Genomic DNA, 288,358 nt, shown 5'->3' with positions numbered 1-288,358 from the left:
AATTGTCAAAACTAAAACGGATATAATTATTTATGTAATTTTTCATTTAAAATAATTGCAAATTCAACTGTTACCACAGATGTCTTAAGTTAAGACCCTGTTCTCACAAATGGTAATCTAATAAAAAATGTTCTTTGAATTTCTAAAATTCATCATCTGAAGGTGACAGGTGCAAAGTAACAATGTAATTACGGGAACAAAGGCAAACACACCTAGAAGCTTTTGTAAATAAACGAAAACAGCCCCTCACTACGAAAATAAAAACAATGCGATATAAAATAAAGGAAGAGCCGAGATTAGAAGGAATAACATGCGAACTAAGCTTTCTACTGGCACATTTCTAATGAATAAATAAGTCAACTCAAATTATAATATTCTTATATGTCCACTATTTATATATAATAAAATATAATAAAAAGTCTTTATTCATTTTAACTACATTTTCTTTGCAAAGTGTAAGTTTTGGAAATCCTTTTAAGTAAAAAATTACTTTATACGGTTACTATACTAATAGGATTCGGAAGCATGTCTGTATTTAATCCCAACGCCAAAGGGTCACAAAATTTATTTACTGCAATTATAATCACTATCGTGTATTGTAACAAGCAGGGCTCTCTCTGGAAATGGCTACCAAAAAAATACACACAGAGATCCAATAAAAGATCCATGAATCACCTGAACAAAAACGGATTTACGTGATAACTTGATAATGAAATTGGAAATACAGGGGTCTAGGCTCTGAATATGATTTTGTCCCATTCGGTGTCGAGACCCTTGGTCCGTGGGGTCCTAACGCGATAATGCTTTTTAGGGAAATATCAAAAAGGCTAGGCGACATCACTGGAGACCGAAGAGCTGGCAGCTATCTCGCACAAAGAATTAGTCTAGCTATTTAAAGGGGGAACGCTACTAGTATCGGAACCTTGCCTAAAGGGACTCCTTTTAATAATATATTTTAATTATTAAATTTTATGGTAAGTCATTGGGTATATTAGAATTACTATATGTACAATTGGAATTGTGATGGAAATCGCTTTTGATAAAACAGAGTACGTCTGCTCAATTGTGGTTCAAGCGTATAAATTTAATTAATTATATGTATCGGTAATTTTATATAAAATGTAAAAATTAACGATGTAACAAATTGGGTCGGCAGGAATCACTTTAAACGAGTACTGTTGTACCGTAACGTCAATGAGGAGCTTTTTAGACCGAGCTTTTTACCGTCTGAGTGTTTTTTAAAGCTCATAGGCTTGTAGGTTAAATGTAGTGAAATTATAGCCGAAACCAGTTTTTATTTTACTAATCTGAATGGCTAGCTTTCCTAAGCCACATTGATATCTTTAAGCAGATTTATACATTAATAAGAAAACTTCAGAATTAGTATGTAACGTAAAATTTGTTTGTTTATGTTGTCGTAAGAAGTTTATTAAGACCAAGAAATCTCAATATCTAAAACTAATTATAAAAAAGATCTGCTGGCCAGCCAGTGCTCTACGCGCTGTGTATTTCACTTTATAATATGTAATAGGTTTCAGGTGTATAACATATGCAGTTTATGAATAAGCTGGACTAATAATTGAATATGAGGGTGAGAACTAAAAACCTGTCTAAAGACAATTCAATAAGTTCAAGTTTTATAGTTTTTAATGTATTCATCACCTCATCATCAGCTCTAAGATGTCATTATAATAGGTTTTTATATATAGTTACGAAACTCTTCTTAGGAAATATGAAAAGCATTTGAATTTATTGTCCGGTGTCAGAAAACTTGAGTGTTGACACAATCTTACGAAAGCTATCCAACTTTTCTCATTAGGGCAATTTGTTTCACCACGATCGAAGCTTTCACAATATTTTGGACGAGCTTTGAAAGCCGGGGTAAAGTTACGTTTTGTTTTGTTTCCGTAAACACTTCCCAAATCGATTATATTTTCTTTAAAACGTTACAGTTTTACATCCTATACGTCGGGTTTAGGAGGCACTTAAATATCAAATAAACCAATGTTATCTGAATCACAGAGCAAGTAGGGTACAACCCTATATTATTAGTAGCCAAATAATTAACAGTTTCACCACATTATTAGAACTGAATCTTTAATTATTACTACAATATAATTAGCAAGCGTGCGCAAAGGATACACAATATCAGAAAAGATAAAGATAAATGGACGAAGTAAGCGACGGAATGGCTTCCGCACTATAAAAGAAAACGAGGAAGACATAGAAAGAGATGGAAAGATGATGTGTGAAGAGTAGCTGGACCTATGTATAGGCCGTAGAAACAGAGAAGAGTCGAAGGTTTTAGAGAAGTCCTATGTCCAAGGACAAGCTGTAAAATAGTTATTAACCGGCTTGCCGATTAATTATTATTAGTGTTTATTTATTAGTTCTTCTCTTTGTTATGTACATGCAATAAAGGCTTTTATTATTATTATTAAAATAACAAGCGTGGCGTCATCGTCGATTTTTTTTTTGCGAGATAAATAAATATGATTTTTTTTAACCTGTGCCCAGTTGCCCCCATACCCCTGGTGCGAGGTAAGTTTAAACACTTAAAAAAAAGGTCTAAATCGTAGTTCTTTTTCTCAATTAAATCACATCACAGTGTATCCTTGAGGGTATGGAATTTCAATGTGTCAAACCTCCTGTTAAAGATTATTTCCTTATGAAGTATACAGTTTTAAGTGCAATTTAGTTAACAATGGCTCTTTATACACAATACCGCATTTGGAAATGGTTAATTACTGCAGGAGTAATTTAAATAATATTATCTCTACTGCGTGTCCCTGGCATATACCCAACAGCCCGTACTAAACGCCTCCACTTCTTGCAACTGCGTTAGTGTCGGATGAAATAACCCCTAACTAACGACTCGTATTTTTATTGGTCTTGAAAAAATGTTCCATTTTGTTAATTATGTAAAACGTTTTGCCTGAATTGTATAAATACTTTAGCTATTTATTTGGCTTTGTATATAATCATGTTCGGCTATCTTGTCTTTGATAAGTGTTCTGGGGTAAAGTTTATATCTGCATCGTGGTGGAAGTGACATGTCAACCAGAGATCAACGATTTGATACAGACAACAACAACCTCCTTGAGTGCAATATGAACATCATCAAAACAAGATACAATATGAAACTAATATGTAAAATAAGAATGTGTTTATTAATTTTAACAATGAATTGTAATGTATAATATGTCCCAGTAAAGTAGTTAAATCAGAGATTGAATTGAATCTCTAGACAGTTAATTAAAGATCAATGTTCAATCAAGTCGCTAGCATTTTGATTTAAATAAAGCTGTGACGAAAACATTTAACTATCTATCTAACAGAAAGCCAGCGTATTGATTAATAATGTAAAACAAGATGGCGGTAATGACAACAGCTAATAACTTTAGTCTTTCTTTTGGTAACGTGCACGATTAGGGAAAGTTCAGCGATATTTTAGTTTTTTTTTTTTCAATTACAATTTTGATATTTTGTAAATTGTTTACAACTATTAACGCTGGAACAATTTAGATGGATAAAACGGAGTTATGGGGTAGCTACGTTAAATGTTTTGTTATAATTTGAAGCAAATCCATGGGACAGTGCTTGTTTACTAAAAGTGCTGAGTCACAGGTGCGGTTTTATGAATTAGCTGCGCGGCGGAAATCGCTCTTGAGATAAAGACATAATATTAGCGACCTAAGTAAGAAAAAAAATTAGCTGCCAAAAAAAATTAGGGATCAAAAAATTTAGTAAAACTAAAATGTAGTTTCAAATATTATTTTCTGTTATGTTTGATATATCACAGCAGCGAATTGGCCGCACACAAGACAATATATTGACGTGAAATACGGAACTAAGAAAGCTAAAACCTAACTAAATTATCCAATATCTATATATTTCAATTCTAATACATATTAGTTAAGTTAACTTATCAATAATTTATAATAGAGATAATACCTATATATTAGTGATATACATTAGGTATTAGAGATAACTGTATTGCTAAGGTAGCCGTTACTTAATTATCTAACTTAGTAAACTCTCTCTAAACTAAACTCTGCTAATTACTTTTATAACGCCTACTAAACAGACTGTGTACGTTACTATAGTAACCATTTTTCACTTAGATTGTCAACGTTTAAAAATACTTAAAATTTTAATGTTTATTCATTCATATAACCTGTTAAAATGAAATAAAACAGATAGCAAGAAAGGTTTAAAAAAAGGGTACTTGTATTTAATATAATCATAATTTAAAATTAGAAAATTAGTGCTCATGTATAAGTGATTTTTTTATATTTTATACATTCACATCAAACGTTTATGTTTGATGACAAAAACCCGCGGAAAATGAAGTGATCCTCTTAACGTCACCTACGCTTTTTAGGTTCTACGAAACGAAATGCTATTTTTTTAAGTCTTAAAGTTTCTAAGTCCCCATAAGGGTATTGATCATCTCTGTGACTTGTATACATTTTATTTTGAAAAGCAACTCAATTGCAATACGTACACGTAAAAGCTGTACTCTATTTAGTTACTGAGATACGGACCAGTAGATACGACCTGGAGCAGAAACGAAGCAGGAGTATATCTGAGCTGAGATCGCCTGTATTTTCTATTTAGGATCAAAAGCTGCTCATCTATAATATATGAAAAAAAATCACATTAACACTCTTTAAATTATATCAATAAGTATTAAAATTACGTAAATAAAGATATAATTAATTTGATATGTGTTACTAAACATGTTCATAATCTACCCCTGACAGTCAACGGATGTATTAAATATGTTAATTGATATTATATAACATGCGTTACTGGGTTAATTGTGAGTTGTTTGCTTTAGTAAATTTATTCATGGTATCAAAATAACAATTCTCCTTTGTAAACGTATGTTGCTTGAAGTAATTTGATTTTCCGGAATAATATTATAATACTGGCGAACTTGCTTTGTTCTAGTTAAGTAAGTGTTTTTATATATTTGTAGCTTCAAGATTATGTAAATTTGTGTAATTTATGAATAAAGTAAATCAATATTAAAATATGTCGATGATTGTCAATTGTCAAAACAGTCAATGCATAACAAATTACTTATTATTCTATTAACAAACTACGTCAACATCAAACATTTTGTCCCGCACAGAGCACATTCCATTTTTAAATCAAGTAATATCAAACGAAACCTTTGCCATTATCTGTGCCTATATTTAAAGCCCTTTTCTCGATCGTATTTGAGAGTAATCGTAGAACATACTCACGTAGCTCATTTCCTTAGTAATGGAGTTATATTCCGCGGCGCAATTTTCAATTTCCTAAACTCTTTCTGCATTATATCCGGTTTTCGCACCGGCTGCGTTCGTTTTTGAGATTTTCTCTCGTTAAACCAGCTAACGAGCATAAATTTTAATGTTTTTTTTGGTTTCTTTGCCAATTGTAAGTGTTTGTCATGTCAACTTTTATTACCTATCTAATTACATTAGATAGGTATACTTACACTTTCAAATTGGATTTAATTAACAATACCTATAATTGGAGTAATGTTCTTAAAATCAATAATTTAATACAGTAAAGTTAAATTTAAAAATAGGGTGTTTAATAAAGTAACGAAGGACACGTTTTTGGATGGTTTAATTATTCTCTTTATTCCCTTCTGGCTCGCAACATAAAATATTCAGTAGTATTTTCACCTTCTTATACCAAATCTTATAATATTTATTAATTTAGCTGAAATTCAAACCTATTATCTTGTTAATTACACGACATGTGCTACACCATTGAGGCTGTATCTGTTAAATTCTTGTATATGCTGGTATAATCTTGTATAGGCTTGTATGTGCTGGTATCTTGGACGGATTTTGCGAAGTGGGAAAAAAATACAAAAAAGATGACATTGTCTTGATAAAATTTAACATTGGCACATCTGATATGTTTTTCTGTGAAACTACGTGTTGTAAAGGTGACTTACCCTTGTCAGAATAATTTGTAAACATATTTGAATAACCTTACTTTTTGTATTTATTTAATCTTTGAACAATAGCCTTAGGAGATGACTGAATTTCCCTTGTTGCTCGTTTAGGTACATTGTGTAAATATTGTGTTTGTTTCTTTCAAAGTAATCGGTTTGTTCACCGCTGTAGCGGTCTCTGTGGCTGGTCAGTTACGAGTTTGAAATAAAAAGATTTTTTTAAACTAACATTCTTGTATAAAGAACTTCACACTTATATTATTTACTATTATATTGTAGATATTCTTTTATCATCATAAATAAATTTAAAAATTAAAACGCTATTTTGTTTAATTTAAATAAAATCAATATCATAAAACGTAGAAATGGCGCCAAATCATAGCCACAGTTTAGTAACACGAATCTGTCATTAATTAATAAATGAAATGTCGAGAAATAAAATTTACTGTGTAATTTTTTGGAAGTGACATTTGACTTATTATTATCCTTATCTTTGTGGTGTAGTGATCTTAAAATAAAACTTTTCATGTTATCTATATAAAGCACTAGCAAATTCGGCCAAGCGTTGCTGTGGCTAAGGTTTTTGTTACATTACATAGTAGTAAGCTATTCAAGGGAAACGGTAGGAGAACTTATGTGAAAGGTAGATAGCTAATGCGAGACGTTGGTACTTTTAACGCAGCGCCATCTGTTAGAATTGCATCAAATAATAAACAAATAATTTGCAATGTGACACGTTTAGAAAGTATTATTAGGAAACTACATTAAAAAGTGATCCTGCGGTGATGTTTACACCAGTTACTCATGCCGTTTGCCTGACAAATGTAACTGCAATATGGCTTTTCGTTCAAATGGACGTGTTTTACGAGTGCGTCATTGTGACATATAGACTTGTTTTGTGCGAAGATATGAGCGTTAAAAGGAATTCGCTTTGGAACAACATTGTTTTAGCTGTAACAATTATTTGGTGCTGGGCGAAATGGTTGTCAATATACAGTAGATTTTGTTCAAAATAGCCATAATGTATCTTTATCTATTGATAATTTATAATATAATCCCTTCCAACCAAACCAAGGACGTTGGACAGTTCATAGATTGATAGTATTCTATTAATTTCTAGTCCCAAATAATTTGGTTGTAAGATTAATGTGTGCTTAATTTCTAATATCTACTATCCTCTTTTGTTATTACTAAAATCTATATGTGAATAATAGGCGCAATTAAAAAGATGTAATTTGGTTCGAAAAATAGTGTATTTAAGGACCTGTCCGGTCGCAAAACGAAAAAAAAATTACATTGTTTCTTTGCATTTTTTGCCACTGTTTCTTAAAGTACGGCGAATAGAAAAAATAATGATGCAGTTTTCCAAAAAGCATTTTATTAGCGATGGATCTGATAATTAGATGATTCATTTTTAAAAGGGATTTTTGGGATTGTAAAGCATTGAGAATAGAATTTGAAGGAGATGAGAGTCACGTCACTCATAGTCATATCTCCTAAGACCAAATATAAAACGTATGCAGGCGTTTATATTTGACGAATTATTACTAATTTTGGTTTACAAAAATCCTTTTTTATAATTTTAAATGAAATTAAAAAAAAATACGTTAATATACAAGCATAACATTACGCAACAAATAAATGCCATAAACATTGCTAGGATTGTATGTGCAGTTTCAATATAAGTGCTACTTACTAATCTTCTTCTCTTCTCTAAATCTTCTATCATACCTAATTGGTATGTCCATAGAAAAGCAAAGTCTACACTATGTTATTTTTAATAATGCAGGCATTTGAAAAACGCTTTAACCAAATTATATACACAAAACGATAAACATTGGATATGGTATTTTTTATGGAACATGAGCACGGAGCAACACCTGGAGATATGCAAGTTCATTTTAATTTCAATAAGAAGAGTATTTTGTAACCTCGGTTTAAATTGACCTGGATAAGTAATTAAAATGTCTGCTTCTGCTATGCTTTCAGAGAAAAAGCTACGAATCTGACAGATTACTTACCTTTTATTTTGACATTATATTATTGTTTGTATTATATGACTTTATAAAAATTACTGACATTTGCATGTATATTTTAAATGTATCTGCAGCAATAATAAAATAAATGATAAACGATTTCTAATATTATATACGTAATTGATGGTTATGTGTATGAGTGTTAAATTTGTGATATCATATTTTCCTATACTTTTTTAGGTATACACATTGATTTAGAACGTATAAATAAATGCTTCGTATGAATTTTAAAGAATGTTCCATTTCTTTTCAAATGTGAAAAATCCTATTAAATGATTGTTTGATAAGTATCTTGTGACAGGATACTCTTGCGGTCTTATTTATTTATATCGTCACTGCATCTAGAGCTAAAAGAATTTTGATAGAAGTTCATATTGAACATAATATCCACAGTGCTCTACCGTTGCGAAATGGGATTTCATACAAAATCACGTAAACTATATTCTCGACACAATGTATTTTCATATGTATAGAAAACTTTTGAAATTGAAAATGCAGTAGGAATGTATCGGTTTTTCAAATTAGTAATGAAATCCCTTCGATAGCAAACTCCGGGGCTATTACGTATATCAAAGCCATAGTCAAAAATCATTTATTCATAGGGTACACTTTTGAACGTCAAAAAAAGAAATATACATTAAATGCTTCTAATTTTATATTTACTGCCAGTTTTCAAATCAAGGGCGTAGGAAGGAAGAGGAGAAACTCCGCCACTCTTTTTAACGCCGAGTTTTTTTTTCTTTTACACAATGTTTGTAAGAAGCTGTCACGATTACACCATATTAACCACGAAACCACCGAATTATTATATCATAGATAATTTTATACTATATTAAGGCTAAATATTATTTTATTTTCATCCCACAAAGCTGTATAAATATTTAATTAACAGCGTTGTGTGAACTCACAAAATATTTAACATCGGTTTTTAAATTCATAGTGAATCATTTATCCCAATTGGCAACGTCGGACGCCATTAAACTTAATATTGGTGGAGCTACGCGTCCTCTAAAACAAATATTTATTCGTTAGCGCTTTTTATGCCTCTATGTTTTTTTATTTAAACCCAACATTTACTTTAACTGTATTCAAAACACGAGCATCGTTTTAATTGGACGTGTTTTAGGTCGTACCTATTCTCATTTTAATAGTAATTCGACTTAGGGTCTTTCAAGAAAAGAGCATACCAATTCTTAAAAGGCCGGCAACGCACTCGCGAGCCCTCTGGCATTGAGAGTGTCCATGGGCGGCGGTATCACATAACATCAGGTGAGCCTCCTGCCCGTTTGCCCCCTGTTCTATTAAAAAAAATTGGTAAAGTTCACTTACGCGCAGATACTAATGAATATATGATCGCTATAAAACATGAATTTTGACGACAATCCAGAGTTTTTTAAATCATATTCAACGATTATGGTTTATATCGGGCTGACTGGTCTGGATATATTTAATCAAAAGGATAAAATCCAGTATACGATTAAATATTTTTATGTTTTTTATTTCTTTTGTCACATTACATCAATGCTGTGTCATTGGATGTATGTTGTTAAGGAATTCTCGAATGGAACCAAACTGTTGGAGATACCAATTGATTTCTCATATTGCAACAATAATTTGGAAGGTATGTATACATGTATTAACAAACATTATAAGTTGTGCAAATAATGTTCTGCACATTCTTATAATATTGCTTGCAAATATTCTTTTTTTACATCTTAGTTTTTAGTTTTATTACATTTTTAAAGTTCGCCATATAGTTAGTCAAATAGCTTTTATACATAAGGCTGTCTCTGAAGAGGTAATTCACTATTAAAATAAACTGCATTACTTAGCAGTTCTTTGTTGCATGTATGTATCTAATGCTACAATTTTTTAATTGTACAATTTTTAGGTCAAATAATAATATAATAAATATATTTCATTTGTTATAACGTAGCCATACTTTATAATAAAAGATTGAATAATTTTAGATCACTCAACATAACCCAAAATCCCTAAAGAACTTTCTCCCAAACCGGTAGTGGTCGACTGGAATAGGTTTCCGGAAAGTGTAATCAGTGCACCATCATTGAACTGTTTTAAAAATATATTGGGTATTTTATCCAAATCTCAAAATACGCGCGCATCAGTTTATGTGTGTTTAAATACATAATAATATAAATACGATTATTATTTGACCAGTACTCTAAATGAAACATCTAGTTTAAGGAACATTTTCATGACGATTCTAACAGTGCTCAATACGAGTCTGTAGTAGGTACAAATTGGAATTGTTTGGTGGAAAAATTGTTTTTTGATTTTGCAGACAGTCTCATTATTTTTATATGAAATATAATATTGCCATTTATTGCGGTCCTTCGATCCGGAATACAGTAAATTAAGTTATAAATGGCTTAATACTGTTCGACCTTTGTAACCCCAACTGTCTTCTGTTTCAGCGCTATTGATGTTCATTCAACTATTTATAAAAAAGGATAAAATAAAAGAGTTTGTATTCAAAATGGAAAAAGAATGGCGGCGCGATGAAGATTTGTCACCAAAACTAACTAGTATAAAGCGGAAAATGGTTAAACAAACCGATCGTTACATTCGAAGTATTTATAATCTCTTTTTTTTAATGATACGAAAAATTGAAAGCGAAAAAATTTTTGCGTTACATTTGGTTGTGATTGGTTAAGAATGTACCTACACCTACAATCTGTACCTACTACTCGCTGCGGTTACATCATATGCAAAACGCGCATACGAATTTATAACAGACAATATAGAATTACACAACTTCTCTACCTTAGCCACTTGGGCCCTCTTAACCGGCCGGTCAATGGTTAGACAGGTCGAGAATTTAGATAATTCTCGACCTGTCTGTCTGTTGTCTGTGTTTTGGTTGGTGGAACAGTACACCATCCTTTCTTCACAATGTAGTCCATTACGTGACATGAAATTTCATTTTATTTCCCCAATTACAATCAAACGTGTAAAATCAATGTAGATATGTATTTTCTTATCTACATTCACAGTTAATGAGCACAATAGTCTAACCATTCATAATTTAAATCTGAGTATAGTATATAGTATAATACGCCCTTTATTTGAGAACTGGAAGTAAATGTAAAATTTGAATCATTCATTGAATTTTTTTTTGACGTTCATAAGTGTTCCAGTAATGGAGAAGCACTAAAAAAGAGAGAAGAAGATTAACTTCTAGTTTAACATCGCTCAATTGAATTAGGTGTGAAATATACTAAAAAAAACAAAAATCATTTATTCATATAGGTACACTTATGAACGTCAAAAAAAAGAAATATTCATTAAATGATTGACCGCCAGAAGTTCAATTATAGATATCTCCTTTCTGTGTCAACCATCAAACAATTTTCATTTCATCCAAAATCGAATACAGGATCTTCGAGTGCTATGTGCATAGGTCAATTATTTATTGTTTATTACAAAACTCAATCATCTAACGCATTATCATTTGGTTGTTCCAGTTTCCTGTTTATCAATATCCATTGTTTGCAGTATATATTTACTGAACCCACTGCTTATGGTCTTGGTAAACAAGTTTATTCTTCATAGGAACGTGTCTAATACCGTTGCATTAGGATTAGCCACCCCATTTAACTATGAAGATAACTTTCTCAGTTATATTTTGCTGGTTATTGTTGAGTACCGATTGGGTATGTTTGTTTACGTAAAGTGTTTACCACGAACTTTAAGATAGTTTCATCAAATATTTGCATACGTCAATACTCTTAGTTACAAGAAATTATTTGCTATTTGCAAAGACAACACGTATTGAACGCTTCTTAATTTTTCCATAAGTTACTATTACAGTATGATGACTACTAAAGTTTATTAGCGCACTGATCATTGTTTACAATTTACTTGAATCGCATCTAAGTACATACTAAGATTCTTGTGTGGTCAAGAGAGTTCAAATTAATCTAAAGAAAATGCCTGTGTGTTACATATCTATGTCTGTCTGTCTATTTTAATTTAAATCTGTCCTATGCTGATGCCGAAAATAATTTTCTTGTGCAAAGGTAGTTTAATTATACAATTTTAAGTATAATACGTAGAGATTATTAGGTCAAGTAAAAAATAATTAATTTGCCAAATGGAAAAGACTACCTGCCCACGGCAGCGAATCCTACTAGGTACTGGTAGCACACCAGTTCTCTTTAACTATACATCCATTTTTTATTATGTGTAATAAAGGTTTTCTTTCTTTATTTTTATTTTTAAATCTTGTTTATGGTTCTTATACATACATTTTCAACAGCCATGATAGTAGCCTACGAGTTGCAGTGTAGTCAATACTTCATAACAATATCTATGGACCATTTAAGAGTCTTGTTCATTCTAATACAAGAGGAATTTAAGGAAGTCATTTTTTTGTCGGATGATGTAAATAAAGAGAAGAGATTCAAAGAGACAATACAACGACATACTAAGTTATTGGAGTAAGTACTCTTAAGCCGATGCCTACTAACAAAATTCCAAATAAATAAATATTAGTTATCGTAACATTACTCCTACTGCTGGTAGCTTTGTGTGTTTTTAGTTATGACAAGATATCGATGTAAGTAATAAAATCACCTTTTTCATTTGTATTTGATAGCATAGAGAAATGTTTCCACAAATCAAGACGGAATATTCTGAAGCACAACTTTATATCATACATTTATTTATTCATTAATTTCGTAATCCTACAGCTAACATAAATTATACAAACAAATACAATGAACATATGGCCAAAGATAGAATACATAAATATTCAAAGATTTACAAAACTAAGTGGTACCTAGTTTGGCTATGTTGTGTGATGGTGTAAAAGTGAGGGTATGTAAGTGTATATGTATGTGGTGTGTACTCATGATGTAGGTGATTTTGCGCTATGGATATTTTTAATACACTTTTTAATCACATTCCGCGATAGTCTAAACAAGTCAAGGCTTAAATAGTAGTCATTGTATGTCCGGGCAGCGCGATACAATACTGAGTTTGTTGCATAGTTAGTGCTGATGTGAGGAACATGAAACAAATCATGATTACGAGTCTGGTAAGCAGGAAGAAGGGGAGGCAACTTTTCTATAATGGAGCTGCAATTAATTTTATTTGAGATGATATCATTAGTTAGTTAGTAGCAATAAATCATATTGTTTTCGTCGAGAATCTAAAGTATTAATTCTGTATAGGTATTAAACTTATTGATATTATTAACAATATATGTTTATAGTTGAAAGACGTTTAATTTATAAAACAAAAATGAATTAAGACTGCTTATGTGACTATAGTTTAGAATATTTACGTTTAATTTTCTCTTACCAGATTGCTTTGGGATTTGAACGGAACATTTGGTTGTCTATTCGCAATAAATTATATTTTCCTATCATCTACAATTTGTTTTTGTGTTATATCAGCATGCGTAAGTACAATATATTTAAACATAGTAATCGATAATAATTGGACATAATCATCATCCGAATCTATTATCGAATGCTTCCATGTTTTTTCATTCAAGATCCGCCATAGTAATTAGAAATACTACATAATTAGTATTATAATTATCTAGGTGTTCTTTAAAAAGGATAAAGCCTTGAAATTTGACCTAACCATTGTATAATCTTACCGGACGACTAATATTATATTTATTGGAAACGGCTAGATTGTCCAAAAATATATTCAGCCACTACGCAATAGCTTGTGCTACGCCGTAGCACCTTTGTCACGGAGAACATTGAAGTTTCAATATCGAAATCAGACAATATAGAATAGGTGACAACAAAGCTTTGATACTTTAGCTTTATATTTTAAACTTTTAATCACTTTAGGAAATATATTGCGTATATGACATGCCGATTATTACGATACATTCCTCTAAAGTACAAGCGAGTTATTAAAGCATTCATACAGAACCGATAGGTGCAGCCGGGGTTCAAACCTACGACTTCAGGGATGATAGTTAGATGCTGACTAAGAGTACTATTTAAACACGCATCGCGCATATATTTTATTAACATTACAATGTCGGAATTGAATGAAAAACTCACATAACGTCGAGGTTTGGATTCAATTTTCGACAAACAATTGTTGTTTCCGTTTCGTGGAACAAAACGTAAAAAATATTTTTTTTGCATAAATGCGAGATATATATATAGATATAAGATATATCTTAGGTGTCATTATGTGTACTAAAAAATATTGATGTTTGCAGAAAATAAATCGTAAGTGAAATCATATAACTAATAAACTTCTGAATAAATATACCTTACAATTTATTTTTTTCTTATATCCGTTTGATCAATATTCATGAAGAAAGGTAAATATTTCCTTATAAAATACATTAAACACATAACAATAATTTTAAAATATATAACATTTCAGACGGATGGTAGTTTGGAGGATTTAAAAACACTATGTATTTCCATTCTTGTTATCGTCAACGTGTTTTACTGCTGCAGAGGTGGTGAATATTTAATTAATACGGTAAGAAATGTTCATGTTAATGATATATTACGATCTATAGTAACGTTTTATTATATGCAAACACGCATTCGTGAGCCCAATAGGAATAAGTGTAATTAAAATTCGTAGTTTAAATATACATCCCGGATGGAAGTAGATGAAAAAAAAAGACAATGTAAACGAGTTACGTATACTATTTGTAACTAGTATAGAAAAATGGTTTGTTATAACAACATGAGTAATTTTTAATGTAAGATTTTGTGTCTTTATGACTGATATGATCCACTGAAGTCGATTCATTTTGCCTTATATATAAGTGATTTGTTTTTTTTTTAATTTGAACTCACCTTTATGTACCATTTCAGCGTCTCCGTTAGCGCACTCTAAAGTTTTGTTAGTATCGTGTGCTAAATTCATTTTATTTCTTACGATTTATGGCACATTTTATTACAGATTATCAAGGCAAACAAATTACTAGTTAATTTTATCATTAATAATAATTGACCATAAATAAAAGATAAGAATCAAAGAGTTATATAATACAAACACAAAATAAACTTTTGAGGCACATGTTTAGGATGTACGGTGTGTACACGTTTTATCCACTCATGTATCCTCATTATTTATTCTTGGTTCTGTAGGCTACGAGCTAAGAGTACGCCGAGAATCACGCTTGTTATCTAATTAATAAAATTGTTACAAGGCCTGATGGGTACGTCAGAAAGCGACATCCTACGCCGTTACTTCATGTGCCCAGCTAGGACTAACCTTCTGCAAAGGGCACATATGATTCCATGTATTAATTTACTTAACGAAATACATAGGTTAACGAACTTTTTTCGTCTGTAAATTATAATGTTTGAAGAACTTTATTTCTCATTACAAAACAGAAATATTTTATTTACATGAGAAACTTAATATTAATATGTACATATTATATACGAGCGAGATACACGTCGCCATTAGCCGTAACAATTTTAGTCAGCTATGTTCATTCTAACATGCATCTTTACTGCCTTTTTGAATTTGTCAAACACTCCAATATTGCGAATTTGAGATGGTAATTGATTAAATAATTGCACACCCTCATACCTAATATATTTCTTCAAATAATTTGTACGCGGCTTCGGCAAGATAAGCAAACTCGCTCGACGAGTATTGCGTGTCGTTGTGTATTTGATTTTTTTAAACGACAAGCAACTATGGATAGAGTTATTTAAAATTTTTTTTATCAAGATACAGGTGCTATATACATACAGTTGTTTAATTGTCATAATTTTGGTTTCTTGAATTATATAACTATTTGCTCACTCGTGTCAATTTAGGATCACCTGTTAAGGCAGGAGTGCTTTATAAATAACTAATAAAAATAAAGATTAATTTTAATCTATATTTTCAGGCTTCAGAAGTTTCTACCGCCATATATGATACACCGTGGTATGAATTACCGAACAAGTACAGGAAAGATCTAATATTTATAATGTTAAGGTAATTCGTTATACTATTTTTGAAATTATATCAATTGAAATTAGGTTTCAAGACCTAGATGTTAATGAAGCAAAAATAACTTCTATATACTCATACAAATGTATGAGTTAGTATATCTCTATTACGTACCTAGAAATCCATCTTGTAAGTTTTAGTACTGAAAGTCATCATGGTCAAAATATCAACGTTAATATCGCATTGAAAATTTCATTCAAATGCCGGCTATAAGTATAAAACTACGCTCTTACACATACATATGGGTACGTGCAAAAACACATATTAAGATTGTGATTTGTGTGTTCATTAATAATTATAATAATAATAAGTCTTTATTCATTTAAGTTGGTACATCTTTCTTTTCATAGTGTAAGATTTGGGAACCCTTTTAAGTAAATATACCTGTGTTAGGGTTCCCAGCTCTTCCATAACAAAGTTGATTACTTAAAATAATATAACCAGTTCATTTCCTTTTTATTTTTACTTGTTAAACCGTTATCATCACACCTGATTGTGTGCATGAGTAAGTGTGTGAGAGAGTGAATGAGTGAGTGAGTAGGTGAGTGAATGAGTATCGTGTAGCTATTTAAATTATGGGTCTCAAAAGCAGTTCTAATACTGCATAAGGCGTGATCATAAGCCAGTCTTTTATTCGGGTTTTTAGGTTGTAGGCGGTGAGAGGGTAGATGTTAAGCAGCCTATTTAATTTTAATTTCATTATGGAATTACTTCTTTATATTATTTGTTTGTTTCTTTTTTTTGTAGTTACACGGGTGTAAAGAGATTAATTATATGTAGATAAATCTTTCTGTGTTAAATTAAAAATTGTAACAGATATCCAACCCTGACACAAATATTTTTTACTAAAAGGGTTCCCAAATCCTGCATTGTTATAATCAATGTATGAGGGATTCGTGGAATGTTCTGTTTGTGCCACACTAAGAATTGTATTTTTATGCTTACAAAATAAATAAATATAAATTAACTTATACCAGCGAAGCTGTTTAATACGAACTGGTTTGTTTACCTCGTAAGCCATATTAAATTTGGTATGGCACGCCGAGCGGGTCGCGGGTCGCACTGCTTTGCATAGTTAAACGCCAGTTTATCCACTTTTCGCCATTACTGAACTGAATTTACACAATTTATATTGATCTGTAGCTTTTGCCATAAATTTCAGTTAGCGTGTACTGAAGTAGGCCTTTCCTATAAATAGCATACTATAAATGCATACTCTATAGTTATTAATAATTATAAACAATTTTAACAGACTTTAGTCATTGCTTATTACCTAGCTATGTTCGTGCAGGTCAAACACCGATAACCATATATTGTAAAATTCATACAACCACGCCATTATATACCAGTAATTAAAATTATTTACATAAAATGTTTAAGTACTATTTAATGTATTTAATCCGATGAAGTTTAATCATGACGTTTAAAATCTATGTGTCCAAATTAATGAGCAATCAATGTAATTAACTACTGAAAATTTGCAATGTTATGCAGCACATATATTTAAATAATTTAAAGAAACCTTTACTTAATAATGAATATCAGTCAATTATTCGTGATTATTTTATAAACTATTGTTTATATAAAATTTATATCTTTATGAGTTTTAAGAAACTGAAATTCAATGTCCTTGACTCTCCTCCGAGAGCTTATGATTTGTTTAATTAGTTATAATTTCTGGTATGGTTTTAATTCTAGAGCACCAAATTCCACTTTGTCTTTAAAAATAAACGTCATGATTGGTACTTTAGAATAAAAGAAGTTTTAACCGAATTGCTCCGATAAAAACAAAATTTATATATATATGTATATAATTTTCCTGTCATGACTTTTATCATTTATATAATAATAATAGCCTTTCTTCAGATCAATTAGGTACGGATTTTTTAAGCTAACATTAAATTCTAAAGCTTTATAGATTATGCTTAAATTTAGTGTAATATTTGATTTTGGTTATCTTTCCTAGATCTGTGTGCCAGTCGGCAAAGGCCGACCAACCTTTTCCATTCCTTTCTTTCTTGAGACACTTTGTTCCATGTGACTCCTGCCACTTGTCTAACATCATCGTCCCACCTTTTCTGTGGTCGGCCTCTGTTCTGTTTGTTCCTCTTTTATCATTTACTTAAGTAATAAAAAGGTGTAAAGCAAAAATAACTGTAATCAAATAATTTTATTAAAAATAATTTCCCACAGTTATCTTAACATGATTATCTTAATCAGGGTACAGCAGGTATCCATGGGCCGTCGTCATTATTTAACATTAGTACCCTTACCCTTTGTTCTTTTGAAAAAGTAATCCTATGTCATGATTATAACTGTGAAAGGTTTTTCGGAATTCTTAAATTATTGTTTGTATCTTCCTTTTAACGCCATATTACTTTAGCCTTTTTAGATAAATTTTTAACTACAATATCGTATCAGTGTTTCAATGTTGTTTAATTGGTATATAATGTACACCTTATATATATAGATACTTTTGTTACACACAATTTAAAAAAGCTCCATCTCCATTATTCAATCATCTTATGTATATAAATATATACATGTATGTACATATACATATATTAATTTTCTACAAATGTTTAAATTTATTTCATGTTTTCATTGGTAAATAAATATTTTTGCATAGATATTTTATTTTTGTACATTTTGTACATCAGTAATTACTGTGGTTGATTGTAAAACCGATAAATTGGGCTTATAAAAAAAACAGAAGTGCGTTAGATATACGGAAGAAAGGAAGAGAGAAAGAAAATGTGCGCGCACACTACTGTCTCTTGCTTATATCACCCATTCAACTTCCGTTCGCCTTGCCCGATCACACTTTTCGTAACGCTTACATCACGCGTTCGTCAGCTTTCTCCCCAAGTCAAGCGTGCGTAAAGAAGTTTCACTTCAAAAAATGCATGGTTTCTCACGGAGATCTATTAGCGACACCCTATATATTAATAGACAACCTTTAATTAATTAATACATTTCTAATTGTTAATCTGAAGACGTGTGTTTCTATTCATGGTAAACCAACTCAATAACTCATGAATAATACAGGCAGACGAAAAAGTAAATCAGCAGTTTAAAACATTGTAAGGAAAATATGAAAGATGCTAATATTTTGTTACCGTTTCTCAGATCTCAACGTGTAGCATACGTGACCTCTACGAGTTATATAAAGATATCATTGAAGACATTTATACGGGTAATAATTTATGAGCATACAGTTACGATGTTTACTTTGTAAAGCGGTATACATATAAGGCTTCGACCACGATATGTATTGTGTGTGTATAATGAGGCATTTACGTTTAGTATCATTTTTCATTTGTTTTGTTGTCTACGCTTTCATCGTACGCGCATAATAGTAAAATTAGTGCACAGTAGTATAACCCACGAATACCGATTTTTATTAGTAAAATCCCTATTTTGTTGTGTGATGTTAAACACTATTCTAATATGTTTAAAGCTATTGCATATATTTTATCGCGGACTTGAGCGCGGCGACCGAATCAAGAAATTCCATAACGAAAATAAAAACGTAACTCATGATGACGTAATGTTAGTTCGGCCAATACACGTTAGAGTGGGACAAAACGCATACTATGTCTCACATCGGGTAAAGTGGTAGATTGATTTAACGTCAATGAAAAAACTTGAATTAAAATCAAAGAATAAAAACTGCTTAAATAAAAAATCTATAAATAATTATAATAGCATAAATTAATATAAAATGCTATGCAATAGCTTTACCGCGGCAGTCCTCGAGTGCCACATTGTTTTTTTTTCTTTTAAAATCAAACCCATGACATTTTCAACCAACCCATTTAGTATTAATTATTGTACCTTGATTCTCTTTGATACTACGTGTTTGCGTGTTGTACCCACAATAGTGTTTACATGCTCCTATTACACTGGCCTTGCTGATAGAGGTGAAACATTTGGTTTTTGTAATTCTCGTCCGATATGACCTTGATACTGGTACTAGTAGTACTAGTAGTAAATTTAGAAGTATTTTTTTTTACTGACGTTCATAAGTGTGCCTTTATGAGTATAAATGATATTTTGATTTGATTTAGAAACATGAGTTACAGCTCCACTTTGCAACGGCTGGAATTTTACAATTCTATATAATTCGGTTTCAGAAATTTCATTTTGAAATTAGTTTAAAACTGAAATGTTTGTTTTTGTCAAAAACTGCGAAATGTTAGGAAAAGTTTAACTAGTATAATGGAGAATATTAAATATTCAATATGTTAATATTAGACTGTATTTTTTAGATAAAATGTTGAATAATAGAGCAAAAAGGCTAGAACTATATAATATAATTATTACCTTTTAGATTTTCTGAAGAAATAATTTAATTCGTTTGATTATTAGGATAGAACGTTTTCTGTGGAATACTATGTTGGTTACTTACGAGTAAGTTTGCCAAATGTTTGTTTAAAAGTTTTGCGGTTCAAAAATCAAATTCAAGATATTTTTTTAAATTTAAATAGTGTTTGTTTTAGGAACTCTCCAAATTTCATCTGAATAGGTTCGGTAGTATTTGAGGCGTTTTTCTGGAGAGCATATTATGTGTTATATAATTTATTGTACTTTTTAATTGATATTTGATTTTTTTTTCAGATTATGAACATGACCTGGTCATTCATTTCCCTCATAACTACAGTTTACGACACAAAATAAAAAGAAAATTTCAAGTTTTAATAACTCTTGCACTTTTATATAGTCCTATAGGTGCGCGTGAGGCGGGCAATATATAATAATAGTTTCTAGGCTAATCAGTAGGGAAACCGAGGAAACTTCTTCAGGTCGCACGTATATTAAAGTTAACACCGAAGAAACAAAGTTAATAAATGAAAAGAGTTGAGAACACAGAAAGAGAAAAGAAAGCGTTTAGACAGGAATAAATTAATTGCAAGTTACAAAGGGAGAAATCGTTTATCGCGCGCACAGGTTTCACGTTCAAGAGTTCTAATCATGGCTGCAGGCTCCACCCACCACATAGCGGTAAATTCACCGACGCGGTGGTAAAGAGGAGTGGTCTTAAATGGTCATCACAGTTCCTATATTTGCCTGTATTTCGCTTCTAAGAAGGAATTTCTTTGCTTTTGTCACCTGACATTGCAGTACTAGTAGAAAATAAAATAAATTAACAAAACTAACTTTTTTTAATAGATTGTATCGATTCTTTCGTCATTTTGATTTCCTCTGATACATGTCGTCGTTTGAGACATGCCGGTTTCCTCAGGATGTTTTTCTTCACCGCACGAACGTGTTAAATGCGAAAGACACAGAGTCAATTGGTTGGACGCTACGATAGACCTGAAATGTGAATCGCACACTGAAGCCGACCAACTATATAGAATAAGGATGGAATACAAAATTATTACATATATTAATTTAATTCTCGTCGCAGCTTTATTGAGCTCCAAATCACCACAAATTGTTAGATTACTAATTATAAAGCCACGTTTAATTAATCACTTCGTGTATATTTTATTACTGCTGTTACATACATTTATAACATTCATATAGATTTATGAACAAATTTAGTTTATCGGGCCGTGCTAGTTCTTTTGATTCGAAGCCAGCAAGAGAGAGATATTTCCAACCACATTCGATATAATCATTTTAAATGATGCGGATTCCGCTACGATTACTCAGCGATTCATAAACAAAACTTAGAGGAAGTCTGACTTCTAAACGTCAAACATATTATATTACATATCGTACGATAATCATAGTCTAGACTTACTGTCGACTCTGAACCTTATTTTTACTTCAGTTGAGAACACCTCGGTATCGCTGTATGAGCGGTACAGATAGACTCTGTCTGTAGTTTTTTGTACCTGACACTCACCTCTTTAGGTTTAACCAATGTCTGCTTCATCGCAATTCCTTCATCGTACGCCAGTTAGCGTACTAAAACAGCCGGGGTTCAAACTTACGACCTTAGATTAAATATTTTCTTCAAGAAAACAGCCAATTCTTAAAAGGTCGGCCGCACGCGAGCCCTCTGGCATTGAGAGTGTCCATGGGCGGCGGTATCACTTAACATCAGGTTAGCCTCCTGCCCGTTTGATGTACTATAAAAAAAACAGATGAAAGCTCGCTCTAGCCACTGAAATGCTTATGCACCATATGCATCGAACTCAATTATAATGTATCATATCTATCATATCATATCATATCTATATAAATGTTGCGTCAATTACCTACTCTATAATAAGAATACCAGCAATAGTACGAAATCTGCACATCTAAAATTTTAGTTATGAAAATTGAAAAGCAAAATATAATTGCGAAAAGGAACTTCGTTTGTTTGCTTTTAAGTAATTTATTTGCCTGATGAAATTTCCTAGAAACTCGAACGACATAAAACATTCTAAAGAGGTAAGCGAATAGAAAAAATCAAGTGCCATTAAAAGTTCCGAGTAGGTACTCTAAAGTTGGAGCAGTAATAAAATTATACTGGACTCAATATTGAACTTTCCAGGCTTCTAACTAGCTACAGTTTATATAATCAATGTCACTTTAAAACGACGTTGCTGATTCCAAATTCGACGAGTTTCGAGTTTTTTATAGAGAAAACATGTTAATACCGAAGAATGTTTATAATTCGAATTATGAGGCCCTTAAAAACTCTATATACAGACTAATAGGTGTTCCAAATTCAAAATAAAATACAATATTGTATTTTACTTTTCATGTATCAATGTCTCAGTGTTCCGAGCTTTGGCAAGCTTTGATAAATAAATAATTAATGGCGGGGGCTAGCAACAAACGCTAAGTGCCTAATTCGTATAATGCATTACACATTAAAATTTTACAAAATGTGATGAAAAGTCTGAACGAATGGTCCCTTGAATTTGTTTTTAAACGTTGGTAGTTTGATCATTGATTTTTATAATGTATGCCGTTTTTGTGACGTTATTTCTCAAGAAATAATGAATTATAATATAACTTGCAGACTCGGCCGAGCGTTGCTGTGACTAAGGTTTTTGTTCTATTACATAACGGTAGGATAACTTATGTGAAAGGTAGATAGGTTATGTGAAACGTTGGTACTTTTAACACAGCGCCATCTATTAGAATCGCATTACATAATAAACAAATATAGATTGAGATGTAAGCCACACGATGTGCAAATTTGATCGATATCAGTTTGGCAGTTTAGGAATCCATAGCGGACAAACAACGTGACACGTTGTTTGTCCGTATGTTAACCGTATGTAACATACGTAATTTATATATATGTATTAAGATGATTACGATTTGATTTATTGTTTGAAATATAATGTAGACTACATTATATTTCAAACCAAAGTACTTTTTTCTTCATTAATAAATTATATATACTACGTAACAACCACTTCGATGTTAAAGAAACCTGGAATTCATAGGTTCGATTTCCAGCAAAACAGTGCTTCGGGTTCATAAATTTAATTTTTACCGAGTGATATGTAAAAATAAAAATACCAAAAAAACAGAATTATTACATTGATAATTATAATCAATTTATATAAAAAGACTGTATGATTATTAATTGTGACACAGCTGAGATTCCTATCCAACTACTTGATAAATGAAGACTCGTAGATATTGAGTTTCATACAAACCAGCTGAGCACTCCCTTACTTCCTGATCCCCGTTATAAATAACTTAATGTAGAGAATCCCCATTAAATTATGTATAATAGATGAGTTTAATAGCTAAAGAATGGAGCAACTAAAATAACTTAACACGTAAAAGTTTAATAAATAGTTATCCAATGAAACAAGTACTGGTATATTTTTTGTGTAATTGTTGAACTTTCCTCAATAAAATTAGTGAAGTAAATTATTGTTTAATATATATTAAAATATATAAATGAATCGTAAAGTATTTTTCTAAGCAAATGCCTCGAAAACGGCTGGACCCATTTGGATGGATTTTATTTATTACGCAGGCCTTTACTAAGAAAACATTATTTTACATTTACATAACAATTCCACTATGGTAAATAGCTATGGGCTAAGTAAACTTGATGGGATGGTCACGAAGTTATTTAGTTTATAATATAACAATACATGGATTGCAATGTATTTTGTACGAGAATAAATATAATCTAAAATCAGAAACCTAACTTAATATATAAATAGACAAAAACGTCTGCCGTGTGTTCGCGGGAATATTTGTGTTAGTTATCATCAGGTTTTTATAAAACATATTTTTATATGAAACACTAATCAGAGAGTACAGCAGAGGACTGGTAAATATCTTCAATCTTGTTAACACACTATGAAAGCTATTTGATTTCTTTTTTTTTTCGTGTTCTAATATCTAAAGCATCTTCTATCACCTAGTCCCTTATCAACTCAGCGTACGCACAATTAGACAGAAACAGACGCGAGATTACAAGTTTCCAGTAAAATCAAATAAAAATTCATTTTTTGTATATGTGTTATATTATGTAATTGTTTAAATTTACAACCAGCTCCAAACTCAAGAGTGAGAACTGCCATGAAACTCGGTTTCACGAATCACTTTTATTTTTAATTAAAAGTATTGCTTATTGTGATTTACAAAACCCATATTAGGCAATAACACAACAATACAAATATGTATATCCATACGGCGATTGGCCTGGCATCGTGCCAGCGTCTCCATCCTACGAGTCACAATGGTTGATATTTATTATTATTTATACATGAAATTCCGTATAGCAAATGATAGAATGGGGTCAGACCGTGCTTAGACCATACAGTTTACAAGTGATGAAGGCACATTTTCCATAGAATTAAAATTCCTTAGACTATGTATATATAATAATTAATTGTTTATACAACTCCAAATATAAGTAAAAAAGAAGTGGAAAGTTATTGCCACAGAAAATGTGTACGGATTCGCCAAATGACGAATACTTTTCAAAGGATTCAGTTAAATTGTTCTCAGCCATCTTAGTACTTTTATTTTACGTATATTTGAGAAAAAAGATCTTGTACTTCAAGCGATGTACTAGATCTTTCTAGTGTTCAACACCGTCAAAGTTCATTTTATATAAGGACGGTATCTGTGTTAATAATCTAAAACATGAAGAGACACGTACGTTATAGACAATATTCTGGTATCCCATTGTCTCGGTGACATAGAGAGACCTGCTATAGAGTGCCTAGGAAGATAACTGCCAATCCGATGGTCCGCCCCAATGCGTCATGACGCTGCCTTGTCCAGGTGACAAACTCAGCTACACTATGCTCCACCATAACATCCGGATCACCGCAGTGGTGGCACAGCGGAAGCACCTCTCTTCTAAGCACCTTATGCAGATACCGAAGCCTTCATACCAAGAAAGTATTTGAGAATCCCGACCATCATAGTACTACTTTTTTTTAAAAGCGCTTGCGCAGGCCCACGCCATTGATATCGGATCTTGACGCAGGGACTGTAGGACTGGGTGTACATCAACTAATAACACCTAACTAGCCCTCCACACGTCATTAAGAGCGGCCCTCTGGGGTCAAGACATTCGACTCCAGATACCCGGTTTAAATCGGATGTTGAATGTCGTCCAGTCTTCATTTTTAGGTTCAATGCTCTCTACATACCTTAAGCACTCGCCTGGTATCACACAACCCCCCAAAGTCGAAACACAAATTAAAATTTATGGAAAAAGACTTGTGTTTCGACCGGGAATTGAACCCGATACCTCTCATTTAAAGTACACTTAATAAGGCTATGAGGCCCTTATCACAGCTATAAATATAGCTTTAAAATGTTTTTTAATGCCAGTATAGACGAAGTAAAATGTAAATATAATTGCATCAAATTAAACATTTGTGCACTAGCCGATAAATATTGTACAATTTAGTTGCGCAGTCGGTATTGTCGACTACAACGCAATTAACAACGAAACTGCGCTGCACAAAGCTAATTCGAAACATTTTTTCTTTGTGGTTTTGGAATGTGCTAAATGTGTAATCAAATAACATGTGGAAATAACTAGGTGGTGTAACAAATGTTTCTGTATACAATATTATATATAATCTGTACTTTGTAAAATATTTTTTATTATTAATATTACTCAAACACATGATACTGAAATACACTTCGCTCTTTTACTAATGTCTGACCCTGGGAAGTTAATTAAAATTATTTATTTTGTTTTATTTACAAAAACAAATTAATTTTGATCGTGTAATAATAGAAAGCTCATGGGTTGCATACAATTGGTTTACTTTTAAGAAAGCAATAATTGAAAAAAAATAGCAATAAGAGCAGTATTGCCCTAGTGGCTTCAGCCTGCGACTCTCATCTCTAAGGTCATAGGTTCGATACCCGGCTGTACTGTAACTGTAACTGATATAAGCATTGGAAATAACCTAAGACGATCAAAAAAAAATTAAACCGAGGTTCTTGCCTTTCACCATGTGTGCTGGGCGCTATTCCGAACGGTAGGATCCTGTGATTCAACTGAATAAATGAATTTTGATTTTGTGCACCAATGGACTTTATTTCTATGTGCGCACTTACTATTAGGGTGAAGAAAAACATCGTGAGGAAACCGATATGTCTTAGACCCAAAAAGTCGACAACCTGTGTCAGGCACTAGAGGCTGACTACTTCACTATTAGATTTAAAATGATCTTGAAACAGATTCAGAAATCTGAGGCCCAGACCTCAAGTTTGTAGCGCCACTGATTTATTTTTATCATTATTTTTTACTTTTTTGTTAAGTTTTATTTTCTGAGAGATGAGGGATTTTTCATTTCTTCATCCTTGAATTTTTGTAGTTTGTGTCCATGGTTGAATAAGCTAATCTAACTACTGGTTCGAATTCAAAAGAATAGTGATGGATGATCCATTAACTGAGCAAAGCTATGGGCTAACATCACTATTGCTAATAGGAACGGAGCATGAATGAAACATGCTGGAAAAACGGTAAAATATATTCTTTTTTGAGAGCTAACATTGCGTAAACTGCGAAGCTTACCCAAAAATCGTGTATGGAACTCTTAAAATTAGAAAAAAAATCACATACATAATTGTTTATGATCGTCATTTGTTCATGTAAGATGGAATGTTCGAGCGATTCGTATGCGATACGTATTGCTTCCGATTGAGCAATAAAAATCGAACGCCACGTTTTGTCCTACGTTCTTTTGACATTCTCACCAAATGCTAAAGTCCCCAAGTTCTATTCTATTAATGGCATAGTTCAAGTTTTAATACGGTAAAGCACGTACTTGATATTGAATAGTAAAGCATACAAATACATTTTAAAATAAATAATTTGGTGTGAGTTATGACTGAAAAATTCGTTCTTTTTTTGAAACTTAGGATTGACGGTATTCAAGACTAATTAAGTTAAAGAAAACCTTTTCAGATGACTTTTATTGGTCGTTATTTGTGCCTTATATGCATAAAAGTAACTTGGTTTGAATATAATAAAACATCCTAAATATAAGTATTCAAAACAAATACCATAATACATAAAATATACCTAATTAAGACCTTAAAATTTAATAATTAAAAAATATTATTAAAACTAGTCGAGTTCCGAAGTTACTGGCAGCGTTCCCCCTTTGAATAGCTAGACTAATTCTTTGAATTAATTAATATTGTAACATCCTAAATTAATGTTACAATCATATTAATTATTGTGATGTATAATCTTTTTAATCTATGTCCAAACCCCCGGTTCCTTTGAATTTGGTGCAAGGATCTTTAGTATCAAGATATTTTCCTTACTTGAGAAACTCGTATAAAATTCATTTAACAATATGTATACCTTTCTTTGTATTTATTTTAACTGTTTATATTTTCACTGTTATATATTTATATACTTCACCAGGAAACTGTCTACAAATTTATAAGTTTTTTTATTGCGCCTGGTAGATGGTACCGGTGACCCCAGAGCTAGAGTTTCTCTCACTCAACAATTATCGCAATACTGCGAGGAAATACTGCCAGAGTTAAAGGTTCACTGCGATAGGGACCTAACTTTTTAAATTAATTTTCTTTTTATTATTTCTACGTAGGTTTTAATAATGTATATTTGATTGTTATCATTATATTAATAATGAGCAAAATTACATTATTAAAACTATTATTACACTGTTTTTCAGTACAAATACAATGTTACAAAGCTGATTTGATTGCACGTTGTCCTTAGTTTCATCAGACTGCTTTAGTTGTTACTTGTAGTAGTTATCTAACTATTACTTACAAAAGATATGCACAAATACACAGGCAAGTTCATCTCACTATAGATTTCCACTCTCGTAGCAATGGGGAGATTTCCGAGTAATTCCTATGCAGATTTACTATCCAAGATGCCTCGAAGCTCAGTGCTTAGAAACTTAAAACCACTTCAGACTAACACATTTGTAGGTTCTATTTTAATTCAAGTTATATTCTAACATTATTCTTTTCGAATCATATATTTAATAGTTGCCTACGAGAACTTCGTTTCGCCTTGATAAGATGTTTTATAAAACTGTTTTCTTGGCTTTTCGGTGCAATTAATCTAATTTCAATAAAAAAAACTCGTTAAGAGTTAAAGGAATAAATAAAAAAGATATAGATGAAGAGTTTGTATACATAAATAAATCAGTGGCTACAACCTCCTTAGGACTTGGCCTCGGATTTCTGTATATGTTTCATGATCATTTTTAAATCTAATACGCAAGTAGGTGATCAGCCTCCAGTACTGACACATCGACTTTTGGGTCTAAGACAAGTCGGTTTCCTCACGATATTTTCCTTCACCGTGCGAGCAAATGTTAAATGCGGACATAGAAAAAAACTCCAATGGTGCACAGCCGGGGATCCTACGACCTCAGGTATTGGAGTCGCATGCTGAAGCCACAAACACGAATCCCGAAGAGTTTATATATACGAAAGAGAATTAAAATTTACGTAACTTTTATTGCTTCTGAGGCTTAGGGGCATAAAACGATTTACAAAGAAATAATGTATGCAATTTACCCTCACACGGACAAATAGCAATTCAAAGGAACTGAAAGCAGTTCAATATGCAGCGGTCTTTGTACCAAATCATGCGAGGATATGAGCAACTACTTGTAATACCAAATTCCGGAATTCTACTCATTAATCGCATTATAAGCGTGTCATAGTATTTCATTATATATAATTAATTACTATTTAATAATTAAGCATGTATATTATAAATCCTATTTTAAAAGAGTAAGTGTGTAGTTTATTGCCCATTCTTCTCTGCACGAAACTACCTTTTGGAACGGGAAACTAGAATCATCTTTATAGTTTCTTTAACGCTCAAAAGTGCCATTTTATTTATTTATTTATTTATTTACACTTCGTTGCTAGAAAGAAACACAAATAACACAATCTATATAAATTACAAGGGATGCAACGGGCGGCCTTATCGCTAACAAGCGATCTCTTCCAGGCAACCAATTTTAGGTGGTCTAATTGGAATATATAATTTGACATTGATTTGACATAAATTCAATCTTTCGTTATACGTGTGTGTAAAGTGAGAATATTATCCTTTAGTATATAAAGCATCCCCTTGATCTAGGAAACCCATTTACTAATTCCCAGTTTGCCAATATACTCGTATAAGGCAGAGTCAGCTACCATGTCATTTGCAGGGTCTGCTAGTTTAATATAAAACCAGTACTCTGGTAAGAACATTGTCAGTGATTGTGATGTCTTGAAGTCTTGAGATTCTTTAACAACGGCGAATGTAAGAATTAGGTTAAGCTGTCTGAGTCAATTTCTCAACATCGATAAAACAAAAGCCTCTTATACTTTGTGTGATATTCATATTTTAATGTGTTGTATAATGGGTGAAGCTGTCACTCCGAGATTTTATGGGCCTACCAAAATCAGTGTTGCTTATGACAGCGACATAACACGGAATTGCCATTTTTATTATTTGGTTATATTTTTAAGTGAAACTTCTTTATCGGCGTTGGAAAAAAACCGTCACATTTTTCGGTTACGCGTCACATTTATCCGTTACGCGCCATCTTTTTACGGTCTCTACCACGGTTGATTCGAAGCCATTAATAACAAAAATATATAATGACGATAGCAATGATAGTAATAATTCTATTACAATTAATGAAATTCTCTAAAAACTCAATGATTGAAAGATTATTTTTAAATATAGATATTTAAGAAATCGTAAACACAGTACAATGACAATACACTAGTGATTTCTCTTATATTACTTACGTAAATAATATAAATATTTATATTAAAGAGCACTCATTCTATATTGTGATAGTTCTCACATACTGTAGTTTGTAAATAAATGAGAAATGAGAATTAATAAGATATCTTTGTTTTAATTTACTACCATTATAAAAAAAAGGAAAAAAAACAAAAAAAATACCAATATCAAAAAATTACCGTTAGTGATTTGAATTTGCGTATCACAACTGAATCATTTTATTATGTGTGTATTCATGTCTATGATATTAGAAGCCTTTTCTTAAATTTCCTTACTACTTATTACTTTACTTATCTTATTTAACAAATTTTTGTAAAGTTTTAAAGAGTAGGTCATTTTTCGAAAAATAAGGTCATAAAGAAGTTTCACTTCTTACGTGTGTACACTTACATATTTTTTTATCGTGATTTCTTTCAAATAATTACGTTTTTTAGATCATTTTGAAATTGGACACACTCAGCGAATTTTTCTATAAATATTAGCAGATAACTGATATACACCAACATATGGATATATAGGTATATATCTAATATATAAATTGTTTATTTGCTAAGCAAGTAACAAATTTAAATCGATTAATTGCAATATCAGTCAAATAAAAACATGCAAATGTTATATTAATTGTCATATAATAAGAACATTCATATAATTCACATAAGTTGAGTTATTTATAATTGTTATGAAGCCTATGGTCTATACACCATGCTATAATCGAATCTTAGTTATTACATAGAGATAGATTTATTAATATATTTTCTCTTTATAAACACCTTCCAGTCAAGTCCAAGGACAAATTTAAAAAATACTATTAATTGTATTTTACGATACACTTGTGGTTCTTAAAATTAAGTTAAATATGTTGTTCATAATATGGTGTTCTACCTTTGTATGGGTATTAAGACGTATTAGTGTAGCCGAGTGAGCTACACATTATTAGTTCATTGGCAACCTATCGGCTTATCATGCACAAATTATTTAATACCACATAATACCATCAGTTAAGCTTGTTATCACCTCGTCTAATATCAGCTTAATACCGCGTATCGAATTTATTCAGGGCATACATTATGTGGAAATAAATGGCCAGGAATTTGTATTAAAATTAAAAGTAATACAGAAGGTTTATGCGTTGATATGGGATAGTTATATTGCGTATTTATTCGTCTAGACTCTAGACAGATGTTATAAGTAAGTATAAACAATATTTTCATTAAGAAACTAAATCTTGCATACAACATTGTTTTAAGTATAGATTTTTCGAGACGATGTCAGTATGTACTGTTTGTATAAACGACTGATATATTACACTACTACAAATGCAGAAACGTCTCCATGCTGATTTGACTGTAGGCATCCTTTTCTGTCCTTTAGTGTCTGACATGTGATGAAAAGAGACAATAAGGTAGAGGAATGTCATAAGTGTGTTTCAGTTTTTACTTATATGTGGAACTAAAGCAGTGTTGACTTAGCGGTATTCGTATTGGAGGTAACCGTGAGGTCTTTAATTCGATCCCAGGTTTTCAGGCACTTTGGTCTGAGTATATAACATTCGCTTGTACGGTGATGGCAATCATTGTGAGGAATCCGGAAGCCTTGTGCTGACTGTACACACTCGTCGACACACCCCGAGACATGCTGAGCACGAGAGTGTACAATAGAGCTCTCGTCTCGTCTTGCTTCCTGGCAGTGGGACTCGCCTGTCTCGGTCGCCTGTCGATTCTTTTGCGCACGAGTCAAAGGGTCTCGCGAGTAAAACGAGAGCAACCTGTACACACTCGTTCAATCACTTGACGATCACTGTGGTGGTACCTATTTCTGCTGCAGTGCAAAGTAACCATCCATATTCTTCTTTGCCGTGGCTTCTTTTTTTTATAGTGAACGTGAAGAAAATTATAATAACTTTTTCACAAAGACAAAGAGAAGCAGCGGTTTCCACGTCCATTATTAACGGTGTTTTAAATACAATTAACATAACGAGTGTGTACATGCACTCGTCTCTCGGTCCTCTCGGCGAGAGGCATTCGCCGAGTGTGTACAGCCGGCATTAGATATACAATATGTCGGTGTGTGTCGGGCAATTGTGTGAAGGCTGATCACCTACATGCCTATACAAAAATATATTTGCATAAATCATATACAGAAATAAGCCTTGATATAAAAGGTTGTATGTAGTATAAATCAGTTAGTTTAATTAAAGAGGGCAAAACACATAAAAATGATTCCCATTAATGTTTTATAACATCTCTTTAGCATCTTTTAATTCAGTATTTATAAAAGAAATTAGTAGTTATTAAAGCCAATATGAAACGAATGTCCGTAAAGTAAATAGGACGGACGGTCCGTACGTCATGGTTTAATTAAAACTCGCATTTGAATATGTAAAGTTAGTTCCTAACTTTTCACTTTAATCTGCTGGCCGTGTAATTTAAAAGATACTCAGCCTTTTTGTGACTGGCGTGTCAGTCTGCTTCTATATTTGAAATGAATGAGGTTCTATAATGACGGAAGCAGAAGCATAATTTGAAAATGGAATAAGAAAAGACTTAAACTGACATCTCGTGTATTGGACTAAATTTGACCCAAAGCCTCGCGGTAAAAGCTAACTTTTCGCATTATTTCGTGTGAAAACTGAAGGAGAGGAGGCTTGGATGCTTAAATCGTTACGATACATGAAATTGTACTTGAAGCTACAGTTGCAGCATCTGCGACTTGCCCCGCTCATCCCAAGTACGTCGTAAATAAGTAAGACACTTACTGAATTCCTGTAGACTTTGTTCAAGCTTGTTCTGGATATTTTTGTATTAACTTAATATATTCTCTACTATCATACACAGACAAAGTAGGATCTACTGATTTGTACTTGCAATTTGAATACTAGATAGTAATACGAACAATTAAAAGACTTTTTTGAGGTTGTACTAGTAGATTTACAATGTTAATCAAAGAAACAACACTCAAAGGAAAACGTTTCATACGTACGCTACTGTAGCGATGAGAGTTATGAAAAGAACTTTGAACTTGATAAAATTTATAACTTGGCGATATAACCTTTTTAGGTCTGGGCCTCAAATTTATTTATATGTTTCAAGATTTGTCAATGTAATAGGCTAGTAGGTGATCAGCCTGACACACATCGTCGACTATGGATCTACGGCAAAGCGGTTTCCTCACGTTATCTTTACCGTTAGAGCGAATGTTAAATGCGCACATATAAAGAAAGTCCATTGGTGCATAGCCAGTAATCAAACCTACGGCCTAAAATGAAAGTCGCTGATGCCACCAGGCCAACACAGTCCACACTAGGACAGCATGTCAACTTTAATATTATATAAAAACAAGTCCTGATCGTCGTTTCTTCTTTCTTTGATTTTTCTGTCGTGTTAAATAATCTAAAATACTCCACAGAATTTATTGCGATTACTGTAACACGTGCAAAGACGTTGCAGGACACTTTTAAGTGCATATGTTTCGTTAAACGAATCCTTATGTTGCAAATGTTTGTTTAAGTAATCGTTAATTCTCAATTAACGTCTGAGTTGTGTGTCAGTGTTTAATTTACTTCGCAAAGACTTACTGTCTAACAAATGTAAGTAGGTATTACCTACGTCAGTCTTAATTATTGAGTGGGTGGGATTATTAAAAAAGTCCTCAAAAAAATGTGTTAGGTTAAACCGTCTATTTTATATTTGAAACAATTTTAAGAATAAGTCGATACGAAAATTCAATTCAAAATTACGAAATACTAACCTATTTTCACCATCGGGAAATTTGTATAGTACATTTTTCAGCAAAAAAGGTTATTTCAAAGCACTTTTGATGGACGGAGCGAGCAAAAAACTGCGGCAAGCAAATTTTAATTAGGGTGCTGTTACACTTATTACGGCTCGCATTTCCTGATTGGTTTTGCTATCATTCATATCAGCTGGCGCGATAAAGCATGTTGCTAACGTTTTTACAGTGCCTGGCGTGCACTGAATAGTTATACATTACTGCACGATAGCTTTAAAATCCTGTCGATAAGTACAAAGTAATTAAAAAGTTAAATATGAAACTGTGGTTCGCGTTCGCAAACAGTTCCATTCAAAAACGTATGAGAATTTCTATTCTATATTATGTTTAACATTAGCACACGATCTTTTTCTTTCCACTAGGCCATTCCAATATTAAACGTATAAAAATATACTTTAAATAGTATAAAGGCGATATTGGAATGGCCCGGTGGTAAGAATAATAGAGGTCGTCTGCTAAATATTAAACATAATGACATGAACTTAATGTAATCCTATTTATAAAGTATCTAATACAGGCTTTTTTAATATGAATTTTAATATCACCATGAATGGTTTGGTTAGAAATCACAACTTTAAAATTAATTTTACTACAGGTAACAACTAAAACACCTGACAAAAACGTTGCTCGTGTTTAATACCATACTTAAATATAAAAATTAGTCCAGCTATTCAAAGGGGGAACGCTGCCAGTATCTTCGGAACCTTGCCTAAAAGCACTCCTTTTAATAATATATTTTAATTATTAAATTTTATGGTTAGGTATTAATATATAAGAATAATTATTTTTTACTATATAGAGATGTATCTGTTTTGTGTCCTTAAGTATAATTAAGTATTTGCTTTTAAAAAACAATATTATAAAGGTACATATGTAAGAAATGCATGGGTCAGTTGCAGTGTTTTATTATATTGACATCAGCCTTCGCTTTGGAGTTCGCATACTACCTATAAGTATCATTTTGGCCTGAATCGGGGTTAAAGTCACGTAATATTCTTGAAATTCTTACGCAAGGCTAACAGTGTAAATATAAATCTCCAAGAAATACGTTTATTTTGGAACATAAGATCATCATGGTATCACTTATTCCACGTCATTAAATTCGAACCTGTTGGCATCCCTACTCATCGGTAAAGAAGACAGAGGGTGTTGGCCGAGAGAAAAAGCCGGCGTAAAAACTCTCGGTACTCTTTATAAAAAAAGCAAATCATCAAAAAATTCAGCAAATTAATTAGAAGTAGCCCGCCCAGCACTAGTCCCAAGCACTTTACAAACCAATATTAAATTAGACGCAATCGAAAACATTGAAGCAAAACATTTATATTGTTAAGTAAATAGTCAGATAAACTACGGTGAATGCACAACTCCTTTAGTTGTTGACAGAGCTTGAAATTTAAGCAAAGTTAGTTTGTTGCGGGTTCTGAACACGGCTGGCCACTCGATCGGTAAACCGCCGTGCCGGCTCACTCTAGATTACCAGTCATCTATAATCTGAGAACCATGTAAACAGAAACTGTATAACTGACTTAACGAACTTTACTTAGTTCCAACACAGGTCATACGTTTAAGAATTGAAGGAAGTACACTTAGTCAATCGAATATCAAGTGTATATATGATACCATACAAAACCAATGTTATTATTTATATTTGATAAAATGAAAGACCACATTTTTGATGGTCTTTTAATTCTTAGGATTTTTTAAATCTCTTAGATATTTGAAAAAATCTGTGAAAAATTCTGGGAAGTCCAGGGTTTAAAAAAAAATCTTGGCGATTAAGAAGGGTGGCGGAGAGTTTATTGCCAGTTCTTCTCTTCCGTTCTACGCCCTTGATTTGAGAACTGACAGTAAATGTAAAATTAGATTCATTTAATATATATTTCTTTTTTTTACGTTCATAAGTGTACATTATGTTACCTATATGAATAAATGATTTTCGTTTTGTGTGTTTTGTTTTTAAAGAATCAAAAATTTCAACGGTCTGCCTAAGCGATATCCTAGCGGGAATCTAATTTGTAGCACTTGAACTCCCCTGAAATGGCTCAAACGATTTTCGTGAATTTTTTTGTCAATATCAGTTAGGTCTTTGAATTGTACAACATCTATTCTTCATCTCCCTAAATATCGAGGGTGGTCCACCGGTATTTTTTTTATTATTTTCTTATGTTAGAGCATACAACCCTTAATTTTCAACGATCCTCTTTTTTTATATACGACCTGCGGGACGCCCAAAAAGGCAGACATCGCAGCCCATAGACACCCATTTTTAGTGGGTGCGTTGCCGGCCTCTACTATTTACTCCTATTTTTTTATTAATACCTTATAACTTGAACTCTCCGGTTTATATAGAGAAACATTCACAGAAAAACCTAAGAAGTTTTCTTTCCGGAAAACTGAACAGTCTGTGGGGTAGCATTGCAAAATGTTCCATGCTGGCATGTACTAAAAAGATGGTGTAAGTAAATCACATTAAGGAGAAACGAAGTTCGCGGGGGCAGCTAGTTTGTATATAAAAGAAAGGCCTGCACCTGACTTGGTGGAAGGTATGTATATACAGGTAGTCAGTCACAGTTGGCTAAAATATTTATCTATTTGTTCTTCTCTTAATGACTATCATGTAACGAAGTGACAAAATATCAAATTATTATTTAATTAAATTCTATATACATAGTGAAAAGTAACAGTATACATGAAATTTCATCGGAAATTTACATTATTTAGACAATGATTTAATTCAATAAATTTGTAAATAACAATACTATCACACACGAATACAATCCTTATACGTAATTACGTCATTAATTTTTAATGAAACTTCATTTAAACGTCGGTAAACTGTGTGTTAAATGGAAAACAACAACGATATGTCAACACAGCTCCCAATTTCACACCCGACATTTATTTAACAACACATAAAATTTCTTTATTAACTAGCAAATTAATGTATATTTCGTACGAATGATAAAATGAATCGAATTATCAGATCAGAATCGACGTATCAAACAAGAATTAAATTTGTTTTTAAATTAAGAACTACTATTAGTACGATTAGTAGTTAGGAGCTTACTCTAATTGGGACAAGTCAATCATCAAGTCATCATACAAAACACTTCAAATTTTTATTGTATGCTGTCAAAAAGATAGCATAACATATGCCATTTACGCGTATAATATTAATAACAAATAGGAGTAAATATAGATAAAGATTTAAGTTTAACCAGAGACTACATTAAAATATAGCTTCAAGAAAAGAGTACCTCATTTCATTGTTTAAAATTGGAACGTGTTCAATTCGTCTAAGAACAGAGAAAGGTATAAAAACATTTTGATATCTTTAGAAACAAAACGTGAAAATCCCTTACATCCCTGGTAGATAACCCATTTACGCTTAGTAACAATTAAGATCGACTCACAGCATTCAATTATCCTACTTTCTGCCTCGCCTAAGCTTTGGAAGGATTAAAAGAGCTTTGTAAAAATCTCACTTCATTTGATTGTAAGGCAGTTGTTTCGAGTGTATAAACGAGAAATGCGGGTTTTGTTTTAGCGCTTATAAAGCTCCCCCGCTTTATGGTTTATGGCTCAATAATATAGAACGTAAAAACCTTTGGACCTTCGAACTTGCTCAATTGAGGCTTTGTAAATACGATTATTTGACTTCTATCAGGCAAATAAATTACCCTATAACTGAGGAATGCGTCTATTCGAAATACCACCTCCTTGGCCAAATTGATCTTATAAAAATGGCGCTAACCTCCTTATGTGACCATATTTTTTTTATGTGGTCTGTGCCAGAATCACACTGTTAGCTTTACGAGTTTCTCGCGATAATCCCCATCCATAGGCCATCTCGATTTAAAGGTACGATAGGAGTGAGTATAGACCTATTCGCTAGGCGTTAAACATGATAAATATGTCTGGTTTTATAAGGTTTATTATTTTATTCAGATTACCTTGCCAATTAATATACTAACTAATTAATACTGCAAAACCCACAATAGTGACTAAAAACATGAAATAATACAGCGTATTATTACATTACAAATTAAATGTTAATTGTGAAGTTTATTAATAGATACGTTCCATTTTAATGATGTCAAGTTTAAATATGTAATTAAATTATTCAGAGTTTACACAATAAATGTAAAATCAGTATTATGTGCGAAAATTATAAGGTTCATTTTGTTCAACACTATCTTACCATTCATTTAAATGCATTCATTAATTTTTCAAACAGTTTTGTCTTTGCTCTGAACTAGCTATAAACACAAATAACACTTACTGTTTGGATTATACGTATGTAATTGGAATTAATCTTTGATCACATGACACGAAATAAGCCTGCATTTCCGAATTAATAATATATTTTGATCATATAGTTCGTAACCTGTAAACGGAGACTAAAGTAGCTTTTTAATCCCCACGGATTAAAAGGGATTTGAATTCGGAATGTGAATATTGTTCGTAAATGTTTTAATAACCATCGATCATGAATCTATGGATCCACCTCATACTATTAAAATTTTAATACTAAGTTACTCAGTCTTATTTATTTACAAAAGCTTGCTAACGCTCGACACAATCATACATAAGAAAAATGAAATTTAATGTTACAAGGCATACATGCATGCATATAGACAAACATAAATAACATGAAGGAAAAAATAATATAATACATCGATTCTTAAATTATACATACTAAAGAGTAATTGATTGAAATGTGAGGGGAGCGACTATGAATGGACGTGCTGGTTAATCTGAATATCAGTGTATTTAGCCAAAACACGGTCTTCTCAAAGGAAGGAGGTGTGGAATGCCTAGGGTATCTAAAAGGTACACGAAATTAAAAAATATCACATCCGTCAAAAACGACTTTTTGAGTTGCACTTTTTTTCTCACAGGGGCGATTATAAGTGGCGTCTACCTTAAAAGCGATATTTTAACACGAGTCCACAAGACACGAACATGGTATCAGTATACACTCGTATCCGTTCAAGCGTCCCTTAAATTTTTTAAAGCATGGCCTTTCCTAGCTCTCGACATGCCGTCGACACTCGGATCCGATCCGATTTCTTTTTATAAATATATGGGTATAAATACATATATTTGTCTTGTCAAAAAGTCAAAAGTCAAAAATAATTTATTCATATAGGTAACATAATTTACACTTATGAACGTCAAAAAAAGAATTGAATAACGTATTGTGAGTCCCTCGCTAAGCCAAGAAATGATCTAAAAAAACAGCGTTTTTTGCCCTCATCATGAGTCCACTATTTTTTCAACGTGCATCCACCATCCGCATGCGAAACATTATCATAATAAAGTACATTATGTATATTCCTAGATCTGTTGCATTATTGCCGCTATCACACATCGAAATTAACATTAAACTCATGAGCGGCAAGTCACAAAGGGCTGTCGCAAATTACAAACTAATCATAGCCCACCAATTGGATTTCACGGAAGAGGTTAATTTTCCCAATCCCAACGCGGCGTTAACATTCGCCCGTAACTGCCACCCCGCCAATTAGCTTTTACTGCCCTTGTGGTCCGATAACGGCTTCACGAGACTTATCTATCGGACCTGTTATGACCCAGTAAACACTCGCTGACATCTTTTACGTGTCCTTAAGCCTTACTGACCCAAGATTAGGGGTGGTACTTTTTTGCTAATCAACGCGGTTACGTCAAGCGATTTCGAGAGCATTGTGTTTTTTTTTATAGAATAGGGGGCAAATGGGCAGGAGGCTCGCCTGATGTTAAGTGATACCGCCGTCCATGGACACTCTCAATGCCAGAGGGCTCGCGAGTGCGTTGCCGGCCTTTTAGAAATTGGTACGCTCCTTTCTTAAAACAACATTGTGTTTTAGTAAATAACATAATACTGCTTTTTTCGTGAGGAAATGCGTTATGCATACGCGGCACGGTTGCCTGGTGGTGAAGGGTTATGTGGGACTCGCTACTTTGCATACCCACTAAAACCCCACGGCGCCACCAACAATCGCCCTAGGCAGGACACGGTAACAGCTTAGCCTTGTCCGCAAAAGTGGTCTTCAAAAGAAAATTCAGTGCTGAAGGATATCTTAGAGTAGTAAAGAAATACAAGAAACAAAAGAAGAAAGAAATGTGATATAAACCTAATAATCTGCATAAGAATATTGCAAAGAAATATGAAGTTTGTCTTTATTCAATACTAGCTTATAGTAGGAACATCGTAATGCCTTATTATTTTTTTACTGAGCCTAAGTTTTTAGTATAACATTTTTCTATGCTAGCCCATAGAGACTGTTTGCTTATCCGGAATAAAATTCTATTAAAACTTTCCTTACAGTTCAAGGAATAAATTTAAAAAATTACTCGAATTTGTCCAGTTTGTCTTCGAGTTAGCAACAAATTTCACGATTTATTTTTATTTATATAGTTAGATGTTATGTTTTATTTATATAGTAGAGATGGTTGCACCAATTACGGTGCAACCATCTATCTAGATATTTGTTTGATAATGTCAATCTAAAACATCCAAATCTATTTTTGATTAAGTTAACTAACTTGTACTGATTTAGTTCTCAATGCTTTTGTCGATGAAGACCTACCTGCAACCTAAGTACGTACCAACCTACCTACCTAGGTAACACTGAAAATCTTTAGATAATGAACGGCTTTATGTAGAAAGTGTCCAATACTTTTATTGTTTTTTCAAAGTAATCTCCGTTCTTCTCTACAGATCATCGCATTTGATGGAACCTCTGAGGAAAGCAGTGGGCCAATTCTTCCTTAGAAGTCTGTTTGATGACATTTTTGTACGCTTTCACCGCATTTTCAAGGCTCGTAAAGCGAATACCTTATTACCTATCTTAAGTTTTTGGGAATAAATGAAAGTCGCAGAGCGCCAGGTCAGGACTGTATGGCGAATGACTCATTATCTCGACACCTGCCATAATCAGATATTCAATAGTCCTTTTTGCGGAATGCGCTGAAGCATTGTTGTGGTGAAGGAGGATCCTGCTTCGAGGGCGCTGCTGTCCATTTTTTTCGCTGACAACAAGCAAACATACCAGTTTTTTTACATACCAGTCTGCTTCTGACTTTATACACTTTTACTTTTTCTGATATTACATTAACATAGCACAGGTCCTAGGTTTGAACCTTAGCTGAAGAAATGGAAGTTCTGTTTATCGAATTTTGCACTCGCTCGCACTGTGAAGGAAGAAAACACCGTGAGATGAGACCCGAGAAGTCAACAGTGTGTGAGAGGTACAGAATGTTGATCACCTACTGGCCTATAAGGATATACAGAAATCTGAGGCCTAGACATATAAGGTTGTAGCGCCATTGGAATATAATATTACTATGGAAAGCATTTCTACCATCGGTGATAGTAATTTATTTCTAGATATCACTCTGTAATTTTAGATATATTTTAAACTAGCGACCCGCCCCAGCTTCGCACAGGTGCAATGCTGATCGAAATCAGGTTTTTATTATGTATTGTTATTTCCGTCGCTGGAAAGCTCCGATATATATATGATATGTTATACGCGACATATACCATATAGACATATACCATCACGGACTTTTCTGTAGAACTTTTCAATGTGTACAATACTTAGTACATTATTTTGATAAAACTCGTAGGGTTCAGCCTGCGTTTGCAATGTAAGCGGAAAAAATGTAATTATTTACGACATGACATTAGAAACCTCCAAAATAACAGTACTTATCCACTATTTAATGGATGTTATTATACATATAAACCTTTCTCGTGAATCACTCTATCTATTAAAAAAACCGCATCAAAATCCGTTGTGCAGTTTCAAAGATTTTAGCATACAAAGGGACATAGGGACAGAGAAAGCGACTTTGTTTTATACTAAGTAGTGCTATAGAAGGATAAAAATGAATGAAAAGTCAATTTACTTATTGACAAAATATACGTTGAAATATTAGCATTCATCGGTCATTATCAGTGTGGACAGCGGAAATTGAAAAGCGGAACGAATATTGACTGAATCTTACGTAAACAAAGGACCCTAATTGAAAATTTATTCAAATAAACAAGGTTTATTAATTTCATATTTGGTTAAATTTAGTGTTGACAATGTACTAAATAGAGTTGATCGGATTTATTTACACTTAAAATGCTTAATGATAACAAAAATCTATAATTTTACAAAAATTTACGTTCCAAACTAGTGTGTATTAGTTCGGTAGTGGGCTGATCGGTTTTAGAGAAAGCATCGTTGGGTGCCTTTCTCGATCCTAATTCTCTGTATTTATGATGACTTCTATTTGTGCTTAAAAAAATTCTGGTAATTCTATTTTATTTTATTGTGTGCTTATTTTATCTTACATATGTTTTAATTTCATTTTATTATTTTGTAAAATATGTCGTAGCTAATACTATGATGTGGTAAACTTAATAAATAAATAAAATAAAGCCTATGTTACATATTATATGATATAACATGTAACATAGGCTTATTGTTTTTTTGTAAAAATTGTGTTATTTTAGTAAAAATGATCATTAAAAATTGACTAGATAATAAATTAGCATTTATATTATTTATTTATATGAAATCTTACAGCTTATACTTATACATGTTATAAGACAAAACACAAAGCCAAAACAGAAAGCCTAAACAAATTATATAGATAAACAATATATGTATATGAAACAGAAAACAAGTAAGTTCATTAAAAGACAAAGGTAAACTAAAAAACTAAAGAAAACTGAAATTTAACATTGGAAACAACAAATTATACATAGATTTTAAAATGACTACTTTTAAAAAAATTAGACTCTTCCCGCTTCTTCAAGTACATTTTCACATCTTTTTTATTTTGAAGGTGGAAAAGATATCAGTATCCTGATAATGGATGTCATAGTTCGATAAAACCCGAAACATTATCGAATTAAGCAGGTAATTCGAGATTGTACGAGGCACACGGAACTATTTTGTGTATCTTGTCGCATAAGGAGGAGGGATTTTAAAATAAATTAACGGGCTTCTATCCCCCATTAAGAATGGCGTGTAAAAATAGCAAGTCTTGTTAATATCCATATATCATTTTATTTTACAAGCCTATCTGAATCTTTGGGCAATACAATAAAAGCTAAGAAAGGAAATCTAGAAGCTATTAATGTCTGCATACGTTATTTAAAACATGGAACATATTGGCAACTCGCCCGAATTCAGAATAGAGTATGTATTCTACGCTTAATTTGCTCCTAAAACGGTTTTCGACTTTACAAGTACATTTTTTTAAAGCACTGTCGTTCTCAGTGGGCGTGAAGTAAATATTTATTCCTATTTTCCTAGTAATCAGGTGATCAGCTAGGCCATTTATTCTAATTTATATTCAATTAAATTTTTCAATTTCAAAAATTCTTTATTCAATGTTCAACAACAATTAAAAGTGCTACATGTCCAGTGTACATTATTTCCTGGAATGTAACAAACTTATAACTAAACACGTTTTTTTGCCGTATTGCTCTTTTTAAAAACTTGTAAGAAAAAACAGATAAAAGCTAAAGTTATACTTTTTCGAAGTTCAACATTAATAATGAGGTAAACTGGGAACTATGCAATCTTTCGATGAGATTCGCATTTTTGACAAGTCTAGATTTAACTAAATAATTAAATATAACTAAAAATATAAATAGGGAAGCACCGAGAACAAAATAGTGGACGGCAAGCAATCACAATTGGAACAGTCACCCGCTAGGGCTAATTTATATTAAAACTGGCTTACACAATACACAATACACATTATGAAAAGCCACAGGTGCAATCCCTGTTTCATAGTGCTCATAACCCAATGAGATGGATGGGAACTGCTTAATTTGCTCATCCAAGGAACGCGGATACAGTCAATCAATAACAATCTCGGGGCGTTACAAAGTGTATATTTCTACTCGATGCTAGAGGGCTCGCGAGTGCATTGCCGGCCTTTAAGAATTCGTACGCTCTTTGCCTAACTCACGCTGCCAATTTTGTGTAAATTCGGCGAATCATAAATTTATACGATTCAAGTACAGAAGTCATACGTATTATCACACCAATTAGCTTTGGTTTATTTATTTATTTATTCGTTGTAAAGAAACACAAAAAACACAATACATAAAAATTACAAGTATGCAACGGGCGGCCTTATCGCTAACAAGCGATCTCTTCCAGGCAACCCCAGTAAGAAAAGAAACAAATATAAAAATGATGAGTGCAAGAAGTGCATAATCAGTAGTTATATAAAATATTTATTTATAGAACCTTAATCTAGAGGAAAAACAAGAAAATAGAATATTAATAAATAAATAAAAACATATAGGTTCCGTCACCACATGTGCTTACCAATTCTTGAAAGGCCGACAATGCACTTGCGAGCCTTCGGAATGACAATGGTGTCACATAACATCAGATGAGCCCACTCTTTTGTTTTCGTTAAATAACATCGTGACTGATGGTACCCAAAGACTGGATGTTTTTCTTTACCTGTGTTAATTAGGTATAGAAATCCATTGGTGCACAGTAGTTTGAAAAGCGTTAAGGTTGAGAATCGTTTAACGCTGCCCTGAATAGCTCTAGTAATGCGATGAACCACTCCTAATTACGTGGATTCAAAACTTGATCAACTGTATCTCTCCTTAATTACATTTTATACAACTTTCCTTGCAAGGTTTGGTTTATGTGTGATATGTTTATAGACAAGTAAATAAAAAATATTAAAATAATAATAAAAAGTAAAAATCTAACAAAGATTTATCTTTATTGATTTCCAACATTTATTAACGTAAGTACGTAATATTTACAATATTCTAAAACTTAATAATTATATATAATATTCAACTTCAAATAATCATACAAGGCAAAGTAACAGGTAGGAGACCTGGCCGCAGACGCACGCCCTGGTTGAAAAACTTGAGACATTGGTTTGGTCAAAGCACCAAGTCATTGCTTAGAAGCGCGGCATCAAATATATAATATAAAAATAGCCATTACAGCCCAACGTTAAAGAATCAAAGTTGAAGGAAAGACATATTTGATTATTGTCCGTCTGCTCTGTGTTAAATATTGTAAATACTATTAACTTAATGTTACAAACAATATTGTTTTTATGTATTGTTTAAAATTTTTATATACCCTTTAGATAGCTGTTTTGTAAAGTCTCCAGTAGCTCGTTTACTAATTTTTGCGTACGTCCTTGGATACGTAAATATTAATCAAGTTTTTATATCTTCATACTACAACTATTGCGCGTAAAGTTACATCACAATCAAACACTAAGTACTAAAAGTAATCTAGGCGTAGAACACTAGATGTAATGTAAAAGTTTTATAAACTTCAATATAGTTGAAGCAAGAAGAAATGTATTGAAAGTAGCTACTTGGATTTCCCCGCGGATTCACATCAAGTTGGGGATTGTTTAAGTTTTTCTTTTCGCACATAAACTTGTCGCAAATCCGACATGTTTTCAGAAGTATATCTTGAGAGTAAGAAGCGAGTAGTAGATCTTATTCTTTGGGATTCGGCCATTACAATGACATGGATTTACATTTGAAGCGGTCTCGCTTTTTTATTGAGTCTCTGTGCTTTTCGTTATAGGATAGTTGTGCGTAATGTCGGGGTTTTCACATAAAATTTATAATACTGCAAATGTTATCAAAGATATATACTATATATGAGATACTTCAATTAAATCCCAACTCAAGTAACTAGATTTTTTTTAATGGAGAAAATACTTAAATTGTATATTTTTTTACAAAGTTTTTTAAGTCTTATATAATGTTAAATATTGTTGATATATGGTGTTCCATGTTCCTTCTATCTAAAGGGAGAATCCGCCACTCCTATTCGTCTATATATTATTATACGTCCTATGCATTGACTAGCAGGACTAAAGGCCCTAGCTTGTAATCGATAAGTTGTATATTAGCGTGTTATTGGGTAAGAGGAGTAGGCGCTACACTCACAATGTCTGTCTCGACTCTCGTGAGTAAGTAGTCGGCCTCTTAAGAATTTGAACGCCACATTCTTGAAGGACCCTACGTTGTATTGTTTCGGAAATAAGATCTTATTACTTCAATTCTATGAGACGTTTTTAAATAACGTTAATTGAGAAATACGAGGGCTATTCGAAAAACGAGACGTTAGTGGTTATAGCAATGTTGGTTTGTCCGATTTACGCGGAACAATCATTGTTTAGTTCAGTCTTGGCTGATGATGCTTTCAAAAGAAAATCATTTTAAAATCTACGCTTTATTTTTTAATAATCATGACTGATGAGCAGATCAATGACTCTGCCCAATACTCTAAACTTCAATTCGTAATGTATTTTTTATATATTTAATAAAGGGGCAAACGAGCCTGCGAAACGCCCAAAAGCCCATTTTTAGTGGGTGCGTTGCCGGCCTTTAAGGGAGGACTACGCTCGAATTTTGAATTGGAGTATTATATTCATTAATGATACAATATTATTACTGTTTTCGGTGTAGGTGATGCCGGATATCCCATTGCGGTTCGCCCTTGTTATTTACACAAGTAATTTGTATGTTAATTAATTAAGTATTCACAATTTATTAATTAAAAGTAGTTTTTAAAGCTTGAGCGTGCGACTCACATCCCTGAGGTCGTTGGTTCGAACTCCACGCGTGCACTAGCTCGAAATAAAATCAACAGCAGTTGTTTGGCACAAAAAACATTGGTAAGACAAAGTTATAGTTCTGTTTTTTTTATAAATTATCTTTTATTGAAGTAATATGCAATTTATTTCAATTGCAAATATTGCCTTTTTACAATGTAAAATTGATGATTTGCAATTGCGGTATAATAAATAAAAAAAAATAAAAAGGGTTCATTAATTTTGAGTAGGTACATTTTCATGCCTAGGTGTAAGATTTGGAAACCCTTTTTAGTAAAAAATACCTGTGTCAGGGTTTCCAGCTCTTCCATAAACAAACTTTATTCTTAATTACTTAAAATAATTACATTAATTAACTTTATTTTATTTATCCTTTTTTTCAACCGTTATCAACACGCCTGAGTGCATGAGTAAGTGTGTGGGTGCAAATGTGTGAGTGAGTGAATGAATGAGTCTGTGAGTGAATGAATGAGTCTGTGAGTGAATGAGTAAAGTGTGTAAGATAGTCACAATTTTTTGACGCGTGTACTATATTACTATTAGGCCAATAAAAATTTTATAACACTTAAGCCTTCATTCGAAATATCTGCGTAAATAAATCTCAAAGAACATACAATGTATTATTGAAATTCTCACGAGAAAACTAATTACCTACACGACTTCTTAATTAATTCCGGTTCAAATACTTACTATGCATTTTAACTAATTGAATAATTATACAAAATATTAATAGAGGGATATTTTAATATTCTGCTTGTTAGCTCAGAAAGCATAAATTAACAATATTTGTTATGCCACGCCACGCTCGTTTAATAAAGCTATATAACTCTTCAAAGAGCTTTTAGTAAACGAATGTGTCAAAACACTCAATAACTTTTATCTTTAATTTTAACTTAAATCTGACACCTTCTATTATCTGTCACATTTAAGGAATAGAATTCCGAAATTCCGGTTGAATTTTTAATATCCGGTAGGGATTTAATATTGACAGGACTCGACTAATTAGTTTAGTTTCATCCAAACAAAAGAAAAAGAGTTAATGTTCATTATAGAAGAAATATTTTAGAAAATATATGCATATATTTGATTTTATACTGACCAACGGGGGGTGTTTTAAATAATAGTGGATTTTATTTTTACTGTATATTTTCCATAATAGGTATTAAAAAATTAAATGATATGCTTATGCCAAGAGAGTGTCTGCGTCTGGTTATACTCTCGGGGCGTAACTACGCCGACGTAGGTAATTGCCATGGTTATAACACTAAGAAAGCCTGAGTGAGCAAAAGCAACAGCCTTGACTTATGAGTCTACACCTAAAACCTCTACTTCTGCTACCTATATACCCTATGTACCTTATTGACATAAGGACCTTACCTTAGTCGATCCAGCGAGTTAGGTATCGGCATCTGAGCATCGTGACTTCCACTCTACCGGTCACCACAAGCTTCTCCAAGTTATCCGGATCTCTGTGTACTATATGAAGTAATTTCAGTTCAATGGTAACATACTGCATAAAGACGGGTTGTCTCATCCTCTCAGAATTAACAGATTAGTCCTTGTCGCTGTCCAGAAAATCTTGAGCATTCGCCTCAATACCACTATTTAAGGGCACGGTCCAAGTTTTAGCGCCGTATAAGTAAATTGGCTATGCTAGTCTACTGCCCTCGATCAATATTTTTTGGTATTCACTCAAAAACTGGCACTTCATGGCATTCAAACAATGGGTGTCTTTGCAGGAGGTCTTTACCCAAACCGGAGTGCCTGTTAATTCGTAAATAAATAATATATATAGATATTATTAACACCATCTAAGCTAATGTACTAACAAGAACATTTTTTTTAGTTACTGTAATATAACAACTATTGTAAAACAGGAAATAAAAGGGCTTATTAATATTATAAAAATTATTTATTTTTTTAGGCAAATAGTAGTAATTAGGATAAATAGTCAAAACAAAATATATTAACTTCATTTGGAAACACTGTTTATTCAGTATAGAGGAACCAAGAAAAATATCACCACAAAGAAGGTGCCTATTTGCCATCTGAGGTTGTCTAAACTTCTTAAACTATTATTAAAAACTGTCAAATTCCGCACAAAAGCCAAACTTTGACCGCGCTGTCATTCAAAAGCTTAGCTATTACAAATTTGTTATTTGAAAGTTTTTACTATAGCCAATCTCCCTTATGGTGAGAATGGAATTGGCTAAAGTTTATAAACTAGTTTCCTGTAAGCGAGCAGCTGTCGCTTCACGTGGAACAAAATGTCATGACAATCGCTCGATGAAAACTATATTTGTTCTAACCCTTTGTCACTGAAGAATAATTTTGGATTTCGAATGTAAATAATATTTTTTTTAATATAGAATGCTAATATGATTACAGTGTTTTGTTATCTATGTCACTAGAAATAATTTCAAAATTCGAATGTAAAAAGAATTTATCATTTTAAATTAAGAATGTAAATCGACGTGTCGAATTACTAAGCCTATTCGAACTAGGAAATACTAAATGTTTCAATATACAAACGAGCGAGCGATCACTACACAATTCATAATAATAGAAATTTATAGCTACAAACCTGCATTCTACACGTTTCAATGTTTACATTATTAGTAAATAGGTGATCGTGATCATCGTGAAATAGGTGATAGGATTTCGTCTTCATTTACAGCGCGAGAAAATGTTTTACGCATAAAAAGAACATCCATTGATATCCAGGAATTAGAATGCAGAAGATCGGTTTAAGAGTTGCTCGTTAAACCACTAGGCTAACGTTGTTCTTTATACTTTTATTATTATAGGTACTTTAAATGAATCTAGTAATGTAATGAACAACTTAAATTAATTACATTACATTTCAAATATCGAACTGGTTCAAAAAGTGTATTCTGAATTTAAATTAAGAATATTCGAAACTTTAAATTCAGAATATTTCCACTAACACTAATTGAAACCGATGGTATATCAAATGCATTTACTCATTCAGCATATTTAAATATAGAACGCGGGTCATAATTTTAAATTTGGAATACTTACAAAAGCAAAGATCATAATATGTAAATTTAAGTATCACAAAAATTAATATTAGATTCTCCATAAAACATAAATTAACGATGTACAATAATTTAGTACGTGACTTAAATGTAACAACATAATTAGGAGCGATAGCGGGAATGGCCAGGAATTGCAATAAATTAATGTTAAATATACATACAAAATGTTTTATCTCGCTAAAACTAAAATTACGCAAAATATATGGCACTCAAAATTTAAATTGTAAAGTGGCTATGTTAGAGTAAAATTTTAAAGCATAGGTGTGTTTTATTCGTAGTACTTGACGGTACACTGAACATTTGACATATGAAAAAATACCGGATTAACACGATTTTTATTACGAATTTTTAAATGTTGATTATTTTTCATAGTATTAATTTTAAACTGAAAATGACTAGTCGTTGTGCACGATTTAATAACTGTGTGGAACTGAATATCCAGAAGCTATATCCAAGATGCTCCCTTCTCTCGGTAAAATACTACGCTCGTTCGGCTATCGCCTGTCAGTTTAATAAAAATGGAATTGACATATATGTGGTAGAATACGAAATTCCACCCGTATCACCTCGACGTCCGCCGTTCCACAACTGCGGGATTTTCAAGGCAGTATTTGCCGCGCACCACCAGTATGTGGAACCAGCTGCCCACTGAAGTATTTCCGAATCAATTCCACTTAGGGTCTTTCAAGAAAAGAGCGTACCCATTTTTAAAAGGCCGGCAACGCACTCGCGAGCCCTCTGGCATTGAGAGTGTCCATGGTCGGCGGTATCACTTAACATCAGGTGAGCCTCCTGCCCGTTTGCCCCCTATTTTATATATATTTTTTTAAAGCAGCTGAAACTAACGCCATTGCTGCGACATTAATAATAAAGACCATGAAATTACTATTACTATAGTCTATAATGTGTACTTCTAGTAATATTGGCAAATCGAATGAATAACAAGTATTAACGGTAATAAACTGGTAAGGCCTTGACGTTAATTTACGAGCTCTATGACATATAATGACAATTGCAGCGTATACCAGTGCCATCTCTCCTATATACAAGATACAAAGGCGAATATAAAAAAATATGTGCGTTTACTAGTGTACACACGTAAGAAGTGAAACTTCTTTATCACCTTATTTTTCGAAAAATAATCTACTATTTCATATGCAAGTTTACAGAAATTGGTAAAATAATAAAATTTGAGAATTTCTAAATTAAATAAATAAAACAAAATATACATTCTGGAATACATTATACATATTTTGTAAATTAATTAACATTTTTCTACAGAACTAGAATTTCATTCATTGTAATAGCATTACTATCATTGTTATCGTGATTGTATTTTTTTATATTATTGGCTTCTAATCTTTTCGAGTGGTAAACCGTGGTAGTGACAAGTAAAGATGGTTAACGGATAAACGCGTTACCGAAACGTGACACGTATCCGAAAAATGTGACGGTATTTTTTTTCCAACGCCGATAACGAAGTTTCTCTTTAAAAAATATATACACTTGCCAATTAGTGTCATAATTCCTTATAACATTAAAAAAAATTAATAATTACGTCTTGATTATACTAAAGAAAATGTGTTCCATGTAGAAAAACTTTTGCTGAAGAAACTTCCAGAAGTTCGAATGCGAATGAAACTTGAACTCTGCAGGCACGTACCTTTACTATGAGACGCCATCTTATTACTTCCTTTACTTAAACAAAGTGTATATATTTTAATTATATTTAAATGTATGTTAAATCTAGCGTAAGGCAACAACAAAAATTTAGTCCATTATTATATGTTCCATTATTAGATTTTTTGTGTAGGTATAGCAATTAATGATTGTCACACCCGCGGTTCCTATATGGTCCCATACTACCACTAATCATCCAAAACTATACAGGTACAAGTGTAATTAATAATAATTACCACTTGAAGTCACTTCTGCCGGTACTCCTGGCAGAAGTAAAACAAAACCAAAAATAAGACTACTAATACTTACCACCATATATTCAGAACACAGGTGGTTGATCGCACAATTTGCTTTCTTAGATTTACCTAGATAAAAATTTAATTTCTCATTATAATGGTAAGAAATACATGAGTTCAACATAAGAGTCATTAACTTATATTCCCATACAATTCAGAGCTACAAAAATGTAGACAAAACAAATCCTCTATTTAGTTGCATGAAGAATGCGACATAGCAGCAACATAGTATTATTATTACTATTTAAGAGTCGCGGCCGGGACGTTTTAACCTACTTTCGCGTTATATTTCCTAGGCTTAAAGTACTTATTATAATGCTAATGAATGTTTTCATTAGTTAATGCTGCAACAGTAAATACACAATTGAATGTGGGATAACTAAATGAATCACAATTGATCAATTATTTAATTATATAATTGATGAATTGTGATTCAAATTAGCTGTTTTATCCACGGTTTTGCCCGTGGGAATGGTTAGGATACATTTTTTGTCATTATCATTAGGAAGCAGCATGGATAGAAAACTTCTAGTTTTCCACTGTTTTATAAAATGAGATAAGTCGTTTAAGTATATACGCATATACGAAGTATAAGTAATTAAGAATAATTACACTGACTTCAAAAAATCAGTGGCGATGTTTTTTTTTAGGTCCAGGCCTCAGCTTTCTGTATCCGTTTCATGATCATTTGTTAATATAATAGGCAAGTAGATGATCAATATTCTGGTGTCTGTCATACGTCGTCAACTTTTTGAAGCTTACGTTGTTTTATCATGTCAAAACAATATTTTTGTATGTGGGCACATATACAAAAATGAAGTCCAGTAAAGAGAATCGAACCAACGACCTCAGAGATGAGAGTCGTAAGCTGAAGCCCTTGGAGTAGTCTTCTACTCCACGCAGACATCCACTTAAATTAATTATATAACATACAAAACCACTAACAAATTTTGACAGTTACTTCTAGATTGGGGAAAGATTATCGTATGCCTTTTATGGTAAATTTTTAGACAAACCTACATTATGAAATTAGCATGTAAGAGCCTAATTATATGATTACCTCCTTTTTTTAATTCAGTTTAAAACATTTATCACTTGTTACTTGACACAGACAGATTCCAACTGCGCGAAATTGTGAAAAAATATCCTTTTAAAAATCCCTCAGAAGTTCAAATTTTAAAATAAAAATACACGTTTAAAATTAGAATGATTGTCTATTATATATGTGTACCATCGCTACTAAATTAGTTATAAACAAAACTGTTCTTCTACTTGATATGGTTTGTCAAGACTGACAACAGAACCCACATTCGAAGACAGTAGTGACAATTTTGATACAAACACTATAGTGATAGTGGAGTCAACTTTTGTTCAATAAAATATCTTTATAGAACACATATTAAGTAATTCAAACGCGTTCAGACGTGACGTCACAGTGAGGTATTGTTTTACAGCTGTATGAGCCCTATTTCTCTGAAAGGTGTGAACGTGAATCCTTGATTATGGAGATGTAGGTGCTCCACTACCGGAAATGAGAGAAACACAATACATTTAGTTACGTGTGCGACAGGAAACTATTTTCTCTGTGACATTTATGGTTAATTAGAATTATTTTTTAATTTGCAGGCCTGTGATGTGTTAAAACTGCGTGAAACATTGCTTGTATTAATATTTATATTTGAAAGAGAAAATAGTTTTGAAGTACAAGCCTAATCCTACTTGTATATGTGTGTATTAAGAATCAATTCAATTACAAAATCAGAACCAAGACTGTGTGCACTGGATTAGGATTATATAGTGCGATGGTTATCTTCTTCTTCTTTTTATTATATATATATAATGAAAATGGTCTTCGTTTGAGGCTCAATCACGCCTAAACCACTGATCGTATCGATATGAAACTACCACCATTTGATGCCAAATTTTTCCTAGATGGTTTATGGCTATTTATTTTTCGAATTCTAACGTTCCTTCATTTTTTATTGCTGTTTTACTTTTATGAACATTTATCCCGCTAATTGCAAGCGTTTTCTCTTGACTCTTTTGTTTTCATGGATTTCAACGGAGTTTACTACTTTATTTTTTATGATACAGCATTAGTAAATACATATAACCCTGAATTTTCAACCCTTTACAATCAACCCCCTATTTTAATTTGATTTCTTTGATTCTTTATTTTTGATATTTAGATAACTAGCAAGAATTGTAATTTAAAATATATTCTCTACATTAATAAATATTAATATATTACCCTACATAAATCATTCTTTTCAACACATATAGTAGATAATTATTTTTATTGACCTAAAAAAATGTTTCTTACAAATAATATACATGGCAAAACAACGATTGCCGGGTCAGCTAGTATTATTATAATACGCAATATGATGTGCGGAATTATACCTACTAGTGAGTGTCATCACCGGATGTCGAGGCAGAATACGAAATTTGTCATGTTTATCAAAGATGTCCACCGTTCCACAATTGAGCGTTTTTAAGGAAGCTTGCCGCGCTATGTGAATCTAGCTACCCACCTAAATATTTCCTAACCAATTCAACTTAATTCTGCAAAAAATGAGCTTAAAAGCCCGGTTACCCACTCGGAAGTCGGTTGGCGTTTAATAAACACTATGTTAAAGGTTCAACTAAATAAGTTAAGGCAATGCTTAGTCATTGTGACAGAGTTCGGACTGCGATCGTAAACATTAGGTGGACATAAAAATAATTTATAACCTGCATTTATTCTTTGCTTATACTTGTTCCTAACACTTCATAGACTATATCTTGTATCTTAACCATTGATAAGATAGGACTACTCCATGGGCTGTCTGGCTGGCTGGCTAAACACCAATATAGCAAACCTAGCAAGATTTAAATTAAGATTAAAAGACCATCTATTGAGTGATTCCAATCTACGGAAATGAAAGTTCATCCAAGTTCTACCAAGTTTTTTTTTTTCAAATTGTAACGTTAGCATATAAGTGTTCTCATGTAAGTGACAAATGTCTATTATGAGAATAAATGTCTTTATACCTAAACAACATAGTACCGCAGACTCCAAGACTGTTTCTTTTTTTTATTTCCTATTTTAAGTTGCTGAACTATCCCTCCCCTGTTATAGCTGACCTGGCTCGAAGTTTAAATATATGTACCTACTGTGCAAATGTATAACTTCACTTTGTTCTTTATTTAAAATTAACTTAAAATATAAAGAATAACTCTTTACCTCTTTTTACTATCAAACAGCAAAATATCTAGTTATATATCACATGATCCCATGAAGCCATTTTAACTATAATGGACAGGGTTAGTAGCTAATGAGAAGTTATTGGCATTAAGGCATCGACGTATTATTAATTTTTCAATAAATTTTAATTTATAATGTAAAATAAAATTTACCACATACTCATTCGGTATCATTGAACGAAACGCAAATTATTGGAAAGCAATTGGGTAACAAAATTTCCAATCGAGATAACGTATAGCAGACCAATATGGTCTAGTTTTTATATCGATAACACGAGGGTTATGGGTACGTACGTTTTGATGGATTGTTTAAACGGCATTAATTTTAATATGATTAAAAAGATTGGCGTATAGTTTATTGCCAGTTCCCTTCTACTACTACGACCTTGATTTGAGAACTTTACAAGCAATATGCTACTTAACATTTTGGCAAGCTCAGTTCTGTTGCATATGCTATTAGAAAAATTAGGCAGCTCACATACGACGAAACTGCCAGAATAGAATATTTTAGTTACTTTCACAGCATTATGTCGTATGGAATTGTTTTATGGGACGCAGCAGCAGATATACAATTTATTTTTATCTCTCAAAAACGTGCTATTAGGAATCTATTGCTTGAAACTAAATACTTCACTCAGAAATGTGTACAAAGAAATACATATTTTGACAGTACCTTCCCAATATACAACTGTGGAATTAATGTGCGTAGTAATATTAGTTCTCTTTCAAAGAACAGTAACACTGACAATAGGAATGCAAGAAATAAGGAAAAACTTTTCCAGCCAGCTGCCCAAAATTAATACTTAATTTATGGGCCTAAGTATACGCTGCTATAACATGATTCCTAGTGAAATATTAGAACTGCCCTTATACAGATTCAAAAAACAGTAAAGGTAACCTTTACTGTTTTTTGTACACAGTTAATTACTAACAAAAAAAAGACAAACGCGTGGCAATAGTTCTAGTTATATTGTTATAATTTGTTTTGTTATCTTTGAACCATTACATACAAACTGACAACAAGTCAGTTTGTATGTAATGGTCAATGTGGTAAATCACAGAATATAATTTTTTTTACTTATGTAACTTTAAAGACGTTGTGGTTTCTGACATTTTTCTATGAATAATTATAATCTATAGGGAGAGTAAAACTGGGATGGCGTAGTTTTGCTCTTTCGCGAATTTTGTAAACCTTTTTGACATTCATAAGCATGCTCTAAGATTTGACTGTGAATTCACTCTGCGAACATATAAATATGTCGATAGTGTCGGTAACAGCATTCAATAGGCAATATAATTAATTGACTTGACAGAAAATTCTTCGTTTCCATGGATAGATAAGTTTCTCTAGAAGAGAATCATCATATTTAAAGAAGACTTCACTAAACTATTGATTTATTGCAATTCCATTTCAGCTTTTATATCCTACATGACCCGTTCGATTATGAATTTTCTGCGCGTAATGAGGTTCGTATAATAAAATTAATCGTATTTATTTATTTATTTTTATTTTGTACTCCTACAGCTAACATAAATTATATACAATAGCAAACAAATACACTGAGAATATAGCCACAGGTGGAATACATGATACATTATATAAAAAAAAGGGAACAAACAAACAAAGTATTTAATACAATTAACTAACTGTGATTAAATTTAATTAATTAAGCCTAAATTGGTTGTTTTGTGTAATGGTGTGAATGTGTGGGTGGGCGTATGTTTACGTTAAAAAACCGGCTTCGTATCTCTGAATCAATCATTTCACCAGTCCCAAATCAAACATTAGTAGATGCCAGTAGGCTTCATTCATTAGTGATGGTACGACTACGAGTATTAATGAGATTGTTTCTACAATGCATTTCCAATATCATTTCAGTACGGCCTTGATACACGGGTTTGATTGAGACAAAGAGTACACTCTGAAAGAGCCTTTTATAGTAAAGTGTGCACGTGTTGATATAGCAAAAGTTGCTTAAGCGAATTGAAATTAAATCAGAGACTAGTGTTTGCCTTGTTACTTCTACGATCGACTAAGCAGTAAATATGTTTTGACATATTGGAGTAATACTGAGTGCTAAGTTTTATCTCACCAATAGGTCAAAGTTCGATCGATCGAAGGACGATTCTTAAATCTGTGGTCGTATCGTCAACCCCGATTGTGTATGTATTTTCATAAAAAAATAAACCGTACAAAAAGCTAAGACCTTATCAAAATGTGGCAGTGTATATATACAAACATGTAGCTGCATGAATGTCAGTTATTTAATTTAAGTTATATTATATAATAAATATAATTTATTGCAATTTTAATAATGAAATAAAAAATGTATATTCCACTATACGACAGTATTCTACGAGATCATGCAAATGCATAAAAGAAATATACTTACTATTGTCTGAAAATATTACTTTTCATTTAAGTCTACGGCAAAAGAAGAAAAATGTCAACAATTCATTTTCTCTTTAAATATTTTATCGAGGAAAGTTTAATAAAGACCACAGGAATTATGTCAGGAACAATTCTTTAGTTCTTAAGTATTAAAATCCGAATGACATAGAATGTTACAGAAGGAAATTAAAAGAAGAACTATTAGGAGAAAATTATATTGATTTAAATACGGACCGTTTTTTAGACCCAAATATAAACGTCAAGAACAAAATGCTAATCAACCTATTACTATAATATTCGATTTAAAACTAATTGGGAAACGGACATTGAAAAGGTTCTGCTTATATTCCACGTATATCCCGTTCTTTATCGGACATCATATATTAAAACTTTGTTAATTATACACTTGTCACTATTGATTTGAACGAAACTTCTATTCGCATGGACACTTCTGTATTGATAGTATATTTTTAATTACGTAAGTGTTCAACATAATTATAGCTCATGTTTGATGATTTAACCGGTTGTAATTATGTTTGAGTAAATCATTAGTTATGTCTTGAGATTTAAGTAACACGGCTATCGAATAATATTATTTAAATTTTTAATTGCACGCCAATAATTTATATGTATGTGAATGCTGGTCATAGAATCTCCAATTACATAAGTAAAAACCTAATATTACTTCCGGAACTTCACATGGGTTTCGTGTATTAAGGCAATAAAATGAGAGCTCATTAACAACAATACATTTGAGTCAAAGAACATAAAACCACAATGTTTGATACACTTATACCTTCCTTAGAAATCACACTATCGAATCTTAAAATCTGTTCAGATCTTATTATGTACAGACAAAAAGTTGCTGAGTTGTTCGGATTAATATTTGCAGCTGAGTTTCATCATTGGACGACGTTGAAGAATACGAATTTTGTATCACCTCGATGACCGTCGTTCCACTACTTTTTTTTTAATAGAACAGTTTTTAAGAAAGTTTTGCCGCGCACCACCACTATGTGGTACCAGCTGCCCTCTGAAGTATTATTTTTAAGCCAAGTCGAGTTCAAATAATAAGTATCATTATTATATATTGATAATCAATATATAATATTATCTGCCGGCTTATCAATATATGATCAATATTATATATTGATAAGCCGGCAACGCACTCGCGAGCCTTCAGACATTGAGAGTGTCCAAGTCCGAGTGTCCTGTTCAATAAAAAAAGCCACCACCACACTTATTTTTTATTTAAATATACAGAATTCAACATTCTGTAAAAAGCCGTTGAGAATAAGCGTCAAGGTATATTGTATAATATAAAGTTGCGTTTTGAAATTTATAATCAAGATGGCTGGCTGACGTTTACTCTTTAGAATAAACTAAAGATTTACAAGAGAACCTTTTAAATTAATTAGGTGTTAGAGCTTGCTTTTTAGTTAAGTAGATTCAGAAAATAACCTATGGTTATGTTATGGTAAGAGTTAAATGTTGATTACACGAAAAAGGTTTACCGTCTTAGTACGGAATATAATAAATATAATTTTATATTGTACTATTTATACATGAATTTTATGTTATTTTGTAAGCCTTTTAAGTACTCTCGTTTCTGAAGTACTGTTGTCCTTCAGAACGTTTAATGTGTTCGTCGAGGTCGTTGAAGTGCCTGTATGTATTTATATTTAGAAATAGCGAATTTAATACTCCTTGTCCTTTACAAGAACATAAAATCATCCTACATTGTAATCATAATATAAACCACCCAATTTCGAATACTTTAACATATAGAAATTTTCTTCCAGATCGTCTTTTAGGAGTTAACATGCTCACGCAGAAGATTTATAAAAGATTGTATATCCTTGGAGTAATGGCGGTAACAGTGCGGTGCGGCGCCGGAGCGTTGCCGCAACCTCATCCTACATACAAATTACTATACCATGTCACACAACGCGTTGCGTTGCCGCGCGGCACCGGTCCGCATCGTGTGGCCGCGCTTTAATGTTTGTTTGACGTAAACGTTAATTACTTTCTCAAACTCAGAGTAGTATTATATTGAAGCGCCACTTAAATTCCAAGTTTCCAATTCGAAATTCAAAAATCTCCACCAAACTTCATCGGATCCAGCGGCGATGGCACAGAGAATATCTTTATAAATACAGATTATCACGGTATTGTCTGAGTTTTAAAGTAAGCCCCTCTTATAAATGGAACTCGTGAGATAAAAGGCCTATACAGATAAAAAAACTATATTAATACATCAAACTTTATATAGATTTATAAGTATGAACTCGTTTCATATTAAAATAATAACCTTGAAATATTCAACCGTATATCGAAGTTGCCAGCATTAATTGAAATATGAACACGACCTCATTAGTAACTTTCTAGACATTTCTACACCGTTCATATATGAAAATTACATTTACAAAGGATTTAAATTACTTTAATATATATACAGGCTGTATTGACTTGGATTTTTTATTGAAAAGGGGTTGGGCAGGCGGCTCCCCTGAATGCCTGATGATGCGAGTGCGTTGCTGTTATAAGAATTGGCGAACTTGTTTCTGGAAGGACCCTTGCTGGCCGCTTCTCGAGACATGCCGCACTCAACGATATCATACATCGGTCCCTTGCCACCGTCAACGTGCCTAATCTACTTGAGCCGACTGGAATTGCTAGAGACGATGGCAAGAGACCGGACGGTATGAGTTTGATTCCATGGAAGATGGGTCGGGTTTTGGTATGGGATGCCACCTGTTCAGACACACTGGCCCCTTCCAATCTTCATGGAACTAACAAGAGAGCTGGTGCGGCTTGTGATGCGGCTGAAAAAGCTAAAGTCTGCAAATACAGGGGTCTAGGCTCTGAATATGATTTTGTCCCATTCGGTGTCGAGACCCTTGGTCCGTGGGGTCCTAGCGCATTAAAGCTTTTTAGGGAATTATCAAAAAGGTTAGTCGACATCACAGGAGATCGAAGAGCTGGCAGCTACCTCGCACAAAGAATTAGTCTAGCTATTCAAAGGGGGAACGCTGCTAGTATCTTCGGAACCTTGCCTAAAGGGACTCCTTTTAAAAATATTTTTTAATAATTAAATTTTAAGGTTAGTTATTAGATATATTTTTAGTTTGTAATTGTATATTAATATAATTTTCAGTTTCTTATTATGTGTACATTAAATTGTTATTTTTATCACTTAAGGTCATTATACAGTGTATTTAGAATGTATATATAAATAAATAAATGCATTTCTTTCATACAAGTAGGTCAATTTATTCACTCCCCACTTAAACGATCTTTTGTCTTAAGTTATTACGTTACTAACTAACTTAACAACATCTTATAGTGACCATATCAATGTTACACATCTTATATTAGCCACAGATTAAGAGTCGACTCTTGCTAGCTAATTGTCAATGTCAGAACTGGACAATATAGAATGAATGTCAACTTCGAATCTTACCCTCAAAGCCTCGAAGGAGCCGCGAACCGAGTAATTAAGATTTCTGTCTCTTTCATGTTCAATGTACTTCGCCTACGTCATATATTAGTATTATTATATAGAGTATTTATATATATATATATATATATATATATATATATATATATATTTATATATTGTGAGTATATATATATACTCTCTGTGTGTGTTTATAATAGCATTTGAGAATGGTTTAGACAATTAGTTGGTTTTGAGGTTTGACATATTTTCTATGTAAGTCAGGATAACGTTTGCCGGGTACGTAAATTATAAAATTAAAGCGATTTCATCTGTTCCACAACTAGAGTCATTTACCAAGATGACGGGACCTTTTTATCTCGCTCAGCTATTTGTTCCCCTCTCTATTTTCCCGGACCGCAAACCGACGAGATTTTTTGAATATCCCGGAATTAAATAAAGCCCGTTACACTTATACAAAGCCTTTTAGTGTTCCTTTCAATTTGATAGAATTGTGATGGTTAGGTATTCTATTGAATTTACCACAAAGCACGAAATACTTATGCCAATTATGTGAAACAAACCCTATCAAAAACGAAATTATTATATCATAAATTAAATGTTATAAAACAAATTATACTTCAAAGTAAGCGTTATTCAAATTAATGTGATTCTCAACAAATTACCTTTTTCGTGAATACCTATTTCAAGACTCCTTAGCTATCTGTTTCAATACTAGAAAATATATTTTATAACTGAACGAAATACTGCCTACATAATCTTAGTACATACCCTTAATTACTCGAGTTCCTAATACCTTATATTTTATACATAAATAGATTCGCAACTATATATTTACACGAGTATATAATAAGATTGATTTTTAAAAGAAACCACTGGAATTGCTTTTGAGGTCTGTGCCTCAGATTTTTGTATCTGTTTCGTGTTTATTTTCCTTAAAGTAAAGTAGGACAATTATGTGTCTGACACACGTCGTCGATCTTTGAGTCTAAGACATGCCGGCCTCACGATGTTTTCCTTAACCGGAATAACAAATGCTGCAATTACAAAAGAGTAGGGTGTTTCGCATGTTTTTCTTCTTGGTCTTTTCTTATATTAAATTAAAAAAACTCTACTTTTATAATAAATTCTATTAACTTTCGCCTACAATTTTGTACATAACACATGAGCTTAATTATATTTTATTAATCTACATTATATGTAACAAATAAGAATTAAATTTACTTGAAAATATTAATTGTTAAAACTTGAAAAACGCGCAGTTGTGGAACGGCGTACGTCGAGGTGATACGGGTAGAATTTCATATTCTGCTTCAACGTCCGATGATGAGACTCAGCTGCAGGTACATATTAATCCGAACAACTCCATAGTAAATGCGATCCAAGATATATTTGTATCTGGAACATGTTGATTTCTTATAATATACAAGCTGACCTGGCAAAAGTCGTTTTGCCATGTATATCATTTATAATAAAAAATAGGGTTGGTCGTAGAGGGTTGAAAATTTAGGGTTGCATGTATTTTTTAATGCTGTTGATACATTTGATAAAAAAATAAAAATTTATCTAAAAATTAAAAAAAAATATTTAGAGGTGGACTACCCTTAACATTTAGGGGGAAGAAAAATTGATGTTTTTCGATTCCCAGACATACCTATACACACAAAATTTAATGAGAATGGGTCAAGCAGTTTCGGAGAAGTTTAACCACAAACTTACGAATTTTATATATAAGATTCAGAGGCCATAGATAAGATGTTATGAAACGTCCATACACATCAGGCATCTCATGGGGGCATGGGGAGAAACACTTCGTTTGTCGCGATATAACTCATAAGAGGCTGCTATCTCGCTACGCCTGCCCTATTCACCCGAAATACTACCTCAAGGAGTTCGGTAATGAGTTCGCTTGTGCACTCTGCCTCATATTTTTGCTTATGAAGCCATTTTGAAAATTGCACTCTGCATACTCATTGAGACTTTTAAACAAAGTGCGTCGTGCTCACAAAGACGCATACAAAAATGTTGTAGTTATGTAAATATTTATGCATAACTTGGTTTTAACGTTCCGAAAGAAGAAGTTTTTTATCTGGTATATTTAATTTTTGATTTGACCGTAAACTAGTGGGCAGAGCTTTTAAAAAAAAGGCAGTCATCGCAGCCCATAGACACGCATTTTTAGTGGGTGCGTTGGCGGCCTTTAAGGGAGGATTACGCTCGAATTTTGAATTGTTGGAGGTCGTATCTCTCAGGGAAGACCCCCGCCGGTAGTCGATTCCATAGTTCGCTAGTTCGCAAAAGAAAATGCCTTGTGAAACGGACTGTGGGAGACTTCCAGCCATGAAGGTGATGTTGGTGACTATTATATAGCTGGGTTTGAAACACCTGTGCACCTATGCTGGTTTTTTTCTACTTGTACGGTATAGAAAAATGTAAAGGAATAATTTATTAATATACAGGTGTATATATAAAATTGTATATCCATGTATGTATTGATGAAAGCATTGCTTTGTGAATTCCTATAATGTTTGAATAAAGACCCGCCATTTAAAGTTAAAAACGTGAACGCCACAGTAAAGCCGCAATGAAAAATTACAAATACAGGTCAGTTAATATCCAATATATACAATTAATTAATAATAATTTAAAAGATACAGAAATGCGCGGCTAAATGGATTCGGGTCATTTGGTTTATTAATGCAATTTCGATCCATTATATTCAACATTATTGAAGTTGACTGAGAAAATGAAAAGCAAATTATGAAGTTATATAAGGCTCGGAGGAACACTAATCTTAACTCTAAACTTTTATTTTATCCTCGCTCAAGTACATTGTGACGGATAAGTTTTTGGTGTTCAGCAATTTCTTTCGCAACTCGAAAGATCAGATTTCTTTTAGAAATATGAGACATGAATTGAAAAAGTTAACGATAAAGAATCTTGTCACAAAGGGATTGGTGATCAGTGTTGGTAATATTGTTTAAATTAATGAACGAATTTTAAAAATATGTAGGAAAAATCCTCTTCAATATTATTTATTATAGTTTTAAATCTTAAAGGCCGGCACTACTCGCGAGTCCTCTGGCATTGAGAGTGTCCATGGGCGGCGGCGGTATCACTTAACATGATGTGAGCTTCCTGCCCGTTTGCCCCCTGTTCTATAAAAAAAACGTTCTGTTGTGATATAGTTTTTACTTTTTATTTTGTAGCAAAAGTTAAATATATATTATTTAGTGGACCGTGTATTTCAAATTAACTGATCTGAGAGAGAAAGTGTCGGTCACATCCATGCACTGGCAATCATAGAATCTCATCCATCCATTTCAAATTTCTTGTACTGCTAAGTAAGCCTTGTGCATGGCACGAAATTGTCTAGTACAAAGGCGGAAATGTTCTCGAAGATGACCTGTTCATACGATTGTCTGTCGTAGTCTACTTTGCCCATGCGAGGTGCGGCCAAGCGGTGCGATGTCTCGGTAAGCACATCGCTAGAAAGTGTGGGTTGTGAATGAATGTAATGGTCCACCCACCAAGCCTTACTATGACTTGAATATAACATTTTTTCCACAATCTACGTACCTACTTTTTTATACTACGAGCCAGCAAACGAGCCTGCGGGACGCCCAAAAAGGCAGTCGTCGTAACCAATTGGTATGGTATGGTATTATGTAAAAAATGGGTATGGTACTAATATTTCAATTGAATATTTCTGCAAAAATCTTAATTAATCATAAAAAAATTCTTCTGTCAATTTTTTAAAGCTGTATCCATTTTATTACTAGTTAATAGGCAGAAATAATAATAGTTTTTTATTTACCTCTTATATTATTAGAATAGGATAAACAATTGTATATTTCTGACACGTTTGAGGTAGAATTTATCGTATAAGAATTTGAAATGAATTCGTGTATCGCTGGCAGAGATCGCCAGCAACAAATTGCGGTTGGGCTAGATAAAAAAGGTCCGTCATTTTGCTAAACGAGTGACGGAGGGCTGGCCAAAGGATCCCCGCGGTGCGAATACGGGATGTCTTGAAAAACTGATACTGCTGTCAATTTCATTCGTGAAGGTTTTACTTGAAACCTTTTTCGATAAAGAAAGGTTTTACAACGCGTTATATATCCTTGAGCTTTCTTTGGAAAGTTTTTCCCTATCAGTTGTAAACGCTTTCATATAGGTACCACTGAAAGATTTTCGTAACAGAAACGCTATGAACTCTGACAAACGATAAAAGAGTGTTTAGAAATATCATAGGCCTAGCTTGTGAAACTATCTGATCAGGTGCGCTTGAACCTTCACGGTAAATCAATGAAGGAAAAGGCATGGTTGGTATGTCATAGGGTCAGAAAAGAATGTTTAAGTGTAACTCCCGTATGTCGATAGCATAATGTGGAGTGAAAAAACTATTAATTAATCAGTTAATAGATGACTCTGATTACGACTGCAAAACTTATAATTAAAGCTGGCTGTTAGTGACTCTACATAATAAAGAAAATCAGTGAATCACATAGTGAATATTGCTTTTAAAGAATACTATACTTGGACGTTTGAACTGTGAAATTTATTGCTTGTGCGTCAACGAGTAATGAAAAAGTCATTTGTACATAATGTAGCTTATAAGTAAGGTTTAGGTATGATGTGCGTAGCTTAATATAATTTTAGTGTAACAGTATAATCCCTTGTAACATACTTTCCCGTTTTCATATATATTAGTCATGGTTATTTAAATAAAAACACTAATTATAAAATACTTTTTACATCTATTTCAATTATTTTTCAAGTTTTTCGAAGCGGCAAATAATACTGCTTCGGGAATCTAAATTTAAAAATAAATAAATTATTCCATACACGTGCGATAACCTAACGAATGATTTCACATATTAATAATAAGATTTAAATCAAATTTAAAATTATCATATTAACATTGTCTAGATGATAAACACCTCGTCATATAATCGTCCTATATAATATTAGTTAATATATGATATGTTTATATAAAGGCCTGATTTATGTATCTATAAGGCATGTTTGTGTATATTAACTCCAATTTAATCAAATGTTTACATCGAAGCAACACGTGGAAGGTAAATTGGACTACTTTTTTTTCTCTTTATTTTACAAAATAATATAGTATATTAAAATATGTTGCATTAATAAACCGCTGTGGTTTGTATTAATGTAACATAGCAGTCTTGTTTAGGAGCGCGACAAATGCATGTAAAAGTAGTTTTTAAATTTTACTTCAAAATCTTAAAAATCATACCTACTTCCAGAAGACAGATCTTCATTTATGTTAAAAGTATGTGACTAAAATCACTAATTAAAAATTGCTCAATACATCTTCCAGAAATTTAATTTCCATTGCAGAGATCGTTTGTGCGGTTGGCATTGTTATTTGTTATACTTTTTACTTTCATTGTAGCCTATTTTCTTTTTAAAATAACGAACTTTATTTCACCTTGACTCGTATCATGGCCGTACTGCAAATACGCTCTTTTATTTCACGCAAATGAAAGTTTTGTGAAGCAGAAAATGTTTATAGACATAAGCCATTCCCAATCTCTGTAGTGGCAATATAGTCAAGGCTTTGAGCGGAGATTCACCTCAGTAGGATTATGATTTATGAGTAACGATTTATTGAATAGCACTGTATTCTGACACTTAACTACTGAGCCATGGTTAAGTAACTAGGTGTATAACTATGGATTTTTGAAGTTATACTTCTTTTAGCGCGATGGAGAAAAATGATGAGAGTGAATTTTTACGATGCGCACACCAACACTTAAATTCGACATCGTAAAGTTAGGTCTAGGTGGCATCTAAATTGATAACTATGTTCAAGTTGTATATTCTAGTATTTTTATATTTAGAACACGTGTTTCGTAACAGTACAATTAAACAGTGTGAATAAATAAATATTATTTTGGTGTTTTTAAATCAATTTCATATATGACGGTGGTAGTATTTACTAATAATTTATTTATTTAAATAAAATCTTTTTGATTAATTTTAATATTTATGGTTAATGACTACTGCATTTTAGTAATTTTTTTTCCATACGCCAAAGAAGTATAACTTCTAACGCGTGTACATAAGTACACACACTCTTTTAATATTGAAAGCTGTTTAGAGTACGTAAAGATAATATGTATGGTTGTGATTTTAAATAAAATTTTATAAAGATGATTAAATTTATATAGGCAATGTGCCTCTATAGCGTGGTAGACTATTTAAACCATAATACACCAACAATAAAATTGCTTAACTGTAATAAGAAATTATTAATTAATATGACATTTGTATGCTTATTTTCATATGGTTTGCGGTATTTAATAATTAATCAATCTGAATGTATCATTTTCTTTGCAAATAAACGAATTATTATTATTATAAAAGCAACACGTGCCCCGAGGCCGTAACTAGTTTTAGTGCCACTGTTATTATTAATAAAGAATGAGGCATTATACAAGACAATACTAAAAATACTTGTTCAAAAAATACTGTACTAAAGACCTCTACAGTGATGGATGGAAGAACTTCCGGTTCCGATAAGTTCTTATTTAAATGCATATTTATCAGGAACGGGCTAAGTGTGAGAGATATTCTGATGTAGACATTTTCGTTCCTAATAGCAAATCACTTTGCAATGGTATTGTTTGGTAATCTATTTATATAAAAGAGTTAATCGCGTAACTTATATACACTTTAAGATATGCAAGCATAGTTTTGTGTCTGTATCATTATAACGCACAATATCAATACTCGGAACAAACGCAGGCTGCAATTTCCTCGTACTAGACTGTCTAAAGTTAGTTATTCTAGGAAAAGGGATTGGGAAAAGGGATACTCTTCTTTAATAAAATCCCAAAGGCTCTGTTATCTCTGCCTTTTATTAAATTTAAGAAATGTATTAAAGAAAAGCTCTGTAAAAAGGCTTACTATAAAGTTAGTGATTATCTAGTTGATAAAAGGGCCTGGGACTAGTGCTGACTTTTAATTAATTTGCTATATTTGTTTTAAATATTGTAAATTGTTTGATGATTTGCTTTTTTTTAAAAAGAGTACCGAGAGTTTTTTACGCCGGCTTTTTCTCTCGGCCAACACCCCCTGTCTTCTTTACCGATGAGTAGGGATGCCAACAGGTTCGAATTTAATGACGTGGAATAAGTGATACCATGATATCTTACGTTCAAAATAAACGTATTTTATTTTATTTTTTATTGATCTTTTTTCTACAGGTAAGGATTCGTTTAAGTATTACTTAAGCGGATTAACTACAATTTATATTTATCAATTCCCTTATATTCGTATGAGCAAATCTTTGCGCAAGCTGGTGAAGAATCGAACACTTTTTACGTTAACACTGATCTATATTGGGAATAAGTGTAAAATTGGATAGAGGAAAGTCCTCAGGGTAAAAGAAAACGGGTCCGACACGTCATCGCACCGCCAACGCGCCTGCAATTTACAGCCACAATAAAAGCGATACTTTTATTGTCGAGCGCACAATTCGCTCGGACAGCTGTAATTGCGAACTCTCGTTCTGTCTATTGGATCCTCAATTTAACTCGTAGTATTTTAACATTGCACCGGGATACATCTGGAATGCAGTGTATATAGACGGTAGACGGCAAAGATTCACTTAGCCCGCTTTTTCATTATTGCATAGTTCGTAAATTTATTGGAACATTTCACAGGAAATGGAGACTCGGTTATGATTTCAGACAGTCACTTAGTTATTATTTAATACGTGAATAGTTTTAGTTCTATTATGGATTTAATTAAACGCAAATGTGTTAGCACAATTGGTTATGATTTAAAAGGAATTTCTATTTTTGAAAACAGATCTCGGACACATCCATCAATAGAACTACGACAGTTACTGTTTCATTTAAATAAAAATGTGGAGCAGAGATCGTTATTACCGATAAAATTCCTCCCTGCTTTGTGGCATTCCGACTGCAGAACAAAGGCCGGCGTCACACTAATTGGGTACTAAATCTATAGTCTCTTATTAAGCGTTCATTTTCATTGCTCCTTTCCCAGCCTAATGAACGAAATAAAGCCATTTACTGGCAATCTAATTACACTTTTTTGTAAACATTTCGCACCTTATTGATGTTAAACTTGATTCAGTGATCAAAGGGAGAAATGAAACGTTCAAGCCGACTTCAAAATTTATTTCAACTTTTAAAAGGATGACTATGATTATCACTTTACTTAAAAACAATTCAATTTTGATCAGTTCATTTGACTATATTTACAAAATTATATTTATATTAATTGCGATAAAGTAATGTCGTTAACCACTCTGGTCGAGACTGTTGGGGCTTATATTCGGGTGGACTGAGAGCAAGAGGAGATGCAGGATCAGTCAAGGCTACTGAAGAAGAAGTTTCAGTTACTGCTATACTTGGTTTCCCCTTCAGAATAGACCTCAATTCTTCATTTTCTACTGCCCTGGTTCTTTGCAAGTTCTCTCTCGTCTCTTTCATTCTAGATAATTGTTCCCTTAGAGTTCTGTACTCTTCTAAAAAACGTTCAAGTTGCGACGCTCGAAAATCAAAGTCTTCGAAGGGTGGACTAGTTTGGGTATAATCTCGTAGCCCTGAGAGGTCTAAAAGGGGAGTGGCGGACGGAACTGTCAGTGGCTCCCTGTTGGGTGATGCTGGCAAACTTGGATTTCGCCGTAATCGACTTCCGCCGCTAGATAGATCTAAAAAACTGTTTGACCTACCAGATGGTTTTTGTCGATTTTTCTCAATTCTATCAAGATATGTTACTGAGTCACCACCAGAACTGTTTCTACGACTACTCAGAAGCGGGCTTCGACTGTCTCCATCTTTTCTCCTCGGGATCGTATAAAAATAATATGGATCGTGTTTTGTATCACGCAAATATGAACTCGTACCTAATGCACTCATCTCTATGAGATCAGGGTAATTTTTCTCGCTATCGCTCCCAGAAAGATCGTTATCCAAGCGTTCACGTATTCGAGGCTGGGGACACGATCGAGCGTTGTTGTTAAATCGGCTATTTTCTGATAACATCTCGACGCGACCACTTAAAAGGCCCGTCGACTTGGAGTTTTGCATGGCTTCGACGTTTTTCTGTGATCTGAAATATAAATATAGATTAATGAAAGACTCAATAAACTAACATAAATGTACCGATAAATTTTTCTCTTAATAGATGACATAGAAAATAATATTGAAAAGAACATTTTACTTAGAAATAGAACCTGAACAATTGAATAAATTGCAACTCAGTAACATAATCATTACTTTTCTTTCTTAGTCTATATTTTGTATTAATAACAAACTTATAAGATGGGATGGGTTTTTAATATTATTTCCTTATCATTCATTTACTTATTCTTAGATAAGAACCCCATTAATTGAATAACGTTAGTACCCAAATTATTTCTATGATTTTACATTAGGTAAACTACTAAGTTACACTTATGAACGTCAAAAAAATTAAATTAATTCTAAATTTACATTTAGTTTAGTTCGCAAGTCAAGGGAGGAGAGCGTCCACTCTTTTCAATCGCTAATTTTTTATAGAAATTGTTTGAACTTGAGCAAATCAATCGCAAGATGAGAATCATTTTCTTTAAAGCTTTATTGATTAATTTACTTTTAACGAGGGCTTTGAATTTATTTAGTGATAATTGTCTGATATGGTAAAGATCTAAATAAAAAATAGTATAAGTAATTAAGTGTTTTACCTTGTTGCATACTGGCTCAGGCGAGGTATGTGTAGATCTTGAACAACTTCAGCAGATCTTGACCCAGCTACTTCGAATTCACTTCGTCGAAAACTTTTACTCATCGCTGGTGAAGTCACTTCTCCCGCATCACCTCGACTTTCACCTTTTCCATAACCATCATATTCTTCTTCTGGGTCATGGGAGGGAACGTTTCTATAATCACCTCTCTTTCTATTCTCTATTGGAGTGGATCGAGATAGTTCTACATTATTTTTTACATTAGCTTCAATTTTTTCATAATTATTTTCATTATGATTTGATGTCACTATTTGTTCATTCCACCTATCTATTTGTCTCTTTTTACGAGTTTCATAAATACACAGTCCTACTAAACACGAACTTAAAACTATCACTGCTGATACAGCCATTCCGGCCATTAAAGCACGGCCCCCAAAACCCTTTACGGGTATTTTTCTGTCAATTGTAAGATTTAAAATAACTTCTACTTTTCCTGCTCGATTCTCAGCATTACAAGTATAAAGTCCTGAATCTTGCACATCTGACGATTTTATAACTAAAGTACTTGTCTGACCTTCACTTCGCAATAAAAATGCCCTTCCTGAATTTGCATTAGTACTATTAGCCAGCAACCGCCCTGAACGTAGCCATCGAACTCTTGGTGCTGGTATGCCGGTTACTTTGCATGCCAGTATTACTTCTTCGCCTTCTACTCCTTTAATATTGCTAGATGATGTAGTTACTTCAGGAAGACAAGCAAAGTCCTCTAGGTCTAAGCGATCCCATGAATGTTGAAGGAGGCGCGGTGGTAGAGCACAGTCTGGCACGACGGTTGCAGGAACATTTTTTCTTATCATCCAGTCCCTTAGTGGTCTCAACACACAATTACAATCCCATGGATTATTCGCCAGCTCTAAACCTTTGAGTGACCTCAATGGTGCTAAGACTGCAACGTGAAGTACTTGAAGTTTATTTTTACTTAGCTCTAAATACTCCAACGAAGCTTCTAAACCGATAAAGCCTCTTGGCTCAATTTCTGATATTTTACAAGATATAAGACTTAGTCTCACTAAATGCGGTAAAGTTGAAAAGGCTTCATCTTTAATTTTCGTGATAGGATTTCCGCTGAGTCGAAGCTCTCGAAGTTCTCGAATTGAATCAAAGGCGTGCGACGGAATGGATTCTAGTCGATTCCGAGACAGGTCCAGTTCTACAAGATTTACTAGAGCGCGAAACGCGTATTGTTTAATACTTCGTATATTGCACGCGGGAAGGTATAACCGTTGAAGATTAAGAAGTCCAGCGGAGGCAAAAGCATCATCACGAAGAGTTGTCAGTCGATTTTCGGCTAAGTCTAGTAGTTGTGTGGTGGGGTCTAGGCGCGGTGGGACTGCGTTAAGTCCAGCTCTGGCGCATAGTGCCGATTCTTTTCCACTGCGCCATTTACACTCGCAGTGACGTGGACACTCAGCACTGACGGCTGCCGCCAAAGCCAGCATCACGAATACCCACATCCCCCGCGCCAGCTCAACCCGCGCCGCGCTTTTCGTCTTTACCGCCGAGCGTCATCCCCTAGTCGGCCGCAATCCTATAACAATTTTTTATATATTTATACCTGTTATAGTGAAAAACTAAACTGTCTCGCTTGTCTTTAAAATTATCTTAATAATCTTTTAAATATCTTTTTAACATAAAAAACGCTTAATAAGACAGTATGTATGCAAAAAATATCATATTACATAATAATTTTACCTCAAATTTTCAGGAAGTAAGAAACTCCAATACTTCTCGATATCTGTAAAGATACAAACGAAAATAAGAATCATAATCACTTTATATGTAATGTAAGTAAATTTAAAGAAAATTTGTACAAAAATATTTAGGTGTAGGACCTTATATACATATATGTATATAAGGTCATATATATATCAATAGTTTGTCTATCTGTTTGACATTTTATATGAGATAAAAATCTATGTTAGTGGAACGTGCTACTCTTAACTGTCATTCGTTCAGATTCCTGCTGAGTACCAATTAATTTTCTTGCCAATCAACTTTCACAGTAAAGGGAAACATCGTGACGAAACGTCATAACCGACCGACGAACGACTTGCGTCGGCGAGAGATTATAAAAAAAATATTAAATAAAACCAGAAATCACGCCAAAACCTGTATGCTTATGCTTAGTAATTAGAAAAAAGAAAACCAATTGTGAATGTAATTCAAATCAAATCAAAATTCATTTATTCAATTTAGATGCGTCTTAGGGCATGCGTATGAATGTCAAAAACGTTTACAAAAGAGCAAGACTACGCCATCCGTTCGCAAAACTACCAGGAGGCATTGTACTGAGAAGAACGGGCAAAAAACTCAGCATTGAATACCATAAGTACAGAATACTAGAATAATAAGAAATTCTTTTGAATGATTATATCGTTAGTTGATATAAAAACATATCTCACGTAGTCACTTAGGTTACAGCAGGTACCAGGATTTACATAATGTCTACAACGTGAATTTCTAAATGTCTACCCGGTTTACTAACAAATCCTCTATACGCTTAGGGATTTCAAATCTTTCTTACCGACTTTGTTAACGTAACAGCTAACAGAGCGCGCTATTTATTTTATGAAGAAATGTTAGTTTATTTTTAGCCAGTGAACTGGAAAAAGAACTAAAACTCTAGTGAGCATTTAATTTATAATTTGCTAAATGTTTTACTTTTTAAATAATTTCGAATGTTGGCCTGTGCTTCTTCAGCATGCGACTCTCATTTTTGAGGTCGTAGGTTCAATTCTAGGCGGTGCACCGATTGACTTTTTGTCTATGTGCGCATTTAACATTCGCATGAAGAAAAACATCGCGGCTAACCTTGCTTGAGAGATGGAAAGGTCAGGAAAGATGTAGAATGTCAAGCACAGGAGGCTGATCCCCCCTACCTGCCTGATGCGAAACGACATTGATCCAAGTCATTTGCCTAGCTCTTTAATCAAATCGCTGAACATCTTTCAGGCCGCTAGTTAAAAGGCTAGGCTTTTAATTGAACGGGTAATAAAGCTAAGGCTACGACATTTATATTTTAGTCGACTGTTTTAAATCAAGTAAAAAATATGATTTTCTACATATATAGGTCGATAGTAATCGTATTGTAAATGTTCAAGTTATAACAGTTTAGTAGCAAACTAGACAAGAAGTTGAATGAAGGCAATTTAATCGGCATCACTATGGGTGTTAGAGAACGAAAGGGAGGCAACATTGGATTCCCCATAAGCTACAGATTGTATAAGGATATTGATGACCTCGAACAGGAATAAAGTTTAGATTTTTCGATTAAATGGCAACATTTGCGTGTAACGGCGAAATAACTAAGGGTCAGTTGGTATGTAATTGTAGTGTGCCCTTTTTACTACATGCAATCGCGTGACTAGCCTGAACACGGTCGCATACCTACTTTCCTAAGCTATGAAGTATTATAAAGAATAGACATTAACCGAACGAAAACAACTTAGAAAGTGCAAAAATACAAATTAACGACGACTATGATATAATCAATATCAGTGTCATTATATTTTACTAGTAATAAACTTTATTCGCTTTTATCTTTATCATAATTCATAAATATGAGAATAGCATATATGCCTAATCGTTGTAATGTTATTCATTACTTTAGAAACGAACAACCAAGCCATAATAATTGTAATTGATAAATGCCATAATGCATGTATAATTATAAATGCGTTCGAATCACAGCGAAGCATTAATCGGTTTTGTTTCTTCAAAAGAAAAAAAATATATCACATATCAGATAGAGGTTCGTCTAAAAAATAAAAATGGTCACAGAAACTGATGCAATCTAAGACTATGGGGCAGTAGCGCCCCAGGATTATTTATTATTATTACATATTGTAGCTTGAGTATCTCACTAATAGTAGTCTTTATTAATCTACTTAAACCTTCGTTTATTGTTGTGTAGCTCATAAATTATGCCCGCAAAAAGATCCCTTTCAACTCTCTAACTCACAGTTTCACTTAGCTATCTTTTCCAAAAATTAGCTATTTTATTATTTATAAAATCTTTTAAAACACATATTTTAAGTTTATAAATTTTGTTAGTAACTTGAAGTTATTAAGTATTAAATAAGTGTTTGCCTGTTAAATAGAATTAGTTTTTATTGTTATTTTTGTTTGTAATATTTATTGTAATGCCTTTTTAAATAAATAAATAATTTTATTAAACCATTTCGTCCAAGAATATTTTTACACGATTACATTATTTATTATTATATTATTATTATTATTTATATTTTGAGTCGAATATGCCTTAATTGTTTCTTTGTTACAAAAATCGATACTTAACAATGATTGTTAAATAAAAGCCATCAGAAATAACATGAAACTTCCTATATCGCTTGTAAGAGGAAAAACTTTCTATATTTTCCTTCGTTAAATGAAAATATACTGCTTGGAAAAGATTCGGTATTAACAAAGTTGTAAATCTAATAACGACACCCTCATGTTAGATTCCAATAATTCCGGGATAGAGGACTTCACGAATCTATCACTTTTATTTGGTAGCAGATGTATTAAATATGTATTTGTTCAGCTAACATAATTGTGTCTATAAGTTGAAGTTCATTTTTGCGCATTTTATTTTATTATTTAGTTATTAATGATTTAGGTATTCTTTGTCGCACTTCTCGCAATTACCATATAGCAATTTGTCGCCATGTATACTTGTCGTTAGATGAATATATATATATATATATATATATATATATTATGGAATTGTATGGTACAAACACCTTTTGTATGGCATATAAAGTTTTATAATAATGTACCAAAAATATTACAAGATCTTCCTACTAGAGTTTTTATAATTCGACTTCTTCTACTACGTTTGGAAAAACGTCTTAGGTTCAAACCGAAACTAATCTTCTTGTTAAACATTATTTAAATTAATGTGACTGTTATTTTTATTTATTTATTTGTATACCCACTCCTGCCTTAACAACGCAAAATTGACAAGAGTACAGAATAAGTGAATAAAATTTACAGACGAAACAAAAAAAACAAACAACAACTCAAATAGAAACAACTGTATCACAGACAAGAAATTAACTATTACAGGCACTAACAAATAATAAAACTAGGACAATGAAAAAGGTCCGTTAAACTATGTAGTTATGTAAAATTTATTACGTCAAGTAGAAGTAACTAGACCCACAACATAATTCTCCTCCCCCCACACTAATGAACTTTCTCACTTTATTTTTTTTTCTCGTGTCATATTTTTAACTTTCTTTCTTTTATTTGCTTATATTCCATATGAATTCCGGGCACAGATTATTAATGTTTCTGTACTTAACACTTGTATTAAAGTCGTAGAGTGAGACTTACTTCGTTATCGCTATAGGTCTACCGCTTAAAAGTGTTCCCGTCTGATGAGAAACAATTACTTAAACAGAAGACCAAACAAACAAATTTAAAACATTAAAAGTCCATGAACCAAGACAATATATGAGAAGCACAATATTCACAAGGAATGCTCGTAGATAACGGATTTAAAATTAAAATCTGCTTGTAGAATAGAGAATTTCCCATATAATAAATTACACTAACTACCGCTACTTTATTTATTTATTTCTTCATAAGACACTATAATACATGCAGTTACTCACAGATCAAATAGTTTTTAGTAACCTAAATCGACGCTCATCAATTATGCCTACATAATTGTAAATACAATATAAAAAAGGCCATTAAAAAACAAACATTCCGAGATACTCTTGATTATAAACCATCATTTTAATCATGGCCACACTTTTAAAACCATTATTACACTTACAAACAAATTAACAACACATGAATCAATTAAAAACGCATCAACATAGTTGCGAAAATAAATTGTAACACGCATTTTCAATAAACAGTTGAACAGAAAGGGTCGGAATATATGCGTAGGTAAATTGACCCAAGTAATTTAAGCAATAATTTGGACTGCGCGCATCCCGGGTCAAATATGTTTAATTCATGCAATTTACAGTATACGTATAAACAGATGCGTCTACATCGTTAAGGCGGTATTCGCTTCAATAAAGGGCCATCACATCAAGGAGAATAATCCCTAGTTGAAGGTCAGAGGCAATTGTAATGAGGTCAGGCTCGCTATTTTACATAAAACCAGCGGCAAATTAAATGAGGGGGATCAAAGTGAGTCCTCTGTCCCCTTTGCTTCAATAGTTTCGTCAAGTGTTCGTCTATTCTGAATATCATATGTTAGGGCACTAGTTGTTAATTATTGTTTTTATTTTTCATAGTTAATATTCAAAATGAAAGTTAAAGAGAAAAGTTGTATGCACGGTTTTCTAAAGGCAGAAATTTACAAAACAGTTTATAAATAAACCTCTATTTACTCAGATAGTTAAAAAAAATCGTGGTCGAGATTTAGAGCTAAATATGACTTTTAAATCTCTTTAACTCCTTAAAAGTTCAAGAATCGTATTGGTATAGTCTGTATGGATAATGTATTATTTTTGTAATAAATAAATATTAATAAAGAAATAGAAATACAAAATAATAATTTAATACTCATTCCGATATAGGGCAGTGAATGAAACGCGTGTATATTGGAATTCCTTGACTAATATTTTAATGATTGGTAGAATTAGTTCCAAGGGAAAACGTGTGGTTTAGCCACTACCACCCTGGCTAGAATGACTAGAATTTTAATATATAATTAGCCGCCGCAGCTGCTCTTTCTGAGTATGATTGCGACCACTTTAATTATTATATTTCAGTCAAATAACAGTATAAAATCTATTATTGAAAATTACAAGAGTATATGTAATTTTTTAAGTTAATCGGTTTCATAGTCTTAGGGTCTGTTTCACAATGTCCCTTCCGGATAAGCTCAAAATAAGATATTTATTACTTATTGGTAGAATAAACAGTATTTTTGCGTTTCACGAATGTCTGATAGCGCTATTCGTCATGAAACGCGAAGTTTCTTATTCGGAACTTTTATATTTCGAATAATTTATGTGTTGCATAGCTATTTAGTACTTTATCCATACATTGTGAAACAGGACCTTAGTGAGCAAAAGCACAGAATTGTAGAAAACCATTAATTTTGACAAATTTATTATACATACATAAGGTTTTTCGATTTTTTAGCCTACCTGTAACTGGCGATGAGTAAAAACCCATGTGGTATAAAATGTTGAAACAATTGCTCAATAACAAATGCGAGTGAACGCTATTTTCAATATAACATGAACTCGAATTTAAAGTCAATTCAACACCGATGAAACTTAATTACTAAACTGTCGCTCACTGCTTAACCCTAGTCAAAACCGTAAACATTACACTAGTGCCTAAACGACTGTGTTATTAAAAACAGTTCAAAGGGTTAAATAGAGCAGTGTTGGCCTAGTGGCTTCAACGCGCGACTCTCATACCTGAGATCGTAGGTTCGATTTGCTTTGCACCAATGGACTTTTTATATGCGCATTTAATATTTGCTCGAACGGTGAAGGAAAACATTGTGACGAAAACATGTCTTAGACCCAAAAACGTACGTGTGTTAGGCACTGGCTGATCACCTCCTTGTCTATTAGATTTAAAAAAATGATCATGAAACAGATTCAGTAATCTGAGACCAAGACCAATGAGGTCGTAGCGACACTGATTTTTGTTTTCAAAGGGTTAAATAACGAAAAATAAACTAATATGTCTTCAGCAGACTGTACAGGTCGCTAAATAGAGAAACGTATCAAATCAATTCAAATTTGTTAATCATATTGGTAACTGTACTCATGTACGTCGATATTAAAATATCGTCTTATACATTTAATATAAGTTCGTTTAATATAAGGGTAGAGCGAGAAAAGTTTTTTACAAGGAAAATGTAAGGAACATCAACGGTGATTCACATATTGTAACAAAACATTAATAATTAAGTGACAAACGCTGAACATCAGACAAAATAGAAGCACTTTCACTTTAGTTCCGACAAAACACTATACAGTAGAATATTACTAGGGTATTTTCTCATGAAAGACTATTGGCGAAACCCTAGTGAGTGCATCGCAGTCGGCAAAGAACTCTATTTTATAATGTACTGAAGTAGGCTAAAGATAGCCTCAGTAGAAAAATGCTTACAATAGTTAACATATCAAGAGGAATTAGTGCACGACAGTACTAAGGTTTCATAGTACATAGGAAGTTAGTACACGTAGAAAATTCTGTTTATTCAACAGTTTCAACTTTTGAATACTATACATTCAGGCGCTTGATTTTGATACATTTTTCATGTACTCAGAAAATTGGTATTATGCTTTGGCAGACAAAATCAAAAATCCATGTCATAATTTTCATTACAGAACAGAGGAGATTCATCTGATGTTAAGTGACACTGCCCATGGACAGACATTGACGGCAGGTTGGGCAGATTTTAGTCAATATCAAAATGTATTCCGTAATCCGTACGACATTTAATTTATAACTGTTTAGTCAAGCCACATTTCATATATCTAATTGAAATATGGGGTACAGCATGCAAAAACAAAACTTCTAACTTACAAACACTACAAAATAAATTAATAAAAGCATTATTTAGATACAATTTATTAGTAAAATCTACCAAGAAACAAAAATTGTGACGATAAAACAACTATATGTTTATAGCACCTGTATCTTAATTTTTAAAAAAATAACTATATGAAGACATAGTAGCTTATCATTTAAAGAAATCAAATACACAACTACACCCAATACTCGTCGAGCGAGTTTGCTTAGCCGATGCCGCGTACAAATTATTTGAAGAAGTCTATTAGGTATGAGGGTGTGCAATTATTTAATCAATTACCATCTAAAATTCGCAATAGTGGCGCGTTTAACGAATTCAAAAAGGCATTAATACCTTAGAGTGAACATAGTGGGCTAAAATTCAGACTAGTGCTGGGCAGGCTATTTCTAATTAATTTGCTATATTTGTTTTAAATATTGTAGAATTGTTTGATGATTTGCTTTTTTTTTTTAAAAGAGTACCGAGAGTTTTTTACGCCGGCTTTTTCTCTCGGCCAACACCTTCTGTCTTCTTTGCCGATGAGTAGGGATGCCTACAGTTTAAAATTTAATGGCGTGGAATAAGTTTAATACCATTATGATCCTATGTTCCAAAATAAATTATTATTATTATTTTTTTAATTGGGACGGCTAATGGCGTCGTGTATCTGGCTCGTGTATACATATTAAGTTTCTCATGTCAATAAAATACATTTTTGTAATAAAAATAAAGTTCTTTCAACATAACTTTTTAGAAAAAAATATTGAACGTCAAATCAAACCCTTACTGAAAGATCCTTTAAACGCATTTATTGACAAAGTTTGAATTCAGTGTGACATTTTGCGGTTACCCTCATCACAGGGGTCGCCAATAACATTGGTTCCTTGTCACCATCAGCATTCTTAACGATAATTTGATTTAATTGCTATTGGATAGAACATTAATTTTCGGTTTTATGATAGCGATAATATAGTGTCTGATTAGGGTTTGCTAATGTGACGGTTAAATACTTTTTAACTAAAATTTATTATGTTGTTCTGACTTGGTTAACTTTTAGAACTTAATTTTTTTTAATTTTCCGTAAAAACGAATTGCAAATTCGAAATTCAAATGGCTGATTTAGTCTCGGTCCTTGTTAAGACTGAGTATTTCAAGCCAAAACAATTTTCTTAACGGAATTTGAAACCTCCACGGCACCTTTACTATGTAAATATTACTCAGAAAACCCCCTTTTAGGTGTAAAAAAATTACATCACAATATATTCACTTTAACTTAAATACTATAAACATCATTACATAATAAAGTAAATATACATGTTCAACATAAAATGGTCCCCAGAATTATGTACTTTGTGTTTAAATTCATTCTCAGCTAGCAAAACACAATCCGAAGGGATTTGGCGAAACCCAAAAAGTTACTTAATCTAATTTTACCACAATCTTTTTGTTGATACGGTGGCGAAATAGTTTTTCGACTGATTTCATTTTAGAATATTATGTTACATATAAATGGTAATACAGTTACGGAATTATTTTAGACATATCTTATTACAATCTAAATTATTATATTTATTACTTTTATTTTTCACAGTTTCTCAAGTAACAATTATTGACAAGTAACATCTCACAATATTTTTCGTACGATTAATTTGTAATTACCCCGCAAGTGTTAGTTTTGGAGATACAGATAAAAAACTTATAGACAGGCACATGGATTATACAAATTACAATACAGTAAATACAGACTAGTTGTGACTAGTAGACAGCTCGCAATTATGTTAGCATATGGCTAGCTTACTTTTAGCTATACTTATGGCTAACTTTTTATGAGGAAGTCTACTACTTATTGGATTTATCCAAATCTGCATCGCATCAAGTGACTTTTCAATAGAAAATTTAGAGAGAAAATAGATGTAGATATGTCAAGCCATTATAATGGTTTAAGTGCCATCAAACAAAATTGTTCAGTCGCTCATCCGTTTGTGAGTAAATGCCACAATGCACTAGTGGCCATTTTCTATTTCTTTGTAACACTAGTATTCGATATATATTTCTAGCAGTTTAGTAGTTTGAGACTGGGTAATATTTGTAAAAGGCTACTCTTAATTCATTTATTTTGTAACATATGTTACTAAACAATAATTACAATTTAAAAGAAAAAAACAAGTGTTTTTTTTCTTCTACACGGGTTAGAAGTTATACTTTTTTGGTAAGCCAAGAAATATTTTAATTTTTTTATCTTTCGCCTTATTTTATGTTTGTAGAAAAAACAAACCTAACAATAGAAGAAAGGTATTTTGGAATTTCCATTATTCCAATGCATTATCCAATTAAATAAAACAAAAAAAATATGACAGAAAATTATTTCTATTGACTATTGACTATGATATTCAGGGAGTCGGTTTTTTGTGACGGTGTGCGGGTGTCACATTTTTGTGATGACCTGTAGGTGTCGGTAAAACTTTACTCTCATCATTATTCAGTAACGCGCCAAAATTCAAAATGACACAATGGAAAAAATTATCATGTTAAAACTGTATTATTCTCATATATATGATACGGATCAAAGTTGTAGATACTTTTATGTATAAAATCACAAGTATATATTGTTCTACATAAACTAACCAAATCGAACTTTCCTGTATAGCAGGGATCTAAGTAAATTGCACCCGTGTGCCCCGTCAAAGATATTGTGTTACCTAAATTTGATACGAGGTGATTTATATTGAAGGCAAAAAGTAAAACATTCCCAGTTCACCCCGCCCGTCATGTCTGGAAATATGAAATAGGTCGACTGAGTTTAAGCATTACCTGTGTCCCGTTTAACCCGGTGCCACTACAAAATGACATACGTTTTATTAAAATCTCTGACATAAATTCTTTCATATACCTCTTACTGCCAGTAGCTTTGCCTTGAATGACAAAAGTGAGCTTTTTGTTGCATATTGCGAATATTTGAGGTAAGATTTTATTTTTTTGAATACTGAAATATTTTATATGATGCAAGGTATGAAATGACTTGGTGAACGCGGTATACGCTGTTTTATCTCTGCATGCAATTCTAAATCTAAAAAAAATCTATGTACGATATCAATAACTATCTGTGGCCTGCATGACTTTGTTCACGTAACAAAAAAACATATGTGCAATTCACACGATAGAAGTGAAACCTTCTAAAATAAAGTTTTTATAATTAATCATAATTAAATTAAACATTTTTCACTATCTAAATGTGTTAAAGAAGTTTCACTTCAAAATTAATATTCGTGATAATGAATCTGTCTGTCACGGTTGTCAATTTCACTCAGGTATATGTCAAACATATGAAACCAATTCTGTAGTTTCTGGAAGATCTTAAACTTGCACTTAATAATAAGTACTATGTTCTGAGTAAAATAATTGACCATCGCTGTACGAAGTCGTTAAACAACGCTTTTATATAAGACGCTTCGTTAACTACAGTAGATAATTATTTTCATAATAATCCCTTTTAATTAATAGTACACAAGATAATACACATTATTGTATAAAATGCATTTAAATTATTATGTCCCGGGCTAATATTGCCATATAACGTCTATATTAATACCTCCGGGGAAATAACGGACGCTATAAATACCGACTTCGATTGTCACTGCATGACAATTGACAATACCTCAAAAGCGAAACGTCAGAGGTTGGAAATGTTTCATAACTTAAATCCTTATAATAAATAAACCAGTGTTGCTGCAATGTCTTGGCCTCAAATTGCGTACTTTGATATTTTTATATCATAGACATGTAGGTGATTAGGTTTCTGTCTGATATATATCGTCGACATTGAGACATGCCGGTTTGCTTGCAATGTTTTTCTTCCCCATACGAGAGAGTCTTAGCGCACATAAATAAAAAGTCTATTGGTGCACAGTCAGAGATTGAAATTGCGAACTTAGAGATGAGAATAGCACTGTGAACAACTTAAATCGTAAATATTATTAGATGAAATACCGTACCGACCGGTTAAAAACAACAGCGTAGCGAAATGTCGAAATTTATGAGAGTGGAAACAACAAAGAGTATTATCTTTTTCAGTATGCATGTTTGACTTCAGTGACTGAAGCCAGAAAAACGAAGAGTAAAGAAACGTTTCTCCTTTATTTACCGATCCGATATTTAATTTACAATAGCTTTATATTTTTCAGCTTTTTATCCTGTATTGCTATACACCAAATATGTATAAAACATAAAATCTATCAAAAGTTAATTTATGTATTTCTTTTGCGTGAAAATACAAAAACTTCGACTAAAATTTAACAAAATTCAAATCTAGTAAATTATTGTTATTAAAATATAAGATAATCTGTTTTGTATTTTACAGGCTCCGTTCGTTAATGGCTTGGCTATTGGGTTTTGGCGATATTTCATTCATAAGAAAAAATATTGAAATCGTTTGATTATTCACAACACGTATAAGAACGTGATGCGGTTTCAGATATTTGAAACAATTCTATGACATGATACAAATCAAACTTGGAAGCCTCGAAAGCACTTTAAGCAATCCAAATCGGGTCATTGACCTTTCAAAATCAAATGGATCTTAGAGTTAGGATCGTATTTGCTTGCGTAAAATAGTTCTACATGATTTGAATGCAGTTTTAAACCGACTTCAACAGGCATCATAATTACCAAATACAACATTATTTTTATAGGACTATTCCAACAAATAATCATAACGATACTGCGATCCGTAAAGAGAGCATTTAATTTCGCCTTTAACTTAGTTCGTGCACGTAACATCGGTCCAGGATTCGTATCTCTGGATGATATATTTGGGGATTAGTTGCCTTTGAAGAGACCCAATATGTCAGCCCCACACCGCTGGGGTGACGACTTCAGTCAGGCACGTACTATCACAAAAGAAAACGTTGCTTATATTTTTTAAATATAAACTGATAGTTCGCTTAGCTATTTTTGTGTACACTACGTTCACTACTAAAAACCTGAATGTTATGATACTTATAAAGCAGTATAAAAAGTTTTGGGCTAGCTATACAATGTTAAAGCTATAAATCACAACCTGGTGACGATAATCTCATATACCGTATATTCTTCTTATCCTATGTATGTGTATCCTATGTATGTATATGTATAACTATGTAGTTGTGGTAATGTGATTTGCTTCACGATGTTCCACCATCGTTGCCTATTAAAGGTCATCCTAATCCACTGATTCAGTGATGCTCCTACGGCAGACTTAATCTGATCAGTCGAACGCGTAGGTGACCTGCGGCGCGGTCTAGTGCCTTCCACCTTCCCCTGGACGACATGGTGTTTTATGGACTGATCACCAAGCCGAGATACGTGTCCGAAGAATGTATGGATGCGAGATTGTACTGTTGAAAACAGACGCTGCTTTTTCATTCATTTTCATTATAGATTCATTTTTATGAATCGCTAAATATGTAGTAGAAAAACGAACTATACTATAGAGACTGTTCGTCTTTCTACTATAGAGTCTATAGGGTAGCATAGCAAAATGTTCCATAATTATGTAGCTACTAAAATGGACGGCTAAATATAAAAATATTAAGGCGAAACGAAGTTTGCGGGGGATGTAATTAATAAATAGGATATTTTACGAGTATAATTTTATTTTAGCATGAATAATACGTCCGATCGAATAATTAACCAAACAATTAATTCAACAATTTTAAAATAAATCGATTGTGTACATATTGGTTGTATACAACTTTAGTAGCTAGTATTTAAATAACGTAACTTTTAGACATTTAAAGAAAACACTTCTTTAACGGATTGAAGCTATGTATTATTATAAACTTATAATTATTTTACATAATTTTATTTTTTTTTACAATGGAATCAAATACAGATAATATAACTTTTTCTACAGCTGTGATACTTTTTGACATTCAACACCTTTTGTCTTCAGTCACCGTGAAACGTCGGGAAAAATTTAAAATTATGTAAAATAATTATATGTTTATAATACATAGCTTCAATCCGTTAAAAATGTGTTTTCTTTAAAACCTTTAGTAGCTGTTTTCTATACGATGTAATAAGCTATTTAACAATATGATATATAGTTGCAATGTACCAGTCTTGTTCGAGTTCAAACAATAAGTAGCACACACAAATGACAGCAAACAAAACACAGGAGACATCATAACGGCCTACTTCCACAACAGTCCTATCAAAACATTGCTTGAGGATGTCACTTACAAAAGAATCTTCATATTACTAAAAGTGGTTAGTTAAACTTCCAAATGTCGTCAGATTTCCCGATGGTAGACTTGGCCCCATTACTTTGTGTTGCAACGAATTATTTATTTAATTATAAGTAATCTTAAAGCTTATACTTATATATGCTAGGCAGGCTACAACTTTGTTTTAAATTTCAGTTTTCTTTAGATTTTTTAAAAATTACTACTTAAACAAAATCAGTGTTCCCGCTTCTACTAACTACTTACGTGTTTTTTGAGATCTGTAGTATTGTTTTACCTAACTCTAATTTATGTTCATGTTATTATTGTGAAGTAATTCGATAACTGTATTAACGAGTACGTTATGTAACTAAAGTTGAGTATAAACTGTTTTCATGGCATATTTGGGTCAAAAAATTCACGCTAAAATAACGTAAATAAATACAAACAGAACTAGGTTAATACGCTGCATTTGTTGGCTGTTATCAGAAGGAATCTCTATTGTTGTAGAACAAAACAACACTAAGAACGAATAAGCCAATCCTGATTCGTAAGTTCATAGGCGTGGTTAAAAATCTCAGTACTTCTACATTTGAGATGAAATATCAGGTTATAACTTATAAAGAACAAAGTAAATACCGGAACGAGAGTTCGAAAGAAAAACATCGTAGAAGTTTAATAAATGTTCGAATAAATAAAGATTTTGAATAGATTCCGAACATCGGTATCTCGGTGTGTGGTAAAACTTTCGTCGGAAAACAAAACTTTCACAATATCAATAAGTGTTCTACAGAAATAGTTTACGAAAATAGCATGTAAAACTGTTAATATGATTTTCAATGTGGTCAAGGATACGTTTCCAAGGTCGTGCGTTTTAACCCCGCCATATGAATGGATTTTTTAAAATACTTATTAACCATTACGCTGTCTATTAATATCTGGATCGTGGGGTCAATCTTTCCTAATCATGTTTTAATGTATTAAGCCCAAACTTCAGTGATATGTGTCATAAACATTTTAACTAAATTTAAATCTAGTAGTCCCAGGCATCCAATTGGTCCTTTTAGAAAAACACTTTCTGGCTAAAACTCCCCGATTGAGCATTCTGATAAACGACCTAGCATAGCATTCATAGTTGCTCTCCTGACACTTCATAATAAGTTTTCCTTTAGTTTAGGTTTAAAGACATTTATTCTCATAATAGACAATACTTACTTACATGAGAACACTTATATGCTAAAGAACAAAACAATACTAAGAATAATTATAACGTGGTGGTGGTGGTAGAACTTGGGTGGACTTTTATTTCCGTAGATTGGGATCACTTAATAGATACAATAGAAGATTAAAAGAACATCTTAATTTAACAAATTTATAGGCTGCCTGCACTTATATTTTGTGGGAGTCTATTTTACCGCATATCTTTTATAATTTAAGAATCGTTGAATTTGTTTCTATTTCTGTTTGTTATGTTTACCTATAAGTGCTTGTCACATTAAGGGCCTGTTTCACAATGTCCGGATAAGTTCCAAATAAGCTATTTGTTACTTATTTGTAGGATAAACAGTATTTTTGCGTTTCACGACTGTCAGATAGCGCTATTTGTCATGAAATGCCAAGTATCTTATTCGGAACTCAATTAATCTTTCGAATAATTTATGTGTTGCATAGCTATTTGGCACTTTATCCATACATTGTGAAACAGGCCCTTAATCTTGTATTTTATTATTCTTATTGACCAATGTATTAGTGTGTCGAACGCTTGCCAAAGACGTGTAACATTATTGAGGCTTGTAACGCCAATTTGATTTATTTAAATTATTTGTAGCTCTAAATATATATTTATAGAAAGAATGAATAGTAAATAATAAATACTGTAAATAAAATTATTCAGTCAGCGAGCAAGGAAGGATAACGGAAACAAATTTACTTTGTAAGAGTGAAATACATTGTCTAGAATGAAGTTACCTTACAAACAAAAAGTAATATCAGTTCTTATTTATCCGGAAAAACAAAATTTTCAAAGTTTGTAGTCATCGCCTTTTTTCAACGTTGCGGGAGAAAATTTTCCCCTATGCACCTGACATAGTTTTCACTTTGTTTTCTCTTATACTCTACGGATTATTTATATTCAAATATATCCACATATAGTTATAGTTTGGATATAACGTCGCGTATATAAATGTTGGCCGAATATAATAAAACTATATAGTCTATGGGCAGTAATAAAAGATGTCAGTATCAACCCCCGAATCCGTTAAATTGGACATAGCACAGTCAGTTCTATTGTCGTTGATTACATTATTTAACACAGTTAGAAACCAGTCTTATGTGTGTTCATGTTTTTTTTTTGGGACTATGATATGCCGGTGTCCTCGCAATCTATTTCTTTGCCAAACAAATGTTCATTGCGCATATAAAAGTTAAAGCACAGCTTTGGCAATTACTTCATATATTAGAAGAGTTGTCAATATATTACAATCTATTGATAGTAGAATAAAATTTAGAAAACATTTTACATACTGTTCAATACAAACAAACAACTCTTGTACCTTAATAACATGGAGGAATAATCTTATTTATTACCTCAGAGTGTTTCGTTTTTATTAATTATTTCAATAACCTCCGAAATTACTATACTATTATAGTAGTGCAGAATACATTAAGTATTTATTGAATCATAAATCAAATATTATATAATATTTATATATTATATTTATTATTAGAATTAATATTATTAGATTAGATCTGCTTTCCGCAGAAAGAATCAATTTATTCTTGTACCTAACAGTGAGGGCAGCTAACTTAGGTAGGGAGTGTAAAGAAGGGAAGCCAAGAATTACTAGCAATTCGGACAGTATTACTTTATTATTGAATAGGTGTCATTAGATTTAGGCTGTAAAAGCCTCTATTAGCTGGGTCGCACTAATTTCATCATTCAATTAAATAGGTCAAGTCAATAAATCCCTTTTATTTGATTACTAACTTTGCCTTGCTTAGTGGGTAATGCATGGTCATAATCGATTCCCAGTGAAACAAAATTTGGGTTGGACGCTCAATATACACAAACATTTAAAGGGAACCATATATAATCTACCTCCATTTAGGGTAAAGAGATTTTCAATATGTTTCAGGATATTTTTTATTTTAATAATTTAATACAGGCTTTAGGCAATTTAAAAATCAAGTAAATGTATGAAATTCTGATTTTTTAAACTAACACAATGATTTGAAATATGATCTAAACTTGAATATTTAGATATTTTCGATTTGGAGTATTTTATACCTATTGGTCGAATTTTTCGGAAAATTACTACGCCAAAATTCCAAGTGTCTCCTTAGATCTATTTAACATACAAAATGAACATAGATACATGCATTTACAATCTAATTGGACATATCTCTTAAAATATTCAATACCTTTTCTTCCTTAACGACCTTAACAACATCAATATTTCATTTCAACAACAAGCTATCATAGACGAGGCTCTGCATTTTCCTTTTACTTATTTAAGTACAGCGCTAGTCTCCGCTAACATTCTTGAGTATTTCTATAAATTATTTCGTCTTAAAGTAGTTCATAGCACAGATTTTACATTCCAAGAAATAGCAATAGAAAATGTAAATTAAATTATAGTGCTTTTTGTACCATAGAAGAGAAAATCTTTTGTTAAATCTTCACAATGGGCACTCAGTTTAAATTATTACATGATTTATGAAGAATTACAAATTGATAATGATTTATAAGTGAGAAGATTGAATAAAAGCTTATCCAATATAGTTTTGTGAAGAGTTTTGAGAGAATTCATTCGATCTAAAATTACTTTTTTAGTTGCTAGGTTAGTTTAGCCAAATTATGTTAATTGTCACTTTGACATATACATACGAGTAGACCATCGGCCATCTTGATATATACATAGACGTAAGTGTTACAATTTGCATATTAATAAAGTATTTAAATTGTTTCATTGGATTTTTGGATGGTATATACAATTTTATTTTTGTGTCACATTAATTATATTTATGTTAAGTTTCAGTGTTCATAAATTTCACCATCTGTCAATAACTAGACTTAATCCTTTACTAGTTATAATTATTATTCAAATACAAAATGTCTATGTGTATGTGTGTCTAATGTGTAATCCAATGCATGCCAAGTCCAGCATAGTCCTTTCGCTAGCAACATTATTTTTGCGTGTGTGTGTGTATACCCATATGTACGTGTAGTACATATGGATATAATATAGTAGTACAACTTCATAAATCTATTTTGTGTCTCATTTAGGATGCAAATTTTCATTCTAAGGTCTACTTTACGATGACAAACAGAAATTTCTGTCCCTGGTCTACTTTAGAATACTATAACGACTTAGATAGCCAAACACAAATTAAAACCATAAAGATATTTGTTTAAAATCTGTTAACACATATATCTATCTATAATTAAGATTGAATGTGAAGAAACTTCGGCATATAAATAATTCAAGATGGATTAGATATGTGCATAATGGAAACTTGGGGCCATCAAGTCGAGATTGAGCCGTATAAATTGTAGAAAAGGAGTTAGACATTTTCAATGTGTTTTCAAATGTTTAACATAAAAAATTAACTAATATTTTCCCAAATATATAATTAATCTTTTTCCTTGTTATCGCGTTTATATGTTTAATATGCTTATGGTCAAGCATTATTTTTAATTTATAAGAGATGTTAACCTATAGTATCTACAGGGTATATAATATCAACTTAATGTATGGACTGCTTTCCAAAATTCTTTTAAAATACATCTCAGAATACCAGTTTTATTTTAATCCATTTGTTGAATACTTGAGTGTATTTCTGTTAATCCATTCATAATTTAAGGTACACTTAACAGCAGTTAAAAAATATCGATAGAAAATAGGTTGCCTAGAGTGCAATGGCTTGTTATCTGTCTGTACTTGGCTAGTTCGTTGCCCACTAAGGGGATTATAGCACACGACGTAAACTAACGCGTTTTGCATAGTTGCTCAGTAAATATTCACGTTAAAGGTATGAGAAATGCAACATAGAGTAACTTTAACAATTATTGTTTTAGGCGGGGTAAGTTTATTGTTATCATTTTTCGATTTACAAATACGAAGTATTAAAATAAAAGTAAAATACGTTTATTATGCAACATAAGATAGACAGGCATCACTTATTACACGTCATTAAATTTGAACCTGTAGGCATCCCTACTCATCGGCAAAGAAGACAGAGGGTGTAGGCCGAGAGAGAAAGCCAGCATAAAAAACTCTCGGTACTCTTTTAAAAAAGCAAATCATCAAACACATGTTATCCAATAGGCTAATACTATCGGTTTAGAATAATTACTTAGAAGTGTCACTTTGACGGTAACATAAACCAAGACATGAAGAGTTGTTGGCCATCTTGATTGTTTGTAATAAGTGAAGTTTTATAAGAAGATTTTAGATGTGATTTCATAATATTAGCAAATTTTCAAAAGTTTCTTAGGTAAACACCAGCAAGGCGTTACACTATATTTTTGTCTTTGTGAAAACATCAAAGCATCGATACCTTTTTCGTCTTTTTCATAATTTCGAGAAACTTAATTCTTCAATGATGTAAACGTGGATTATACACTTTTCGAAAACTATTGTTTTGATTATAATATACAATTTTATTCCTACCTATTTCGTTTAGATTTGATATATTGTATGAGTGTGATTTGAACTTTCAATTACGTAAAATAGATGTTAATATACAGTGGCGTAGCGTGCCTTGTCGGGGCCCCGTATAAAAATTTTTTTGGAGGCCCTTAGGTGTATGGAGGTAGAGATTTTTCACAAAAGAAAACGAATATTGTGAGAAGTAATATTTATTTATCACATAATTTACCCATTTTACAAATAAAAATCGAATTTTAAATATTCACTCTCCTTGCCTTTTTATCGGCAAACTGATTTATTAAATCATTTATGGCTGATGATGATTTTAGTTTTTCTAAAGTTTCTGCCTCTATGGACAATAGTGAGATGTCTGACAGCCGTTCTTGTTCCATCGAAGTTCTTAAGTAATTTTTTATTAGTTTTAATTTTGAAAAACTTCTTTCTGCCGTTGCGGTTGTAACTGGAAGGGCCAAGAATAAAAAGCATGCTGTGATTACCTCGGGAAAACTGGATGCAAGACTATTGAATTTTACTAGCAATAATTCAATGGGTTCTTTAATGGAATAAATTTTTTTAATTTCAGAATTTAAGCATGTTTTTACAGCCTTTAATTAGTCACAAAGATTAAGTGAGATGTCTTTACTGTATTTAGCAGACCTAAATAGTTCCTGACGTTAGTACCAAGCAAACTAATAATTTCGTTTTGAATCGTAGGGTTTAAATAATTTATTTCACCTTTCGGTTTTAGAAAAAGTTCTTTTAAAGTTGCATCATAGTTAGATAGCAGACGTGAAATTGCCATAAAATTGCCAGAATCAGAATCATGCCCCCTCAAAGGTAGATTACAAGATACTAAATTAATTATAACATTAATTATACGATGCAGTACATCTCTCCAGAATGTAATTTTACTATCGATTTCACTTTTCAATAGAGTATCGATGGTATTTCCTTGCAACCAATTATTATAAGAGAGTGAGCCAACTTTAGAAACGCACGCTTAAGGCGGGAAAAAAAGGAATTGCTTTATAGAATTTTGTCATTTGTAAAATAAAATAAATTATAAAGTTTTTATTCTTTTTCCTTACAAACTTTGGGGGCCCCCGTGGCCCGGGGGCCCCGTATAATTGATACGGCAAATACGGCGGTAGCTACGCCCCTGTTAATATATTACACTGCCTGTCAGCATTTATTACTTAGTAAAAAGTAATTATGTACTTATTAACGTTACTATTTATAAGACAGACCAAAATTTACAATTACCACCAGTTCCCAGGGGCGATGTAAATATACATAGGAAAATCGGCAAGCAATAGAGTTTGTTAATTTGATAAAAGCTTGTATGAAAAAGACCCGGGGAGGCACAAATAGAGAACAGTCAATACAACTTCTTCCAATTTCCTGAAGCATAGCGAAATTCTCGTTGGCACTGACTTTTATAGTTTCGATCGTTCGACTATAAAATGATAGAGTTGTCGAACTTTGTTATATACTGTTTTTCTAAAACAATTTGTATCTGATAGAAATCTCTACGAATTTGAATATTTAGAAGTCAAAGGTAGACAAAACAAGTAGATATTTTATAAGATTCTAGTCATTTTAAATGTAAATGTTTTAGATATACCTGTTAATTCTTGTATATTTTTGTATTCATTTTGTATTATTGTAAAATCATTAACACTGTATTTGTCTCCGCTATTCGAAACTAATGTTAGATCAGTACTTTACCTTTTAATAGCTACATACAAAAATATAGAACATTTTGCTAAATACATATATTTTTTTAATTTTCTTTTCATCAAGAGCGAATACCTCCTCAGAATTCAAGGAATAAATAAATAACATTACTCAAATTGGTCCAGCCGCCTTCGACGCTTAGCAACATATTCCCGATGAATATATTAGATATAATCCGATGAATATATTAGATACTGTACACGAGGAAGTATTTCATAACAGCATGATAAAATGTAAATCGTTTTTGATATACGGAAGTTATAGGCGCAGTCTTGACTTTTGAATCTAACTTAATCACAGCAAACTGGCTCAAACACAAGAATATCGTTTCAGTGATTTGGCGATATCGGCAAATAGGATTACGTCACCAACTATAATTTATATTTCGTCTTTGTATCCTCATGTATGACGATTTTATTTGTAAAAAACAAAGCTAGGTATTTCTTTATTTAAGTTGCCAGCCATGCCATACCAATTTTAATACACGACCATCTGTTAATTGCGTACTTAATAATAATAATAATCAGTGGCGCTACAACCTCTTTAGGTCTTGACCTCAGATTTCTGAATCTGTTTCATAATCAGTTTTTTTAATCCAATAGGCGAGTAGGTGCCTGACACACGTCGTCGACATGTCTAAGACATGTCAGTTTCCTCACGATGTTTTCCTTCACCGTTCGAACAAATATTAAATGCGCATATAAAAAGTCCATTGGTGCCCAGTCAAAAAAAATTGCGTACTCAGAAAGAAAAATAAGGAAACATAGTGATGTCTCAGTGGAGTATTTTGCCAATCAATAGCGAACCTATTAAGCTTCTTCCAAGTAAGTGCCCTCAATCCTTGCTTTGACGGCAAATCGGTCAAGTAGATGCAGTAGTTTAGCTGTAAAATGTTCGTATAAAGCAACTCTTAAGTAAATTAAAGTTAGAACAAACCGAGACTCACTGTTTCGCTGCGAATGCGGTAAGTAAATAAGTAAATTATTTCGACCGTAGTTGCAAATAGCATTTTGAAGTTCAATATTATTGTTCTGTTTTCAAAGTTATAACTGAGGCGATGCTTTGTGTATACGATTGAATCATCGCAGCGGCAACACCGATGCTTTGGAAAAAAGATTTGGTAATTTTTAAATTTTTAATACTTATTCGTTTTATCTATGGTTTTAATCGTAAGTCAATCTTACATCATTCATTCCGCCACCGTACCGTGATCGGGCTATTAAATTTTAACTCTTTAGATCGACTCATGTTATCTTTGAACTATCAGGTTGAAATAACAATAGACATACTACCCGTTAATGCAGAGATCGCCAAGAAACAAAGCTTAGTAATTTTTTTGAATAATGAAAAGCAAATCGTCCAATCATAGACACGCGATTCATCGATCCGTTTAACCAATGATAAATAAACGAAACGCACTATCTTTTGTTTTGCCCTCACATGGTATTGAATCAGCATGGCGTAAGAATTGGAGATACGTATTAAATATTATTTACAAGCAAACCTGATAATAGAATAATATACCTATAATTCATTTTTCGTGTCTATTTTGTTCAAGGCGTATTCTTAATTAATACAGTATGTAAAGCAGTATAACGATTACTTTTTTATGACGATATTATGAAAAATGTTATTTTAAATACATGTAACGGGAATCTAAGTAAAAAGTACTTTTTTTTAATTATAATTTTAATCTTTGGAATACCTGACCTTAAGTAAAAAGATTGCATGCGATAAACCAGTTTATGTACGCAAAACAAATAAAGAAACGCAAAATTTTCCTCGTTTTGTGGCTTTATTATATTTAAGCCATTTACACTCGGGGCGAGGCTCTAAGTGGAGTGTTGAAAAACTTAGATTAAAACTTCGTCACATTGTTCTGTAATTCGGTCGTTCTATTTCTTCTTATAAATAGAACACTGTGATCGAACCTTTTTATAAGAAATTGTTTTTACTTAACATAAAATTGCTTAATTATATTGGATTGTTATTAATTTATTCAAAAACTGTTTTATTGATAAATAGTTTAAGCAAAAATAAGCTATGTAGATTTTTTTTAAATGAATATAAAAGAATTCGCATTCGAAACGAATTCGAAATTTAAAATTACGGTTATATTTACATTAATAAAAATATAAGACCAGCGGTGGGTTGAAGGGTGTTGCGATTAAATCAGGATAGATATACATAAAACCGGCATCTCTCAAGTCCAAATATGGACGACATATGTCAAACAGAATCACTTACTTGTCTATGAAATAAAACTGAATTAAGAAATGAAAACAATCTGCCGTAAAGACCCATATAAGTCAGTAGCTCCATCAGAATATACAAATAAATTTAATATAACAAGTTACTTATTTTAAAGAATTCGCATGAATTAAACAAGTAAAGTTTCTTTAGTATTTTAAAATTAACACATTTAATTATTTTTTTATGTTACAGGAGACTAATGGGCAAGTTGGGAAGCGGATTGTTGGTGGCGCCTTGGGTTTTTAGGGGGTATGCAGAATAGCGAATCCCACATTACCTTTACGCACCAAGCAGTCGCGTCGCGGTAGGGTATGCACAATATATTTCCCCAAGTAAAAAAAAGCTAACGGGCAGGAGGCTCGCCTGTATGAATACTCGCACTGCCAGAAGGCTCGCAAGCGCGCTACCCGCTTTCTAAGGATTGGCACGCTCTTTTATCGAGGGACCCTAAGTCGAATTGGTTCGGAAATACTTCAGTGGGCAGCTGGTTCCACATAGTGGTGTTGCACCCCATAAATTGCCTTAAACACTCAGTTGTGGTATATTTAAAGAAAATTAACGAAGTCGATTTCAATAGCGGTTTTGGGGAATATGTGATGTTATGTTTTTAAATTATGCATATATTCGGTATGATGGATATAGATAATTACCAATCAACAGTGTTAATTCACGTAAATTAATAACACGTTTTGGTAAGTGGACTGCGCTAATAATGTTATTGAAAACATAATTAAATACTATTCGATATTCGGTGTATAAAGTTGTTATGTGGTTAAGATAAATACTCGATAACAGTTGAACAAACTCAACTACAAATCCAGTCGCAGAAACCGTAGGTGTATTGTGCATTGCCGATGTATTGTAAATAATTTTCCATTCAATGTTTATTTTATTTATCCCTCGTAGGAAATCTGTTCGCAGAATTTTCATAACGTTTCACGGGAACTGGTATAAGATTTAATTACTATGGAATTAATTAATTTTCATTTATTGAATATTTATTTATATATTTCGTAATCCAGCTGACAAACAAAATATGTATACATAATTGATGAAACAAATGATGTATAATTACACTTTTTACCGACATTTACCTCTTAAAAGGTTCAACAATTTACAAAAGGCAACAATAAAAATTATTCAAAATATTTATTTAAACAACTAATATGGCTGTGTTGTGTGATGGTGAAAAGTGGGGTAACTACTTGATGGTACCTTATATATATATATCAATTCAATAGTGCAAAATCATGTGCTCATTATGCACACTTCTTAATACTCCTTAAACAATATTCACGGTCAAGACTTAAATCTTGGTCATTGTTAGTCCGGTAATATTAAATACTGCTAATTCCCTAATAGCTGCCGATTACTAATTTACGCCGCTCTAAGTTCGATATATTTTTTCTTTGAAAAAAAAATATTCAGAAGGCGTTCTTCTGTAGATGAGTTTTATAAAAAATTGAATATAATACAAAATTTTCGTAACACAGAAATATGTCAGCCCAAACTAAATGCTCTGCTGATATGTCCCTGAGGGGATATTTTGACCGTAACCGTTAAATATTTGTGCCACCTAAAATACACCTTAAGACACAGAAAATAAAATTGCTACGAAATCTTGTTATATGTAGTGTTAATGATATGAAATAATGTCATTAGCAAATAAATGGTAGCTAAGTATAAATTAAAAATAAATCACAAATGTGATTATAATAGTTGTATCATTTCGTAATGACGTTAAATTTTCCAGCCGCCCAGTTTCACAATTGTCAGACCATTCACTTGACAGATCAACGTAAAAGAGCTGTGGTAATAATATTAAAAACATGGTTATTTATCTAAAAAATCTGTAAATATACATCTCTAATAATTATTCATTCTTAATAAAAAAATAACGTGTCAAATTTTCTCAAACTAAATTAAAATCTGTATTTATTTCCAAGCCAATGTTTCATATGAATCTCCATGTCTTGTGGTTCTTGGAGTTAGACATTAGCTCTATGTCAGATTAATAGTATATTCTTTAGCACATACGAGTATATCTAAATTACAGTGCAACTCACATCCAATTAGTCGATAAGATAATTGAGGAAACTCAGAGAGACCAATTCGTTTTTATGTTCTGATTGAGTCTATGGTGAAATTGAAATTATTCAGATTTGGACTATGTCAGTCACGACCGTTTATTTAAACAATTGGGTTCAAATAAAAATAAGACAAAGGCAATCTAATAACATTATACTACAGTCGAATTAACCGACGACCGATTAACGAATTATATAACATATAATATTATACGTAAACCAAAGACAATATTATAGGCTATACAACAGCTCCTACAAACGAGATTTCATCTGTGCTAAACCCCACTTTCGTGGGTCCTGAAATGTGAGGCAATTACGGGAACTAAGCAAATAGGAAAATCCCTGTCTTACAAACGAAATAAAATGAATTCGCACTGCGCTAAATGTTCGTATTTCCTTTCATTTATCTGTGATTGGAACGATTCTATTTAGCCACACAGTTTAATTGAATGGCGTATATGAGAAAATGTATTGATTTCTGTTGGTAAAATTTAATATACAATTGTATTTTGTTAATAATTTGTTAAATTTTTGAGTTTGTTCGTTGATGTAAAACGATAAATTATACATTTTTCTGGTCTATGTCTTGTAAATTTAGAATATTGAGGTCAATAAAATATACATTATGTTTTCTATAGTATTAATGATGTGAATTGTATACCTGCTTCTAGAATATAGATCAGGTTTCAGAGGTTCATTAAAATCTACGGTTATTATAAATACAAATAAACAACAATTATTTAGTTAATTAATATTATTATTTTTTAGCAAAGTGACACTAGGCACATAAAAATAAAACAATGGGTATTTGAGAAATAGTACATTTAATAATGTTATTCTCCTAATACAGGTCATACGTACGATATGCATCGTATGATATAATACAATGCACCTGCACATGGCAGGTGTGCAATTTAATTAGAACTTTGGTTAGAGGAAATTTAATTTCTCTTTTATTTCCGTATATTTCTGTTTACGAAAAGGTATTAAGTTTCAAACTTTGTTATATAAAAAAGTCGAGAGCGTACCAAAAAGGTCGGCCACATACTCGCGAGCCCTCTTGCATTCAGAGTGTCCATGGGCGGCGGTATAACTTAACATTAGGTGAGCCTCCTGCCCGTTATCCCCTGTTATATAAAAAAAAATGAAATTAATATTTACTTAAAGAGACAATTTTAATAATTTTTACGTATCCGAAAACATCATATTGTTTGTAGTCGGTGATGTTCCTTCGACATAGATAGAGCATTGTATCATTTATCTCTGCAGTTGCAGTTCTCACAGTTGGCAGTAGTGAGTACTGCATTGTAAGAACTCTAGCTGGGATAATAGTATGCGTTAATTAATTTTGCCCCAAAATTTATGGCACGAAAGTTTTCTGTTTTAAATAATTTTTAGAATCCATAGATAAAATACATTGAGAGAGGGAAAGAAGTTGTTAAAACTACTTGCTCGTTGCTCATCGGGACATCAAAATCGTTCTTAATATAAGATTCACCCTGATACTATGTGCGTGTTGTTCTAATGTCGAAACTATTGTTAGTGCATGCTCCACACATGCCTTTTTGCCCCGTTTTGCTAATAAAAGTGTTTTTTTAAGTTGGTTTTCTTGTCTATTTAATGATAATTTTTTAATTATTGAAATGACGTAACATGTGTGAGCAGCTTGTAATGCTAACAAATATTTTATAATGTGATCTTGCTATTTGAAAGAGTGACGGAGAATTTTTGGCCAATTATTCTCGTCCGTAGAACGTAGGGCGTAGAACCTTGATTTGAGAACTGGCAAAAAATGGAAATAAAGAAAAATATTTTTTTAATTGACGTTCATAAATTATCTAGATGAATAAATGAAATTTTGATTTGATTTGAAATAATATTGCTGCTGCTGTTAAATTCAAGGATAATATAATCAAGAAACCCGCCTGTTTTAGCTATGGCACATGTCAGGCAAAAAAATATCTTACTGGCATTAAAAGATGCTTAAATCTGCCAAGACTAGTGAAGGAACAAATGCTTATCTAGCGGTGGGGTCAGAAGGCCCCCTTACGATAAAAAACTTAATCAAATAAACATTTTTTTGAGTGTCTCCCTCGCCGCTCTGATGCAACCGCTAGATCCGCTCATATTATTAAGAAGACTTCTGTCATAGTCCGAATACAATTAAGGTCATGTTGTTCCCAAAATACATCGCAGTCTCAAAATAAACCTCAAAGGAAATATTCGTTTGTGATTACATCTCTATATTTCCACATACGAGCCCGAGGTGAGCGTGTAATTGACTGTCATGAAACAGTCGGGAAACATGTGGTGACATATTTGTGTGATAGAAATAACTCATCATAATTATTGTACCTACATGACTTTTCTTAGGATTATATTCAAAAGGTATCAAGTCTCAAGTCACGGTATTTTAAGTACCCATTTATTAAGACTGCATTTAATCTTGACTTTCTAGAACGTATAAAATCAACTTGTAAATGATTTACGATTAAATGGCAAGTGGATTTATAATCGACAATTAAAATTTTTCCAAGAAAGCCAATTTGAATGGAGTTATATTTTGTTTGTTTGTTAGTTTGCAATATCCCGAGATATTGAACCCGCTAAAATTGATTCGAACTAGCAGTATTTTGATAAGACATGAGAAACATGAATCCTGCGATTAAGTCACGGTAGAAATACTTAACGTTACCTACGAGTTATAAATAATGAAATATTGTTAGAATTATCACTTAACATCAGGTGACCCTCCTGCCCGTTTGCCCCCTGTTCTATAAAAAAAAAAAAAAAAAAATTTACTTGAGACGTTAGCATGCACACTACAACTTTTTAGGCTAAAGGACTCAAAGTAGGCCTCAGCAGTCTGGTCAACAACTGCTCCTTGTGGCGATACGAGGAGACGGTGTTACATGTTCTGAACGACTGTCCAATGTATGGATATGATAGGTTTAACACTCAGCAAGCTATGGACATAAAAGTAACGGAGACGAATTTAAATGAAATAATGTTCAACATTTAATTAAGAGGCATCTTTTGGGATTTGCTGTAAAGGTCATAAAAAAAGTAGTCAAAAGAAATAGGTAGTAGTGTTTTATCACCCAAGTTACAAACACCATTTACGTAAGCTATTTAATACCTCCAACGACTACATAGTCGGGGAATTATCTAGAAAATATTTATTAAAAAAACTGCTACCGGAAAATTTAAATTAATATTTTCATTCCAGTAATTACAAGTATTTTACTAAATAAATTAAACAGAATTAAATACAGCCCGTACGAATCAGGTAATCTATCTCGAAGAAACCTCGTGGCAGCAAGACCGCCCTTTCAGATCAGTAGCCTGCTTTAATCTTGACCTCATCTAAGTGTTTATCTTTGTTTTAAGTCTTGATATAATTTGGATAATCCTTATAGCTTACCAAGCAAAGTTATAAAATAAAATCGTTTAAATAAACTTCTTTGAAGATTTTTCTTCGTAACTCGATATTTCCAGTGCTTTGAACTTACCGTAAACAAGATACTCAAAATTATGTTCATTTCATATTTATGTAATAAAATAAAGCTTCGCTTCGCTTGTTAGCGATAAGGCCGCCCGTTGCATCTCTTGTAATTTTTTTTTTATGTATTGTGTTATTTGCTTCTTTGCAACGAAGTGTGAATAAATTAAGCGTGTTTAATTCGATTCGTTTTCACGATGATTAATAAGTTTTCCCGCATTTTGGAGCAATTAAACCTCTAAAATGTATAAAAGGAACAAAAACAAAACTGTAATTAAATGCAATTCGCACCAGTAGATGGCGTGTTGCGGTTTACATCAAAGATTTCTTGTTGCACTGCAACGTCGTGTTGGAAACAACAAATGATATATTATTATTACGCTGTGTTATGCAAGATGTATAAAATATCACTCACTCTAGCAATGGGTTTTGCAATTATGCATCTCTTTCATTGATCAATTATCGCTATAGGCTAGTAGGCGATCAAAATCATAGACATAGAAAAATTTATTTATATAATTTAATCACAAAAAGATTTAGTTGTTAATTTTTATTTTCGTAAGATCGCCAGTTCTTAAATTATGATCGTGATCAAAATCAACTGAAAAGAAACTCTCTGTTAATCTTTAAAATCGTTGTTTGTTCGATCTATTAAATATATGTTAAATTCTTCATAGAATCTTGAATCAATTACCTATAATATTGATTGGTCTATTGGTCTAAGATATATCGAATCATTAAATGGAAATAATTACGTGTAATGTATTCAATAATATAAGTGAAAAAGTTTTCGGGTACGATTTTGGACCTCATAAAACATTAAATGGCAAATTTTCTTTGAAATTATATTAATATAATATACATTATACATCATGTATTTAACCAATTAATTACAGCTTAAGTTGGATCATACAGATTTTTATATAAAAATAACTCCACAAAGAGATTCAATTATGTCGTAGAACATTTAATGCCACGTAAAAAGAAATTAAACGGCTTTCACTGAATGTAATTGGTAAATTGGATGAAAGATTTCTAGCTACTTTGGTTAGCGGTAAGACCCCCTCACCTACCCCCACACTCTAAAGATAAACGACATATACCCCTACATTAAAAAAATCCGTCTTAATTTATAATTTTAATTGATTTTAGATTACACAGTACTACATGTTTAATAATTCAGCTTTTCATAAAACGTGGTAAGTAGACGGTGATATTTCAACTAATATCTGTTGTCTGTCTGTCTGGGTGCATGCTACGAAAAAAAATACGTTTAAGTTTTTAAGTGTTGTTGGACTGGTTTTAATTAAAATTAAAATTTCATAAAAACCAGTTAATTTAAAGTCCCGAAAACCCCATGGGGAATGGGCAATTTTTGGGGCTTTTGACCTTTAAGAGACGATCGGATAAGATATTTTTGACTAGAGATGTTGATGTTACGAAGCTATGGTAGTTTTTTTATAATGTTCCCGTCCACTGCAAGAGCAATTGTTAAATATACATTGATTTGCACCCGGGGTTCAAACGTGACCCCAGAGTATATACACTTAATTAAAATGGCCGTGGGATTGAATAAGGAAAATAATCCGTAATTTCTTGTTGATAAAATTTCCAAAAGGTATAATGCGACGAAACCAATTTTCTTTTTATTCGTAATTGAAAAATCATGTAAAGTAGATAAGGAAATAAGGCTTCAATTATTATAATGAAAATGTTTATGAGGTCGTCTCAATATTAATTTAATTAAGATTAGCAAGACTGTTTCCTTGTACTTAAGTATTTCAATACGTTATTTAAACTTTTATAAGTACCAGCTACGCACTGAAGTATTTCGAACCATTTCGAGCTTCAAGAAAAAAGCGTACTAATTCTTAAAAGGCCGCCAACGCATTCGCGATTTCTCTATCACTGGGAGTGTGCATGGGCGGTGGTTTCACTTAAAATCAGGTGAGGGCCCTGCCCGTTTGCCTCGATAAAAAAAACTCGCTAGGAAGGGTCATAAGAGTCTCACACGAACCAGATCTACGGATTTTTTGGTGTAATAAAATATCTAATACAAAATATATTTTATAATTTAGAGAATTCACATATTCTCTTATGATATCGTACGCCACGTGCCAATCAAAGCTTCTTAATAGATATATATTCGAAAATCCGGCTGAAGAGACCACGAGATTTCATTTTCCTCGCGTTTCAAAAAGGTAATATAAATTTCTGTTACATATCAAGTAGTTTTAATAAAGTCTCAACTCCTATAGCTGTACTGACAATTTGCGCTTGACGTCTCCATATATTGAACGAACCATTTTCATAGGAAATTGGAATTTTCAACGTTAAAATTTCATTACTGTCTATAAACATGTTAAGGTTTGGAGGATTTAAAGGATACGATAAACTATGATTGGTCCTTTTAAGAACTCTTGTCTATTATTCCTAATTTGAAAAATATCCATAATGTTTAACAATGGAATTTCAAATATTTTTTTTAGGTGCATAATTATTATATTCACCGATCAATCTCCTTCGTGCCTTCTCCATCTACACGACACTGGCGAAGTTCCTAGTGCCCAGTTGGCACAAATTAAAGCAATTAAAAAAAACATAATGTTGACAACATAGAATGAGGTCAAATTATTGTTTCAAATAGAGCATTCGCTTTTGTTAAAATGGAAAAAATTCTAAAACAACAAATACATAATTAAAAATGAAGCCATTTAAACAAAAGCTCGATTGATATCGTGTAACTCAATGTGAAAGTGAGTCTCGCAGTTATTTATAAGCTAAATGGTTTTAGCAAGCACTCAAAATATATGTAAAATCAAAATATATTAAAAAAATGTATATGTTAATTAAATACAAAAACAGACTATAAATTAAAACAGCTATGAGCGATGATTTATTTCTTCAAATTAATGCAGACATTTAAATTAATTTAAAATTATCGAACTTTATATATTGTTATACAAATATACATATACAATGTATAGAAGTCAAATGGAATTCTAAAACAGCTAGTTTTGGTGTCAAAAAATTTAAAAAAATTTCAGTTTCATAATTTTCGTATGTGGAAGCGAATATGAAATTTTGGAATAACTTAACATACATTATAGTGCAGCTGTGTGCACACAGAACTATCAAATAAAAATTTTCAATATTAAAATTAAATTAAAAATTAAGTGGCACTTCCTACCTCGCAAATTTTTATACTCGGAAACCACTCCAGCATCATTCCCGCCGAGTTTAAGTCAATGATTTTCCTTCACAATAAATTAATTTCACTCCAAAAAAATTATCACTACACTTTTAACAGTTATAATAAAATTTCAATTAATTTTTTTATCACTTACTTAGTAAATGTAGGTTTATAACTAACGTATACAAATAAATATATGAAAAAGCACGTCAGATAGTAGTCGTTGCCAGCGGCGACTGAATTAGAGCCCGCCCAAAGTAACGAAGCCTGACGAAAGCCTACGAACGTAGCCGAACGTACACGATATAGGAGAGAATGAAGTGGTAAGTTTTTAAGAGAAACGTTTCGTTGTCAAATTTAAAAAATATTCAGCACCTGCTGTTCATTTTCTATTAATTTTGTGGTATCTCTGATAGGGAATTATTGAGAAATCCAAAGTTTTAAAGCAAGTAAAATACATATTTTAACGGCCAGTAGATTGTCAGTTTTTTACACATGTTGATTTTTGTGAGTATATTTCAGAATTGAGACTTAGTATGTTAATACATATTGGAATGCATACGCAGGGTTACACATAATGATTATTAGTGTTTTCGAAATAATTCTAAAGAAAAACTACACAAATTTGGATTTTTTTTAATGAATGATTTTAGGGATTCGAAAACATTAAATTACTTAATCAAATTATTATAAACATGATTTCTCACCTTTAATAAGGGTCTATAGAACAATGATAGCTGAAATCCAGAGGAATAAATTCATTATTACAGGTCATATTTGGATATTTTTAGTGACACGTCTTACCATATATATAACGTTTTACAAGTAATCAGAATGTTAATTATAAACACACAATTTCTCACCTTTAATAAGGGTCTATAGAACAATGATAGCTGATACAGTATATTGAAGATAAAGCCTTCAATTTTAAAGGCATATTGCAGTACAGAAGCGCAATAAAATCGGGATCTACGGTTATGAGTTCTCTTGAAAAGAGCAACAATGGCTTTATATCTCGCGGATTATATTGTAGTAGTAGACGCCTGTGGGTTCATCTATAAAGCTTACCTTCAAGATTATATCTTATACGTATACAGGATAATTTAGCCATAAAATTGCTAAAAATTTCAAATATTGTAAGGCAATATTAAAAAAATACGAATTTCATACTTATACTTTATTTCACTTACAAAACATAATATATGCCAAAGTTAATAGGATAATGAATCTAATATAGATAATTCTCGTGTCACGGTGTTTGTAATTAAACTCCTCCGAAATGGCTCGGTCGATTTTCGTGAAATTTTGTTAATTAAAAACTTATGACTTGAACTCTGAGGTTTATATGAAGAAAAACAAAAATAGTTTTAATTTCAGAAAACCGAACAGTCTCTTGGGTAGCAGAGTAAATTGTTCCATGATGGTATGTACTAAAAAGGTAATCTAAGAAAAATCACATAAAGGAGAAACGAAGTTCGCGGGGACAGCTAGTAATATGTAGTCTATCTTAAATAACTAACAAACTTGTATATTTACTTAATTTTTTTAGAAAAATATTACCACTAACATTTACATCTTTCAGTTTTCCGAAACAACATACGCATAAATGTATCCAGTGCAGAACTGAGGAAACCGTTAAGTGAAATTGGTGACTACTGGCCATGGACAGTTCGTGATCTCCACTAATTTCTTCATAAAAAAATATGACACCGAAACTTTATATCTGGAGAAGGAATACTTTCGTATAAAAGTATAGTGTAAATAAAATAGGTATGAAAAATGCCGTGATTGGAAATCACGAGTTTTAGGGTTAAGAGTGGCATAATTATCACTAGGCTAGCACTGCTCCCAATTACAACAATTGTATGCAATCCAAATGATATTCACAATATAGTTTATATTCGATCAAATTTACTAAAGTTATTGACATCCATTATTATATATTTCCCCTTATGTATTGTATATAATACCGCTTCACTGGACTAAATAGTGGTAAATTAATAGTGCAACATAATACAATCTTACGTTTAAATGTCAGATAAAGCAATTATTAAAATACGAATATAAAATTAATCTATTAACTCAACAAAAATCCCACGAAATCTAGTTTTAATCCGTACAAAAAACATCTAATTCTTAACAATTAGGTATTCTTATTTTTAACCTTTAATTTTACTTTATTTTATTTTCTTCACACCATATTACACAAGACTATTATTAAATAACCCGTGAGCTTTTGGGCAATTCGATAGGCCACGGGCGTTATAAGCCACTACTTAACCAATATATGTCTATTATAATAATCTATTATAATATGAAAATAAATTATATAACATTTAAATTGAGTAATTACGAAACGACTCGAAACACTCCACTATTTAAACTATGCCAAAAGTTTCTAAATTTCAAAACAGAAGCGGTCCCAACAATTGATATACCGCAAATCTCTTCGTAACTTTACAACTGAACTTACATTCGTACCTTTTGTGGGGACCCAAATTAGTTGAACTTGTATTAAAGTGCTTATAGAAACCGCCTCGATGGTAGTGACGTCAGGAATTAACTCTTCATTGAAGTTTTGATTAGATTCTATAATATCAGTGTCTTAAAATGTTTTTTACTATGATAAAATCCGGATTTTTAACGTAAAATTTGATACCCCTTGAACAAAATAGATCAGTCTTATTGTGTAAATAAAGCTGTCTCTTTCTCTCATAGCATAAACTACATTTTTGTAAGAGACAAAATAGTGATTTAGAAAAAAGTGTACTATACTACATATTACGACCACAGTCGTTGACTCAAGGCATTGCTAAAATGTATATACACATAAACTGTGAATATGTGGTATGTACTATAGATTTGTAACACATGGAACTTTGAAAATCGAATATTTTTTTATTTTAAAGTTTAATATTTAAATACTTGTGGCAGAAAGCATTTGTAATCTTGGATTAAACTTGCATCGAATGGTTATTACCTTTATTGCATTTATATATCTTATATGTATGTGCTTCAATTAATAAATCAGATGGTGAAAAATTATCAAATTATGAGTTTGTTATCACCGCAACTTTCGCTTATTATGTAGTGTTACGACCTTTCAAGTCTTTTTATATTTTTTATATCTAATAGGAAGAATATATTTAATGTTATCACAAGGTATGAGAATCCCTATTGAGAATGGCAATGCACGCAACAGATACTTGTATACTACAAGTCTCTTTATTCCATAGCGATAATACTCCAAAGAAAAGTTGTTCGACACGTCTAGTACCATAGACCATAATTTTACATCCAAGACATGTTAAAACATCACCAACTGCCAATCTTACGACTTTAATTGAATCTGTGGCGTTACGATCTGCAGTCAAAAATGCTAACCACTCAACTAAGAGGTAACATAATTATCGACTCTGTGAACAATTTAAGTTTTATGAGTTGTTCAGAAACAGATCTCATATTAACTCGTTTGAATTCCCCTTGGAGGATATTGAAAGGTCTTTGCGAAATCCGGGTTTACTTCGAAATTATACCTTGAGACGACATCACATGCGGGAATCCGCTTTAATTATGTTTACAGAGACTTTGTCAGCAAATATGTCTGTTATTTAATTTACTAATTTGTCCGTAACCCTTATGGAAGATGTAATGTCATTTCCCTCTTCTCAAAACACGCTATTATTTGTGCATTACGTACATATGTTATTAAGACAACGTAATTTGCAGCTGGGACGTCAATTCAGAGTTTAAATCGTAATATATAATAACATAATTTTTTTGCGATAATAATTAACATTTCAGCGATTTGTATCGCTGAAATGTTAATTATTATTAGAGTTATATTTTTTTAGTATTAAATATCTTCATACACATGTCAGAAACAAAAAAAAAACGGTTTTTTTATTAATAAATATAAACTCAAACATTTATGTTAACTTCCAATAATAGTTCCAACTTCATTTTATTTATTGTTTTCTTACAGAACAGCCGTGAAGATTATATTTTAAGCAAGGTTTAAGGGGTTGCAGAAAAAGTAGTTCTAAGTCTCGGACAATACATATTTCAGTTCAACTAAATACATTTTTAAAACACATTAGCATGACTTTTAAATGACGCTAAATACGCAATAGATTACAAATATTCATAACTTGAAATCGTTTTTTAATTGTTTACAAATCGTTCGTAAATTTAGCTGTCTATATTGACGACTGCACTAGATTTTTTAATTAGCCTACCTTTTAAGCTGGCTTTTAGTTACCATACACGATGACTTGGAACATTTTGCTATGTTCATGGATTATAGCAGTATGTATAAAGACTGCTTTCCAGAATAAAAAATGTTTTTTTTTGTTTTCCGGCGCAATTTTTCTTTCCATAAAACTTCAGTTCAAGGAATAAATATATAAAATAACAAAATACTCGATCCAGCCGTTTTCGAGTTGCTCTTAGCAACATATTTTGCGATACCTTTTATTTATATAGATGACGTCATACCTTATATAAAAATTGTCTTTATCAATAAGTGAAATGAATACTGAAAGAGACAAAAAAATCTATGTCCTATGAGCATGAGTTTGTTCTTCATACAATGCTAATAGTCATACGAGAAACTACGTTCAGTATATAAATAATATTCAAAGATTCTCGTCTCGAAAGTTTAATATATAAAATGTCATTGTCCCGTCTACGAAGTTATGTATTACAGTATTTCTTATAAGTTCATACATCGCCCGAGTTCCCTTTTGTTTCAATACCACTTATGTTAGCACATGTTATATTGAATTTTTAACACCGGAAACCTCTCGCTTCTAACGAAAAGTCTATACACTTGGATATTAAATTCATGAAGTCTTACTTGAAGTAGGTAATTTGTGTTGCTGCATGTAATTTGACTATAGTTGCTTGTTCGTCTTGTATTATTGACGAAGTTCATGGAGCAAGTTTAAGAATAAAGTACTAGTGCCTCGGCTTTGCGGCTTTGTTATATGGTATCAAGATATATAAAACTTGAATAATATAACTCCAATTCGTATCTTAAATCTTGCTCTGAGCTTTGTCAAATATATTATCATTGAGACGACTCATGAGAAAATATTTTGCGCCACGTAAATGTTCCAAAGACAATGACATGTATTTAAGGCATTTGATTGTACTATCAATCATTCAAACCTATTGGACAGTCAAAAACCCAATGCAGATATGTGTAGTAATAATTGATATTACAGTACAATCCTTTGTCTAATTATTATAACGGGAGCATTTTCGCAGTACAAAACTAGTTTTGGTTTAGTTTAGTTTAGTATATTATTATGGATTTAACAGGTTTAAAGCTTTGGATTACATACTCAAGCTATCATCAATCAAAAGAAATAATCACACATGGATATAAGTACAAACTAAGACTTAAGAAGCACCCCAATCAGCTAGCAGGACAGCTAACTATACCAGAAACTACTCGGCGACTTAAAAAGCTGCGAGACATTTTTGACCAGGACAACCCAACAGACTGAGTTTAAATAAGAATAGGCAGGCTCCGCTGGGAGTAGCGCTTAACACGTCAAAAAGCACTCGACGTATCTACTTATAGTCGCAAAGACTGATTGTATGATTATTAATAAAAAAATTTAAGAAACCCAGCTATACCTACCCTGAAAGCTCTTTAAAATCCACATCAGCTATATCACCAATTTAACTATCAATAATCTCGAGAATCATCTTCAGATTTATCCTAAGATGGTTATTCTAAATAGTGTTATATAGTATATTCGCGCCAAGATAATATAAACGCACTCCGACGACGAGAATCACTCAAGGGTGCTTTTACACAATTTCGCCGGCGTACCCTTTTCGTAAGGTTCCATCTACCTCCCGCCCTCAGCAACTTCACCTTTTTAAATCAAAGACACTCAAGTACTCGGCAGATTGAACAAGTTGAAGGTATTTAATTTTTAAGGATGAAAATGAAACAGAATCGTCGATATTTCAAAAACATTAACATGACATACAGCCTGGAACGAATTATTGCACTTAAAGTACCTATAAATATTATTTATGATATTTCGTGGCCAGAAAGGGAAGTGGTTTAACGATAAACGATTTATTATCTTAAAGAAATCGGTTTCTTGAAAAATGGAAAATTGCATCTGTTTTATATGTATAAATATATTTTACTTTAAGTAAGGGCGCTGCTAGGTTAGTGATTTCAATATGCGAATGTCACACCTGAGTTCATAGGTTCAAAACGTAGAGTTTTCGAAAGTTTGAAGAAGGTTGGTCACCTACTTAAATTAAAAAAAAATGATCACGAAATATGTACATGAACTTGCCTAGACTGAGAAGGTAGTAGCGCCATCTTTAGTGATGAGTTAACAATTAAATTATTCATTCCGTTTTGTTACGAACGACTGTTTGGTTTACCGCTGGTACGTATAGAAACAATTTTCTTGTAATGTATATACAACGATACATGGGATAGAACAATTGTTTTAATCAACGGTCAAGTCAAATTTTATTTTTGAAGTTATACTTCTATTTGCGCGATTGAGAATAATGATGAGAGTGAATCCACATCGTAAAGTTAGGTTTAAGTGGCATGAAAATCGATAACTATGTTCAAGTTGTATATTCTAGTATTTTTTATTCAGAACACGTGTTTCTTAACAGTATAATTAAACAGTGTGAATAAATATTATTTTGGTGTTTTTAAATCAATGTCATATACGACGGTGATAGTATTTACTAGTTTATTTATTTAAATAAAATCTTTCTGATTAATTTTATTATTTAACGCTAATCACTAGTGCATTTTAATTATTTTTTTCCATACGCAAAAGATTAAAACTTCTAACGCGTGTACATAAGTACACACACTTTTTCTTACTTTTAATACACAATACATTCCAGGGAATAGTTTGCGAAAAACTATTGACAAGTTTTACAAATCACATCGTGAAACTTATCTCGTTATCGTGTGCGTAATTTTGCACGTCCAAATCGAGTCAAATGTAGGCGCGAGATAAGGGTAACGGCTCTTTCAATTTACCGATTCGACAATCGCATGTAAACGTGCGTCCGTTATCGAGTTGTTTTTATTACGGATTTAAACTTTGGGTGTTAGATTTTGTTTATAGTTGCAATTGATACTTGTATTGGAAAAAGCTTAAGCATAATCCACATTCAAAATCATTTTATATAGTTTAGCTTTTGTTCACTGCTCCTGGATCTCCATGCTATATATAAATTTTAAGTCGAAAGGCTTTCTTTGTATGTCTTTCAAGAACCGAGCCCTTTCTCCTGGTACTACTTCGGTATTTCGAAATTTTTTTATAGAACAGGGCACCATCTGGCAGAAGGCAGACCTGATATTAAGTGATACCGCATGGACACTTTCAATGCCAGAGGGCTCGCGAGTGCGTTGCCGGCCTTTTTAAGAATTGGTACGCTCTTAATTATTTCCCTAAAAACATAATGGGGGTACCATTGAATACAAAACTATATATTAATTGCAACAAGACAAAGTTTCATATAATGTTAGGAAAACCTAATTAAAGCTGTGTAAATTAAAGAAATTTCTTGGCTGACATTCGGATAAAATCTCTGGGCACGTTGCCTAGTGAATGTAATTTGGATACGATCTTTACATTTTTTAATTTAAAACTTTTACGATTCTAGTATGAAGTTTAGTGCTTGGCATTATTGTGCTTATCTTATCACATTTATTATATCAAACTCATTATCTTTATAAATATAATTCTTCTGTGAGTGTGTCCAAATGGTCCAGAATGTTTTAGCTTATTAAAAAAAGTTTGAAATTTTCTAATTAAGGACGTGTAGACAGGACAACGTCTGTCGGGTCCGCTAGTAGTGATATAAAACACAAAGTGGTGTTTATTGATTGTAAGGTGGGATGGTGTAGGCGTAATGTATGATTGAGGTAGATTCACGATTCGTTCGCGGTTCTACAACCGCCTACTGAAATATTATTAAATGAAAACCAATGTCTGTATTCGTACTATACGTAAATTGTCTTTGAATACAAATTATATACGAAGAATTTTTCATCGTACTTAAAAACTGTACAAACAGGTTTACAATTGTTTAAGCTTTTCTTGGTGATATAATATTTTAAATTGAAGATTTTTTATCTTGTTTTGGATACAAAAATAGCAATTAGCAAGCTAATCCTTAGATGTTTGATAGATATGTATTAATTAAGTTAACGAAATACATAGGTTAATGGACCTTTTTAATTTTCCGTTTAGTGAACTGTCAAAAGTTATATGATCTGTTAGTGCCTATAGTAGTTAGTTCATTGGTTCACCAAACATTTATAGAAAATAGGTGACTTAAATAAAAAAGAACGATTGGAAATACATTTTATTTATGAAATAAAACACATCTTTTATTGCCCGTCGCACGCGCCTCGTCGTCGAATCGCCACTTCTGTAAATAACAGAAACATTATGTCTTAATGTTGGATTTAGATATCTGGAGGCCTTGTGGCAACAAAGGATACCTGGCTTAAAATTATTTTTCAAAGAAAATAGACAATTTGTTCAGTCGAGTTATGTTTTTTTTTCTTACAATAAAGGTCAAAAAAAGAGTGCGATTTTACATGAATTACAATCTAGCCATACAATAATTATGGCTAATAAGTAATATTAGCATAAGTTATATTATTATAATAGCAGGTGTTTCTTTTTCGCTGTTCCACATTAATTGCCTTATAAAATTTGTAAATTGTTTTTTTTTATTTTTTTATGTGAATGTTTTTGAATTAAGTACATATAAATAAATATTATGTTGACTTAATTCGTCGAGTTATGTAATAAATAATTGATTGTCAAACCAAGTATAGAAGTATGTTTTAATATTAAAATCTCTATTATGTAGCCCAGCCATCCGGAGATGTCTTAAACATTTACACAAGGTGACAAAAAAGTTAAATAAATACAGTATAGTTTTGTAGCCATAGTAGAAAACTTATTAAAAAAACTAAAAGAAAAGTTTAGTTTCTTTAGTATTATAATTTTCGTATACAGTCTTGTAAAGAAGACAAAGAAGATTTTATACTAAAATTATCTTAATATATATATTTCTTGTGTGCGTGTGTATGTGACTGAACTCCTCCTAAACGACTGGACCGATTTTGACGAAATTTTTTGTGTATGTTCAAGGGGATCTGGGAATGGTTTAGATTCACAATTTTGTCCGCTGGACAATGTTTTTTTAATTAATTTTTAATTTATTAGTAGTTGTTGATTTTGGAATGTTTTACATTGGATCCGACAGACGGCGCTACCATCGCAGTGTCAAATTTTAAATAATATTCGAATTTTAGTCTGTCCCGACAGTTAGCGCTGCGATCAAATTAAAAAAAAGTTTTGTTATCATTGTGTTATTGTAGACCATGGGCTGGATCGTTAGATATTGTCATAACATTTGATTAATAATTTTCATCAAAATGGTCCAGAATGTTTTAGCTTATTAAAAAAGTTTGAAATTTTCAAATTAAAGACGTGTAGACAGGACAACGTCTGTCAGGTCCGCTAGTATTTAAATATATTTTGATTTGATACCATTCAGACATCAATCCTGTCACAACACGTCATGAAAGATACCTGCATTATGGAAGAGGAAAAGGGATCATAACCAAAGTAAGGAATTTCGCTTACCTATTCCACATTTTTGTGCGCATTCAAATTTCTCTTCATTGAAATATGTCACATTATTTGTTCCACATATGGGTTGGTAATTAGATGAGGTAGAACAATCTTGTACACATTTTGTTTGGGCTGCATTATCCACCTCACTAAAAAAAATATGTAATTAAATGTTTCATATTTAATCTCCAAAAGGAGTATCTCGTTTCCGTTAATTACAATCTTCAAAACCATACACGTCCTAAACTTCAAGCCTCTCCCACACAGTTTCACGGGTCCGGTTTCGCTTTGAAGAACCGGCTAATCGAATTGTTAAAATTAAAGGCATACGTACATACGTACGTATAAATAAACCAATCTTCTATTATTTATATTCTTATGTAATTTCGTTATTCAGTATTAAAATATGATTGTTATGAATGTTGACGCTTCGATGGACGAAGATTGTAAGCAATCCGTGTTCCGCTACATCAATTTCTGTATTTAAATTTTAAACGTACGTATGATATTTAACTATGATATTTAATAAAAAATATAATTTAGCTTGGTTTCGTATTAAATTTATGATAATTTGATATGTATCTCAATAGCTTCACCAATAAACGCTTCAATAGCTTATTGAGACACCCACAATACCACCTTCGAAAATTATATTTTTTTGTGTGGGACTATAATTGTACGAAGATAATTCTAGATACAGGCTTGTTACCATTCTCAACAAATAATTTCAGCTTCTATTATTGTCACCAATACATAAAAATGAAGAACACATGATTAAGCTACAAAATAAGATTCGTAAAAAGGATTTTTGTGTATTTATTTCTACATTCTCTGTACTGTAAGCAAGAACGTTATAACTATATTTTCGTTACACATAATTACAAGCTTGTAACTTTGGCACTATGGAAGCGAGACTGAGTGAGACGTGTTTTGGAATGTCCTATGACAACTATATCGATTTAATTACTAGATTACGTCATTCAATGCCAGAAGGCAAGTGAATTAGCCGCATCCACACCGGACGATCCAGGATCGCAATGAGCGTGGCACGTGCTAGGCCGATCCAACAGCAATCTTTTGTAATCCTGACTGACTGCTTCAACACGGTCCAGCCGATCCATACTGAATCAGTTGAACTTTGTCTGGCTATGGAGTCACATGTGAAATGGCGACAAATAGCCGTAGCAGCAACAAGCTACATTTAACTTATATTTACAACAAAAATGACGAAAACTAAATAATAATGCTTTCCTTTTTTTTATCCTTATTTTACAAAATAATATAGTATATCACAAAATGTTACATTAGAAAACTGCTGTAGTTTGTAAGTTACGGATCACGCGATTCAAATTCTCTAACTGAGGCCCCTTTGGGCATGAACAAAAAACCGACAACAAATGGATCACACGCATTGTGGAGCGCGCGGCACGTCCGCACCGCCTGCACATTTGGATCGCGCTCGTGTTGATGTCCGGTGTGGATGCTGCTATTGACAGCCTATTATTTTCTTGGACTCTTAGTTAAATTCGTTCGGAAATACTTGAGTGGGCAACTGGTATCACATAGTGGTGGTGCTCGGCAAAATCTTACTTAGAATGGCCTTAAATGATGCTCAAGGTCCACGCGACGAGGTGATAAGGATTTTAGGTCCTTGTTATCAACTATCAATTAATTATTGAGAATTCAGAATAAGTCTTTCAACTCCTTTATTAAAATCTGTATTTTTATAAATCCTTTATGACATTCGCAGTATTGCAGCTAAGTAGAATGATATTTAATATCAGATTTAATTAAACATTTTTCACATTACAATTCTATCGGTTTTACGGAAATATTCAATAAAATATATATTAATATTTCAGTACTTAACTGGAAATGTATGCAATAAAAATATAGGCCGCTTCGAAATGTTTTTCCTTCTGCAAAGAATTAGGTTAAGAGCGAATAAGCGCCCCTTAAGTTTAGGTTCGCAGTTGTCATTTAGCGCTAACCTTGTCGAGATTTCTTTTTTTAAGCTATAGAATTTTGAATTTCGAATGAGATTTTACGAAACAGTCATAGATAGTGTAGAATATGCAATTAGAAGTATCAGTAGCCACAGAGAACATTTTTTTTTTCAATTATATAATATACTAATGAGCTTCGCCGTCACACGGCTGGTTTGGTATTTTATTTTGGAGCTTTCCTTGTTCAGGTATATTAATCAGCAAATAATTACAAAAAAAGTTTAATAAATCCAGTAGTTTTGAGTGTATTCGTTACGATAATATAAAAATAAAAATACAACAATAATAACTGAATACTGATTGATAAGCTGATTTGAGTTCAAAATTGAGAAATAACTCGCTAATTCTCGACTCTGAGACTTACCCTTAGCTAAGTGTATTTCGTGTATCTCTAATACTATGAAATGTAAAATCACAATATAGGATTCACGGGTAATACCGAAGGGTACAAGCTAGTCTATCATTAAAAAAAAACAATGGCGTTACAACCCTTGTTCTTCAGACCTCGGCTCAGATATAGCTATCTATTTCGTCATTATGTTTTCGTCGACTTTTTGGGTCCAACACCGGTTTCCTTCACCGTACGAGTGAATGATAAATGCACACATAAATAGAATATTAATGCATAGTCGGGGTTCGAACCTACGTTCTCAGGGTTGAAAGATAACCTCAAGGTGAACGCGCAAATGGCTCTGCTGGCTACTCATTGAATAAATCAGTTGGCGAACTCTGTTTTCCACAGCTGTCAATCTTATTTAAAAATCAAATAACAGTAAACCAAAAAATTTAATTTCAAAACTAGTAGCAGTATTCGAATATTTAATGTTTTTTTAATACGTTTCGAATACGTTAAAAATTGTATTTGAAATAGGCATCATTGCTATATTAATGTTTTCCACGTCATACGAAGGATATGCGACTTCGTCTAACAGTTCCTTCGTTCTAATTTCAAAAATGCGAACTAAAATTTAATATTCGTCAGGTTTGAAATTGGAACAAGCTGTCCTACTTTGCGTGTATCGCCCAAAGAGAAAATGTCCTTAGAAACGGCTTATCTTACAAAAATTACGAAAGGAAAGTTCATCTCTCGTTAGCAATGCAAAGAAGGGAATTTAGCCCGCGGTTGCATTTTTAACTACAGCTGCAAGGCATTGTGCGGCTTAATCTTACTGATCACGGCCGAGATCAAAAATGTTTATAGAGTCATCCGCTTTTATGAAATATTACAACGTCGTAGAATATTTTGATGCAAAATAAAATCTAAAATGCACTTTATTAAAATGAGTGTACGTTAACTGAAGAAATTATAGAACAAAATACGAGTAAATATTATTAGTTATTTCATATTATCATATGATATTTTTCATATTATAACAATTCTGCTATATAGCAGACTTAGGAGTCCAAAAATAAAAATCTCTAAAAATCAAACCTATCGTGCTTTGGAATTTTTCGGGCTTTACAAAAGTGGGTATGGAAGCGATTGAACATGCGTTAATCAAGAAATTTTGGATTTCATAAATTGTCGTTAATAATAATAATCCGGAGAAGTACAACCTTTGTTCCTTCCGAAGTTCGAAGAACTTTTAAAATCATTATTTATTAATGAAAGAGAGATACTTCAACCCTTTCTTAGCTCTTACTTTGTTTAAAAAAAATCAATAATACATAACAAGCTGTTACTATATGATAAAGGTAGTAAGAGACGCTGCAACTTTCATAGTTCTCGCCTCAAATCTTTCTCTCACAAAATACTTACTCGCTAACAAAAAGATTCCTATAATACAGTACATAATTATAAATAATATCGATATAAATAGCAAATACCTTTTAGGGGTTGACGGGGGATTTATTTCGGAAATAATGACCGGATTGCCTAATATAGCCTTTTCTGTTGTGACAGCTACATCCGCCTGCTCACTTTGATTGGGGTATTGTGAGGCCTCGTTCCGAAAGCCTGTAGGAAAAAATGCATATCCAATTACTGTAACTTGGGTTTCGGGCATTGCACGGTATGTCCGCGAATGATTTGATTATACGTATACTAACGAACTGTATATATGTCACTGCAAAGTAGTTAAAGTAGAGAGTTAATTGAATTTCTAGACAGTTAATTAAAGATCGATATTGTGCATAATAAAATATATATATTTTATTATTTTCATATTTCTTTGTATATTTTACAATAACAACTTATAATGCCTATAATTTGTCTAAGTTAGAATTAGAATTTTTATTTTTGATGAACTCATAAACAGTTGACAAGAACTCAAAGTAAGTCTTGATAATTGTAATTTTTATTACCATTATTTATTATTATGTTTATTTTAAATTATACTAAATCCAAATGTACATTGCTATATTGTAAATCTTGAATGCCATGAAAGAGATTCTCTAATAGATATATAATTACTTTAAATAAAAGAATACTTGTTTTTTATATATTTATGCCACATTTTATAGTATTTAGTTGTTAAAATAGGAATATAATGAGAAAGTATCTTCCATTTGACATAGTAAAGTAATTCAAATTTTACTAGTGTTTCACAAATTTCGGAGTTAATGACAGGTTTAGACTTATTATTTGTGTAATTATAATGTTTAGATTTGAGAGTAATAATTTTTCGTTATATTGCCTTATTGTATAACTGTTAGAAGTTTTGTTTTATGCATTTAAATTTTAAATTCGAAATGATTGTGTACCTTTCAAAATTCATAAGTAAATATAGATAATAACACTAAACTTTTTAACAAATATTATCTTACTTACCCGTATAGGTGTCACTCTGAGACGGATATCCGTTCTGACTTGGGTATCCATTTTGGTAGTTAGTACCAGGATTGAGTTGGCCACCCTGAAAGCCCAACTGACTTGGACTATCATACCCCTGGTTCCTCCTTTGGTTAGCATTCCAATTATTTGGTACATTTCCAGTCTGTAAGATAAATAACTATATTGACAAGACACGAAAATAACTATTGAATCTTTTTTTTATAGAACAGGGAGCAAGGCAAAGCAGTAGGCTCATCTGATGTTAAGTGATACCGCCACCCATGGACACTCTCAATACCAGATGGATCGCGAGTGCGTTTCCGGCCTTTTAAGAATCGTTTATTTTATTAATTTTCTTTAAACTTGCTTGCTTGCTTTTAGATTCTATCTAATGCCAGTCGTATTTTTTAGCTAATTGGTAAGGAGTCAGGAAATTACAACTGATGAATCGTGATAGACCCGGATATCAAGAAATAAATTTAAATAATTAAATTGACAAATCAATTTTTTTGATATATTAAATACTCTTTGTTAGGGGCTCAAGACTTTCTTATTTGGCGATTACGTCAGCAGTTTTTACTTTTTTAAACTTATCACCTACACATTGTCTATGCTTGAAAAAGATATGCATTTTCGAGAATTCCTAAATAAATTACATGGCGCCTTACATCAAGAATCTACAAAAATTGCGTGACATAATATTTGAACGCTCCCTAACAATTAAAAATCCTGTAGTGTAACAATTAAAAGTTAAGAACAGACAGAACTTTCGTCTATGTAACAAGCTACAAAGATGCTAGGAACGAAGAAGGTATCAAATAACTTCTAAACTAGTAAGAAAGTATAAAATAATGTCTTTATTATGTGTCTTCGTTCCATGTAACATAATTGTTTAGCTTGTCCAAAAAACACGCCACTCAGAATAAAAAAGCCCTTTGCTATTTTACCAAATCACCGCTAATAAATTATTGAATAAAATTCTTTAGCGCACTGAGATGAGGCATTTAAATGTCATGTTTTAGGAATAAATCTCATTACTGAAAAGTCGAGTTAATCACGAAAGTTACCTGAATTCCATTTACTGGATACGGCTGAGGGTTCCCTGGATAATTAACACGCGGATTTAAACCATTATTCCAATTATTCGCTGTCGGGTAATTAGGGTTAAGTTTCTGGAAATATTTTTTAAAGAATGTGAAGAGCTGTTTTCGGCTTCTTAATTAGATGATGCGTTAAGAAAGTTATTAGTATTAAAAGTTAAAATTAAAGTTATTACTCGTTAGCTCGTAGCGGTAATTGTGACCAGCGTACGTCAAAAATGTATCAGATATTGACGAACGGAAGTCGTAGTTTTATTGACGTTCTAGAAGAGCTTGGAAGCTACATGTTCTTATAATACATGAAAATACTTAAGTATTTGTAAATGATTGTAGGCACCGCAAGTAAGATACGATAAATTAACAACCATACTTCATAAATTCTGTATGTGTGAAATTAAATAGTCATTGGATGTGGATTGGAATGAACTAATTTATATGAACCTAAAGTGAATAAATATTGTTTTTTTGTAAATATGCAATAGTAAAAGTGAATGCAGAAACAAATTTTAATATTATCCATTTAATAAATCATTAAATGGATAATATTTACATACAGTCGTGTAAGATAATTATTACATTTTTAATTTATGTTATTAAAACGCATGAATCTTAAAAAGTTGTCAATTGATGTGTTACAAATATTATTAATTTAAAATAAATACTCAAGATTTAACTAAATTAATAACTTAGTTCCTACCTGAACATTATCATTGTCGCTTGGAATGCCTGGTTGATAATAATTGGGATTTTTTGCATTTTCCTGGCCTGTGTAAGCCGCGCCAGTCTAAAATTAAACATTCAATTTAGGTTTTCCTAAAACTTCGGAAATTTCCAGGCAGGAGAGTCCTGACGTCATCGGCTTATGACGTCATACTTGAAATAAAACTGGTTACATAGGTAGAATGGGAAGTTCTAATCTTAAAAAATGTCACACAAACTGATATGACAGGTTTTGTTACCTGTACTATTAATATAACATCTCTTAAGATAACTAGCAATCAGAACCGTTCGATAATTAAATTTTTGCCATTGTTATTAATAATGCAAGGAATAAATACAGCATACGAGGGATTTTATTAGATGTTGGTAGATTGCAAAATTATGAGTTGTATTTAAAAGCTTACTGATAAAGTCAGTCTGACATTTCAAAATGGCGGCGGTAGTACCAATTTCAGCCCCCGGTCGAGAATAATATGTGGCGCTGTATTATTAAAATTTTCGCATTCATATCAGGATAAAAATATCAAATAGCGAAAAATAAGTGTTTTCCGTTGCATTCGATTCATATCAGGATAAAAATATCAAATAGCGAAAAACAAGGGTTTTCCGTTGCATTCGAAAGATGAATTTAATTGAAGGTACTTAATCTCTCACCTGTAATCCATTCTGCGGGTAGGACGGCATGTTTGGATTATTAGAATTAATATTAGCACCGATTCCATTCCAATTCCTTCCTTCAGGATATTGACCAGGTTGATTGACCTGAGATTACCCATAATTGTTTTCATTATACCATAATAAAAATTTGACCACAGTTGTACTATTAGTTTGTAGGATATAGTATTTTGAGTGGACGAAATTTTGTTTGTATAAAAAAATGGATGAAAAGGAATTTCTTGTGTTATTAATATAAATTCCTGTTTTATTTCTTGTGAAATAGGGTCTGTTGGATTTGCAAAATATATTAACTGTTTTATTTAACCTTCGGGAATTTACCAACAAATTTCTACGTATTACATACTTGTAGTAGATTGGCAAGCAAGCCGAGGTTATTCAATGTATTTTCATTTCCGGTAAGCTTTTGCTGACTCAAATATATAAGCAACAGTAAAACAAACATCTTTTACTTTTTTGCGTTTTCTGTGTGGCCTGATATTAATGGTCAAACTAAAATGAATTGGTAGTCAAACTGTTTACGTAAGCCTATATATTGCACATTTTCCGAATACGCTATCGCCGGTATGACGCGGTATTAGCAAGATGCGAAATTGAAATGAACAGTCCTTACATAGATTTAAAAATAAAACTAGCGACCCGCCCCGACTTCGCACGGGTGCAATGCTGATACTAAATACACTACAGAAAATCTGTGAACGTTGTATATACAAATGTGGGTTATCCATAAGAGATAGACATATACCATCACGGACTTTTCTGTAGACCTTTTCAATGTGTACAATATTTAGTGCATTATTTTGATAAAACTCGTAGGGTTCAGCCTTGTAATGTAAGCGGAAAAAATGTAATTATTTACGACATCACATTAGAAACCTCAAAAATAACAGTACTTCTCCACTATTTAATGGATGTTATTATACATATAAACCTTCCTCTTGAATTACTCTATCTATTAAAACATATGATATATATTCTTATTATATTATCCATGTATTTCAGAGAACTGCTCCCTACTAATAATCCTAGGTAGATAAAAAACTTACCTGTGATACTTGTTGGTTTGGGTATCCTGTCTGTGTTTGGGGACTACTCCATCCCTGACCTGGTAACGACGTTTGTGGATAATCCCCCTGTGAATAAAGGTTTTACGTGGTTTAATAATATTTATACTGAATCATCCTTAGAAGGGGGCTTGGGATATATTTGGTATGCGTTGATAGTTTTTCTTTTATATGGTCACATTATGACTTATTATTCATTAAATACAAAAAATATAACGGAGAGAAATCTGCAGATTACATACACGTCACTATTGGTTGAAATGTGACGTCACGTGACGTTTGATTTATCGGCGATATACATACTATATTTGTACTGTTTAGTTTTAACCAGTGGCAATTTTTAGGAAACCCTAGTATCTTTTAAATCTATGATGATGACTTCCACTGGTCTTTCAATCATAATAACTCAGTAAAGCCACAATGTGAAGACTTAATTAGGAATAAGTATAAGTAAGTATTAGGGAGAAAGGTTCACACCAATCTTTTGAGACAGACGACCTTCAATAATGACAACTACGATGATGAAAAAGACTGTAATCTGGGGTATATTTCATCTCTTTTTGGTTTGCAAAATAAATATCATATTTAACCTTCAGATATTTATCGAGAAACCAAAACGTAATACATACTTTTACTTGATTGGCAGGCGGGCCTAGGTTATTCCATGTATTTTCATTTCCGGTAGGTCTTTCCTGACCCTAAAATAAAACGTCATTTACGACACGTTATAGTTAACCGATTCAGTTTAGTGATGTCTTTAAATGAATAAAAAAACGCTACAAAACTTTTGGCCTCTGTGTCCATACTCAGTTCCCTACGTGATACGTATTTTGCATACTAAGGCAATTAAAAAAAAAATTAAAATCGTTGTAGTTTCAAATATATCGTCTACATTTCAAATTAGGAAATACAACTGGATAACTAACGAAACAGTCGCGCGCTGTGGAGGAAGCGCCGACATTTTGAGGTTATTTTTATTTGCAAAAATAACTTTTGACTCGGAGTAGCTAGAATGTTCGTTTATATTTTAATCATTAGCTGTCGTTAAAATCTATCAATTTTAATACATCTACCTATGTATAACACGCCGCCTCAGACAGAACCATGGCCCATATTTTTGTACCCATACTTATGCTTAATTCTGCTTTTATTGCAAATTCTGTTTGTTAATAATGAATTTAACATACATATTGAAAATTTCCCTATGCTACCCCATAGAGACTGTTCGCTATTCCGCACTTAAAACTTAATAATAAAAATATATTTATCGTTCAATTTTCTCCATAATTAACCTTAAGGTTCAAAGAATAAATATTAAACATAACCTGGATTGGTACAGCCGTCTTCGAGTTTTTCACTTAACAACATATTATCCGTATTTATTGGAACGAAGTTCCTTATCGCGCGTTGCGAAAGCGGGCTAGACGGAAAAAATTAAGACGAAAAATGTAACGTCGTCGTCTACATCTCTATGTAGGAACGGAACTTTGTCGTAAAAAAATATACATAGGTGTCAATAGGTATGTCTATCTTCAGATTTGTTGTCAAAATGAAACACAATAAATTAATACAAAATAATAATTTCAGGCACTCTAATTACTAAAATTGAGCCTACTGGTTAAGTTACAGCATATTTGTTAATTATAAATAATATAGTTATTATAACGTAAAATAAACTGACAATGGACAAAAAATGGAACTTAAATGTGTCCCTTGACACATCTCAAGTTTTTTTTTATATAAATTTAACAGTATTGACATATTTCTATGTTCGCAAAGCGAATTCACTGTAGCGATATTGTGTATATTATGTGTTTAATATCATATATGCACTTTATTATATTTTATTAAATGATTCTCGGCATTATTGTATTGTCTGTAAGGATAATGTATGTATTTTGATAATAAATAAATAAAATAACTATAAAAGCAAGAAATTTTACTAAAAACTAATTGTACATTGACGCGTTTGTAACCTAGCATAATAAACTCACCTGTGATACTTGGTTGGGATATCTTATCTGTGTTTGGGGACTGCCCCATCCTTGACCTGGTACCGCGGTTGGAGGATAATTTCCCTGAGTTAAAAAATGTCAATCAGTGTTAATAAGATTTAAATTTAATGTCTTAAAAACAATTGCCTCTATATCGTCTTCAACTAAACTACAAGAATTGAATACAACTAACGAACGGTTTCTTTATCTATACTTATTATCGTAATTTCTACGACTCGTATATTGTCCTATTGACAAACTCTAACTTTATATCTCTATATATACTCTAAATATTGTATATTTAAATTTACGAGTACCCAAACGGCTTTTAATTTGGGAAATATTCATTTGTTTAATTAATCTTTGTATAACATCTCAAACAAACTTAAATGCGTTTAATTTGTGCAATCAAGAAACAGGTGCCAAATGAATTCTATATAATTAGTAGTTAGTACTAAACCGGGGTTAGTAGTATTTATTTTATTCATAACATACATACATCCATGCATACTAAGCCAATACATTTATTTTAATAGGCAATATATACATACTTGCACTTTATTGACAGACGATCCAGGATTATTCCAGGCATTCTCATTTCCTGTAGGCCTCTGCTGACCCTAAAATAAGGTCACTCTATTACACCCGAATACTTAAGCACTTTTATTGAGTATTATGTTGATTATAATTTAAGTTATAATGTTATTGGTAAGAAAGCAAAAAATACCGATTATAATCCACATACTTGGTGAATCTAATTTTATACAAAAATAAAAGACGTATGGCTTAGTAACGGGCTACGAAAGAAAAATTTCCTTTTTTATCTAATCTATGTTAATATAGACAATAACACAATACAAGTATTGAATACTTTTTTTTTATTTATAAGGTGTTGCTTTTTTTCACGCTTTGACAATTTACATAAATATATACATATATGATTCTTTAAAATGATTTTTAAAGTTGGACGCGAAAATAAAATTGTATTATAGAAAATAAGTATATAATAAATAGAATGTTGTAGATGATATAATTTTATGTTATTGACAATATATAAAATGTGAACAAAACTAGTTTAAAAAAGACCCCAATGTGTTTTTTTTCATTGCCAGCTCATAATTTATAGATTATTAATGATATTATAATATGTACATATTAGGCTTGACTCTATATTTGACTCTAAAGAGATGTCACCAGCTGTCGTTCAAATAGTGGTCGATTGACAAATTTATTAATAAGAATACTTAAATATTTTAAAAAAATATAAATTAGTGTGTTAATTACGCATATTTTTACGTACTTAGTTTAGTTTTTACTAGTTTGTTCAATTAATAATGATTTGTTTCATCGAAATTACTAGAAAGAGTCCCTAAGGTAGATCACACTATAGGTGTTGTAAAAAATGTGTACTGCAGCACAGTTTAGCTTTGCAATTACAAAAAATCTTATTTCATTTCTTTTACTGCAAATATGGACAAAATCTGGGAAAATAGGTCAGTCAATTTCACAAGCGACTAGAGCCAAAAGGAAAATGAACAACATACAGGCTATATTATGCCTGTATTTACTCTAATATTTTGTTTACTCTATGATTAAATAATTGTGAAATATTTAGCTATTGTCTATGCTTAATATAGATGAATCAACAACGAGGCTGTATGAAAATTTATGATGAATTAATATTGAAATATTTAGCTATTGTCTATGCTTAACATAGATAGCAACGAGGTTTTATGTAATTTCAGCCAACTGAATAAAATGTATATTACCTGAATCGCGGTGCCTGGGTAATATTGTGAATTAGCCGGATAATTCATCCCGGGATTGCCATTTCCATTATTCCAAATATTTCCTTGGGGATTGTTCAACTGTAAGACATTCAAAGAAAACTAGAGGTACACAGAAATTCAATCAAGATAGGATAAATGATTTTTAGTCCAGCCTAGTATGAAATTAGATTATATATACAATAATAAAACCGTATCCCGTGTTCTTAAATATTAAAATAAACCAAACCTACACAAATATTTTTTATTTGCTTTTGTACTTCTGATGTGAGTGGTATTAACACGTCTGAATAAACTTAAACTAATAATAAAAAACTATTTTAATTTTTATATTTAGAACGCGCGAAGAATCTGATGGAAAAAATAAACTTAGGAGTCTTGAATGGAGATGAAGAAATGTGTTTTTCCATTGTTTGTTTGTTGATATTTAAATCTACAAAGTGGTGAAAACTGGTTGGTGAAATATAGCTCAAGGCTTTGCAAAACTTGAAAAGAGATATCAGTAAAAAAATATTCTAAACTAACTGCGCCTGCTCACCTAATAAGATTTTTTAATTCGCCTATATAAGTAACTACATACCAACATATGAAACATTTTGCTATGCTATCCCATAGAGACCGTTCGCCTTTCCAGAACAAAACATTCATAAATAAACTTGCTTCATAAGAATTGCTCTTTAAATAAACATGGTCCGTGGGGTCCTAGCGCATTAAAGCTTTTTAGGGAATTATCAAAAAGGTTAGTCGACATCACAGGAGAACGAAGAGCTGGCAGCTACCTCGCACAAAGAATTAGTCTAGCAATTCAAAGGGGGAACGCTGCTAGTATCTTCGGAACCTTGCCTAAAGGGACTCCTTTTAATAATATTTTTTAATAATTTAATTTTAAGGCTAGTTATTAGATATATTTTTAGTTTGTAATTGTATATTAATATAATTAAATAAATTTTATGTTATGTTAAAAAAAAAAAAAAAAAAAAAAAAAAAACATTAAAACGAGATTAAATTGATATTTTTGTTTTTCTAAAAACGAAAATCAATCCGAAACACACTTTATTTATCTATATGATTTTTATTTTTCTCTCCATAAAAACCTTCCTCAAAGCTCAAGCAAGAAAAAAAAATACTCGAATTTATTCAAACGTCTTCGAGTTTTGCGCTAAGCAATAAACATTTGGTATTAATTTTTATTTATATAGATTTTGACTAGCTCATCTATGAAGTGAATGTCGCCTCTCGCTCCCATACATCGAACAACCGAATTGAAGTCAGCTGCGATGGAACCTTGATGGCACCAGTTGTTAACAACAAAACATACCAATGCTCAATGGAGTTGATTTAGTTTAATTATGAGTACGGTTATAGATAACGCACTGAAACGACAAACCCCCAAAAACGAGACCAACTCTTGCATGATGTCTACTTAATAATAAGGTATTGAAAGATAAGTCTTGCTCGGTCCTTAAAGCAATTATAAAATCTAGTATGCATAAACTATTAATATGTCATTAAACTAATTGATAATAATTACCTGCCCTCCATTAATTGGGTATTGCGAAGTACCGGGGTAATTGGCTTGAGGATTTCTCCCCAAACCAAAATTCGGAAAAAGATTTCCAAACAAACCGTTTAAATCTAACGAGCTCTCCTTTTCCAATAACTGTCCTTGTATGCGACCTGAAATATATTTTATATATTTTTTGTTCTTTACTGATATTCTGTAGTTGCATCTTTCACGAAAATCCTATATATATATTTTCGTAATATTTTAAATATTCCCTTCAAATGCGGATTAGCCCCGAAGTTAAATCGTTCGAGAGAGCATTCCGAAGTCGCAATCCTTATTTTACTACAATAGGTACCTTTAAGATATCTCTAATTTTCAACTAATAAATAAGTAGGTCTTTTGTTTCTTTCTGTCTCTCTGTAATTGTGGTTACACTGTGATAGAAAGGTACATCTGACTTTAGTTGAAACGGTGCAATTAGACTGTTTAATATATAATTACGATGGAAAAAAGCTTAGTGAAAATAGTGAAAATGTTTTCATTTTATGTACATATATTTAAATAGCCAACAAGTTTTTTAAATATATTTAAAGCGGTTTATGCAAGATCACTGGAGGAATTTTGACGTTTGTATTACTGATTGGGTATTTATTCTTACAAACTAATATCGTAAGCGTCTCTTAATAACTCCCAGCTGGTACTTAGTCATATTTTATGTACGAAAAACATACTTTCAGTAGAAATTTACACCGAAAATAAATTTGTTTTCGGCTTACTTATGTATAAATATATGTACATATATCGTAACTATAACGTATTGTTAACGCAACGTATTGTTGCCAGTCAAATCGGATACGTAGATATATATCAATAAATCATTTTGATATGATTTTCCAATACTAATAAAAATTAATATGTATTATTAAAGCTGAGAAATTTGGGTAGGAGGCAAGTCAATATGTTTTTTTAAACATGATGATAAAATACATATTTACGTTAATTGACTGATTACCATTAAAACTAGTTGAATATTTTTTCTAGATTTTTTACACAACTGTCAAAATTTGATAAATCTTAAAACAGATGAATTTAAACAAAATAATTCCGAGTTTTTAACAACATACTAATATTGTTTTTCACAAATATTAACGCTTACCAAAGTCACACACACTTAAAAAGCAAAATAGTAATAACTTTATGCAAATCATAATGCAACACTCAAACACGACCGGTACAAACTCGACGCGTGCACAAAAATAGTGACCCTGGTCAAGGTAAATGTCTTTTATACATTATCATAATGATCATTAATTATTAATACGCTTTTCTCATTAGTAACTAGTAAACATGTATTAGTAATATTCTAGGCCAGTCAAAGAGGGTGGGGGGGGGGGGAGGAGAACAATAGAAGTAGGGGGTAGGTATCTTTCATTGGACCGGAATACATTTTTGTATTATCTTAAACGGACACATACGGTAATCAAGGGGGCCACAAATTATATACAAAAAATTATAAGATATTATATATAAGATTAGAAGATCGTTCATAAGCGATTAGTATTATACGTAATTTTAACTTGTGCTGTGTTTAATAAACAAAATTATATACCACAGAACATAATAATTCAGAGCTATAAATTTTTATTATTTTTTTTTAATTTTTATAAAATGGTTAATTATTTATAAAAATGGCATGCCCTATCTCGAATTTAATGACGTGGAATAAGTGATACCTTGATGATCTTATGTTCCAAAATAAACGTATTTTATTTTTATTTTATTTTATTTATCTATAGGGCTATTTGAAAAAATATGCTACTTTTTAAATAAAATGCAATAAGTGATGAAAACACGTTGCATAAACCAAATCCTTTAAATCTAGTATCTACTGGTACTTAACCAAAGTGAACCGAAAATATATATGTAACAAGTAATATAAACATTTAAAGTGTAATCAATAAATGTTTACTCGTATTATCTGAAGACTGTGAAAAGTTTAGTTTTAATCAACCTTTTACAGCAATTATTAGAAGAATTCTTATTGGTTGGCCGTAAATTTTAATTGAATAAGATTTTTCAGAACAGAATGCAGATGGCTTATTAAAAAAATCATATAATATAATAAAGTAGTTACAAATGTAATCTGATTGAACAATTATTTATAGATTAATTATATATTAAGATCGGTAAAATACCCGCAATATATATTATAGGAACACATGACGGCTCAAAAATTCCAATAAAGTATATGACTTCGTAATAAAGGTTTTACCAAAAAAGCAAAATACTATCTTAATTGTGAATAATACTAACCGCTTAATGAAGCATCTGCCATCTAGTGCTTCATTACATCAGGGTAATTAACTCAACGTGATGATTCACACTAATGAGTAATGACACTGATACAAATTTAAGGTAATTTATAGACAGACAGTAATACAGAACTAGATTGATAATTTTCTATTCTGCACTGTTTAATTACAACATTTTAAAAATTACGCGCCAACGTCCCTAGTATAGCCAACCTATAAAATTATTTAGGTAACTTGGCACAGAGCATACTAAAATTTAAATTTGTGACATCTAAAACCGGCGTCAGCCGATATAACTGAGAGTTATACTCGACAATATCGTCCTACTGTATTATACCATAATATATTTTTTAATTTATCTGGGTTGCCGACATAGACGTTTTTCAGTTTTCACTAAATATTAGGTTATAAAAAATTTGTTAAAAAGAATTGATAACCTACTTCTATATGTTATTTGTAAATAGCTTAATAAACAGGATGGCATTTTGGTAGGCAAAAAATATAAAGAAGATACTTGATATATTGAAAATAATATAAAACTGATAAACTTTACAAATATATTGTATTAACAATAACAATTTAGAATTCATGACCATTTTATATTATTGGTTATTTCTAGCAAAGCTAAACTCAAAATAGCTCGAACTGACAAGTCAAGGCCCATCAGGCCAAATGCCAGATTACAATAAAAAAATTATATATATATATAATATATATATCTTACTATAATAAGAGAATCATATCTAAAGACACGATTTCCTCGGTATCTGCGATACGTTGTTATATTATAAATAAGTTTTAATTAATTGTTTACCAGACAGACCTGTTCTTTATTTAAAGTCGATTATTTAAAATAAAAAGGGAAACCAGGCCACTGTTGGGTTGTTGTAAGTAAATACATACATAGTTTTAGTATGTAATATTAGTTTTGACTCTTTCAGGAAAAATATTTTTTGTTAAGTTGGCAACTTTGCCGGTTGCTGGAGTCTACACCGGCTTTTAGAAATCGGAATCGCATTAGACAAATGACACGCAAAACAGCGACATTTTTTATTTCTTGTTTTCGATTTGACTGAACAAATAGAGAATAGTGAGACCCTTGTTAATTTTTACAACAGCTTATTTATCGTGCAGGTGCGTAACGTCATTTATTCAATAAGCATTATTGTCATTACTCATTCCTTTAATTTTTTCCATCCTTACGTTGCACTATTTGTATTTTGTAGGTTCAGCCCAAAAAAAAATATATAGTACCGGCGTCGCGTAATCTGCTTCAACATGAGCTGCCCTTTTGACGAACAACAATTGGCCCAACTAAAGACATTTGTTGAGCTTTGCAAAAATCAACCCCTAATACTCCAACATCCCAAATTATCTTTCTTTAAAGATTATTTGGTGTCTTTAGGTGTATCATTACCCACGGCTACATTTGGCACGAAAACATTTGCGCCTGCAGGAGATGGGTATGTAAATGTTACTATAATTATGTAATTCCAATTAGACCAATTAATTCCTAGTATGCTGATTTTTTCTATACTGTTCAGAACAATTTCGATATGGTATATACATATTATGTTATTTTATACATTAATTTTTTCTTGGAAAGGCAAAATATACACTTCTAAAAAAATATTACTTCACAGTAACTCTCAAAGCAATGTTGAAGATAGTACAAAGCAGCCATCTTCTGAATCTGACGATGAGCCAGAGTCTGATGTGGAACTTGATATGGAAGGTAATTTGTACTTCCTTAAATTATTTACTTCTAATTAAGCAGAATTTCTGTATATACAAATAACAACTATCATAATGCTTTCCCTGTTGTACTTTAGATGATTAACATGATTAAGGTAGTCAATGTATAATAAATATCCAAAAAATACTTTTAGGTGTAATTGAAGGTGACCCATCTGAGGCTACACAAGAAATGGGTGATGAAACAAAAGAGCCAACTGATGAAGAGAGAGACCAGTCTGATGAGAAGCGTTCTGAGGCAATGAAAGCTTTCTCTGAACAGAATTATGAAGAAGCCATAAAGTTTTACACTGAGGCAATAAAACTTAATCCGTCAAGTGCATTACTCTTTGCAAAGAGAGGACAAGTAAGTGATGAGTATAATTATAAATTTGTGTTCAAATTACACTATAAGCTTTGTATTATTTTGCTTATGATGTAGTGATTCTGAGTGACTTTGTGTAAACTGTACTTTCATATGTCAAAATCCAATACATTTTTGGTGAAAGGTAATAATTGTAATTGTGTCCTATGAATCCTGTAAGTTAACATTCCTAAGTCTCAACATGGGAAAGTCAGTGAAATCTATAAAGTTTTCAATCCGCCAAGATTATCTATTGGGTAAATCTTGTAAATAAAAATTATGGCAATATTTTAAATTGAAAACTTTAGATTTACTATAGAATTAGCGACTTATCTCTTATCTTGTTAAAGAACAACTACTTATAACTTTGTATTATTTTGCTTATGATGTAGTGATTCTGAGTGACTTTGTGTAAACTGTACTTTCATATGTCAAAATCCAATACATTTTTGGTGAAAGGTAATAATTGTAATTGTGTCCTATGAATCCTGAAAGTCAGTGAAATCTATAAAGTTTTCAATCCGCCAAGATTATCTATTGGGTAAATCTTGTAAATAAAAATTATGGCAATATTTTAAATTGAAAACTTTAGATTTACTATAGAATTAGTGACTTATCTCTTATCTTGTTAAAGAACAACTACTTATAACTTCATAACTTCTTAGCCTGAACTTGGAGAGTCATACAAATATCTCTCAATGTATTATACTAAAAATAGTATTTGTTTTTCTTTTAATGTTGTTTTGACAAAAATTGGTATCTTATCAAACTTAAAGTAACAAAATGAGTCACATAGTTATTTTTTTGTATGGAATTCATTTGAAAACACGAAAGCATGACAAGTACTTATATACATATACATATACATATTTTCATGCAAAGTAAATAAACATTCAGTTTACATCAGTATTGTATATTTCAGTACAATTTGTTAAAAATTTATAATGTGTTAAGCAATCCATTAAAAAACTTGTATTCATTGGAATTTTTGGAAACATTAAAATTCGTTACAAATTTTTAAAAACCCATTTAATTACAGGTGTTCCTTAAACTTAACAAGCTCTATGCCTGTATCAAGGATTGCACTCATGCACTGAAACTGAACTGTGACAGTGCTGCCGCTTACAAGTTTCGCGGTCGTGCTTACAGGTAGGGTATGGGGGGGGGGTTGATTTTGATTTTCTTATTTGGTGATTACGTCATGTACAGTAATTCTTTCCTTTTTTACACATTGTTATGTATGTATATGTACTATTATTTTTGAGTGCTTTTCTTACTTTTGCTGACAAGAGAAATTTGGGCTTCACAAGAGTTTTTACCTCATTGTTTTTAGGGATTAATATAATAATATAAATATATGAATAATTAATAAGAAGCTAACTTTTAACTTAACTGGTGTGTCTAGCTATTAATATTGGCCCCTAGGGCTTGATATTTTATATTAGTTGCTAAAAACAATGAGGTAAAAATTTTGTCCTCATAACACTACATGTCAACATAACATACATTGCACTCCTGCAATATCAATTCCCATGATAATTATTTATCTGCATAGGCATTCACTTTATAGAAAATGTTTTTGTAATTCAAATCCCATACTACTGGACCAATTTTGTTATTTTTTCTTATGTGTTCATATGGTTTATATTTACATTTGAGAATAGTTCAAATTAACAATTAGATGATTTTTTTATTAAGACCACAGTCTGTTGGATCCCAGAGCCTATAACTAACTATATTATGTGGATTATTCATGAAAAATAAAAATTAACGGATTGGTATAGGCTTTTAGGTAAGTTCGAGGAATCGTGCCATGACCTCTGCGAATCTCTGAAGATTGATTATGACGACCAAACAAATGAATGGTTAAATGAAGTGAAACCAAATGCCGAGAAACTTCGTCAACACAATCTTAGTGTTCAGCGCAAGAAGGAAGAAAAGGAGGTAATTTAATTTTTTCTTCATATTTGAATTTGGAACGTACAGTGCTTAAATTTTCGTATGGCTTCGTTCACACGACATTATCCTGCACGTTTTATTTGTTTTCGTTTTTTTAACGTATAATCACCCGGGTGTTCACACGGTAGATTTTCCTTCGTGTAAAAAACGAATAGCCGCAGTCTTCACACAGTTGTGATTGTGAATAGACGACAGTGATGGATCCATGCTTGGTTGTTCTTTTATATTGGTACAATCGAAGTTGCAAACGGTTTCGCCGCCGACAGAGCAGAAGGTTTTGGGTACATCCTATAAATGAAGAAAGAGGGCGTACTAAACTAAACTAAAAAACTAAAAAAGCGTTCGGTTGCTATTCGATAAAAAACGTATAAACATCGTGCCGTGTGAACAAGACAGAACTATACTATGTGCCACTGCTAGCCGAATACGTAAAAGTTCATTCGATTTGCTTGACAAGTCCGTTGAGTATTCGTTTAAACGTATAAACGGTGTACGATTTTTTGCAGTACAAGCGACATGTGAATGGTTCTATAGAGAATGTATGTGCCACTATTAATACGTTAAGACGGATACTGCAAAAAAACGTGCAGTACAATGCCGTGTGAACGAAGCCTAAGGGTCAAAGTTCAATTTTACAAATTTTCCATCAAAAAGGAGTTTATTTTTTTCAAGGAGGCACTCTATCAATTTTTGTCATCATTCATACAACTAATTTTTAATACTAAAGTAAGTGAAGACAAAAAAATATAATCTTGTAATTTAACTTGTAAACCCGCGGTTCTTAAAAAGAATTTCAGCTATATTGGGCGAATAGCTATGACAAATACCTAGGTAACTGAAAATGTTTAGAAAATGAAAGTCGGCTTAATTTAGAAAGTTTCCAATATTTTTATTGTTTTTCGAAGTAATCTCCATTCCTCTCGGCACATCGCCGCATTCGATACAACCACTGAGAAAAGCAGTGGGCCCATTCTTCCTTCTTTTTCTTCTATGGCATTTTCGTACGCTTTCACCGCATCTCCAGGGCTCGTAAAGCATCCTCAGTTCTTGGGAATAAATGAAAGTCGCACGGCGGCAGGTCAGGACTGTATGGCGGGTCCTTAGGTAGAGGTAGGTGCGTAGCTAACCCCGAGGGCCAATGGGCCCTTAAAATATTAAGGGCGTGTTTTTAGTGTGTGGGGTCTCGCTACACCTCTGAATATCAGAGAGATTGTAGACCCAGCCCCACAGTCTCCGCGTCAAGCTCGACTTTCTTGATGTGGGCCTGCATGAGTGCAGTTTCTCCTCATTAAAAAAAAAAGACTGTATGGCGCATGACCATTATCTCGACACCTGCCATAATCAAATATTCAACAGTCCGTTTTGCGGAGTGCGCTGTAGCATTGTCGTGGTGAAGTAGGATCCTCCTTGATCCTGGTGTTGCTGTCGAATTTTTTCAAGACAACGGGCAAACAGCAATTGACATACCAATCTGCAATAACTGTCCTTCCATCTTCCAGCACAAGTCTCGCGAAATAACCTTTGCGACCAAAGATTTTTTGTCGTGGTCGTGTGATAATTTTTGAACTAAACTCATACCAATGCCTATACTTGCCTATATCTCCTGATAAGTCACTTTCTTATGTCTATCTTCCTATATCATACGTCGCACAGCACTGATGTTATTTTCAGTAGTCGCTGTTAAAAGACGTCCCTCACGCGTATCATCAATGAGAATGCTACGTCAACGCTTAAACTCGTTAAACCAATAATTATTGTAAATAGTGGCACGAGATGCGGTTTCATTATGAAATGCTAATCGCAGCCTATCATAGCTTTGTTGTTGAGTAAGCCCATAACGAAAGTCAATTCATGAAAGAAAATTTTATCGCCTTTAGTTCATTTCGACGTACAAGTTTAGATTTGCGCGAATTTACAAAAACATATGAAAAATAAATGCAATATACTACATAAGGTTACCAAGGAGTTTTAAAATTGAAATACAAAAAAGTTTTCATTAGCAAGGTTTCTAACTGGTCAGATCTAAACATTTTCAGTGTTACCCATGTATCACCAAAGATCACTAAAGACCAAAGGCAACTGTTAAAACTAAGTCTGAATCCAAATAAATTTATTATAATGAATATAACATATGATGCAAACACGTTTTTCAGCGCCGAGACAAAATCCGTCGTGCTCGCAAGGCGCAGGAGGCTCGCGCTAAAGCAGCACGTGAACAAGAAGCGAATGCCAACGCTACAGGAATGGGTGGCATGCCAGGAATGGGAGGCATGCCAGGAATGGGAGGCATGCCAGGAATGGGCGGCATGCCAGGAATGGGTGGAATGCCAGGAATGGGTGGTGGGATGTTCGATAGCGAGAACCTTGTGAAGCTCCTTAGTGATCCAGAAATCATGGCTGCATTACAGGTAATTTTATGTGAATTTTTTAATAAAATTTCTTTAATAATCAAAGTGGGGTAAAAAAAGGGTATGGTATAGTTTATTTATGAGAAATATTGGTATAGTCAATTTAACATTACAAACAGATTTTTTAATACTAGTATAAGTACATATACAAAATACCAATTCCTTCAATAGAATCAGATAATTACTGTTTACTAATTGTATTCTTCTTTCTCTCTTAGATCTTCTTACTTACTATGGGATATATTTATAGTTTGATATTTAGAAACTATATTATATTAATTATTGTTTACTATTCTGACTTAACTGTATTAGAATACATTTATCAAAATATCTCTATTAAAAACTAAATATAGTTCCAATTTTGTGAATTTATTTTAAATTCAAATATTTTTTAGGACCCAGAAGTGACAAAAGCTTTCTACGATGTATCTTCAAACCCAGCCAACTTTGCCAAATATCAGAACAACCCAAGAGTGGCATCTGTTTTGGAAATGCTGCAAAAGAAATTTGGCGACCAATGTGGTCCTAGTGAGTACCTCTAAAACTTTGTACCAGGATAGGGTCTTACCATAGTTAAGCTATTTTGATAAACTTACTCCCAAAGTTGATGATATCATAGAAATTAACATAGAACAGATACGCATAATACAGGCTTAAAGTCACAAGCTGTAATACTGAATACTGTTAATACAATGTAAGCTATGAAGTTAGTTTACTCATAAAGTTACTTGATGGGTAAAGAAAAACTAACTTGTCTGTACAATGCATTTTTTTCTTTAAATGTAACAACTATATAACGCCAGAAAATGTGCAGTCTATTAAGTGTCGCTACAGTCTAACACTAATTCTAAAATCAATGTTACAATTTCAGACTTAAGTGGAGCAAACTCAGGCGCAGGATCCGAAGGACCAAAATCTTTCGACGATGATGTAGGCCTGGACTAAGTCTTGAAATTGACGCATGCACCAAGACAGATTTAATTCCTTATTCAATATAACGTTTTCATATTACACATCACTTTTTAATTTTTTTTATCTGATGATTATTAAGTTAGTTCTGGTAGCGAGTTATATATTCTACTGGTTATTATCTAAAAACCTGTACTAAGTGTTTTCATGTCCAATAGGGTTATTTAGAAATGACGTAAGGATTTTTTTTTAATATTTGCAAATTCAATGATTCTATTGGATATTGCTAGTAATATCTTAAACGGAACAAAGAATATTTTCACAGAGCATATAACTATTGATATATCTGTGTAACCAAATTTACATTGCCATTATATTATGATATCTAATTCAGAATTGACTTAAAGACCACCACTAATGACTGCCATCAGTCATTCAATTTATTAAACTGTTCTGTAAGAAGTTGCATTTAAATATTTATTGTTTTAGTTAGTCACTAATCCCAAGGCGATGGTAGCAATCCAATAGCTCCTAAATACTATTAAGTGATAAAGTTAAAATGTTATTCAAGTCCGTCTGAATATAGTATATGTATTATAATATACATAAAATTGTAATCTTTTTCAAAGCCATTTCATCATTATGAAAATGCTTCATTATTAACTATATATTGTTAGATATGTCTAAAGTCTGATTGTGCTTTTAAATCTTTTGTTTGATAATAAATATTTTTCAATAATTGGTGGTATTATTTTTTTAAATTGTGAATTAATGATATAAAATATATTTTTTAGTAGACATGCAAAACACTCTTGCATTAAGATGTAAGAAATTATCTTCATAAGCCACCCATCTTTATAATTGCATTATTATGCAAATATACATTAAATCAGAAATTATTAACCAAACTGAGGATAAGTTAAAAAAGAACCATTTTTAATCTAATGTTTATTTTACACATACTATTACTTCATTTTACACATCATTCACTCTTCCCCACTTTAATCTTATTTTCTTTTCGTGAAGTTTTAACCATGATGGCATTGACTTTGGTAGTGGTTGAGCATTAGGAAACTTCAGAGGAGGAGATGGGCTCTTGAAAGGATCCTCAGATTGAAGCTTTCTTAATAAATATTCCTTCTTAATCTGTTTTGGATCCCTGTATTTATCCATATATAAATTAAAAGGTTTTCTTAATGGGAACCATTCTTGAGGTCTTATGTATGGATCAGGGAAGTCATATTCATACACTGTAAATAAATAGTTCTAAATTAAATGCTTTAGTAAATAAAGATTGTAATTTATCTAACATAATTCTTTTTCAGAGGGATTTTTAGATCTATTTAAAAAATATTATCATTGCAAAATATCTTACTTGGCTCCTTTTGATTTAATGTTTTATGAAAGAAGTCTCTCACAGTTGAATCCCACGATGTTTGAAAGAATGCTAGGCCAGCAGGAGTTATTACATCTTGATACTTTTTATACCAATCTCTTGTGCCAAATGTTCTGTCTTCTAGAGAGGATTCAGAAGTCACTAAAAATGTAACAAGTTATTAAATATAGGGTACAATATAAATAATAAGATGCATATTAAAATTGCAAACCTTTTGGTACTTCATATGATAATTTTTCATTTTGCTTGTACAAGACAAATGCATAACGATGATACCCAGTGCCTTTCAGAGGAAAAGGTTGTAAATAATCTATAAGTGTATCACCTTTGTCTAAGTCTCTACCTGGTATGTTAGCTATTAGCCAGTGAACATATTCTTTGTTTTCTTCTGTTAAATGACCATCTAAGCTAGTTAGAACAAGGGTCCATAAAGAATCTGGAGCACATTGATAGGAGACAATAGGTGGTTCAATGGCTTCAGCTGGTTTAATTACATTTCCAGAATAAACAGGTAGGCATGAATCTTGCTTTAAATCATAGAAAATATCCAAATTTAAATATGGTATAAAATATCCTTCTCCATACAAATGTTCAAATATAGCATAATGATCAGCAATTTGTTTTTTGTGTAGAGGACCCACTGTTTCAAGCCATACTTTTTTAGATTCATCTAAGTCGATAAAAAGTTTTTGATCTCTGGCTAGTTTTTCAAGGGTTTTATCGTTTTTAATAGCCTTAAGATGTTGAAATTGCTCTTGACGAATGTTTTCTTTCCTGAAATATTTTAATTTAAATATTAGTTTGTCATTAGGTTAAATAAGATTATTCAGTAGTAAACAAACCTTTCTGGAGGGAATCCAATATCTATTCTTGTTGTATAAAGCTCATCTTTGTAATTCAACTCATCAATACGTTCCTTTATTGTTCTACAATAAATAGGTGCCTTTCCTCTAATCTTATGAGCTAACCTCAATTGTTGCCGAAACTGTGAGGTATTCGTTCGGAAGATGCCGTTTAGACCGAACATTTCAATTTTTTATTAAATTTACTAACATTTGAGGATTTAAAAATATTTTTTAGTACGAATATACTAATATACTAATATTTTAATAGTTTTCCAGATTAGTAATAAATGTAATTTTTTTATCTAGTAATGCCAATTGCCATCGCTTTTTGTAAAATAAGGTGTGTCTTTTGTCTGTGGCCTGTGGTATACGCTAGTTATACCTGAATCTTCTTAACGCAAATAGGGAAATAAAAATTTGTTGTGGACAATACTCTGTAAATTGGATCTTGTTACTGGTTAATTTTTATTTAGGTCTTTAGTATAAATTAACATAAAATACATTAGTTATTTGTTAGAAGATATTGTTATAGATCGGATTCTTAAGATAAAAAAATCAATCGTAAATTATGTCTTAATGTACAAATTTTACTATCATTTCAATTCCCACAAAATATACCGTGTTCTTTGATTTAGCCACTACGCTTCCCTAGGGTATAAAAGGTTACAATACCTAAGTATACATTATTTTTAATTTTAATTATGTCACATGTTATGATTCGACTCTTACTCTTTACATTTGGCCGGTAGCAATAACCTGCTGTGAAGCACTAACTATTGAGGAAAAAACAAGAAGACGCCTCGGTGCTTTTGAGACATGGTGCTACCGTCGCATGCTTAACATTAGCTGGATGAAAAGAGTACCAAACGAAAGAGTCCAACGAATCGGTATGACACGAAAGTTTATGCAGACTGTTAAAATATAGAAAGTCGCATATCTTTATCAAGTTTTGCATCATCGTCGATACGACTTACTGCATCTTATAATTATGGACAAAATTTAAATCAAGAAGGAAACGGCCTTTTCTACTAGACGAAAGGGACGAACTTTTCTAGCCTTTCTGTCGGCGAACTCTTTTATTTTTTTATCAAAATCGAGGTTTTCAGCAATTTCATTCTCGATTGACAAAGTTGCCAAGTTTGTTAATCGGGATTGGGATATTGTCGATCGCAGATAGGTTTTTATTAGCTTAAGTTTAGAAAAACTCTTCTATCCACTAGCAATCGTTACAGGTAGGTATAGTTAATAATATGCGCATTGCTATCCATACATTTGGATACAGTTCTTGTAAGTTGCGATGTTTGATAAAATTTAAAACAAAAACAGGGGTAGCCACATTCTGATCAGACAAAAAAGATTTCAGACTTATGAGTTCATCACACAACATAATATATCTATCATATCCCTTAATATCCGACGCCCTGGTCGTTTGCCCAACCGCGCCCCACCGTAACGTCGCTACTGCATTCTCACCACCACGTATCACCTTTCAAATAGTAAAGCACAATAGTGCACATGATTATCCGAATATTTTGCTTTTAAGGACAATAAAACAAAGTTAAAGAAGTTTCATTAGATTATTCTGTTTTAATATCTTAGAGTCCTGTTATTAATAATAAATATATACTTTTAAATTATAATAAAGTTTAGATCCAAAAATCTGCACGTATTTTTTGTCATTTATAAATAAAAATAATTAAATACTGTGTTTCTTCAATTCAAGTAGAAAAAGATTTATTAGTTCCTTTAATAAATTTAAAGTTTAAAAGTGATTCTTTGTGAAAATTGCTATATAAGCCTATCGTTCAAGACGAAATTCACATACATCCTATCTAAACTTGCCATTAAACAATCAATTTAGAGAAATATGAAGATTTCTTATCAAGAAAATGAAAAATCCCATAAATGCAATAATTAAGAAAATCTATGTCACTGGCACAAAGGCAAGATAATTCTGTGGCGCTATAATAATGTGTCCATAAGTCTAACATATGGGCGGACTAATATTAGTTTCGATTTATCGTTCAGTATATGAAAATGAATACTCTCTTGCTAACAATTTCTTGTATTTTATTGTTCTTAGCAAATTCTACAAATATTTTAAAACTGTAAAGTGTAACATAATCGCGATAACAAATATATATTTATATTATTTTGTGACAGTTGGACAAAATTAAAAGTTATTAAATTTTTCTTTGTAATTTGGCCATTAGTGTAATTTTACATTTTAAATGAGCAGCACCTCCAAGACTTAAGCTCCTGAGTGGTTATTGAAGTTAAAACAAGAAATTAACAAAAATATACTGTGCATTTTAACATTTAGTGAGTGAATATGAAACAATTAATATAAAGCGAAGCCATTTACACATGGCGAGAAGTCACGTAGACTGTGTTTTGTTCAGTGAAATGCTGAAGCAACAATCGATATTTTTGTTTATACCTTGACACCAGAATAGCTGTTATTTTCGAGTGAGGTTTTATAAAGAATCTAATTAAAATGGATAGCAAAAATATTCAGAAAAGTGCGATGCACAAAAGTGCGGAGTTTACTTTCACTCCTCCGCCAGCAGCTCCTGTATTTGAACCTACCTTAGAAGAATTTGCAGATCCCCTCGCATATATTGCTAAAATACGCCCTGTAGCTGAGAAAACTGGAATATGCAAAATTAAGCCTCCATCTGGATGGCAGCCACCTTTTTCTTTGGATGTCGATAAATTAAAATTTGTTCCACGAATACAAAAAGTTAACGAATTAGAGGCGATTACTCGTTTAAAACTCCTTTTTCTCGAAAAAATATTAAAATTTTGGGAATTACAAGGTTCGCCATTAAAAATACCAATGATCGAAAATAAAACTTTGGATTTGTATTGTTTAAAGTTTTGGGTGGATGAGGAAGGTGGATTTGAAAATTGTAACTCTCCAAAAAAATGGCGTAAGATAGCAAATTCCATGGGTTACAGTCAAAATGCTAACACAATGAATTTTCTTAGGAATAATTATGAAAAAATATTACTTCCATATGAAATTTTTGAAAAAAGTAAGGCCGCTCTACTGAAAACTGTCAAAAAAGTTGAACACAAATCTGAGCTAAACAATGACAAAGAATCAAATACACACCAAATAAAAGAAGTTTCAATAGAATCTATAACAAATGTTAAAACTGAGGATATAAAAGAAGAAAAACCACATACTAGCATAAAGAAAACCAAAACAGGTTCTGATATAAAGCCTACTACTACTTGTGAAAATAAAGATGTTGAAACTGTTAAGCGTAGCAGGGAGTTGAGGCGTTTAGCATGTTATGGACCGGGTCCAAAAATGCCAGGACTGAATGATGAAGAGTTTGATATAACTAAGTCTAGGAAGAGACCTAGATATGATTTAGATCCACTGGCAGATTATACATGTGCTGTTTGCCAGAAAGATCACAGAGATGACTTGCTTTTAATATGTAATGGCTGTTCTGATACCTACCACACATTTTGTCTAAAACCACCATTGAATGCTGTACCTGATGGGGACTGGCGTTGTCCATGCTGCATTGCAGCCGTAGTACACAAACCAGCTGAGGCTTTTGGTTTTGCTCAAGCTGAAAGAGAATATACTCTGCAGCAGTTTGGTGAAATGGCTGATAAATTTAAGTCAGATTATTTTGGGATGTCTGGACATCTTGTACCTACAAATGTTGCAGAAAAAGAATTCTGGAGAATAATATCATCAGTTGAAGAAGATGTTACAGTGGAGTATGGGGCTGATCTTCATTCCATGGATCATGGATCAGGATTTCCTACCAGATCATCTTTAAATCTCTATCCTGGGGACCAGGAGTATGTTGATTCTGGTTGGAATTTAAACAATCTTCCAGTATTAGATGGTTCAGTGCTAAGATTTATCAATGCTGATATATCTGGTATGACAGTACCCTGGATGTATGTTGGTATGTGTTTTTCGGCATTCTGCTGGCATAATGAGGATCACTGGAGTTATTCTATTAACTACTTGCATTGGGGTGAACCTAAGACTTGGTATGGAGTTCCAGGTAGAGGAGCAGAACTATTGGAAAATGCTATGAAAGCAGCTGCTCCAGATTTATTCAAGACTCAACCAGATCTACTACATCAGCTTGTTACTATAATGAATCCTAACATTCTAATGGCAGCTGGAGTGCCAATATACAGAATTGACCAAAATGCTAGTGAATTTGTTGTCACTTTTCCAAGAGCTTATCATGCTGGTTTCAATCAGGGATACAACTTTGCAGAGGCAGTTAATTTTGCTCCTCCAGACTGGTTAAAAATTGGAAGGGAATGTATAAGCCACTATAAAAATTTAAAGAGGTTTTGTGTCTTTTCTCATGATGAACTTATTTGTAAAATGGCTCTTGAGGGTGATCGCTTAGATTTGGAAACTGCTTTGGAAACACAAAAAGAGCTTGTAAATGCCACAGAAGAAGAGGGACGTCTAAGAACACTAGTTGCTAAAAAAGGTTTGAAAAATGTACAAAGAACAGCATTTGAATTGTTAGGTGATGATGAAAGGTTATGTGAAGTGTGTAAAACAACATGCTTTTTGTCTTCTGTATCATGTGTAGAGTGTAAGCAAATGGCCTGTTTATTACATGCAGATGAACTATGCAAATGTGCATACAACAAAAAAACCTTATTTTATAGATATGACATGGATGAACTGCATATAATGTTGCAAACAATTGATTTCAGGGTTAATAGTTTTGATAAATGGATGACTGAAACAAAAAACATCCTTTTGCCAACAGCTCCAGACATTGGTAGGTTGCAAAAACTGAAATGTTTGGTAGATGAGGCAGAGGAATTAAAAATACCAAAGTGCACATTACTAACACAGTTGAAGGAGGAGTTTACAAAGGCTACTAAGAATGTAGAAACTATAGTTATAGAGTTAGATGATGATTAATTATTAAGGGTTCCAGTACAAACCTTTAGATTTACTTAAGTAAACATTAGGTTGCATTGTGATTGTGATTTTGGGCACTTAGAATTTAGGAATTATACTGCTACTGTAAACATCAGTTCATCACAAGAGGCAGCTATCATCACAATTTTACAAAAGGAGGTAAAGTCAATGTTTATTGTATTTGCAAATGAAAATAACTGATAGTTTTTATACTTGTATTAACACCTAGTTATAATTGTAAGATTTAGTTATAATTATTAATGCCCACCGTAAATTAATTACAATTTTAAAAGGATTCATACTTATTGTGACATTAATTGCCCTTGTTAATTGAAACTGATCTATGATCTCATTCAGTATTAATCAAAAATTATAATTAATGATTACTCTAAAATTATAATAAAGTATAGTATTGTTATCTATTATCCAAATATTTCCAAAAACAGAAATTTTCTCTGTATATTTCAATTAAAATGATTTTTAATAAGTAATGTGCAAAACATTTAGTAAGATATCTGACACAGTTCTTTTTTTCGAAAAAGCTATGATGTACTACAATATACATAATTTAATCTGTATATAAAGAGTTTCTTTAATTTTAAGTCAGTAGATTAAGTATTTGATTGCACACAATATTCTTTAGTAGGTTGTAGTTTCGTTTTATGCCATTATTATTAATTGACTGATTAAACTAATATCAAATTATAATTTAATTTTGTCTGAGTATCAGGTGTACCAGTGGATTGAACATTTTGTGTGATAATAATTTTTAGGAGAATAATTTGGGTCACCCAAATGGTAAAAAAAAATTGGTCTGTGTTTATTTATTCTCATAAAAATTACTTCTAATTATTCAATGTGTGGTATGTACTTTAATGTTAAAAAGGTAAAAACGTAAAATAACAAATAAATCCTATATTATAATTCATATTGTAGTTTTTTTTTACTTTATTTGATAATTTTAGTAACCAAGCTGGGAACCGCTGGATTCGATTTCAGGGATGGTAGGTAGGTAGGTAGGGCTCAATTTCCGCAACTAGATTCGAATTTGGTCCGTTTTGCGTAAAGCCCTGGTTACTTAAGCCAGCCTAGCTCATTCCAGAAGCACAGAAGTCTCCTGGGCACTTCACAGGCTTCACGGAGCGACCTCACTGTTTCTAGGATTTTCGTACGTTATTTACCCACAGCCTCGCAATCCAGGACTACGTGGGTGACTGATTCCTCTGCGCTGAAACAGCCTCTGCACATGGGGCTGTCTGTCGCGCATAGGACAAATAGATGTTTATTAAGGAGACAATGGCCCGTAATTGTCCCTATCTCTATCTAATCTCTCAGAGTTTGGTTTGGAATGAACAAATTGCCTAGCCTGATTGATGCTTGTAAACTTGATAAAGAAGTTATATTAATCTAAGTTATAATAATCTTATATTTAAATAGGTCGCCCTCCCTCCGGTAAGAATATTTTAATAAATTTAACCTGACTCATCACGTCTGCAAGCATCTTGCTGTGGCCACAATAAGTTTTTCTCGTAAATTTCAAGGTTCAAAACTCAGGATCTCATAATTATATAAAGAAACAATAAAATCATTTAATCAGTGTTTTTATTAATGTAAAACATATTGATAGTGATTCTACAGATTTTTATAACTATATTATTCTTTAAGGTTAGACGACAGCCAGAATTATAGTGTATACAACATTAATAATATAACATGCGATCAATCTTAAATTACTTCCTGTATCAAAAATTAAGTACTAACTCTCAACAATAAAATAATAGACAATAAGAAATATTTAAAATTATGACAAACTTAGTTAAAAGTTTTAATATCCGAGTGTTAAAAAACAAGGGTGTCTTATTACATATGAGTTAAGTACCAATAATTACTGTAGTAGGTAGTACATACTTTACATATTTTAGCGTGCCTGTGTAGCCAAAGAAATTAAAAAATATATACAAGGGAATTTTTCAAGTAGTAAATACTGCAATATACTCCGTGCAGTAGTTCTGTGTACTTGTTTTTATAAAAAATAAAAGTCTGACATGCTTACGTGACTATTTATTCCTTGACTCAAAACGGGACATTGGTTTAAATCGGTCATTTGGTTAGTAGGTCAAATATTAAGTAGTCAATGAAAAAACACACTTGTTAAAAGTTACTAATCACAAACTGTAGGTACCCAAAATGTTTAGTTGTATTCATCAGAAGAACAAATTTGTTTTGATTTCGTGTGGATTTGTTTTTTTTATTCAAACTCTTATATCATTTAACTGATAAATCTAATGAAGTAAGGATTCATTTATGTTAAGTCTTCTTTACCATCCAAAACTATGGATAAAAGCACATAATAATATTTTAACAAAATTATTTTCGTTTCCTGTAATGTTTAGTTCTGTGGATATACGAGGATATCATTCCACAGCGAGTTCAGTTTTTTTGAAAATCGGACGGCATCCTTTTACAAATACTTACACTTGAAAAACTATGATATACATATTGTTTTTATAAAAAAAGTATCGATAATAAAAATGGGGTCATGCAAGTATTACGAAGGCAGAATTACTGAAATTTATTCCCCCTCTTCTTGTCAGGAAAAGTAAGCAAAGCTCTCAAAAATAATATTACATAAACTTATTATTTTTCGAATAATCATAATCAAGAATCTTCTATTTCAAGCATAGACAATGTGTGGGTAAATATGCGTAAATAATAATTATTGTTGACGTAACAAGAAATTCAAAGACCTGCCTCTATAGTGCTTACGTAATACGTGAACGGCCCCAATTATGACAGGCACAAATAATGCCAATTAATTTATTCGGCACATGTGATTTATGTGTTTCAATACTTAAACATGTTCAACGGGACCTCGGCCATCATAAAAAAAATCATTAAACAAGTATCAACTAATGTGGAGATCATTGAATAACTAACACTTTAAAGTTTGTTCCCTTCTATGTAACACATCAATCTTCTATTGGGTGACATATTTTTTAATATATTTAACATATTTTTAACTTAACAGTACAATTTTTGCGTGTGCATGTGCTGTCAAAAGTTCATTTTTGCAACAAAATAGTTTACCACATCGTGTCAAATTCAACGTCAAAATACAATACTTAAAGTACGTTTAAGACGTATGTACGCATGGGACTAGGGCGAGTTTTGAGTATACTTATATCAGTAAATAGTATATTGTAATGGACGGATTAATATAATAATACTTAAGTAGAAATTCTTTGGAGTCAATTCAATAAATTACTCTATATTAAACAAGTTTAAATCAATAAATTCTTATAGTTGAATGATAATTATTTTAAAATACATTTCAATAAATCAGTCAATAGCAGTCTTCAAGTCGACATCTTGAAATATTTATTTGTATATGCAAATTCTTAGTGAAATATCAAGATTCAAAATTTATAAAATTTAAACGTAAGGAAGACATATCGAAGACTTTATTGCTCTTCTTTTAATTTTAGGTAATTTAAAGATTCATCTTGATTCTAAATATCCACCTTATAATTACGTATGCCATTTAATTTATAAATTGGTTGTCAATATCTATTAGGCGAAGCTTACAGTACTATGTAAATTTTAACGAAAAATTAAACTTAAAAAAAAAAACAACTATCGGAATCTATTTACACAAAATTGCATAAGGGCACTTACGTCCTTTTCGTTCTGTACTTGTGCTTTTTATATAGTTATTATAACCTTGCTATTTATTTATTTTTTTCTAAACTTATGAATATAGACCTAACCAGTTGCAGTTATAGTGTCTCTCATTTCCCTGCCCTTTGTCTCGATGGGGAGCGCAAGACACGCCAACGCAGCTAATATAGCAGCGAACGAATACACACCAGTTGCTATTACTATCGAATTTTTTAGTAGAACCTGTAAAATTTTAATAGACAAAACTTAAAATACAAAAAAAAACAGTTTACGCGTTTCAATTCAAATGAAATCAAGCCTTAAACTAAAAATAATAGTTGAATCATGATTTAAAATAGGTTTAATTGCATAAAAATAAATCTTAATTAGAATTTAGGTTAGTGTAAGATAATCATCGTTTTACTTTATTTGACTAGTGTCTTAGAAAAAGTATATTTTTAGTTCTTTTAAGTTAACTAGTGGTGAATTCTTATCTTTTATTTAATCGCCACAGGCTCTAAGACATACCTGTGCCACATACGGTGTGACCATTGCCCCTAATCTGGCAACACCACTACAAGCGCCTACCGCTGTCGATCTCAACGCCGTAGGGTATACCTAAGATAAAAATAACCATAATACAAATATTAAAACATCTTTCACATATGTACAAGTAGCGGCACGAAACTCTAGCGCTGACTGTTATTGCGCAGAAATAAAAAATAAGGTACCTGAGGGGGGCTAGCGGAATGAAGAGCGTCGATTGGCTTTCCAGTCGCATTCCGCCCCCGCACCACAGTACACATGCGCAGAAATCCCCTCCACGTATCGGCCAGCGCTAGACTTACGTGCCACTGCCTATACGTGGGCGGGCGGTATCACTTAACGTAAGATAACACTCCTGCCCGTTTACATCCTTTTACAAAAAAAAACTAATACTTAAAGTACCGGGGCAGGTTATTTTTATAGTTAAAATATAAATATTAAAAGAAAAATCTCTTATTTACTCGGATTTTTGCATTTTACTTTCGCATATATTCGCGCACACATAAACATACAAAAGTTATGTATTCAGTTTAAAATATGATTTTACATACCTCTGGTGTATAAACGTAGGCGGCTTGGAAGAGTCCAGCGATGATACCACGAGCCAGAAATAAGACGCATGTCAGGAAGGTGCGGCTAAAATGTTTTAAATAAAACTTCTTCATCATCTTCATCGTACGAAAATTAGATTAAAACAATGGTCACGTGACAATGTGCAATCTTCACACAAATTAGTTTGACATTAGTGGGTCACACAAATCGAAAATCATTCTTGTCTCAAGTGGAAAAGGCACTGTCGAAAAGTGGTTGGAGGTGTCTGGAGCCTCTATTAGGATAGATGTGAACACTGCGCCGACTGCGAACTATGAGCCATCATAGCTCATGGTAAGCATACATTGCGCTATTTGGATAATAATTATATATTGGGTAAAATTGAGATTTAAGACATGTATAATAGAATATTTTTTAAAATAAAAATTTCTTAAAAATTGTATTGGTTATTTTCATAGTAATTGAAAGTCGGTGACGTAGATATCCGTCAGGCTTCCTAATGCATTGATTGATATATTGAAGAAATTAATAATTTTAAGTAAAAATATAATATTATATATACTTAATAGCATTAAGAAATCATTAAGAAATAGTTGAAAACGTCAATATATAGTACAATTATATTATAATATGTACATCTAAAAGTTCTAATCATCTGCAAATAGCGCCATCTATGCTCTACATTAGGTAAAAACGAACACAAACGAATTTATATTAAAACGGTCGCGTGACAAGTCTCCAAGTCGTATAATTATTTAAAATTAGTTATTATTGATCAAGATTATCGTATTCAACAGGCTAATGACCTGTTTTATACTTTAAAAAAAATCACACAATCTGCTATCGTATTGGGAACACGTAGCTATTTCTCTATATTGTAAAAACAAAAGAATTCTGCCAATCTTCAACAATTTACATATTTTGATACTCACTTGGTGTTATAAATAAGTACACAGACGCACATAGCGAATATAAGAAACTGGATCGCCATAGTTCTTTTCCGTCCAAACTTTTCAATAATAAATATCGTTGCGAAGATACCTGTAAAATTATAATACATAGTATTATTTAAAGAAAACACTTTTTTACGGATCATAGTTATGTATTATTGTATTTAAACTTATAATTATTTAGACAATTTTAAATTTAAACCGACGTTTCGCGTGTAATATATAAATGTAATTATTATAACTAATATTTAAAAATAAATGCTAGATGTACCTATTGTGATAAATGACATAATTATTATCTGTTTAATATTTTATACTCTATGGTTAAAACTAATAATTCTAAACAAACTTATTTTGTCCTACCCTCATTTGTGAATCATATTTGTTTGTTAACGGGTATAAAAGAGCGGAGCTACGGTGGCGTAGTTCAGTGACTGGTTGACTTTCAAAGTGGTAATATCTAAAGTACGATATTTTTGATTATTTTGTATATTGTCTATTTATGTCATATTGAGCAATCATATAATGTTATTATGTAACGTCATTATATACTGATGACTGGTGTATTTAAAAATACGGTTAATACAAACAGTTGTTGTAGTTGATTATGATTAGGCATATTGTTATAATATACACGATTGCGATAAACACTGGTTATGTACTACGAGATAATTAAAATATGATTATGAATTTAACCCATTTATTTATATTTCCCCTTAATAACTAATAATAATAAGATTCTAGTTATATATAAATATCTTATAAATAAAATTTATAACACGTGCTTCACAGCGTGCGTGGTCACGGTGACTGAAGACAAAGGTGTTAAATATCAAAAAGTAATACAGCTGTAGAAAATGTTGTAATATCTGTATTTATATATTTATATGTATTTTGACAATAAGACATTAGGGGCCGTTCATAAACTACGTTCGCATACAAGGGGGGGGGAGGGGTCTGGCCGAGTGTGACAAGATGTGACAAAGGGGGAGGGGGGGTATAGGGCAGCGTGACATTCGCCGTTTATTACACTACATGAGCGCTCACAATGGGTTTCTTTGTTTTTCCAATACTTGAGAGAGTAACGTTTCCACGTACCCTGCGCTCTAGATTCAGTAACAAATGAAAATACTATTTCTCTAGAATTTTTCATACTCAGTAGGGGGGGGGGGTCTTAGTTTTTGTGACGAAATATTTCTAGGGGGGGTCACAAAAAGTGTGACACAGCGTGACAATGGGGGGGGGAGGGGGTCAAAAAAAGCTGATTTCAGTGTGACGTATTTTATGAACGGCCCCTTACTATTATACGTAAAAAAGTGTTTTCTTCATATGTGTAAAAGTTATGTTAATAAAAGACAATACTATACATAATATTATTTCATCTTAATACATAAAACAATACCCCTGCCATAGAAAAAACATACCAGGAAACTCAGCAAGCGTGGTCCACAATAAGTCCATATAGTCAGTAGTCTGCAATGGACGGCAGTCCGCAGCACAGGCTTCTTCGCTTCCAGAGGGACCGGTCTCAAAGAGCTCCGTCGTCATCAGCACCAGGCCGTAATAGCAGAAGGCACACGACATCCTATTAACAAAACACGGAAAAACTATCATTTGTTTTCTATACATAAGTATATATTCTAAAATCAGTGGCGCTACAACCTAGAGTAGTTTGCCCAGTGGCTTCAGCGTGCAACTGTCATACCTGAGGTCGCAGGTATAATCCCGGGTTGTGCACCAATGGAGTTTCTTTCTATGTGCGGATTTAACATTTGCTCGAACGGTGAAGGAAAACATCGTGAGGAAACCGACATGTCTTAGACCAAAAAAGTCGACGACGTGTGTCAGGCACTGGAGGCTGATCACCTACTTGCCTATTAGATGTAAAAATGATCATGAAACAGATTCAGAAATCTGAGGCCAAGACTTAAAAACAGATATTTACAACATTAAAAATTGATTTAAGTGTGATTACAGTTCAGTGGTTGTTCTACGGATGGATATAGAAGCTGGGTATCAACTATATTTAATCTTTTATAATCTGAGCTTATAATACATATAACACAAATTAGGGTTAGTGTGGTTGCAACGTTAGACTTACAAAAAACTAACTTGTCTTCTTTAAACCCTTCAAGGATTCTTAAATCTAAGTAACAGTTATGTTACCTTACCTACAAAGAATATAAGTGTAGCAAATTCCACGCAAATGCCAAGTTGATTTGGGCTTGTACACCCATAAAATGCGCACAAAGCGTCCATATCTGGGTTCGAAGCTACGAACTCAGGGTATGGAATCGTACGGTGAAGCCACTGGCCAACAAATCAAAAAGCTCGGCCTCGTGTTCGCCCTTCAGAAATCAGAAGCTATATATTTCTACGGACATAGAAAAGCTCCACCCAAGCAGACATCATTGTGAGATCATACAGATCCTACAGAGATACATCATCCGGATTTGTACCACGTTAAAATACCTAGGGCTGATTCTCGACCCTCGGTGGACTATCAGACCACATTTCGGCCTCAGCGGGTCGAATGGGGGCTGTCGCCACCTATACGCAAATGCGATCCGGGCGAAAACTCTGACGGCCCAATATGGGCCGACAAACTTATTAGGAACAATCGCACACATAGGGTCCATATTATTTTTTTTTATTTTTTATTTATTCACTTAGATTTAAGTTATTAAGTTGTACTTACTAACATTGCTATGGAACCTTGTTTTCCGAAATAAACAATTAAATAAATAGGGTCCATATCTGGGTTCGAAGCTACGAACTCAGCTGTCTACTGACTCACGGCAGATAAAAACGGTATACAGGTATACTTACCAAATGACCCAAAGCAGGAGGCTTGTTTTCCGTAAGTGCGGGATGAGCAGATGTTTGAGTCTACCGCGTTGTCCTATACCCACTGAGTCGTCACAAACCAGTCTTCCTAATAACATCGGCCGCCCATTATCATGGGCTATCTGAAATTTTTGTTAATACTTCACGACGACATCGTTTAGAACATATTGACCAAAATCAAAGGTCCCGGACAAGAAGAATCTGTTACGACTATCGCTTTTTACGACCAAATATGAGTAGTTCCTTCGTCGTGTTTATAGATTTTGACTGTTTTTAAAATAGCAGTAATACATAATAATCCAGGATATACGAAGGCTCGAATTGCATCTGTTTGTTTAAATATTTTTATTTCATAGACAAGTAGCTGATCAGGCTTCTGTGTCTGACACACAACATACGGGTTTCCACATGTTTTGCTTCACCGAAGCGATTTTTAGATGCGCATCTAGACGGAAAGTCCGTGGTGTATAGCCGGGGCTCGAATCCGGGAGAACAGTCGTTATAGCCACTAGGCCAATAACTACAAAACTGTGCTACCGAATACACAACGGACTAGTTAATACATGGTTTTTTCAATGATGAAACTAAGTTTTAAGTACCTTGGGTGTATACAATTTAAATAAATAAATGCTTTTAAATATAATTCACTAAAGTATCTAAGTCAGATTGATTATTTATACAAATGTTTTCAATGATAAAAATACCTTTTCTAGTGTTGCCAATGCTTTATCAGGTTGTCCACTTGCTACATGGAATCGTGCGGACTCTGGAAGCCACTGAAATATTAAAATTACACATATAAAATATATTACGTCTTGTGGGAGACGGAGGTATTGGTTTTCTTACGACCTAAAGGATCCTCGACTAAGCCAGATCAGACCAGACCACCTTCCTAGCTTACGTTGAGAAGTTGTATGTATATATCGATAGGTACCCCCGAACCCAATAATTAATCCACAATCTCAGGTTGAAAACAATCTGAGATCAGATCGTCACAGTCGATCGATCTCCTATCTAATATCAATCCGTTGATTGGTTTTTGGTACAGTTTTATCAATATTTGGATTATGATCTCTATATCAGATGGTCAAAAATGGTTTGAAATAGGTTATTGGGTTTGGGCGTTAGTGATTTAGCGTAATGATTTGAAGTAGCAATAGTGAGGCCAGTAATTTTTTTTATAGAAATGGTGTTTTTTTTAATACTAATTAAAATTTAATTTCTCAACACACTAACCTAATGTACTGGTCCAAAAGGATGAAGGATCGATAGAAAGCTGTAGAAGAATTTTATGACGATGGCAAAATATAAAATAGGGTAGAAAAAGTTGGAGATGGCCGAACATGGACCGCATCTACGAGTAGTAAAAATTTAACTTACACTTATTTTTGTTAAATGTCAATAAGGTGTAGATGAATATAGTATATTTCATTACAAGTGCGGAAAGCCTGTCATTGCAACGAGTTCCGACGAATGTCTACCCGAGCCGAGGCGTAGCCGAAGGTGAGGGTTGACAGTCGGGACGAGTTGCAATGACGGTTCCGCACGTGTACTGAACGACTATTTTTAATACAGTTGCGAAAAAATTAAACTATTTACTTTTTTTCTCTTCTCTCTACGGAATAAATCCATTGCACGTAGATATGTTATATATTTCCGGTAAATTGTTCTCCGAAGCATTTTGTGCAATTATACTGAGTTCGGGTGGTATCCATCAAATAAAATATCGTCGAAATTACTCATTTTGAGCAACAAATAACTCAACTCGAAAGAACATTTTTGGAAAATGGCGCCAACCGCAAAGAATATGAGCAAAGCTTGATTTTTCTTTTCTTCACCCATTCTGGGTAGGCAAAGGGAACTTGGCCCATACAGCCAATTCTTCAGTAGACTATTTTTATTGAAAGAAAACCAAATCTAACTCGTTGAATCCAATCATTAAATCTGATATTGAAACAAATAAAGTAGTAGCTTTTTTTTTAAATATTTGCATGAATCACAAAAACTTTTGTGATTTTTTTAGTAAAAACTTCATGGTTAGTTTTTCTTTTTAATATTTTTTTATTGATATGAAATAAAAGAAACCTAACCTAACTTATGAATCCAATTATTGGTAAACTTTTTAGAAATACGTATTTGCATATATTATAAAATTCTTTTTAATATTTTTTAAATTGATATGAAATGAAAAGAAACCTAACCGAACTTATTGAATCCAATTATTATATAATATTTAGAAACCATATATCATAAAAACTTCTATGAATCTTTTTAATAAAACCTTCGTGGTTGGTTTTTTCTTTTAATAGACATTGTTTTGACAGTTGGCAAAGAAAACGCACGAGTGCGGGAATGGCAAAGAAAAAGCACGAGTGTGTAATAGCCCACTTTCCGAACGCTATACCTCCCTGCAATATGCCACTTTTTGAGCAACTGTATTAAAAAATTATAATATAAAAATTATTATTCATTTTAAATTAGTAACAAACTATTTGTTTATGACTGCGTCATTTCTATCTATTTGCTAATGAATTTAAAGTATTAATTATTATCTATAAATATTTAAAATTAAAATACAGCTATAGTGTTAATATATTATTTTTCAGATACCAATAAAAAATATATCTGATAACAATAGTCGATAAAACAGACGGAACACAATTGATGTTCAGTTTTTTTAAAACTTTTTGAACAAATTTTCACAGATTATATTAATATAAAGAACGTGTAGTTAAATATTCGTATGTAGATTGTAAATGTCATAACAACACTTTCATGTAATGTACATTAAATATCGTAATCTATACTAATATTATAAAGAGGAAAGGTTTGATTTTTTGTTTGTTAGTATGAATTGAATAGGCTCCGAAACTACTTGGCAGATTTGAAAAATTATTTCACTGTTGGAAAGACATCATTCCTGAGTGACATAGGCTATATTTCATTTTCAAAAAAAATAGGCATCCTTACTAAAATTACGATAACATTAACATTTGTTTATTATTTGATACAATTCTAACAGATGGCGCTGAGTTAAAGGTAGTTTAGTTTAGGTCCGTGTCGTGGTACCAACGTTTCACATAAGTTCTCCTACGGTTTCCCTTGATTAATTTACTACTATGTAATATAACAAAAACCTTAGCCACAGCAACGCTTGGCCGAGTCTGCTAGTACATAATATAAAGAATAAAATTATTCCTAATTGATGGCGTGAATTTGGTCTTGTAGTAATGTGCTTTTGAAAGTTAAACTTACTGGACATATGATAGCAAATATGAGGAGTGGAATTGTAGAAATCGCCAGCAGCCAATGTACTCCAAGGGTAGGCATTACCACCAAAGCCACGGCTACTTCTAAACACGCGCCTAGCGCCCAAAAACACTGAAATATAAAAATAACTCACCATCTGAACATATTAAGTGTTTCAAGAAATCTATATTTACTTTAAAATATTTATTACCATTTAATTATACAAAATTAGTATGTATACAGTGTGAACATTTATTTATTTATTTCAAACATACATGCATATCTTTACAGCCTATGCCAATACCACAATGTGGAGAAACATATAAAAATACATGGAGTGATCATAGTACATCATCATCTATTGGGGATTTAATCTTAGTAATAATTAATTTACACAGAAGTTTCAGTTCTAACATGTGTACGCACGCCCTTTTTTAATTTTTTTATATTAGAAGAGACAGTGTCAATATTGCTAAGAAATAAATACTTACGTCTAGGAGTACCACACACTTCGCGCGCTGTTTAGTCGGTAAAAACTCTGCGTATAATGTTACACTGAAAAAATCAAACTCATTTCTTAATCATATTTATAATATGAAAATAGGGAGAACTAAATTTACATTAACAGTTCCCAAATCAGACTGGCAACTCCCCGACACTCTTTTCAATCGCCAAGCTTTGTATAAGAAAAATGTACGGAGCTGCAACTATTACGCTACGCTACGATTTCATATTAATCAGTTTCGTTAGAATAAGTTATGATTTTCCTAGCGGTTGATTGAAAATATATAGCAGACATAGTATTTGAAATATTTTTTTTTGCGAAATTTTTAAAATCAAATAATTCACATTTAAATCATGTTTGCATATATTATGTATACATATTTGGATTAATATCATATTTAAAAAAAACCTTCGCAATTCATTTTAGTCCAAAAGAACTTAAAAATATTTTTTAAATTCAAAAAAATAAATAAAAAATAAAATACGTTTATTTTGGAACTTAAGTTCATCTAGGTATCACTTATTCCACGTCAATCAATTCGAACTTGTAGGCATCCCTACTCATCGGCAAAGAGAGAGGGTGTAGGCCGAGAGAAAAAGCCGGTGTAAAAAACTCTCGGTACTCTTTTAAAAAAGCAAATCATCAAACAATATTTAAAACAAATATATCAAATTAATTAATTAGAGGTAGCCTGCCCAGCACTAGTCCCAGGCAAAATCATTTGTTTCTGATAAGCATAAGCTTTATAATATTAGTTTAGAATAATAAATAAAAATACTTACGATTGTGGTACGCATCCTATTGCAAAACCCACAAGACCCCTCAAAAATAGAAGCCATAGAAAATTTGGAGCAATTGCACTGAGTAAACCATAGTAGAATAGTAATACACCACACATGCTGAGAGCCTAAAAAAAGTTATTAACTTCTATAAACTTCTTCTAATACTACCTAATCCTTAAAAAAATATTTATTCTTTTCAATGCTTAAAACATACAGAATAGTAGTGTGTAAAAAAAATTCTACCTTTTATAACACTTGTAACACTAAATTTATGTCTTAAATAGGCCAGGGTATATCAGCAAGTGTGACCCAATAGCCAATAATTTTGAGTTTGAATTAAAACTAAATGACCAGTTAGAAGTTTTGCCAATGTAAGCAACAGAGCAAGGTTACTACGTTACTAATGGCCTTAAGGGACCATTTTTTTGTACTTACGGTTTTTCGACCGTATCTATCACTTATGTTCCCCCAAAAAGTAGAGCTCAACATCATGCCCATAAATACAACTGTTGTTGTTAAAGCTTGCTGGTACCTGAAACATGCATGTCCTTAATATTTTTATTTACAAATAAGAAAAAATAATTTTTCACTAAACCAGATAAGTAGTGCATGCACTGAATTAAAATCTTTTATAAACATATAGTTGATACTAGATGGTAGCCTTATACGCTTACTTTCATTGCATTCAAACATTTAATTCAATAATTATTTAATTACTAATCATAATCGTGTAATTCATTATTTAATTACTGAATTAAATGTTTAATTAATTTCTAAGTAAGCCAGAAATAACCAGGCTATCTGCCACATACATGCAAGCCATAGAGGTAGTAAAAACCTTTTTAGTATTGTATTTAAAACTACATGTCAGATATTGAAGGGCATACTTGCTAATATTCCATTCACAGTGGAGAGCTGGAGAAAGTATACTCAATATTGTCATTTCCATGGAATCAGCCATCCAACAAAGACCAGTGAAAAGTGATAATTTAACTTGGAACCAGCCAAAACCGAGGGCATTCACTGCTTGGGTAACTGTAAAGGTGTCTGAAAGCCAATTTAATAAAGTGTATAGTAACATTCAGACATTCTATACCCATTTTCACTGTAGCACAACTGGTCAACTTAAGGGAAATGGGATTTATTCTGCAATAAAATGAGGTGCTGAAAGAAACTGCAAATTTAACAAAAGTGATTTAAAATTACTATCAAATCTTGGTATTGTAAATGATGTATGTGTATAGGATCTTCCGGAAAAGCATACGTGTGCTACGTACCATCTGGTACCACCGATACTGAAGCCATTTCGATTTCTTGTGGTGGTGGCATAGGAACCACGGGTTGCCGTAGCTCTTTAGCATTTTCATCAAGATCTTGATAGCCTTTTGATCGACGCATTCTATATAGATCCACAAATTCTTGATAGCAATTTGTTCTAGATGTGACGTGGTTTTTAATGTAACGGTAAAAATTCCACTGCTATATTATACAATAGGAAGTTCTCGTAGAAAATCAAGCTATAAAAACTTGCATCAGAATATTACTTTCACTAATAAGCCTTATTAAAATAATAATAAAAATTACTAATTATACTTAAGCTAAAGAAAAACTTTCTCTCGTTTAATTTTAAGTTGTAAGTAAATAAACAAAATTCCCGGACATTTCACCGTAATAACATGATAGTCAGTAGTGACAGCTGATGACGGATAAGATTAAGGTTTGGTAGGTAGGTTCACCTCTAGGCACTAACAGTGACTGTGTACATATATTATGATTTGTCATCTGTCAATATAATTTTTTTAAATTTATATAAACATAATTATTATTATATACTTATTTTATATCTCATTATTGTCTTATAATCTTAGTTTGAGGATACTTGAGTTGATTGTTGACTATGAGTTGATAATTTACCAACTGTTTGTCGTATTGTAATTTCTATATACCGTAGATGTCTAACGTCATGAGCACCAACTATTTTATCTGGTCACTGTAATAGCTAGGGTGCTGGCGAGCAAATTAAGAATATGATTTGCTCGTATTGATAGGAATTATAGTTGGGATCAATACGATAAACTTTTTTTAATAAATTAAGGTGGCAGGTCTTTACGTGTTGGTAGAAACTGAAATGATCCAAGGCCCTCAGACCCTTTCTAATAGTGTATCTAATATTTGGTTATAGGGTTGTTCTTCTGTAGGGGAATTAGCTCTTTGATGAATCAAAAGCCTTTCGAGAAATAACCGAAATTGTTTTAGTGTAGAGTGCTCAAAATTGCATAATATTTTGATAGCATATACTTAGTGTTCATTTCCAAATTTATTCTCGAAAGGATTATAGAAAATAAAAGGGGGTATAAAACAGTCGTTTGAAGTATTCAGAAGAATAAATAAAAGCTCCTTATTCATTAGGTTTCGCATGTTATTGACTTAACTTGTAAAAGAAAGGGAACGTGGGCGTACTGTCTAGTAAAATTGCCTTTATGTGAAAAGGTTAAAGGTCATATGTATTCAGCTGCTTTCTATTTAACAAGGTCCAAATAAATATTTATAAAGAATACACGTTGGATCAATAAAGCGATTCCTTGTGAATTTAGAGATGAAATTAGATCACTTTTTTCGAAGTATGATAGAGGCTTATTTATCATAAGAATCTTCAACTACTACTTCGTAATCCAAAGGCATTTCATACGAAATAATATATGTATCGAATGGAGATTTGCATAGTGGGTCTATATATTTTTCTGATTGCTACTGTAGTTGCCTTTTTTTTAAATGTAGTTTCATATGGAGAAGAATAGGCCAGAAATTCCACATTAATTTAAAATAGTTTTTTACAATATTTTGGAGACATTGATTAGATAATTATATATAGACTATGTACATATGTTCCTAGATCAAATGAAAACTACTGTATATACTAAAATAAAAAAGGCGATTGGTGTTATAATATAAAACAATGCAGCTAACTAAATTATTATATATATAGATATATGTTGCTCAGATATTGCAACTATAGATTTAACATCTACTATATAAAATTTTATATATATATAATTTTGGTGTTTGTGGTTAAACTCCTCCGAAACGGCTTGATCGATTCTCATGAAGTTTTGTGTGCATATTGGGTATGTCTGAGAATCGGACAACATCTATTTTTCATCCCCTTAAATGTTTTTTTTTTAATTTTTAGATAAATTTTCCTTTTTTTATGAACTGTATCAACAGCATTAAAAAATACATACAACCCTAAATTTCCAACCCCTATTTTTTACTATAAGTGATATACATGGCAAAACGACATTTGCCAGGTCAGCTAGTTCGTTATAAAAATATATCCCTTACAAGCAGAAACACAGAATCTTCTTCAATACTAAGACAGTTTAGCTTTGTACAGCGCGATTCGTTTTGATCGCGCGACGGAGTATTAGGCCGACAATAGAGCAATGTATTTTATATAACGCAATCGCATCTTTAATCTAATGATCTTAAACTGTAAATCATTAATTATGTTGTTGACACTTGGTCCTGTATAATGAATGTGTGAATAGAAAAAGAAGAACATCGACACAGAGGTACATACAAACGGGGTACATACAAATATCAGTAAATATTTAAGGTTTTTGTATCTATTAGTAACATCCCGAGCTAGGGCTGGAGAAAAATGGCAAGTTGAAGTAGGCGTTTAGCGGAGAAGATTCTTGATAGATACTAACTGACAAAATATTTACTAACTAATAATAAAATAAATAAATAAATTAGTAACATATAATTTCCATGATTGTTTATATTATTTTTGTCTATTTTCAGATTGTTGTTATACTTTTAATACCAAAGATAGCTAGTTATCCGCTTAGGGATGTCTTGTGACTCAATACATAGTTTGCTGGGAATCGACTAATAATGATAGCCATATTATTATGTATAATTTGTTAGAAGGTATTTGAATAGTGTATAAGAATGAAGAGTAATAAAATAAAAATTACCCGCAAACATTTTCTTGAAAGGAGACCTACCTTTATCTTATTTAATAAGCAACGAAACTCCGAGTATGAAGTTGCTAAACAGTTTTTTATTAATGAGGAGTATCCAGACAGAATAATAACAGTTCACATTGAAATATTTTAATTTCTTTTCATGAGATACATTGTAACATTATACGTAGATACAATACGTATGAATAAATTGTTTAGTATCTTCAAATTATTGGAAACAGACGCATTTAAAAATATAGATTGATGGATAATGAATCAATCTATGTACACAAATTGAGCCAATTACGCGAAAATTCGTTTCGATAGAGCCTTCATTTCCTACATTCACTCAAGTCTTATATTAAATTTGAATGAGGCATTAATAGAAAGCAAATTACAAATAAGAATGAAAATTACATTAAATAAATGGTATATTAATTGGAACTAGTAATACATTATGTGATTCTAATTCACTATCTATACTAACTCCGGCTGACACTATTTCGCCTTGAATTGTGACGTTATAATAATCAGATATGTACTTTAGAAAGATAAGTCATTAACGTCAATAGAACATATAAAAGTGTTATATAAAAGTTACTAACATACAGGTTAGGAAAAGGGTGAATTATGTACAATTTGGTATATTGAAAATGCATGCAGTTCTTGAGTTACTATACTTTTGTTTTCTATAAAAATGTCTTAAAGACTCACTGTGTTAGACAAGAAGCTGTAAAGCTAAAATATCACCTAATCCTCCTCCACACAAGAGAATCACTTCCATTTAATATACGATAAAGTTTATTATACAATAACATTTTGTTTTGCTTCGCAAAAAGATCTCTGGTATTGTCTGCTTAGACCGTAATTGGTACGTAACAAAATAAGTTTATAGCACCAGCTATGTGGTAGTATACATAGTTAACTGTAGCAATGGCTTCACATTTTGTTTATGATGATTTACATTCCATGTAATTTCTGTTCTCAAGAAATTCGTTATGATAGCAGAAAGTATCGCGATAGTGGACGCCATTTTATATTGTTTAATCAGATAGCATAAATGAATTACTTATGCAATAAAAAGTTCAAAAAGTAGTTATACTTAGTATACAAAAATTAGATTTAAATATAACCTTCTATCTAATTCTAAGACAATCAGTACCTAAATTATTTACAAATGCACAATTTTGTGCAATTATTAGCTGCCTTGTGAAGGGTTCACATATTTAAATAAACTATAGTTTTCATATTTCACATTTAACTCCTCTAACGCACTTATGTATAGTCTTCTTTGTACGATCATTTTCCCATACATCTACGAATCTAACCAAATCAAATTAATTTTGGTAGAAACTAAATTATCGTCAGGAAGAATTTCAAATTTACATAGAAGATTATTATTATTAACACAAAGTTCTCAGTTATATGTTAACGGCTATACATTCTACTTTTTTTTGGATTTTCATTGAGATTTAAGAAGTGTCAGGTCACCGTCGTATATCTACAATGCTAAATTAATTCAGTCTCATATAAGTAAGTTGGCGTTTCAATGCGAAATTATTTAAGTTGCGATACGATGTTTTAGGCCTCTTAATTCGACAACAAGGTCCGAATCACTAGCTACAAAGCGCTTGTCAATTCTTCTTGTTTTCGTTGAGTCCTGTAAAGAAGGGAGAATATAAATTTCCGTTGCAATTCATTCATACACAGACAGTTTGAAATAGGTTAGTTGAGAGGGAGATTCGAGCTTATATCGATGCTTCGTCCCCCACCCAACCCTGATTGACCCGGCCTCAAGCGCGCTGTGTCACCCACCGCCCCCGGCCAGGCTAAGCTATTTTTAGACTTCGGGGTTTCACAATCTCTACCAATACCTGTATTATCACATAGCCATTCATCTTAATATAATTTAGTAAAATAAATACTTACATTATTCATGTCCTCAAGTCGTGGAAATGCGTTGTACAATGGGATAGATCGCTTATTTTGGTCGAATTTTGACTGAACATTGAAATGATGAGTTTTCTGTGCAGGGCGAGGCATCACGACTTCTTTTTGTCCCGCCTTTTGAGCCACAGGTGTGAATGTCGTCGTTTGGGGTGCCTCTGTTGTTACGCTCCTTTTGTTGCCGTTCCAGTTTATAAAACCTTCAGAGTCGTCACCTTCGTAATCATCGTCTTCATCATCATCATCAAATCTGGGGACCGATTGAGGGACGTGGTACATGGGTTTTCCTGCCAGTGCTTTTAATTCCCTAACATCTTCATCTTCATTGTTTTTTTCTTCGTAATCGACGTTAGAAAAAGCGGCACGGGCGTTTTCTCGCCGCCTTTGCGCGTCTCGGGCCATTTGCGTAAGGATAAGGTTGTCTAGGAAAGCTGCATTGACGTCATCAATTTCATTATTTGAGCGCCAGCGGGAGTTTGAATCACTCTCGTACCACGTTTCTTGTCCTATTGGTAGGGCTGAAAATCGTTCATCGTCTATCTTCGGAAGATCTTTTGCAAAATGCCCATATGGATCGTACATGTATGAATAAGGAACTTGACCGTATACTTCAGGGGGATTGACTGCTGGAGCGTCATAGTAGTATTGGATTTTAGGCGAATAATAATAGTCATCTTCATTATAATCTCTGGGTTCTGGTGCATATACAGGCCATCCTTGCATGGGATATGTCTTAACTTCGGCTAATAAATAGCATAAGAAGACCGCCCACATTCTACAAAACAAATAAATTGTTTGAAACAATTTTATATATTTATACCCTTATACGGAAATGTACTTTGTATGTATTATATACCCTTAATATACAGAAATGTAATGTAATTTTTATCACACTTTTTTTTAATTTATGTTACTATTAAAAACAATTAAATTCGGTCTATTAATAACTAAAATAACTCACCTCAGTCCAGCTAAAAGATTGCACATTGTCACACAGTTCACTTTTTGCATTCAAAGGTTGGAAAGAGACTACATGGCCGGGGTGGGTCGCAGAGCTTTATAAGCTAGTCGCCCACGCGCACCGCCTACACGTTCTCAATGAACCCCCCTACGTTTACCCCCCAGGGGGGAACTCATACCACCAATGCGCCCTAACCCCGGCCTCTTTGCTATCGATCGCACCCACAGATTATTCATCTTACTAAAACTCGTTACTATTTTTGGTAAACCTATTTGTATTCAGAATAACAGTTGAATCTTTACAGTTTTTTAACCAATATTATCTATGATATTTAAGAAGAACGTACGATGATTAGGCACTATTGGCTATGGTTAGAACGCAATATTGAGCAATATTTGTTTGCTATATTTACGGTAATCACGTCGAGATATTTTTTCCTTACGTTAAAATATGAATCAGCTTATATATAATTTTATAGTCACAATTATTATTGGAGGGCTAGTAAATTCTAAAAATAAAGTGTTATATTTTAGACCTATGCCTTTTTTCACATCTTCTAACATAGTTACGAGGTAGTAACTCTTACTTTAACCTAGTCACAAATTTTGTGATTTTCCTCCTTATTCTTGACGATTCTTATGAATTTCTTTGTAGAGGCTATGTCAAAAGCCAATAATATGATCGTGTCGTAACTGTCTGGTAACTATTACACAGTGGGAAGCATAGCTTTAGTTGGTAACAGCCTGCGGATTCTCCGATGGGGTAGGTCGGAGGGAGATATCGGTTTTTCGTTGCAGTCTTAGTGCAACGTCAGGTTGGAAGTCACAAATATGGGGTCAATAACCGGGTGGCGCCTTTGAGTCGTTGCAAATAACAAATGATTTAGCCTACCTCACCTAGATCAGGTGATTTATTTCTAATCCATATGTCGAAGGTGAATCAGATTAATCAGCGAAAATTCTTGATTCTTTTTAAGAAACTGTTGAATTTTAGTAATAGGGAGTTCTTTCCATAAAACATATCTACAATTCTTCAAGACACTTACGTCGTTATGTAAACTAATTAAAGCTAGAAAAGACGGTGTTTCGGTTATAATAGTATCGATTTTGATACGATATGATTACTAACGCAGTGATAAAATTTATTATTTATAGATTTCATAACGAACACGCCCCAAGTCTATTTTGAACGTCGACATGACTTTTGTAATTACTGGTATTATAATTAACATAAATGTAACTAAAATTCATTTCCTTCCTTCATGTAAACGGCGTACCAATTCTTAAAAGGCCGGCAACGTAATCGAGATGGTGCACGAGTGGCGGTATCACTGAATTAGGTGACCTATCGCCCACTCTCATATAAAATTACTTTTAATAGATTTTTTTATCTTCAATTCCAAAATATTACAGAAAGCTTGCTTGAAAGCTTTGAATTATAAACTTAATTAATAAAACCCACACAAAGTTACAGTGTACAAGAATTGCGTAGGTGAGACTCATTTATTTCACAATAAAACATTAGACATTCTTTGAAACAGAACAATTTTCAGAATTAATAAAGAATTATTGCTTGATTAGTCCCTTTAAATTACAGTAAAATGAAATTTTATTAATACGTAGAACTAAAGTATATATCTTCAGGGCTCTTTCCATTCATGAATGTGAGTCTTTACGTCAGTACAGCCCACTGTGGGGGCGCGGTCCCCCCTCGAACAAATCGGCGAGTTGGGGGTAGTGACGTCAACACTTTCAAGCAACAAGTGATACCAATAGATGTAGTATTCAAAACCAGGCTATTTATATCCCACCAAAAGAAAGACTTTGTCTGTGGCGTTAGGAAATGCAAAATGTATTTTTATACGACTTTTATCTATACGTCCGTTTATCATACTACTAGATATAGAACTAAAATGTATAAAATTTTTTCGTTCGAAATATAAAATTTCGTTAAAGTAAGGTTTTACTTTTTTTAATTCTATAACATTGTTCGAGTGTATTAAAGCAAACATGAGTTGTGTTGAATTTCTTGGGTTCAATCATTGATTACTGCAGTTGGGTATTCGTAAATAGCATTCTTCTATAAGTACTGTATTAATGTTTGTTAGGCACAGTACGTACAATTCAGGTATATCTGCCCGTTTGCCCCTCTCTATGAACGACCCAATCAAATGACCTTAAACATCACGTTTCATTATCTATATAAATACATTACGACGTCTGCCGTTCCACAACTACGTGTTTTTCAAGGCAGTATTTGCCGCGCACCACCACTATGTGGAACCAGCTGCCCACTGAAGTATTTCCGAACCAATTCCACTTAGGGTCCTTCAAGAAAAGAGCGTACCAATTCTTAAAAGGCCGGCAACGCACTCGCGAGCCCTCTAGCATTGAGTGTCCATGGGCGGTGGTATCACTTAACATCAGATGAGTCTCCTGCCCAACAATCGCAGAAATTTTTGATTTATTCTGAGAATTATTTTTATGATGAGATATTGGAAAATAATAAAAAAATTGTTTTATTTGGTTCTTAAGTTTTAATTCCAGAAAAGTGAACGGTTTCTATAGGGCCGCATAGTTAAATGTTCCATATATTGGTATGTAGCTACTAAAAATGTAGGCTCATGAAAATTCATATGAAGGCGATACGAAGTTTGCGGGGGCAGCTAGTTTTTAATATAAACGTATTATAATTCATATTTAATGTTGAAAAGTATTTTGCTTAAGCATTTCTGTACTGCATACTGTTTCTTTGTGATATTGTCTTTGGTTTACGAGCAAATAAAGCTTTATTTCTATACTTCGACTTAATACACCTAACATGACGATGATACCGACCGATGATCTAAATGAGTATAAATATTCTATTATATATGGGCGGTCTTACTGCTAACACAAATCTTTACTTCTCTTTACATAGAGATGAAATATTAATTATTTTTATTTTACGGTATTTCTGTATAACTGCTACGAAATAAATGAATTGCTATAACATTTAATTAAGAGCAGATGCTTACCAACATTGTAGGAGATTTAAAATAGTTACGAAACGTTTATTGCCAGGCTTTATCATTCTACGCCCCTTGATTTAAGCACAGTAAATGTAAATTTAGAAGCATTTTTTTTATGACTTTATTATATTTTATTTATAGCCTTATATCAGAAGCAATATATACATTATAGCGATTGTTTTTGTTGTTCTAGGATAACTGATTCTGTGTGCCCACGGGCAAAGACTTCCCCATTTTTTTAGTGTTAAAATTTTAATTTGAAAGGACATGACAATCTTCAAATGATCAGGCACTATTGGTAAGTATATAGTCGATCTCATTTTTAAAGACTGACTTTATTAAGTGTAAGTTAATTTATGAAATAAATGATATTCTGAAAAGCATTTCCTTCTATACCAAGATGCAAATAAAGTAAACATTTAATATAGAAATTTGACTTAGATTTCAGAACCATACTTCCAGAAAAAAACTTCGTTGAAATTTGTCAGGATTCGTTTTCAAATGTTCCTAACAATACTGTAGAACAAAGTTTATGGCAACAATTAATTGGAAATTTTGAAATTTGTTACGCTGCGTCGTTTTTTTTTGTGGTAACCAGTTCAATGTGACAGTATCAACAGGGTTTGATCGTATATCAAGGTGATTGTGTGTGACAAAGATACGGTATGCCAAAATGTACAAATAGATGCCTATTCTTATGGTGACGTCAAACTTCCCAATCTTTACTTTTGACTTTAAAGGTTGAAGATCATCCTTCACGTCTAGGATAGCATTTAAAACAATTTAGAAGATAATATTCACTGACAATTATATATAAATATTATTAACTAAATACTGCTTTTTCGTCAGGTTCTGTATTTTTGTTCTACCTTGAGGTAACCTTTGCCTTTGCCAAATCCTCCTATTTCTTTGGTCATCTTCTATATTTTCTATGGAACATGGTGTAATGGTTGCAGCTCCTTACGAACGTTGTGTAAAAGAAAAAACTTGGCGATAAAAAGAATGGCGGAGAGTTTATTGCCAGTTCTTCTCTTCCGTTCTACGCCCTTGATTTGAAAACTGGCAGTAAATGTAAAATTAGAAATATCTTTTTTTTGACGTTCATAAGTGTACATTATGTTACCTATATGAATAAATGATTTTTGATTTGATTTGATTTTCAATCTACATTTTCTCTAGTACACTTTCCAGGTTTGTCTTATGATGTGTTGTGAATTCCAATGATGTTTTTATTGATTTGAAGACATCTCTTACTTTAGTTCTATTTATAATTTTAGAAATGTTTCACCTGTCTGTTAGCGTTATATATGCTTTTTTCCATGTCAGATAATACATGGATGAATGTAGTTATATTTAATAATATATAAAGTACTAAATATAGTTCTTGTGTTCTATCCTAGGGATTAATAACATATATATAATAAATAATTTTAATATAAACTATATTGTATCCCTCATTTACTTACAATTGTGTTTATAAAACAATCAATTACATTACCTTATCATATAGTATCTTAATATAGATTTTTTGTACAATATATGGTAGTATATACGTTTTTCACGACATCTGTGGTAGCTTATATTAAACTGAGGCTATAAGAGCGTACAAGTCGCTACTAGCGCTTAAAGCTTTAGTGTTATTTGTTACTGAACCGCTAGATGTCTCTGTTATACAACTGATTGTATAAGTAAAATTTAAATTTTATACAACAAACAAATAACCATATTCAGTAGTAATCCTCGTAAATATAAAGATTTAAATAGTAATATATACCTTATTCAAAAAATAAAGTTAAAAAAACTAATAAATCATATTTTTGAATACGGAAGAAAAGTTACAAATTATTGGTTTTATTATGCTTAATGCCCTAACTTGAATTGATAAAAAAAGATATTTAAATAAAACAATTTTATTTATACCTTATTCGGACAAAATATCGAGCAATCCATTTACCATTCTTATTAAATAAACGCATCAACTAATAATCGAAAAAAGATTAACCTCTGAGATACCGAGATTATTTCACACAGTACACAATGAAAGAAATAAGCGCTGACTACTGTAGCGTTGAATTTTGTTTAGAAAAGACATCAACGCGCCGACAGTCGATATAATATCTAAATAAAATATTTTTACCTAGTCTAACATCATCGATATGTTAAATTTATTTTCAATAATAAATCATGTTAAGTTTAATATAAGCTATTAATACGCTGACATTGATAAAACTTTTTGGGCTTAACGTAATACACCATAAAATGATTTAAAAATAAAAGAAATCATTGTAATGATTTCTTTTATACTAATAATAAAAAAATACTCTACAAATTGAACTTAAAAATGGAAAGAGTTACATTTAAAAGTTTACCTGAGAATACTAAGCTCATTCTCAGAACGGCGGATGGCTGAGGTATCGAACAATAAATAGTAAAATTCTTAGGCGGCCATTATCTCTATATCATCATTCTCCACAGCCCGGAGCTTTAAAAGCTGCGGGGAGGGGTCGACGCAACGCGAGGAGGGCCGCGGGGCGGCGTGAAAGCCTCCGCCCGCCAGTACCGTGTCGGCTCTTATGTCGCCCGCATGCTGAGCTTGTCGCGTTTGTGCCTTGGATATTGTGCTAAAACTTTATTCGTGCGCTTAAGGATTGCGATCAAAACAGGATTACTTTGTGATATAACGAATTGTGAATAATATTAACAGTGAACGTTATTTTAGTCGTTAGAGTAGTGCATTCACTGTGTGTCACGTGTGTTTACTAATGAATGTGACGGCGTAGGCGCAACGGCAAGTCGCACTCTCCGTGAGATATTCCTGCCCGGGCAGGTCGTCGCGGCCATGTTGCATACCTGAGACGAGTGCTGGCGCAACTTTGTGCTAACGATATAATAGTTTATTGTGATTCAAAAGACTTTAACTGGAGAGGAACAGACCCGGCAATGTTTTTATCGGAATCATGACCGTAATGGGGCGGTGGCACGTGGTGCTGTTAGCGCTGGCGCTGATTACCAGCGCGGGCGCTGGCGCCGCCGCCGAGCAAATGCAATCTCGTGCAGTTGATACTGGTGTAGATCTGCGTGTGCCTGAAGCTCAGCCCATAGGAACAGTTGTAGGTAGAATACCTATAAAACCTGGTTTTACATATCGCTTTAATGAATCTCCGAAAGAATTTGCTCTTGATCCACTGTCAGGTGAAATTAAAACTAATATTATTCTAGATAGAGAAAGTGTAGATCGCTACGCATTTGTTGTCTTATCTAGTCAGCCTACCTATCCTATTGAAGTGCGGATAAGAGTGACGGATGTAAATGATAATTTACCAGAATTCCCTGAACCCAGTATAGCAGTCGCTTTTTCTGAAAGCGCTTCTCCAGGAACTAAACTTCTTTTGGATGCAGCTACTGATAAAGATTTAGGTGAAAATGGAATCGCTAATGATTATAGAATCATTGATGGAGATAATGAAGGAAAGTTTCGTCTAAACGTAACTGTAAATCCTAGTGGTCAGACTTCTTATCTTCACTTAGAAACTACAGGGAAACTTGATAGAGAAACAAATGATTTTTATGTACTGAATATTTCTGCTCGTGATGGTGGATCTCCTCCAAAATATGGTTATTTACAAGTGAATGTGTCAATTTTAGATGTAAATGATAACCCGCCTATTTTTGATCAAAGTGATTTTTCTGTCTCATTGAATGAAAGTGTACCACCTGGCACTACAGTACTTAAAGTAACCGCGACTGACAGTGATCTTGGAGACAATAGCAAAATTACTTATGAAGTAACAGACACAGAAAAACAATTTGCGGTTGATCCTGAATCAGGAGTAATTACAACAACAAAAAAACTTAGTTGCCCTCAGTATTGCAATAATACAACCTGTAATATGACTTGTGTACTGACTGTAATTGCAAAGGATCACGGTGTACCTCGTCAAGACGCCCGGTCGTATGTGACTGTTAATCTTATAGATGCAAATGATCATGATCCAGTGATAACATTTACCTACGTACCTTCAACTGCTAATTTCGCTACAGTCGATGAGAATGCAAAAAATGGATCACTGGTTGCAGCTATTACAGTAACAGATGCGGATGCAGGTTTAAATGGCATCACAAGCATAAGTATTATATCAGGGAATGAACTTAATCACTTTCGTTTAGAAAATTCCAGCAGTGTCTATATTGTACATGTTAATGGTATTTTGGATAGAGAAGAGATAAGTAAATATAATTTGACAGTAGTAGCGACTGATAAAGGAATTCCTCCTCGAACGGCTACTGCGTTTTTGGTTATACATGTAAATGACGTGAATGATCATGAACCTGTTTTTGAAAAATCTGAATATACGACTGTTTTAAGTGAACTTGCACCTCCTGGAACATATGTTGCCGGTATAACGGCAACCGATGAAGATACTGGTGTAAATGCTGAAATTTATTACGATTTTTATGACGGAAATCAACAACAGTGGTTCTTTATAGATCATCTTACTGGGTTAGTGACCACTAAGTCTTTGTTGGATCGTGAGATTCAAGGATCGGTTGAATTAAATGTATCCGCACGAGATGGGGGTCCAAATCCCAAATGGGCTTATACAAGACTGAAAGTAACTATTCTTGATGAAAATGATGAAGCTCCTACATTTCCTCAAACTCAAATAAACGCGTCGTTAGCTGAAAATATTATACCAGTCAAAGAAATATTGATCCTTACAGCTTCTGACTATGACCAAGGGACCAATGGATCTGTGTCCTATTATTTACCTCCAAGTATTGAAAGAAAATATCCTAAGACATTTCTACTTGATCACATAACTGGTCAGTTAAGTGCTATTGTTGAACTGGATAGAGAAAAAATATCAACCTACGAAATTCAAGTTATTGCGAAAGATCAAGGCTTTCCGCCACAATCTTCAACAGCTACAGTGTCGTTACAAGTTCTTGATGTTAACGATAATGATCCTTATTTTTATCCGCTAAGATACGTTACAGATATATCGGGAGATTTACCACTAGGATCAATTGTTGTTCAAGTGAAAGCCTTTGATGAAGATGACGGGGAAAACGCAAAAATAATTTATTCAATAGAAAGTGGAGGTGATGGTTATTTTGATATTGAACCCTCGTCTGGTAATATAATTCTACAGAAAGATTTTAGTAAAGCCTCGAAGTCAATTTATTTATTAAAAGTTTCTTGTAAAGATAAAGGTAATAGAAGGTCTGCCGAAGATGCTATTGTAGAAATTATAAGAAAGTCGCAGCGAAAAAATTTGGACTTTGATAAATATGGGGGCTATAATTTTAAAATTGTGGAAAATGAAGGAACTTCAAAGCATAAGATTAATCGTTTTGTTGGGCGAGTCAGTGTAAGAAAAACGACTGATGAAATTTTTTACTATATTATCGAAGGTGACCAAAAACGGGTATTTAAGATAAATGAAAACACTGGGACTATAAGTGCAGAGTCTACAGTTGATCGAGAAGAAAAGGTAACATATCACCTTAAGGTTATGGCTAAAAGTGGTCTTGCATATGGATTTACAACTGTTAATATATCTGTTTTAGATATAAACGACAATTATCCTACTTTTATTGAAGGTAAAGATGAAATACACATTGCTGAAAATATGGCTGTGGGACAAGAGGTTTATTTTGCTCGAGCTATTGACCGGGATTCTGGATCAAATAGAACTATATCTTACGCTTTGAGCTACAATTCAGATAATAGTTTTCGAATATCTGAAACTACAGGAGTAATTTATTTGAATAAAGCTATTACTAATGAACCTGGATCTACCTTGTCTATAGAAGTGACTGCCACAGATCATGGAAAACCTGCACTTGCTACTAAATATAACGTTATAGCAATAATTGATGATGTAAATGATCACACTCCAGTGTTTGACCATACATCTTACGAAACATCTTTATTGGAATCTACACTCGTTAACACAAGATTTTTTGCTATTTCAGCATCCGATGCAGACTTAGGTCCAAATGGTCAAATATCTTATATTATCACAGAAGGCAATACAGATGGAAAATTTGGAATATTTCCAGATGGTTATCTTTACGTAAAAAGTCTTCTGGACAGAGAAGAGAAAGATTACTACTCACTTACTATCATTGCTCGTGATAATGGTGCTCCACCCCGATCATCACAAGTACCAGTAGTGGTTCATGTTTTGGATGAGAATGATAATAGTCCACAATTTACAAATACAACATTTGTATTTAAGATTAAAGAAAATGAGCCACCTGATACTTTTGTTGGAAAGTTAACAGCTATTGACAAAGATATAGGACGTAATGCTGAGCTAACATTTAGCTTACCTATTGCTCAAAATGACTTTAGAATAGATTCTAGAAACGGATTCATAAAAACACTTAGATCTTTTGATCGAGAAAGCATATCACAAGTTACAGGTCAGAACTATATAACATTAACGGTGACTGTAAGTGACAATGGAAAAATTAAACTTTCTGATTCAGTACGAGTGACAATTTATATAACTGACGTGAATGATAACTCACCTACTTTTACGCACACTCCATATGCTGTAGAAATTTCAGAAGGAGCGAGCGTTGGGGCATCAGTTACAAGAATATTTTCAACTGATGCCGATGAAGGACTAAACGGTGATATTTACTATAAACTTATTGGTGGTGATGATATGAAAAAGTTTATGCTTGATGAAGCTACAGGGCAGTTATTTATTAACAAGCCGCTCGACCGTGAAACTGTGGATCATTACAAGCTTTTAGTAATGGCTCACGATTCTGGCCAAACTGTTCGTCTTTCTGCCACTACCACAATTACCGTCAATGTTTTAGATGAAAATGACAATGTACCAGTATTTAGTCAAACAGATTTAAAAGTGTCCGTGTTAGAAACAGAACCAATAAATAAGAAAATTATACAATTTCATGCTAACGATGCAGATTTAGGAATTAACAACGAATTGCAATATTCTATATCATCTGGAAATAGAAAGGAAACATTCTTTATAGACAGTTATTCTGGAGAATTGTTTTTACACAAACATTTAGATTATGAAGATTTGACAATGTACATTTTAAATATCACAGTAATGGATAATGGAAGCCCAAGTTTATCATCAAGTATATCATTTACTGTTAATGTAATTGATGCCAATGATAATGCACCAGTTTTTACCAATACTGCAATTGTTCGACAGATAAGAGAAGGTATCCCTAAACATACTCCTATAGTAACAGTTACAGCTGAAGATCCTGACTCTGGACTAAATGGAAAAGTATGGTATTCTATTATTCATCAGGAACCCAATAATGGGAATCGGCATTTTGCTATTAACAATGTTACTGGAGTTATACACACGTTATTGCCTATAGATAGAGAAAGTGTTGATACATTTAGAATAACAGTTGCAGCATACGATAGGGCGGAGCCGCCATCTGCAAGACTTTCCGCCGAAAAATTAGTTACCGTTATAGTCGAGGATATAAATGACAATGCGCCTGTATTTGTTTCTATGAATGCTGCTTTTGTAAATTCAGAAAGATTAGGGAGAAGTGCTGGGCGAGGTATATTTATTATGAATGTCCTTGCTAGGGATCTAGATTCTGGTACAAATGGCCTAGTTACTTATAAACTTATACATGGTGGAAACGATATGTTCGACTTGCATAGAAGTAATGGTGCTTTGAGTCTTCGTTATCCACCTGCATCACCGGAAGCCCGATGGAATCTTGTTATAAAAGCTACAGATGAGGCAGTTTTGAGTGAGCAAAGAAGCACGGAGACCTATCTAACGCTCATAATGGGTGGAACTGAGCTGCAAGGTATTACGTGGACAAACGCGGTTTCCGTTTCTGTTGCGGAAAATGAACCGGGTGGAACTGCTGTTCTTAATATGACAAACAATTATAAATCGGGACTAGAATATTACATAGTGAATGTGACGGGTGACGGCAGACAGGTAGACAGATTATTTGACATAGACTCTTCTTTAGGCATATTATCCACAGCGGTACCACTTGACCGTGAAGCAGGGATAGAAAAATATGAAGTTGAGGTGTGCGCTGTGTCGTCTGGCTCACCATTAAAGTCTACAACTACCAAGGTAAGTCTTTTAATATTTGTAGATATAAGTAATTTCTATTGAAACTGTTGTAAGATCTGATATTAATGTCATTTATAACAATTTCCCTTTAACGTTGTGGGGAAGCGTAAGTAATGCACTATTACATATTTAATTTAATTGAGGATAAATCAAGGACAATCGTACGATTTTTTATTAAATTTAATTTCGAAGATAATGCACAAGCAAAATAATAATAACCAACATTCCACCATTGAAATTCAGAATAATTAAACTTTGCACGTCGGAATAGAAGACAAAACATTTTAGCTTTCAAAAGAAAAATAAATTTAAAACGAAAGCTCGTTAGTGTATGTCGGCTGGGGACTCTAATCGAGGGCTCTAAATTAACGATAAGCTGCGTCTCGCGACGATATCTCAACATTCGTTCTGAAACCTTTCGAAGATTATGTGAAACATTGGTTTTCGTTTATAATTGAATTTGAATTTTTTAATCGCAAAACTGAAAAAAAATTACAAAAATTCTTTATATTTCGGTCTGCCAATTCGTAGATATTAAGTTTTATACACGAACGTTTATTTGTATGATCTAGTTATCGACCTCAGCTTCGTTTATAATTATAGTAAATATAGACTTTTAATAAAATAATTTGATGTGTTCTTTTTAAATATAAATATCGATTTAAATAATTATGATTATTATCATATTCACATTTCTTATTATCCGAAGAATCTTACATTAAACTTTATATGATATTTTGAATTACAATAGTTTAAATATTACTTCCTTTACCTTAAAATCTTCATATATTATTAAAATATAAGCATTTATCACCAGTAGATGATAATAAGCAAACCTCAGAAACTTTATATGGTACAAATACATTAACAGACTAAACCACAATATCTCCTCACTTTAAAACCTAATAAAGTCGTATTAGGTTTTATTTATCGAGTATTAAATTAAAATTCTTTCATAACAAATACCAACATACCTTAGTTTTCCAAATATATTTTTCATTTGAAAATATGTTTTTTTTTTTCAATACGGTGTGAGAGTGGTCTTGATTGTACGTATGAATTCGCATTATTCATAATAAATTGTAAAAAAAATTGCTTTTGTTTTATTTACTTAATTGATTTTTTGGATTTGTGATTATTATGTTCTAAGTTTAAATCTTGTTTTCTATTGCAGTATTCAGTTTCTGTTAAGATAATGTGACGTTTTATTCTTCGACTCAAACCATGACATTGTTTTAATTATGTTAATTAATAGGTAGTCAATAAAAAAAAATGTTTTACAAATGATAAAGTAAGTTGGCTTAAATGTTACGAATCACAAAATATAGGTATCTCAAAATGTTTAGTAATGTTTATCAGAAAAACAAATTTGTTTTAATATAGCTGGTGCCGAATATGAATGAAACTCTTGGCACGTTTTCTTTATATTCTACTGCTGAAATTGTCAAAAGTTTTGGAAATATAATTGGAAAAAGGGACAGTCCCGTTCAAAACGACACGTCTGGTCACGTTATGTTAAGAAGATAAGAAAATAAATAAATAATTTATAAAGCACACAATGCAAAGACAACTGTTTAATAGACAACATATTTTAAAAGTCTTCTTGCCGATAAAATATGGCTTTCATTTAAAAGAAGTATAGTAGTATCCTTTAACAAATAACTCAACACAGCTGATCTCAAACATCCGCCATCTTGTCTGGCTCAAGGTACTTTAATTTTGACATTTGATTAAATGAGAGATTTAAACGCTGAATTCGGTTTATCAGTGAAATGATTAACTAACTGTTTAACTCTTAAATTTATCAGTTACCACTAACTAATCATGTTTTTTTTAAATAGTATTAAACTCGAATTTATCCTTTAAAACTGAAGCACGACAAACGACAAGGTTTTTTTTATAGAACAGGGAGACAACGAGCTGGAGGATCATCTGATGTTTAGTTATAAAGTCGCTCACCAGAGGGCTCGTGAGTAGGTTGCCGGCCTTTTAAGAATTGGTACGCTCTTTTATTTTGTCAAATTCAATAATCGTAATAAACGTGTTTAAATATGTTTCACAAATCGTAATAAATCAATACCCTAACGCTGCATCATATATTTTGATGTTAATGGTTCAGAATTTTATCCTCAAAATTTAAATTACCTCAAATACCACAATTCATAACGCGTGTTAATAAGTGTCGCAGAATATTCACGAATTTATATTGGCTTGATGGGTTTTCGAATCTGCATATTTTGGTGATACCATTCAAATAACTAAATTCACTAAAGGCTGTTGACCGCGAAGTGTTCGAGTGTCACTTCACATGTCCGTTATTTCGATATTCCGATTTTATTTCATTGGATCAGATTTAAATATCCTTCGGAAATAATCACCTGTTATTTATAAAACCTTTGTGTAAAATAAATTTGTTTACCATTTAAGTTTGTATTTCTCAAGTTGGGTTTTAAATTTTTACAAACGCTTGATGTTATAATAACTCAAACTCAAACTCAAACTGAAATATCTTTATTCATTTAGGTAGACAAGTACACTTATGAATGCCAAAAAAAAATTAATTGTAAATTTACATTTACTACCAGTTTGCAAGACAAGGCCATAGAGCAGGTAAGAAGAACTGGCAAGACTGTTTCCGTCACTCTTTTTAATCGCTAAGTTTTTAGTCATACAAATTGTTTGAACTGGAGCAAATATGATTTGTGGTAAAACGGGAGGCAATATTATGTTATATATAATATATTTTAGTAGAAGAATGAAATCTAGTATTATTAAATGACTACATATCTGGTTTTAAATAGATGTTATTTAAAAAAATATAACAGTCGTCCTTTATTAATGGAATCTCAAATCGTAGCATGCCTTTATTAAACTCACATAGTAGTATAAACACATACACATGTGTGAGGACCTGGGATCCTATAAGATCATATAACAAGATAAGAATGCACAGCAAAAATATATAAGATAGTTAAAAATAAATGCTTTTTCTTATAGTAACTATATTTGATGTTAAGAAAATCCTTGTTTATAGTTTATTCATTATATATTTATATTATAAAAACTCCCGCGCATCGGGGGATTCCAAAGGATTGGAGGCAGTTGAAGGGTGGACTATCAACTGACATCGAAAGCGCATTAGGGCGCCAAGCAGCATTCCCTCGTCTGATTTATGCAACCTTTGGCGCGGGCATCGACACCCGACTTAATGAACGTACAAGTTACGTTATACTGTGAAATAGCTTTCATTATTTCACGCCAATACTAATAGTCTTCTGTCTATGTAATACGCTTAATCCTCAGTTAACGCCAGGTTTGTTCTCTTTGCTATGTTTTGATGGATGTCTTTGTATTAGTTGCGTTTGCATTTGAGAATACTCTTGTATTCCTGCGCTATATTGATGTAAATATACAGACTTTTGCGTCATACTTTGTGAATTATACAGCCAGTCTTCGCAATTAATATACGAATTACTGGTAAGACATAAATGTGTTTAAAATCCTTATATTTTTACTCATTAATTTATAATCCACTTTAAAATTAGCATATTAACTTAATATTCTACGAAAAATCATCAGTATTTATTATGTTTTGACGCTTTTCCTCACAGCTTAAACGTAGTTTGTCAGAAAGAGATAAATATACCTTAACACATACTTATACAATATAAATGTGTAGCGTTGAATATGAAGCTAGATTCATATGAATCTACGCTACGAACGACATTTCAAAGTACTTAAAACTATCTATTTTTTTGCGTAGAATTCCTATTTTCAATTAATTAAGAGCTATCAGAAAAACAAAATCAGATTATCAATTTGAGCATAACAAATTCATTTTTGTACAAAATATGAGGAAGTCAAGACATGCCAAATAATATGACAAAATTTTCACACTTGTATATACAGTTCGTTGTGCTCTTATTCGCTTCGGAATGCAAAACAAATATTGAAAGCAAAATTGCCGATCTACCGCCGTGGTCGGATGCTTTTTAACTTATAACCGTTTCGTTTTTATCAACAAATTTATTGGTCGAGGGAGGTGCACTTTGAAAGAACTTAATGTTAAATCAACGTTCGTTTTAACCTGTTGCGTCGTCTAATGCATTTTAACGCAACTGATAAGGACACAGGCTCTTAAATTTTTTATCAATATTGTTCTATTTATGTTCCACGAAAATTTTAAACGTCCGGCGTATTGGGCCTTTACTTACAAGTTAATAATGATCTATACATATGTTTTCTGTATAGTTGTAAAACAATAATTTTTAGTAAGTTCCAGATAAATAATACTTTTTTTTTATAGAACAGGGCAAACAGGCAGGAGGCCCCGCCCGTGGACACTCTCAATGCCTGCGGGTTCACGAATGCGTTGCCGGCCGGGAATGCATAGCATTAGAAAAGTAACTAAAGATATGATCAAGTATTGTTTGCCACTCCACGACGTTATAAATCAGTTCACAGTCGTGTATTGAATTAGAAAATCTAGTGTTACGAAGAGAGAGTTCTTTGCGTTTCTAATCAAGTCTTAGAACATTTGTCTGATAAAAAAAAGTGAAATAGTTACAATTAATACGATTGCGATAAGGAATTTGTAACAATAAATATTCTCAAAAAGGGCTACGTTCAATGTAAATTGTCAAAAAATGAAAATGTGAAAAAGACAAAGATTTATAAATCCCAAACTACTCCAGAAATATCCTGTATTACGTTACTTACATTATTGTATTATTAGAGACTATGATGTATGTACTTTATTTTACATATTTTTGTAATAAATATCAATACAACTTTATAACAAAAATCGTGTGCAGTGGACAGCGACGTCACCAACAAACATCTTGCTATGAGAGACTAATCTTCACGACACAGTATTTATTTGTCACAGTTTAGCTTTAAACAGTTACCCGATGACTATAAGCATTATAATTTTTGCTTCTGAATATTTTATTGAGATCTAACTGCGTATCAAGACTGACATAGACCTTATTTGATTGGAGGCTCGAGTGCGTGTATTCATGTGAAGTTGAACCGGTTCGAGGCTCTCCCGCTTTCTACGTCATACATATAAGTATGTATCTCATAACTTTAGACTTGTATGATGTTTATTATGATTTGTGTTTCTTAAGTGATGGCGTGATTGCAGTTTAGTTGGGAAGGGCTTGTAGCTGTCATTTTTATCGGCTGCCTATCTCGGTTTTGTTTTAATACAATCCTCATATAATTTAGTTAAAGATTCCATGCATATAAGACGGTGCACCTTACGTAAATTTCCGATTAAAGATCAATGAATTGCGTGAGAGAGAACATGTTAATTCTGCCCCGGCTTCAGCAACAAAGTTTTATCCTTCTAATAAATGTTGGTATGTACGCATTATTTAATGTTAATTTATATGCTTGGAATCGTTAATGTTGTGGGATTAAATTGATATAATTAGCTACGACTTAATTAGTAGAGGGTTTAATACAATACTACTGCCACCTGTATTTTAAAGACGGCTTTACGCCTCCCCGACGCATGCAAAATTGATTTCTCGATGGTATCTAACTCCCTGAGGGTAGGTTGGATAAATAAATACTTTACGATAATCTAAAGATCTGAGACAGGCCAGAAATGCGGTGGATATTATTGCATTTTAATTTCATACGTGGCACACCTCTCGCGCATTACGGTTAAGAATGATTTACTTGTTATTGTACGGGCGATTTCATCCTTTCAAATATATTAAATGCATGGCCATTAAAATACTGTACGTGAATTTTGGACACATATATTAAAGTGGTTGATTCTTTATATAGTTATTATAATAGCTGCATAGAATTATGTTATTGAATAAAAATGTCTTTCGGCTGTTCCAATTTCAAAAATCATTCTTATATAGAAAAGTGTGAACGCTTTTGAAACTACACATGTATTTTTAATTGGTTTATAATTTTTTTTGAATTGTAAGAAAAGGTGCCTACATTATTTTACTTAATTAAAATATAAGATTCGTTCCAAATGTTGTCTTATTTATTTATAACTAATCTGACAGCTTATTCTTATACATATTAAAAGACAAAACACTAAGACACTACAGGAGGCCAAAACAGATTATATTATAGATAAACAATATATGTATAACAATAACATAGATTAAAGGGTACATTAAAAAAATAACATTTTTAAAAATTAGAATTTAAAATTAAAATTCAGGAAGGACATTGGATCTTCTAGTTCTACTGTTAACTTACTTCAACTAAGTTTTTAATACAGATGTATACAAACTTCTATTCTTAGACGAGGTTTCTATTAAAATTATAAAGAAGCAACTCAATAAATGAGATAATACATGAGTCGAGTGGATCGTGCAGATTGCAGCTTTTAATAGTCATGTTAGTAGAATATAAATGATTGGCCCAAGGCATAGCTTAAATGGGAATAGTATTAAAAATCATTGTATTTTGTTCTTAAGAACGAATATATGAGACGTGGTAATTAACAAAGGCGAGGTTTTAGTTAAAAGCGACGTATTAACCATTAGCTATTTAATTTTTAAGGATTCTTTAAATCTGTGATTCATGTTTGTTATTTTATTTTAATTATATTTTGTTAATATAACATCTACACTGATTATAAAACTAAATTGTTATCTTAATAAATCATACTCTTGAGTCTAATTTATAAATTTTATTATACCTTCAAATATACAAGTAACAATGTGAACTCGAAAATTTGAGATTTTTTTACTTATCTGTACACTTCCTTACCAATCTTATTGAAAATAGTGATAAGCAATCGTTAGCTAATATAGCTAATATAAATTATTAGTACTATGAACTCAGTTAATTTACATAAACATAAGCAATTCGCTCAATAAAACAATATTAACATAACAACAGCCGCGAATTACATATTTTATTTGTCATAAAGTATCACTGTTGGACATAACGGTACACCGTTTATTATGCGCCTGTGCAGGAGCGTGCAATGCAGAATATGTTTTACTTCGTTATGACTTCTCAGAGATGAATAATAGTACCAATAAATTCAAATTAATAGCATGAACTTCACACGAAAGGAACTTAATAAATAGTTTTTAATACCTGCTAGGTAATGATAATATTTATAACATTATCAAATATGTATAAACGAATTTGCTGTCATAGATTTGTCTAGTCGTTAAGAAGTTATGTCTGCATAAAAAAACACCACAGATTAAATAACCTTGTATTGCCATATTTGGCATATCTGTCTCAAAATTTCTATAGTAGATACATAAAATATTATCGGTTTGTAAATAAATAGACATTTCGAACTTCGGTCCCACAATGACTAAGGGTGACAAAATCCTAGAGAAGCTTATCGTCATTGGCAATACCGAAGTATCAGATCAGTTCAGATCACGATTAAAAGAATCATGGTCCTCCAAATTATACATCGTTAGAATCGTGGGAGAGAAATTGGTCCGAGTTATTCGCGCCAATTTCTACTTTACAGCTCATCGCGGTACCCAGATATGATTTATCTGCAAAGAGAGAGAGAGAATTAGATAATATTCTGATGCGTTAAAACTTTTTTGTATATAAAAGTTGTAAAATGTAAATGTGGTGTGAAATGTTAGGAATCTAACGCCCACATAAGACATTTGCACCGTTACAATTCAGAACGTAATTATTATAAATTGGACAACCTATAGACAATAGATATGATAGCCGACAATACTTACACGTTGCTCTTAAACTCCTTTTAACATTACGTTCAGGATATTGAAATATGTTAGTCAAAATGACAACTAACTTGGGTTTGAATTGACCAGTGCCAATTTTGTAAAAAGTTTTCATATTTATTTCACAGCATACATATACAATAGTCAAAAATTACATTGAATATTGTGTAATAATAACTTATTCCATTGTGCTAAAATATGTTAATTATTTTACTAAGTATTTAAGTTGGATTCAAATTTACATGTCTCATGTGGTTTTGAACACACACATAAATGAGATCCAGTTAAGCGTTTATGGGGTAAAATTATGGGACGAAATATGCATTTGTACTTATAAAACAGTATTAATAATACCGGCGGAAACGCTAAAGCCTTAAAAAATAAATTTACATGTATATGCAATCGCCCTGTATCTATTTTTATTAACTACTAGCTGCCATGGCGAACTTCGTTTCGCCTTTGTTTTTTTTTACGATATGTGGGCTATATGTTTATAGTAGGTGTATGTACAACATACGGAACATTTAACTATACTACATACTGATAGTTTTTTCGAATTTAAACTGGTTTTAGATTTTGCCGTGCAAGTGTTTCCATAAATCTTCCTGTGAATTAAGGAATTATTTAAAAAATACTCGAATTTGGCGACTTTTTATTATATTGATAAAGCTAGGTGTGTTTTCTCTATAATCTTTACTGTATTTTTGACCTCATTTTCGTGCATGCACTACACAAGAACACGGAGTTATTGATTAAAAATTAATCATATATATTAATTAATCGTCAGTTCCGTAGCCCGAAAAGGGTTTTTTATAACTGTTTCATGTCAACTCGTCTGTAAAGAATGCGAAGTGTCAAAAGTTGTCGCACGAAACTATGATATTTCATGTGCGTCTGAGTCGTCTATATAAGTTGAAAGAAACAGTACTATATTCATTCTTTAAACGTAAACCTTAGATTTATACCGTCTCCAATGATTGCCTATTTTGTTTTTATCAAATACTCAAATTCATGGGTATTAATTTCGATCATAAATTTCGGATCAACGTTATAATCAGAGGGTTTATATCACTCTAAGACAATGGAAGTTATATTTTTTATACAAATTTCATTCCTATTATGCATGATTCAAATTAATGCTACCTTTTACTATCCAGTCTATGATTTATAAATTATAATGTAATTATAATATACATAAACATTAAAATCTTATAGAACCATTTCCAGACGTAACGAATTCTTTTATTGTCTTGTTATAATTTTCTAAACGGTTTAATATTTTTTAATAGTTTTAATATTTTTAAGACTTTTGGATGTAATCTGAATGTCTATTATAGTTAACCTAAGCGCTAACATATGTTTTAACTATTTTATTATAGCACACTAGTCATCATAAGCCAGTTGGTCAGGTTGTCTTCCAACTCTCTTTCACGAGCTGATCTTCTCCATGCTTTCTGCAGATCGTATTCCTATCTTTCTTCTCTGCTTTATTAGAAGAACTCTTTCTGTTCGCCCAATTTCTTTGGATTATTTTTTATTTCACATATCGGTTCCACAAATCAAGAATAGGTAAATAGGTAACGGACGGACGGTTCGTCGAACGAAGGTTTTTATTAATATCCCATTGTACCTGTAGCAGGTAGCTATGATTAGGAATTTAGCAGGTATCACAAAATGTGAACTTCCGTATTTTAAATAATTTTATGACCTTATTTAATTTAGTTTGGAAACGTATGATGAGAGAGACGAAAATGATTTACATAATTAGTTTATTTTTGTTTGTAAGTTGTGTGTATAGGAAAACGTCTCTAGTATCCGCTAGTACAACTTAATTTTTGTTACAATATTTATTTAAATTATAAAAGCAAAATATAGACATTAGATCCTCCGTTATAAGTACATATATATTTACAACGGAGGATCTAATGTCCGTTAATACTATATATTTATTTAATAATATTTTCTAACTTAAGAAAAATTAGTGTACTCTATGAAAAAATTATTATCAATAAAAGACATCCTTTTCAATATTATTTGTATTGATAAAAATGGTGAAGAAGGATATTGAAAAGGTACTTTGTAAATAGGATCTGGATAATTTTTTGATATTATTATTATTTTTTTATGTAAGACCCTCTGGAATAGCGTACAATGACATTCACTATGTTAAAATTGCATCACATAATTATAATAAACAATCTATATTTTTATAGTCCTTCTAAGCTAGCGTTATTCAAGTTTATATGGAGCCATTTAGGAAAAGTTTAATAGTTCTAGTCCCGTAAATTAATCAAAATGGACGTTTACGACACAACTTCAACTATAAATAATAATGAGTGCGCCGCTTCAAAACAATTTATGTAAAATTATCATTCATTATTATTAGTATTGCAAAAGTAGATTTCTTCTGCATTACTGCATTATTTAATACAATACATATAAACACATATCAAACAAAAATAACACATCATTCCGTAGTTTCATTCAGATCTTTCAAACTATTGCAAAGTTTTAAATGGTTTTCATCAAAATATTGTGAATAAAAATAGTTGTATTTGCTATGTACATATAATTAATAATAATATATAAGTTGCTGCACTCTGTACCTTTACATTTTCTCTATGCTTCCTAAGCCCGGAATTTAAGTAGTATTTAACAATTGTATTATGTAGGTGTTTCTAAAAGCAAAATTAAAAACAGGATCAGTTTTTCTATTTTTCGTTTTTCAACCGAACCTTTCCTATCACAATCCAGCCAACTACAAACCAAAATAAACACAATTACACAATTTCAATAACTCTTACATAGTCATAATTAGATAAACGTTTAGTTGATTTTTTTGTTAACTTACTTGAAACATAATATTCCGAATGAATAGAAAGGTTTTCGAAATTTAAAAAAAGCATTCCTTATAACCCCGCGGTCATAAAGGTGCGCCCATAAAACGAGTCTTATTTTATGACCGTTTGACGAAGCTATACATTTTTGAAGTCATTTATTAGCTGGACCATTGTGGCTGCGTGACCAGTCCACATCATATCAACATTATCCTTGAATTGCACGTATTTGCATACACCTTTGTCCGTCGCCCCTACTTCTGCCTCCTACCAAAGGGTTTAACCATCGAAGGATACCAATAAGATATAAGGAATATTAATAAAAGTGTCTATATTTTATCTACAAGTTACACACACTGTTATAACGCCAGCTTTAGCTCTGGGTTCGGCTTTCATAAATTATCAGGACCTCGACTGTTCAACTATGGACCGTTTTCACGAATATTTATTATAAAAATATCCAGCATGGCCATTAAAAAGAATGTTCGATAAGGATTCAATATATATGTATATATCAAAAATCATTTATTCACATGGGTAACATGATGTACACTTATAAACGTCAAAGTAAAGAAATATAAATTAATTGCTTCTATTTTTACATTTGCTGCCAGTTCTCAAATCAAGGGCGTAGAACGGAAAAGAAGGACTGGCAATAAACTCTCCGCCACACTTTTTAATCGCCAAGTTTTTTCGAATGTCCAAATTTTTTATCAAATTGACGTAGCTTTGGATGCATTAGACGATCGTGTAGTCAGTAAAATCACTGTTCAAAAACTACCAAATGTTACTTGAATTTTTAACTTTTCCAATATGGATGGAATGGATAGACGTCGAAAAATGACAAATATATTTCCTATCAACGTGCAGTTTGAATTGTGTCTGCAATCATTGCCTATTAGGGCAATTCGTATAATTCGTGAATAGAAAGTAAAGAGATCAGGCTATCGAGTAAATCTGCAATCTCGACTATGCTGTATCAATATTCATGCATTCGGTCGCGACCCTATTTGCATAACTGCGCATTGCATTCTCGTGGTTGCAACTGTTCTATTGTTTTATGATCTAAATGACCGCCGATATAGTCACGATAACTATGTATATCAAATTATATAAAGGATACATTTGTAACAATTTTCTGCAGCTAGTCTTATAGTAAAATAAGATATCTAACATGTGTTCTTTAAATAATCTGACATTACATTTTGAAGATGAGTTCCACAGACCGTTCATTATAATTCAAATAGCCTACAAGGGAATAATTTAATTAACGACTATGAGCACGTTGACGTAAAACTGAAAAAATTTATAATCATCTAAAATTTCTGATGTTAGGTACCGGATAAGGGAGCGTTTAAGTATTAGAAGATTTATTTAAGATTTTATTAAGAATCATCAAAAATTAATACTTGAAAGCTCTATAACTTCTAAATTCTGTTTTCAAATTATGTTTAAACTGTAATATTTAAATGTGTAATTTCACTTTGTATGAATAAAAGTAAGTACAAAACATAAATATACGCTTATTTCACCAAACATAGTTTCTAAAATATCAAATATTCGTTTCGTTAAAATTGGTAAAGCTAGCTATCGTCCAATAAGCTTTTAGAACGATGTATGAACGTGGCAATAAATTAAGTTTAATGATCACTAAAAGTAGAATTTATTTGAATATCCACAGCTTCGGATTTCAATGACAATATACTTTTTATGTATAATGGTACCAACGGCTATAAAAATTAGTAACAAGTTTTATAATATTCTGGTTTAAGTTGACTTTAATAATTTATAGTAAAACCTAATACTCTTGGGATACAGTTGATAAATAGCTTGCATATTTTTTAAAATCTTTTGAATAAATTAAAGAAACTTCCTAAACGTTAAAAACTTAGATTGTCACTTGCTCATTTGCCTCTTGAAACTACCTCTGGTATTTAATTTTGGGTTGGCGTGAACGCTTTGAAAGTACTCTTTTGAATTACACTTTAAATAATTGTTTAATTATATTTGTAAGCTTTGTGCATAATAGGAATATACGGCAATTAATAATATTTCTTTTCTAGTAAATCGTTAACATCAGAAGTATATTTTCATTAATTAAAATCCAATCTAGTCACACGTGTATAGCAAATATAGGAGGTTATAGAACAATTTATAAATGCCTGTAATAGGAAATTCAGCCCGTTTCTCCGGTAGTGGCTTTGCTAATTCATGTAAGTCTATCGGGCAATTTAAGATCGAGATAGACGCCAATGCATTAAAATTGGTTATCTCGCAATGCCTTTATGAAGTTATTGCGTAAGTTTATTTTCATGAGGAAGTGTTGTGAGACAAAATATAAAATAACCTTTGAACTTGTTATTCGTCGAATCTTGCGGTTGTCAAGTGTAACTGGTATGACCAGATTATGTGTTTTACGAGGTGGTAAAACACTGGTACCGTAATGAAAATGAGAATCATTATGGGCTTTGTCTAAAATTAAAAAAAAACATTGGCGCTACAAGCTCTCTAGGCATCAGATTTCTGAATCTGTTTCATGATCATTTTTTAAACTAATAGGCGAGGATCAGCCTTCAGTGCCTGACACACGTCGTCGACGTTTTGGGTCTAAGACATGTCGGTTTCCTCACGATGTTTTCCTTCACCGTTCCAGCAAATATTAAATGCGCACATATAAAGTAACTCCATTAGTGCACAGCCGGGGATCGAACCTACGACCTCAGGTATGAGAGTCGCACGCTGAAGCCACTAGGCCAACACTGCTCAAAACTACCAATTGGAGATGGAAAAAGGAGTAATTTCACCTTGAAAATTTCAGGAATAACCGTGTTTTTAAATAAAATTCTGTTAATTCTGCTAACTATTTTAACTGAATCTTTTTTAGAATTTTTTGGTATCCGTCAAGTTTCTAATTTGCTATCCATGATTCGTTAATGACATAATTTTTAAGCTTTTTTTTTGCTGTACAAGAAAATATTTTGGCGGCAATAAATCCATTACTTACTGTACCACCAACTTTCAAATATACTGAAGTATTTCCGAACCAATTCAACTTAGAGTCCTTTAAGACGTACAAACGGGCCTTGTTTGCCCGCTTAAAACGCTTTTTGAATCGCTTAAACACCATTCTATCGCTGCTTTTATTTATAAATTTACGACGAGAATTACATACAGATATTCCAATCGATACACTTTGAAACATAAATTCGACTTACATTTCTTAGCGTTAAAAAGGCGTAGGTAGGTACTTACGAAGGTGAATTATGAATACAATTATTATGTATTGTTCTATAATCTAGACATTTAATAACAATGTCGTAGTAAATCACTACAAGATATCGATCGTAAATAAATGCGATTTATGACAAAACTAAGATATTCGTCGCCGACGCCTGCGCAAGGATCAAGGTACATGATTTCTAAAGTATTGGATGTCGAGTATTGATATGCTACAACCGTTATTTAAGGGGTGCTAATTCAACAAAATATTAACTGTGTGTATGACATTTACTTGTGTAATAAAAATCAGAGTGTGGGAGCGACACTGAAATTCCAAATCCTATTTACATAAATTAAATAAAATAGATATGAATACAATTTTAACTAGATGCGGCCCCTGTCCAACTTTTTCCACCCTAATTTTTTTTGTCCCACTGAAATTCTTATTTCACAATTAATGAATATGTCGAAGCTTTAACGTAGAGATAGTTAGATTGAGAGAAGTTATGATTCACGCCATGTCAAAAAATATAATTCAACAACAAGTTGTTAGTTCTTAGTTTTGAATTGGCGCCTTGTTAATAGTACCGGTGACCCCAGAGTTGCCGTTTCCTCGCAATACTGCCAGCGTTAAGGGAATCACGGACCAAACTCTCAAAATTTGTTTAAGTTTTCTTTTCATAAATTCTTATGTTTTTTATTATTACTTTATAGGTTAAGATATTTTTTATACTGTATATTTTTTTTTAATTTTTACTCTACTCCCCTGCCATCGTGTCCAGGGACTTTATATATCTCACTTTTTTTTTCAACAAACAAAAAAAAATACATTTCACCGCTACTATTTGTGAAATAGTGTATTGGACGTGTTACGCGTCGGGAATTACCCCCCGACTACATCGGTAATCTTAATATATATATTTCTTGCGTGCGTGTGTATGTGACTGAACTCCTCCTAAACGACTGAACCGATTTAGACGAAATTTTTTGTGTGTGTTCAAGGGGATCTGGGAATGGTTTAGATTCACAATTTTGTCCGCTGGACAATGTTTTTTTAATTAATTTTCAATTTATTAGTTGTTGTTGATTTTGGAATGTTTTACATTGGATCTGACAGACGGCGCTACCATCGCAGTGTCAAATTTTAAATAATATTCGAATTTTAATTTTAGTCTGTCCCGAAATTTAAAAAAAGTTTTGTTATCATTGTGTTATATCGTGTGTGACCATGTGCTGGATCGTTAGATATTGTCATAACATTTGAATAATAATTTTCATCAAAATGGCTTATTAAAAATTGAAATTTTGAAATTAAAGACGTGTAGACAGGACAACGTCTGTCGGATCCGCTAGTATTTTTATAATACTGTACATTACATTGTTTAGGTGTAAATAAACGAAACAATATTATATGTATAACAACAGACAGCAACAAAGGTTTTACATCGCGCTGAGTCTCAGAATCAGTCTTATAAATAGTTGAATTTTAATCACGCATTATACTTTTATTGATACATTCGCGTTGCGTGTTAAGATCTGAAGTACAGGCCATTGGGTTATTTATTTATATTGATTCTAATACCATTTCCTATCTCTGACTATGCAGTAAATGCGAAATGGTATCGTAAATACATAAACCGATATTATTCTTTATTGGCTGGCCGCTAAGGCTGTATTTAACAAGTTTAATTCTATTAAATACAATTCAAGTTTTGTATTTGGACATTCTATAATAACAATTCTGTATTATATAAATTCAGATCATAAATAAATCATTGTAACAATAAATAGTTTTTTTTAATATAGGAACAGTACGGTGTACTAATAAAAAAATAAAGTACCTAACTTTTTATCAGTATTTTGTATCGCAAATTGATTTTGTTTTGTTTAAAATCGAAACAAGGCGCCTTCATTGAACACATTAAAAAGTTTTTAACATACTAAAAGTGATGAAATAAGAGACATAATTAGCAAATGATTGGTATATGAAATAGTTAGTTTAGTATCATACTATTACCAATACTATTTTTGTTCTTTTAATTATTGCCTTTAAAACGATTTAATTCAATTTAACCAACCAATATGAACAGGAAAAATAGTCCTTTTTTAATCTGTGTAATCAAAATACAGATTAAAATTACATACGAACGTATATCAATGATCGTTCATCGTCTTGGTTTATTCTGTCACAACAAAACAAGTTTTTTACCCAAACTTAATGTATTCAGTGCACCGGTAATCGTTCAATTTGTCACGGATAAATTCTCTATTAGCTTAGCTACAAGCGCAGGCGTTGTTTAAATGCACTTATTATAATTAGTTATGAAAGGATTGAGTGAGAAATGTTTTTAATTATAACTTTTTATATTTTATGAAGGTAAAAAAACAATTGAATGGTTCTTTAAATAAAGTTATTCAGTTTTACCATTAACTAAAAAAAACGTGAATAAAATACATATAAAGGAAAAGCACAAAATTATGTAAATAACTTATATTAATACTATTTATATTATTATAATTGAAATAGTGATTGAATAAAGAAATGAAACAATGTTTTTATTAATTAAATTATGAATTAAACTATCCGAGTTTCTAATTAACACGTATTATATGAATATGTTGTAGAACTATATTTAAAGTTAATCTTCGTAAGGACAATTGTTTTCTTTTATATTTAAAAATTTCATGGCACAAGGTTCGTCAGGACGCATATATTACCAGCAACTCAGAATGCCTAAAGCGTGAGAACTGCCAGTGAGCTGAAAATTATTCTAAATACGTTCGATCCACGTCCTTGATGCGTGATCTGGCAGCAAATGGACATAATTTTACATGGAATCATTTACTTTGCACGTACTGTAACGAGAATTATAAAAGTAGCGCTGAATCATTAACTAGACTTTCTTACGATCTTTTTTTAAAAACATGTAAAGGTTTTAGTTGCCATGGTAACGGCTAAGTATTGAGCCATCCGTCTTGTGGCATTCTAATTTTAAAAAATTTCGGGGCTATTCTCGTTATGAAGAAGTATTAAGCAAGTGCGTAATAAAAATTATATTAAACAATCAGGAAACTTAAAAAAGCGTGCAACTAATGAAATTTATAAGAAAAACTATATCCATATATGACTTAAACGTAAAACGTAAGACGTAATTTTTTATTTTGTAGTTAGTTATAATTAACGTGACCAGACGTCCCGTTTTAAACGTAACTGTCCCATTTTTAATATTACCCCGTCCCGTCCCCAAAATGAACTGTGGGACGCAAAATTGTCATTCGCAGGACAATTTGAGCTGCAGAATATAAAATAAATTGTGCCAAGAGTTTTAATCATATTTGAAAATGTCACCAGTTATATTAAAAAAATATTGTACTTCTGAAAAATATGTAACTAAATATTTTAGATACCTATATTTTGTGTGATTCGTAACTTTCAAGCCAACTGTCATTGAACTACATTAAACCAATGTCCCATTTTGAGTCAAAGAATGGTCGCTTTATAGTTAATTATTATATGTATTTTTAAATGTTTGGAAACACAAATTTAAGTACAGTTAATCTACGGCATTCTACTTGTCGTAGATCTTAAAGATCCGTTTAGAAACTCTAACGCTGACGATAATCAGTTTTTGTGTGTTTCAATCAAGTCGAAATAAATTTCTAAGAACCGTCAATTTCAAAGAAAACTGGTTTGATATATCTCAACTAGACTCAAGTTTAAATCATTGGAACATGAGCCTAAGACACTCGAGAGCTTTTGTTTATTTTGTCCTTCGAACGACAAATCTTAATAGAGCAGCTGACTGCGCTTGCATATTTCTTTATGCTTTGAAACAGGATATCTGGGTATTTATAATTTTAAAATTACCTTTTTTCAAATTTAGAATAGGCTTTCAGTATTGCTTGAATGAATGTTAAGACAGCCCTTAATTATATATTGTATTCAAATGTAATTTCTCAATCATGTTTTTTTTAAACTGACAGTATATTCTTTATATTTGCTATAATGGCAACCACATGGCAATTATTATACTGTAATTATTTTTGAACTGAAACTTTATCGGCGTTGGTTTAAAATTACCGTTACATTTTTTCCGTTTCGCGCCATCTTTTTCTTGTCCCTACAACGGTTGATTCAAAGAGATTCGAAGCTGTTAATAACGAAAATATTTAATAACGATAACGATGATAGTAATTATTCTATTACAATTAATGAAATTCTGTAATAATCTTAGTAAAAATAAGGTAAAATAAAAAAAATTTTATTATCTGTTTTCGTGTCCATGATGATAAAACCTTTTGTTAAAATTTATCTTATTTAACTTTGTTTACCTATTTCTGGAAAGCTGCATATAGTAGATCATTTTTCGAAAAATAAGGTCATAAAGAAGTTTCACTTCATACGTGTGTACACTAGTATGTACTAGTACACATTTTTTTACGTTTTAACCTTACTGAGATATGTTGATTACTAGATCATAAACATTATTAATACAAAAATTAGATCTACGTCCCTACTTGTTATTTTAAGAGCATGACTCTTTTTAATTTATATGCTTAATACATACCTTCTTTACCACTTTGCTGAACACATGTTAACCTTTTCTTAACACGATGGAAACGTTGTTCCGTCAAGATAACATGAACGTTTTAAATGAAATAGCTGTAAAAACTTTTCTTTAACCAAACCCTATACCAGACAGTAAATGTCTGCATTTTCGAAATATTTTTTGATACGTACAAATGCAATTTTATTTCCTACATGTAAACTCCCGCAATTAGTAAAGTTATTTTGATGGTATTTCCGTGTTGTTCGGCGATAATGCAATTCATTAATTACCTTATAAATAAGCCTACATGTGCAATCATTTCAAATTAATTCAAACAAACGGCGGTGATTATTGCGAGATTTGGCGATATTAAGTACATAATATAATTAGCAGGACGGAAGCTGTAGTGAAGGTATGTCGATGTAACGATAAATCATAAGTACGCAAGATTCGAAGGCGGAGTGGAGGCGGGGCGAGTGATTTTTAAAAGGTTTTTTGAGTTTCACAACGGCCAATGCCCGCGTATATTCGAGCATCCTTTACTGGTACTTCGTCAGTGTGGCGACACTTTTTCGTTAATTAGGAGCACCATTATTAATGCCAATTTTACGGACAGCAAGAAACAGCTGCTTAAACGGCGCTCCGAGCTCATATAACCTAATATAGTATTACTTTTTGTTATTCGTATATTGACACTTTATATTTGAATTTTAATGTCCGTAATGGAGTACGTTTATTCCTGCATTTAAGTTGATTGTCACCCTACATTAACTAATTAATAACCCTCCGTCTGGCGAGCACAGGTATGTTTCGAGTTTCGGCCTGTGTTTGTGCTTGCATGCTTGTTTTTGTGTCGTATCCTTTCTATTGTTCCCCGTCGTATCACAACATGTTCTTCTTAATTCGTTCTCGCTGCTATATGAGTTCGGAATACTGATTGCCATCAGTACTTATATGAAGATAACACTATTGATTAATAGTACAAACATTACCTGTTTAAAGATTTACAAATTCATAACTTTCCGGAGCATATTTAAATGGGATAAAAATTCAAGAACCTGTTCCTTCACACCAGCCGTTTCTAATAAGAATTTTTTGACTCACAAAAATAAATACTGTTTTCGAAACATGAGAAAGGTAATGGAGATACATTAAGCCGGTTAGTCCAATTTCGTTTCAAACTTAATGAAATTAAGGCATATTTTGGGCTGACGGGGGGCAGTAGACAGTTTTAAATAATCAAGTTGAGAATGAATAGCGATATAACAATATTTATTATGACATTCAACAGTAAAGTACAAAATTGATTTTATCCGAGCTTAACGATGTACATTTCTTGGATTTTATACAAGTTTAAAATTAAATTTACATTTAGTTCCTTAGTCTAGTTAGCACGAATTAGAATGTACGACTTGTAAAGTACTCGAGAGTGTTCATATCTATGTGGTTTGTTTGGTTTATAGCATTTGCTTTGGGTAAGGAAATCTTTTATCTAAAGTATTAAGTGTTTATTTATCGATTTACGCTTAAAAATGGACAGATATATCAAATGTATGCAAATAAAGTTACAATTTGTCTGATAAAACGTGTAAAATCTCTAAATTTTAAGATCATACTTTAATTTGTTAACTTCCTAGAATTCTCGATGAATAGCACAGAGTAATACAACACCGAAATTAAAAACTACTCTGTGCAAATATGTAACTCAAATGTAGAATATATATGCTACGACTCATCATATCATAGTATCACAATTATCAAAATATCCTCGTTATATATATGCATTATATATGTGTATATAAATGATTATATTTCTTCTAGATCGTTGTGTGCTGACAAAAGTTATTGATTTTAATATTTTTTTATTTTAATTAGGAATCAGTTTAAAACAATAGTTATTTAAGAACTTTTACAAAATAACAAAATATAAATGTAGTTTTATATGTTATTGTAAACGTAATTCTGTAAAAGTTCACCTCGACAAGATAGTGGAAAATGGCGATTACTTTGACCATAAAAGCAATCGTCCATTGCTAGACGAGAAACTTCGAAAAAAGAATACTCAATACTCAATAGTCCTCGACTGCCCACACGCCAACCTATGGCCACTCAATCGTACCCTATTCCAAGTTTATAAAACCATGGAGTCGCTGTAAACCTTAATAAAATATGTATACTAATATAGAGAAAATGATTTGTTGCTTGAATTATTACCGTAGTTTAAAAAAAAATATATATGCCCAAAGAGGTCTTGAGTAGTTTATCTTCTTCTTCAAATCTAATTCCTGTTCTATAATATGTACTTTTAAGTTTTTGTACATGTTTTGTACTGTTTAATATATATCTAAAAATGTAGTTACAAATCCTACGTCTGACATGTCATTCATATTTATTAGTATCATGAGAAGCACAATATTTATAAGCATACATGTCTGAAATATAATTAGATAGTACCAACAAAATTAATTAAATAAATTTGATGGTCTATTCAACGTCTTTTTGTGCCACTGCGCAATGACACAGCGTTAGTTTTGAAGAGATACTTCGATTCTTTAACTCGAAGCCATGGTAACGAGTAACAATTGAGTCCGGTATTTTAAAAACATAAATATTACAATGCAACCTTGTGAATACGCATATTTTGGTTTGAATAAAAGCAAACATTATTTTACTGAAATAATTTTTAGTTTATTGCCGTCCATTTGTATGTCGCGTTAAAATAGTAATAAAAGAGATATATATCTATATTACTTAAATCGGTGCAATTAGGGTACCAGCAACGCACTTGCAAACTTCAATACTGAAAGGAGTGGTGCTTTATCTATCTATTTACTCTATATATTTTTTTGAGCTAACTTTCCTTTAGGCTTGTTTTTATGACACTACACTGAACTGAGAAAGCAGTCCTCTTTTCAAACTGCAGATTTTTATTTATTCACTAACAATTCGTTGCAGTTATACATAAATACAGTATTATTTAATATAAAAGTGGGCAATTGGCGGCTTTATCGCTTCCAAACGATCTCTTGGCAACCACTGTCAGACAAAAATATTAAGAAAAGTTGAGCGCAAGTACCTTTAAAAATCACAACAAAGCAAGGTTAATTAAGAATTAATATATTTCGACTCTCGTATCTACTAACGACGATATTACTAATATATGAAAATTATCTTCCACAAGGAAGTGTGATTCCACAAGACAATAGAACCTTATAAACACTCTATACAAGTCGCCGCTTGCAATTTTATGCATCAATATCATTGATAAAATCCATTTATTTAATGTCGATGTCGCCTATATTCGTAGGTGTAATAAAAAGTGCCTGAGATGTAATGTATAGTCAAGATACGTATACTAAGAGCATTCCATTTGCTTTCTGAACAATACATTGCCTACGCGACGTGCAACTCAATGCTTTTCAAGTCAGATTAAGTTAGGAAAGGCCTGTTATTAATAACAGCCAATAACTTAGCCGTGGCTTGAAATATCGGACTAACTTTTGCTTAAGCGACGGCTATATATTTAAGTTAAGAATGTTTTTCCGGCCCGGAGGTTTTGTCACTCGATTTCGAAATAGGATTCCTAATAAATTTGTATTGATTTATGAATACTTTGTTAACTTTATTTAGTGTTAGTCTAATAGCCTCTGAGTGCGACTCCCATCCTTGTGGTCACAGGTTCAATACCCGGTGTGTTTCAATGTGCACCAATGGGCTGCATTTATGCGCTTATTCGCTCGTACGGTGAACGAAAACATCGTGAGGAATTGGCATTTCCCAAATCCAAAAATGACATAGATGATAGAATACTGATCAAGGCGAAGGGGTGTCTATCAAAGAAGCTAAGGAAAGAAGAATGAAATAATCATATAGGGTTTTAGCGCCACTGAAGTTTTATTATTTTTAATACGTTAACAAGTGGTTATGATATCCAGAAGTATAAATCTGAAATCCCGGGTGAGACTTAAAAAAAATCCAATTTTTCTAAGTCATACCAGACATCTGTTATATCGCATCACAGGCACTTGCATTTTAAATTGCGTAAGAGGCCAATTTCAAAGCCAAGGCGGAATTCTTTGCCTTAAAATATTATGAAATAATACATACAAAGTTACACTTCGAATACATAGCCGATTGAATTTTAATTATTTTTAGAAGTTCGAATTTTGAAGCCTGCTAAAATAGGCTGAAAGGCCTCATGCCTGATTTGAAATAGACTTTTGCTTAGTTTAATAATAACCAGTCACTACGTTGATAATAATATAATATTGTCGTTGTTAGTTGTTACAGGATATATATTATTTTACGTCGGGTACCAGTTTTATCTCTACTCGGCCTTAATGCGCTTTACGGCTTTGAAAATGCTTTTAAAGGATTCCTCATCGAGCCGATTAGTTATAGATAGATATGTAGTTTCTTGTCATTTCATCGTCACATTATGAACCGAAGTAAAAAAGTTTTTTGATGTTTTTATGAATTAGCAGAAACAATTATATTATTTATGCAAACATTAAATTTAAACTCCGTAGCTTAGTCATGCAAATATCGCGAAGGTTTTGAATCAGATTAATTACACCCATAATTTCCTGGGTTAGTCATTTAAATAGATGTAATATACCGGATCATGTCTTATACTCAAATTAAAGTCTGACAGACAGGTTCTCACTCTCTCTAAGCTAAATCAAATAAAACTAAAATTTATTAATTCAAAGATTCATGTACAATGTATGAACGTCAGTAAAAAATACTTGGTTACTCCTATATTTTAAAACGAGGGTGAAAGAGAAGAATTAATAATAATGTTTCCGTCACTATTTTAAATCGTCAAGATTTTTTATTCCACTTCTCATCAGAACTAAAAGCAGTTTTGTAGCGAAAAATAAATTAATAACAAAAATTTAAGTAACGTAAAATAAAAAATAACTCTTAGGGCCTGTTTCACACTGTATGTGTACCATATGCAACACATAAATTATTTGAAGGATAAAAGCCCCGAATAAGATACTTCGCGTTTCATGACGAATAGCGCTGACAGTCGTGAAACGCAAAAATACTGTTTATCCTAACAATAAGTAACAAATAGCTTATTTGGAACTTATCCGGACATTGTGAAACAGACCCTTAATATAACACTCATATTCGCGCAAACATTGATATTTGATATCTTGAGTGAAAGCAAATAATTTAGCAATTAGTTATCGTGCGCGGATATTTTCGCACCTCTCTTGAAACAGAGCAAACTTAGAAATTGTTTAAAACATATATAACTTCACTTGAAGTTCAGTGGCCAGGGTTAGATTGCAGGTCGCTTATTACTATTTTATTTTAATCCAAATATAATATTTTACTATTGTTTTATAAATACTTTGATATACATTATCATCTAGAGTATATAGCTTACTAGAATATTCATTACCAACCAATATCAGTTAATTTTATATAATATGTTACGGTTCAAAACTAGTAGTTTTGTGTTTGACAAAATTCAACATCTTTATATATTTTTTTTATATTATAAGTATTTCTTTAGGGTTTACCTGTATGAAATGTGGGTTGCTAGTCGCTTATAACAAAACCTGTCATTATAAATAAGCTTTTAAAAATATTATTTTTCTAAATGATCGATGAATTTTAGCGATTAAAAAGAGAGGCGGAGAGTTTATTGCCAGTTCTTCTTCCGTTATACGCCCTTGATTTGAGAACTGGCAGTAAATGTTAAATTAGAAGCATTAAATGTATATTTCTTTTTTAACGTTTATAAGTGTACATAATGGTACCTACATTAATAAATGATTTTTAAATTTGAATTTGATACTTAATTTAAATCATACGTTTTGTTGGGTAGTTGTAAATTTATAACAAATATCCAATCATTACATTTAAGACTACAAATAATTATAGTAATATAACGACGGTCAATTACAGTTCAGATTACGAAATCTTTGTAATTGAACAATGTTTGCAATTATTACGTTTAAACTTCGAACTGGCGCCGATTCGCAATTTAAATCGCGTCGTGTGATTGGCGGGCGCCGGGTGCGCAGGCGCATTCGTATTTAGGTCACTAGCACTACTTGAGTAACAAACCTTTACGTTAACAATTTTAAGTTCTAATTACGAATTAAGTTTTTATGCGTTTAATAAACGAAGGGGAGGTTTCTTATAGCCATAAAGAATAACGCGCCGACAATTAGTCATACAATTTATGCCATTCTTAAAAGTGTTGTATAGCAGGTGGCAGGGACGTGGTTTAATAGATCGTAAACCACACTTACGCATTAACTTTTGATTCATTTCGTTAAAGGATCATAAAGCTAAAAATTAAAAGGAATTTCTGGAAATATGCAAGAATTAAAATAATCACAGGAGGTCTGAGTACAATGGCTAGCTCGAACGGCACGTATACTCGTAAATACGACGTCCCTTATTATTAGCAGCCATTGTTCGGGATTGCACTAGTACAGTCAGAGCAATAGTATAGGATTCGGTGCCAATTACAAGCGACACTTACAAACCCTCTCGGCCTCATTAATGTTCTATCGTTGATACGGGACGCCATTAAAATTGTATTCAAACAATCCATTGTAAATTGAGTACATCTTTTAATGCGTGTATTATGTTGCTGACTGTACAGTCGGACATCCGACACTCGTAGCTTTAATATGCAGCCCGAGGACTGTTGCACAATTCATACCCTAAATAAACGAATAATTAGCTATGCCTTTGATGAATTTTACATTTTCAACTTAAATCTAATAAAGCACCCTCCTAAGGTTTTCGAAATTATTTTTGTAAAGTTTACTTAGAGGCTTCAAAGAGAATAGTTGTAAAACTACCTTATAGCCCGGCAACACACTTGCAAACCTCCTGGTCATGGGTGTCTATAGGCGGCAGTGAACACCTAACTGTAAGTGACACGCATGCTCGTTCCTGATGTCACAAAAAACGCATCCTGATTTTTTCTAATATTCTTAGCTTTGTTATTGTATTCGTTTTGATGTTTTTTTTACATACCATTAAACTGTAATATATATGAGCAGTGTTGGCCTAGTGGCTTCAGCGTCCGACTCTCATACCTGAGGTCGTAGGTTCGTTCCCTGGCTGTGCACCAATGGACTTTCTTTCTATGTGCGTATTAACATTTGCTCGAACGGTGAAGGAAAACATTGTGAGGAAACCGACATGTCTTAGACCCAAAAAGTCGACGACGTGTGTCAAGCGCTGGATGCTGATCACCTACTTGCCTATTAGATTTAAAAATTGATCATGAAACAGATTCAAAAATGAGGCCAAGACCTAAAAGAGGTTGTAGCGCCACTGATTTTTTTTTTTAATCATATGATATAAGTTTTAAGGATACTAATTAGCGTAAAATGATTGGTAATTTGGCAATCATACATACTTTAAATATTTAATGTATGTGAAATAAAATGCCGATGCCTGTGAGAAAAGGACAAACAGTTGAATCCAGGTAGATTTTTAAATTAAAATCATTCATCTTATAATCTGACGCATTCTATTGTGAAGGATTTTGAGAGGGTTTTTGTACCAAGTACCTGTTCGTTTAGATACCATCTAGTCTTCCACACAAATAGATGGGTAGGCCTTTTTTCTTTAATCTTTTGATAGTGTCAACCGACGTGAGCTTATAATAATCGTTTTATTTTTCAAGTATTTATTAGTATTTAACATACACGGTTTTAACATAATTTGATCGTTTAGCTAAATGCCTAAAATGGGACATAACAAAAAAATAATGCTTCAATTCAAAATATTATCGCAAAATCTTTAGCCTTTAAATTTTGGTATAGAGTGTATCATTTATAATATTATTGAATGCCGGAGTAGTAGGTAAAAGGTCGATCCATCATACAAAAGATAAGATGTATGTCCAACACAATGATAACAAAAGTGAAGTCATGTTCACTGAAGTGCGGAACTTTTTACGTTCACATACTTTTTTACATAATAGACTTACATTTATGGATAGTTAATATTTCCCACATTTTCCTATAATTTAGATAATGCAGAAGGGTAATTTAAAACCATTATTTATTAATACTTGATTACCATATTCAACATACACATAACAAAAATAAAAAAAGACAAAAGTTAAAAGGCAACGGGCGGCCTTATCGCTTACAAGCGATTACTTTCAGGCAACCCTAATGTGAAACAAAGAAAAAGAAACACCAACAGAGGGTAGAGTACAAAAAATGCAAAATAATTAACAAAAAACAAAGAAAAACTAAAAATAACACATTACTATTTTTAGTTTAGTTAAAATTCGTATTATTCAAAACTTTTAGCTTTGCTGATTTTATTATTCCATTAGAAGGATTAAGGGTTATTTGTTTAGTATGTTTTCATTAAGTATGTAGTAGGACTTATATCGAATAAATGAAGAAATTAAAATTTGCATTCAAATACGAACGAATTTGTAGTGTACCATAATTTTTATGAACTTCTTCCATAATACCTACGTAGTAAGACTGGTAGCGCATTAGTTATAAGTAATAAAAGGCTGGTAACGCACTTGCGGGCCAAGGGCGGCGCTATCACTTGAGCTTCCTTCCCACCTGATCTTAAGTGATACCATCCACAGCTCGCAAGTGCTTTACCGGCCTTTTGCCACTTATAACTAATGTGGTAACAGGTGGCAAACCTATTCCAAAAAAAGTAAGGATAAAAAATAAACGTAAGGAAAAGTAACGAAAAATTACTTTGCTAATTAGGTACTCCTAGATACTCAAAGCTCTAGCTGTAAACAGCGAGTAAAAATATTGACCAATAAATATATGAAGTATCAAATGTTCACTATATTAGTCTTATATATTTAATATAAACAAGTAAACGAAAGGCCTTTTTTAGTAATAATTACGTTCGGTGAACATTAAGGTTTTGCCGGAGCCCGCATATAAATCGGCTATTTCATGAAATATCGACTCAGCCGAGGGCTATGCAACAGGCGCGTCGCTTATCTTTGCGATATTCCTTTTTGACTTTTATGGATCACTTGTGTATCGATAATTCGAGATCATATTTTAATTTCAGTTTCTAACCGCAGAACGTACATTAAAAAGTGCATGATTCATGTGGACCGCGCTCGTAAAATGCGTCTTAAAGGTTTCGGAAATATTTTTTCTTATAATACGACGTTAAGCTACAAACCTGTTTCGACTAGCAGCAAAGCTTCATAACTGGCTACTTTATGCCATTGTAATGATCGAACGCCTGAACGACCACAAAAAACTTTTGCATTGTCTATGTACGCGGTATATTGTCACTTTATGTGCGAACTTCGGTCACGCGTTATTAGTTTACAATGACGTATAGAAGTTTACAATTAATTAGAGTAAAAACTATACCAGTGGGCAATGAACAGGTTGCTCGTTTATGAGAGGATAAATTAAATTTAGAATCATTATTTAGCTCATATAGCGTTTATATTTGTATAAGAAATTATGATTTAAAATTATTGTGATTTAGCGTAGTAACAGACTCAAGTATTTAAAACAGTATAAAATATGAATAAAATATAGTTTTGTCTTATTAATTTGCCTTTGATTGTCTTGTTTGACTCGATTAATTTATTAGTTAATAACGATTAATTTCAATCTAGTTTTGAGCATTCAGAAAAATATATTTTATTTATTTTTAACAAAACTGCCACGATGCGTTTAACCCAACAACAACATTTGAGTTAAAAATTTAAATGTTTTAATGGAATGCTGTTGAAATATAAGCTGTGAAAATGAGCTTTTTCTGTGACATTCTCTTTAACAACCAGAAAGCGTTAACAAATTGATTTCTAGTTATTTCCGTGTTAACAACGAAGCAGTCGACCGCTGAATAATTGACGGGGAGATTATCGCTTTTACTTTGAAATCGACGTACGTTAACGGCGATGCTGTTTAAAAATTCTTCATGTGTAGTTTGAAAACATTCGTTGGCGAATTATTCATAATGAGCAACAGTTTTCGTTGCAATTTATTACTTATGCCCGTGTTTTTACGTCACCTTTTCGATTGGGAAAGATACGTTTGGAATTTATGTGACGTATCTCTCATAATTAAAAAAAAATTGCCCGAGGCCTGTGAGCAATTTGGTGTAGCATGGTGATTTTATTATTTTATGCAAATTTATAAAAACGCACTTGCAAATCGCGTGTGCCGCCGCAATATTGAGAGATCGAATTCGTGAATCTAAAAGTCAAACATGTTCTAGTAATTATGTATAAAAGATTTTGTAATATGTCTATAGTGATTTTAATTTGCGACAATTTATATTATCTTTTATATTCAAACAAACTTATTTATTAGTAACATTCGTTACTTTATTCGTTCTTTCGGTTTAATTGCCTTTTAAGTTAAATTGGATTATTTTTTTAGTGTTAAGTTACATTTAGGATCGTGTAAAGATTTTAAATGAATTAAATACTTGTTTGATTAAACGTCCCACGCGTTAAATATCAAAATGTTAGCAGAATTTTAAATTGAAAATAAAATATTATAATCGAAATTTATGTACCCGATCAAAGAATTTATTTCTCAATTAATTGATAAGTTATGTCGTTTGGCCGGGATTTTAACCTACGGCGCATGGCCGTACAAAGCATTTAGACTAGCGTTAGTGACAGAGACAGACTATAGCAATTGTTCAATTTCTTGCGAAATGGATGTATGTATTTGTATATACTTGAAATTTTGTTTGGGAAAAGTAACCGGACACCATGTTTCGTGCGTGTGTTCCACGTGGACTGAATTTATTGAAACGGCAAAATCCGGCCGCGATTTATTATAAAAGACTTGTGTCAAACATTGAGATTCTCAAATCTGTACAACGAAATTATAATAATTAACTTTTGAATAGGAGAGCTACATTTATATGGTTTTATTACGTCACAAGCATCAGGCAACCCAAGGGAAAAATATTATGGGCACGGTAAAAATGTAAGCAATAATAAAAACAAATAATATAATTTTAGTAATACATAACTTTAATTCTCCTTTTTTTTAATATAATAAAATAATTGTAATTATTACTACTGGAAAGTATGTTCTAATTATTAATCAAGTAACTGAAAGATGTAAAAATGTTCATCGAAGTCATATCACAGCTTAAAAATAACAAGGCATAACCTAATCGTAACGCGCTGCCCCCGTTCTTAAATCTACCATATGGCGGAATGCCGGCAAACGAGTTCTCTATCCGTCCCTCTCTTCTCTACGGTATTATCTATCTTTGTCACTCGCTTGTCATTTTCTATAAGTTTTTCTAACATTCTCTGGTCACACCGCTCGGATTCGACCTGACGCAAGTCTTGAACGATAACTTTTGTTTGCTCAACATTTATGAGTATTGTTTGTGATAGTTATTTTGTTACGCCTGCTTACAACCCAGATGACTAGTGTTTATTTAATTTAAAGACAAGGCGTTCGAATTAATCTAAATTAATATTTTATCTAAAACCATACATATATATCTTTGTTATATATATTTAACAAAGATGTCTTTCAGGTCATTCAGAATTTTTAAAGCTAGACAATTGAACTATCGACAAAACAGAGAATTTGTTTGTCAAATTGTGTACTAGAATATGGTAACGTCAGAATTTATAAACAATAGAAGTAACCATAGAACAGAAAATTTATTTTTCGAATTGTGTACTTCGAATTTTCAATTTATTGCAATTACTTTATACCTACCTATTGCGGTAGATGTCTGATCTGTAACCAGCATTGACAGTTTGGTGCTCTTGGCCTGGATAATTGGCTAAATAGAATTTCATATAAATATCCAAATGGCTTTTATAACGCAATTATATAACGTTTGATTCCGTAAAAGGTCAATAAAACAAGATAGTATTGAACAATGAAAACATTATTGAAATAGCTTATTAGACGGTTGCAGTGAGAAATCTTAATCTCAACGCTTTGCGCGCTACTCGACACTAACAATCTACAAATTAAAAGGAGCCGAGACGTGTGCCAAAGGTAACTTTATGGGCTTTGCATGTCTTTTATCAATAAATTATTAACGCTTCTTGTTTGATTTTCAACTCCTACTTTTACGAATGAAAAACAATTGAAAGCTGATTTTTATAGAGTTCAGATTTGATTGAATAACTGATTGTTATTGCAAGTCCTTAATGTTTAATTTAAACACAAATATGAAAAGGTGAGGTGAGGATCTTCAAATTATAGTTACTTAATATTAATGTCAAATTTTACTTAACTTATAGACCCAGAATACTAGACAATATTACTAAAATAAAACTAAAATATATTTTGTAGTGGGCTTTTCTTTGATTCTTTGGAAGACCTGCCGGGTGCTATGGGATGCAACCTGTTCAGGCAAATTAGTCACATCTCATACATGGATCCTGCAACAGAGCTGGTGGCTTGTGATGTGGGAAAGCTAAAGTATGCAAATACAGGGGTGTGGGATCCTAATATGATTTTGTCCCATTCGGTGTTGAAACCCTTGGTTCGCTAGTGCTATAAGAAAATAACAAAAAGATTCGCCAACATCACAGGAGACCGAAGAGCTGGCAGTTACCTCGGACAAAAGGGACCGAATAATAACTTTAGAATAACTAGTCAATAAAATCTTTATAGCTATTCTACTTGATTGAGAGGTTATCAACCTCGTATGTATTGAATTTATGTCTTAATATGTACATATGATTACCATTAATAAAATTAATCAATACAAATCAATGTTTATATGTCAAAGTTGTCTCTTGTGACAAAATGACGATGCCGTGGAGCAATAATGACGTTTCTCTATAAACAATTTTTCATATACATTTTACGTTGGAAGGTTTCTTTTGAATGATAATTTTATTATTCACATCGAAATAGTATGAATGTTATCTGTTTTTTTGTGATATTGTTGGGATTCGATAATATTTAGGTATGTAAAAATAAAATGGCCGAAGTTCTGTTACAAATGAAAATGCATTTTTTTTATTATTTTGAATTTGGAACACATATATTATTTAAAAAAAATAGATTTTGCACCATTTCACATATATTTTCCTGTTAATAATCAAATTTCAACATGGAATGGGGTGTTAAAGAAAAAATGATTGCGCCGATTGACTATACGAAATCTTTACGAATTAAGAACTTTTAAAATTATTAATTTTTTTTTTTTGGAAATGGCTTTATTATGTTTGTCCATAAATCGTCTAAAACTCAAATTCGCGATGATAGAATATATTATAATTATATAAATAAATAAATAAATAGAATCGAGTCCTTTCCAGCGACTAAAGTGTAGGAACCTGAGATGCTTTTATTGGGTAGAAGTTACTAATTATCTGAGTAATGCACATTTTAGACTACGTTGAATGTTGTTGGGTCCTTTGCCAAGGAGCATTCGTATTTGAATCTAAACAACATCTATAGACAGTGCGTCGTCGTTCTGGATGTTGCATATGAACGTAGTTTGAGCAATTATTATCTATAATCTGTATCATATGTATAAACGTGGTTGGCGCGAACACGTCACCTTTAAAACCTAAGTACTTAAAAACAAACAAGTTTTATTTAGATTTCTATCTGATAAATCCGTATAATTTTTCGTGGTTTAAATATCCAAGTGTACAGGCGAGAGGAAGTGACTTGTTCATACTATGTATATTGTTGCAGCAAAAAATTGCGGTCGTAGTTGCAAACTGGGCCGTAAGCGACCGGCTAGATTGTGGTGTATGGAGCAAGCAACATTTCCTGCGAATTTAGGACAAAGAAATTTTCTATACTCCATATACTCGTAAATAAAGTAATAAATTCGTAAATAAAGCCTTAATTGTGGCATAAAAATTGTAATTACCGTACGTAATTTTTATCTCTAAATGTAATTAGTTTACAATCAGTTCTATCAATTAAACTGAGAATTGAGATGTGATAGCTATGTTGTACCATAGGCTTATATTTGAGTCGAAACAGTGCTAAGTAGGATTCCCATTTGTCAAATCCAATACACATTTCACATATGGAATTCATACAAGTCTCGACTCTGTGAATTTGATAATTAAATACTATGAGAGATGTATTGTAAAGCACAGACTCTTTATTTAATAGGCATAGACAAATCTAAATAAACATCTTAATCAAATGTAATATGTCGTGTTAACGCGTTGCCATAGTTACCGATCTTGTCTAGGTCAACGTGAACTTCCGGCGGTAACCGCTTTCTCTCAATCTCTTGAGGGAATATTTTTACAAGTATACCTATAAATTATCGTAATGGACGTGTTGGCGTTTCCTCTAATATCTTCTTTCACTAATTGCTTGTATATTTGATCTGATAATGTGTTTCTCAGACCTTTAATACTTATGTTAATGTGTTATTTAGTACATAATTTTGGAATATTAATTATTCTTAATATACAGAGTATAGATAAATGTAATAGTTAACAACTGCTTTTAACAAATTTGTATTATTTCAAGTTCACATAAGAGAATTACTATAAGAGAATTAGTGCCTATAATAGGACCCCCTACTGAGCTACTGTGGGAATAGGTCTTACGATCTAAAGCAATATCCGTCAATACAAAAACTATCAAATATTTTAACTCTACGTTGTAGCAGTTTCATTTAAAAACACTATAATAATATACTTAACAACATGCACACACTCGCTTACACATAAATACACATACACAAACACACATGCAGAGAATAAGTTCATAGCTATTCTTTTTAGAATTTTAAAAATTTGTATAAATAAGGGAAGTAGCAGTCAACCCGAATGTAAAAAATTTGAGAAACAATAATTTTTTTATTATTATTATACTTTTCGAACAAATTTATGAACAAACTAAAAAAATCTAATTGAAAACTTTAACGACGGTAATCGTGTGAATACTTAAACGTCTATCGGTATCTTTTTCTTTCCCCTAGCTAATGTTCCTCCCTGTTATTTTCCCAATAAATCTCTATTTATTAATAAAAAGCGTGCTTCAAGGTTCTTCAATACATTTAGCGTTTGTTTCCTCGACCGGGTGGCAGGTAACATATTTCTTGAGACAGCGGGGGGTGTCTGGGCCAAAGTTAAACGCGTTGGATCTAGCTTTATTGGCCGATGTATGCGGGAGCAAACTCCAATACACCGACGTCGTGTCATATCTGTCTATACGGGATTATTTACTCGCTATGTGTATGTTTTATATGTAAAATGTTAATTCAAATAAAGAATCTGCTGTGATCTGATCAAACTCATAATAACTTTTGTTAACAAGAAGAACGGGCAAGAAACTTTCCGCCACTCGTTATAATCGCTAAGTTTTTAGTCTTACAATATTATTGAACTGGAGGAAATCTATCCCAAGGATTAGAATCATTTCATTAATCGTCTAATTTATCAAAATATGAACTAGTAATATGGTCAAAATAAATAAATGAGAATAACTTAAATTTCAAATCGTATTTACCAGTTGCTGAGTCAATAGAATATTAATTATAGAAATTACATTTGACTGTTCCATCCCAAAAACATCTAATCCTAGAAGATTCAAAAACAAAACATAACTATGATTTCCGTATGTCAAAATCTAATACTAATAATATATTTTCTGACGTAACCAATTCGATTAAGGGTTCTTCAAGAAAAGAGCGTACCAATTCTTAAAAGGCAACGCACTCTTGAGTCCTCTGGCATTCAGAGTGTCCATGGGCGGCGGTATAACTTAACATCAGGTGAGCCTCCTGCCCGTTGCCCCCTATTAAAAAAAAATATGGGTGTACACCCTGGTTCTGTCTTTCCGTTAAGCAATTGTTACGAGTCTAAAAAATTATCTTAATATTACGGGAGATAAAACACATACGCCTTGTTAGTATCTATGCACAGATGTATCTCGTAACAATTACTTTTTTGCGCCCACACAGTTACTAGGATTGACCTTTTCATGACATTCCCATTATGGTTAATCCACTGTTTTTGTGTGAAATATAGGTCCGAGCACGAATCGATTAAGCCCGTTTGAAATGTATTTTCGTTCTTGTGACCCGTTAAACATTTGTCCCTTGATTACATTTTGATGTAGCGATAAATGTGACTTATGTGGTTTCGGGTTAAGCGCATTTGTATAATGATGGGTTTGGGCACCGCCTAATGTGAAAAGTATTATTATGCTTTTGACAGCCTACCGTTAGATAATTATTGTAGAATTTAGCGCAGTTAGTGTGTATATAATTATGTTATAACCCTTAACTTGTGTACAATGTTTTCCTAGTCAAGATTTGAATGCACGAAGATTTAGAATCACACGCGTAACTAACAACAAAGCCTATTTATACTAATAAACTTTTATTTTTTCAGGTAAGTTTTGCGAACAACGCCATCTCTTAGTGACAACAGTCTAACAGTAAGTCTAAGCTAGTACGAGTCTGAATTTAAATAGTTAAAATTGTTATTGAATAAAATCTGTGCAAACAAAGAAACCGGATCGGGCGGGTTTTCAAAAACACGTCCGAGATACATTCATGATTAACCCAATACAGTAAAAGAATTATTAAATAGCCCATCAATCGTATTTGAAAATAGAACGGCAGATAATCGCGGGGCATTTATCAAAGAAAAAGTATTTTAATTTACCGAGGGCAAGAGATACATCGACTTGAGATCGCCGCTGGCTAGCGTTCTGCTACTAGGTATACTAGTCAATCTTGCGCAGGCATGCGGCAGCCATCTTGTATGCGCCGTTGGACAGACGAACGACGGAATACTTTTGCTGTAATTGCGAAGATATTCACTAGATTCTAAAATAGAGCCTAGGTTTTTTATTATAATGGCGTGGCACTTCAAACGATTCCTTTTTCAAACGTTTATAGAGGCAATCAGTAGTTTGTTTAATGTTGTAATGTCGGTTTTTAGAGGTTATTAAATATAATGTAATAATTATATTAATTTATATATATGATATATAATGTACCTAAATAATATCAACATTAAATATGTGAATATTGAATAAAAACTTTCTTTGTCCTGTATACTGTAGCAAAGATAGTTCTGTATTTACAGGAATTTATTAGTATTTGTAATTTTTTGTATTGAAATTTAAACAATAAGAATTGTACTTTTTATTTATAAGAATTTTATTGAATTTGGCGATTAAAAAGAGTGGCGGAGAGTTTATTTCCAGTTCTTCTCTTCCGTTCTACGCCCCTGATTTGAGAACTGGCGGTAAATGAAAAAATTAGAAGAATTTAATGTATATTTCTTTTTTTGACGTACATTAAGTTACCTACATGAATAAATGATTTTGAATTGAATTGAATAGGTACAAAGACAGGTTACTTATATATGATATCTAGGTAAGAAAAACAAAAACGAAACTTAATATACAAAAATAAAATTACATTTCTATATTTAAAATTGCACAATTACTGAAGTAAAAATCTTGAGATACAATAAATGCCTCGACAAATACAAAAAAAACAGGAAAGTAAGCAATAAATAGGGGTAGGTCACTTTTGTTGCCATTGTTCATCCCGCTAGTGTAGTTGGTAAGACTAAAGAGCAAAGAGAGGCTTTCTGGCGGCTAGAAGCATTTACAGCAATATTTACAGCACTAGCAAGGATGGAGCTTCGTATACAGCTTGGAGAAAATATTGATAGAACAAATAATTTCCATTTTGACGTCAGCCGCTCGCTAGAATCCGTAGATGGCGTCTAATTGGAGGTCTATGTTAGGTTTTTGCCGCAGTGATTACTGTCGTAACGACCTGACACTGTTTTTTACTATTTCCGAATGATATATTATAGAGCTTAGGATTGTCAGAACCCCGCCGGTATAGGCCTAAACTGTCAGCAGTAAATCTCGCAATAAGTATTTCTCAATATCATTGTAGGCATACACAAAGGTCTTCGTTTTTGCTTTGGTGTTAGTTTATAAGGATATATTTTGCAAAATGAACAATGATTAACATTAGGAAATTGATACAACCTCCGAGTTTTTATTAAAACATTAGTTATAAGTTTACAGATTTAAATAAAGTTATTAAAATGTTTCTCGTGATTATTGGCTTGTTAAATGAAACGTTAAGGATTGCAGCTACAATTCGACACAGAGTCGACTGGCTCAGCGATCACAAAGCATTCTCATTAAACCGTCGAAGGCTACGGTGCCACCAAAAGTCATTTGATGAAAAAAAATCTCAACCAGTTTTGTTACATTTCTCGGTGCACGGGGAAAGAGTACAAAAGATGTCTCTTAGATGGAGCGTGACTGTAATTAAGTGGCGAGAAAGTGTTCATGTCTGTTGACACTGATAATAACGAAATCAATCGTTTGGACAACGTTTTAGCACCGGGAACAATGCACGTCCAATTTATAAAATTGTGATAAGTGGGAACGGTAGATCTTTCCCAAGCGACGCATTGAAATAAAGAATGTGTTGGAGCTAATTACGAACAAACACGAGTTTTCGACAATAGATTTTCAATTTCTGTCGCGCACCACTATGTGGAACCAGCTGCCTACTGTTTTTCCGAACCAATTCGACGTAGGGTCCTTCAAGAAAAGAGCGTACCAATTCTTAAAATGCCGGCAGCGCGCTTGCGAGCCTTCTTGCAATGCGAGTGTTCACGGGTGTCACTAAGCATCAGGTGAGCCTCCTGCCCGTCTGCATCCTGTAACATAAAAATAAAGAATAGATTTTGCCAATTAATGATCAATTATTTTATCGAAAATTCGATTTTATATTTCATACAAACTAACAAACAAATAATAATATAACATAAAAATCTCTTAAATGATTAAATTATTCTCATTAAAACGCCCAGTCATATTTGTCCCAAATAAACTTAATAAGTTGCTTCCAATTTAAATTCGAAATTTTTAAGTCCTCCAAACCGTCTGAGGCCGGATTATAAATCATAACTGCCAAGTTAGTCTGAGACGGACTCCGTATCGAAATTATCGCCCGCAAGCCTCGCGTAAAATATACAAAACAGTTTCATGTTACTGCGTAAAATATTTCACTTGGGACTACAATAAAATGAAATGACTCATTACTTGTAATATTATCTTTGTTCTTCTGTCATAGATAATTTTACGTGAGTTTACGTTTGGCTTGTTTATTATTTCTTTGATTTAACTATACGAGTACATTCTAGCTTTCGGCACACGTTTTTTTTGGTGTTTTTTTGACAAAGAAGTAGCCGCGCCGCGACTCACAACCCAGAGATCAGGCCTTCTAGGTTGTACATCAAATTGACTTTTTATTTCGATGACCTCAACACTTCCTTAAGAAACATCGTGTCTTAACCAAAAAGTTACGACCTATGTCAGACACCGAAAGCTGACACTTGCCTTAAATAATCAATGATACAGATACAGCAATGTGTCTGACATGCGCAAGTAAGACTAAGATAGCTTTAAAAACAGCTATTACGTTATATATCCGCAAAAGTCTAACTTTCTTTGACGTTAGAATTAGCGTATTAGAACATTCACAACTTGCTTTGATTCTACACTAAATGAACTTAAAGCAGGATTTGAAAAAATATTCTTGACTTTACTTATATTTGAGGTAAAATGTTACTAAAATGTTATGTAATTTACTACAATGACCAGGCAATAGTTTCTTACGCAATGCTTTCATTGTCCTGTGAGATTTATGACAAATTTATCGAGCTTTAAGCTAAGTAAAAGTAGGCTTCTGATACCGGTATTACCTTCGTTTATGGAATATAGTCTGAATTTAATTTGAAGGATAACAAACACAATTCATACAAAAACTGTGTATAATAAATCTATCAAATTAAAATGTACTGTTTATTACTATAAATATAATTCTACTGTCATCAGGTCTTTGACGACTAGCAAACAAATAAAAACCAGCAAGATACAAATATTAGAATAGTTTTTTTTTCTTAACCTTCTAATACTTAGTTTAATGTAATCTATGCTTTATATATGTACCTAAAAAGTTGATCTGAATAAAAGGCTATATTATTATTACTGTAATCTAGCTTTTTAAGCTAATGAACAGTTATACTCTTATATAAAATAGTAACATTTCGAGTAAGGAAAATTGAAATAAACATTTTTTTTATCTTAATAAACAAATCAATTATTAAAAAAAGGTTTAAAGTATATCAATATATAATTTACATAGTGAACGCTTACTAAGTTTTTTTTTGTAAAGGAAACCAAAAATTAAAGAATTTAGTCTTACTTATACTACTTACTACTACTAGTCTTACTATACTTTACATAGTCTGATTTTCGAAAGCGCCTTGTACCGATTGCGAGGATATTGTCATTCAGTACTTAGCTGGTTTGGTTACCAGTTTTAAGCTATCTATTTCAGGCCAATTAAGACAAGAATATCTTACATTATTGCTATACATGTACATTTAAACGCCTCCACTAAACCAGAAATAACTTCCGCTATTGATAAACAGTTTTGTCTATTGCTAATTTTGACAATTATCTAATTACTGTTTAATCTGTGATTTTTTTCTTTTTTGACTTGAATGGTTAACAATATTATATGCAATTGTCAACGATAATCATATTATTATATATTTGTTTTAATATTTCGTCTCGATTTCTATCAACAGGCTCATACGGGAAGATAAAGACATGCATACGTTTACAAATAAGGTTATTTACGAAACTTGGTTAGGTTTAAAGACTTTATTTCTCAAAAAAGACAAAAATGTTACCTATATAATAATACTTTAGGTAAACATTACATTGTATTCGTACCCAAAATAATCACAATAAAACGATAGCCGTACATCATAAACTTAAAAGTAAAAGTAACCAAAGACGTGAATAAAAATTAATTATAAAAAGTGAAATTAAAAGTAATTTTGTTTGTTGGTTAGTCAAGCAAACTTGACTGCAGTTTTAGTTAATATATATGCCATAGTTTTGATTTGTTCTTAATAAACAATTTTGGGTTTATAAGTTGTAGCGTGGAATGCTATATGCTAGAAAATATGCAGATCTGTCTCCATATGATTTTTTTTGAATGATGCTGTAAGGCATAAACTTGGTTTTTGAGTATTTATTATACATGAATAATTTATTGTACATACTATATAACTACTTTGTATGTTAAAAATATTCCTATACATTGTACAAGTCAACCGCTAGTTACTCAGTTACAGTTAGATTAATATATATAAATATTGTGAAAACAAATTCGCCATAGAATTTGTTGGGACATTAAAGACCCTGACTGACTTACGGCGCACTATGACACGAGAATGACAAAATTCAATAACTTTTGCATGAGTATCGATAAGTTTTGACTTGACTACCCATAAAGCTCTACGCTGACGAAGCCAGTACAACGCAAAACATGTAGTGCATGTTCGTAGAAATTTCCACAATTGTTTTACATGCTTCTCAATTATTTTAACGTTTGAATATATTAATCCGACACTTGGCTTGGAAACTGAAATGGTCGTCGTTTGTGTTCGTGAGACGAGGAACACGCTTCGCGAGTATTAAAAGTTATCGACCCTTTGTCGCAAGAGAATATTTCACTGTAATCTTTTAATTATTTAACAAGCAATGTGATATATTAGATTCTGATATAGTACGTTTTATTTGCAATTATTTAGTATCTACAGTTAAAGACGTTGGTTTTATCAAATATTTGATTAATGTTAAGACTTTTGAATAATTTATAGTAAATACTTTAACCAATTTAAAAGTCGTTGACTTTAAAGTAATATAAATAATATCTATTTTGTTACTTAGTAATTTTATCATCGTATATACGGTTTAAACTTATAAGAAAACGTGTGTGTACTTATGTATACGCGTTATACTTTGGCGTAACAAGTAAAACCTTTTCAAAATCTTTCGCCTTATTCTATGTTTGAAGGTAAAACGAGACTGACAATAGAACAAACTGAAATGTTGACTATAGCTTCTAGGTGTCGTTTTGTGACGGTGTGCGCGCGCGTCGAAAAATTTACTCTCATCATTTTCCCTAATGCGCCAAAAGAAGTATATCTTCAAGTCGACTCTGTTTAGCTTTGTTAGCAATTGTTAGCAATTTATTCAAGCTTCTCCCATCGCTAAACATAAAATTTGAGAATCCATCAAAAGCAAATTTCATTGGCTATTGTATTCGCCGCGCTCATAATTCGAAGTATAGGGACTGCTCTCTGACCTGCGCGCGCTTCGTGATGTCGCCTCGACCTCAGGCAAATCTATTTTGCCCATCATAATCGTTTCAATTTACGGTGGCCATTCTTTGATGCATTTCCCGTACACTGTCCACAATCTTGTGCGGAAGTGGTCACCATGTTACGTGTATTTTATTCGTATAAATTACATGAAATAAACTCAGGAGCATTCCACTATACACGGGAAGTATGGAAACCTTATCAATAAGGCGACGGGGGTCCGATGATATCTCGACAGGCAAGGAATATCTACACGATACAGTACCAATAGTCTTGAACATGACATTGTTTGGTTATCGTGACTTAAACGAATCAGATTTATTCAGATTGAGATAATGTTTTGAGATTTTGCAATTTTTAAATTTCGGATCAGTATATATTTGAATACGGTATACAACTGTTTCTTTGTTATAAAGTAAAAAAAATGCCTCCGATGCCAACTTTTAATCTAGGTTTTTTTTATAGTAGAGGGGGCAAACAGGCAGTAGGCTGCCTAATGTTAAGTGATACCGCCGCCCATGGACACTCTCAATGTCAGAGGAGTGCGTTGCCGGAAAACGTTTTCGTCTTTTGTTTTCCCATTGTGAACTAAGACTCCTATGATTATAACGTCTTATCGCTTCAAATAAACCAAGCGTGACTAACAGAGCTACAAAGATATCTCAATCTCCATTACGACCTTAAAATATACAAAGACATTCTACTTCCGTTATAGAAAACTATAAATTAACAGTTATAAATATTATGTATTATGTTTAAATAAAGCCATAAAATACGTAAAACAAAATTTAAAAGTTGTGGGAACTTTTTATATCCATCCGCTACTACGTTGCGTGATAAAAGTATATTCAGAACATGAATGATACATTCTATAACGTTTTAAGAACACGATTCAGGTGATTATAATTCTTTATTTCCAGAGTATGTATAATTGAGTCTTTAAGTCAACTTTGAATTCCTGAATATATCCTCCTGTTCAATATTTAACGATATTCTGTTTGTTATTGATAATTTCATAATTAGTCAACGTCATACTAATACCAAAAAAAAAATCCGGGGATCGAATTTATAATATCGGGATCGATCAAAAGAGTTGTTCAACTCATTGTTCATCTTTTTTTTTATATAGAACAGGCAAACGGGCTGCAGGCTCACCTGATGTTAAGTTATACCGCCGCCTATGGACACTCTGAATGCCAGAGGGCTCGCGAGTTGCCGGCCTTTTAAGAATTGGTACGCTCTTTTCTTGAAGGAACCTAAGTCGAATTGGTTCGAGTTAAGGTGGAAAGGGGACATCACTATTTGAGATGATAGATGGGCCATCAGCCTTTTACTTGAAATGACCCAGAGGAAAGAGAAAAGAGAGGAAAACCCATCAGAAACCTGGGAAGATAAAATAGAAGAGATAGCGGCGAAATATGGAAAATAGTAGCGAAGACGAGAGACATTAAATATAATGTCTTAACTGAATGTTATCCTTAAGTTGTACTAGAATGTAATGTAATTAACAAAGTCAAACCTCCATGCAGTTCTCCTCAAAGTTTGAAACTATGTAAGAAATTGATAGCAGAATCTATAAACAGGTGAAGTGACAGAACATTTTAAATAAAAATAAATCAGTGGCCTACTACCTCTTTTAGGTTCTGGCCTCAGATTTCTAAATCTGTTTCATGGTCATTTTTAAATCTAATAGGCAAGTAGGTGATCAGCCTCAAGTGCCTGACACACTTTGTCGACTTTTTGGGTCTAAGACATGTCGGTTTCCTCACGATGTTTTAACCGTTCGAGGAAACGTTAAATGCGCACATAAAAAGTCCATTGGTGCACAACCCGGGATCGAACCTACGACCTCAGGTATGAGAGTCGCACGCTGAAACCACTAGGCCAACACTGCTGATCTTTTTAAATACTCTATTTTATTATCTTAAACTTATGTGAATTGTGACAATTTTGAATGTTTACTTTCTATTTAGAAAGTGATATCTAATTGAATGTTAATATTAAACGTTAAATTATTAATTAAATAGGCTTTGAGAAGTATTTTCGTTTCCGCTGCTTTTCCGTTGTGCGACTTGTATGCACTTGATGCTTGTTAGGAAATTTGGAAAGGGCCTCATACATTTTCGTTCAGAAAATAATTTATTTATTTTATTAATATCTTATTCTACATACACATAACAAAAAAAAATATAAAAGGATAGGTTAGAAAAGTTAAAAGGCGGCCTTATCGCTTACAAGCGATTTCTTCCAGGCAACCATTAAATTTAATATATGCTGTCAGTACTTCAGCTGTACTAGTGTGGCATACGTTAATTCAGTCGTAATTCATTCAATTCAAATCAGTAGTAAACTATTATAATAGATATCATTTCCTTCTTGCTGAGTTTCTTGCCCGTTCTTCTCAGAACAAGGCCTCCTGGTAATTTGCGAACGGATGGCGTAGTCTTGCTCTTCGCGAATTTCGTAAACGTTTTTGACATTCATAAGCATGCCGGCGCATCTAAACTGAATAAACTAATTGATTTGTCGGTTTTCTGCTATTTAATTTCTAAGATTATTATCATATGAAACGTGCGAACCTCTTATCTGTATAAGAATAAAAAACAATTGAATTAAGACATATAACAACCGTAACTAGAATGTCGTTAAGGATTTTTCAACTTAAATACCATCAACGGAACGCAAGATATTTAAATGTGCACAGAGACTGTGGGTCAGAGACTAACAGATGATATCTAGTCAGATTCCAGACAATCTTTGAATGCCTAACGGCCAAGGCTGTGATTGCCTTCGCAGTCACTCAAAGTCTCAAATTGTATAACATGTTAACTGTAATGATAACGTTCCTCAAGCCAAGAGAGTATTTAGAATTTGTTTCAGAGGGAGTATGACACGGTCAAAGTTTAAAATTTATGAATATATTATCGTCTGCTTGTGTTATTATTATTTATTTATTTATTTATTCCAGTAAATTTTTCTATTTTAATAGTTACTAGTAATACGATAGAATTCCAAAATAATTCCCACACCAACTATCCTACATAAAAACATTACAAAATTAAACTTATATTCCTAAATGTTATAACTAACAATATAGCAAGCATCTCTTATGAACTCAGCCAGTGTACAAACAAATGTAATAGTGAGATGACTGATTGGGATCCTTTTTAACTTTCTCAATAAATTATATTTCAAATAATGGATTTGAAATGTCTAGGCCCAATATTCCATGATAGACTGCCCATGTTAATTAGATATTTTATTAGAGAAGAGTACGTTATATTATATTCCATGATTCTCATACAACGATATGGGTGTTCATCCAAACAGGGTTTTCATACACCACCAGCTTACATACAATTACAATATGTTTGGAAGGAAGATTACGAAATTATCGTACCACTGTTTCCACAACTAAGCGTTTCTTAGAGCAGTTCTTGTCGCGAATACCATTTGTGAAATCTGGCAGCCTACTGATGTAATTCCGAACCAATTCGACTTAGGATCGAGAAGAATATAGCATACCAATTCTTAATAGGTCGGCAACGCAGTCACTAGTCTACAAGCATGGAGCGTCCATGGGTCACTATCACATCAGGTAATCCACCTGCCCGTTTGCAAAAAAAAACAAATTTGCCACACATGAAATTATATTCTGCAGGCAAGTTATCTACTGGAATATTGAAGCAGTCAAACTACAGCAAATATATAGTAACTGTATAGAGTGTCTAACAAATTTCACACCCACTGCGTTACTCGTGATCTTAAAGTTAGATTAGAAGGCTTAATCATACCACTGGGCGGTGGGAAATTAATAAGTGGGCTTGATGATATAGGTATTAATTATAACTGCAAATTTTTGTACCACTTTTATAGAACAAATTCTTTAGGTTTGATACTGGGGTTATCTTCAAGAGATCCGATGATAGCGCCCAAAATTATCGTTAATAAGTATTTTAAACACAATCATATAGTATATAAATACTTTTTTTTAACCCTTTTATTTTCTTAACCCTGCATAGTAATAAATAGTATTATATAAATTGACACGCGTAAACACGTATAAATTTGACACCTGACTTACGATGAGTTTGTGATGTATTTTGAGGGAAGGAACTTTTGTTTGTTTAAAAGTATCGATATTAATTGAAAATACGCGAAATTCCTTCTTATTAAATCAAGTGTCCATTCTTTAAGACCGGTAGTGAGTTTGTACTAACGCAAACGTAAGGTTTTTAAAATAAACTGCGTAACTAATAAATGTGAGGATGCAGTAGACATATTTCTGTATCTGCTTGATTTAAGTATTTCCTAAGACCCGTACAAATTTGATAAAATTGTACTTCGTTAAAATTATTTTAACAAATGTACTAAAAATGCGAGTTGTTCGTGGTGGATTTATGAGAATTGCTTTACCCAATAAAATAGGCAACGTCTCGTAAATTGCTTGAACACTGGGACGGATGGCCAATGTACCAGGCGACACCTAGTGGGCGCATCCACCGTTAGAAAGGGCCTGAACACATTGAACTTAAACATTATAAACTCTTCATGAACTAATGAAATATTTGAATGGAAATTCTTATTATAGCGCCAACACTTACAAACATTGATTAGAGAAATGGTGATCCTGAGGTCATAGGTTCGGATCCCAGCTGTGCACCAATTAAACTGTTTATGTGTGTATTCAATATTCACTCGTAAAAGGAAAGATTGCGAAAAAACCGGCAACTCTGAGACTCAAAAAGTCGACGGCGTGTGTCAGGCATAGAAGACTAATCACCGACTTGATGGAACCGATTCAGAAATCTGAGGCCTAGCCTTCAAATGTTGTTGGGCCGTTTTAATTATTTGTTATTTAATACAAGCGTATTATTAATATATTAGATAGAAACTTTGTTTGGTGCAGTTGACAAGCCCTTGTAATTAAGATTGGCTTGCGTTCATTGAATTTCCAGGACACGGTGACAAAAGACGTCTGACTTATAATTTGACTTGAACAGCGCCATCTTTAGCCATTGTCACGTTATATTGCTGTCTGAACAGGAAATGATTAGAGTATGCATTTTACCTACAAATATTTATGTTACAAACCCAGCTTAAACACATTTAGTGCTCTTTTCGCGGATCCGAGTGGAGCGGAATCATAGTAGCAACGCCGCCCACTCGGATCCGTGCGATCGTCCCGTTCTTTTTTTTAAACCTTTGCCATCCCTAGCTCTCGGATCTGAGTTTTCTGCACCCAATGTTCTGCTTAACCGACCATTCGGATCCGAAAAATGGTTTTTCTTTCCAGATATTGTCAAAAAAATACAAGATTTTCTAAAACTTATATATATTGAAAAAAATTATTTTATATAATTAGTAAGTTATAAACAGAACTTAATGAAAGTGCGACCTTCTAAGTGTAACTGCTCGGCGACTTATTAATTTTGAGTCTTAACTTAGTTAGAGAAACAAATTTGTGTTCTTATTACAACAAATATATTTAAAATAAGTATATATTAATTGATCCATTATTATTAAAATCCTTTTTTCAGTACCTTAGTATTAAGTGGTACTTTTATGATAACTATATACCCAGCGTACCTGTATTGCACCATGACATTTTAGCATTTTAATTGTAAATACCGTAAACTTAATTATTTTGCAATAATTACCAGATATCATAGTGGTAATATGAGATTATTATTCTATGTAATTGCATTTTAATGTCTCATGTCAGGTATTCTAGCAGTCAAAGCTGACCTATAAAGTTGGTGCCAAGCTTTTGCTCGGGTCGAGTAGGTCAAAGAAAATTGATGCCGCTCTCTTAACCAGTAGAAATGGTATGTTATTCGTAATTCGTAATAGAGAATTGTAAACAACAGTTTGTTTCTATAATAATCCATCCTCATTCTCAACCTTATTAGAGTTCAGACGGAGGTTATATTGACTTACTATCGAATACAAATACGGCAAACAAGTTGAACCAATTTCCTTGCCTGCGCAGAATTTTTGGGGAACACTGGGCGGCGGGTGGTTGTGTCCCGCACTGCGATACGATGTGCAAACTTACCTCCACTCCCTTGTTTAATGCTCAAGGAGTTTGGCGGTATCTGTATACAGTGTGTTCATAAAATCTTTACCTCCTCCAATATAATATAGCACTCACGCATGATTCACAAATAAAGAATTTTGCAGATTACCGTCAAACAAAAGAATTCGTTAAAGTAATAATTATTAACAAGTGTATCTAGGCAATTTTAGTGGTTAAGTCAAGAACAAATTAAGATTCTTTATTGAGCTTTTTACTCATTACTTGTGGTCTGTAAATAAAACAAAACACGTTTTGTTTGAAGCTGGGTAACAATTGGCTTAAATTGTTTGAAACGTGAGCTTATAACTAAGGTAACATAAGGGGTAAGTTGCAACGCCGGAGTAACAAAAGCCTTACCAGAAGAGTAAATGTAAGTGAAACTTATATCATTGGACAATATCGAAAACGAGAATGTATTTATGAGTGTGATACAAACTAAAGCGCTCATATTAGTTTCAAGTGTGCGATGATTTACATTTTGCTCACACTTCCAATTATTTACTAAAAATATATACTCAGTAAAGGTTTCATTACTCGCGCAAATTTTCCTGGTCACACTGCATCATTTGGTTCAATCATCAAGGTTGTCTTATGTGTAATTTAAGTTTTCTTTAGCTGGAAGGTATTTCGCATTGACACACAAATAACGAACGTGCCAATGCTATGCGTCACATTGCTTTGTCATATGGAGGCGGTAGATGCAAGGAAGCAAATACATCCCACGCAAAATCTATCCAATAAATCTCCAAAAAGCTTGTTTTCCGAGCAGGCCCGTCCATTGTATTTCTGATATATCTTGCGTGCGCCATGGCACTGTTCTCGCCTTCTGCGGATCCACTCTACCCTTATCCAAGGTAGTATGTAACGAGTGGAACAAGCCAGTCAATGAATTTTATACCGGTTACAAATGCATGGTTGACAAATCGCTCAATTGTTACCGGTTCAAACTGGCTTGTTAACGTGTCGGTACAGTTAAATATTGATACTTTTGCTTGGTAATTTATACTTTACTGATTCAAGTAGAGTCTAAATGTAAAAATAGTGTAGCTACATATATCCCATAGTCTTGGCGACAGATTTTATAATCGTTTCCTTGATGTTTTTTCTGTATAATCAGCCTTCTGTGCTTCCTATATTGGGTCTAAGATGTGCTTGACATGTTTATTGAAAGAACTCCAATTGCGCACAGAATAATTCGAAGTTTGAGTCCACAGATATACATAGACATAGACCCGATGATGAAAGTGCTCTTGAATGTACATAAACCATAATACAATAAATAAGTATTGGTGTGGAATTTGCCACAATTATTTAAATGATACACGCGATACCTGATTGTATACATTAACATTTTATAACAATAAATATTTTGTTGTCGCAGCGGGGAGTCAGATACGATATTCGTATCGACACGTTTGCATAAAGTCGAACGTTAATTTTCAAAGTAATTTAATATCGACATCTTCAGTCTAAGTGAATTTTTAGTGAATCTAAAACTAAGTTCATTAGTTGTAAGATTAAGGTACTACAACTGTATTGAATACAAGAGCTTCCTCGTTTTCTAACGTCTCCTTTGTTGGATGTATTTTATTTTATGTATTTTTGATTATTATTAACATTCAAATTAAATATCAAGATAAGGTTTTATGCTTAATTAAGAATGAATGGACGTATAAATAATGATCACTGATAAGAAAAAAAACTTGTTTACTTCCGTGGAACTTTTAACTACAAAGCTTTTTCCATTAGTTTTCAAACCTTACATTCTAAAATTTAAGTTCATTACAAATTATTTTCCAGCATCCATTTCTTATATTTGTGTCACGATGTTTACGCTATACCTATATAATGTAGAATCAAGATTGAAATCTCGTAAATAACACTAATATTTATGATATTAGCGGACCGGATTCTATTAGAAACGGCATGAATCGTGTGAAACAAAGAAATCTAGTAATCTTGTTCCGAATGGCCGGCGGGGAAGCTGTGCACCGCGAAATATTTCCCAAGATATATCGGCACGAGTGCGATGTGCTGATATCAGTGCGCGTTCGAATCGTCTATCGATTCTATGATCGGCTTCGACGAGAGGTCACGAGTCTTAAACGTAAATCAACATATCTCGCGACGGGAGATCTAGCATGAGCCCAACAAAAACTGAATTTTATAGTCGGAACACACCTGAGAAAAGTTCATAAATTAGACAATATAACCGGACAATCGAACTCCCCAACTTGAACAAGTTTCTCTCCAACTTTCAAATTCAAATGCTTATAGATACAATCATAATTTATATTATAACTTTACCTAATGTTAATTTGTTTAATTATATTTGTATTTTATAGCACGAAACTTTTTCTCAATATGTATAAAAATTTCCACATAATTATCTTATATCTATAAACAAGCAATTCTTGTATATATATATATAAGTGGAATCTCGGAAACGGCTCCAACGATTTTCATGAAATTTAGTATACGGGGGGTTTCGCGGGCGATAAATCGATCAAGGAATAATTTCTAGACTTCACTTTATGTAATTCGTACTTAAATATATTTTGTAAAAAACCCAATTTATAATTAATAAAAAATACCTGCAAAGCTCGGTCATCCAGGTACTAAATACTTAAATAATACATCGCTTTGTCCTTCATTCAGTGAGCAGCGATTAAACGATTTTGACAAGCTGCGTTACAAATAATCCGCTATACTCTATGTTCATTAAGTTTGTTCCGTTAGCGCATAGAGCTGGTCCGCAATGTCTGGCAACTGTCGTGCTAAGATCGCAACTCGATCAGTATCTCGATTACGAACCGATTCTTATCATGACAGTTTTACGCGTCGTGTCGCGATTTCACTCCCGATGGATCGGGTGCATAGGAGGGCGCTGCATACTTTGTTGTAACTGTAATAAACATATGCGAATAAATAAGTTTTGACGTTCACATTTTTGAAGTTATACTACTTTTGGTGCGTTAGGGAAAATTGATGGGAGTAAATTTTTACGATGCGCGCGCACACCGTCACAAAAAACCGACACCCGCACACCGTCACAGAAAACCGACACCCAGACTTATTTTTAAAAGTTAGCATAGTCAATATTTTATAATAAAAAATGTCAATTTCGTTAACTATGTAACAAATTTTTTTTATATTTAAATTAACTTTATTTAACTTGATAATGCGTTATAATATATATAACTTTCAATGTATTGAACACCTTTTTTCTATTGTTAGAGTGGTTTTTTCTACAAACGTAGAACCGCCGGCCATGTCACACATTGCCAGTAGGCTCGAAAGGTGGCAACCTACCAAGAATTGGTACACTCATTTCATGAAGGGCCCTAAGTTGAATTGGTTCTGAAATTCTTCAATAGATCGTGGCGACTTTTTATTTGTTAAGATTTATAATTATATGTTTATTTTAAAATTGTTCTTTTAGAAGTCAGTGTTTTTAACTTCGACATTTTGTTTTTAAATTGTACGTCGCTGATAATAGTTCTATTTTAAGAACCCCGATATCAACTGTCAGCGTTAAACGTACACATCTGTAGAGAAATCTCCAAGCTAAAAGCTTCTAAGATAATAGACACTTACAAAGTTACGGAATCAGGTAGACTGGCGTGATAGCGCTAATGAACCCATGTTGCCGTCACAAGTGGCACAGTTCGAGCCATTACCAAGGACGGCCCCGGGGGACGACACTGTAATTATATAAACTAACACTTAGGCGATACTATCCGCTAATGATTTGAAAATTTACACGGTTATAAAATAGCGGTAAAATGTTGGGTCGACCGATGATGCTTAACAAGCTGACACGCCTGTGTGTTATGACCAATATATTCAAGGGATTATTTAGAAAGGTATATTTACCTTTCTATAAAGAATATTGCTGAATGAATCAATATGACCAACCGGTGTTATTCAATCAGACAATATCAATGTTTAAAGAACTTTTTCATTATGAAATATGTATTTGATTTACACGAGAAACTTAATTTGTGAGATAAACGTCGCCACTAGCCGTCCCAATTTTATTCTACTAAGTTCACTCTAATTCATCTTTAATGCCCTTTTGAATTCGTTAAACGCGCCACTATTGCGAATTTTAAACGGTAATTGATTAAATAATTGCACACCCTCATACCTAATAGACTTCTTCAAATAATTTCAAAAGAGAATCTTCTTTCTTAAAAAGAAGTTTCGTATGTCCCCTTCAGAGATTATAACAATAAAGCCCGTTTTATTTCCTAACATGACATAAAGCAAATATTTTTTTACTTGTTAATTTATATATCCTATATCCTAGCTACCTTCAGTACGTTGATCGGGACCCAATCACATGTACAACCCTCCTCCAGCTTTTTCCAACTGACTCTATGGATTTCATTCCGGATTATATGATGAATAAAAAATAAATCATGACCATCAATCTAATAGGCAAGTAGGTGATCAGCATCCTGTGCCTGACACGGCGTCGACCTTTTAAGACTAAATGCATGCAAGTTTACTCACGATGTATTCCTTGGTGTCCATTGGTGCACAGCCAGGCATCGAATCTATTTCAGAGATGAAAGTCGCACGCTGAATAGAACACAATATGTCAGGAATACCTATTTCAAAGCTAAGGCTAGCAAAGTAGCGGTTGTTTGACGTTAAACTAGTTTTTGTTTCATCATCGGACGTCGAGGCAAAATACAAAATTCCGACCGTATTACAGACCTTAATTCCACAACTGAGCTGTTTTATATGCAGATTTAGTTCCGTAGTATTTCCGAACCAATTCGAATTAGGATCCTTAAGAAAATACCAATTTATAGGTCAGTAACGCACTTCAAAATGATTGATTGAGGCAGTGAGAGTGTCTATACCAAGCTAGCCCATCATCTCAGCCTTCTGCCCGTTTGTCTCCTATTCTCTATAATCTATTCTATGTAGAAATAATTAGAGCAGAATTATTGATATATTAACTGCAGTAACGAGTTTCATAATCTCTATGTCAATGTAAAAGAAAGTGGAACAAAATTTCTCCATTAAGAGTAAAGGGCTGTTAAGACAGTTTCATTCGTGTTTCTTGGACTATTAACACAGGTTTAATCACACTTCACTTATCACTTTATTTCAGATTAAGTTGATTCTAAAACAATTTATGAGAACCAAAGACTATAGCCGCTATAGTAAAAAGTGTAAGAAATTTTAAATATCCTAAGGCTTTATGACGACAAAAAAATATTTTATTCATAATAATTTGTGTGTATATTATTAATTAAAACTAAGATGCTGGAGATGCAGAAAAACCCAGCGGGCATTACAATAAAATATTTCATTTCGAAACAAACAAAAATTTATACTATCTACAACGCCTTTATGAGGCAAACACAGCATGCTTTGTACTACTAACTTAAAATATACTTTATAACTAAAAGTTCCATAACAGTAAACATATTACAAAGTTTGTAACAAAATCTTGGTGTCTAGGTAGCAATAAAAAGTACGGCTTTAGGTAAAAGAGTCTCGAAGCCACTAGGAAAGCACTGCCCACCCAATTTACATAAGTGTAAGTTATACATGTTAAGATTACTTAACTACTGTTTATAAACAACTTGTTTAAAAACGACTAGTAAAATATAAACACAACGCATGATTGAAATAAACTAAACTAAGGTAGTTCAGATTCAATAAAACAAAAAATAACGACAAATTAAAAAAAAAGACATGACATTGATGAGACATCGAACCTATATTGTTTCTTTAAAAAAAGACCTATGTGTCTTAAGGATGCACTGGACTATTAAACGCAGCTGAAATTGGTAACTCTAAGACTACAAAGAAAGGTAATTACTGATATGACTTTGGTAAAACTTGAAGCCTAGAAATGTACCTGATTTGATGCGTGAAATATATACAGCACAGATAAAAATTTTTAAAATTATCAACAGCAATAAATGGGCTTAACAAAGATGGCACATTGCAAAGTAAAGATCCATAAAAAGTGAAACGTCGTAAAATATAGAAATAATGTAAAACGGTCCGGTATTTATAGCTAGCACATTACATTTCTTATATACCAACATGTGAAAATGAGAACTTAAGGTCAGCCTTCTCACATTACTTGTAAATTGTCTTCAACTGTGCAACTAAGCTTATCTCGTAGATAAATACAAGTTTAAATTAAGTCTTCAAAGAACAAGTTGCGATGGTATTTTTACATTTTAACTAGATATGTATTGGATATGTTTTCAAGTAATCTTCTTAATGTTTATCGCTATACGCCGCATATTTTATTTCCTCGTGTATTTTACACTGTAAAAGCAATACAATTATTTATATCTGTGTGAAATATCCTACTATAATATTAGCAGATAAGATACTCAATACGCCTCCTGAGTGTGCGAGGGGATAAAATTGAGTTTTTTGTTATTTGTTGTATATTTATTTCTTGAATATTCTGTGGAAGTTTTGATAAAGATATAATATTAGTTAAAGATATATAATTTGACGATGTAAATCATCTTATAATCTAACTACGCAGTTAGGGTTTTGTAGGGTATAATAATAATAATTCATTTGCTTATAAAATGAAATACATCAAGTCATGAGATGTAAATGGGCGATCCTACCGCTAAAAGAATTTCCTCCAAGACAACCCAAATACATATAATTTGAACTACATTAAATTCTTCAATATAAGTATATAAAGGTAAGAATAACAAAGATTTATTGGTACAATGTTGTTATTTGTTTCTTAATTGTAAATTAAGGGTATATATATTGAAACATATATAGGTTTTAGTCCGGTACCTTAAGGCAGATACATTTCTGCGAATGTTACATTGAAAATGATACTAATCCGGAAGAGAATAAATAAGGCAGAAAAAATGTGTAAGGGCCACTATTGACGGCAAATTTGTTAAACAGACTTTTTCTCTATCAATTTTTTCATGAGAAAGATTTATTTCACTAACGACGTAAGGTAAGTTCCTATAGAAATTTTCGGGTTTAATATTTGTGTGACAGTGGTTTCGGTGCTTCTAATGAGTATTGCTAATAGATGGAAGTAAAATAAAATGTTTAAATGATTAATTGTGGACGAAAGTCGAAACATGAACTACGAAAGTCATTGAACGACAATCTCATTATTTTGTTTTCTAATAAATATTTTAAATTTTTGTTAATTTTGTAAGTATACTAAATTGTTTACTTAATTCATTACTTCATCACTTCTATGCCTTCTATCCTTGCGATATATTCCTTCACCATGCGAACATTGATATAAAATTCGTAATTCGTGCGTTCTCAAGAAATTTAAGTATACTTAATTTTTTTTCGAATATTCATTAAAACCCAATGAAGCAAGTATCAAATCGAATTTAATTTACATTCTTGATTATCCAGCGCAGGCGAAACTCATTAATATTAGGTAAATCTTGACAGCTTGTAATGGACAACCGCGAGCAGGAAAAAATTTATCGGTCAACAATGCAAGCCCATTAGTTTTTAAAAGGTTTTATTAAATCAAGTTTTATCTAAGTCATTTGTCTCTTTGAGTAATTACAGTGCCTATTTACGTATTTAAAGACGTATAATTTTTGAATTAAAATTAGTTATACAACAGTAGCAATTTTAATCAAGCTGGTTACATTGAATTTATCAATGTCAGAATTGTATAATGCGGAAACTCTTTCTATATATTTCTATTTTTTAATCAAAGTACGTCTTCGCCGAAACGATAAACTTCTGTCACTTCCATTGATGTACCATTTTATGACAGTTACTGGCCTACAGTTGCATCAAGTGCCTTTTCACTCGGCGCTCCACCTAAATTAAATTAATTATTATAATTATTTATTTTTTATGAAATTTAACTAAATGTTCAGTACATATGCTTTCTGTAAATATGTGTTTATGATGCAGCGGGCACTTAAACTGGGAAAACAAAAAAAACACCCGCAATCTTATTTAAAATATCTACAATTAATGTACACCAAAACATATCCCAAATTAAAATTTACTGCTAAACTCAGTGATTTTGTTACTCTAAAGAGTAAAAGTAAATTGTAAAAGCAACAATCGAAGGGTTGTTTTGTTATACATAGAATATTTCTTATAGAATAGATGGGCTAAATTAAATAAATCACAATATGAAATTATATTTATAAAACTGGAGTGGTTGTGTTTTGTTTGAACTAGAGATTGTGATGTACAATCAATCGAAACGCGCCATCCTTACGTTTATGGTTTTAAATGTTTACCTCTGTCTCGTTTGTTATTCTGAATTAACAAGGTGTTTAAGGAAATGGAATAGTTAAATTTTATAGTATTAGGGCCTGCTTCACAATGTATAGATAAAGTACCAAATACCTATGCAACACATAAATTATTCGAAAGATAAAAGTTCCGAATAAGATATTTCGCGTTTCATGACGAATAGCACTATCTGACATTCGTGAAACGCAAAAATACTGTTTATCCTACCAGTAAGTAATATATAGCTTATTTGGCCCTTATCCGGACATTGTGATACAGACCCTAAGACTTTTATTTGTAAGGTTGTGTTAAACGAATATGTTAATATGGTTAACAAGATTAACCCGAGGTTATTGAGCTGGTGATACTACGGTTTCATTAAAATTCTCTTAGAATATTATCAGCACACAATGGAAGCAAGATTCTTGTCTTTCTATGGCAAACCGTGCCATGGGATACAGACATAATATATAGTTTTCCATTTAATTTAATAATTTCCGTTTTTAATAACGATATCTACATATGTATGTTTTAATTTAAAGTCACTCAATTTATTTGGTGGAAAATTACATTTTTTGTATAGTAAGAATAATACTTTTTATTATATTTACAGGTAAGTAAGGTTGTATTGAATTTATGAGTCATGGTGACAATTCTCAACTAGTTCAGATCATTGCTGTGTGCGAATTTATATGGAAAGAAAACGGCTTGCCTTAGACCCAAAAATCGACGACATAATATGCAACTTACATGAGGCTGATCACCTACATGCCTATTAAATAAAAATTACGAAAAAAAGCAAAAAAAAGAAATTAAAACACTCGCGAGCCCTCTAGCATTAAGACTTAAGAGTGTCCATGGGCGGCGGTATCACTTAATATCAGGTGAGCCTCCTGCCCGTTTGCCCCCTATTCTATAAAGAAAAATACCAAAGTCCACTGGGTTCTATAAGTTTATAAATCTTATAAATCTTACTTGTTATATTTTCGGGAGCATTATAAGAATAATTTCAACCCAACAACACTATATTATTCACCACTGAATTCGCGTCAATAATCGCGCGATTCTGATATTATGCATTACCAATACTTGCACAATTGAAATCTTTATTACCCTATTCGAATAGTCTGAACTTAATTCCTTGGATCGTATTACCTGAGGGCTAAGCCGGTTCATTAAGGATCGTTCAATCATCTTTTAAAGGAAGGCAAAAGAATTTGCTAATGCTTTTTTATTTTTGTCTGGTACAATTTCGTGTGCGATGCGATTAATTGAATGTGCATAACACGCGTGCATCGGTAGCTATATCACGACAAACATTTAAGGTTACAATAACTTTATATCTCATATGAATTATGTACAAAAAAAATTCGCTTACTGAGAAAAAAAACATTAATAAACATCTAAACTTACGAGGCCTCAAAGTTATAAACCATATTACAAAGTCTGAGTTCTCATTATAGCTTAATGTATACAGTGTCGGCTACGAACTGGGTCCTTCAAGAAAAGAGTGTATCAGTTCTTAAAAGGCCGGCAACGCAGTCGCGAGCCCTCTGGCATTGAGAGTTATTTCTTGAATCGGTTGAGCCCATTGCCCATTTGCCCCAGTGATATAAAAATAAAATACGAAACAAACACACACACATGCAATTATTTTTTATTAACAACTAAACTTTTGTAATACATTAGTTCATTTACTAACTTAGGTATACAAAAAAAACATTCACATGTGTACAGAAGGACACATAAATAATAGTAAATTAATGTTTAACTATCCCTTGGAGAGGTAGATGCTATTGCTCCGTTGAATTGGCGTTGATGAGAGACCGGTCTACAGCCCCAGGAACAATGTTAGAGAATATAATGAAAATAAAAAGAAGAAATAACAGAAAAAGTTAAATAATAAAATATTTAAAGTAATACAAAAACACTAATTAACACTAAAGCAGTACTTTCAATTATGACACGAATACAAATAGACTTATACATTTCACTTATACAATTCAATAGTATTTAATCTTAAAGGAACTATTATGTCGTGTATCATACCTAAATAAGCGTATGTCGCTAATAAACAAAACTACGTCTTAAATTAACTTTAAATGTTTGATTTAGTGTATCAAACTAAAGAAAACATTATATCTCATTTTAAATAAATTTTCTTAATATTTGTCATAATTATATATGCTGTAAATATATTGCTTAAAATGCATCAAAGAAATGTTGATAAATAAACTTACGTGATAAAAATGAATTACTAAATGTTTATGGAATTTGAATCGTTGTTGAAATCATATTGGAATCTATAAGTTGTAACTAAAGTAAAATTAAAGATTTCTCAATCCTGGGAAAATCTCAATTGAGACCACCCGTTTTGATAAATATGCAGTTTCCGTCTTAGGAGTTATTTAACCTCGTCGTGAGTAATTAGAACCAATCTGTATTTAGATTAAGTCTATTTACGCATGTCAAAATATTTACAACCTGGTATTTGAAACCTAATCATTTTATATACGCTTTGCGTGGGCTATGACACCAATATTCACACTAAATACCATTTAAGTGTAGTCATTGATTTAATATATAATTAAAAGTTCTGAATGATATAGTCTAATAAGATCATTATTTTATCTTATCTATATTTTTGATACATTGTTCGAAATACATATTTTTATTTTCATAAATTTTGTCGGGTAGTCCATAAAAACTCGGCCGGTAGTCACATTTTTGATTCACTTGCTTCTTTGTTTCGCTAGCGTTATGCAAGACGTATTTTTATTGTGACTATTTTTTTGCCGATTATATTAATTGTTAGATACGTCCTCAATTTTATATGTGTTTGTGTGTATATTTTAAAGGTATTGTATTAGTAGTGGCATCTTATCATATCCTTACGACTGACAATTGTGTTAAGAATATATGAAAACGAGGTATGTACTTATTATTATTATATAAAATTGTGTATCAACGGCCACAGAACCATTATGTGTTTTATACCGTGATAGTGACCATTAAAGTACTTAAATTTAATTAGTGCAATTAATTTGAAATGATTTAAACGCATTTCTAAATGTTTATTAAAAACTAGCTAGCCAAACTACGTTTCGCCTTAATATGATTTTTGTTACTTTACCTACTTTTTTAGTAGCAACAATTTGCTAAGCTACGGAATAGATACTTCATTTTTCTGAAAAAAAATTAACAAATCTTTTTTCTCCAAAAAACCTCTGAGTTCGAGGAAAAATTATTTTTCTCTCTAATTGGTCTGGTTGGATTATAAAACTTAAGTTCTCTTAGGTTAATATTTAGACTTAAAAAATGTGACTACCATAACATGTCAAATACGTGGATTGACATAATATGGTAGACACAGGTTCTAAGTTTCAGTTTTGAATCTAAACTAATGTGTCTCGAGTCCGACTTGGCGACCGCAATATTATCATTTTTGTATATCAGGTTTTATATAAATCCAATATTATTACGTACTTTATTTGATGAACAAAATTGCACTTATAAAATTGTTATCGTAATGACAAATTTATATCTAATTATTCACAGTCACATCTTGACATGGTATAAAAGAGAAATAATAAAATTGTAAAGTCGCCGCCGTTTATGAGTAGAGTGATTCCAGGGGTACGTTTATGTTTTATAATAATCTCTATGTGATGAAAAAGTCAGTTCCCTCTTATAACTCAGTTTTGTATCGCGCAGATCGGACATACAATTATCTATTTAAGCCTTGACTTTTTTTAGGCTATCGCGGAATGTGGTTAAAATGTATATTAAAAATATCTATAGTGCAAAATCACCTGCATCATGAGCACACCCTACAGACACACCATCACGTACATACCCTCACTTTTACACCATCACACAACACAGCCATATTTGACTTAGTTAAATAAATTGAATACTTTTTGTTTGTTTGTTCCCTTTTGTAAATCTTTGAACCTTTTTGTAGTAAAATGTATTATGTATTCCATCTTTGGCTATATTTTCAGTGTATTTGTTTGTATATAATTTATGTTAGCTGTAGAAATACGAAATAAATAAATAAGGAGCCCGTAAATTTAACGATACTTTAACAAGGAATTCAGTATATCATATGTAATCATTTGGCCATAATTACCACGTTTTAGTCGTGATCATATTTAAAATTACTTTAACGCACACTTTTTGAGCAGTGTTGGCCTAGTGGCCTGAGCTCGTAGGTTCGATCCCCGGCCAATAAACCAATGAACTTTCTATGTGCGTGTTTATCATTCAAACGGTGGAGGAAAACATTGTGACGAAAGCAATGTGTCCTTGAACCAAAATGTTGACAGCGTGGGTAAGCTAGAGGCGGCTCACCTACTTCCCTATTAACTCGAAAAATGATCAAGAAACATATTCAGAAATCTGAGGACAAAACCTAAAAAGGTAGCGCTGATATATTTTATTTACGCTCAAAACCTCGCGGGCAATACAATCAAATGTATATTTCCATTGCCTAATATTATTGATCAAAACTAGCCAACATCAATATCCACTCAACAAAACTAGAAAATGCTTTTATAGGAAATGATAAAGCATAAGCTTTTGTGTTCAATTCGAGTCATGAATCAGTATAGCAACAATGGTCTCACTCAACATGGAAAAAAGTCGTGACCGAAGTCAAGATGCTAGGCGTAAAATATAGTGCTGACTGATCTTAATTATCGTACGATCTGATGACCCTTCTTCGTCTAAATCTTTACAATTTGGCTGCAACGTATTTTTGTATCTAATGCCAATTTTTTAAAGGAACTGCATTGATATGTACCTAACGAAAATAGTGTTTCGGGAATCAAGTTTTTTTTAATAGAACAAGGGGTAAACTGGGAAGGAGGATCAACTGATGGCCTATATACAGTCAGAAGGCTCGCCAAGGCAAAATATTGATGGTTATTTATTTTAAGCCGCGCCAATGCCACACAAAAAACAGGATAGAAGTTATAAATTTTGACCAATGTATCCTCGATAATTATTACTTAAAACAAAACATATCCATATTATGTACGGTTAGGTTAATAAAATCAATTAATTGCTATAAACATAGGTTAGATAACAACTTGTCTCTCAGGCACCTGGTAATTAACAGGAGTCGGGAAAATCTGTAGTTTAGTTCATACATAATTAATTGTTATAATTTTAATTTTAAATAAAAGAGTTGTAAAGGCTATTTTTTAGTTGGTGCGGGAAAATAGGAAAATTAAACACAAAGTTAAGCTTACACCAGCCATATTTACTATGTCTATATCAACCTGCGAGTTGTGATTGTACTGTTTTGGCAGTACATTGTAATTCTTTTGTTATCGCCTCCATTGTTTCCCCTCAATGACTTGAGTTTCCGAACCAATCATCCTCGATAAATAGTTATGATTATCGCTGTCATAAAATAATATTTTATAGATAAAGCTAATTAGGATGTTGGCTTCATAAGAAACTTTATATGGCACTGAGAAATTTTCTCATTAAAACCTGCGATCAAATTAAACATTATGGAACGGCCGTTTGAAAGGGTGAGTACGAAATAATGACAAGCTAATCTTTGTTTTATTTTAGACTTCAAAGACAAATAATCGACAAGTAAAAACAAAACTAAGATGCCCTCGTTTGGTTTAAGTTCGTTAATCGTTCGGTGCTTTGTGCTCGCCGCTGCGCCCGCGCCGATCGCGATTCCAGAGCGACATTGAAAAATTCTGAACTCGTGATATTCGTTCGTGTACTTCATTTATTTTCTGGAAGACCGTGAATATTGTTTGAGGTTGAATTATCTGACAGTTCCACCCGTTTCCTAACGGACATTGTGAATACAAACTGCTGCTATTATTCAAGTTTGCGTTGGAAGTAAGAATAATACATTTGAGATTTTTTAAATATAAATAAATACTTACACACAGTTAGAAACCAAAGCGACTCTAAAAACCTTTTTAGTGCCAGGAAATAACATAGCCAGTGTTTTTCGGCGCACAGAAGTAGATTTTTGTGATAACCTGTATATACTCTCATGTCAAAACATGTGGTTTATTTTAGTGTATTGTCCAAGTGAAATCGCACTCTGCAACAAACAGAATTCTTAAACATTTAAGAGGCTTATCTGAACATAACGAATACAAATACGACGAAACGAACGAAAATGAATTTCCCATATATTCAGCATTTTTAAGATGTTTCAGATAGGACGTAAGCTATTATAAAATTACATTATCAATCTGGCAATAATCAGGCAATAATGCCCTCGGGAAGGGAATTTAGGAGAAATACAGGATGTTTGCGTGTCTGCCCTGCAGCACGATACTTGCATGCCCACTAATGCATATCATTACCTGCAAAACCATATCGCACAAGAGGACAATTTAAGGACTATACAATTAAGTTAAACGTTTCGGATTTTAATCTTTTGTAAGGATTTTGATATTAGGAAATGCATTTGGATTTCCAATCAACTTATTTATAGATTTTACCGTTACTACTGAGCAGGTGAAAGATACACGTTTTAATGAAGGGCTGCGAAATAATTTCAAAGTTATTATGTAGATGTTAAAACATTGAAGTATCTTCCACAATGTTCGTCAGGCCAGCCAATCCAATCAAAATCTAAATATGTTTTATTTATTTTACCTCGAACCTAGCTGTATACTAAAGGCAAGTTAACGACAGTTTTATTTTGGCCATTCATTCGAGAATATTAAGTACCACAAGTGTTTGATATTATGCTTATTTTGTATGTCTCATAGCAACATTTCGGTAGAGACAGGTTCAAAATTATCGTTCTTTGCGCTTACGGCGATGCAAATTGCGTCGCCTCTTATCGATGCACTTTATCCTGGGTACTTTTGTGCATATTTTACATATATTTCCAACAGATAGCCAACGTGGGCGGACTCAACTCGCACGCTTAATACAAATTACGGAGTACAATCACGTAGAAGCGCCCATGGGTAATATGGGTGTGAGATGACATCTTTTCATTGTTTCATAAAAATCGCCTACGGTAGACATGTTGATCGGCAAACCTAATCGCTAGTTTGAATTTTTATATATACAAAACAAATAAATATTACGAAGCCGCTAGTGATATTATTAAAAAATAATTAAAGTTTTTAAGTTTATTCAACAAGAGTACAATAAATACTATACACTATCTTATATACTAGCAAAAATCATGATAAAATAGTATTTATCAATGGTCTAAAATCTATACCTTTAAAAAGGTATACACGATAAATTTAAATATATTTTTGTTTATCGTTAAAACTATAACATTTTATTTGATATTGGTCGGAATTTTATGTATAAATAAGATTATGTATCTGTTAATATTGTAATCTCTGACAAGTAACATAATTGCGCGAACCTGGGGGTATAGCGGTGCCCGCGTTGCACGGTCACGAAGCGATCTAAACATAGTCTAACATGCACTAACTTTGTTCTAAGTATTCTAACATAAACGATGCCACCATATCTGTTCTTCAGGCGATAAATCGAGAGCCAGTGAAAATATGACAGGATACTAAATGACTCTTCACGTACAGTATTTTTTTTAATGTGTTACAAAGACTAAAAATACGAATGCAATACTAAACTAACTGGATTAGGTGACAAATCGTAGTAAGTGTCATATATGAATTTTAAGTCACAATTTTCTTATTTGAAATAATGAAACCGATTTCTAAATATGTACACTAAAAATAATGTTTTCTTTTGTATTCATTGGCCTTGTATGACTACATTTACTTTATTTGCATAAATATATGATATTGCTATTTGGAAATCCTTTAACGGCTTCAAAATTTGTTTAATGCAAACCACTCTTGTTAAATTCGTTTCTCAAATAGCAACATATCTTCAAATAACGTTTATGATATAATCCGTCCATCCGTGTGAAGCCGAGACGCGTTAGTAATATATACTATATTAGACGTACATGAAAAATTGTATATCTTTCGTAAAACACAATTAAAAAACATAACTGAGTAATAAGACCCATAAATTACAAATTTCGATAGGATTAAAATGACCTGTACGAAAAATGATAAATTGCACGGCGGCGACGCTCTCCAATCTGACCATAGCTCCATTGGGCTGACCATTGTGATGACGTCGAATGAAATTAGGTGTAATAAAATGGAGTAACGCAATAAAAAGACCAAAATTTTCGAAGCAAATGAGTAGAATGATTGATGTCGGTGAACATAACGTTAGTATATCAAAATTGGAAGGTCATTTTTCAGAAACCGGCGCTTTCTCGTTTGGGACATTAAAGATTGAATTTTTAAATTTCCATTGTAATCAATAGCTGTATTAATGACGCGCACAGAACTAAAGGTTCTCAATTTGGTTAAATTTAAGTGCTCTTTTCTCGGATCCGAGTGGACCGGGGCCATAGTAGCGTTGCCCACTCGGATCCGAAGTATTTCCGAACCTATTCGACTTAGAATCCCCCAAGAAAAGAGTATCAATCCTTAAAAGGCTGACGCACCTCGCAAACGCGCTGCTTGCGAGGCGTTTGGCAGTGCGACTGTCCATGGGCGGCGGTATCACTTAGCATCCTTTTGCCTTTTACCTTATGCCTGTTTGCCTCTTGCATCATAAAAAACGTTTATAGTACAAGTGTTGGTTACATACTATGAATCGAAAACAGCTAAAATATTTGAATACATTGTAATAACTTAAGCTGATAATATATTGCGAAAATAAATCAAACAAATTAAACGTACGATATTAATTATATGGTGTCGATGTTTAATATACTGAACAAAAAATCATGTAAAACGATTGTCATAATCAAAACGTACTGAGTGGGAAGACATTTTTTGTGAAGGTGATTATTGGTATCCATTTATCTAAAATTTAAAAAATCGGTCAATATTTCAAACTGTCATACAACACGCATTATACATTGGTTGAGTACTGTGTTCTTACTTAATAATTGTGTTGTATTCTTGCGATATTTAAAATGTATGTATTGCAACAGATTAACAGGTCTGGATTTAATGGATTTAAGAAACCTCGCTCTTTATTATGAACCTTATTGTTTTGACTTAAAGTGCAGTTAAAACTTTTAAAATATAAGAATGCGATATTTTTTGTGCCTGATTTACTAATCATTATTCAAAAGTAGACTAAAACATATTGATTTGATATTTCATATTAATCTAGTAGCGCAGAACGATCAATTATCGAAACTTGATTAATTGTTTCTAGAACATTCTGTCATTTCTCTTCCCTTAATCGATGAGGTACTTTAAACATAACCTCTAGGGGGTCCACAAGAAACATTTAACATGACGTTGAGAAATATAATTAGGCAAGTATACTTTGTTAGAATGTTATGTTCTATTTTCAAAACTTTTAGAATGTTTGATACCATAAATTCAATTCGAAAGCTAACCAATAAAAGGTGAACAATAAATTTTATTATCACAATTCAATTTATTTACTTGACAGATGGGAACACTCAATCGGCGTTAATTGCTGCTTCTCTTACGTAATGTGCGTAGGTGTCGACGGCTGTGACTATGCTAGCCAACGATGGTACTCCAGTACACAAAGAAAAGATTGAGTCATCATAACAAATGCGCAGCTTCCAAGAGAAATCTTTACAATCTTATATCTGACGGGTCCGATCATTGTGCTCCAAATTCTTCATGCTTCACCGTACAGATGACGAAACTGAGCCCGTTCAGTTACAATTTCCTTGCCTTTGTTGATTTGTCGAGTTTTGTTCGATTGCCTTTTTATAAATGTCTAACAGCTGCATTTGTAAAGCACGAGTCTAACTTAATAAATCTTATCTAAAACATCTCATCAAACGACTGTACCTTTTTAAGGGTCAATGACTTATTTTCGAAGCTCAATCGTAATGCCAGTTATTAGTTTAATAAATAGTTATACCGGATCTAAATAAAAATAAACATTTTAAGATTTGTATCCGTTTCACAAACACATGTCAATTGTCAAACAATCTTTTGGATCTAAGGAAAATCGGTTTTCTCACGACGTTTTTCTTCATAGTTTAAACAAATGTACTTAAAAAGTCCAATGGTGCATAGCCGGCGATTGATCCTACGACCTCAACGATGAGAACGCATGTTAAAACCACTAGGCTAACACGGCTCTTAGTGAGCACGATTGTACAATCAATTTTATTGACTTGACCCACCATAACATACAACTTAACAATAATAATCCAGTGGCGCTGCAACTCTATGCGAGTCTAGACCTCAAATTTCATCCGTTTCTTAGATGTTATAGACAAGTGGGTGTTTAGCATTCAGTCCTACATGTGATTTGAGATATGATCGCCTTCACTGTATGAGCGAGTGTAAAATACGCACAGAAAGTTTATGCACAGCCGGGAATCGAACGTACTATTGAACGATACTGGATACAGACATTCTCTATCACTGTGTTTGATCTAAATTACTCTGTATTAAATTTATCAATCCCTAAAAGCATTATTAAAATAAGTTTTAACAGTTTATTGTATTCAAAATAAAGGTTATCTGAAAAATCGAAATGCATCTTTTGTCATTCCGTCGGACGGTAAAGTTACAGATTTGTCGAGGCTGCCGCTCGCAGGCTGCATTTTTAGAATTATTAATTTGCTTCGTGTTCTTATAGTGTGTTAAACTGGACGATTTTCTGCCAACATTATAAATAAAACATCACTCATCGTGGTACGAGATTGTTTTGTTAAATATATAATTTGACGGGGATGGTATAATGGAATCATTGTGCATGGCACAACAATACATATATGTTATAATTTTATCGTAATTATTGCCTACACACATACTTAAATCAGTTTCTACACCTACAAAACTGTTAAATTTTAACAGATGTAAACTGTTATTATAACCTTTCTCGTATCTGGAATTTAATACACGCAACTACTTTTTTCAGGTGGAGGTTGTCATCTTAGATAGAAATGACAGTCCCCCGGAGTTCAAAAACATACCAGCAGCGTACACGGCGTCCGAAGATCTCACACCTGGCCAGATTATTGCGCGGATCTCGGCAGAGGACCCGGACACAATCGGAACAATTACATACAGCATACAGTCAGATGATACGACGCCATTTTTGTTGGATAGCCTGACTGGAGACCTAAGCCTCAAGGAGCCCTTGGATAGAGAAACGACATCGGAATATGAAGTAGTCGTTCGGGCTGATGATGGAATGCAGTTTACAGATGTGACAGTCGTTATACAGGTTTGTAAATTGCTCGGTTATTAAGTAACTAAGACATTTTAATGTACATGTTTATGTCAGCGCAGAGATTTCGGATTCTAGGGAAACGAGTAAGTATTCGGTTGAAAACGGAGAAGCTAACAGTGATCATCAAGGCTGATAAATTTTATGCATTTAAATACACATTAAAGAACCTACGTAAAATTAATTTGTTAACATTGAAACTCCTGCGTACAAATACGACCTGTATTTCCGTATATGGTTTTGTCACATTCGGTGTCGAGACCCTTGGTCTGTGGGGTCCTAGGTTTAAGGTTAGTCGACTTCACAGGATACATCATCTCAAACAAATAATTAGTCTAGCTATCAAAGGGAACCCTGCCAGTATCTTCAGAACCTTACCTAAAGGGCGAGTCTCTTTTTTCTTTATTATATTATCTATTTTAGTTATTATATTTTAAGCTTAGTTATTGTTTTATATAATTAAATAAATGTATGTATAGGCGAGAAATTCGAATTTCATAAATAGACTGTATCAATTTTTATCTTATTTATTAATTATAATTAGTATGAATTGTCCAAATCTTTTTAAAGGCTTCCGTTTTGTTTAGTAAGCATGTTAAGCTTGAAAGTTTGCTATATGTAGATTAATATGAACATGAAATCTTTATCGTATTGGTATAACTCAGTTATTTGAATTCTTTCAAACCTTAATGATGTTCAAGTGTTTTGTACAACTACAATGTATTAACTATGCTGCAACGCCATATTAGTTGACTATGTTGATGAAGTATTTACTAAATGTTAGCTCATAATAATACGTGTGAATGTTTCTAGGTGACGGATACAAACGATAATCCACCTGTGTTCAAAGAGAGCGCGTACTCCTTCGATATAGCAGAGAACGCAGCGCGAGGCTCCGTAGTTGGCACTGTGGCGGCCATTGACCCCGATGCCGGCCCTAACGCCCAGTTGACATACACTGTGATCTCTGACTGGGCTAATGATATCTTCTCGCTCAACCCGCAGACCGGCGTCTTTACATTGACAGCTAGGCTTGATTATGAAGAGGTAGGTACACTTTACAATGTAAGAAAAACTTTACCCAAAGGTGAATTGAGATGGACTATTTTGTTACTATTTTGGCAGATGATTCAAAAATTTTCCAATTGTTTTCTGAATGTAATTTTTTAATAATAAATTTTTCGACGCGTGCGCAATTGCAAGCAGTACTGGTTTATTTTTGTCGGATGTAGCACAAGAGAAGAAAGTACAGTTTTAATACTGTCCACAATTTTCAAATACTGGAATTTTTGCATTATCTACAAAATGCGTTTTAAGTGATAAAGAAGCACCATTAAACGCGTTGGCTCTGTAAAATAAACTTAATGCGTGTAATATATTAAAGAAACGTAAAAATTATCGCGTAAATTCAATATACACTTTTATAGTAAATTGATAAAACGTTTCAATTATCTAGAAATTAATCCAACATTTTAAACACGATCAAATAAGCGGAACGAGGTGCGTAGTTGCGCCGTAAAATAACATAAAAACATGCTTAAAGGTTAAGTGATTAAAATCAGGCAGATAAACGTTCCCAAGAGTAAATAATAGCCAATTACTGTCTTTCTTTCGACGAACTTCGTTTGTGCGGTAATGAGTTTTTATTGAGTTCGTAGATATAAGCCCCCGTTGGGGCACGGGGACTGTTTTAATGATATAAAAATCATTAAAATAGTCCAACAGCCCCCGGGCCCTTTTAAAGATTTTAGTGTTTCTTTATATTTAATAGGCTAAAACAACTATAGAATTTTGGATATTTCTTTCACATTTAGAATTATTTATTTATTTAGTACTCCTACAGCTAACATAAATTATATATAATTACAAACAACAAATACACTGAGAATATAGCCAAAGATGGAATACATGATACATTTAACAACAAAAAGATATATAAAAGGGAACAAACAAACAAAAATTATTTATGATTAATATATAAACATTTCAAAAACTTAGGCTCTTTCAAGAAAAGAGCGTACCAATTTTTCAAAAGGCCGGCAACGCACTTACGAGCCTTCAGTGTGAGTGACTATGGGCGACGGTAAATAAGTGATAGGCCTCCTACCCGTTTGCCTCCTATTACATAAAAAAGTACCAATAGATAGAGAAAAGTGATGAATAACAGAGTTATAGAGGGCATCAGTATCTAGATCTATGCGATACATATTAAATAAAATAACTAGCCGTGAATAATCTCTAGTACAATAACGTTAAATTAAACACATTCGTTACGACGATCTCTTAGAAAAAAAAAATTAAAATCAGTAATCGCTGGAATAATACACGCGTATAAACCAATTCAGCTTAGGAGACATTTAATTCGAAGCAAGCCATAAAAACTAATCCCTCGTCGCGCTTAGTTATTTAACTGATGACGAGATACGTCTCGGACTTTCAAAAACCATCTATATACATATTGTGCTTGATACAATTATCTTAACATAGATCTATGTACGGACATTGACCGCTTCAAGCCACTCGCTATTTCAGAACTTGTACTATTAAAATAACTTAGACTGAAATAGGAACGTATTACTATGTAGAGAAATGAATATTGTATTATTAATAGTATATTAATAATACAATATTCATTATTATATTTTTAAGCGGCGGGAAAATATTTTTTAAATATTGAAATCACTTTTTAAGTTTCGAATCGAATAACCCAAAAGGCCCTTAGATTTCCTGGCCACGCAGAAATGGCTGCCCCAATTGACGAGTTTTAAACAAGTAGGTACATAAAAATCTTAAGCAAATCGTAGTTAAACATTAAATATACGAAGGACAGTGAACAAGGATTCATCAGACGTTGCTAATTAGTAAAAACAATCTGCTGTGTACAATCGTTTTCTCGACCGCCCGCCAATTCCCCGTACTAGAGAACTGCTAATTTCCACCCGGTACAGTTTTTTCGCGTCGGGCATCATATTCGGCATTTGCCAACTCGATCCGCCATCGAAATTAAGGCCCGAACAATGTCTGACAAAGCGACCGTCCGCAAAACATTCGCGAGCCGGATTCCGGGAGCGATGCCTGTTTTTTAAATGCCAACGCGCTCACGATCCACAAATGAAAGAGCTTGTCATACCTGGGAAGTTTTGGTGACCTATTATGTGCGGTTTTCATTCCAGTCTCGCTTATATTGTTACTTTGTAATATAAAAGGATCTTCGGGTTTTATTATGAGATAATACTGAATTATGTAATCCATACAAAAACTTGTGTTTGGCATATCTTTGTCTAAAATTAAATGTCCTTAACATGGTTGCTTGGAAGATGTTAGTCTTTAGGTCATTATTAAAACCGCCGGTACATAGTGATTTGTGTCTGGAAGTCTTCCTTTATTCTTAAGCACAAAGTTCTTATAAATATTTATAGGTTTCTTTTAAAAAAATATTGTATTTATTTTATAATAATAAAGTTTGGCGTTAGTTCTTTTTACTCATTCATTTAGGGTTAGCTTAAATATAGTTTGTCTTTAGTTCTTGTATTTTCAATATTAAATAAAAAGTACTTCGTATAGTGTAGGTGATTTGTTTTCGTTTAATTTGTACGCTAATACTTGATAAAGCTAGTTATTAAATTTAAAAATATGACTATTCAAATTATTAAATGATAATTTCATACGTATTAAAAACAATACTAGATTGTTTGTACTTTGCATCCTTTACGCAAATACTTTTTCTATTAAGAACTTCTCTCATACTGTTACATTTGTACGATGCTTAAATTATTCAGTAACATTGAACATTTGATCATATTTAATGTGAATACTGGACAATGTAATGAAATTAAATATAAATTAGACAATAATTGGATTATGAGCCTGGCAGTAAAGGTTCTCATTATTGATTTATAATTTTCAGACACCACACTATATATTAGTGACGCAGGCGCAAGACAACGGACAGCCATCACTTTCAGGAACGGTTACGATATATATAAATGTCATTGACCTTAATGACAATGCCCCTATATTCGACCCTATGAGCTTTTCGAATGAAATCCTGGAAAATGTTCCGGTTGGAACCTCTGTGGTAACTGTTAGCGCGACTGATTTAGATTCAGGTAAGCATTATTTTACAAAACATTTTTTTTAATATTCTGAACAAAAACAAGCCTATAATCTCTAAAAATAATATCTAAAATATATACTTAGTTTTGGTTCGTATTTATGCTTTTATGAAGACTAAATAAAAACAAAAATATTATTAATAACGTCGAACGATCGCACGATTCCAACCAACAAGATATTTGATTTTTTTTATTTCTTGAAAAGTTGATTTTTTTCTGAGTTTGCCACTGTTATTTATACAGTAAGTTAAGTACATAATACAAGTATTGCTAACATTTTAATAGAAATAAAAATACATAGAAACATAAAAAAAACAGAGAATGAATAGATTATAATTTATAATGTTTCACGCAACGTTACAGGTTGGAATGGAAAATTGGCATACAGTATCACTTCAGGAGACGAAAACAGCGATTTTACTATTACTTCTAATGGCACAATCCATACTGCAAACCTTTTAGATCGAGAAAAGATATCTATGTACAACCTTATTGTAATTGCTAAGGATTTGGCAAAACCACCAGAACCCCAGCTCTCATCAACTGTTCAGGTAATAGACTCCAAACATATTCGGAAATATGATTTTTGTAACTGTCTCGGTTAGTCTTGAGGTTATCTCAAAAAGTCAATTTTAAGTTCCTTTTATTATTCCAGTGATTTATGTTGACCAATATATTATAAAAAAATAAATCAATGGCGTTACAACCTTTTTAGGTTTGGGCCTCAGATTTCTGTATCTGTTTTATGATCATTTCTAATAGGCAAGTAGGTGATCAACCTTCTGTGCCTGACGCACGCCCTTGACTAAGGCAAGCCGGTTTCTTCACGATGTTTTCCTACACCGTTCGAGCTAGTGTTAAATGCGCATATGGAAAGAAAGTTTATTGGTGCACAGCAGGTGATTGAACCTCAGGGATGAGAGTCGCACGCTGAAGCCACTAAGCCACTCCGATATATTATATCAAACATTTTAAAAATTCTGTAAATTTAGATTATTTGTCGATTACTACTTAGTGACTCACAACAGACATCTTGGCATGCAAAGTAAATTTGGCCTAATTTAATATTAAATTTATTGCGATAATAAGCCAACATAGTTTTTGTAGAAGTGTCTTAATCCTTAAATTCAAAGATAAAACATATACGTGTATTTTTTTTTTTTAACTATACACACATTTTAAGAATTGGCTTATTAGAAGTTTTAGACCTTTGAGTCTGTTTTCTATAACATTTGTCTCTGCTATTCCAGGTTACGATTCAATTAAAGGATGTAAACGATATGGCACCAGAGTTTTTAAGTTCTAATTCTACAGCTGTTTCCGAGAACATACCTTTAAACACTGTCATTATGACAATAAAAGCAATTGACAAAGATGAAGGAAGAAATGGATATGTTGAGTACTTTATGGATTCCGATCCTGAAGTTAATGGCTACTTCTCCTTAGGGAATGTGGATGGTATCTTACGAGCTATAGGGAAACTTGATCGGGAACTGAAGTCATCTTATACAATTACCGTGAAAGCAAAAGATAGGGGAGATCCTCCACAAATTACATCAACTAAAATTGATATCAAAATTCTTGACGAGAATGATAACAGCCCGGTATTTGATCCAAAACAGTACAGTGCTTCAGTGCCAGAGAATGCTAGTATAGGTGCTAGTGTTTTACAAGTAAGTTGTTAAAAGATATATGTACTGGTTAATACAAGTAGAAACCTTATTTTCCTAGGTTATGCTAAGAAATTAGTATGCAGGCTTGCTCAAGTTATCGCTTGTCAATTTAGCGTTTCTGTCAATTGAATATGATTATTACATTTTATAAAAAACTCTTTCATGGTAAATTTTTGAATATCATCGATCTTTACTGGCTTTTTTACTAACGCTGCTTACGTGTTAACTTTAACTACCGAATATCGGTGATATTTAATTACATTTACATTTGATTATTATAGACAGTTCAAATTGAAACGGCTCTAACCGCATACAATTGAGTAACGCAATTAGATTATTGCGCCTATCTTGATGTTGGCTTCGATTTTGATGGAGATTAGTGTTCATGAAAGCTATACTTGATACAATATATTATATATAACGCATTTTTTTTTTCAGGTGTCTGCAACAGATATAGATGAAGACGCAAATGGTAGAGTTAGATATTCAATAGATTATGGAGATGATAATAGGGATTTTAGTATCAGCGAAGATACAGGCATTGTACGAGTTGCAAAGAATTTGAACTTTGAAAGAAAATCTCGTTATATTCTTACAATAAGAGCAGAAGATTGTGCTAAAGATGACGTTAGATTCGATACAGCAGAACTATCAATATCATTGCAGGATATAAACGATAACCCGCCAACATTTTTAGATTCTCCTTATTTAGCTAATGTTATGGAAAATGTTATCCCACCCAATGGTGGATTTATATTAACAGTCCATGCTTATGATGCTGATTCGCCGCCTTTTAATAACCAAGTGCGTTACTTTATAAAAGAAGGTGACGCAGACCTATTTAAAATAAATGCATCTTCCGGTCAAATATCTTTACTGAGAACTTTGGATAGGGAGGCTCAAGATGAATATACATTATCTTTGGTTGCCATGGATACAGGTAAATAAAATTAATAGATTTACGAATATAGTCACACTATTTATCTAAAACAAGACTAAATCACTTAAAAATATTGTATTGTAGTGAAATTTTAAAATTTACATTAATATACATTTTGCCTTAGTTTATTTGAATAAATAGTATTTTGTATTAAAATAACATTTTTCATGTATTATATAACAAATTATAATATTTACTTTCAGGTTCACCTCCTTTGACGGGTTCGGGTACGGTGAAAGTTATTGTACAAGATGTGAACGATAATAGTCCTGATTTCGAAAGACAAGATTATAAAGCTCATATCAAAGAGAATTCACCACCAGGAACATTTATATTAGGTCCAAAGGCAATTGATATTGATATTGAAAATAATGCTAAAATTCGTTATAGCCTTCTTGGGGATAAATCCGAACGATTTTCCATCAATTCCATGACAGGAACAATTATGACAAATGAAACTTTGGATAGAGAAGAGTGGGAGGTGTATTATTTAATAGTAATGGCTCAGGATTCATCTACAACGGACCCAAGGACAGCAACTGCCAACGTTACAATAATTGTAGATGATGAAAATGATAATACGCCGACGTTTACCCGAAAGACATATGAAGTTTTTATTTGCGAAAAAACAAAACCTAACGACTTTGTTTTTGGCGTTAAGGCTAAAGATAATGATATCGGACTAAATAAAAAAATTGTATATGATTTAAAGGGTGAACACAAGAATTTATTTAATATCAACCAGCAAACTGGCGTTATTAAAGCCAAAGAAGATCTTAGTAAATATAACGACAGATCTAGAGCATTAGCTGCTTTTAATCTTGTAATAGTTGCTACAGACAGTGGAACTGTACCGCAACAGAGTACGGCAGATTTGATCTTAATTCCAAAATCAGGTAAAAACTTTCCACAATTTACTATTACGAATAAAATGACATTCACCTTTCCTGAAGATACACCAGAAGGCGTTTTAGTAACACGTCTATCAGCAACTTCCCCCAAAAAAGGAGCCCTTGGGTTGTTACAATATTCTGTAGCAGGGGGTAATGTAGGGGATGCACTGAGAGTTGAGCCGATAAGTGGTGAAGTGTTTATCACTGGAAAAGGGTTTGATTATGAAACTATGCCCCTTTATGACGTATGGTTTGAAGTTAAAGATTCAGATAATCCACCATTAAAATCATTTATAGAAATTGAAGTGAAAATTACTGATGCCAATGACAATGCCCCAGTAATAGAACAAATTTTATACAATGCAACCGTTCCAGAAGAGGAATCGCCCCCACAAACTGTAGTGAAAATAAATGCTCACGATGATGATTCGGACGAAAATGGTAGAATAAGCTTTAGGCTTTTAAACGACTATGAAGAAACATTTGTTATTGACTCATACAATGGAGAAATATATACAAATATAGCATTAGATCGAGAATCAATACCATTTTATGAAATCATAGTTGAAGCTGTTGATCATGGCACACCTCAACTGACGGGTACTTCAACAGTTCTTATAACTGTGTCGGACAAAAATGATAATCCCCCCAGATTTACTAGACTTTTTAGCGTAAATGTAACGGAAAATGCTGAAATTGGTTCATTTGTCATAAGAGTTACGAGTTCGGATCAAGATATTGGCCCAAATGCTAACGCTACCTACAGTTTTGTTGAAAATCCGGGTGAAAAGTTTGTCATCGATTCTTTTACTGGCAATGTGACAGTAGCTCGTCATCTAGATAGAGAAATGCAGGATGAATATATTTTAAAGGTTGCTGCAATTGATGGAGCGTGGAGATCAGAAACTCCATTAACTATAACTATACAAGATCAAAATGATAATGCCCCGGAATTTGAATATTCCTATTATAGTTTTAATTTCCCAGAGTTACAAAAGAAAAATAGCTTCGTTGGACAGGTTATTGCTTCGGATAAAGATAAGCAAGGGCCAAACTCTATCATTTCCTATTCTTTACAACAAACTTCGGATTTATTTTCGATTGACCCTGCAACAGGAGAAATACTAAGTAAATTTACAATGAACTATAAACGCACAATGGTATACCCATCCCCAGAAAATTCTTACTCCGTAACCGTTGTTGCAACTGATAATGGAAAGCCACCTATGTCATCGGAATGTTTAGTTACGATTAATATTGTTGATGCCAATAATAATAAACCAAAGTTTGAACCCCATGAAAAACTTGTTCCTGTTCCATACGATGCCTTGATTGGTGAAAAAATAATTAACCTAGAAGCAAAAGATACATTAGACTACGGTATCAATGCTGAAATAGAATATTACGTGTCCAGTGGTAATGGAACTGCTTACTTTACTGTGGATAAGATATCAGGGTGGGTCATTGTTAACAAACAATTTCACAATGTTGGACAATTTTATAATATAAAAGTAAAAGCTATTGATCGTGGAGTTCCACCCCAGCAAGATGAAACTAGCCTTATATTTGTTGTAACAGGAGAAAATATTCATAGTCCTAAATTTACAGCTCTTAGCTATCAAGTAATTGTTCCAGAGAATGAACCAATTGGATCATCCATATTAACACTTAAAGGAAATGATGAGGATGATGGTCCCAATGGTATTATAAGATATGAGATTTCTTCAGGAAACGAAGATAACGTCTTTAAAATTCACCCAGTGTCTGGTGTAATAAGTATTCTTCGTTCACTTGATTATGATGAAGTGCAAGAATATAGACTAAATATTACTGCAAGAGACTTAGGCTTTAAGCCAAAAGAAGCAACGGCTACGGTAACAATTATTCTAACCGATATAAATGATAATGCACCGGTATTTAATCAGACGCATTATCAGGCATATTTGCCCGAAAATTCACCAATTGATACATTTATTTTTGAGGTCCGGGCCAATGATATAGATTCTCCAAAGAACGCAATTATTAAGTACAAAATAAAAAATAAAATGACTGCTTTGTTTTACATAAATGAAAATACTGGAAAGATCTATTCAAAAGAAATATTTGACTATGAAGAAAAGAATACATACAAATTACAGATATTAGCGGAAAACCCAAATTCTTTGATGCAAAGTACGACAGAAGTTTTAGTTCAAATTACTGGTGTAAATGAATTCTATCCAAAGTTTGTACAGCCCGTTTTTCACTTTGACGTTTCGGAATCGGCAGAAGTTGGCACAAATGTTGGAGTAATACAAGCAAGTGACCAAGACAGTGGTGAAGATGGTGTCATATATTACTTGTTTGTCGGATCTAGTAACGACAAAGGCTTTAACATTAATTCTCAAACCGGTGTTATCAGAGTTGCTCGCTACTTAGATCGTGAAACACAAAATAGAGTTGTTCTAACTGTTTTGGCTAAAAACTATGGTAGTATACATGGCAACGACACTGATGAAGCTCAAGTTATAATATCAATACAAGATGGAAATGATCCTCCAGTCTTTTTACGCCATTATTATGAAACATCAATGTCTGAAGGAGCGCGTATTGGTCAAAATGTCATTCAAGTACAAGCCGTAGATAAGGATGTCCGACCTCAAAACAATCAATTTAGTTACTCTATTCTGTCCGGAAATGATAACCATGATTTTAAAATTGACCCACAAAGTGGACTGATTGAGGTTAGCAGATACCTCGATCGAGAAAAGGTTTCAACATATTCACTTATAATAGGCGCTATCGACACTGGAGTTCCACCACAAACAGGAACTGCTACAGTGAAAATAACACTTACTGATATAAATGATAACGGGCCTATTTTTGATACAGACAACTTTGATGGTTCCGTATATGAAAATGAACCACCTAATACAAGTATAACTACGCTCTCGGCTACTGATCCAGATTTACCACCAAATGGTGCACCGTTCTCTTATAAAATAATAGGAGGAAAACACCAGAGTTTTGTCAAAGTACACAAACATACTGGAGTATTACTTACAACTAAAAAAATTGATCGAGAACTTACTCCCTATTTAGAAGTAGACATACAAATTGAGGACAGTGGAAACCCAGTAATGACATCAAATTACACAATTCAAGTAAAGGTTTTAGATAGGAATGATAACCCGCCAACACCAAGATCTGTTCATGTTTTAGTTTATGCCTTTAACAACAAAGTACCACTAGGTAAGATAGCCGATGTTAAGCCAAATGACCTTGATGTGGTAGGAGATTATAAATGTAAAATTATAAAAGAGACTACTACTGAAAATACACTTTCACTTTTAAGTATACGAAGGGGATGTGACCTTTATACCAATTCTATAAAACCAGGACAAGGATACTCTTTTTCAGTCTCTGGAAATGATGGTATTCACAGAGATGTGATTTCATCAGTTAGCCTTGAGTACTTTTTATATGATAATGAAACTGTAGAGCAATCCGTTACACTCCGCATACTCAACATAACTGCCTCAAATTTCTTGACACATTATTACCGTATCTTGTTGGAAATTTTAAAAGTTGGTCTTAAGAATAAGGAAGTAATTTCAATATACAGTATCAATGAATCAAAAGATAGTTTGGATTTGACCATAGCAATAAAAGAGGGTACTTCTATGTGGAAACAAGAAAATACAGAGTATCACCTAAAGTCTAAGGAGGCAGAAATAAAAAAAGTAATAAAGAAACAACTCGTAATACCTTACTTTCCTTGTTACAAAAATCCTTGTCAAAATTCAGGCGTATGCAATGATGCCATCAATGTCATAAATGAAACAAAAGTAATTGAAAGTTCAGCCTTAATCATTGCTTCGCCCGCAGTGGAGCATGACTATAACTGTATTTGTAATGATAGATTTGTGGGTAAAAACTGTGAAAAGCGTCAAGATCCTTGTTCACCAAACCCATGTAAATTTGGCGGACTTTGTCGAAAACAAGGTCACGATTTCGTGTGTTCATGTCCAGCTCGCCATGAAGGTAAAACTTGTGAAGTAGAAAGAGATGACGCATGTAGTAGCAATCCTTGTAAAAATGGGGGATCTTGCAAAGAAAGCTCAGATCGAACTTCATACTTCTGTTTATGTCGTCCAGGCTACCGTGGAAATCAATGTGAAGGTCTCATTGATTCATGTAGACCTAATCCGTGTTTACATGGCGGAATATGCATTAGCCTAAAACCAGGATATAAATGTAGCTGTACGAATGGTCGCTATGGGACCCATTGTGAAAGCTCAACGTTTGGATTTAATGAACTGTCATATATGCAGTTCCCCGCCTTAGATGCATCGACTAATGACATTACCTTGATATTCGCTACAACTAAAGCAGATTCCCTTCTATTGTATAACTACGGAGCACAGACGGGCGGTCGGTCAGATTTTATAGCTATAGAGCTACTTGGAGGGAAACCTGTATTTTCCTTCGGAGGCGCAAGAACCTCCATTACAACTGTATCTATTACGGACACTGAAAGAAATTTAGCCGACGGTAAATGGTACAAGTTAACTGCAACAAGAAATGGGCGAGTTATTTCTCTGAGTATTGCTTCATGCACAGACCACGGCGACATATGTACAGAATGTGAGCCAGGCGACAAATCCTGCTATGATGATGCTACTGGACAAGCTGGGTTAGTATTAAAAACATAAAATCTTTATATTTTATTTATTTTCCATTATGTATGTGGTTTTGATTGAATAGCTGTTGTTATTTTTTTCTGGTTCGTTCGTTTTCTTATATATAAAATTAAGTTTTTAAATGAAGTGATTAAAAGACTCTTAACTGTTTAAATAAAAATATTTGCTTTCTCGATACATCAAATAACACATTTGTAATCTGTGTCTAAATTTATTGTATTACAATTTTATTTCTCCTCTTATAACTACATGTTTACTACGCATTCTGAAGGATAGTGTTAATTTAAATTATTGATTTCCTTTCAGTACCCTTAACTTCAACAACGAGCCTCTTCTTATTGGTGGTTTAGAAAAGGCAGATCCTGCTTTAGAGCGACCAGGTCAAATACATTCCGATGACTTTGTAGGCTGTATGCACAGTATATCAGTAAATGGCCGATTATTGAATTTAACCATTCCATTGAAAGCAAGAGGCGTTGAAGAAAATTGCGATAGATCAGAAAACGGAGCATGTTACAAGAATGACAAATGTGGCAGTGGTGAATGTGTTGATCGTTGGAAAACGAATTATTGTAAATGCGGGGGTAATATAATATCATCTGACTGTAGCTCGTCACTACAAAGTATCTCTGTTGCAGAGACTGGATTTTTATTTTATAAAATTTCTGAAAAACACAGACGTATGCAATTGTTGGAGTCATTTTATGGAGGAAGTACTACTTGGGATAAAAAATCAAATAGAAATTATGGTAAAACTGTATCTAAATCTAATAATCCAACTAAAACTTTATCTTTCTCTTTTAAATCTCATAAACCATTTGGTTTGCTGTTTTATGCTGCTACGGACAAGTACTATACCATAGTTGAATTAATAGACGGAAAGGTCAGTTACACTTCTAAACAAAGTTCACTTGTGAATATGACTCAAACTGAGCAACACGATGTTTCTGATGGCAACTGGCATAATGTTACCTTGTATGCCTATGGAAGGAGTATAAAATTAATCGTGGATAATAAAATTGTCGGTGAGGAGCTTGATGCTGCAAGTGTACATGATTTTCTTGATCCATACTTAACAGTCATATCATTAGGAGGTGTCAAATCAGAGTGGATATCAAATTATCAGAAATTCGAAGGTTGTCTTACAAATTTTACAGTAAATCATGAAATCCAACCATTCACAGGAAATGGAAGCATTTTTAAAGAAGTTAACCGTAAAGGAAAAGTAATATCTGGATGTCATAGTGCTTTTGGAGCAGGCTTAGCCCAAAACCCTGATCCATTAAGCATCGGGATAACACTAGTCATATCATTCTTTATCATCCTTATAGTAGCGATATTAGTTTCTTTTATAGTTTTCCGCCTTCGAAAACAGAAAAAAGAAAAGAATGGTGTTCCAAATCTAAAAAGTAATGCCGTACATTCCAAGCAAAATGGAGGACCGGCTATGCTTAATGCCCCTAATTTAATCGCTGGTACAAATGACAATTTATTAAATAGAAATATGCACACTAATGAAACAAGTCTAAGCAGTTATATGTCAGAAGGTGCTGATATTATGCGAAATGTGGGTCATATTGTCGGACCGGAGCTACTATCCAAAAAATATAAAGACCGGGAAATAATGAACCTTGATCCTCCACGACCCCAAAGACCTGATATCATAGAAAGAGAAGTAGTAGGAAAAAGTCCAGCCCTAAGAGATGATCATCATGTACTACCTCCAACGTCAACAAATACTTCGCATTCTCATAATCACGAGCACCCTAGTGGCATGGATTTAAATTCTGAAGTACCTGAACATTATGACCTTGAAAATGCAAGTTCTATTGCACCGTCGGATATAGATATAGTTTACCATTATAAAGGTTTTAGAGAAGCAGCTGGAGTACGGAAATACAAAGCGACCCCGCCACCGATTGCAAGCTATCACCATAAACACCAAAACCCACAGCATAGACATTCACCACATCATTCAAGTGGATATCCGCCCAGAGCACTCCCACAGGCTTCCCAGCCACCTCCTCAACCAAGACAACATCAAACAACTCCTCTTGCACGACTATCGCCAAGCAGTGAGCTCAGCCAACAACCCAGGATATTAACGCTGCATGACATTTCAGGCAAACCACTTCAGAGTGCTTTGCTAGCCACAACATCTAGTTCCGGTGGTGTTGGCAAAGATGCGTTACATAGCAATAGTGAGAGAAGTTTAAATAGTCCAGTTATGTCACAGTTAAGCGGGCAAAGTTCGTCAGCAGGAAGAAAAACACCTAATGTATCGGCTCAAGTGCCTCAAGTTTCTGTTGGCTCCGGAGCTGTGGGGCTAACTGCAGAAGAAATAGAGAGAATGAATGCCCGACAGCGCACTTCAAGTTTAGTATCCACATTAGATGCTGTGTCAAGCTCTAGTGAAGCGCCTCGTAGTGGCGGGGTTAATCACCATATGTCCCATAGACACCATTCCCCACCGGTGGATAATAGGAGTTCAACGGGGTCAGACGATGAAAGTGGAAATGATAGCTTTACGTGTTCAGAAATAGAGTATGATAATAATAGTTTAAGTGCGGATAAGCCCGAAGATGTCAGAAGGCCTAACGTCAGTAGTAACAATAATAGTAAAAAGCCCATACTGCCACCACCATATGAAAGTTTCGATTCCTCCTTTCGTGGTTCCTTAAGTACTTTAGTCGCTTCGGATGATGACATAGCGCCACATGTAGGCGCAGCTCTATACAGGCAAGCCAATGGATCTCCAGCCCCAGCTACGTTAGGTTGGGATTACCATTTGAATTGGGGACTAAACTTTGAAAGTATGATAGGCGTCTTCAAGGATATTGCTGAGCTGCCGGACTCAGTAAATGGACGCATGTCTTCCTCACTAAGGCTTCCTAATGGTACACCGAAACCGTCAGAAGAATATGTTTAAAATGCTTGTAAATACCGAAATGTGTACATAAATGTTACGATCTTGTATCAAGATCTCTAGACTAGTTTATCTTGCCATATCTTGTTGAATGTAATTTTGTAGGTGCTTATTTCCTTAATTTGAACCTCATTTTTCACTGTAATGTTTGTAAATATATTGTACATACTATTAATTTAGGAATAAAGTGTAATTTGTATTTTTGTAGCCATATTTTGTAATTAAAAATCGGAAACATAAATTATAAAATTCTACCTCTTTTTAAATGTTTGTATCAAAAAACTCGCACAGTACCGTAAAATTTAAGAAACAATTTTGATAGTATTTATGATATTAACTATACATCATAATCTATAATTGGAACAATAGACTGAATTTTATTGTAATTGTAATTTATACTTGGTATGTGATAGAATTGAATGTAACTTTTTATCAGGGATTTCAATCGTATGTTGACATAAGCCATACATGTAGTGAATTACGTGCCAAATGTTACTTCTGTTCGTAAGAATCGACTGATTTTAAATATAAAATAAATGTGACAATAATTTAACTTGCTTTTTATTTCTTTCATACGTTTCTTTACATAGACGTTTGTTATATGGCAGAGAATAAATACACTTACTACCAGAATCATTAATTTGATTAGGACAATAAAAAAATGCCTCAAAGTAAGTAAACGACGGTATCTAAATATTAATCTAGTTGAACTATAAATAAGTTTAAAGAGATATTAAATTTAGTTCAAATATATTGATTAAACTTGTACACAAGCTTGTATCGAAGCTAGTACACAAGCCAAGATAGTAAAGTCAGTGGTGGGGGGCGCTATTACCCTAAAAAAAAAACTCTCTCCTATTAAAAACTATCCTGGATTTTAAATTAGCTCATTATTTCAGGAATGAAGCTAGTTTTGTCTAAACGGAGCCAGAAGGACTAGCTTGCTAGCTTACTGACACTTGCTCGCTATCCTAGATTGAACTAGCCTGGTGTAAATCGGTCATAAGTGCCGAGCTATAAGACCGGTATAACATCCGAGCAGTATCTACTACTATCTGATTGATATTATATTCTATTCTATATATATATATATATATATATATATATATATATATAGATATTCTATTCATAATAGAATAAAATATAGTATTAAAAAAATTGTGGTAAATAAAAAGTAGTATTTACTTCTTTACTTTACAAAACAAATTTATCGAAGATTATACGTCCCTTGCATCCAAGCAAGCAACCCACAATTCTCTTCTTAGAATCATTTTAAATATAGAATGTATTATAATGGTGATAAACCCACGTTTTAGGAATGTGTGTTCGAAAAAGGTATTCAAAAAAAGTAATAAAAGTTTTCCGATACTTACGTTATCGTCGAGCGATAACAATTTCTTTTATATGTGCTGTAAATAGTAATTACTGGTTAATTACCATTTACAGCACATATTTCAGACATTTAAGTTTTTATATACATTCCTCGTTAATACGGATGCGAAATATAATTTTAAAAAATAGTTTACTTATTAAAATAAGTTAGATCTTCATTAACATGAATTTGTAGAAAACTGTGTTACAGAGGTAACTGAACGCTTATTACTGATATATATTATTAAATATATTAGAAGAATCTCAAATCGCAAATATAACGTTTGTACAACCCCATCTTTTTCTAATTTTTCTCAACGATCGTTCTCTTTTCTTGGCTGTTACTTATATAACAAACTCAACAAAACTCTGAATATATATGCTAAAACAAAAAAATGTGTAAAGCAAACAATTCATAAATTTTTAAGTACTTTGAGCTATGATGAAACTGAAATTCTACTAGAAGTAATAAAATAATAATTTTCACATAATATGTTCATTATGTCATGTCAAACACCCTTTAACACTCACTAACACACGCATGCGTATAATGCGCATTTATACCCTTCCCCACTATCACACACACTCACATACACAATCCCTTACAAACTACCTTTTTGTTATGTATATGCTATGGAATGGAAGCCTGGTTATCCATATTACAGGTTCTTACCTAGTTTGGAAACCAGTCTCCCAATACTGTTACTATATTAAGAATTATTATTGTTTAATGTTTAAGGGAGAAAAATAAATAAATTATTATTATTATTATTATCTGTGATGAACTAAAATTTGCAAAAAATCTCGTTGGCCTAAACATTTTAATGCAATCAAAATAGGTTATTTTTTTTTTACACGACATTACATGTAAATAAAGAGATTTAAAGAAATTTTTATGACGTATTAGTGATATGGACGTGGATTGTAATTGGAGTAAGCTCTGCTATATACATATTATAATAATAAAAATATTAACACATTTCAACTTTACGTATCCTTATATTGTTACCTACCGTTGGTCCTTAAATTCTTATTATGAAATAAAATAAATAAATATATCTATGAAGACAAATAGGTGTAATATCAGTCTTCCGTGTTGTTGACATCGATTCTCTTGTTTGAGACATGGTGGTTGACCCACAATTTTGTCATACACCGTACTAGCGAGTTAGATGCGCACATACACAGAAAACTTATTGACACACAGCCGGGGATCCAACCTACGACATTCATGAAACTTCTACGCAATGAATACCGTACTAAATATGGCCAATTGCTCTGTAAAAAATACAATTGGCTGTGAAGCTTGGAGCATTAAAGAAGATGCTCACTCGCTCTTAGAAACACTTGAAATGTGGTGCTGTCCTCGCATGCTTCTTATATGCTGGATCTGGAAAGCCTCTAACAAGAAGGTTCTTAAACGAGTTGGAATGTCGAATAAAACATATACAGAACTTTAAACAACGAAAAGTTGCGTACTTTGGCTACGTGTTGCGCCATAACTGTTCGTTCAATTAAATATAATGGGTACAATCCAGGGTAAATGGCGTGTTGGTAGAACGTTGCTGCATCTGGTACAAGACAAGACACCTTTCAAGCGACTGATGGCCAAACTCCAGTAATAGTCTCTCCACTATAAGAAGAAGAATGGATACGGTATGGTGAAGGTAGACATCAGAAGACCAGCGTTTGGACGCGCGTAGCGTGGAGCGTAGTTCTTAAACAAAGTGTTCATGCATATACACATACAAGAAAATATGGCATCTCAAATTCTACAAACATATAATCATTCATTCACTCACTGACTCACTCATACATTTGCATCCACACACTTACTCATGCACTCAGGCATATTGATAAGAGTTGAAAAATAAATAAAATAAGGTGAAATAATATAATTATTTTCAGAAATTTAGAATTAAGTTTCTTTATGGACGAGCTGGAAACCCTGACACAGGTATTTTCTACTTAAAAGGGACTTAGACCTAGGAATGAAAATGTACTTAAAATGAATAAATACTTTATTATTATGAGCGTGCTAGAAAAAAATTAAACAAGCAACCACCAAATAAAAATAAAAAATCAACTAATATTAACTAAAAAATAATAATAATTTTAAACTACATATAAACTTAGAACTCATTAACAAAGTTACTGTATGTTGAAAGATTGTTGTAAAATGTTAGTAGCATTGATAAAAAAATTGAATTCATACAGTTAGTACCTAACTGCAGTCTACCCCAGGCGTTTTGTAGACAAAAAAAATCAAGCACATTGAAAATTGAAATGTTAAAGCAGACTGTACTGGTTTGACGGATTCTCTTTATCTAATTAATTACTATTTAAGTAATCTTAGAACTAATTATTGTCTGTCCTTACATAGATGAGAACAAGGTAAGAATGAAATAATTTCTCTTTATCAATTGCTTGAGCCCTTGACTGTAATTATGAGGGCCACAAAACAAAAAGGTTGACTGCGATAACATCACTAAACACTGTTCTGACAATTTACATAATTTACAAAAAGTTCTTAAATACAGTGGGAACAAAAAGACATAAAGCTTGATAAAGTAACTATACTTTACATACTCGTTTGTTAGGACCACACAATTAAGATATACACACACATATGATTAATAGGACTCCAAAATATATTTTTTTCTCACTCTTTTTTTAAGTATCTGAATAAATGTTTCTGTCTTTCTGTTCTAAATAGACTTATATCTCGTACCAAAATGAATAACAACTAACCTGAAATAAAAGTAAAAAATTCCGAATTAAAATGAAACAAATATCTGATTGATATGGTAAAAGTTATTTAAATTTCTCATGAAATTTAGTTTTGAAATGGTTTGTTAACAAAAGCTCAAACAAAATACGAAACGTTAAACTATTTTGTTGGTTAACAGCATCTAGACCAATGAGACACGCGATACGATCCGAATTTGATTAATCACAAACGAAATGCACCATAACAGGAATCGGCCATGAAATCTTTGCTACCCTTCAATAAAATGTACGAAATTACATGTTTCAGAAAGAAAATTAATATATGTTTATAAAGCGATAAATATACAACTAGATACATTAAATAAAACTATCTACAACATATCGATTTACAGATATATACAGGGCGTCCCACGGCGATGCCACACGGAGGGAAAGTACCTTAAATATTAATGATAGGATATTTTACTGAAAGAAGACATCGTTTAATTTTTAATAATAAGTAGAACTGCATTCACAGATTTTTAAAAAATTTTCTACCTCAACCGGGAATCGAACCCGCCAAATGTGACAGTAAAATTACATGTATTTTATAATAGCGTTTGAATGGGCTACTCATAAGCATTATTTTTTCCTTAGTAACCTAGCATATTAAATGAAACTAAAAACATAAAATTTTACATTTTATTAAAAAAAAAAATTATCAAATGCTCAAAATGTGATCCGTTCTGTTGTATACAAATTCTCACTCTTTTAATAATTTCTCTCCCTGTCGATTTACTTATTTTTGCATGGTGGATGTTTGAAATAATACGTCTAAGTTCATTTTGCACCTGCACACTGTTGTACCGGTTCCTGTAAACTAAATATTTTACATAACCCCATAAAAAAAATCAAGTGGGGTTAGATCTGGGGATCTCGGTGGCCATCTAATTTGTCCAAAAGTGCCGATCCAGGAAGGAAAATGTTCATTAAAAAAAAAATATTTAGTTTACAGGAACCGGTACAACAGTGTGCAGGTGCAAAATGAACTTAGACGTATTATTTCAAACATCCACCATGCAAAAATAAGTAAATCGACAGGGAGAGAAATTATTAAAAGAGTGAGAATTTGTATACAACAGAACGGATCACATTTTGAGCATTTGATAAATTTTTTTTTTTAATAAAATGTAAAATTTTATGTTTTTTAGTTTCATTTAATATGCTAGGTTACTAAGGAAAAAATAATGCTTATGAGTAGCCCATTCAAACGCTATTATAAAATACATGTAATTTTACTGTCACATTTGGCGGGTTCGATTCCCGGTTGAGGTAGGAAATTTTTTAAAAATCTGTGAATGCAGTTCTACTTATTATTAAAAATTAAACGATGTCTTCTTTCAGTAAAATATCCTATCATTAATATTTAAGGTACTTTCCCTCCGTGTGGCATCGCCGTGGGACGCCCTGTATAGTATGACATTCACATACCCTACCATTATAACAAGACTACCTAAGGTACTGGACCGTTAACAATCATTTATTTTCTACAATTGTTCCAAGAACTTCTTGAGAACATCCTGTACATTTGTAGACTCGTCTAGGTAAATTGATCTAGTTCGTTCAATAACACTGATAAATTTGTCAAAAGCAGACAGTTCGTAAAAGATCTTAAGACTACATAAACCTATATAAATAAAAAATACTTAGAAAAAACCTGAGTATTTTTCGTATCGTAGTTTATATTAATTGAAAATGTTACACTATTTATTTGTATTATATATTTCGTTCAAATTTAGTAAGTATAATTTATTAAAGTTTAATTTCAGATTAAATGCTAAATCGATCATTATTTAGGGAGGATTTATTAACTGATTTAATAAACTATTTTTCTCCAAATTGTATTATACTAATTGTGGTACTAATTTTATGGTATCCTTCCTTATAAGTGAAATGCAGCGATGTCAATACGTTATTCATTACATACCTTTGCACTGTGGACACATATTGCCTATGAAAATTCAATTGTTTTAAATTTTTTAGGCAGTGGTCTTGATGTGTTTGGATCCACTTGTGTTACGCCGCCTCTGTTATGTCCAAATGAAAACATAACTTTTTGGTTATATACACGGTACGTTATTTTAATTTATATATAAATTGCCAGTTTTAACACTCGTCCGTACGGTGAAGTAAAACGTGAAGAAACCGGCATGCCTTAAACTCCAAAAGCCGAAATCGTATGTCACAGCTGCTCACATACTTTAGGCCCGGAAAAATATATACACTACATTTTATATAATCAATTCCGATTCCTTGGACTAGTGTTCTTTGTTAATCTAGTTAATTAAGCATTTTTAAGATACAAGCCAACGACTCAACGATTGATACTAAGTTTTTTATATAATATCTATAAAAGTTAATTGATTCGTAAAGTGACATATTACATACAAATATGTTTATATGTTTAAATTGTGACTTATATTTTTGCCACTTCTCTTCGGTTCTAAGCCCTTTATATATTTATTGACGTTCAGAAGTGTACATTTTGTTACTTATAGCAATAACTGATATTTGAATTTAGTAACAAAAATGAATAATTTATGCAAGTTGAATAAATAATTAATGTAATATTTGTTATTTAAAGGAAAACCGCAAATACTCCCACGGAAATCAAAACAAAAGATATAGAATCGATACGCTCTGCTCCGTGGGTGAAGGACGCTCCAATCAAAATTCTAATCCATGGTTACACGGGACATAGAGACTTCTCTCCAAACACGGAGATACGACCAGGTACTAATAGGCACTCTGAAATTAAAGAGATTGCTTCTGATATTAAAACCGTCAGGCATTGGAAGTTACTTACTTGTCCTCAACCCAGATTTATTTATCAACAAGATACTGTAGCAGCCTTAACCTTATCTGCGATTAATCAACAATTACTTAATCAATTACACGATAAAGGAAAAGTAAGTAAGTTCTAAACGTTTATACTCTTTAATTGACATAAAGACGTTACGACGTGATATTTCAATGTTAACTAAATTGCTGAAATTTATATAATATATTATTAATATTTACTGTTAAATTATTTATTAAAAATAAAAAAAATATTTTATCAAGCTATTGCATAGATTTTATCGCGGGCTTTGAGCGCGGCGACCGAATCAAGAAATTCCGTAACGAAAAAAACCTAAAACACGATGACGAAATATTAAGTGCGGCCAATATTTGTCATTATTAATATCGACCATTGAATAGTCGTAATTTATAAATCTAGCAACATTAACAGATATAATATTCCTCTAGTATTAACGGTTTTGTACTTATTTGACTTAGTTATTAAATTGTAATGAATACAATGTTACCTGACACTAACGCCATTGCTGTGATATTAATAGTAATGAAAGTACTATTACCACAGACTATCAAATAGTCTATTAATTTGTAGTTCTGGTAACATTGACTAATCAAATAAACCAGCAGTATTATAGGTTTTTGAAACTAGTTTGACTTTAGTGTTTTTAAGTTAAAATGCAAATGCCAGCTGACAGTTATGCCATTCCTCCGAAATAATTAATAATGACTATAAAAATAGTATCGATTAGTATACTTTATCAGTATACAATAGTAAAGACTACTATCGATGGGACTGTTAATTAATTGATCTTATAATTTTGGCAAATCGAATACACCATAAGTATTAACGGTACTAAACTGATAAGAGTTTGAAACTGTTAATTTACGAGCTCTGTGTCAATGTAACGACAATGGGAGCCAATACCAGTGCCATTGTTCCGACATATATTTAGTACACATTAAGTTCATATTTATAAACTAAATGTATATAATACATATGTATAAGAATAAGGCTAGAATAGAATAGAGGCGTTACTTCTAAATTGAAGTCATATAGGATTTTTTAACATTATAATTCATTTCCTGAATTTACTGTAATTAAGAAACTTTTCAGCATACCTCGATTGCTGTGACTACAACATCATATCTATAGACTACAACCCCCTAGCCTTAGAGCCATGCTATATGCAAGCTGCCACCAATACAGAGCTGGTAGGTATGTGCACAGCCCTCCTGATTGATGAGCTGGTGAATGAAGGCTTCAGACTAGAAGACATTCATGTTATAGGGTTTAGTCTTGGTGGGCAGGCAGCCGGGTTTATAGCTAATTTTATACAGTCAGGTCGAATTGAGAAAATAACAGGTTGGTATCCTTGTATCAAGGTTTTTTTAAGTTTATAACATATTAAAATCTGTTCAGTTGGTAATAAACAGCTTTTATTACGAAATTTTAACTTTGCAAGTTTGATTTTTTTTATGTTTAAACATTGTGTGCTATTTATGTGTTTTATTTATTTTTGTTTCCTTAAGTTGGTACCTTACACCCGTCCTTTTGATGGTGAGCGATTTTGTTTTTTTTACTTGCATGAGTTGAGCTATACTATTTATATTTAAGTGCAAAATAGTAGTGTTGGCTTCAGCATGTGACTCTCCTCCCTGAGGTCGTAGGTTCAATCGCCGGCTGCGCACCATCTGTCTTTCTATACCTATACGTTCGCTCTAACTATGAAGGAAAACATCGACAGGAAACCGGCGTGTATTAGACCCAAAATGTTGACGGCGTGTGTTAAGCATGAGAAGATGATCACCTTCTTGCCAATGATTGACAAATGACCATGAAATAGTTCCAAAAATCTGAGGCTCAGACCTCAACCGGTTGTAGGATATTGATTTATTTTCAAAATACATAAAATAATCATCATATTAAGAAACTTGAATTTTAGATTTAGATTTACGAATAATTTTTTTATTCGCACATACAATTGATAAAATCGTTTACAGCACTCGACCCAGCCTTACCACTGTTTGTGACACTGGACAAAGACAAGAAAATAGATGCGGGCGATGCTAAATTCGTGGATGTACTTCATACGAACTCGTTACAAAAAGGAAAATTGGAACGCTGTGGTCATTTAGATACCTTTGCTAATAATGGCATTGAACAACCGGGTTGTTCGTCCACTGAAAATTATAGTAAGTAGCGGATTTATTATGGGTTCTTGTCTATATGAATATTTTTTTTTATAGAACAGGGTTTTTATAGGCGGCGGTACCACTTAACATCAGGTGATCCTCCTGCCCGTTTGCCCCCTGTTCTGTAAAAAAAGGTTACATACTAAGGGTATAAAAGTATGTCAACGTTCTTATCTATACTAATATTATAAAGAGGAAAGGTTTGATTTTTTGTTTGTTTGTATGAATTGAATAGGCTCCGAAACTACTTGGCAGATTTGAAAAATTCTTTCACTGTTGGAAAGCTACATCATTCCTGAGTGACATAGGCTATATTTCATTTTCTAAAAAAATAGGCATCCTTACTAAAATTACGATAACATTAACATTTGTTTATTATTTGATACAATTCTAACAGATGGCGCTGAGTTAAAGGTAGTTTAGTTTAGGTCCGTGTCGTGGTACCAACGTTTCACATAAGTTCTCCTACGGTTTCCCTTGATTAATTTACTACTATGTAATATAACAAAAACCTTAGCCACAGCAACGCTTGGCCGAGTCTGCTAGTCATATATAAAACTGCATGATGCAAATAGTTGTCGGCAGTCCTAAATACGACTTAAACACGACGATTTTTAGTTTAAATAAATTAGTATTCAACATTTATTCTATATAATATATGCATTCAATTTTTAATTATTTGTATGAAAAAAGCAATTATTTATTAACGATTACATTTTTAATTCCTAGTATTAATGACAATAAAAAAAAACAATTATTCCCGTATGCATAATGATTACTAAATTATATGGAATTAAAACATCTTTAATAGTCTGTTCTCCAATCCCCGATATCAAATGGTTCTAAATAGCAAAATCCATCAGCTATTTTTTGGACCTCTCTCGAACTTGCTTCACTTTTAGATATATATATTGCAAGGATAAGATTAAGACAATCGCTAAGTATGACTTCCGTATTTCAAAACTCACTCACGTTGTGGTTCAGTAGTTTATTATATTCAAGCAATTAACAACATTAAAACTTAACATCGAACAACAGGTGACATTTATATTTAGGTCTTAGCGTAATTATCCTTGAATAATAATTTTATTTCTCCTTTAAGATTTAGCTAATTAAAATATACGTATACTCTCATATTTTTTATTTATCATTAAGTTAATTGCATAAATTAAAGCTTACAATAATATTCATAGGCATATGATATACAAATTCCAACATGTGCGCACTCTAACATTTATACGTCGAAATGACGTATGGTTATATTTAGTGTATAGCAAAATATGGTTAACTTTCTAGGGTTACTAGGGTAATGGAAATCGATTTGTATCAAACTCCTATATCACCTAGAACAAACGCTGTCGGATGAGCATTATTAGATTTTTTTTTTAATTTCCAGCGAAATCCGGTTGTAGTCACTCCCGAGCTCCATTGTATTACGCGGAGTCTATAACAACGAAGACAGGCTTCTACGCGTCAAAATGCCATTCATGGTTTTCATATATCCTGGGTTTGTGCCACATTGGCACAGGAGAACAGATACTTGTTGGTGAATATGTTTCCAAAAAGTAAGTATTCATTATATAAATATAGAATGTTTATTTTCGGTTCCACCCGGGAATCGAAATCGAGAAATGTCTAATATGCTAACACTAGAAGGCTGATAAATAACTTAAATGTATGTATATCCAAATGTGTGTTACCTATACAATTGTGGACAAGTCAATTGATGTAAGAAAATTGCTTGAAAAATCGTTTTAGGCGTAACAAAAACATTACAATTCGGAATCAAATGGTTCACGAAACAACGAGTCACTGTCATTGCACGACTTTTATTGATTTATAAAAAGAAAACAGCTCGATAGAAAATATCAAACGTAATATAAACATATAGATGCGTTTAACAATGTATATTTATATAAACAAATAGAAATATACATGACAATACAGCGGTGTTAGACAGTACATTATATTGGCTAAGAAGACGCCAAAAATTGATTAGTAAATACAATAAAATAATGATAATATTTTTTATTTATTTAAACATATAATCCTAAGTCCATGTGGACATTATTGTGTCAGTTTAAATATTGTCCTAAATGTTATATTTCTATGTTAAGTTAAATTAAAAATTAATTAGTCAAAATAATAAAACACACACAGAGTTTTTTTTAAGTTATTCTTCTTTTGGCACGTAAAGAAAAATTATGAGAGTAAATAAGGCCCAAAAAACCGACACTCTGAAGTTAGCTATAGTCAACATTTATTTTTCTATTGTTAGTGTCGTTTTTTCTACTAACCAAGAATAAGCCAAAAGATAAATATTTTGAAAAGTTATTTTTCTTTATTTGCACACTTTTATTAATATTTAGATTAGGATGTCGATCTCAGATGGTCAAAAATAGATTGAGAGAAGTTATTGGGTTTGGGCGTTAGAGCTCTTCGTTAGCGCTCATCGTCAGCATAACGCTTCTATTGCATTTCATTTGTAATTTCATAAACTTAGTGAGCACTTAATACCATTTTCGAAAGTTAAGTTCATCACTATTATAAATACTTATCACTAAAACAATACAAATATAACCCTAACCATCTTTTACAAACGCATTAAGACCTAAACAAGTGTTTGGACTTTCACTTTATTTCAATGAATGCGCTTCCTCATAAGACTGGCGACAAATAACTGCGGATTGTTCTCACTACTTTGTTCAGATTCTTTCCGTATTGTTAACAAATAAAATAATGAATATATATTAGAAGATAGTAACAAAGTTTGTATGGCATTTGTACTGGCTATAATCTAATGGGTTTCTCAGTAAGAGTGCACTTTTTCATTAAAAAAAAATAAGTATAGACAGAGTTGTGATATTTTTACTGTATTGTAAAGAACACATGTTCCGATTAAGTATGGAATAAAATATCCGGCTCCGATAACAGGCTCTTTTCATGAAAATTTCCATGAATTTTGCCCAGAGATCACTGATGACGCATTGGATTTCCGATTTGAGCTCAGGAATTATTTCCGGGATATTTGGATAAACCCGAGATTTCACAAAACCCCAAAGCGAAAAATCGCACGGCGTTAAATTGTTTGATCTTGGTGGCCAGTTGACATCAGAATTTCGTGTTCTGGAAATCGTTGCTGCAATAATTTTAAGTTGTTGAGAACGATCTCGAATTGATGTTTTGCGGCGACCGACCGGTACGTTGACGCAAAGGATTCTTTTTAGCCATAATTCACCCAGTTTCATCAAATTAACAATGAAAATTTAGCCAGCGATTTCAGCGTAACTTTTGAAAAGCTCTCGATTTTTTTAATCGGAATAAACAGGTGACAGTCAAATTTTAGAGTTGCCGCTTGCATGAAAAAAAAATATTCTAATTTTAAAAAGTGCAATCTTACTGAGACACCTGTATGTGTTTTGCACATATCGACGACTTCATACTCTCAAACATGCTAACCGTTATTCCAAACGTTAAGAATTTTTATTTTTTCTCGACATTTGGTATTGGAACCTTGAACTGGCCAATTAGTGGCCTCCTTTTTTACATCCGAGAAAGATGAGCATGAGCCGAGGAATCTTCTGTCCTCCACACCTGACACAAACGACTAATCGTATTTATACAAAGTATTGAATATAATACAATCATGTAATAGTAATGTTTCTTTTTCAGTGCATCTGGTGTATATTTCTTTACTACGAACTCAGAATCGCCGTATGCACGTGGACCATCCAATTCTACAAACTATTCCGATGTTTACGACGACTCTTATGAGAACAACACATTACTTTCATTGTTGTCTAACACTTTATTTGGATGACACACGATATAATACCTCAAATAATTAGTTACTTTATGTACAGGAATAGAAATTTAGCTAGAATTATTTTAAAATTGCTAAACATTTTACAGAAATTTCATTTCAAAAATCGTCGCTTTATAGATAATTTTTTTACTAGTCGAACGTTTCCAAGATTGTAATAAGTATAAACTACGCGGTTTTTTTTTTTATAGAACAGGGGGCAAAGGTTTAAAAGTGTTATTACAAAATGGCCGCTATGAAAAGTAAAAATTTAATTATTTTATTTTTTCTTGATGGTAACCAAAGATAACGAACCAAAGCTCGATGTAACTTTTATTATTAAACATTACATTTTTTGTTTTTTTTTATTTCCATCTTATATAACATACTTTCGTATTCTTTTTTGTGGTCGGACCGAATTACTATTAGTGAAAAAAAAAAATTCTGACTGTTGCTTTACTTAAAGTAAGGTAACCATAGAATGCGATAAATGTTTCATATATTACAGCACCGTTCTATAAAAAAAATACAATAATTTAAGTTTTTGTTTTATATATGTATACGGAAAACTAAAAAATATTTATAGAATAACTCGTTTTTGAGATGTAAATTTGTATGTTACAATATATGTATTAAATACATTTGATTTACACTAAATTTAAGAGAAATTCTAAGGAATAAAGTCTTTTTCCAATATTTATTTATAATTTCTACGTTTGGCGGTATATCATTCAACGCTGTATTGACCCGAACAAACTTTATATCGTTATTATTATTACAGTTATTACTAGTTGTTAATTTTTTTACAAGAATCCTATCATTTTCTTAATATAACTAATCCTACATCAACCATTGTGAAGACGGATGTTAGGTACTCTTTCATGTAAAAACTACTCAATGTATTTTAATGAAACTTTACAATAATATAGCTTATCAGAATAATACTTAGGATACAATTTATAAAGACATTGTGTAAATTGCCCATAATATCAAGTAAGTAGGAAAAATCTACCATCCGCACTCTGCAGTATATTTTGGCGTGCGCTGCCAAAACCGCTAAAGTTACACATATCTAATTTATGATTGAAATGTTATATAGTATATGTCAAATAGTTCTATACTCATTTCGTAATTATATATTGATTCCCAAATGAAAATATATACTTTTATCGCTTATATATTTAAGAAGTAGATAATATATGTTATTCACGCTACATCATTTGAATAAATATTATTTTAATTCAGCGTAGATGAAGGCGCGGGCCCCAGATAGTAGGATTTATATTTCGATCATATCTAAGTATCTAAGTAGGTATCTATTTTTGAAAAAGTTGCAAGCGGTTCAATTCACAAACATAATTTTCATAATTGTATAAAGGTTCTAATGTTTATGATAAACTACTGGGTAGAGCACTATAATGCGATGAATGTTTCATATATCACAATTTGAGTAATTTTTATTTAATTTAACGCAACGTTAATTTAAATTCGTATAAAAAACATCTAGAAACATCCTTGTAACACGAAAGTTGTTTAACGCTTAAAAACCTTGGTAAAATACGTTTTTACTAAACACATCCATATTTTGAGTTGCAGCAGTTGTTATTTACGCAATAAATGTTGCAGTAAGGATTTGCTACTCTGTTATTAACCACCAAGCGACACGCAATGATCTAGCATTCTAATATCCAGTTTAAGCACTAGTTCTAATTAATCTAATTATAATGTCGGAACATTGTATGAAAAACATCCACCAAATTAATTACAAAACACTGAAGAAAGGGCGCCAAAATTTTGCACTAAATACGCATGCGTGAATGCTACCACAGATTATTACTATTTTTTAAATATTTCCGACGTCAAAATGCAGTTAAATATGTAGTAATATGCAACAGCGTTTATATAACGTTTGATTGGTCTTTATTTTTCATCTTTTACGACTGCGTACTGCGGCTTTTTGTATTGATAGAGATGATATATATGATATGATATAGATGATATGACATAGAGATGCCTCGCTGATAACCTTGGTGGCGATGTGTTTTACTTAAACATATAATGTCAAAATGATTAAAAATAACATCAATCTATCATCATATCATGAACCTTAGTTCATTAGGACACAATAGAAGCTTATTTCTAAGATATGTGTATAACTTATTAGTGAAAACAATTATGTTTCATTTGGCTGCTCCAGTTTTGCCGTCATTATTTTTCATTTTTCAATATATTATATTCTATATTATTAAACACATACAATGTGCGCAAACCGTATAGCGGTCATGGGCAAGACCCGAAGGTCAGATATCCTTAAGAGTCAGACTTAGTGTTTTATAATTATTCCCATATATCAAATCCAATACGTTTTTAATATAGCACGTTATCTCTGAATCCTAAGGTTATGTTATGATTTACTTGACTTGATGTCCTGTGATCCCTGCCTAACGTAGACGGTGTCCACACCGACCCCCAATCACGTTCTGTCTTAGCATTTTTACCCGCTTCAAGTATTTCCGGTTCTCTTCACTAAGCGCCTGCTTAAGCAAGCACTGCCAAGGAACTCCGATTGAACAGCACATCAAGGGACCCTAAAGGTGTTCCTCGTGTGCGTGGGTCAGTAGATACCCAGAAGACGGCAGAGCCTTCATTAACTAAAGTATTGACTTGACATTAGAGCATTGTGAAGGTGGGTGCGAATCGGTATCCTTTATTCCTTTATATTTTTTTTTCTTTTTCTTTTTTTTCGGTTGTGTTTCATATGAACCTTACCGGATTCTTATAGTGTAATGACGCATGTAGAGGAAAGTATGAAGGTTCGTTAACGCCTACCTTTCGTAATATAAATCGAGGATGCGTAACAGATAATCAGGATATTACGTTAACAGGAAAATCAGCATATCCGTTTCAGGCTATTGGGTGTTAAGTGACAGGTATTTTAAGTAGTATTTAGTACTACACCCTATCATTTTGTGTAGATTGCGACTTGATTTAACACATAAGCAGATATTATATTGCACTTAGTTCTTAGGAAATAAATAATCGTGTTCTTTATATGACAAAACAGACTGGACCAAAACAGATAGACGTTGTACTGAATCTAATTCTAAATTTAAACAATTCTCGAATGCACTTGAACAATAATAATCATCAAAATCGGTTCTGGACTTATATATTATAATATATATTTATAGTACAGAATTAATATTTGACAGTAAAACATTATATTATATGCATTTTATCGTACTGGCCACATTGACATCAGTAATTTAATTTATGACAGCTATTTAATCGTGCGTTTGTTTTTCGAATTCATTTCATTCACGTTTTAATTTTTTCTTTGCGTCACTCAATTTATAAAATGGAAAACCTGAAATTAAAAATTTGCTGTGCTTTGTTTGGTGGTGTTGTCGTAGAAGAAAATACACTGCGCTTTTAGTTCCAACTATTATACCTCGGTTCTTACTAATAGCATTTCATTTTAAAATAAATATATGTAAAATTAGCATTCAGTTGTATACGGAATTGCGATGATTGCGGATGTTGACGGCCCTGCACTGAGTAACAATCTTATTTAAAAGAAATAACATCATTTTTAATAAATTATGTTTGGTTCCTACAAAATCCACTGTCCAATAATAATGAAAACGATGAAAATAAGAAATACTTTTTTAACTTACAAAAACCTTCACTACTATTTTACTGGTATTAGTCCTATTTTAGTGTAAGAACATTGTATAATATATATAATTCGTTCACATATAAAATCGCCCTATTTTCTGATGATTGATCGACTCAGTCTAGACCCAGAGACCAGTTTGTTTTTAAAGCGTTTGATAAAAAAAAACAAAAAAAATTTAATGTATGACTCGAAACTTGACCTTTTAATTCAATTAAATTGATACATAAAAATAGAACAAATTACCTGTTAGACATTTTTTTGTAGAACCAAGTTCACTGGGTAAGAACACGTACGGACGTCAATGTCGATTTGTTTTATTACTAAAGTTGGTAAGGGCAATAAGACATAGACGATAATTTTAATATCTTGTTACACAATTAACGATATAAAAAGTTTTATTTACTTTAACATGCATTAATACAAAGACATTAAATTTGTATGTTATAAATACAGCACGTTTTGGTAAAATTGAATTATATTATAATGTGCACTTTGACAAAATATAAAGTTTTCTCATCTCTATTGTTTATTATAATATATCTGTGTCCAGTGAAATTTATTCACGTATGGTTCTTTCGAGAAGATAGAAACTGGAGTAAAAAAAATTATACGCAATTCATGTCAACTTAAATTAGGCGTAAAATTTAGTATACATAAAAAAACAAAATTGAATCGAAACTAATTCCATTTTCAAAATAGTGTTATAAACGGACCTCGGACGCGCAATTAATTAAAAAAAAAACACAAAATATGCAATTCCATATTTAAAAATACTCTTACGATTTTAAAACGCACCTTGCCGTTATCAAGGTCGCGTTTCATAACATGATTATGGTGTATGTCAAAACGATTGAAATTACATGCAATTTACTGGAATGCCTTTGTATTCTCAAGAGGGGCGAGGGTCAACCCAACATCATGTAGACTTTCGCCGTCAGTTTCCTAACAGAACACGCACGTTATACACGCGTAGGCTATTATTTTGGTAACCCATACACAGACATATTTTGTTTTTTTTATTTTGGATGGTTTAAAATTGCAATAAATGTGAATTAAAAATGGTGACTAACGCTCAGTGGTTGTTGGTGATTGGAATAACCGCATTGCAATTTTCTGGTAAGTCATTTGGGACTGTAATTAAAATCCAGTTTATTTAAATATTATAATATATATCAAGGTTGAAATTTAATTTGCTTCCGTGAATTTGTTGCTTAAATTTGTACTGCTTATTTCTAGAAAATTATGGTTTTTGTACCTAAAAAATAAAACGTTCATACAGAAAAAAACTCAATCTGTATTGACGTATACGTGATTTCCGCATATAAAACTTCCTGGGAATTTTATACTGAAACATTAAAAAATATATTGTTTATTCGATATTTTTAGGCTTACTTGTTACAAATTTGCACTAATTAATCAACGCATCGTCATGGTTCAAATCAGCTGATGCGTTGCATCGCCTGCGCATAAAATAGAGTAGTCAGCTATAGAGATTTAGATTACAGTTTTTTTAATGGCAAATGTCAATGATCTGTAACTATCATTTTAGAACAATCTATTTTATAATTTCAAGTTATATACTGTTTGAACATTTAAGTAAGTAAGTAATGTAAGGTTATTAATGAATGATTTAGAATTTTTTTATTATTATTATTTACTTTTGCCAAAGTGTCCGGGGACTTTTTATATCTCGCAAAATTATACATTTAATTGCTTCCAATACGCTATTTCACAAATGACGTACTTTGCGTCGGAATGATTTAGTATTCTATATATTACACTTAGTAGTAGTAGTATATAAGTCAATATAAATATTTATAATAATAATGTATTTCTATACAATTTTTTTTAATGTATTTGGCCATCCGCAGACTTAGGACTATATTACCTTGCAGAATCTACTAAAATAATAATTAACAAAATTAGTATATTCTGACCAGATATTTTCTTAATTTAAAAAATTCATAATTTAAAAAAAATACACTGTAATATTGTTTGTGGAATATAGGCCATAGACAAACGCCGCCTCTTAGTTAAAGTAGTCTGTGGCTGCGCTACTTCCGAACGTGGTTACGTTATCGTCGACCAACATTCTCGTTGTGTAATCGCTCTCACGCCGAGACATATCCTTATACTTTCGATTTTAACACAAGTTCATAAAGATGCAGTTGCATCTTTGGCCTTTTTAGTGAATGTGCTACATTTGACATGTTTACCATTCGTGATCAATAAATGGCTTGAATTATTATGAGTTGCGCCACAAACCATCAATATTAATGAAAATATCACATTTCAATTGGTGTTCTTTATATTTCTGGTAACTGGGATAGTACTGCATAAATAATACCACTTCGATGTAATTTCTATCCACTATATCAAAAGTACTATTATATCTTTTGCTCTTTAGAAAATTAAACCACACAAGTGGGCGTGCGATATCGCTGTTATTGCTGTTAGGCCAAGGGCGTTTTATGGGGGCCTATGATCTTGGGGTAAGATTAAGAAACGAACTTGCGCTGAGTACTACTCCCGTATGTTACAAATATATTGCATTGCAGTCATTAATGCAAATTCATATTCGCAGAACGCGCGATATAGACTGGGATTTTCGGTAAATTTGTCAGCTTCAAAAATAAAAAAAATCGGTTTTTATTTTTTTAAGGGTTCCAAAGCGTCTCCTTAATATTACTTGTAAGTTACAAATATATTTTAGTAAGTAATTAGAAGCTTAAACAAAATGTAGGCATATATCGCAGACTTGAAGCCAAAACGACATCTTTAATTTTTACCACACTTATAAATTGTGGTTGACATTTTATACGTTTGACGTGGTGATTATCATTCTATATAATAACATAATATGTAAGTTTCAATTAGATTTAATTACTCTTCCATGTCAATTTAGTTTATAGTTAAACCAGCGTCGCAACTACTACACCTACAGTTTATAATTAAAGCCAATTGTTAACCGGTCAAAGTGTTTTATTGAAACATATACAACAACCTCCACCGAACTTAACTCGTGATTCGACTTCACCGCTTATTACAAACGTCTAAGCTCTAAATAATGAGTAGACCAACCCATATATATGGGTAACGATGAACTATCAATCGTAGAAAATCATCACAGTTAGTACCAACCTAAACTCAGTGAAATTGGTGGTGTCACCCCATGGAAAGTAAAAAGCAATAAATTTTATATGATAAAGGACATGGATCACTTAAAAGATCGCTAGTAAGAGACGGGGAATCAGGCAGGATTTTGCAGGATTCCCCGAATTTTACATAGAGCTGAGCTTGTGCTAGTGGAGGAATCCCTGAAAGAAAAGAAATTTTTATTTTAGCGATTTTTTTTTGTTTGTACATTTTTCTTAAAGTTGCGAGAGTTGCCCCCCTTTGCTAGCCACTGCCTAAACTATAATAGGCAATATCTGTCTCATTGATCTTGTAATTTGCAAGTTCAAATCGGGCATAGGTTCGAACTTACGACCGTCTCGGTTGCAGGATACTAAATGTAAACAAGTCTTGGAGTTAATGTATGTCTTTAAGTTATCGGATGGTGTGTTTTGCAACGTTGTCAATCTATCAGTTTCGTAAAATGCATAAGTTAAATAAAAAAAACATGTCAAGGCAAATTAACATGGCGTGAATTATAAATTGCGATTTACGTATTTTTGATATATGAAGTTTATATTAATAATCAAGTAAACCTAATACAAATAAAATAAATCAGCGAAAAACTTAATTAGGTCTGTGATTCAGATTTCTGTTTATTGGTGAATCTAATAGGCAAGTAGGTGATCAGTTTTTATTGTATTTGTGTGTTTCTAGATGTTAATTTTCATTGTGATGTCCACCACTGAAGTATTTCCGAACCAATTCGACTTAGGGTCCTTCAAGAAAATAGCGTACCAATTCTTGAAAGGCTGGCAACGCACTCGCGAGCCCTCTGGCATTAAGAGTGTCCATGGGCGGAGGTATCACTTAACATCAGGTGAGCCTCCTGCCTCTTTGCCCTCTGTTCTATAAAAAAAACCTATGACAAAAGTAGATTATGTTATACTCGTGATTGTGATGTTACTCTTTGTCTTAAAAACGTTCTAAACAGTTCAAACTTTAATTGCTTCTATGTTTGACGTGTACTAAATCTATTTACATGTTGTACTATATCTACTTCCTGGTGTATTATCATTTATTAATTAAAGTAGCCTCAGTTGGAATTTGTAATAGTTACAGACGTGAAGGATAAATTGAGTAACAAAATATGTTTAGTTAAAAATAAATTCCGTAAGATAAGGTCATAACATTGACACGAGGTTTATTTTAAATAATTATATGCAACAGAGTTTGCCAAAGATTTATACTTTTAACCTTCTACTGGTGTTATAGCAAATTATAGATAATTATAACTCCCCGTAAGCATTTTATTCGCTCTTTACCTATTTTTTGATATAAATATTCTTGAACTATAATTATTACAAAGATTTATTAAGGACACAGAAATCCATAGAACAAGGCAAAAAGAAGAAGGCTTTAAACTTCTTAACAGCTGGTCTTGCGTTGTTTTGGCGTAGTAAGCTCTGTCAGAAAATCATTCCACTTTTTTTCTCGACTCGGACCATGGCTTCTGTCGTCGTGAGAAAACGACATCGTTAGCGTTTCTTCCCTTTTTAAAGGCAAGTTCATAGTTCTGTCATCATTCATAGCGCTGAAGCAACCTTGAAGCGCTGAACAAGAACTCATTAAATCTCTCATTAAAGCAGCATTGCTGTCAGTATCGTCATTGAAAGTTTACTAAAATTTAAAAACTTAATTGACCATTTGCGTTTGTAAACTTACTCAAACTCAAACCCAAAATAGCTTTATTCATATAGGTAACCAGATACACTTATGAACATCAACAGAAAAGATGTTACATTGATTCTAAATTTACATTTACTTTCGCAAGTCGAGGACGTAGAGCGGGCAAGAACAACTGGCAAGAAACTCTCTGCCTCTCTTTTTATTCACCAAATTAGATCATATCATTTTTTTAAATATTTGAACAGTAGCAAATATTAATCCCAACGATAAGTATCATTTAAATAATCGTCAAATTTATAAAAAGCTTAATTGATAAATTTACGTTTAATAAAAGTTTAGAATATATTCAGTGATATTCTCTATTCCTTAGTCAATAAAAGTCCTATAATTTTACTCATATTTTAACTGTTTGTTCTGAAAAGTGATAGTTACTTAAGATTAGGAAAAGGCTCATTAATTGGCTCTTCAGCATATCAAAAATCCCTTTAGAAAATTGCAGTCGCTATTTCTAAAGCGCTGTGGCCTGTGGCATGAGGCCCTATTCCGTTGAATTGGTAATTGGGTAAAAGCCGTGGTAGGATTAAAAATTGCAACCAGTTCTCATTTAGCATAATTAATCGTTAGTTTAATGATATATGTAATTAAGAGAAATTCTTATTAAATACTATTATAGTTACTTTTGCAACTACGCTCATTATCTTATGTAGTAATTTCATTAGATATATGGACACTCGGATTTGCAAAAGGCTCGCTAGTGCGTTGCCGGCCTCGAAGAGTTGGTACGCTCTTTTGAAGAACGGGCAACTGGTTGCATAAAGTTGTAATTCGGATGGTATTTTGAATTGTGTCTTGACTTCCGATGATGAAACTCATTTTAATATATTTCAGCTGCATCATCGTACTTGATAAGTTTAAATTAAAATTACTAAAATAATCTTCTCAGCCCCAAAGGGAAAGCGTAGAAAATTTAAAATACCTTGCCATTATGCAAATAAAGACTATTTGAAAAATAAATTATGAAATAAAATAATTTTATTCCTAAAAGTGGAAAGTGTTTCTATTAGCAGGTGAAAGTGGCATTGCCTTGCGGAGGAAAATCCCGGCCAAAACACTAGAGCCCTTTGGACAAAGAAAATTGTATTTACCCGAGGTCTTTATACATTGGTCCTGCTTTGTATTAAATGTTACATAATTTCTGTCTTGTCACGTCTAATATTGTTATCATAAATGCTGATACGTAATAGGGCAATTGAATTTTGAAACGACTACTTAGGCGCAATTATCATATTTAGATTCCCAGTTTTACTCTCTCATAAGTTAGCATGCTCTAAGCGAAATCAAAAATATCAGGCAGTCTGGTTACAAACTAATTTGAGCCTTTGTACCCAATTTAAATTAACATCTTAGTGTGGTACATCAAATTTACTGTGTATCAAAGTCGAGTTATTAGGAGTGACAGAACAGGTGCGCAGGCAGAGAGCAAATCACAAATGTGTGCTTCCGCGAATCGAAAAATAGTACACAAATGTTTACTTCCGGGAATCGAAAAATAGTATGTACCAGAGATAACTTATGGTATTCCCTTCATTAATATATGGGACAGACACATTTCAGCGTAAGTTCCTTTTATTATTTTAAAGGCCTATCAACATTTATTACCTAAAAATGAACCTAGGACGTTGTAAACCATGCCGAAATGGTAATAGTTCTTAATAAAGTGTTTGTTTTTACCAATGTATCAGTGTGCCGAGCGTTGGCAATCTTTATCAATAAAAAAAAAAAAAAGTGAGACCTACTTTCAAGAGCATATTTTTATTTTTTATAGAACGGGGGGCAAACGGGCAGGAGACTCGCCTGATGTTAAGTAATACCGCCGCCCATGGACACTCAATGCCAGATTGCTCGCGAGTGCGTTGCCGGCCTTTTAAGAATTGGTTAAAATATATTTAAACCGTTTTATTAATCACAATAATTAATTTAAATATTATATTAAAAAAGCAATAAACATTCACAAAACATTTTATAGTAATAAGTTACGACACAGATATGCTAAATATGTACCAAGTTACACAGATCACTCTGGACCTTGCACATTTTGTAATAAAAACCAGTTTTTAAACAACCTATCGAACGTCCTACTTAAAAACCCTCCTTAACTGAATATTAATTTTAAGTCAACCATATTTTATGCACAGATTATAATTTATAACACCTACATAATTAAAAAAAATAAAAAACTAAACGGCATTTATTATGTTCGTTCATAATTCAAAGTTTATTAAATTATTTGTCTATGGCATAGACCACATAGACCGCATAGACAACAGTACCTAGTTACCAGTCACCGCTGTCGTGACATTGAAACTAAATAATCATGACCAAGAACTTTATTACAAATTTTTAGAGTAATATTAATATTTTTTAACGATACACTTTTATAAAATCCTAATTTAATTATATAAATTCAAGTTAAGTTACATGTACACCCGGGTTAACTTTAATTTGTTAAACCTTTCAATAATATTGTATCATCAAATCTATCCTCACCGTTTTAAGAACGCGACATTGGCGGAATTGTGATTTACATAGAAGTCGCCAATAAAATAAAAAAAAATGAAATAAAGTGAATATGTCGACCCGAACTGTCAATTTCATACAAATTTCGTTTTCGACTTTCAACATTAGTTAAGGCATCTTGACTAATAAGCCCTTTGGGTTTCTTTAAATATTTTTTTTTTGTGAACAAATTCATATATTTAAATATTATACTTGTTGTCAGCCAAATTGTTCGAAGTAAAAAATTACCTTAGCTGAAGAGCAAAAAATTCTAAATGGCAGTTGATTTTTGTTTATCTGCGTTATTTGACCTTAAATATTTAAATGTAGCATAAATATATAAAATTATTATTTAAATGTAATAGTTTAAGCAGTTAATGTATTTATTTCAGTTACAAATTTCTAGTTAATTACGCAGTTTGTCTCGCTTTAGTGTCTGTTAAAAATACGGGAATCAAAAAAAATCCAGTTTAATCAATTTTAAAATTTATAATATCAAATATTTGTAACTAAAATAAATAATTGTAATGATAAATGGATTTTTTTATTAATAATATATTATAACAAATATGTCACTTCACGGGAAATATCTTTTACAGTATCGAAAACTCAGCGGGAGAACCTTATAGGCGACGAACGTGAGAAGCCTCAAACCGCTCGCGATGTCTTCAATACAACTTCCTGTATTCCTCCTCCGTATAGATGTCCCCACCCGAGAATGCAGTTTTTCTTATATACAAGGTATTTCAATTTAGCGTATGGTTTCGTCACTCAACCTCAGTTTTGCGATAAACTGTATATAATGTTTGGGAAGATAGTTGTAACAGTGATCATAATTTGTTTGTAATTTAATAAATAATAGTTAATTCAACGCATTAAGACTGATTTATCTATGGACGTGATACAACGTTCGTTTGATAATTAATTGTATTTTCTAATTTGACAAAAGCATTTACAAGTAGCTGGGCCTGGCGTCACCCGTGTTAATTAGATCGTTGCGTTGTTTCCTTCCTGAATCGACTATACAACTCAAGTACCATAAGTACCATAGACAAAAATGTATAAGTATTGCACTCACCAGGTGCCCCGAAGTACTTATAATACTATCACCTTCGAGTATATAGCACAGTGTACGATTTTAAAAAGCCATAAAAGTATGTCTTACGTGTTACCTATAAAATAATGTCTTTATCCTCAGTTCAGGATCACACATAATCAATTTTTTGTTGTACATAAACTTGTATATCAAGCTGGCGCAGCGACCTAAAACCGTAGAGTAAATGCTACCTTTTATATGTAATAGGAGGCAATCGGGCAGGAAATTTAACTGATGTTAAGTGATACCGCCACTCATGGACATTCACACTGCCATATGGCTTTCAAGTGCGTTGCCGGTCTTTTAAGAATCTGTACGTTTTTTTCTTAAAGAATATAGTGGTGGTGCGCAGCAAAAACTGCCTTATAAAACGCTCAGTTGTGGAACGGACGACGTTGAGGTGATACGGATAGTATTTTGTACACTGCCTTGTTGAAATATTCAACAATAATGATAAGCAAGTCAACATTTTTGTCACCCACCCCCATATCACACAATATCACATGAAATATACATCGAATATATCATTAAAACAGTTAATATTTCTACGCTAAGAACTTTAATACCTACGTATAGTGATTAAATATTTCGATACTACTCGTATTTTCAGAACAACTCAGGAAAAAGGTGAACTGATCAACACTCTCGATAACGACTCGCTAAAATATTCTAAATTCAATCCTAAGCACCCGACAAAAATTGTAGTCCATGGATTTGGTGGAGGCAGGAATCTATCACCGAGCACTGATATGAGAAACGCATATTTCAAAAGAGGGAATTATAATATATTTATTGTCGACTACGGGTCCTTGGTTAAGGAGCCTTGTCTTAGTCAGGTGCGTACATAAAACCAACAGCTATATTATTTTAATATTTCCATACATATAAATTAACTATTTTAATTAAGTAGTATTGTATGTATAATTATGACTATGCACATTTTTTATTATTCCTTACATACTTATTTTATTATTTTTCATGAATAGGAAGACTGGATCCGTCCAAAGAGTTTAACATGACTTTGGCAATCTATTAAAAGCTAATGTTTATGCGTCTTAAAACATTAGCTCAGTTTTGCAAGCAACTGAATCTGTATCTGAATACAAATATAAGACCCTTACCGCCTTGGATTACGTATATCCCACAATCTGGTGGGATATATGTAATATTTGAATAATAATAACAATGTGGCACATCCCGACATTTTTGTAACGTAATTAAATTATAATTCTAATTGCATCTTTACTGTTTTACTCAATTTAAGCAATTAGATATTTTGTTAAAGTCTGCTAAAAACTGTTTCAGTATCTATGGATAATCTATAAATAATCTAGTCTATGGACCACGAATATATTATTTTTATTCATGAAAGTGTCGCGTTCATTTATTTAGATTTTTGTAGATAAGAATCATTATTTTTGAACTAGAAACCTTCATTTAATACCATACTAAGACTTTAGAGGTAGGGAGTTGACTCTTGAGCGAGGACAGAGATATAATAAATAATAATTTATATTGAATGAGTTTCCTCCGCTCCATTTATGCTAGCCGATGTCACGGTCATATTATCGTTTATTTCACAGTTATTAATTTTACAACTTAATTAGGTGTTACTAATTATTTTATTCGGATTGACATTAAGTGGTAATTAATTTTATTGTTATCCATGCTTAATTTTAAAAATAAGCCTATCATTAAACTTAAATAAATAAAATAATAAATAAAATTAAACAAATTTTAATATCAAAAATTTAAAGCCGCGAATTCTTAATGTTTTTTGTTTATTGTGCGTGTAACCAACACGACAATGAATAGAATAAAACAGCTATTTAATAAACAATAGCTATTCGAAACTTATACATATTACATGTAGTCATTGTTTACTATAAAAGCAAATATTTAGTAATTTTATTTGGTAATTCACCATCTACAGACACAATATTTCAGCAATGTCATGATTAAAAAATGTAGTAGTTGGAACTACTAATTTGATGTAATTGATTTTAAAATATAATAATAAAATCTTTCTAGTTAGAATGGGCTCCACGGTTTGCAAGTCTCTGCATTGCACAGTTAGTAGAATATGTGCAGTACCACCCAAGTAAAGGAATTCCTCCAGAGAAAATACATACTATTGGATACAGTGTTGGTGCCCATATTCTAGGCCTTGTAGCTAACCACATTACAGAAGGAAAACTAGGAAGGATTACAGGTATATATAATATTTGTTTTGTTAATAATATTAAACTGATTATTTGCGATATGCAACATATCTAAATAACAGTTATTAAGTAAGTAACAACATATTAGAACACTGTTAGTTTATATCAATGCCTAGCTATAGTTTACTAAACTATTTAAAAATCCTTAGTTTTTTCAAATGTCTTATAAATTCCTAATAATCAATTTCCAGGTTTAGACCCAACAATATTTTTCTACATGGGAAATAATCGTTCGCGAGATTTAGATTATACTGACGCTGAATTTGTGGATATTTTTCACACTGGTGCAGGCATTCTTGGTCAATGGGGTCCGAATGGACATGCCGACTTCTATGTCAACGGAGGGTCCAGCCAACCTGGCTGTGCTCATGATACTATTTTTCGTATGTATTATTATTTGTTTATCCTATTCGTATTTACACTTAAGAAAATTTTTTCGGTTCAACACACTGAAAAATCTAAGAATATCCAAGAATAATATAATAATATTATACATCGAATTAAAACCATCGTCGAAAAGTTACCAACAATATCAGGGATAAAGAGAAATAACTATATTATAACTGAAAAAATAAGAGATATGATAAATGAATATGCCGCGCCTGGCCCGCGACAGACGCGAGTGGAACCGGAAGGAGGAGGCCTATGTCCAACGGTGGACAAACCAAAACTTAACTGAATGACGTTTTATCATCCCTAAATTTTATAGTTTTTTTGGAAATAAAGGCTTTTATTATTATTACTATTATTCGTATTTAGTATCTCAGTTATCTATGTATCTTAAGTCTGCATAAGATTTATAAACAAAATTTAGCACTAAGATTCGCATATTATGTCAAAATTTTATCTGATTTTGTCACACGGGAGTTCATGCTAAGTATTTCTAAGCCAATTTAACTTGGCGGAAATTACTCTTCTCAAAGTGTAACTATATATTTATAATGCATGACGTTATAGTTTAGCGCCATCTCGTGGTAATATTTAGAAACGATTTAGAAATCGGAAGCAAGAACGAGATAATTTTCTCTATTTTTTTTATAGATGGTGTTATATGTAAAAAATATATGCATGTCATAGCTACGAAACTACCTCTTAAACAAATATTTAATATAGACAAATCACATATAAAAAAAAATATATAAAAACGTTAAATACAAAATACCATTATATTGTATTAAAATGCATGCGCCAATTTGGGCGCTGTCACAGGGAATATGCCATAGATGGCGCACGTCGCCTAATATTAGCTCAAAGACTTGACGCATTCTTTAAATAATAAGCCAAACTTATTATAATTTATATTATTTTTACTAAATAAATGTAACATATTTTAATAATTTCAGAAACCCTATCTTGTGACCATACTAAAGTAACGCCGTACTTCATAGAGTCAATCAACAGCCGTACTGGTTTCTGGGCTGGACCATGTCCCAGTCTTTTTTCCTACCTCATAGGCTGGTGCGAGCCCAAAGACACTGAGTATGTACTGATGGGTGAACATGTTACGCATAAGTAAGTTCATTACAGTATTAAAAGATCGATAATTACGGGTGTATATCGAAGACCGACTCTTAACCTTACCAGAACTAGTATTTTCTCAAGATATTTCAATTTTTGTTTTTGACATTGACATACAATGACATTATTATTAAGAAACGATTTAGGTAATTTTTAATTGGAAACGAAGATCAGTATTTGATTCCTATATATTATAGTTATAGTTATTTCTGCATCGGTTTCATAAAACTTTTTTATAAATCTGCCTCTACTTCTATGCCTAATCCGAATAAATTTGACGACAGGAATAAAAGTTATATTTTTTTGGTTACTAATTCCGATTCGTGCATTCACGATCTCGTCTTAAGCGATGTCAGATATGTGAAACTTTATATGGAAAAAATGGATCTAGACTTAAAATCCATAATGCGGACTCTACGCTTGCCATGACGATCACCAATTCATTTAATTATGCTTTCAAAATGGTAACGAAACATAATTGCAATAACGAAATAACCCGTTACAGACCGAATTATATCAATTAATTAATGATAAAAACAAATCAGAGATACTATAATGATTGGTCTTATTATTTTTTAATAATTATTAATTAATGTTTAAAAGTATGATCAGTATAGGCTTGGTCTCTCTTGCCTATTAACAGATACCGAAATTCAAATTTCAGTAGCCTAGGGCTTCTGGCCCATCCGTGGCCTAGTGGTCGTTAAAACCACTTGTATATTTGAAATGTTTCCAGAGCACGCGGTGTGTACTACGTCACGACGAATGCAAAGCCACCTTATGCCAGAGGATTCCCCGGAAAAGGCCGAAGAGTCAGATCCTTAATACCATATAGATAACTGTGATACTAATGTTAACTTAACTTGCCTCTAACTCAGAGTTACCTTTTGTACCTACCTCAAAATTGTTACAAAGTGTGCTTCGGTGTAAATTTTATATGTGGTAAATTACTGTCTGTAAAATACTATTTTGTTATTAGTGCCATCTCGTAATAGTTCGGTAAACGTTGCAGAAGTCGCAAGCCTGAACGAAACCCAGAAGTTTCTTTTTGTACTTAATAGATGGCGTTGAATTAAAAACAAGAATATGTATGCTTGGCTTCCATTTTTGTTTCTCAGTTGTACGTCTTAACAGTTTTATATAATCACATAAAATTTATTAAAATTTTATCTAACAATTTACGCAATGCAATAATAGTAGTAGTTAGTTTTATATGAAGAAAAAAATGTATACATTCGTGAATAATTTAAATGATGGGTAGGAATTAATAAAAATATTTTCTCTCCACACTGACGAGTATTATTTGATTCGTTTCATATAGTTTAGTTTTAGTATGTTTTTGTCAAACATTATAAACAGGATTGGATAATTAAATTGTTTCCACAAAGTTTTTAAAGCACTTTTTGCCACACACTAAGACGTAGAACCAGCTGTCCACGTAAGTTTTACGGAACCGAAAAAGTAAAAGAACGTTCCAATTCTGTCAATGTGTCCATGGGCGGCGGAATTACTCAACATCATAATCACCTGCCCATTTGGGCTTTTTCTATTAAACAGAATACGTCAAATTACTTATACTATTTATAAAAACTAATTCAGTAATTTTACTCTTTTAACTACAGTACTCTTTCGTCTCTGGTTTGGTTTACTCTGTAATGAGCACAGATAGTTTTACTTTAGTTAAAACGGTGATCTAATTTATTTTATGTCTAAGGTTTCGGTCAAAAGTACACTGAAACATAATTAAACGTTAGCATTTGAAGGATTGGTCAAATCATGAAGTTATCAATTCTTCAATAAGTCTACGAAATATAGTTAACTGATTTTAATAATCATTAATATTTTTCATATATATTTATGTTCTTTTTACCCATCTTCAAAAACTTGTCGTTTTGTTCTTCACGACATGCAAAATAATTCCTTAAAGCGAATTAATAAGCTATAATTTTATTTACCTCTTAATTCATGAAAATTAAATGTGAATAATTGCATTATTTTCGTATTCTTATCTAGTTATCTTTTGTCTCTTTCTAATATTATAATGCTATTATGAAAAGACAGTTTATAATTAATTTGTTAAACTTGACTTTATTCTGTACTCTAAGTGGGCTCAAGATATATATAAGGTGAACCGTAATTATAATTATTGTACAGAAATTATTTTTAAGTAATAAAAATAGCATATGAAAGAATATTGTGTTTTATTTTTATGTTAAAGATTTCAAAAAAATACAGCCAGCGTCGGTACTCTGTAACTTTCAATGGCGAAAGAGAGGGTCCTCGACCTCCTAGGCCGCATTTATTGTTTTGTAATGGAATCTTTGTTTTCCTAAAGAGCCTTTACAGCTCTACCATATAAACAATATATGGTAGATAATATGGCGCTTTTTTATAAATTCGTAACCTAGATGGCGTTTTAAATTACATGTAAATGTACCTGTCTTAATATAACCTTGGCATCGCGGGGAACCGAATCTTATTGAGGATCTATGTCGCGATCTCTTGGAAGTGACTGTTTTTTCAGTTTCCTTTATAGGTAAGAAGTTCTAACAGATACATCGATTGTTAAGTCTTACTGCCTTCCTGGCTTCCTTCTCTAAGCAGGTATTATTAATGAAAAAAAATAAAGCATCCGGAGTATGGAACTTCCTAAGAGAAGAGGGTAGCAAATCGAGTAATAAAACAATAGTCAATTTCCAAACATATATTCAGGAAGATAATGTTACCATTTCTCACCAAAACGAACTACTGAAATATGCTAACTAAATTTATTGAGATCAAATATCACAGAATATTGATGAACAAAATCTACAACTATATGACAAGAATCTTAAAACCTAACAAAAACTTTGAATCGTCTATAAAATATATTGATTCTAACACATTAAGTCGTAATAACGTTAACTTAAAGCGGCAGATATTACAAAAAGCCGTTATATAATAACTAATTCATGAGGTTTTTTACATACTTAAATTATATAATAAATTAAATTATTATTAATAGTACTTAAACTTATTTCTGATTCTTTCTTCCTTTGTCAGTGAAAATACTAAGCGTAGACTACGAATTCAGGTTTTCATTTTCATGTTAAGATAATATATAAGTTATTGCAAACTAATATATTATCTTAACATGAAAAGCACGAAAGCTTATACGTATAGATAATTATTAAGTTCATCTGCCATTTATATCTAAAAATTTGCCTACGCTGAGTACATGTTTATGTGAAGATATATATAAGTTTGAAATACATTTATCGTAATAGTTATTAATATTATACATATATAATAGTTAACATTTGTACTTTTACGTTGTATTAAATTAAGTTTAAGCAAACCTAAAATAGACATTACAAAGAAAAACTATATATTATAAATCT

The 288,358-nt window shown here is 32.4% G+C and overlaps 11 protein-coding genes across 18 annotated transcripts; 6 read left to right on the top strand and 5 right to left on the bottom strand.

The window, feature by feature from the left end:
• Positions 1-9,363: 9,363 nt before the first annotated feature.
• Positions 9,364-20,649, top strand: LOC110998729 (odorant receptor 85b-like). The gene is made up of 9 exons (XM_045632539.1): positions 9,364-9,433; positions 10,437-10,592; positions 11,487-11,675; positions 12,281-12,461; positions 13,330-13,426; positions 14,386-14,487; positions 15,866-15,954; positions 19,099-19,165; positions 20,590-20,649. The coding sequence occupies exons 1-9, from the start codon at positions 9,364-9,366 to the stop codon at positions 20,647-20,649; spliced, it is 1,011 nt and encodes a 336-aa protein (XP_045488495.1).
• A 48,249-nt stretch (positions 20,650-68,898) lies between these two features.
• LOC110998726 lies at positions 68,899-103,863 on the bottom strand. The gene is made up of 4 exons (XM_045632757.1): positions 103,644-103,863; positions 72,210-72,252; positions 70,458-72,045; positions 68,899-69,844 (listed from the first exon to the last, which is right to left on the bottom strand). The coding sequence occupies exons 3-4, from the start codon at positions 71,969-71,971 to the stop codon at positions 69,007-69,009; spliced, it is 2,352 nt and encodes a 783-aa protein (XP_045488713.1). The 5' UTR covers positions 71,972-72,045; positions 72,210-72,252; positions 103,644-103,863; the 3' UTR covers positions 68,899-69,006.
• An 8,148-nt stretch (positions 103,864-112,011) lies between these two features.
• Positions 112,012-129,309, bottom strand: LOC110996020 (putative uncharacterized protein DDB_G0282499). 7 transcript variants are annotated; one of them, XM_045632766.1, is made up of 14 exons: positions 129,251-129,309; positions 126,962-127,107; positions 125,413-125,511; positions 124,195-124,263; positions 123,644-123,727; positions 122,279-122,347; positions 121,632-121,718; positions 120,565-120,672; positions 119,888-119,974; positions 119,158-119,262; positions 118,088-118,253; positions 117,145-117,274; positions 113,324-113,460; positions 112,012-112,091 (listed from the first exon to the last, which is right to left on the bottom strand). In XM_045632766.1, the coding sequence occupies exons 1-14, from the start codon at positions 129,270-129,272 to the stop codon at positions 112,051-112,053; spliced, it is 1,350 nt and encodes a 449-aa protein (XP_045488722.1). In that variant the 5' UTR covers positions 129,273-129,309; the 3' UTR covers positions 112,012-112,050. The 7 variants fall into 7 exon arrangements, with proteins under 7 accessions (XP_045488722.1, XP_022119195.2, XP_045488721.1 ...); XM_022263503.2 differs by lacking the exon at positions 129,251-129,309 and adding an exon at positions 128,094-128,218; XM_045632765.1 differs by lacking the exon at positions 129,251-129,309 and adding an exon at positions 128,094-128,218 and having other exon boundaries at positions 124,195-124,254.
• A 908-nt stretch (positions 129,310-130,217) lies between these two features.
• LOC110996016 (hsc70-interacting protein) lies at positions 130,218-136,727 on the top strand. The gene is made up of 9 exons (XM_022263495.2): positions 130,218-130,383; positions 130,476-130,712; positions 130,893-130,984; positions 131,139-131,350; positions 132,387-132,496; positions 133,132-133,291; positions 135,460-135,714; positions 136,110-136,242; positions 136,586-136,727. Exons 2-9 carry the CDS (start codon positions 130,528-130,530, stop codon positions 136,657-136,659), a joined length of 1,221 nt encoding a protein of 406 aa, XP_022119187.2. The 5' UTR covers positions 130,218-130,383; positions 130,476-130,527; the 3' UTR covers positions 136,660-136,727.
• Positions 136,728-137,554: 827 nt separating this feature from the next.
• Positions 137,555-139,149, bottom strand: LOC110996026 (39S ribosomal protein L38, mitochondrial). The gene is made up of 4 exons (XM_022263507.2): positions 138,862-139,149; positions 138,231-138,793; positions 137,999-138,160; positions 137,555-137,873 (listed from the first exon to the last, which is right to left on the bottom strand). Exons 1-4 carry the CDS (start codon positions 139,044-139,046, stop codon positions 137,599-137,601), a joined length of 1,185 nt encoding a protein of 394 aa, XP_022119199.2. The 5' UTR covers positions 139,047-139,149; the 3' UTR covers positions 137,555-137,598.
• A 1,693-nt stretch (positions 139,150-140,842) lies between these two features.
• LOC110996018 (lysine-specific demethylase lid) lies at positions 140,843-144,725 on the top strand. Its single transcript, XM_022263500.2, has one exon. It carries the CDS (start codon positions 141,362-141,364, stop codon positions 143,795-143,797), a length of 2,436 nt encoding a protein of 811 aa, XP_022119192.2. The 5' UTR covers positions 140,843-141,361; the 3' UTR covers positions 143,798-144,725.
• A 2,797-nt stretch (positions 144,726-147,522) lies between these two features.
• On the bottom strand, positions 147,523-158,560 carry LOC110996035 (synaptic vesicle 2-related protein). Its single transcript, XM_045632505.1, has 13 exons — positions 158,163-158,560; positions 157,773-157,932; positions 157,321-157,417; positions 156,886-157,010; positions 156,090-156,153; positions 155,605-155,730; positions 153,054-153,125; positions 152,332-152,471; positions 150,927-151,087; positions 149,485-149,593; positions 148,552-148,636; positions 147,983-148,072; positions 147,523-147,697 (listed from the first exon to the last, which is right to left on the bottom strand). The coding sequence occupies exons 1-13, from the start codon at positions 158,281-158,283 to the stop codon at positions 147,560-147,562; spliced, it is 1,488 nt and encodes a 495-aa protein (XP_045488461.1). The 5' UTR covers positions 158,284-158,560; the 3' UTR covers positions 147,523-147,559.
• A 2,446-nt stretch (positions 158,561-161,006) lies between these two features.
• LOC110996022 lies at positions 161,007-163,879 on the bottom strand. Its single transcript, XM_022263505.2, has 3 exons — positions 163,765-163,879; positions 162,786-163,578; positions 161,007-162,516 (listed from the first exon to the last, which is right to left on the bottom strand). The coding sequence occupies exons 1-3, from the start codon at positions 163,812-163,814 to the stop codon at positions 162,418-162,420; spliced, it is 942 nt and encodes a 313-aa protein (XP_022119197.1). The 5' UTR covers positions 163,815-163,879; the 3' UTR covers positions 161,007-162,417.
• A 5,466-nt stretch (positions 163,880-169,345) lies between these two features.
• Positions 169,346-256,723, top strand: LOC110996021 (cadherin-related tumor suppressor). The gene is made up of 9 exons (XM_022263504.2): positions 169,346-174,885; positions 240,630-240,938; positions 241,755-241,988; positions 244,849-245,050; positions 245,420-245,607; positions 246,307-246,729; positions 247,168-247,669; positions 247,873-253,237; positions 253,551-256,723. The coding sequence occupies exons 1-9, from the start codon at positions 169,732-169,734 to the stop codon at positions 256,171-256,173; spliced, it is 15,000 nt and encodes a 4,999-aa protein (XP_022119196.2). The 5' UTR covers positions 169,346-169,731; the 3' UTR covers positions 256,174-256,723.
• Positions 256,724-261,913: 5,190 nt separating this feature from the next.
• On the top strand, positions 261,914-269,460 carry LOC110996036 (pancreatic triacylglycerol lipase-like). 2 transcript variants are annotated; one of them, XR_006750873.1, is made up of 8 exons: positions 261,914-262,048; positions 262,294-262,381; positions 262,895-263,043; positions 264,224-264,472; positions 265,111-265,302; positions 266,699-266,867; positions 268,975-269,300; positions 269,331-269,460. XR_006750873.1 is itself a non-coding variant. In XM_045632506.1 (7 exons), exons 1-7 carry the CDS (start codon positions 262,006-262,008, stop codon positions 269,120-269,122), a joined length of 1,038 nt encoding a protein of 345 aa, XP_045488462.1. In that variant the 5' UTR covers positions 261,914-262,005; the 3' UTR covers positions 269,123-269,460. The 2 variants fall into 2 exon arrangements, 1 of the variants encoding a protein (XP_045488462.1); XM_045632506.1 differs by having other exon boundaries at positions 268,975-269,460.
• Positions 269,461-273,723: 4,263 nt separating this feature from the next.
• On the top strand, positions 273,724-286,293 carry LOC110996032 (phospholipase A1 member A). Its single transcript, XM_022263516.2, has 7 exons — positions 273,724-273,899; positions 280,742-280,883; positions 281,849-282,074; positions 283,270-283,450; positions 283,652-283,843; positions 284,804-284,972; positions 285,715-286,293. Exons 1-7 carry the CDS (start codon positions 273,842-273,844, stop codon positions 285,815-285,817), a joined length of 1,071 nt encoding a protein of 356 aa, XP_022119208.1. The 5' UTR covers positions 273,724-273,841; the 3' UTR covers positions 285,818-286,293.
• The last annotated feature ends 2,065 nt before the right edge of the window (positions 286,294-288,358 follow it).

The sequence above is a fragment of the Pieris rapae genome, chromosome 20, assembly GCF_905147795.1.
Source record: "Pieris rapae chromosome 20, ilPieRapa1.1, whole genome shotgun sequence".
Classification (NCBI taxonomy): domain Eukaryota; kingdom Metazoa; phylum Arthropoda; class Insecta; order Lepidoptera; family Pieridae; genus Pieris; species Pieris rapae.
The sequence above is the reverse complement of the archived record's forward strand: the minus strand, read 5'-3'. Positions and strand labels throughout refer to the sequence as shown.

Coding starts and splice junctions, on each gene's coding strand:
- LOC110996016 (XM_022263495.2), top strand. CDS start 130,528: ATGAGCTGCCCTTTTGACGAACAACAATTGGCCCAACTAAAGACATTT. Junction 130,713..130,892: donor TTTGCGCCTGCAGGAGATGG/GTATGTAAATGT, acceptor ATTACTTCACAG/TAACTCTCAAAGCAATGTTG. Junction 132,497..133,131: donor TTTCGCGGTCGTGCTTACAG/GTAGGGTATGGG, acceptor GGATTGGTATAG/GCTTTTAGGTAAGTTCGAGG.
- LOC110996035 (XM_045632505.1), bottom strand. CDS start 158,283: ATGCGTCGATCAAAAGGCTATCAAGATCTTGATGAAAATGCTAAAGAG. Junction 153,126..155,604: donor TATTTGCTATCATATGTCCA/GTAAGTTTAACT, acceptor TTAATATTTCAG/TGGCTTCCAGAGTCCGCACG. Junction 148,637..149,484: donor GTACTTATTTATAACACCAA/GTGAGTATCAAA, acceptor AAAACATTTTAG/CCGCACCTTCCTGACATGCG.
- LOC110996036 (XM_045632506.1), top strand. CDS start 262,006: ATGTTACACTATTTATTTGTATTATATATTTCGTTCAAATTTA. Junction 263,044..264,223: donor AAACACGGAGATACGACCAG/GTACTAATAGGC, acceptor GAAACTTTTCAG/CATACCTCGATTGCTGTGAC. Junction 265,303..266,698: donor TTCGTCCACTGAAAATTATA/GTAAGTAGCGGA, acceptor TTTAATTTCCAG/CGAAATCCGGTTGTAGTCAC.
- LOC110996032 (XM_022263516.2), top strand. CDS start 273,842: ATGGTGACTAACGCTCAGTGGTTGTTGGTGATTGGAATAACCGCATTG. Junction 283,844..284,803: donor TGCTCATGATACTATTTTTC/GTATGTATTATT, acceptor TAATAATTTCAG/AAACCCTATCTTGTGACCAT. Junction 284,973..285,714: donor GGTGAACATGTTACGCATAA/GTAAGTTCATTA, acceptor AAATGTTTCCAG/AGCACGCGGTGTGTACTACG.
- LOC110996021 (XM_022263504.2), top strand. CDS start 169,732: ATGACCGTAATGGGGCGGTGGCACGTGGTGCTGTTAGCGCTGGCGCTG. Junction 241,989..244,848: donor CTAGGCTTGATTATGAAGAG/GTAGGTACACTT, acceptor TATAATTTTCAG/ACACCACACTATATATTAGT. Junction 253,238..253,550: donor GATGCTACTGGACAAGCTGG/GTTAGTATTAAA, acceptor ATTTCCTTTCAG/TACCCTTAACTTCAACAACG.
- LOC110996022 (XM_022263505.2), bottom strand. CDS start 163,814: ATGCAAAAAGTGAACTGTGTGACAATGTGCAATCTTTTAGCTGGACTG. Junction 163,579..163,764: donor AATCTTTTAGCTGGACTGAG/GTGAGTTATTTT, acceptor TTTGTTTTGTAG/AATGTGGGCGGTCTTCTTAT. Junction 162,517..162,785: donor GACTTGAGGACATGAATAAT/GTAAGTATTTAT, acceptor CCTTCTTTACAG/GACTCAACGAAAACAAGAAG.
- LOC110998726 (XM_045632757.1), bottom strand. CDS start 71,971: ATGTGGGTATTCGTGATGCTGGCTTTGGCGGCAGCCGTCAGTGCTGAG. Junction 69,845..70,457: donor CTGAGCCAGTATGCAACAAG/GTAAAACACTTA, acceptor TTTATATTTCAG/ATCACAGAAAAACGTCGAAG.
- LOC110998729 (XM_045632539.1), top strand. CDS start 9,364: ATGAATTTTGACGACAATCCAGAGTTTTTTAAATCATATTCAACGATT. Junction 11,676..12,280: donor TATTGTTGAGTACCGATTGG/GTATGTTTGTTT, acceptor CATTTTCAACAG/CCATGATAGTAGCCTACGAG. Junction 12,462..13,329: donor CGACATACTAAGTTATTGGA/GTAAGTACTCTT, acceptor TTCTCTTACCAG/ATTGCTTTGGGATTTGAACG.
- LOC110996018 (XM_022263500.2), top strand. CDS start 141,362: ATGGATAGCAAAAATATTCAGAAAAGTGCGATGCACAAAAGTGCGGAG.
- LOC110996026 (XM_022263507.2), bottom strand. CDS start 139,046: ATGTTCGGTCTAAACGGCATCTTCCGAACGAATACCTCACAGTTTCGG. Junction 138,161..138,230: donor ATCATATGAAGTACCAAAAG/GTTTGCAATTTT, acceptor TTACATTTTTAG/TGACTTCTGAATCCTCTCTA. Junction 137,874..137,998: donor ATTAAATCAAAAGGAGCCAA/GTAAGATATTTT, acceptor ATTTATTTACAG/TGTATGAATATGACTTCCCT.
- LOC110996020 (XM_022263503.2), bottom strand. CDS start 128,145: ATGATTTGCATAAAGTTATTACTATTTTGCTTTTTAAGTGTGTGTGAC. Junction 127,108..128,093: donor TTTAAGTGTGTGTGACTTTG/GTAAGCGTTAAT, acceptor AATATATTTCAG/GTCGCATACAAGGACAGTTA. Junction 120,673..121,631: donor CAAACCAACAAGTATCACAG/GTAAGTTTTTTA, acceptor GGGTAATCTCAG/GTCAATCAACCTGGTCAATA.